The sequence below is a fragment of the Eulemur rufifrons genome, chromosome 30 (genome assembly GCF_041146395.1).
Source record: "Eulemur rufifrons isolate Redbay chromosome 30, OSU_ERuf_1, whole genome shotgun sequence".
Classification (NCBI taxonomy): Eukaryota; Metazoa; Chordata; class Mammalia; order Primates; family Lemuridae; genus Eulemur; species Eulemur rufifrons.
In genome coordinates this window covers 101867786-102117960 of record NC_091012.1, presented here as the reverse complement: position 1 = coordinate 102117960, position 250175 = coordinate 101867786, and the positions used below count along the sequence as shown (strand labels likewise).

General features: G+C 48.6%; 13 protein-coding genes and 3 non-coding genes across 33 annotated transcripts; 9 read left to right on the top strand and 7 right to left on the bottom strand.

Moving 5' to 3' along the window:
• Positions 1-10248: 10248 nt before the first annotated feature.
• On the top strand, positions 10249-21112 carry TFE3 (transcription factor binding to IGHM enhancer 3). Of its 2 annotated transcripts, none has more exons than XM_069463156.1 (10): positions 10249-10599; positions 12840-12953; positions 14049-14287; positions 14942-15187; positions 15270-15374; positions 16797-16914; positions 17418-17474; positions 17633-17708; positions 18659-18806; positions 19254-21112. In XM_069463156.1, the coding sequence occupies exons 3-10, from the start codon at positions 14069-14071 to the stop codon at positions 19695-19697; spliced, it is 1413 nt and encodes a 470-aa protein (XP_069319257.1). In that variant the 5' UTR covers positions 10249-10599; positions 12840-12953; positions 14049-14068; the 3' UTR covers positions 19698-21112. The 2 variants fall into 2 exon arrangements, with proteins under 2 accessions (XP_069319257.1, XP_069319256.1); XM_069463155.1 differs by having other exon boundaries at positions 13984-14287.
• Positions 21113-23145: 2033 nt separating this feature from the next.
• Positions 23146-23252, top strand: LOC138379251 (U6 spliceosomal RNA). The gene has a single exon (XR_011232033.1). It is a non-coding gene; the product is annotated as a U6 spliceosomal RNA (small nuclear RNA).
• Positions 23253-40548: 17296 nt separating this feature from the next.
• On the top strand, positions 40549-64160 carry GRIPAP1 (GRIP1 associated protein 1). The gene is made up of 26 exons (XM_069462964.1): positions 40549-40625; positions 42665-42731; positions 42869-42930; positions 43932-43958; positions 44804-44911; positions 47663-47813; positions 49028-49212; positions 49408-49455; positions 50123-50154; positions 50245-50292; positions 50426-50525; positions 51929-52006; positions 52204-52296; positions 53788-53922; positions 56460-56555; positions 56811-57023; positions 57160-57273; positions 58101-58178; positions 58287-58382; positions 58482-58538; positions 58662-58761; positions 60353-60483; positions 61457-61579; positions 61698-61791; positions 62596-62750; positions 63603-64160. Exons 1-26 carry the CDS (start codon positions 40584-40586, stop codon positions 63693-63695), a joined length of 2526 nt encoding a protein of 841 aa, XP_069319065.1. The 5' UTR covers positions 40549-40583; the 3' UTR covers positions 63696-64160.
• Positions 64161-66169: 2009 nt separating this feature from the next.
• Positions 66170-74123, top strand: KCND1 (potassium voltage-gated channel subfamily D member 1). Its single transcript, XM_069462965.1, has 6 exons — positions 66170-68855; positions 70593-70755; positions 70859-70942; positions 71029-71127; positions 71399-71649; positions 72692-74123. Exons 1-6 carry the CDS (start codon positions 67735-67737, stop codon positions 72915-72917), a joined length of 1944 nt encoding a protein of 647 aa, XP_069319066.1. The 5' UTR covers positions 66170-67734; the 3' UTR covers positions 72918-74123.
• A 2547-nt stretch (positions 74124-76670) lies between these two features.
• Positions 76671-108723, top strand: OTUD5 (OTU deubiquitinase 5). 4 transcript variants are annotated; one of them, XM_069463095.1, is made up of 10 exons: positions 76671-77990; positions 88417-88510; positions 95808-95906; positions 97043-97107; positions 97194-97350; positions 97449-97597; positions 104926-105129; positions 106936-107137; positions 107233-107346; positions 107622-108723. In XM_069463095.1, exons 1-10 carry the CDS (start codon positions 77397-77399, stop codon positions 107741-107743), a joined length of 1800 nt encoding a protein of 599 aa, XP_069319196.1. In that variant the 5' UTR covers positions 76671-77396; the 3' UTR covers positions 107744-108723. The 4 variants fall into 4 exon arrangements, with proteins under 4 accessions (XP_069319196.1, XP_069319194.1, XP_069319198.1 ...); XM_069463093.1 differs by having other exon boundaries at positions 107619-108723; XM_069463097.1 differs by lacking the exon at positions 95808-95906.
• LOC138379269 (U6 spliceosomal RNA) lies at positions 99992-100097 on the bottom strand. The gene has a single exon (XR_011232048.1). It is a non-coding gene; the product is annotated as a U6 spliceosomal RNA (small nuclear RNA).
• Positions 103431-103542, bottom strand: LOC138379283 (U6 spliceosomal RNA). Its single transcript, XR_011232060.1, has one exon. It is a non-coding gene; the product is annotated as a U6 spliceosomal RNA (small nuclear RNA).
• A 3059-nt stretch (positions 108724-111782) lies between the features above and the next one.
• PIM2 (Pim-2 proto-oncogene, serine/threonine kinase) lies at positions 111783-116601 on the top strand. The gene is made up of 6 exons (XM_069463223.1): positions 111783-112032; positions 112159-112268; positions 113013-113063; positions 114433-114805; positions 115236-115412; positions 115512-116601. The coding sequence occupies exons 1-6, from the start codon at positions 111972-111974 to the stop codon at positions 115673-115675; spliced, it is 936 nt and encodes a 311-aa protein (XP_069319324.1). The 5' UTR covers positions 111783-111971; the 3' UTR covers positions 115676-116601.
• Positions 116602-117666: 1065 nt separating this feature from the next.
• On the top strand, positions 117667-125760 carry SLC35A2 (solute carrier family 35 member A2). 6 transcript variants are annotated; one of them, XM_069462905.1, is made up of 5 exons: positions 117794-117997; positions 119625-119807; positions 122383-122534; positions 124049-124201; positions 125478-125760. In XM_069462905.1, exons 1-5 carry the CDS (start codon positions 117907-117909, stop codon positions 125604-125606), a joined length of 708 nt encoding a protein of 235 aa, XP_069319006.1. In that variant the 5' UTR covers positions 117794-117906; the 3' UTR covers positions 125607-125760. The 6 variants fall into 6 exon arrangements, with proteins under 6 accessions (XP_069319007.1, XP_069319006.1, XP_069319004.1 ...); XM_069462903.1 differs by having other exon boundaries at positions 117799-117997; positions 123459-124201; XM_069462901.1 differs by lacking the exon at positions 125478-125760 and adding an exon at positions 119292-119387 and having other exon boundaries at positions 117799-117997; positions 123459-124292.
• A 35-nt stretch (positions 125761-125795) lies between these two features.
• Positions 125796-129929, bottom strand: PQBP1 (polyglutamine binding protein 1). 5 transcript variants are annotated; one of them, XM_069462895.1, is made up of 7 exons: positions 129562-129929; positions 129341-129425; positions 127623-127734; positions 127281-127393; positions 126807-127091; positions 126522-126585; positions 125796-126010 (listed from the first exon to the last, which is right to left on the bottom strand). In XM_069462895.1, the coding sequence occupies exons 2-7, from the start codon at positions 129405-129407 to the stop codon at positions 125854-125856; spliced, it is 798 nt and encodes a 265-aa protein (XP_069318996.1). In that variant the 5' UTR covers positions 129408-129425; positions 129562-129929; the 3' UTR covers positions 125796-125853. The 5 variants fall into 5 exon arrangements, with proteins under 5 accessions (XP_069318996.1, XP_069318997.1, XP_069319000.1 ...); XM_069462896.1 differs by having other exon boundaries at positions 129794-129929; XM_069462899.1 differs by having other exon boundaries at positions 126807-126882; positions 127372-127393; positions 129341-129929.
• A 172-nt stretch (positions 129930-130101) lies between these two features.
• Positions 130102-133859, top strand: TIMM17B (translocase of inner mitochondrial membrane 17B). The gene is made up of 6 exons (XM_069463429.1): positions 130102-130151; positions 131036-131135; positions 132163-132226; positions 133064-133192; positions 133280-133390; positions 133482-133859. The coding sequence occupies exons 1-6, from the start codon at positions 130126-130128 to the stop codon at positions 133568-133570; spliced, it is 519 nt and encodes a 172-aa protein (XP_069319530.1). The 5' UTR covers positions 130102-130125; the 3' UTR covers positions 133571-133859.
• A 16493-nt stretch (positions 133860-150352) lies between these two features.
• PCSK1N (proprotein convertase subtilisin/kexin type 1 inhibitor) lies at positions 150353-154519 on the top strand. Its single transcript, XM_069463958.1, has 3 exons — positions 150353-150544; positions 153265-153737; positions 154170-154519. The coding sequence occupies exons 1-3, from the start codon at positions 150431-150433 to the stop codon at positions 154363-154365; spliced, it is 783 nt and encodes a 260-aa protein (XP_069320059.1). The 5' UTR covers positions 150353-150430; the 3' UTR covers positions 154366-154519.
• Positions 154520-155828: 1309 nt separating this feature from the next.
• Positions 155829-156521, bottom strand: ERAS (ES cell expressed Ras). Its single transcript, XM_069464285.1, has one exon. It carries the CDS (start codon positions 156519-156521, stop codon positions 155829-155831), a length of 693 nt encoding a protein of 230 aa, XP_069320386.1.
• A 3520-nt stretch (positions 156522-160041) lies between these two features.
• HDAC6 (histone deacetylase 6) lies at positions 160042-181598 on the bottom strand. 5 transcript variants are annotated; one of them, XM_069463013.1, is made up of 29 exons: positions 181508-181598; positions 180334-180471; positions 180120-180248; positions 179898-179986; positions 177873-177957; positions 177724-177764; positions 176925-177021; positions 176682-176779; positions 175622-175726; positions 175435-175503; positions 167977-168103; positions 167805-167870; positions 167651-167710; positions 167484-167573; positions 167016-167122; positions 166858-166925; positions 166463-166631; positions 166243-166371; positions 165913-166081; positions 165507-165640; positions 164873-164941; positions 164565-164757; positions 163537-163686; positions 162069-162243; positions 161334-161968; positions 161132-161251; positions 160854-161000; positions 160630-160758; positions 160042-160388 (listed from the first exon to the last, which is right to left on the bottom strand). In XM_069463013.1, the coding sequence occupies exons 2-29, from the start codon at positions 180439-180441 to the stop codon at positions 160320-160322; spliced, it is 3627 nt and encodes a 1208-aa protein (XP_069319114.1). In that variant the 5' UTR covers positions 180442-180471; positions 181508-181598; the 3' UTR covers positions 160042-160319. The 5 variants fall into 5 exon arrangements, with proteins under 5 accessions (XP_069319114.1, XP_069319118.1, XP_069319116.1 ...); XM_069463017.1 differs by lacking the exon at positions 181508-181598 and adding an exon at positions 181158-181178; XM_069463015.1 differs by lacking the exon at positions 181508-181598 and adding an exon at positions 180969-181064.
• Positions 181599-188467: 6869 nt separating this feature from the next.
• GATA1 (GATA binding protein 1) lies at positions 188468-195991 on the bottom strand. Its single transcript, XM_069464040.1, has 6 exons — positions 195936-195991; positions 191791-192029; positions 190895-191272; positions 190648-190793; positions 189595-189720; positions 188468-188986 (listed from the first exon to the last, which is right to left on the bottom strand). Exons 2-6 carry the CDS (start codon positions 192008-192010, stop codon positions 188615-188617), a joined length of 1242 nt encoding a protein of 413 aa, XP_069320141.1. The 5' UTR covers positions 192011-192029; positions 195936-195991; the 3' UTR covers positions 188468-188614.
• Positions 195992-205229: 9238 nt separating this feature from the next.
• GLOD5 (glyoxalase domain containing 5) lies at positions 205230-214370 on the bottom strand. The gene is made up of 4 exons (XM_069463624.1): positions 214264-214370; positions 210454-210591; positions 206846-207001; positions 205230-205768 (listed from the first exon to the last, which is right to left on the bottom strand). Exons 1-4 carry the CDS (start codon positions 214324-214326, stop codon positions 205643-205645), a joined length of 483 nt encoding a protein of 160 aa, XP_069319725.1. The 5' UTR covers positions 214327-214370; the 3' UTR covers positions 205230-205642.
• Positions 214371-250175: the final 35805 nt, after the last annotated feature.

The following is a 250175-nucleotide window of genomic DNA, read 5'->3' as shown; positions in this document are numbered from 1 at the left end:
TTGACAAATTTGAAACAGAGCTATTTTCCCTCAGATAACTTGTCTGAACTCTCACTATCCAAAATCAGAAACTAAATGTATTCAGATGCATTTTTGAAACAGAGCTGGTATCCCTCAGCCTCCAAACCCTACTTGTTATCCAGACATGGGACCCTCCCTACTTCTCAAACATGACATATTTGAAACAGAACTGTTTTCCCTAGTTATCCGACCTCTTCTCTACTCAAAATAAAAATGCAGGAACCAAATACGTTCAGATAAATTGTCTGAACTCTCGCTATCCAAATGCAGGAACTGAATGGATTTAGATAAATTTTTGAGATAGAACAGGTATCACAGCCGGGCACGGTGGCTCATGCCTGTAATCCTAGCACTCTGGGAGGCCGAGGTGGCGGATCGTTTGAGCTCAGGAGTTCGAGACCAGCCTGAGCAAGAGCGAGACCCCACCTCTACTAAAAATAGAAAGAAATTATATGGACAGCTAAAAATATATATAGAAAAAATTAGCCGGGCATGGTAGCGCATGCCTGTAGTCCCAGCTACTCGGGAGGCTGAGACAGGAGGATCGCTTGAGCTCAGGAGTTTGAGGTTGCTGTGAGCTAGGCTGACGCCACGGCACTCACTCTAGCCTGGGCAACAGAGTGAGACTCTGTCTCAAAAAAAAAAAAAAAAAGAACAGGTATCACTCACTCTTGAGCTTTCCTTATTCACCAGGCAAAATGCAGAAACCAAGTATATTTACACAACAGAGTACTCTCACTATCCCAACTCTTGCCCCTGGAGTTCAGGAAAGTTAATGGATTTAGATATGCTTTTGAGTTAGAGTCATTGTTCCTCATTATCTGAACTTTCCCTACTTGTTAAGTAAGATGAGAAAACAAACTATTTTCAAATAACTTGGTATGTTTCACTCTCTAAACTTCCAGAATTCTCCCTCTCAGAACTCAGGTACCAAATAGATTGAGACAGTGAGGAATGCTTGTGTTGTTATTAATAAGTTTGGATAAATGCTTGGGATAAATAAGATGGGTCTGGTATCTGGTTATTCAAACTCACTATGCTCTATGAGAAATGCAGGAACAAAACATAATTAAATAACACATTACCCTCTCACTATCCAAAGTCTCCCCATCCATCCTCAGAATCAATGAGATTCAGACAAGGGAACCCTGCATTATTGTTGTTTTTATTGCCATTATTACTAGATGAGCCTGATTCTAACATCCAGTGACCACCTGCCCCCTGCCCCAGACCAGTCCCCAGAGGTGGGGTGGATTTAGTGACAGAATTTTTATTGCTTACTTTGGAAAGAAAGGGGGATAAAACCCTGCCCTCATCCCTCCTCTATGAAGTCCTGAAGCCTCTGGCCTAGCATGGACTTTCATTCAGGCCAGGAAAGAAGGGATCATGGGCAGGCGCAGTGGCTCACGCCTGCAATCCTAGCACTCTGGGAGGCCGAGGCAGGAGGATTGCTTGAGGTCAGGAATTGGAGACCAGCCTGAGCGAGAGCAAGACCCCGTTTGTACTAAAAATAGAAAAATTAGCCGGGCATGATGGCATGCACCTGTAGTCTCAGCTACTCAGGAGGCTGAGGCAGGAGGATCACTTCAGCCCAGGAGTTTGAGGTTGCAGTGAGCTACAATGACGCCACTGCACTCAACCAGGGACAACAGAGGGAGTGAGACTCTGTCTAAGAAAAAAAAAAAAGAAGAAGAAGGGATCATACACCCAGGATCAAGACCAGGAGATGGGGTTAACATGACCTAGAAGATTCATACATATGCCTGGGTCCCCAATCCCTTCATAGCAAGGTTGGAAACATGACCCAGACCTCCCAGACTCCCAGAAAGTCACTGAATAATTTAGGTTATTCTTTCACACTTGGGGAGGGCAGGGGCATAGGAACAGTTCCATGCTCTCCTGGGGCAAGAAGAGAAATGCAAGCTCTATGTGAGATCATTAGGGTGGGGGTGGGGGAAATCACATACAAAAACCCCATCAGCCACACAGGGCATGCAAGGCTGCTTGCTCTTGCTAAGAGAACCATATGGGATGTATTTCAGGGGCCCTCAGAACAGCAGAACCTTCAAGTTCAGGGGCAGGGTATAATGGGACCCCTGTCCTGGGCTCAGAAAGGATGGGAAGTGGGTGTTAGGAAGGAGGAAGATCTGAACACAGTGGAGGGGCATGGAAAGGGGTAGAACAGGGACCTGGGGTTGGGAAAGGAAGAAGTGACAGGACAGGAAGGCGTGTAGGGAACAAGACAGAACCAGAGTCATTGTAGGATGGAGGTCAAGAGGCAGAACAGGGAATGAGCCAGGACACTGGCCAGGAGATGGGATGAAATGAGGTTCAGGACAGCGGTCAGAGAAAAAGTACAAGAAAGAAACAAAACAGAAGGGCAGAGGTCAGGGTCAATATAGGACTGTAGCCAGGAGACATGACGGGGGCAGGCCAAACCAGTGGTCAAGGGAGGGGATAGGGAAAAGGACAGGTTCAAGATGGAGGTCAGGAACAGGAAAAGACCAGGACAGAATGAGGATGGTGACGGGGCAAGAGGGAAAATCAGGATGGGGTTGGGGGCAGGGACAGGGCAAGAGATAGGAGAGGATGTTTAAAGGTGGTGAGCCAGGATGGAGATCAGGAGTCAGGAGAGGGACTAGAGGATAGACAGTACAGGGTGGGGAGAAAGTACAGAAGTCAGAGGTCAGGAATCAGGACAGAACTGGATCACACTGGGGTAGGGGGACAGGACATGACTGCAAGAGATTCAGAGATTAGACAGGAATTTAAGGAACAGACAGGTAAGGTGCCAGGACAGAAACTGGGGTCTATGTTGGGCATTAGGACAGGGCAAGATGCTTCAGAGATAGGACAGGGTCAGGTCAGGATCTGGGGTCAGGCCAAGGATCCTGAGGACAGAACTGGATGGGGGTTTGGGGTCAGGACTGGGTTTAGGGGGACAAAACAGGGGTTAAGGATCACACCAGGCCAGAATATGATTAGGTCAGGGGTCAGACCGAAAGTCCTGAGGCCAAGGCTGGCAGGAGTTCGAGGTTTAAAAAAGATGTAGTCAGGTCAGGCAGGGGTCAGGGATTAGGCCACCGGGTCAGAGATCGTGGGTGCGCGCGCAGGTACGGCTTCCTTGACGTTTCCCGGCCCTCACCCCGCCCTGTCCCCTCCCTTCCTCCCCAGACGGGGGTTGTTACTCACCGACGGGCTGGTGTCTCGCCACACCACGGCGTAGGCGGGGTCGGCGTAGACCTGCAGAGGTAGTGGGCGCGCCCCTCCCTCGCTGCGCCCTGCTCGTCCCCGGGCGGGCGCCTACTCCCCTTCCGCGCCCTGCCCGTGGGCCGCGTTTGGCTGTGCGACCGTTAGCTGTGGGGGCCAGACGGGGGGCACGGGGAGGGTGGGAGAGGAACGCAGGTTGCGCTGCGGGCGGTGGACCTCCGCCTCTCACCTTTAACTGGTGTCCCCCTGCTCCCGGTGGCACTGTCACCTCCGCGGCTGAGCCGAGCCTGAGGAGGGTGGGGGGACTGGGGGGCGGGGCGCGAGACCACAGCAGCGGCGGAGGCGAAGTGCGCAGGCGCCAGTTTGGGTCTTCGATTTTCCTGCCCTGGGAGCGCCAGGAGCGAACTAGCTGGGAGCGCGTGCGCACACGCTTTCTTGAGGGCGGTGGAGCCCTGCTCCGCCGAGGCCACGCCCCCTCAGTGAACAGATTGGTGCCCCTCACCCCAAATCACCCTCTACGGACTCCCAGGCAGTACCCCTAACTGCTCTCTGTACACCTTCACCACACCTCTGGATTCCCCCAAGTAGCCTCTGTGTTATCCCTCAAATGCACCCCAAACCACCCTCCATCATCCCTGAAAGTATATCCCCAAATGACTGTCCATTGCTCCCAAGCAGCACCTCCAAGCCACCTTCCATGGACACCCAAGCTACACCAATAAACCACTATTGACCTCCAAGCTGTGCTCACATCACACTATATTGACCCCAAGCTATACCCCTAAATTACCCTCCGTGGGCATCAAAATTGCACCCAAAAAGATTATCCATAGACCCCTCCCAATGCACCCCAAACCACTCTCCATCAGATCCCCAAATCACTCTGCATTTACCTCTGAATTTTAACTTCCAAACCACCTTCCATCATCCCCCAAATTGTAACCCCCAACTACTGTCTGTTGGGCCAGTCGTAGTGACTCACGCTTGTAATCCTAGCACTCTGGAAGGCCAGGGCAGGAGGATCGCTTGAGCCCAGGAATTTGAGGTTGCAATGAGGTATGATGACGCCACTGCACTCAACCAGGGACAACAGAGCGAGACTCTGTCTCAAAACAACAACAAAAAAAAAACAAGACACAACTATTGTCTGTTGATCCCAAGCAGTACCTCCAATCCACCCTCCATGGACACCCAAGCTCTGTACCAATAAACTACCTTCCATTACCCCCAAGTTGTTCCCCCAAACCATCTGCAATTAGCCTGAAACCATTAACCTCCATACAGCACTTCCAAATCACCCTCTATCTACCTCCATTATTCACCCCAAACACCCTCCATTAACCCCAAACCACTCTCCATGTACCCTTTAGACCACACTCTATTGATCCCAAAATGGCTCTCCAAGAGCCCCCAACACCACCCTAAACATTTCCAACTATCCTCAATCTGGGCCTCAACTGTACCTCAAATAAATTCCAATGGTCACCCTCTACCTCCAAACCATGTTCCATGGACCCCTCCCACCAAACCACCTTCCACTGACCTCCCCTCCTGTCCCCACAAAACTACCTTCCAACAGCACCTATCACTATCCCATATATCCCAACTATGCTTTCTGTGATCTCCCAACTGCACTTCAAACCACCTTCCAAGACCCTCTATACCTCCAAACTACACTCCACTGACCCAAACTGCACTCCAAACCACTCTCCAACAGTCCTCAACTGTACTTCCAAATAACTACCAACCATCTTGCTATAGTTACCCAATCAAGCCCCCAGATCATACTCCAGTGGCCCAAAATGTGTCCTCCAAACTCTCCATTGACTCTTACCTGCACCCAAATCATAATTCAGTGACCCAAACTACAAAGCACTCTCCAATGACCGTTTCTTAAAACAATTGAGATATAATTTATGTACCATAAAAGTCACCCATATTTAAGTGTGCAATTCAACAATTGCACACTCAAATAAATTTACCAAAATGTGCAACAATCACCATAACCCAGTTTTAGAGCATTTTCATCACCCCAATAAGATCACTCATGCATGAATACAGTACATCCCCATTCTCATTCCCAGCCCTAGGCAACCATTAATCTACTTTCTGTCTCTATAGATTTGCCTTTCCTGAACACTTCACATAAATGCAGCATGTGGATTTTTTGTGTCTGGCTTCTTTCACTTAGCATGTTTGTGAGGTTCATCCCTGCTGTAGCATGTAGCAGTAGTTTGTTTCATTTACTGCTGAATAGTAGTCTAGCCAATGATCTTTATTTATTTACCTATTTTTTGAGACAGAGTCTCGCTCTGTTGCCTGGGCTAGAGTGCCATAGCATCAGCCTAGCTCACAGCAACCTCAAACTCCTGGGCTCAAGCAATCCTCCTGTCCCAGCCTCCAGAGTAGCTGGGACTACAGGCACTCACTCGCCACCATGCTCGAATAATTTTTTGTTTCTATTTTTAGTTGCCCATCTAATTTTTTCTATTTTTAGTAGAGATGGGGTCTCACTATTGCTCAGGCTGCTCTCAAACTCCTGCGGTCAAGCGATCCTCCTGCCTCAGCCTCCCAGAGTGCTAGGACTACAGGTGTGAGCCACCGCACCTGGCCTAGCCAATGATCTTTAACTGTTCCCCAAATTGCTCACTAATAGCTCCCCAACTACAACTCACAACACCCCTATGACATCCGGACTTCAAAACAGGCCCCCAAACTGCACCGCAGACCATACCCACCAGCCCTCTACTGTACCCCCAAACCACTCTATTAATCCTCAAACAGCATCACTAAACTACCCTCCTAGATCCTCACCTTCACCCTCAAATCACCTTCCAACAGCCCCCATTACACCCTCAAACTGCCCTTTATTGATTCCCAAGAATATCCACAAAGTGCCCTTTCAATGAATCCCAACCCTAACCCCAACTACTCTCCAACAATTGTAAACCTCACCCCTAAAATTCCCCTTCCAACAGCCCTCAAGCCTGCCTCTAAATACCCACTATCTTCCCTTGGTCCCACAACTGCAGCCCCAACTATAACCCAAAAGTACTCTTCAAATGACCACCCAGCCCAACCTTGTCTTGTCTTGTCTTTTCTTTTCTTTTTTTCTTTTCTTTTCTTTCTTTCTTTCTTTTTTTTTTTTTTTTTTTTGAGACAGAGTCTCACTCTGTTGCCCGGGCTAGAGTGCCATGGCATCAGCCTAGCTCACAGCAACCTCAAACTCCTGGGCTCAAGCAATCCTCCTGCCTCAGCCTCCCAAGTAGCTGGGACTACAGGCATGCACCACCATGCCTGGCTAAGTTTTCCTATATATATTTTTAGTTGTCCAGCTAATTTCTTTCTATTTTTAGTAGAGACAGGGTCTCGCTCTTGCTCAGGCTGGTCTTAAACTCCTGAGCTCAAACAATCCTCCCGTCTCGGCCTCCCAGAGTGCTAGGATTACAGGTGTGAGCCACTGCGCACGACCTCTTGTCTTAAATTATGTGCAACTACACCCACAAAACATCTTCCAATTTTTTCCAACCATACCATACAAACCACCCTCCAAGAACTCCCAACTATATCCTAAAATGTCCTCTAATAGCTCCCAATGCTACTTGTAAACATCTCCCATTTATCTTCCCACAGTCTTCCAACTACACTTACCAACCCTACCTCAATATTCCCTTTCGTGGCTCCAATTGCACCCAAATGCTTTCCAATGGACACTAATTATACCCACAAACTGTCCTCAGTAGCCCTCAAGCATACCCCTAAATCCCTCCAGTGACTCCCAACTCTACCCCAAACCATCTGTATTAGTGTTCTGTGGTTGCTGCAACTAATTATCACAAACTTGGTAGCTTAAAACAACATAAATTTATTCTTTTACAGTTCTGGGGCCCAGAAGTCCAAAATCAAGGTGTAGGCAGAGCCATACTCCCTCTGGAGGCTCTAGGGGACAATCTGTTGTCTCTTCCACCTTCTGGTGGCTGCTAGCATTCCTTGGCTTGTGACCACATCACTACAATCTCTGCCTCTGTTGTCTCATTGCCTCCTCCTTTTCTGTCAGTCAAATCTGCTTCTGCCTACCTCGTATAAGAACATTTATGATTACAATTAGGGTCTACCTAGATAATCCAGAATAATCTCCCCAGCTCAAAATCCTTAACTTAATCACATCTGCAAAGTCCTTTTATTTTGCCACATAAAGTAACATTCAAAGATTCTAGGGATTATTAGGACATGAATATCTTTTGGGGGGAGTGTTATTATTCAGCCTACCACACCATCTTATGAGTGTTAACAGCTCTGCTCCCTAAACTACCTTACAGAATACCCAACTCTGTCCCTAAACACTCACTATCTTCTGATAGTCCCTCCAACTACACCCCAAATCATCTTCCAACCTCCCCACTTTATTCCCAGTGCACCCCCATCTGCACTCTTAAACTGTCCTCTCAAAGCCCCATTCCTCCTGAAGGCCATCACGTGATCCTTCCATTGCATGTAAACTGTCCTGTTATAGACCCCAAACTCACCCCAAGCCACCCTCAGTCACCACTCATATCTACCCTTAAACACCACCAACTTCACCATCCAACTGCCTTCCCTCCTCCCTCTACATGTTCCCTTCACCCCATCCCACAGTTGCCTCACAACGAAACTCCAGCTACATCAGAGGAGGAAGAGTATTAAGCACAAAAGATTAAGAGAGAACAACCAAAAAAGATAGGGGGGTGGGCATATTGTGCAAGGTATGTGATGGGAAAGCACTTGTCATGGAGACATTTGAAATGTGTGTATGAAGCTGGTGTTTGTAGGATTGGGATATGGGACAGGATACTTAATCTGGATCTAATGCTGTAAATATTTGCTCCCAGTCTGTTGCAAGTCTTTCAGCTTTGTTTGTAGCATTTCTCATCAAGCTGTATGTGGGTTTATATTTTGATGTGGAATGAGAGACCTATGGAGAGACTGTGGAGCACAGTGATGAAGAGTGCCTGGGTTCAAATCCCAAGTTTTATGAGCTGGTGTGACCTAGGGCAAGTGACATAACTTTGCCGTACCTTGGTTTCCTGATATAGATTGGAATAATAAATAGAACCCTCCTCAGAGGTCTGTTGTGAGGAATAAAATGAATTAAATCAGATGAAGTGTCAAGAATGACCAATAAATGTTGGTTATTTTGACTTTTCTTTATAACTCCTGCTTTTTGTATCTTGCTGCTTCTTTTCTGCCTAAAGCCTTAAACATATTCTCCAAAAATTTTTTTTCTAATATTTTATAGTTATATAGTTTTGCTTTTCATATTTAGGTCTTTAACCAATCTAGGATTAATTTCTATGAATTGTGTAAATTAAGAATCTAATCCCTTCCCCCAAAAGATAGTCATTTCTCCCCGAATCATTTTAGCGAATAGTCCATCTCTCTCTCAGTGATTTGAATATTTTTATCATTTACTAATTCCCATAAATACCTGGGTCAACTTTGGGATTCTGTTTCTGTACCATTGATCTAGTTTTCTATTCCTACTCCCACACCACAACGTTTTAATTACTAGAGCTTTGTAATATATTTTGAATCTGGTGAGACCATGCCCTCCTCTTTCTTCTTTTGTAAAATTTGCCATTCTTACCTGTTTAAGGCACCATAGGAATTTCACCATCAGGATTACAAGTTCCATTTTGGAATCTTGATTGGTAATGTATTGGTTTTTCTTTTCGAGATTAATTTGATTAATTTGGGGAAGAATTTTCAACTTTATTATGTAGAGGGTCTCCCCTTCTATGAAATGGTTGTGAGTGGGTGTGGATGTGCGTGTTTACCAAACTAACTGACAGACCCAGGAAATAAGGATGCCAATACAGGAAGGTGCAAGGCAAATGGGAGCCTGGTAAAGGTCCTGGAGGTCCAACTTAGGGCAGGGTCTTGGAATATTGGGAAGGAGGAAGCTAACGTTGTGGGTCTGGGTGTTTTGTGAGCTATGTGCACCTGAAGGTGAGGGGAAGACCCTCCCCTGTGTGCAAGCCGGCTTGCATGTAATCTGGCACACAGAAGCGCTCAGTAAATGTTGAATAAGTGAACAAATGAGTGACTCAATTAATTTTTGGAGAGCTTATTGTATGCCAAACAACCTGCTAGCACTTTTCATAAATTATCTCTAATCCTCATAACAGTCCTGCCAGATAGGTATTATGACTCCAATTTGACAGGCCAGGAAAGCTGAGCCTTGGATAGGGGAGGTCCCCTGCCAAATTCAAACCCTGGTCTTATGATTCCAGGAGTCGTCATTCACCAAAGGGACAAGATCTAATTTCCATCCATCCACCCATTCATCCACCTGCCAAGGATTTATTAAGCACCTATTGCATAGCACAACGACATAGTACAACAACCGCTCTAGATGGCATAGAAAAGGCGGAGCACTCCGGAGAAGACCAGCTGGGCGGCTGGACTGCGGATATCAAAAGAGTGGGGTTTCTGGCCCGCACCTCCAGGGAATGTGGCTGCCTCTGCCTCATAGTTATGGCTTCGGCTGAGGGGGCACGGCTAGATCGAGGGTGGAGCGCGGTCTGGGGTGCAGATATTACCAATATTGGCCGAGAGGCGGCGCAGTTCCGCAGCTTAAAGCTTGGACAGGAGACTCTGCGCACCGGCGGGCCACAGGTGCGCAGGCGCAGAGGACCCAAGGAGCAGCTTAATATTATCTTGCGGAGGCATAAATTGAGAGAAGGGGCATGGCTGAGAAAGCGACGCAAACAGGGAGGCGTGATTCAACCAAATTCCCCTCACCTATTTGCTGCCGCCATCGGGGGCGTGGCCTAGGTTCCCCCTTCTCGGAAATGAAGGCGGGCCGAATCTAGTTTTTCCTCTGCATCTGAGGCGTTGCTTAGAGAGAGTGCTCGAATCGCCCCTCAGTGATTGGCTACCTCACTTAGGGGGCATGGCCAGACAAGCCGTCCATCCTGGTGTGGTCACTTCCTGTGGAGTTTCCCCAACCCTGAGAGGAGGGGGATGAGGACGAAGGGGAGGAGGGCGGTAGTCCCGGGTTAGGTTGAGACGGGGGTGTCGGTCCGTTCAGGGCGGGGGATGACTCACGGCCCATCCCATCTCCCCGACGCCGCCCGCCCGCGCAGAACTAGTTCCATGGCTTAGCGGAGGAGGAGGCAGTGGCGACCGGGGGGGGGAGGGGGACTCTTATTTTGTTAGGGGGACCGGGCCGAGGCCCGACCGGCCTGGCAGGGCTCGCCCGGGGCCGGGCGTCATGTCTCATGCGGCCGAGCCAGCTCGGGACGGCGTAGAGGCCAGCGCGGAGGGTCCTCGAGCCGTGTTCGTGTTGTTGGAGGAGCGCAGGCCGGCCGACTCGGCCCAGCTGCTCAGGTGCGGGGCCGCCTGGGGCTTGGAGTGCCAAATGGGGTTCTTGGGGGCCTGGTCTGGGGGCAGTGGGGGCCCCGCACTGGGATTGGAGGCCCTCGGCCTAGGCTTGGAGGATGTCAGGACGCCCGTCTTGGGGGGGGGGCACCAAAGAAATCTGGTAGTGGCCTCCTTTGAGACTTAAAGGAGTCATGGAAGTGCATTAAGGGGGGCCTGGCCAGATTTGGGGGGACTCTTGACTGGGTCTAGAGGGGTCGATTCTGGAGTATCCAGAAATTGGTCTAAGGTAGCTGAACTTGGGGGACTGGGACTCTGATTAAAGGCTGAATTTGGGGTCCTTGAGTCAGGCATGAGGGGAATGAATTTGAGGGGACACTGTCAGGTGAGGCACTGATTTTAAGGGAATCCTAGAATTTTTTTCCCTCAATGTGGGAGAAGGGGTCCCAGGGGCTTGGTGAGTCTTCAGTAGCTGGTTACTGTGTTGGGTGGGGGATAACGTGAATCTGGAGAGATTTGTGGCTATCTCAGATATGCTGCCTGAGACCAGCCTTGTGAGTGTGAGTGAGCAAGAAAAGCAACATCCAGCAAGACTTGACCAAAATAATCCTTTCACCCCTACCCCGCCCTCCTCCCCCCCGCAGCTGGTGCAGATCCTAGGGATAGTGGAAAAGCCCTCTTCCCACACTTCCATGACTTCCATGGGGGCTTGAGCGGGAGACAGCCGGGCAGACAGAGGGAATGGAGATGATGTTACCTCTTAGCTCAGAGAAAGCCTCAGACCTTATTTGGGAACCCAGAGGAGGGTCTTGTTCCTGCTGCCACTTGCCCTAGACGCTCAGCCAGCCTTGCCCACTCCCTACCCACGCACTCTTCTTTTTATCTCGCCCCAGTCTATCTCTCAGCTCCTGGGGGTAATCTTGAATCTGTCCCCAGAGCTGGAACGAGTACAGATTGCACCATCTCTGCCTGGGTGGGTCCTCTCTGGCCTCTTCTCATCCGCACTTCCATGAGCAGGCTTTGGAGCTCTAGGGCTCCCTGCCCACCCCAGCACCCATCTCTTCGGAACTTCTGTGCAATGGGTGTGTGAGCATGGGAGGGGTCTTTGCCTCCTTTCTGCCTGGGATTGTGCTGAGCTCAGCAACTCCCCGAGCTTCCTCTTCCCGACTTCCTGGGTGGTTTTAGGGCCCCATCTGAGTGTGAGGAGAGGAAGGAAGACAGATCCTTGGGGAGGGGAGAGAATTCTTATCAAGTGAAGTCACCCACAATCCCTCAGGATTCTAAATCCCTGACTAAATTCAAGGATGCATATTCATCCACATGTGTGTTTGTCTCCCCTGCACACTGGGGTCCTTGGACCCAGCATGGCGGGCTGAGCAGGAGCCTTTCTGTATATCGATTCACCATCTTCTAATTCCTTTATCACAACCTAGATCATCACAGTAGTGGGCATAGTTGAAAGGGAGGGGTGTACATGGATTGTTATTTTGTGTGCCAATGGGTGTTGGTATTGGAGGTGTGTGTGTGTGTTTTGATCTATCCAAAAAACAGGAGAGAGCTGGGAAGACTCCGGCTAAGAAAAGAATGCTTGTATAAAGCAGATCATCCACCCCAGTTCTCCCTCTTGTAAATCCAGACTATTGGAGCGAGGGGAGCCTTTGATATTTCCATTTTTGTATTTGGGTGTGTGTTGGCATCCCATGAACTCTGGCTGGGGCTGGGAAAAACTCCTGCAAAGTGGTAAATCCTTATGTCATAAACCCCAGTTCTCTTTGTGATGCATTCGGTTTGTGTTACAATGGACTGTTAGGCTGAGGGATGTCCCTACTTGCGCTGTGTGTGTGTGTGTGTGTGTCCACACCTGGGCCCACATTCAGCTGTAAAGAAAACAGCAGGGGGTATGGAGGCTGGGAGAACTCTGAATACAAAGTCAGAATTCCTTCTGTAAAGTCCCTTGTTATTCCTAAATTCTTGTTTTCCTCAAACCTAGGTTGTTGTTACAGTGAGGGGGTTGGGATCCAGGCCCTCTCACGATTCTGACTCTTAAGGTATGGGTAACACAACATTCAACAGTGGGGAAGGGAAAGGATGTGGGAATTTATGGTGATGGTACCCAGCAGGGTGGCCAGATTTGAGAGAGTTTCTCTTCTCTCTCTCTCCTCTCTCATCTCTCTGTCTCAGGGGAGGGCTGGGGAATAAGGTCTCCTTTCAGTCACTGACAACCACCCCTACCTCCCCCCTACCCTCAGCCTGAACTCTTTGCTTCCGGAATCTGGGATTGTTGCTGATATCGAATTAGAAAACGTCCTTGATCCTGACAGCTTCTACGAGCTCAAAAGCCAACCCCTACCCCTACACTCAAGGTATGACTCACCTATCTGACTTCCCTCCCAATTCCTTAGCCCCCCTCTCCCCTCTTGATGGGCAGAGGCCCTCCATACCAGCCCAACCCATTCCCTTACCTGCCTGCATTTTTCCAGATGGTAAAATTGGGGGCCAGAAAGAGTGTGTCACACAGGAAAGCAGGTGGTTAAGCTAGGATTCCAGCATCTCTAACAAGACCTCTCCTGCCTACCCCACCTGCACACCCATTCATACACAAATATTCCAGCCAGCCTGGAACATCTAGAGATAGGGCGTGGCCTGCTTAAACTCATACCCCCAGGTGGGTGGTGAAGCCATCCCCCCAGCCCCTACTCAGCCCCCTCCCACCCTCAGCCCTTGGGGACCCCCTGCTGGTCTCTTTTTTTTTTCCCCCCCAGCTTGGAAGTCTAAATGTGCTGAGTCATCGGCCTGGGCTGTAAGAGAGGGGAGGGGACCTTGAAGAGGGGCAGGAAGAGAGGATTGTGAAATCCCTGAGATTTTCAAGACAGACTAACTCCTGGGACCAGAGGCCCAGGCAGGGGAGAAAGAGGGGCCTGGGGCTGCCCTTATAGCCTGATGTCTACCCCAAGAAGCTCAGAGAGCATCACTAGCTTCAAGTTGGGCTTAGGAGCCCTCTGCGTCCACATTCTACTGCCACAGCTTCAATTCTGCTTCAGCTTGCCTCTAAATAGGATAAACCCTCTCTCGAAAAGCTGAGCAATAGCATTTCTACTTACTGCATGAACAGGCTCAAATCTAGGTGTCACCATAGATCTGAGGGCTAAAATTCCCCCACCAGACTATGACCTCTGAGTGCCGAGACCATGTCTGATTCCAGTGTCTCCTCTAACAGACTGTGAACCCTGTGGGCTGTCACCAGTCCTGGTTCCTGTGTCTCAGCTTCCACACTGTAGCCTCTGAAGGTAGAGAACAGGCCTGGTTCCTGTGTCTACTCCATCACAGTGTGACCCCTTAGGCTCAGGATGAGACGTTTAGCTTACCTGTGGCCCCATATTTCCCATTCCACAGCCTCCCAATATCACTGCAGGCCACACCAACCACCCCAGCTACACTCTCTGCATCGTCTTCTGCAGGGGGCTCCAGGACCCCTGCCATGTCGTCATCTTCTTCATCGAGGGTCTTGCTGCGGCAGCAGCTCATGCGGGCCCAGGCGCAGGAGCAGGAGAGGCGTGAGCGTCGGGAACAGGCTGCAGCGGCTCCCTTCCCCAGTCCTGCACCTGCCTCTCCTGCCATCTCTGTGGTTGGTGTCTCTGCTGGGGGCCACACATTGGGCCGTCCACCTCCTGCTCAGGTGCCCAGGGAGGTGCTAAAGGTAAGATGAGGTCCAGAGGCCTTGGGAGGAAGGGGCTCCTGGTGACTGCAGAATGGTCCTAGGAGCTAGGCCTGGGCTTCCTGGTAGCAAAGTTCTAGGGGCTCTAAGGAATGTCCCTGGTACTGTTTAAATGGTCTGTGCTCGTATCCCAAGTGCATAGGGTTTCTAGGGTATTCTTATGGGGTTGCAAGGGGTTCTTGTGGCCATGAGGATGTCTTGGTGGACCATGGAGGGTCATGAATGCCTCAAATGGGCCCTGGCTTTGTAGGAAGAGCTTTGTGCGTGTGTGTGATAGCACTTCTTTGGCCATTAGGGCATCTGGGGAAGCCACGTATGGTCCCCAGGTCTGTTAAGTGGTGTTAGAGATTGGACAGGGGAGTCTTGGAGACTGTGATGATTTTTCCAGAAACTGTGAGGGATCCCGTCAGCCATGGGTGGATCTTGGGGGCCATGAAGTATTTCTGAGGGAGTTTGGGTCCTAGGGGAGATGCACCAATATCTTTGGGGGGTTTTCAGATTCTACTGGGGGTTCTCCAGTTTGCCTGCCTGAGTCCAGGAACAGATGAGTTAGGAGAGTCAGGCTGGGGCTCAGAGTCACCCCTCCAGCCTTGTTCTACCTTTCTCCTCCCTTTCCTCATCTCTCTTATCCCACAGGTGCAGACTCACCTGGAGAACCCAACGCGCTACCACCTACAGCAGGCGCGCCGGCAGCAGGTGAAACAGTACCTGTCCACCACACTTGGGCCCAAGCTGGCTTCTCAGGCCCTCACCCCACCGCCAGGGCCGGCGAGTGCCCAGCCGCTGCCTGCCCCTGAGGCTGCCCACGCTACCGGCCCCACAGGCAGCGCTCCCAACAGCCCCATGGCACTGCTCACCATCGGGTCCAGTTCAGAGAAGGAGGTAAGAGGCTGCAGCCAGCCCTCACACACTCCCCCCACCCCAAATTCTTCTAACCTTGTACAGGATTTACTTCTTCCCCCAGATTGATGATGTCATTGATGAGATCATCAGCCTGGAGTCCAGTTACAATGATGAGATGCTCAGCTATCTGCCCGGAGGCACTGCAGGGCTGCAGCTCCCCAGCACAGTGAGTCCTTGAGATGGGAGGTTTGTCTGAAAATGAGGGCACCCCTCTCTCATTGAGACCACATCTGTGCTGGCTTGTGTGTATATGGGACCCTTGCTGTGGATTGTGCTGAGATGTAGAGGGAGGCCTGATGGCAAGAATGGGGCATGCCAGTGCCCTTGGGCCTTGCAGACTGCTTGAGAGGTGGGCCTTGTACACCTTGGGAGATAGGGGGTGGGGAGTTCACAGAAATACTAGGGCATACTAAGGTGTTAGGTGCTCAGGCTTTGCTGTAAGAAGTACCAAGAGGTGAGCCTCTCAGCTATTTGAGTGTACCAAGGGATTTGGGTCATTGGGACATACCCAGACCATGTAGCGATTAGAATATACCTAGTCTCTTGGAGTGAACTGTGCCAAGAGGTTGGGTCCTCGTAGACAGCGGATAAAACTTTCTAGAGCAAGGGGGTGTACCATTGTAACATTCTGATTCTCAGACATTCCAAGAGTCTCATAACTTGCTTTGGAACATACATAATGGTTATAGCTTTGCTTTTTTCCAACCTATCAAGAGGATAGAAGCATGTATAAAAATGGTATCAGTTTCTCAGAACTTTTTATCAATTTAGACACAGACAGAGATTGAGACCTTATATTAAATGGATCCAGCAGACTGGAGGGGGTTTCAAGTGATGAAAACTCATCAGGAGGTGAGAGTTTGGTGTACTTCTAGATTAGTGTGCTGCCAGAGAGTGTATCCAGGATATAAAAACTAGGCTGACTTAAAAGCAGTGCTAGTTGACTAGTTGGACAAGAATCTCCTGAGAGGTCAGGATGTGCAGGAACATACTAGAGTCAGGACCTTGGTACATGGTAGCAGGAGACTATGGTATGGAAGGTGGTGTGACTTGATCTTAGCAAAAGACTGAAGATTAGGTTGGAACTCTCCAAAAGGCCAGATTTTGGATGGAATGTTGCCATGACAATTTACCGAAGTCTGAGAAGATTGGGTTGGAGTGTTTCAAGAATGCTGGATTGGAATGTTGTGCTGGGAGGAGCTAACAGACTGGACTGTCGCATCAGAGCCGACAAAGACCTAAGAAGAGTGGTTTTCTGCATTTCTTCTTAGACCCAGCCCTGGGATGTGGGAGAGGGGCTTCAGAGGTCACTGGGGAATATGAGGAGGTGAGGGTGGGAGGTGATAAGCTGGGCAGTCTCCAGTCTCCCAGCAAAGCAGAATGGGTCCAGTTTGCTCTGTCCTCCCTGTTGGGTTGCCATAGGAAATTGCCTTAAAAGAGAATGAAAGGTTCTCGTACTGAGTCAGCCAATCCTTGTGTTAGAGGGCCCTGTCTTTGGGATGTGTGGAGGGTCAGTAGTCTGGTTCTGAGATGGGCTGAGCCTGGGGTCTGTTCCCAATCACTGTTTCTCTGCCCTCCTTGCCCCCAGCTCCCCGTGTCAGGAAATCTGCTTGATGTGTACAGTAGTCAGGGTGTGGCCACACCAGCCATCACCGTCAGCAACTCCTGCCCAGCTGAGCTGCCCAACATCAAACGAGAGATCTCTGGTAAGTGACAGGGTCTTGGCCCCACCCTGTACCCTGGTTGAACCCCATGCCTACCAGGTCTGCAAGTGGGCCTGATACTGGGGGAAAGGGCTCAGACGTACAGAAATGGGGACCATTTGCCCTCTTTTTCCATGTGGCCCATGGTCCTGCTTTCACCCCACTTCCTCTCACTTTCTCATCTTGGATTAAACAACTGGCTTGTCACCATGGCTTCATAAGAAATTGTAAAAGAAAGGCACTTAAAAAAAATCGGCCAGGCAAGGTGGCTCACGCCTGTAGTCCCTGCTACTTGGGAGGCTGTAGCAGGAAGATCGCTTGAGCCCAGGCATTCAAGGCTACAGTGAGCTATGATGATGCCACTGCACTCCAGCCTGGGTGACAGAGACCCTATCTCAAAGAAAAAAAAAGTCACTTCCTCTGCCTACCAAATCCTATCTCAGCGTCTGCACATGTTCCCTTCTTTCCCGCGCCCGGAGGCCCTCACCACCCTCACTCTCTTCCAGAGACGGAGGCAAAGGCCCTTTTGAAGGAACGGCAGAAGAAAGACAATCACAACCTGAGTAAGCCAGACAGTGTGTGCCCTCGCTGCGCAGCCCTGCCTTGCCCTGAGTCCCAGCCCCCTCTGCAGCAGCCTCCCAGCTCCGCTTTCTGTCTCTTCCCTCCTTGGCTGATTGATAACTCTTTTCCACTCTTTCTTTCTCTCCCCCTTCCTCCAAAGTTGAGCGTCGCAGGCGATTCAACATTAATGATAGGATCAAGGAGCTGGGCACTCTCATCCCCAAATCCAGTGACCCGTGAGTCTGGCTGGGAACCTCAAGCCAGTGGGAGGTGGGGCAGGCACCCTGTGCTGCGGTGGGCCCCCCAGGCAGTCTTGCCCAAGCAGTTCTCCTCTGGCTCCTTCTCAGCCTGAGCAGGATTGCACACCCGCACTGTTTCCCCACTGAACATTTTAGGTACATGACATTATGGTCTCTGTGCCCCATCTGGTCCCTGTAGGGTATATACACCGACATTTCTGTTCACTTAGCACGTCCTTTATTTATTCAAGGTTTATTTACTGAGCCTCTGTTTTGTGCCAGGTACCATGCTAGGCACTGAGGATACCAGAGGGAACCAAACAGACAAAGATCCCTGACCACATGGGACTGATGTTTTATTGAGGGCAGACAGACAGTAAAACAAGATAAAATAAGTAAGATCCATGAGATCTGTTATGATGAGTGTTAGGAGAAGAATGAAGAATAAAAGGAAGATGAGAGAATGATGAAGAGGGTTACAGTTTGGGGTATAGAGGGTGGGGACAGGGCAAGCTTCAAGTGGCAAGAATAAAGAGCCTAAGGGGGTGAGGCAGAGAGCCACGTGGGCGCCTGGGGAAAGAGTATTCAAGGCCAAGGGCGCAGCTGGGATCGAGGCCCTGAGATAGGAATGGTTTTCCATGTTCCAGCAACACTGAGAGGCCAGTGTGGCTATAGTAAGATAAATCAGAGGGACATAAGGAAGGAACAGAGAGAGGGGCCATAAGGAATCAGGTGACAGAGGGCTTCCAGGGTTCAGAGTGTGATCAGGCACCATTGGAAGGTTCCAGGTAGGGGTTTTCATCTGAGCACTCCATAGCTTTGATGTACCCCCACCTCAAGCTTTAGACATGTGGGGTGCTCTATCTGCCAGGTGCAGTCCCCCCTTCAGCACCCGAGAAACCCCTTGTGCAGCACTCTCTTCTTTCCTCCCACTTTGGGCCCCACAGGGAGATGCGCTGGAACAAAGGCACCATCCTGAAGGCCTCTGTGGATTATATTCGCAAGTTGCAGAAGGAGCAACAGCGCTCCAAAGACCTGGAGAGCCGGCAGCGATCCCTGGAGCAGGCCAACCGCAGCCTGCAGCTCCGAATTCAGGTCTGGAAGGGGGAGATGGCGGCAGGTAGGGGTGGGAGGCAGAGGAAGAACAGGTGAGGGATTCCCCTCCTGTACTTGGGGGATCCCCAGGCTTCCCAACTCACATGAGGAGGAGGAAGATAAGTAATAATCATAACATTAACAAGAATACTAATAAATATTAGCTAACATATGTCGTATTTATCTTGTGCCATGCAGTGTGACAGGAGCTTTATATCCAATAATTCATTTAATCCCCACAACAAACCTATGAAATAGGGATCATTATTATACCCATTTTACAGATTGGGACTCTGAGGCTCAGAGACTTGCCCCTAAAGTTTCATAACTAGTGAGTGGCAGAGGCTGAATTCCAACCCAGGCAGCCTGTACTTTTAGTATTTATACTCTGCCTCTGAGGGACTCTGAACCCCATCTTATCCTACATCCACCCCTTACTTTTTGCAGGAGCTAGAACTGCAGGCCCAGATCCATGGTCTGCCGGTACCTCCCAGCCCAGGGCTGCTCTCCCTGGCCACGACTTCAGCCTCTGACAGCCTCAAGCCAGAGCAGCTGGACGTTGAGGAGGAGGGCAGGCCGGGCACAGCAACGTTTCATGTAGGGGGGGGACCTGCCCAGAATGCTCCCCATCAGCAGCCCCCAGCGCCACCCTCGGATGCCCTTCTGGACCTGCACTTTCCCAGCGACCACCTGGGGGACCTGGGGGACCCCTTCCACCTGGGGCTGGAGGACATTCTGATGGAGGAGGAGGAAGGGGTGGTGGGAGGACTGTCGGGGGGTGCCCTGTCCCCGCTGCGGGCTGCATCCGACCCCCTCCTCTCTTCAGTATCCCCGGCTGTCTCCAAGGCCAGCAGCCGCCGCAGCAGCTTCAGCATGGAGGAGGAGTCCTGATCAGGCCTCTCCCCTCCCCTGGGGCTTCCCCACCCAGGAAAGGAGGACAAGTCAGGATGAGGCCCTGCCTTTTCCCCCACCCTCCCACGAGACTGCCCTACCCAGGTATTCTGGGGGAAGAGGAGATGTGATCAGGCCCCACCCCTGTAATCAGGCAAGGAGGAGGAGTCAGATGAGGCCCTGCCCCTTCCCCAAAGGAACAGCCCAGTGCAGGTATTTTAGAAGGAGAAGGCTGCAGAAGGTGATGAGATCAGGGCCTGTCCCCTGATGATCACAGCCTCACCCCTTCTCCTGTGGGACCCATCCTTGCCCAGGTGAGGGAAGGAGACTGGATGGGGTCCTGCCCCTGTCCCCTAGGGACTGTTCTAGCCAGGTCTTCTAGGAAAAGGAGGTATCAGGATAATGCTCCATCCCTTCTCTTGGAACCACAAGTCTGGTCCATCCAGGCACAGAAGAGGAATCAAATGATAGGGGTCCTAGCCCTGGGGGTTTAAGCCCTGCCCCTTCGCCATGAGCCCTGCCCTGCCCAGGCTGGGAACAGAAGTGATGATGAGATCTAGCCCCTTCCCCTGGGAACTCAGTCCTGGCCTTCTAGGAATGGAGGAGCCAGGCCCCGCCCCTTCCCTCCAAGGACAGCCCAGCACAGGTATTTCAGGTGTGGAGGAGTCAGGTAGGACCAGGCCGCCCTTCGTGGAGATCACAGCCTTGCCCTTGTCCCTTAGCAACATCCCATCCAAGCATTCCATACTGCAGGGAGGAGTGGTACTTAAGCTCCCCCACCTTAACCTGGGACCAACCTGATCAAACCTTAGGAGGGCTCTGAGACAACCTTGCTCTTGGAGAAGGTGACGACTCTTGAAATCTTACAGACTGACTTTCCAGACCTAGATCCAGAGTGAGAGTTGGGCCCCCACCATTGGGCACAGTCTTGCCTTCTTCTTGAGGGGCAGTTTGGGGAAGTGATGGAGATCAGTGGGGACTGAGTCCAGGTTCCCAGTATTGTTTTTCAACATGTAGAGGAACGAGTTGAAGGAAGGGGCCATTCCTGGGAGTTCCCCAGCCCAGGAAAAAGTGGAAGCCTCCCCCCACCAAGGCAGAGGCTTGGAGGAGGGTTGCAAAAGCATATGGTACCCCCTCGTTTGTTTATCTGGTTTTTTTATTGACCTTCCTACTCAGAAGCTAGGTCACCCCCAACCTCTGGCCCCCTCCCAGCTCTCCATTTGGAGGTATCTCCCCACTTCAGAGTTATCAAGAGACACTCCCTGCCCATTCCCACCCCTTCTACCACCTACACCCAAGGTTGTCAGATTTGGATTGCTGGGGCCCGACCCCAAGTAGGGTGTACTGAGGGGTCTGTAGGTTTGTGATTAAAATAATAAACGCTAGGCGTGTTTGATGCGCTTTTAACTTTGGCAGAGAGTCTCCTGTCCTTGTTTTTAACTGTGCAGTGGACATGGTCCATGTAGGCCAGGAGGGATAAAAGTTGTTGGGAGAAACAGATTTCAGAAGGATGGGTAAAAGAATTTAGGTGGGAAGAGGGGCTGGAAGCAAACAATCTGCAAACAAAAAAATCAGTCTTTTCTATGACCTGCCAGGCACCATCCTAACTGCTACAAGTGTTTCACCTAATTTATTTCTCTAAGGATCGTTAGTCAGAAGCTGCTGCTTATTCCCATGTAGTGTTTGAGGAAACTGAGGAATAGGATCTAAGGAACTGTTCCAAAGACGTACAGCCTGTGAATGGTGAAGTGTGAGATGGTAAAGTCAGGTCCGTGAGGGCTTGGGATTGAAAAATGCTGCTGAGGGTAGAGGGGAAAGAAGACTTTTTTTTGAAAATTCACATTCGAAACTAATAAGGAAGTACATAGGCTATTTCCTGACAGACAACAGAGGTGTTCAAGATGGTGGAAAGGGCAAAGACAAAAACCATAAAGGTAGAGGAACAAGGCAAGTAACTCAATTTTGGAACAGATGTTGAGATTTGGGGAGAATTAAAGTGGGCATAAGTATCTTATTGAAGGCTGAGAAATATTTCTTCCTGGAATTTCTCAACAAGACTCACTTCCAGGACAACAAGCATCAGGCTTGGTCCGTGTGTCTCTCCCACCAGACTGACCCCTGAGGGCTACAACCAGGCTTAGTCACCATGGCTCCCCAGCCAGATTGCAGCCACTACACCTGTCACCTCTTTCTAACCCATCATGCTGGTACCCTTCAGGCCTGGTTGCTGAATCTCTATCACCAGACTGGTGGCTTCCTCATACTGCTATTTTTTTCTCCTCAACTTTGCTATACTCTCTTATTTATTTTATAAACATAACATGTTATGCCCAGAATTTTTTTTTTTGAGACCGAGTCTTGCTCTGTTGCCCAGGCTAGAGTGAGTGCTGTGGCGTCAGCCTAGCTCACAGCAACCTCAAACTCCTGGGCTTAAGCAATCCTTCCGCCTTCAGCCTCCCAAGTAGCTGGGACTATAGGCACATGACACTATAGGCACATGACACGACGCCTGGCTAATTTTTCTATTTTTGATAGAGATGGGGGTCTCGCTCTTGCTCAGGCTGGTCTCAAACTCCTGGCTTCAAGTGATCCTCCTGCCTCGGCCTCCCAGAATGCTAGGATTACAGGCATGAACCACCATGCCCAGCCACAGAATTTTTTTTTTAAGGCTGGTCAAATGAAGCAGTAGGAGTGGAGAAGGAACAAAGGAATCTGTAATTGGTGTTTTTTTTTTTTAAGTTTCTATTCTGAAGTAGATTTACAGAATAGTTGGAAAGCCATTAGAGAGAGCTTCTATACCCATCACCCACCTCCCGTTAATGTTAATATCTTTATAAAACCATGGTACATTTCTCAATGCTAAGAAAATTACATTGGTAGAATACTATTAACTCAACTTTGGACTTTATTTGGATTTCACTGGTTTTTCCGGTAATGTCTTTTCTGTTCTAGGATTCAAATAAGGACACTGTATTAATTATCTATTCCTGTCTAACAAATTACCACAGTCTTAGAGGCTACAAACAAAACATATTCATTATCTGTCAGGTTTTGTGAGTCAGGAGTCCAAGCTGGGCTCAGCTGGTCCCCAACTTCAGTGTCTCATGAGGGCACAACTAAGGAAAGAGTCGGGCAGGATTGAGGATTCCTCTGAACGTGCGACTGGGGAAGGATGTGTTCCGTGTTCCTGTGGTTGTTGGCAGGATTCAGTTCTCTGCAGCCTGTTGAACGGAAGGCCCCAGTTCCTTGGTGGCCGTCAGCCAGAGGTGCCCTCCACCATTGCTGTGTGTCCGTTTCTGAGAGGCAGTTCACAGCATGGTAGTTTGCTTCATCAAAGCCAGCAAGAGAGAGAGTTGGCTAGCAAAATGGAGGTAACGTCTCTTAATCTAATCATAGAAGTGATATCCCCTCAATGTTGAGGCATTCTTCTGGTTAGAATCACATTACTGTGCTCACTTCGGCAGCACATATACTAAAATTGGAAGGATACAGAGAAGATTAGCATGGCCCCTGCGCAAGGATGACACGCAAATTCATGAAGCGTAAAAAAAAAAAAAAAGAAAGAAAAGAAAAGAATCACGTTACTGAAGGGGAGAGGATTATAAAAGGCCATAAATATAGTAGGCAGGGAGTACTGGTGGGAGGGCATCTTAGAAACTACCTAGCACAGAGACCACATTACATTTAGTTGTCGTATCTTCTTGGTCTCTGCTGACAGTTTCTCTCAGTCTCTCCACTAAGAAGGCCTAGAAATTGTGCTATTCCGAAAACAACGAACACATCTAGTATTTCTAAATGCCATTCTTCAATAAAAGTAACCAGGGCTCCTAGGGAAATAGCTGATTTTAAGGCAGGAGCAGAGAAATACAACATGAGCCTGGATCATCCTACAGTGTTAGAAAGTAAGGAAGTAACTGGAAAAAAAATGAGAGCATATCATAAGGCTACAGAAGCCAACCTGAAAGAGCTCCCAATGGCCAAAGCTGGAACAATTTGAACAAAAATGGTAGTATTGAATTATAGTCCAAAAAATAAACATCCATGATTCCATACTTATAAATAAGTGATATGATTGAATAAATAAGTAAATGCTAAGAGCCAGGTGCAGTGGTGCTTACAGCACCAGCTACTTGGGAGGCTGAGGCAGGAGGATTCCTTGAGCCTGGTATTTTGAGGCTGTAGGTAGTGTGCTCTGATCATGCCTGTGAATATCCTCTACACTCCAGCCTGGGCAACATAGCAAGACCCTATCTCAAATAAATACATACATACATACATGCATACATACATACATACTGGAGAAATAATTCCAAATAATAAATACAGAAGAAATGAGGGAAGTAGAAAATTCCCATTCGAATACCACAGTAATAATTATGGCAGGCAAGATCCACTAAATGCTAAAACTAGCGAGCAAAACTTTAAGGTGAAACACAATAGTTGCAGAGCCTTAAAAGTATTACCCCCAAAATATATACTAAATATTGGATTCTCATTTCTCCAAGAGATGGAGCTTAATTCTCTTCCTGCTCTTGAATGTGAGCTGGACTTCGGGATTGCTTCTAATGAAAAGAGTATGGATATGCCTTTGTGGGTCTTAGAGAAGAAAAAAAGAGTCTGGAAAGTGAAAAATAGTAAACTTACAGTGGAAAATCCTGGCAGACACCACCTTAACCAAGAGATAAATGTTAACATCATCAGTAATAAGACATAATGTTATCATACACCCTCTGATATGATGCAAGGAGAATGGCATCTCGCTTTTGTGGTATTCTTTCCCCAAAACCCATAACCTCAGTGCAACCATGAGAAAGTATCAGAGAAACCCAAATTGAGGGACATTCTACAAAATACTTAAACCGGTATTCTTCAAAAGTGCCAAAGTCACAAAAGACAAGGAAGACTGGTATATTTAAGCAAATACAGTCATATTTGTCTCCATCTGTCAATTATGGCTTTTTTATTCTTGCCATGAGACTGAAGCTGGTGGCATTATAGAGACATGTTTATCAAGGTTTCTCAGTGTCTTTTATATCCAGCTGTACTGGATTGTGATCACCTCTGAATGAGGGGAAGCAAGTAGTAAGCCCTATGATTGTTCCTTCTTTCTGCCTGGGTCAGTTTTAGGCTCTCCCTGCAGGAAAGTGCAACCTAGGCAGAGAATAGCAATACAGCTGAGCTGGGGAGGGAGCAGTCAGATTTTGAGGTTAGCTGAGACTTCAGTCTATCAGGCATGGTACTGGAGAGAAAGGAACTTTGTAGAGGTGGAGTTCCAAAAATCACCATAGGCGTTACTTTAGGTCTTTCACTTAGTACAAAATGCAGCTTAGTATTTTGGCCAAACACTAAGCTGTGCAGGTTTAGAGTGAGATGCTGCAAGACCGGGAAGGGAACAGTCCTGGGCGTATGTGAACTGAATGGAGATTCCAGGGGTTGCACAGTTCTACAAGAATTTTGAACAGCCTCAGTGGAGAGTCCTAACCCAATATCCACTGAGAAACAGAGATCCCAGAAAGGCCATTCAGTCCTAAAGTAAGGATTACTGTAGATCCCCCCCAAAATATCCAAAAACATGCCTCAAAAGAATCAAGCTGTATCATGGGATTTATAATCTATGTAGATATAATATACATAACAATAACACAAAGGACAGTATTTGGTAAATGAAAACACTGTTGCAAGGTTTTTCCACCTTACATGAAACGGTGCAAAATTAACTTTAATTTGACTGTGATTATTTTTTTTCTCTCTCTTTTTTTTTTTCTTTTTTCAGTAAGAGGCTTGCTCTGTTGCCCGGGCTAGAGTGCCCTGGCGTCAGCCTAGCTCACAGCAACCTCAAACTCCTGGGCTCAAGCGATTCTCCTGCCTCAGCCTCCTGAGTAGCTGGGACTACAGGCGTGCACCACTACACCTGGCTAATTTTTTTAAATATTCTTAGTTGCCTAGCCAAATTTCTTTATATTTTTTTGGTAGAGATGGGGTCTCACTCTTGCTCAGGCTAGTCTCAAACTCCTGAGGTCAAGCAATCTTCCCACCTTGGCCTCCCAGAGTGCCAGGATTACAGGCGTGAGCCACCACGCACAGCCGACTGTGATTTTTTTTTTTTTTTTTTGAGACAGAGTCTCACTCTGTTCCCCAGGCTAGAGTGAGTGCCGTGGCATCAGCCTAGCTCACAGCAACCTCAAACTCCTGAGCTCAAGCGATCCTCCTGTCTCAGCCTCCCAAGTAGCTGGGACTACAGGCACGCGCCACCATGCCCGGCTAATTTTTTCTATATATATTTTTAGCTGTCCATATAATTTCTTTCTATTTTTAGTAGAGATGGGGTCTCGCTCTTGCTCAGGCTGGCCTCGAACTCCTGAGCTCAAACGATCCACCCACCTCGGCCTCCCCGAGTGCTAGGATTACAGGCGTGAGCCACCGCGCCCGGCCTGACTGTGATTATTAATAGTTAAGGATGCATTTTGTGATCACCAGGGCAACCTCTAAAGAAAATAATGAAAACAGGTACAGCTGAAAAGCCAATAGAAGAATAAAAATTGAATATTAAAATATATTTTCGGCCGGGCGCGGTGGCTCACGCCTGTAATCCTAGCACTCTGGGAGGCCGAGGTGGGCGGATCGTTTGAGCTCAGGAGTTCGTGACCAGCCTGAGCAAGAGCGAGACCCCATCTCTACTAAAAAAAAAAAAATAGAAAGAAATTATATGGACAGCTAAAAATATATATAGAAAAAATTAGCCGGGCATGGTGGTGCATGCCTGTAGTCCCAGCTACTTGGGAGGCTGAGACAGGAGGATCGCTTGAGCTCAGGAGTTTGAGGTTGCTGTGAGCTAGGCTGACGCCACGGCACTCACTCTAGCCTGGGCAACAGAGTGAGACTCTGTCTCAAAAAAAAAAAATAAATAAATAAAAATAAAATATATTTAACTCAAAAGAAGGTGGGAAAGGGGGAACAATCAAAAACCGAAGAAACAAATAGAAAACAAATAACCATGTGACAGAGCTTAATCTGACCATATCAATAATTCCATAAAATGTAAATGGAGTAAAAGATTCAATTAAAAGGCAAGGATTTCAGACTGGAAAATCAAAAAACAAGACCCAACCAGAGCCAGGATTAGGGTGAGGCAAGCTAGGGACTAGCCTTTGGTATAAAATTTAAGGGGGCACCAAAAAATTCAGTAATCAAAGTAAATAATATTTTATTGCAACATTGAAAAAATTAATGCAATGCAATCCATGATGCACAAATATCAGAATTTTACATAAAGACAGGATTATATCCTAAGTTTGCAATATCCCGAGAATTGTGAAAGTGGAGGGGAGGGGCAGGCTTGATGATGTGAAAAAAAATCCCTCACTTGTAATTTCTTCTGATTGCCATTATTCCGTACTGAAGGAAGTTGACAAATTTGTTTCATTGTTTATAGCTGCAGTTTACAGTACTGCAGGGTAAAAGGGAAAGTTTTATTTTATTACAAAGACATGTTTGTGTGAGCTAAAGAAACATTATTAAGAGCACTTAGGTAAGTAATACAAATGTTATTAATATATTTGACTTTTCACAATAAAATTATTTATTTATTTTATACTTTTAGTAGAGACAGGTCTCGCTCTTGCTCAGGCTGGTCTCCAACTCCTGACCTCAAGTGATCCTCCTGCCTCGGCCTCCCAGAGTGCAAGGATTTCAGGCATGAGCCACCACGCCTGTCCAATAAAATTTGATCAAACATTTTATAGAATTTTTTTTTTGATACAGAGTCTCACTTTGTCCCCCTGGGTAGAGTACAGTGGTGTCAGCCTAGCTCACTGCAACCTCAAACTCCTGGGCTCAAGGGATCCTACTGCCTCAGCCTCTCAAGTAGCTGGGACTATGGGTGCGTGCCACAACACCCAGCTAATTTTCTTCTATTTTTAGTAGAGATGGGGATCTCACTCTTGCTCAGACTGGTCTTGAACTCTTGAACTCAAGCAATCCTCCCACCTCAGCCTCCCAGAATTTTAGGATTACCAGCATGAGCCACCTCGCCCGGCCTGAAATTTTTTTTTAAACCAGGAAAATTACCAGGAATGTTTATGCTTTATTCACTTAAAACTATGACAAGTAGTTCACTATTATTAAATTCTTTTATAAAAAAATTATTTTTTGACTGCTTATCTTTCACTAAATTTGTCTGCAAACCTGGCACATAATTTTCTGCTGTTTTATAATTTTTGATTTGGGTAAATTCACACCCAATGGGTGTGGTATGCACTCTCTGGGGATGGGCAGGCTTGTAGCTCTGACTCAGGCAGTTCAAAGGCAATATATGTAACCTCAACGTTTGTACCCCCATAATATTTTGAAATTAAAATAAATAAATAAATAAAAATTTAAAAAATTTATTTTATTTTATTTAGGGATAGGATCTCCCTCTGTTGCCCAGGCTGGAATGCAATGGCATGATCATAGCTCACTGCACCCTCCAACTCCTAGACTCAAGGGATCCTCCCAACTTGGCCTCCCAAAGTGCTGGAATTACAGGTGTGAGCCACTGTGCTGGGCCTGATTTTTAAGTTTTTGATGCAAATTGTTATGCATACCTGCTTTATTGTTTTTCAATTGATATAGCTAATCAGTACCAATACACTTGTTTTATTGTTAAATATCAAAATCTATACAAATCTTCTCTATTCTTCTATTTACTCTAAATATTGTATTAATGAAAAATAAATATATTTTAAATTTATACTAAAAATTTTAGACAAATATGACATCTAAAAAGCCAAGTGGTACAATGTTCAGGAAAAAAAGAAAATATGCACAGAAGTGAATCAAAATTATAGGGCGCAGTTACAATTTTTGCTATAAAAACCTGGTATTCCAGCTACTGAAAATGACTGAGTTTCTAACATTGACATTAGAACAGCATTACCATCAAATTCAGAGTTAACTAAACCATCTTCTTCAAAGTATGCAGGAAAATTCAAGAAAGGGAAATGTTCAAAATTTCAGTTACTAGTAACATTGAGTGTGATCAAGAAATTAAGAAAATGCCATTTGAAATAAATTTTAATAATCTACCTTCTTGACTGACAATTGCTTTTTTTTTTTTTTTTTTTTTTTTTTGAGACAGAGTCTCACTCTGTTGCCCAGGCTAGAGTGAGTGCCATGGCATCAGCCTAGCTCACAGCAACCTCAAACTCCTGAGCTCAAGCGATCCTCCTGTCTCAGCCTCCCGAGTAGCTGGGACTACAGGCATGCACCACCAGGCCCGGCTAATTTTTTTTTTCTATATATATTTTTAGCTGTCCATATAATTTCTTTCTATTTTTAGTAGAGATGGGGTCTCGCTCTTGCTCAGGCTGGTCTCGAACTCCTGAGCTCAAACGATCCGCCCACCTCGGCCTCCCAGAGTGCTAGGATTACAGGCGTGAGCCACCGCACCCGGCCGACAATTGCTTTTTTAATTTTTTTTTTTTTTTTTTGCTTTTTTAAATTTTTATAAATCATGCCTTGAATACAATGACTGCCAATTTTGGACAAAAGAAAAATTGTTTTCAAAGAATACGCATCTGAACATGCACAAGAAGCAGATTTTACAGAACCTATTTCACGTGATGGTCAAGATTTTCAAAAGACTGTTTTTTAAAAAATCAACATTTTTTGGTTAAGTTGATTCATCATGACTGTCTCATTTATTTCAAAGGATCCTTGTCTATTATTTTCCATGTACTTTCTAGCAGTAATACAAAAGAATCAAGTATTTGCAACTTAATTCCATTTTTCACTGTGATGCTTTTCTAAAATGGAAGTGTTCTTTAAAAATATTCAAACTAATAGTTTAATAGACGATGCTTTGTAGAAGGCAATAAAATCAGAGAGACAAAAATGGTGGAGTGTTTCTTCTGAGTGACTTCAGATGTTAAGTTTTTATTTGTTTTGTTTTGTTTTCTTTGTTTGCTTGTTTGTTTTGAGACAGAGTCTCACTCTGTTGCCTGTGCTAGAGCTCCATGGAGTCAGCCTAGCTCACAGCAACCTCAAATCCCTGGGCTCAAACTAATCCTTCTGCCTCAGCCTCCCAAGTAGCTGGGACTACAGGCATGTGCCACCATGCCCAGCTAATTTTTTCTATATATTTTTTAGTTGTCCAGCTAATTTTCTTTCTATTTTTAGTAGAGACGGAGTCTCGCTCTTGCTCACGCTGGTCTCGAACTCCTGAGCTCAAATGATCCACCTGCCTCGGCCTCCCAGAGTGCTAGGATTACAGGCGTGAGCCACTTCACCCAGCCTAGATGTTAAGTTTTGTTCCAAAAGCAATTTACCTCCTAGAGGATCACAAGAAGTTACTGGAAGTCCAAATGTGATAATGGTTCTAAATTTAGTTGAACCTCTAGGTCATTATAATGTCAATATAATCATACAGCTAATCATAAAAATGGATCTGTGTCTTATTTGTCTAATAAAATTTAAAATGAATTTATAGGCCGGGCGTGGTGGCTCACGCCTGTAATCCTAGCACTCTGGGAGGCCGAGGTGGGTGGATCGCTCGAGGTCAGGAGTTCGAGACCAGCCTGAGCAAGAGTGAGACCCCGTCTCTACTAAAAATAGAAAGAAATTATATGGACAACTAAAATATATATATACAAAAAATTAGCCGGGCATGGTGGCGCATGCCTGTAGTCCCAGCTACTCGGGAGGCTGAGGCAGTAGGATCGCTTAAGCCCAGCAGTTTGAGGTTGCTGTGAGCTAGACTGATGCCACGGCACTCACTCTAGCCCGGGCAACAGAGTGAGACTCTGTCTCAAAAAAAATAAATAAATAAAAAAAAATAAAAATAAAATGAATTTATAATGCTACTGAGAAATCATGTGAAACTGAAATATTAATACTATTGAGAGTAAAAGAAGCAAAATATTTTTCTTTAGTTTCTGATTGTACAACAGATGTAACCCATCATGAGGAAATGTGTCAGATTATTAGATATGTTCATATTAGGAGCTGGATGGGGTGGCACATGCCTCTAGTCCCAGCTATTTGGGGGGCTGAGGCAGGAGGATTAGCTTGAGCCCAGGAGTTCAAGGCTGTGGTGAGCTATGATCGAGCCTCTGAATAGCCACTACACTCCAGCCTGGGCTACATAGCGAGATCCTGTCTCCAAAATAATGATAAAATTTAAAATGTTTTAAGACCACATTAGGAATAATGTCAGAACAACAGATGAAAGATTTATTGTTTTTATTGAAACAAAAGAAAAGACTGGGCCCGGGCTCGGTGACTCACGCCTGTGATCCTAGCACTCTGGGAGGCCGAGGTGGGCGGATCGTTTGAGCTCAGGAGTTCGAGACCAGCCTGAGCAAGAGCGAGACCCCGTCTCTACTAAAAATAGAAAGAAATTAGCCAAACAACTAAAATATATAGAAAAAATTAGCCGGGCATGGTGGTGCATGCCTGTAGTCCCAGCTACTCGGGAGGCTGAAGCAGAAGGATCGCTTAAGCCCAGGAGTTTGAACTTGCTGTGAGCTGGGCTGACGTCACAGCACTCTAGCCCAGGCACAGAGTGAGACTCTGTCTCAAAAAAATAAAAAAATAATAAAAAAAAGAAAAGGCTGGGCCGGGCGCGGTGGCTCACGCCTGTAATCCTAGCACTCTGGGAGGCCGAGGTGGGCGGATCGTTTGAGCTCAGGAGTTCGAGACCAGCCTGAGCAAGAGCGAGACCCCATCTCTACTAAAAATAGAAAGAAATTATATGGACAGCTAAAAATATATATAGAAAAAAATTAGCCGGGCATGGTGGTGCATGCCTGTAGTCCCAGCTACTCGGGAGGCTGAGACAGGAGGATTGCTTGAGCCCAGGAGTTTGAGGTTGCTGTGAGCTAGGCTGACGCCACGGCACTCACTCTAGCCTGGGCGACAGAGTGAGACTCTGTCTCAAAAAAAAAAAAAAAAAAAAAAAAACAAAAAAGAAAAGGCTGGATATAGTCTTATTTATGAAATTATTAATACTTTAGAAAAAGATGATATTGACATAAAAATGCTTATGGATGGAGATGGAGCAAATATGGCAGGTATGTACAAGGGTGCACAAATTATTTCCCATAAAAAATATTATGCTAAATTTGTGTCTTGCTCAGCTCATTATCTTAATTTAATATGCAAAAATGCTGGCTCTGTGAATGCACTTATGATAACCTTTTGTAGTACTGTACAAATGACACATATATTTATGAATTCAACAAGCAGATGGGTTTTTTGTTTTTTTGAGATAGGGTCTCATTCTGTTGGCCAGGCTAGAGTGCCCTGGCGTCAGCCTAGCTCACAGCAACCTCAAACTCCTGGGCTCAAGTGATCCTCCTGCCTCAGACTCCTGAGTAGCTGGGACTACAGGTGCACACCACAACGCCCAGCTAATTTTTATATTTTTAATAGAGACATGGTATCACTCTTACTCAGGCTGGTCTTGACCTCCTGAACTCAAGCAATCTTCCTGCCTCAGCCTCCCAGAGTGCTAGGAGTACAGGCACGAGTCACTGCACCCAGTCTATACCATATTTTGTTTATTCATTCATCAATGGACATTAGGGTTGCTTCCACTTCTTGGCAATTGTGAATAATGCTGCAATGAATGGATCTCTTTGAGATCCTCGTTTGGATACTTTTAGATATATAGCCAGTAGTGGGATTGAAAGAAATTTTGGTGAATGTACAACTTTAGCACAAAATATAAATAAACTTCTTGAATTTTAAAATAAACGAAAAAGAACAGTAAAGAAATTGGAAATGTATGAACCTCTGATTAAGAGTATCAATTATTATGGGAAGAGTGCATGTCAAACAGAAACTAAAGAGAATGTAGACACTCTAATTTCACATTTAAAATGGAGACATGAGGCCGGGCGTGGTGGCTCACGCCTGTAATCCTAGCACTCTGGGAGGCCGAGGTGGGTGGATCATTTGAGCTCAGGAGTTCGAGACCAGCCTGAGCAAGAGCAAGACCCCATCTCTACTAAAAATAGAAAGAAATTATATGGACAGCTAAAAGCATATATAGAAAAAATTAGCCGGGCATGGTGGTGCATGCCTGTAGTCCCAGCTACTCGGGAGGCTGAGACAGGAGGATCGCTTGAGCTCAGGAGTTTGAGGTTGCTGTGAGCTAGGCTGACACCACGGCACTCACTCTAGCCTGGGCAACAGAGTGAGACTCTGTCTCAAAAAAAAAATAAATAAATAAAAATAAATAAATAAAATAAAATAAAATAAAATGGAGACATGAAAAATTAACCAAAATGTATCTGAATACATTTTGGATTTTTAACCAGAGAAGAAATACCTTCTACAAATACATCTGGTTTACAAGAGGCAGCCACTAGCCACTGACTTGGCTCTTAAATAGTCTGATGATTAAAATCCTGTAAAAACTTATCTGAAATAGTTTTAAGCAGATGTACTTTTTTTTTTTAGACAGAATCTCACTCTCTTGCCCGGGCTAGAGTGCCGTGGCGTCAGCCTAGCTCACAGAAACCTCAAACTCCTGGGCTCAAGCGATCCTTCTGCCTCAGCCTCCCGAGTAGCTGGGACTACAGGCATGCACTACCATGCCTGGCTAATTTTTTTGTATATATATTTTTAGCTGTCCATATAATTTCTTTCTATTTTTAGTAGAGACGGGGTCTCGCTCTTGCTCAGGCTGGTCTCGAACTCCTGACCTCGAGCGATCCTCCCACCTCAGCCAGCCAGAGTCCTAGGATTATAGGTGTGAGCCACCGAGCCCAGCCTAAGCAGATGTACTTTCAATGATTTATAATATAAATTCAGCATTGTGTTTGGATCATCTTAGACTGATTTATGAATTTTCCTTAGTGAAATCCTTTTTTTAAGAGACAGTGTCTCACTGTGGAGTGCCATGGCCTGATCATAGCTCGCTTCAGCCTCCAATTCCTAGGCTCAAGCAATCCTCCCACCTTAGCCTCCTGAGTAGCTGGGACTACAGGCCTGTACCACCATATCTGGCTAATTTTTTTGTTTTGTTTTTTGTAGAGATGGGGTCTAGCTATCTTGCCCAAGCTGATCTCAAACTTCTGACCTCAAGTGATTCTCCTGCTTCGGCTTCCCAAAGTGCTGGGATTAACAGGTGTGAGCCACCATGCCTGGCTGCTTAGTGAAATCTTACTCAACTTTGGAAGTGGCTCTGATAATGTTTTAACAATACGAGTCACAGTGGTGTCCTGCCAAAGAAGTTCCTGTAAGCTGAAGTTAATTAAAAATTATTTCAGATCATCACTTGGTCAAGAGAAATTGTCAAACATGGCAATTCTCTCAACTGAAAATGAGCTAAGCAAAGAAATACATTTTGAAAGTACAGCTGATGAATTTGCTTCTATTAAAGTAAGGAAAGTAAAATTATAATAAATTCTGGGTTTGCGGTATAAATAAAATATTTAAACTTAAAATAATATGAGTTTTGGCCAGGCATGGTGGCTCACACCAGTAGTCTCAGCTACTGGGGTGGCTGAGGCAGGCGGCTTTAGCCCAGGAATTGGAGGATGCTGTGATCTAGACTGATGCCATGGCACTCTAGCCCGGGCGACAGAATAAAACTCTCTCAAAAATAAATAAATAAATAAAATATGAATCTTAATACACCTACATCACAATTTGTTAATATTTTTTCAATGACTAACGTTCTAAGAAAAAATTAACCATTAAAAATTACATAAAACATGTATATAGGGACACACAGTTTTCCTTCTGTCTCAGGCTCCAATATGGCTTGGCATGGCACTAGACCCAGCTTATATGGTATGTAAAGGAGAAATACATTAAGTATAAAGACACAGTTTGGAAGTTATAGCATAGAAAAATATATACCATTCACACACTAAGCTTAAGAAAGCTGGAATAGCTATATTAATAACAACAAAATAGACTTTTAAGACCCTCTACCAGAGATAGAGGGACATTTCATAATGATAAAAGGGTTAATTTATCAGGAACACAAACATAAATGTGTGAGATACCTAACAACAGCATTTCACAATACATGACACAAAACCCAACAGAAATAGACAAATCCACAATCATGATTGAGATTTTAACATCCTGTGCTCAGTAATTGATAAAACTACCACATTGGGTGAGGCATGGTGGCTCACGCCTTTAATGCTAGCACTTTGGGAGATGGAGACAGGAGGATCTCTTAAGGCCAGGAGTTCGAGACCAGCCTGAACAATATAGCAAGACTGTCTCCACAAAAAAAAAAAATTAAAAATAACCTACCAGATTAACAAAGCAATAAGGAGATTTCCACTTCCAACTAAGAGGGAATAATAGGAATCTAATTTGCCCTCCTGCCTGAAACAAATAAAAATCGAGATAAATAAAAATAATATGAAACAACAAATCTCAAGGTATTGGACATCAGACAAAGAAGGAAAGTGATCTCTGAGAGATGAGAAACAAACAAGATGAGCTTTATGATTGCCCAGCTTACTGCCTGGAGACTGACAGGTCAACTCAGTATGAACCTTGAAAACATGCTAAGTGAAATAAGCCAGACACAGGACAAATATTGTATGATTCCGCTTACATGTGATCTCTAGAATAGGTAAATGCATAGAGACAGAAAGTAGAATAGAGGTTACCAGGGGATGGGGGTGGAGGAGAATGAGGAGTTATTGCTTAATAGGTACAGAGTTTCTGTTTGTGATGATGAAAAAGTTCTGGAAATAGTGGTGATGGTTACACAACATTGTGAATGTACTTAATGCCTCTGAATTATACAGTTACAAAAATGATAAAATGGTACATAAAATGATACATTTTATGTTATGCATATTTTATCACAATTTTTAAAAAGGATAAACGGGAATACTATGAACAACTTCATGCCAATACTTCTGACAACAAATTCCTTGAAAAACACAAAATACCAGTGCCCACTCAGGAAGAAATAGATAACTTTTTTTTTTTTGAAACAGAGTCTCACTCTGTTGCCCAGGCTAGAGTGCCATGGCGTCAGCCTAGCTCACAGCAACCTCAAACTCCTGGGCTCAAGCGATCCTCCTGCCTCAGCCTCCTGAATAGCTGGGACTACAGATGCAAGCCACCATGCCTGGCTAATTTTTTTTTGTTTCCATTTTTAGTTGTCTGGCTATTATTTTTTTTCTATTTTTAGTAGAGACGGGGGTCTCGCTCTTGCTCAGGCTGGTCTTGAACTCCTGACCTCGAGCAATCCTCCCACCTCGGCCTCCCAGAGTGCTAGGATTACAGGTGTGAGCCACTGCACCCGGCCAGATCTTTCTAAAGGGAACAGTCTCAGTCTTTTCTGTACAAAGATATATATATAAAGACATTGTATTACATAACCGGATTATCATTAGCAAAATCAGGAAATTAATAGTGATACAATCCTCTTATCTATTTTACAGACATTATTCAAAGTTTTCGCAGTTGTCCCAGTGATGTCTTTTATAGTAAAATATAAAAAAAATTTTATGGTATAGGATTCTATCCAGGATTATATGTTGTATTTTATTTTACTTTACTATTTTATTTTATTTTATGCAATTTAGGTATGGGGTCTTGCTATGTTGCCCAGGCTGGTGTGCAGTGGCTATTCACAGGCACAACTGATCATAGCACACTACAGTCTCAAACCCCTGACCTCAAGTGATTCTCCTGCCTCAGTCTCCTGAATAGCTGGGACTACAGGTGCATGCCACCACAGCCAGCTAGTTTTTTCAAAATAATTTTGTAGAGACAGGATCTCACTATGTTTTGCAGGCTGGTCTTGCAGGCGGAACTCTTGGCCTCAAGCGATCCTCCTGCCTTGGCCTCCCAAAGTGCTGAGATTACAAGCATGAGTCGACTCATCATGCCTGGCTGTGATTTTCTAATTCTATCATTTCTTCTACATTTATTAGTTGGCATTCCTTTGTAAGGAAGAGTTTTCCCTTCTCCTCTATTTATTTATTTAGGTCACTTTGGACTCATGGATTCTTTTCTTATTCAAATTCATTCAATGGGTGGTAAAACAAGATGTTTCAGGCAAATCTTGTACTTTCCCTGCCCCAGCCCTGGAATCAGCCATTTCTCCAAAGGGCCCTGGTCCTTGTTAGTGGAAAATGCTAAGGAGATAAAAGAAATCAATTAGAGGCAGTTTAACTGACTGGAAAAGAAGAAATAAAGATAACTCTATTTTCATATGATATGATTTCTGTGCCTGGAAAATCCTAGAGACTCTATGATAAAACTGACTCTAACAAAAAAGTATTCAGTAAAGTAGAAGGATACAAAATTAACACAGAGAAATCAATGGCCTTTGTATATACAAACAATAACCAGTTAGAGGACATAATGATAGAGAAAACCTCACTTACAATAGCAACAAAGAAAATAATATACTCAGGAAGGAACCTAAGGAGAAATGTGAACACAGAAAACCCATGTGAAGAAAACTTTAAAGTGCATTTGTCAAACCACATAGATCTTTACAGTATAAAAAAAAATGCATCTTTTTTTTTCTTTTTTTTTTTTTTTGGAGACAGAGTCTCGCTCTGTTGCCTGGGCTGGAGTGCCGTGGCATCAGCCTAGCTCACAGCAACCTCAAACTCCTGGGCTTAAGCGATCCTTCTGCCTCAGCCTCCCGACTAGCTGGGACTACAGGCATGCACCACCATGCCCAGCTAATTTTTTCTATATATATTTTTAGCTGTCCATATAATTTCTTTCTATTTTTAGTAGAGACGGGGTCTTGCTCTTGCTCAGGCTGGTCTCGAACCCCTGAACTCAAATAATCCACCCGCCTCAGCCTCCCAAGTGCTAGGATTACAGGCGTGAGCCACCGCGCCCGGCCAAAAATGCATCTTAATGCAAGCAAAATTTTTTTTTTTTTTTTTGTTGAGACAGAGTCTCACTTTGTTGCCCAGGCTAGAGTGAGTGCTGTGGCGTCAGCTTAGCTCACAGCAACCTCAAACTCCTGGGCTTAAGCGATCCTACTGCCTCAGCCTCCCGAGTAGCTGGGACTACAGGCATGCGCCACTATGCCCGGCTAATTTTTTCTATATAGATTTTTAGGTGTCCATATAATGTCTTTCTATTTTTAGTAGAGACGGGGTCTCGCTCAGGCTGGTCTCGAACTCTTGACCTTGAGCAATCCACCCGCCTCGGCCTCCCAGAGTGCTAGGATTACAGGCGTGAGCCACCGCGCCCGGCCGCAAGCAAAAATTTTTTAAAAAATCAACCAGGAGGTCAGGGGATCCAGTATAGAATGGAGATTGTGACAACATAATCGAACTATATTACAAATGTATAACATAACCTCACTGAAGGAGGTGGAGGAAGATGTGCTGACCTAAGTTACTTTAGAAAATGGTGCTTTGATTGGAAACTCCAAGGCTAAGGACAAAAGGAACCGTACAAAAGCATTTAACTCTGGTAGAGTTGTGGGTGTATGGGTTAACAATTCTGTTCAGTAACAATGTATACTGCTATACATGTATACTGGGATTGAACAATTAAATAACTTGGTGGTGGATCGTGGAAACCAGGTTTTTGACTGTTGCAATGGGAGGTTACAGATAAGCAAGAAGGGAAGGCTAGAATGAAGCATGTAGTACTGGAATATCAGTATGAATTCATGTTTATCTTAAAATACATATAGATGAATAGATAAAGAAATAAGTACATATGTGTGTGTATACATGGGCTAGCATACATACACACATTTCCTAGCTCCTAGGGTCATAAACATGGTCAAAAGATGCCTGACAATGTGGGAGAAAATATTTGCAACATATGTTACAATAAAGTGTTAATATCCCTAATACAAAGAACTCTTGAGCATTGGTGGGGGGGGGGGAAGACCAAAAAACCAAATAGAACGAACAGGCAAAAGATGTGAACAGACAATACACATTTTTAAAAAGGCCAGGTGTGGTGGCTCATGCCTATAATACCAGCACTTGGGATGCCAAGGCAAGAAGATCCTGGAGGCCATGAGTTGGAGACCAGCCTGGGCAACCTAGTGAGATATCTCACCCCCACACCCATCTGTATGAAAAATTAAACAATTCGCTGGGCATGGTGACTTTCACTTGCAATCCCAGCTGCCAGGGAGGCTGAGGTGGGAGGATTGCTTAAGCCCAGGAGTTCTAGCCTGGGCAACAAAGCAAGACCCTGTTTCTAAAAAAAAAAAAGAAAGAAAAAAAAGAAAAGAAAAAGAAAAAAAGTTAACATAGCCTTTATAGTTAAACATATAAGATGTTCAATCTCACTCATAATAAAGAGAAACATAAAGTAAAACTACACTAAGAGAATGGATAAACAAATTGTGGTATATTCACACTATGGAATTTTACTCATCAATAAAAGGGAAAAAATACTAATACACAAAACAACTTGGACGAATCTCAAAAGCATTATGCTGAGTGAAAGAAGCCAGGCACAAAAGAGAACATACTGTCCCATTCCATTTGAATGAAACTCTACAAAAAACAAATATAATCTAGTGTCAGAAATCCAATCAGTGGTTGCCTGGGGTGGGGGTGAGGTTTGTGATGGGACATAAAGGAGCCTTTGGGAGGCAATGGAAATGTTCCATATCTTGTTTGTGGTGGTGGTGGTTACAAGGTTGTGAACATTTGTCAAAACTCACTGAATTGTATCCTGAAAATGGGTGCGTCATACTGAGAGATAGATAATGTTATCTCAATAAAGGTCATTAAATTAGGAAAGAAAAAAAAGATCCCTGGCTGAAAATATTTTCTTACAGCAGGAAAATCATTTACTCCTATCAAAATGAGAAAAAAAAATTAAAACCACACTGAAATACCATCTCTCACTCTCAGATTGGTGAGTGTTATAGTGCATTTAAAACTTATTTGAATGTTTCTGGTGCTTCACCAGCATGGTTTGTTTTTGGGGTTTTTTTTTTTTTTAATATATTTTTTTCTGTGTACTTTCTATGTTTTTGGTTTTTTAATGAAACTTTTTTTGTTTAATTCATTCTTTCCTTTCAGTTTTTGTTGTTGTTATTGTTGTTGTTGTTTGTTGGTTGGTTTGTTTTTTGTTGTTGTTTTTTGAGACAGGGTCTCACTCTGTCGCCCCTGGTAGAGTGCAGTAGTGCGATCAATAGCTCACTGCAACCTCAGAGTCCTGGGCTCAAGCGATCCTCCTGCCTCAGCCTCCCGAGTAGCTGGGACTACAGATAGGCGTCATGCATCACCACGCCCGGCTAATTTTTCTAATTTTTGTAGAGACGGGGGCTGAGCTCAAGCGATCCTCCCGCCCCCGCCTCCCAAAGTGCTAGGGTTACAGGTGAGAGCCACCGCACCCGGCTTCTTTCAGGTATTTTTAATTTATTGGTGGCTAGGTCCTTTACCTAAAGTGATGTACAGCATCACGTTAATAAAATCACTGTCAAATCTTAAAGAAAAGGCGGGGGTGGGGTCGGGCAAGGGCTTCACAAGAGGCGGGATTTCCCTTTGAGGGGCACCCAGAGGAGGGCGGGAACAAGACCCTAGGAAAGCTTCCGCTTTCATTTCTACGGTTATTAAGTCAACGGTTCTCTTTAAAGCAGAACCGCGGAAGAGTGATTTTCTGTCGGCAAACACTTCCTTAGCGACGAGTCCAACCTTGAGACAGGATGCCGTAATGTCGCATCACAATGGGTAGTCTACGAAAGCTCGAAAGCCAATCAGATGACTTAGGTTCTGGTAGAACATTAAATCACAATTCACCTGACGTGTCGGTTTTGTTCTCTTCTCTCTGTCTCCAGAATGCTGAACTTCTGATTTAGGTTCTACCCCTGCCCTTGGTAGCCAGTGGTTTGGTCCGACCTCTATAGTGCCAGAAGGCAGGAGCTGCGTCTGCGCAGGAAGCTGGCGGGGGGTGGGGGGGAGGAACATGGCGCAAGCTCTGTCTGAGGAGGAGTTTCAGCGGATGCAGGTGCCGCTCGCGGTTGGAAAGACCACCAGGCTAGGCGACTGGGGGAGGGATAGAGAGAGGTCGTGCCACCAGCTCTGAGAATGCGTTGGTTGGGGTCCATCCAGAGTCTAAGGGGTTGATCCGGAGAAGGGAAACTGAGGCTCCGAGTGGTGAGAGTATTGGATCCCGAGATACGGTGGGAGCTCAGAAGGTTGGATTCAGTTAGCCTTGTGGGTGGAGGAGAGCGTCCTTGAGTAGGCAGTACTTTACTCAGACCTGGAAGGGACAAGACTTTTGGGCCCGTGCAGGGGACACCATCGGTGGATGATGATAATGTTGGGCTTTGAGAAGGCGAAACCATTTTGCCTGGAGAAGAAGGAAGAGGTGTTGGGCTGTTTGCGTCATGGTGGGGGAGCCCTTGAGAGGGCAATACCATTACCTGTGGGAGGTAGAAAGTTTGTGGGAGATAACACTGTGCCAGGGGATTGAGGAAAGACCCCAGATGTTGTCATTGTTCCTGGCTGGTGGAGATCCCGTGTGAGTGGCGGCAGTACATCCTAAGAGGGGGCAGTACCGTTGGATGATTAAGGATGATTAATTAGGCATGAGGTGAAGAAGGCCCCAAATGGGTAATACCATTAGTCTCTGCTGGGGAGAGGACCACAGGAAGTGAAAGAGTGATACCTTGGACTGCATGGAGGGGCAATCACTGAGCTTTTGGGAGGAACCTTCTGACCACCTGATTCTTTTGGGAGGGGAAACTCTGTGATGGGATGAAAGGCCATAGCATTGTACCACGAGTGGACCCTTGTTGAGACAGTTCCTCACTGGAGGAGACTCTGAGAAGGGGAAACACCGAGTAGGGTCCTATGGGGGGAAGGGAGGAACTCTGAATGAGAACAGGTAATCCTATTTGTCCTTGAATGAGGGAAACCTGGTGTCCCTGTGTGAGGGATACTGAGGATAGAAGGGTGAGCTCATTGGACCACGAATGAGGAAGACCACTATTAATGTCTGCAGGGGATTCTAAGTAAGACTAGTCCAACTGGCCTACCCAAGGTCTTGTAGAAGAGGGACCCTGAAGGGTGGAGGGCCATCCCATTGGATCATAACTGGGTAGATCTTGAAGGGAGTGGGGGGACCCTTGAGTGAGAAAGATTGATCCCACTGTGCCATGAATGAGGGAAAACCATTGGGCTCTGTTGGGGAGGGACTCTAAGGGGGTACAAGGGATATTCCAATTGGATCAGGACTTGGGGAGATAGATCACTGTGTCCTGGGGAGGACAGGGGTAGGAAAGATTCTGTAGTGGACAAGTCCTCTGATCTTGAGCAGACTACTGGGGAGGCTGGTGCCATGGGAGGGAGGGAGGGAAACGTCCTGGTTGGATAAGGGACAGGGGGTAGGTCTGGGAAGAACCAGAGAATGGGCCCTACAGGACCGGCAGGGAGGAGTGTGCTGTTTGTAATAGCCCATATTTCACTTTCCCTTAATTTTTGAAGTGGGCCTGAACATGTTTTGAGAGCACTGGGGGAAGGGGGACCCTGGGAAGCCCCTGACTCAGTGAAAGTCAGGCAGGAGAATACCAGACCTCCTTCCCTTGGGAAAGAGAAGGAAGGCAGGTCTCTGCTCCCTGCCTTCAGAGGCCTCCAGGTCTGGCCAAGAAGATGGGCAACACTCCTGACAGTGTTTAGTGTGTGAAGAGGTCAGCCAAGATGAGGAGTAGGAACTTTATCCTGTGGGCATAGAGAGCCATGCAATGCACATGAACAAGAGCCTGATGAGGGCAGCACTCTGTGATGGCTGAGTGCAGAGTGATGGGTTGGCGGGGGCGGATGGAGGAGTGAGGCTATCTTGGGTTATAAGTGAAGCTGGAGATGGTGGGGTAGGGACTGAGGGCCTGGAGGCTTATTTAGGATGCAGCAGGTACAGGTCTTAAGGAATGGCTAAAGAGGCACATGGAGGGTATGCGGAGCTTAGGGGCTTGGTTCCCTCATGGTGGGGGTAGGGGTAGGTGTGCTTTCCTGACCAAGTCTTTCTCTTCCCTGCTTCCCCTAAAGGCTCAGCTCCTGGAACTCCGGACAAACAATTACCAGCTTTCAGATGAACTACGCAAGAATGGTGTTGGTGAGCCAGGAGGGTCTCATTAGATGGGGGTGGCTTTAGGGGACGGAGGCTAAGGTTTTTCCTCGGAGGCCCCGCAGGAAGACCTTTCAGCTCCTTGCCATGCCTGAAGCTGAGATTCCCTGCTTTCCCCACACCAGAACTCACCAGTCTTCGACAGAAGGTCGCCTACCTGGATAAGGAGTTCAGCAAAGCTCAGAAGGTACCTCCCTCCACCCACCCATCCACCCACCCATGCTTCCCTCTACCAGTCTGACTCATTCATCTATCCAGTGAGCACCCACAGTGAACCAGACCTAATGTGGCAAGCTGTTTTCATGTACTCATTTAAAGAATTCTCATGGAAGTCTCTTTAGTTTGTTAATTTTACCTAATTCTGCTTAATTTATGGATTAATTTTAATTTACTCCTAATTCATTTCTAATTTCTATTACTTACTTGTTCTCATCCACTAACTTTTAATTAAATTGTGAAATCTGTCAGTGAATCTGCCTTGTGCTCCTGCCTCCCATCCCTGCCCTGGTCCAGTTGGCAAAATGAGACCAAACCCACCTCTCAGATCCTCTAAAGATGAGATAGATACAGTATAGCCTATTGTGGCCCCTCAAGACATTCAAGGTCCTCCTTTGTGTTGTTCTTCACCACTCTGTCCCCGTGCATAGCACAATGTTATACATAGTGTGAGCTTGATAAATATTTGTTGGATGAAGGGATACAAAATGTAGCAAATCTGGCAGTCAGGAAGCTAGGCTTCTCTTTGGTAGAGCTCTGATTCCCTAAACCTGGCAATGCCCTTGGCTACCCAGCAGGGGAGCAGCAGTTTCCACACTGCATGGGAGGGATCCACGTAGACATGTTTGGGCAGATGTACCAATGAAGCCATAACTTCTGATCCTGGAGATCCAGCCCATAAAGGGTTAAATACCAAACCTCCCCCTGACCAGCCTCAAGAGCTTAGAAGAAATGATGATTTCTGTGTGCTGCAGGCCCAAGGCAAGATTTATATTCATTTATTCACTCACTCACTCATTCCATCATTACTGTGGGCTCCAAATTGTCAGGCAAGTTCTGGGGTTGAAGACACTCCCATCCTGCAACCCCTATCACCTTTGTCCACCCCTTAACACTTGCCACAATTGTCTTTATCCCCTAGTGAGGGGTTCCATCCCTGTTCACATCAACTCTCTTCCCACCCCCCTTTAGGCACTGAGCAAGAGCAAGAAAGCTCAGGTAAGGGGACCTATGGGGGACCCAAATGTGTCTGGGAGACTGTCTTGGTGGGATATTCATGTATGCTGGGGTCTCCTCGTACTGGTCTGTCTTTCTCTGTGTGTGCCCTTGCGTCTACGACTACCTCGCTGCCATGTGTTTCTGTGTCTGTCCTTGTTTTCCTGTGTTTCTCTCGAACTTGTGCCTCTCTCAGAATGTCTCTTTCCTTCTCTTTCTCTTTGTCCTTCTTTCTGACTCTCTATCCTTTTCTCTGTCTTCCTGTTCCTCTCTCTCTGGCTCTTGTTTCTCTCCCCAATCTTTTCTTTGTCTCTTCCCCACCCTGTTCCTATCTCTGCCAGAATTTCTCTCTTTTCTACTTCCTCTTTCTCTCTCTGACTCCTTGCTTCTCTTTCCCCTATTCCTCTGTCGCCTCCTAAGTATTTCTTTCCTTGACCCCCTCTCTTCTCACTCTGTTCTGTTCTGTCCCTGCCAATTTCCCTCTGTTCCTATCTCTCTGTCTTCCTGACCTTTCTTTTTCTCTCTCCCTTCCAATCCCTCTCTCCTTCCCTATTTTCCCCCTTTCCCCATCTCTCTCTGCCTCCTGTCTCCCATCATTATCTTCCCCTCTCTTTCCCCCCACTCTCTCCCTCCCTGTCTTCCCTTCTCTCTCCCTCCCCATATCTCTCTCTCTCCCCCTCCTGTCTCTCCTTTTATCCCTCCCTGGGTCTGTCTCTCCTGTATCGCTCCATTCTCTCTACCCCATGCCCTCCCCTCATGTCATCTTCTCCCCCTCTGTGTTTTTGTTTGTCCTACCTCCCCATTCTTGCTGCCCTTGTTGGAGTCCTGGCCCATGTCTGCCACTGCAGGAAGTCGAGGTGCTGCTGAGTGAAAATGAGATGCTGCAGGCAAAGCTGCACAGCCAGGAGGAGGACTTCCGTCTGCAGAACAGCACGCTTATGGCTGAGTTCAGCAAGGTGCTGGTGCCTGGGATGGCCGACGGGGAAACGAGGGGTAGGGGCCACCTGGGCTGGAACCTGACAGCAGCAGAGTGTGGTTGGACAAGGTCTGGCCCCGGGGCACTGTCCGTGGTGCTGAAACAGGTCCTGGATTGCTGCCGGGGGGCAGTAATTTGACAGATGGGGCCACTCACTGTGCTGGGATTAGAAGGCTTCAAGCCCTGAGGTCAGCTGGTTCCTGGCCAAGTCACTCCTTTTCTTTGTGCTTCAATTCTCCTGGTATATAATTTGGGGCTGATGCTATGGAGGCCCAAGGTGTTGGGGGTTTTAAGTAAAGTTCTTATGCTTAATATGGGATGGAAAGGTGATCTAGCCCCTTCCTTTTTCTCTTCCTTCCCTTCTTCTGACATGAGCCTGGGGTTCTACTTCTTCCAGATAATTCATCCTTGGTTAGCTAATTGTATCTCCTTACTGATTTTAGTATCCTGGCTGTATCTAAATCTACTGGGAGTTGGAGACATTGTCTTTTGTTTCCTTATCTATCTTCTGTAGCCACAGTTAATAATTTGCTAAGTTCTGACTTGCTGTTGGGTCTGTGAAAGAAAAAAAATTTTAAAAACTCGTGATTTTCTAAGTTTTTAGTTTAAGAAAGAAAGTCCCATGGCAGCAAATATGGTATTTCTAAGGCTTCACCTGCGAATATAGTGCATAAGACCTTAAAAAACAAAACAAAACAAAAAACAACCTTTAATCAGGTATAATACCAGGAGAGGCAGTTTAGCAAGTAGTGGTTATGAGCAGGGACTCTGGAGCCAGAAAACCTAGATTAAAATATTGGCTTTGCCTTTTACTAACTGTAACCTTGAGCAAGTCATTTAGCCTGCCTGGTTCTTGGTTCCCAAACGTTTAAAATGGAAATAATAATAATAACAGTACCTGCCTCACAGGACTTCTATGAGGATTAAATGAGTAAATGTGTGTAAGTCACTCAGAACAGAGCCTTGCACATGGTATCAGCTACGGACGTGTCAGCTGCTAATATTATCCTTTTATTAATTCATTTTCTCTCTAAAATATTTCTTGACTTTTTAAAAGTTTTATATTCATCCTGTGACCCTGCCCTGCTTCAGGCTCTTACCACCTGCTCTGCTTCCACACTTCCTCCCTGGTCTTTTTGCTTCTGGTTTCTTCTACCAGTCCATTCCACAGAGGCTGTTCTGACCTGCAGGTCTCACCATGTCTGTCCTTTAAAATACATTCTGTTCTCTCCCCTCAACCCCTGCTCAGAGCCCCCAGTGCTCACATAACCGCTGGCCTCACTGCCTCACCCCTCACTGCCTCCTGCCTCCAACCTCCATGGGATCATGGTTCCTGCAGAGGCAGGGGCAGACATTCTTCCATAAATCCAGCTCGTGTTTCCCTGCACCTGCCCGGAGGCAGATGTTGAGACCTCCTTCATAGCCCCCTCCCCCGCCCCCCTCCTGGGAACCAGAAGTGCTCACAGAGACACCTGGGTTCCAAGCCTGCCTCTACCCCTTATTTGCTGAGACATTTCAGCTCAGTTGCTCCTTTAACAAATACTTTTTGAGCACACACCATGTGCTCTGTGTTCTGGAAATGCAGCTGTGTGCAGGACAGAATGTTTCCACTCAGGTAGCTTACATTCTAGGGGTGGGATGGGGCGAAAGATGATAACATGTTGAACAAATCACGTTATGTACTGATAGCTGATGTTTATACGGTGCTTACTGTGTGTCAGGTCCTGCTTGAAGTGCTCCACATTTTATACACATTTAATTCTTGCAACAAGTGAATGAGATACTATTAGTATCCCTATGTAACAGATGAGGATACATAATATCCCCATGTAATAGGGAGGTTAAGTCATTTGTACCAGGGTCACATGGCCAGTAGATAGCAGGGTAGAAATTCACATCCAAGCAGTCTGGTTTTAGAATCTGTGCTTGTGACCCTATGTTACAGAAGTGCTAGGTAAGAAAGAAAGGCACAGAGTACTGTGATAGTGCTGGACCTTCTGTGTTGAGGGATACTACTTTAAAGGTGGCACAGAGCCGAGCACTGAAGGATACAAAGAGGCCAGTCCTGTGGAGAACTGGATGAAGGGAATAGTGTTCTGCATAGAAAATATCACAGGCAATAAAATAAAAATTCTCTGTGGGCCTCGGTATTCTCATTTGACAGTAATGACAAGAGATTTTCTTGGGACTTCTATGAGAACCGTGCTTTAGCTAGGAGTTGAACAGGGGCTGGCTAGGTATTATTTGTACCGTACACTGCTCTAAGGCCAGGGGCTGGCAACATGGGAGCTGTCGGCAGTGCTGGCCCTGGAAATACCCTGAAAGCTGTCTATGGTGCCTAGGCTGAGAGGGCACTATCCCTGGGCCTAGGATCCAGGACATAGCCCCCCCTACAGAAGAGGAGTGGCAGTGAGGCTGTCTGTGGTACTGACAACTTCCAGAGGAGCCAGAGGTCTTGGATTGCATCCGTGAGGGTGGGAGTGGGCAAGGGGAAAATCATTCTTGGTATCCTCATCTTTTGACTCTGCCACTTAACAGATGTGTGAATTTGAATTTGTTTAACATCTCCGTGCCTCAGTGTCCTTTTCTGTAAAGTGTGAGAGCACCTACATTAAAGGGCCGTTATGGGAATTAAATGAATTGCAAAGTACACGGCCAAGTGCTATGTGTGTTTCAACGAATCTTGTTCTGATTCTCTGCTTCTCTGCCCCCTCTCTCTTTCCCTGCTCAGCTCTGCAGCCAGATGGAACAGCTGGAGCGAGAGAACCAGCAATTGAAGGAGGGGACTACTGGAGCAGGGGTTGCCCAAGCCGGGCCTCTCGTGGATGGGGAGCTTCTGAGACTACAGGCGGAAAACACAGCCTTGCAGAAGAATGTGGCAGGTGCATGGAGGCCCTCCTGGGGCTATGGGGACCTCAGGGCTCAAGTAGGACAAGGAAGGCTTTCATCCTCTAAGGGGAAGGGGAAAGGCTTCAGAATGAGGCTTGGCCCTGTCACAAACCAATGTGTGCCTTTGGCCAAGCCATTTCACCTCTCTCAGCCCAAGCTTCATCATCTACACAATGCATGTAGTGATGTCTGTCACCCAGAAGATTGTAGTAAAGATAAGAGGTAGTATCACTCTGAGTTTAGCTCAGTGCCTGGTACCTAGCAAATGTTACAGATTAGCAGCTTGAACATCAAAAAGGCGCTATTTGCTAAGTGGAGAAAGTGAATGAAAGAGCGTTGGGTAGCTTCTGAGCCCAGATTGTAAGTGGGGTCTGGGATGAAAGCTGAAAGAAAGCTCAGCGTGGCCGGGCGTGGTGGCTCACGCCTGTAATCCTAGCACTCTGGGAGGCCGAGGCGGGTGGATCGCTCGAGGTCAGGAGTTCGAGACCAGCCTGAGCAAGAGCGAGACCCCGTCTCTACTAAAAATAGAAAGAAATTATATGGACAACTAAAATATATATATACAAAAAATTAGCCGGGCATGGTGGCGCATGCCTGTAGTCCCAGCTACTCGGGAGGCTGAGGCAGTAGGATCGCTTAAGCCCAGGAGTTTGAGGTTGCTGTGAGCTAGACTGACGCCACGGCACTCACTCTAGCCCGGGCAACAAAGTGAGACTCTGTCTCAAAAAAAAAAAAAAAAAAAAAAAAAAAAGAAAGCTCAGCGAAGTGTGGGAGGGTGTGGTGTGTGGACCTTTGGGGAGCAGCTGGGACTAGTGTAGCAGGTGCCGGTATTTCAATCAGGAGGGAGACTTGGTAGGATATGGGTGGGAATTAGGAAGTTCTAGGAGGGATTCAGCTGTAAGTAGAAGGTGGACCATGGTGGGCATGGCCTTGGAGGGCAGTGGGTGGGACTTGGAGGGTTGAGAATGGGGCTTGGGAAACCAACGTGGGCTAATTTTATGGTAGACAGGATCTAAGTAGTTGGTGGGGCTTAAAAGATTTATGAGAGGTGTGAATGGGCAGGACCTTCATCTTATAGGCATGTGGTCATTTGGAGCAGGGTCTGTGCCACCTGAGGGGTTGAAGGCCAGTTCTGCCTTTATTCAAGACATGGCAAGGGACTTCAGAGACCACCTCATCCGTCACAAATCTCTGTTCTACCCATCAGCCCTGCAGGAGCGCTATGGGAAGGAGGCTGGAAAGTACTCAGCTGTTACTGAAGGCCAAGGGGACCCCCCAGGGGGGCCAGCCCCCACTGTCCCGACCCCCATGCCATTGGCAGAGGTGGAGCTGAAATGGGAAATGGAGAAAGAGGAAAAGAAATTGCTCTGGGAGCAGCTGCAAGGCTTGGAGGTGAATCTGGGTCTGATGGGGCTGGGATGCCGGGAGGCGGGTAGTTGCTTCAGCTCTGCCTGTGGGCCCATGGAGATGTCTGTGACATCACCATTTCATGGGCTGATACGGTGAGGGAAGCAGGAGGACAGGGGAAGGCAGAGGCCTTCCTCCATCCCTGCTGACAGCAACCCCATCCCTCATCCTTCCCTGCAGAGCTCAAAGCAGGCAGAAACGTCCAGGCTGCAGGAGGAACTTGCTAAGGTGGGGCTTCCCTGAGCTTTGTCCCACTCCACTCCCCACCTTCCAGGCTTTCCTTGACAGGGCAGAAGGGTCACTGTACCCCCCTCAAAGCCTCAGTTTCATCACCTGTGAAAGGGAGAGACTCATACTTATGTCTCAGAGTTGCTTTCAATAGGGAATGGGCTAATGTGGTCCCACTTTATCTTGTGTATGGAAGGCGCCATCCCGTCTACCACCTCCTTGCTCTGCCTATTCATTCATTCATTCACCCAAGCATTTATAGACCCCTGGCTCTTATCTTAAGACCTGGAGAACGAGTCGTGAGGCAGTTAGTCATGATCCAGTTTCCAGGCCTCCCGGCCTAGCCATTCTATGACACAGCCATTGGCCACTATTTTGGGGGCATAAGTGCTGGGCTTTGGAGCCTGAGGGATCTGGGTAGAGATAATATGGTTGCTGCTGACCAGCTGGACAACCAAATAACTTAACCCTTCTGAAACTCAGTTTCCCCATTTGTAAAACTGGTACTACTCACTTCTCAGGGCTGTTTTGAGGATTCCCATGAGATGGCATAAGTAAATCCTGGCTTCCAGAAATGACTTAGTAAGAAGTGACTATAAATATTATTTTTGTCTTTATTAGTATCATTCTCATTGTTATCACTTGTTTGCACCCTTTCCACACCCAGCTCTCTGAGAAACTGAAAAAGAAACAAGAAAGGTAAATTTCTTTTTTTCCAGGGGTTTTGGGGGACTAGGAGGGAGTTGACTTGTGAAACTGACCCATCTACATCTGTCTTTCTGTGCCCAGTTTTTGCCGTCTGCAGACAGAAAAGGAGACGCTATTTAATGACAGCAGGTAACTGCTGGGGTTGGGGCCATTGGTGGACAACGGGGACAGGGCCCAGCAGAATTAACTGAAGACCACAGGAGTAGAGCCGAAGACTGGCCCTTAAGCCATGCTCAGTGTGCCCACTCCCCATTGCCCCCAGGAACAAGATTGAGGAGTTACAACAGCGGAAGGAAGCTGATCTCAAAGCCCAGTTGGCTCGAACTCAGAAGCTGCAGCAGGAACTTGAGGCTGCCAATCAGGTGAGGAGGGTTGGGTCCTGAGATCCCTGGGGTAGGGACCCCGGCTGGGAGTCTGGGGAGGTCTGAGGTCCATGGAGGCTGGTTGGGGAGTCTGAGATTTCCTGTGTTGGAAATACAGTGACTGGACGGGTCCTAGGCCCCCGAGGAGCTAGGAACTTGGGAGCTAGAGAGCCTTGAGAACCCTAGGAGTTGGGATAAGAGTCTGCATGAACTGAGAATCTCAGAGGGCTAAGGACTTAGAGGGTATGTGCCACAAGTTTGAATGAATCCGAAACTCCTGGGGGTTGGAGACTGGAGTCTGGATGAATTGTGGTGAGTCTGAACTCCCTGTAGCCTGGGTGACTTTGAGACCTTTAGGGGCTGGGATGTCAGTAAATTAGAGACTCCCAGAGGCTCAGGACATGGGGGCTGGGTAGACATAAGACTTTCAAGGTGAGACAGTTGGGGCTGGAGGCTGTGTACATTTGAGACCCTCGGGGTCTAGGGGCTGGTTTGGGCCTGAGACAGCTAGGAAGCAGGATCACATGGGCTGGGTCATCCTGAGACCCCTGGAGGCTGTGAAAAGACCCCCTCAGGCTGATCTGTCTGAGACCTTCAGGGGCTGGAGCAAAAGTCTAGGGGAGTCTGAGGCTCCTGAGAGGGTTGGGGGCTGGATGACTTTAAAGCCTCTGGGTTTTCCCTAGGAAAGGGTGAGTCTGAGGTCTCTTAGAATGGAGGATATGGTGGCTTGTGGGTCTAAGACCTCTAGAAGCTGGGAACATGAGCGCTGGGACAGGAGTCTGGGTAAAGCTGAGACCCCAGGAGCTGGTGATTGGCTGGGTCTGAAGATCCTCAGAGACTGGGAAGCAGAGTGACAGATGAGGGGGGATCACCCTGAGACTTCACCAGGGGCTGGAAACTAGAAGGTTGTATGAGTTTGAGAACTCTAGGGTCTGAGAATATGAGTTTGGGTGGATCTGAGACTTTTGGGAGATAGGAGCATGGGGGTTGAGTGCATTTGAAACCCTGGTGGTGGTGTGTCAGGAGTCTGGGTGAAGCCATAGTCCCTGGGTGCTGATTGCATCTGAGAGTCCTGGGGCTCCCGAGATGGAATCTGGGTGACTGAGTATGAGACCTCTTATGGATGGGGGCTGAGTGAGTTTGAACCCTTCAGGAGCTAGGACCAGGAGGCTAGGTATGTCTAAGATGCTTGGAGGCTAAGATAGAGGGATTGAGTGTGTCAGAGGCCCCTGGTGGTAGTGACCTCTGGGTGAACCTGGGATCTCTAATGGCTGGGTAGTCCGAGATCCACTGGTGCCAGCGACGTGCTGTTGGGTGGTCAAAGAGGGAGTGTTTATGGTCATATGCACTCCAGGGGAGGCTGAGGTTTGTAACGGGCTGCCCTGGCCTCCTGGTCCTCACAGAGCTTGGCAGAGCTGAGAGATCAGCGGCAGGGAGAGCGCCTGGAGCATGCGGCAGCTTTGCGGGCCCTGCAAGATCAGGTAAGCTGCGCTGGGTGGGCTCAGGGAGCTGGGGTTCAGGGTGGGGCAGCCTAAGTGGGTACTATACAGGCAGGCAAGGCCCCAGGGGCCCTGCTTCCCCCAGTCCTCTGTGTGTGTGTCTTCTTTCTTTCTTGGCTGTGGGTAGGTCCTGTCCCCCTGTTCTGAACCCACTCTTACCTGTTGTGGGGTGGGGCCAGGTGTCTATCCAGAGTGCAGATGCGCAGGAACAAGTGGAAGGGCTTTTGGCTGAGAACAATGCCTTGAGGACTAGCCTGGCTGCCCTGGAGCAGGTACAGGACCCCTGGGGGCACTGATGGTCCTTCCCCAGTTCTCCCATCTCCCTCTGCTTCTGGTCCATGTCAGAGCAGGGTGGCCTAGACCCTATGTTGTTCTCCTGCCTCTGTTTGTGTTGCTCCTTTCTGTTGGCTTCCAGCCCTCATCTCTCTGGCCATCCATCCCTGCTTCTCTTGCATTCTAGTTTCTCTTCAGTAAAGTGCATGAAGTATACTAATCTTATGTGTATGTACAGTGAATCCTCTCTCTCCTTGTCTCTCTCTCTCTCCATATAGCCATCACCCAGATCAAGATATAGAGCAATTTTTTTTTTTTTTTTTGAGACAGAGCCTCACTCTCTTGCCTGGGCTAGAGTGGTGTGGCGTAAGCCTAGCTCACAGCAACCTCGAACTCCTGGGCTCAAGCGATCCTCCTGCCTCAGTCTCCCGAGTAGCTGGGACTACAGGCATGTGCCACCATGCCCGGCTGATTTTTTCTACTTTTAGTTGTTTGGCTAATTTCTTTCTATTTTTAGTAGAGATGGGGTCTCGCTCTTGCTCAGGCTGGTCTCGAACTCCTGAGCTCAAGCAATCCTCCCTCCTCGGCCTCCCAGAGTGCTAGGATTACAGGCATGAGCCACCGTGCCTGGCTGGAGCATTTTTTTTTTTTTGAGACAATCACGCTCTGTTGCTCAGGCTAGGGTGCTGTGGCATCAGCCTAGCTCACAGCAACCTCAAACTCCTGGGCTCCAGTGATCTTCCTGCCTCAGTCTCCGAAGTAGCTGGGACTATAGGCACACACCTCCATGCCCAACTAATCTTTTCTATTTTTAGTAGAGATGGAGTCTCGCTCTTGCTCAGGCTGGTCTGAAATTCCTAACCTCAAGCAACCCTCCCACCTCTGCCTCCCAGAGTGCTAGGATTACAGGTGTGAGCCACCGTGCCTGGCCTAGAGCTTTTTTTTTTTTTCTTTTTGAGACAGGGTCTCACTCTATCGTCTGGGCTAGAGTGCAGTGGCATCATCATAGCTCACTGCAACCTCAGACTCCTGGGTTCAATTCTCCTGCCTCAGCCTCCTGAGCAACACACTATCATGCCCGGCTAATAAGATATAGAGCATTTTTATATCCCGCAAGGTCTCCTTTACCCTTTTCCATGCAGTACTCCCCCAGAAGTAACTATAATGTTATTCTGATCTCTAGCAACGTAGATTTATTTTGCTTGTTAACTTCATATAAATGGAATTGGACACTCTTTAGTCTATAGCTTCTTTCTGACAGCATTATATCTGTGAGGTTTTCTCATATGTAGCATGGATCTGTCTTTTTATCACTGGGTGGTATTCCATTGTATGAATATGTCACTGATTTTCTGTTTGAAATGTTTTTTTTTCTTCCTGGCTCTCTTCCCACCTCTCTCCCTGTCTCCCTGGAACTGGGAGGCCCACACCCTGTGCCTGACCCCTGGGGCCTCTTTCACTCCACTTCCCATCACCACTACTTTCTCCAGATCCAAACAGCAAAGACCCAAGAACTGAATATGCTCCGGGAACAGACCACTGGGCTGACAGCTGAGCTGCAGCAGCGGCAGGCTGAGTACGAGGACCTCATGGGACAGAAAGATGACCTCAACTCCCAGCTCCAGGTGATACTTCTGTCTTCTCCTAGTTCCCTAGTCCTGACGCAGTGGAGTCCCCGGTAATGTGCAGTGGGAAGGCTGGAGTCAGGAGGACCTGGGTTCCACTCTGGTCCCCTAACTTATTAGCACCTATGTGTCCTGGGACAAGTCATTTCACTTCTTTGAGACTGAGCCCCTTCAGTTAGTTAGGATATCCATTTTGATTCCATAATAGAAACCAGAATAATAATGGACTAAATAGGATAGAGGTTTAGCTCTCTCTCACATAAAAGTCCAGGTAAGTTGTTCAGAGGGATGACGGCTTTCCAATCACTAATGACCCAGGTTATTTCTCCATTGCTGTTCTGCCACCTTTAACCCAAGACTTCTACCTCAGCATCTTGCTCAAGCTCCCCTACCATCATGTTTGCATTCTATCTAGGGGGAAGGAGGAAAGGGAGCAGGAAATAGCATGCCCCTTTCCTTTAAGAGCATAACCTAAATTACTCACAGAAATTAATCACATGACCACACCTAACTGTGAGGGAGGAGGGGAAACATCTGCTAGACAACCATGTGCCCAACTACAAATTTGATTGCTGGGGAAGTAGGGGAGAATGAATACTGGGGAGCAACTGGCAGTCTCTGCCATATTTACCATCCAGAAATTGAGATCATAACATCCACTTGACCAGGAGGAAGGGAGATGGTCTACAGATGGTCCTGGGTGACTGGGCCCTACTGGGGGCTGTTTATCAAATTCAGGCTGGTTGCAGTGGCTCACGCCTATAATCCCAGCACTTTGGGAAGCCAAGGTGGGAAGATCGCTTGAAGCCAGGAGTTTGAGACCAGCGCAAGCAAGAGCAAGACCCCATCCCTACAAAAAATGGAAAAAATAGCCAGCTGCCTTGACAACTCAAGTTAGATAGTTTTTAAAAATATCAGTTATTGGCCGGGCGCGGTGGCTCACGCCTGTAATCCTAGCACTCTGGGAGGCCGAGGTGGGCAGATCGTTTGAGCTCAGGAGTTCGAGACCAGCCTGAGCAAGAGCGAGACCCCATCTCTACTAAAAATAGAAAGAAATTATATGGACAGCTAAAAATATATATAGAAAAAATTAGCCGGGCATAGTGGTGCATGCCTGTAGTCCCAGCTACTCGGGAGGCTGAGGCAGGAGGATCGCTTGAGCCCAGGAGTTTGAGGTTGCTGTGAGCTAGGTTGACACCACGGCACTCACTCTAGCCCGGGCAACAGAGTGAGACTCTGTCTCAAAAAAAAAAAAAAAAAAAAAATCAGTTATTTTTGCATCTATACATTCTCTTTCTGTTTAGAATTGCCCTATATAGGGCCTTTATTTCAAATAACTTGCTGCTGTAAGCTCATGTCAATGTCATTTCCCAAACCTGTCAGGAGTGATAGAAGGTGACACTGAGGCCCCTGGCTCTCCTAGTCTCCAGGCTGAAGAGCTTGGCTATAACCATCTGTGTATCTACACCCTCCTAGGTCAAGTGGGTTAACAAATATATATCATAAATGACATGGTTTCTATTAAAAGAGAGATACTAATTTATTTTTAATGATTTCCTCATTAAAGTCAAGGCTCACACACATACACAATACTACAAGTTTGGTAATGCGGAAAAGTTTAGAGATCCCTAATTTAATGCTAACAAACCTTGCAGTGCATAGTACATTACGGGTCCTACTCAGAGAGTTTACTAGATTAAATAGTGCTCCTCCAAAATTTATGACCACCTAGGACCTCAGAATGTGACCTTATTTGGAAATCGGGTCTTCACAGATGTAATCAGTTAAAATGAGGTCATATTGGAGTAGGGTGGGCCTGGTCCAATGACTAGCATTCTTGTAAGAAAAGAAACACAGAGACAGTGACACACAAAGGGAAGATAGCCATGTGACAATGAAGGCAGGGACCAGAGTGATGTGTCTGCAAGCCAAAGAATGCCAAGGATTGTCAGCTGGAAGAGGCAAGGAAGGATCGTTTCCCAGAGCCTTCAGGGGGAGCATGGCCCTGCGGACACCTGCACTGTGGCTTCCACAACTATGAGAATACATTTCTGTTGTTTAATGCTACCAGGTTTGTGGTCATTTGTTACAACAGCCACAGGAAACTAATACAAATAGTATATAGGAATATTTATGTCAACTAATAAAGTCAGTTGAATGTCCACCTTAGTCAAATACAAATGTTTCATGCTACAAACCTCAAATAGCCAAACCTTCAGTATAAATGGTAGAAATTCAGTGGTGTAAGCCTCTATCTATGTTAAATGTACAAAAGGCAGAAGAATAGTATCTTCAGACATAGAAATAAAACAAAACCATAAAAAAGATAAAAAAGGAAAAGAAAAATTATTAGCTGGGCATGGTGGCCTGTGCTTGTAGTCCCAGCTACTTGAGAGGCTGAGGCAGGAGGATCGCTTGAGCCCAGGAGTTTGAGGTTGCAGTGAGCTATGATGACGCCACTGCACTCTAGCCCAGGTGACAGAGCGAGACCCTGTCTCAAAAAAAAAAAAAATTCATCCCCTTCCTTCCTGCATTAGGAGTCATTACGGGCCAATAGTCGGCTGCTGGACCAACTTCAAGAAATAGGGCAGGAGAAAGAGCAATTGACCCAGGAACTACAGGAGGCTCGGAAGGTAAGGCAACATAGGGGTGGGGGGTGGGGGGGGGTCAGGATTGACTCAGTCCATGGGGGTGGGGGAAGACAATATGGCCCAATACATGGGGACAGGAGGGGAAGGAAAGTGACCAGTTCTATGAGGATAAGCGAGTGACTTAGCCAGTTTGGTGGGGATGGGGGGTGTTGGCTAGTTCCTTGGGCATGGGGAGAGGGTCATGGGCCTATTTTGGTGTTGGGGGAGGAGATTGACTGCCACCCTCCTGGCCCCCAGAGTGCTGAGAAGCGGAAGGCCATGCTAGATGAGCTAGCGATGCAGACAATGCAGGAGAAGTCCCAGCACAAGGAAGAGCTGGGAGCTGTCCGACTCCGACATGAGAAGGAGGTACTGGGAGTGCGTGCCCGCTACGAGCGTGAGCTCCGAGAGCTGCACGAAAACAAGAAGCAGCAGGAGGACGAGCTCCGTGGGCAGATCCGGGAGGAGAAGGTGAGTGGGTGGATGAGAATGCCCTTCCTCCTCTATAACCTGGGCACCATGGCATTGCTGATGGGCCACTGGGTGGCGTGTGTGAGATGCCCACTCCTCTGCCTGCCTGGCCTGTTGACAGTCTGCCCTCTTCCAGGCCCGAACACGGGAGCTGGAGACTATCCAGCAGACAGTGCAAGAACTTCAAGCTCAAGTGCACTCCATGGATGGAGCTAAGGGCTGGTTTGAACGGCGCTTGAAGGAAGCTGAGGTGAGTTGGTGGTGCCTGGTGAGGTACAGAGGTTGGTTGGGGCCCCCATACCAAACCAGGGGAGCAGGAGTGGTCAGGCCCTGGAACTTTCTGAGATGTTCTGGACTCGAGGCTATCTTCACAGTCCCCCTAGCTCAACAGCAGCCCTCTGGAGTAGATCTGAGGACAGCCAACGGATAGGGTAGACTGTTAGGGGTTCCAGGTTGCCCTACCTTTGTGAAAATTTGAATAGGTATCTCTTCCTCCTGAAACTGTACTTCTTTCAGGAAATTATTGTAATGTACTGATGTTGTTTGAACAAGAACCTTCATTGCCATTATCTGGAAGACTCATGACAGACAATATATGAGAGGCAGTACCACGTAGCAGTGAAGAACACAGACTAGAACCGGTTTTTTGCCTGGGTTTGAGTCCTAGCTGGGCCACTTCCTAGCTGTGTGACCTTAGGCAAGTTACCTGACTTCTCTGTGGCCCATTTTCATCATTGATAGAAAGGGGATGACAATAATGCCTATAGCCTAGGTATTATGGGGGAAGTATAGAGAATGAGTTAATATATGTAAGACCGTTAGAACATTCCTGGCATGAAGTAAGTGCTGTGTTATGTTTTGTTAAATAAAAGAAAATGTAAATGCAAATCTAGGTCAACCATGCGAATGGTGCAGCCCTAGATATGACACTTCTGCATACTGCCTAAGGGCACGTGGAGTTCCCTGCAGGAGGGCCATTCCTACCTGCCCGCAGGCCCCTGCTGCAGTCCCTCACACCCCTAACTGGGCATGATGTCTTCTGGGTGGCTGTGGCAAGACCTGGGACTTGTCTTGTAGGAATCCCTGCAGCAGCAGCAGCAGGAACAAGAGGAAGCCCTCAAGCAGTGCCGAGAGCAGCATGCCGCCGAGCTGAAGGTGCCCCTCGCATGATGGTGTTCCTCTCTCCTGCCAGTGACAGGCCCTCGTGGGAGGACAGAGGCTTCCCACCCCAAGCTGGGGCCTGAGCTGCTCTTTGCTTTGCAGGGCAAGGACGAGGAGCTACAGGGTGTGCGGGATCAGCTCCAGCAGGCCCAGGAGGAGCTAGACTGCCACTTGAAGACCATCAGCGTCCTGAAGCAGGTCAGCAGTCCCTTCACGGCCCCAGACACACCCCTGGGCCTCAGCGTGCGGCAGGGAGCAGGAGGCAGCACCCACCAGCCATGCTTTCTCTCCCTGCAGGAGGTGAAGGACACAGTGGATGGGCAGCGGATCCTGGAGAAGAAGGGCAGTTCTGCGGTAAGTGAGGGTGCCCGAGAATGGCCCTCCTCTGGCCTGTGGCCTCCCACCCACCCATGGGCCCACTAGGCCCCTGCCCTCATTCCTCCTGCCCCCCACCCCCGCCGTGCCCCCCCCCCGCAGCTCAAGGACCTCAAGCGGCAGCTGCACCTGGAACGGAAACGCGCAGACAAGCTTCAGGAGCGGCTGCAGGACATCCTTACCAACAGCAAGAGCCGCTCAGGTGAGGGACCAGGACAGGCCGGGGAGGCTGCAGCCGGGTGAGGCAGGGCCTGGAACTACAGGCCACAGGGCCTTCCTGCACCTCCCTCACCTTCCTGCACATGTTCAGTCTGTCTTTTACCTTTTCTCTGTTGCTCCTCCGGTTCTTTGTCTGCATTACCTGTTTCTTCTATCTCTGTCTCCCTTTTGCTGTGTCTGCTGGCCGTTTCTGTCTCCCTCTGCCTCTGTCTCATTTTGTCTTCTTTCCTCTGTATTTGCCTTTATCTCCCGGCTTTCTTTCTCTGGTTCGCTTCTCCCTCCCCTTTCCTTCTCTCTGCCCCTTGATATCTCTTTCTACCTCTCTTTTTTCTCTCTCTCCGTCTTCTATGTCTCTGTCTATCTCCCCACTGTATGTACTATATACACGCTCCCACGCCTCACTGGTGTTTCTAAATCCATTGTATCCATTCTCTCATTCTAGAAATCTCCATGCTCAAGCCCAGGGTCTCTGATATGAAACCCCCTGTGTCCCTGCCCTCCAGGGGCTCCTCGTTGAGCTACGGAGACAGACTTACACACAGGCAGTAACACTGTGGTGTTTTCACTATACAGCGAAGCCAACCCATGTTATTTCTGCCACTTAAGGGAGAAGACACACACACACACACACAAAACTTGAGTTGCTTCAGCCTTTTTTTAGCCAGGGATGGCCTATAAATACATTTAAATAAATAAGATGCAGTGATGGCTGTGGTGTACCTCTTAGATCACACACTCAGAGAAAACTTGCTCCTTGGTCCCCCCACTCAAGGTGCCCATGGAACCCCACTCTCCCGCCACACCCTTGCTGGAGATCCCTTAGGGTGCATTGTCAGCCCCCTCCCTGACACCCAGAAGCAGCCGCAAGAGCAGCAGCACAAGCTCAGTGCCTGTGTTTTAAGTGACATGGCAAAACAGATGGATCTCTCACCAAATCAGTTTCTCTCCGAGGCACTCAGTCTCCTGCAATAACCTCTCTTTATAAAGGAGGAGTTGTGCTTCTGTTTTGTCACAGATTACTATAAGAATCTCGGGCCAGATAGAATTGTATACCATCCTTTCATCTTGTCCCTTAGATTAAACTGAGATGTAATTTAGGTGTATGGTTACCAGAGTCTGCATCCATCTTTTTTCTGTCTGTCTCTGCTGTGATTTTTGTCCTTCTCCAGAGTCTCTGTTCATCTCTGTCATCTGCTCTGGCTTTCTGTCCCTCTGGGATTTTCTCTCTGCACATGGGTGTGCCCCTATGCGCTCTCCAGCTGTCTGTCTTCCTTTTTTCAAACCCTGAGTCTCAGTGTCTTTGCCACTTGAGGCCCATGTGTACCCACATCACCATCTTTCTCCCAGCCTCTTCCATTCTGTCTCTCTTTTGTTGTGTGTGTTTGTCCAGAGAGGCAGGTCCTTTTTCTATTTCTGTCTCTCCCTGCCCTGCTGTCTGCTTCTGCCTTTCCCCATGCCCGGGTATCTCTGCTTCTTTCCATCTCTGTCAAATCTATTTCTGCTGCTTCCTGCTGGTCGCTGCCCTGGGACCCGGGGGGATTGGTGCTCAGGTTTCTCTTCCTTCCACTACCCAGGTCTTGAGGAACTGGTTCTCTCAGAGATGAACTCACCAAGCCGGACCCAGACAGGGGACAGCAGTAGCATCTCCTCCTTCAGCTACCGGGAGATCTTACGGGAGAAGGAGAGTTCAGCTGTTCCAGCCAGGGTGAGGGGCAAGGAAGAGCTGCCGCCCCAGCTTCTTGCACCCACAATCTGGGACCCCCCTTTTTCCCTCACCTGTAGCTATCTCCTACTCTGAGCCCAGCACGCACATTTTCTTGTCAACTTCTCCCCAAGCCCACCACCTTGGATCCAGATTGCCACATGGGGGACAAGCCAGTCATTTGAAAATAATGTTTTCTTACTGTCCCATAAATAGTATGTATGCATTGTAGAAAATTTTTTAAAAAACACAAATGAGCAACAATTTTATATTTAAATATCAAAAAAGATCACATTTTCACCATCCAGAGATCACCTTTATAAATTCTTAGTTCATACCCTTCCAGATCTCTCTCTCTTTTTTAAACCTAAATGAGATTATGAGTAACCTGTTTTTGTTCAGCTGATCTCTCTACCTTCCCAATTTGGTAAATTTTCATGTCATCTGACACTTTGACCTTAATCAGATTTCTCTAGGTGGCCCCAAAATGTCCTTTTTTTGCTGGTTTTATGAAAACCAGCATTCAGTTTCAGGGCACATGTTGCACCTGCTTGTTTTATGTCCCTTAAGTCTCATTAATCTAGTGTGGTCCCTTTTTTCCTGACACTACCATGTCGAAGAGACCAGCCCAGCTGACCCGCTGGAAGTATCCCACCTTTTGGGTTTTTCTGTCGACTTCCTAGCTGTATCATTTAGCTTGTTCCTCTTTATCCTAGTTTTCCTGTCAGCTGTGAGTTAGATCTCATTTGCTATAGGATCTCCCTTCATCCTCACCAAAAGGCTCTGATGTGGTTCCTCTACCCCGCTTTAGGCAAAGGAAATACAGAGACTCTGAGGGTGTCAAGGCGGGCCCCCAGCCACAGAGCCCACACTCTCCCACCCACCTCCCACCCAGTGTTGCCCCTCAGCTGCTGACTCCTGTCTCGGGGGTCGTCGCTGAGCCTGGCATTGGCCTCTCTCCTCCTCTTCCCTGCAGTCCTTGTCCAGCAGCCCTCAGGCCCAGGCCCCTCGGCCAGCAGAGCTGTCAGATGAGGAAGTGGCCGAGCTTTTTCAGCGGCTGGCGGAGACACAGCAGGAGAAATGGATGCTGGAGGAGAAGGTGCTGTCTGGCTGCTCATCCCCACCTGAAGTACCCTTGGGGAGTGCGGTCTGACTGGGCCCCTTGTGCGGGAACATGTGCAGTTGAGGGGTTTGAGGTGGGCTGGGCCATCTTACAGGTGAAGCACCTGGAGGTGAGCAGCGCCTCCATGGCAGAGGACCTCTGCCGGAAGAGTGCCATCATTGAGACCTACGTCATGGACAGCCGGATCGGTCAGTGCCCCCTCCCCGGCCCCCCAGCCCTGGTCTAGCCTTTACCCGGCCCTCCCTCTCCATTGTTCTGTGCTGCGGCATCTGTCCTTCTCTCCTCTCCGAACTCAGCGAAGCTACTAACAAGACTGCAACCCACGGAGGGGAGAGCAGGGAAACTGTCCCTTTATCACACCTCCTCCCTCTTCTCTGTCTCTGTCGTCTCTGCACTCTGCGTTCTCTAGTGTGTCTGTCCTTCTCTTCTTCTTTTCTTCTCCTTGTGTCTCATCTTCCTCTCTTCATTTTCTTCTCTCTTCTCCCTGTTTCTCTTTTATCACCCCCTCCTTCATCTTGTCTTGCTGCCTGTATTGTTCTGTCTCTGTAAATTTGCATTCTCTGTATCTGTGTCCCTTTTTGGGTCCGTATCTCCTCCTCTCCCGTTCGTCTCCCTCCTTCTCTTTCCTCTCCCCTCCCTGTCTTTATTTCTTTTGCTCTTTTCTTTCAAACCTTCTCATTTGCTTCCCAATTTTTCCTTATTAATCAGAATAATACCAGCCGACATGCCCCAAGGGTTTCTTATGTGCTCTGTGCTTTACATGCCGTCACGTGCATTTTTCCAGTTCCATGAGTTATCATCCTCATTTCTCAGGGTTGCAGAGCTAGGAAGTGACAGAGCTAGGCTTCATGTGTCAAAACCTCTGCCCCCTACATACCATGGCTTCTCCCCCTCCCTCCTCTCCCACTCTGTTTCCCTCTTTTCTCCTCTGGCTCTGCCTGGCTCTCCTCTGGCTCTGCCGAGGGGGTGGTTCTCAGCCTGGGCCCTTGCAGATGTGTCTGTGGCAGCAGGCCACACAGATCGCAGCGGGCTGGGCAGCGTCCTGAGAGACCTAGTGAAGCCAGGCGACGAGAACCTCCGGGAGATGAACAAGAAGCTGCAGAACATGCTGGAGGAGCAGCTCACTAAGAACATGCACTTGCACAAGGCGAGTGTACCTGCCAGCCTACCCATCTGTCTGTCCATCCAGCCACCTGCCCACCTGGCCACACACCATCCCCGACCACCCCTTCATGCGCTCATCTTCCACCCTCCAGTCAGTTTAGTCCTTCCAGCAACTCACTCACCCATTCATATACACATTCACCCAACCATTTGCCTGTCTGTCCATCTACCTACCCTATTATTTACCCATCTCAGCACCTACTGCATGTCCTGCCACCCATTTCCTGCCATGCCACTCTCTTATCTACTCATCGGTTCCCCCTTGTCTTACTTTTCACCCACCCACCCTGTGTCCTGCCTGCCTGCATGTTGTCCTCCATCCGTTCTCTGTTCTTTTTTTCAATTATTTTTTCCCGTTTTTTTCCCATCCATCCTCTGGACAATTCACTTGGCCACCTATTTGCCTACCATGGATCCCCCACATGTCCATCCACATGTCCATTTGCCCAACCTGCCACCCAAATAGTTTCTCCATCTCTGGGAGAGTCAGAAAGGAGTCATACCCAGCTCCTTCCTTTGAGAAACTATCTCGCATTTAGTAGAAGAGAAGGTGGCGAGGGTGGCGGTTGTACCCTCCAGCAGCACCATGTCATAGGTAACCTCCTCCCATATCTATAGCACCAGAGGCTCCCTACCCATCCTTGCAACTTTTCCGGGTCCAGCTCACTGCTGGGGTCTCTGTGAGCTTCTCTAAGTATCTTCCTGTCCCAGCCCAGGCACAGCTGGGTGTTGATTAATGAATGGGCTGAGAAGGAAATCACAGATGATACCCCAACTTTGGTGAGGGAGTGGCCTGCCCCCTTCTCTGGCCCCTGATGGCTCATTTGTTTCTTAGGACATGGAAGTTCTGTCCCAGGAAATTGTGCGGCTCAGCAAGGAGTGCGTGGGGTCTCCTGACCCAGACCTAGAGCCAGGAGAAACCAGCTAAAGACCTGCAGACTTCACCCACTCCCTCCCCTTCCCACCCCCCAGGACGCCATTCCCTTGAGCTGTGGTGGGGAAGTGGAGGCCAGAGCCAACATCGGATAGGTTGGGAGACTGGACATTAAAAGGGCTGGATGCCTGATGGCTGGTGTTTATGATCCCTTCTTAGGGCAGAGGCCCCGAGGGAGTGGGGATCCTGAGGGAAGGGGTGGGAACGTCTCTTTCATCTTGGCCCTGGTTCCCAAGGGCTTCTGCCTTCATCTCTGCATGAGCTCTCCCTCCTAGAGACCAACTGTTTTTTTATTTTATCTTATTTTTTAATTTATGTCTGGAGCCTGGCTACTCTGCATTTGGGATTGGGGATGTTGGGTGGGGGCGCAGTCCATGTTCAGCGTTCTAGCAACGTGTATGTGTGTGTGTGTAAAGGCTGTGCAGCCAAAATACCATCTGGCCAGACGGGCCCACCCACTGACTGTCTGGTCTTGTTCTTTTCAACCAGGAGGGATGTGCTGGGGCGGGGTGGGGGTGGCACAGGTCATGTCACTGTAATGGGAAGGGAGATCTTTGGCTGTAACTTTACTCTCATCCCCCCATCCTCACCCAGCTGATCTCCATTTACTGCTGAGCAACCCTTCAAACTGAGTGGAGCAGAAATATCTGCAGATATGTATGTGGATAGATGTGTATGGGGTTGTGGGTATAGATGAGTGGACAGATGGAGGATGGATAAGTGATTGGATGGACTGATGGATGAATAAGTGGAAGGTTCCATGGATCAATGATGCATAAGTTGGTAAATGGATGGATGGATGGATAGGTGATTGGATGAATAAATGGGTAGATGGATCAGTAGGTGGGTAGAGGGTGGATAGGTGGTATCAATGGACAGATGGATAGATAGGTACATGGACAAATGGATGAGTGGATGAATTAGGTAGATAGGTGGATTGATGGATTTATGGACAGGTTGGGAATAAATGGACTGATGGATAGGGGAATGTTTGTATGGATGAGTTAATGAATGGGAAAAGTGAAGTGAGTGAATAAATGATCAGTGGAGCTATGGATGGGTGGACAGATGGGTGGAGAATGGATAAGTATGTATAGATTTGTGAATGGTTAGGTGGATAGGGTGAACTTACCAATGGATGAGTAAGTGGGTGAGTGGATTAATGACTAAATGAACAGATGGGTGGGTGGAGGGATAGGCAGAGTAATTGATTGGCTGGGTAGAGGAATGGAGAGGTGGACAAATCAGGAGTATTATAAGTGGGCAAATGGAAGATTACATGGGTGAGTAAATGGAAAGGCTAGAGTCGGCCCAGCATTACTTCTCCCACATCATCACACACCTTTAAGATTCAGAATCCTCTGTGTGTGCTGTGCCCTGTGCCATCGCCTTTCACATTATTTAATGCTCCAAATGACACTGTCAAGTTGGGATAACTCGCTCCATCTGACAACTGAGGAAACAATGCCAGTCACTTGCTCAAGGACACAGCAATGGTGGAGCACACCTGTAGTCCCAGCTACTCTGAAAGCTGAGGTATGAGGATCACTTGAGCCTAGGAGTTCAAGGCTGTAGTGTGCCATGATTGTGCCTGTGAATAGCCACTGCACTCCAGCCTGGGCAACACAGCCAGACCCTGTCTCTTAAAAAAAAAAAAAAAAAAAGACACAGCAAGTCAGTGGCAAAGCTGGGATTTGAACTCACTCATAACTTGCCAGAGGCACTCTGTGCTCAGTGCTCTTGCTGCCCAGGAGCAGAGCCCTCTAGGGGAGAAGGTATGATTTGAGGCCACTGAATATGCATAGATGAGGGAGACTGTCCCCTCAGAGTGGGGCCTGCCTGGAAGAGAACTTATAAGGGGGTGGGACCTGGACTGTCCCCCTCTGCACTCACCAACCCCTCATTTCACATCCCAAAACAAGAAGATGTATGCTCTGGTCCCACAGCAGAAGTCTTGGTTAGAGCTGGGGCTCTAACCCAGGCTGTGCTCCCCCACCCAGGGGCAGCTTTGGAGACCTGGCCACCCAGAGAAACACTCCCCACCAGTTACCCCCCACCCCTGCTTCTCCTGCCTTTCCACAGTCAGGGGGGCAGGGAGGGGACAGCGCTGCATCATTCTCCGTGGCACTCCACTCTGGGGCCATTAACAGACGCCTCCCCATCGATCGGATCTGCTAAGTGCTGCTGATTCAGGCGGGTGGGGGTGGGGGCCTCTGGGGGCAGAGGGGGTAGGAGCAGGGCAGGAAGAGGGGGGAGTCCAGGAAGGAGGTGGGGAGAATTGGCAAAGTTCCCTGCCACCCCCATTTTCCAGATGACGCGACTGAGGCCCAACCAGCTTTGTAGGAGGCGGAGTCTCCCCAGGGTCCCTCTCAGGCTGTCCTAGGGGAGGGGGCTCAGGGAGCCACGAGGCCCCTCCCTGCCTCTCTCTCCATCTCCCGGCAAGCTCGGAGGGGCGGGGAGAGAGAGCCAGAGGAGGAGGAGAACTCAGGCAGCTCTGCAGAGGGGGCCAGGAGCTCCGGTGTTTGGTACCCCCAGCCCCACCGCTGTTGCTGCTGCTGCAGCGGGGACACAGGTGAGGACAGCCCTATGGGGAGGGGGAGGGGGCCACCAACAGCACTGTCCTTGTCCTTCCCTGGTCCAGCCCCCATGCCCTAGCCCATCCTGGGATAGTCCCCAGGGGTCCCACTGGACCTTGCCCTTCCAGAGCCTCCTTCCAGGGACCCAGCCCCCTCCCCCTGCCCATGCTGCCTCCTCTCCAAGCCTGGCTGTGGCCGCTTCTCCTCTTCCTCCTCCTCCTGCTGCCGCTGCTGCCACTGCCGCTGCCCAGCACACACCGCCAGCCCCTCGGGGTGTGGTTTCCCCAGACCTGCCCCCAACAGTGGGACCCAGCCTTCTCCCGGCCTCCCTGCCAGCCTCCTGCAAAGCTCAGCAGCCCCCCTCCCTGGAGACACACCCAACTCTCTTTCAACACCCCACCCCCCTCTCCAGCCCATTTGGGGGGAACCCCCTTCCTCTTAGTCTTTTCAGGTCCCCTGAGTGCTCTGGGGCTGTGCCCAATTTCATTCCAATTGAGTCCCAGCCCCTAAGGCCCCTTTTTCATCTCTGCAGAACTCCTGAGGGTGTGGACCAGGTTTCTTAGCCCCTCTAGATACCCTCCTTCCCTGGATAACTCTCAGCCTCTTAAAAAATAACCCAGCCCCACATGTACCCCTCTAGATTCCCCACTCCCCTCCCCAGCCCCACCAGGAGGCCCCTCCTCTCCTTCCTTCCCCAGAACTCCTGTAGAGTGTAGACAACCCCCCCCCAGGCTATTCTTGGCAGCTCTAGGCACTCCCCAGACACCTTTCAGCCTCTTTACAACCTCCTGGTTCTACAGCCACCCCTCGAGATGCACCAGCCCCTTTTCCAGATCCATGAGGGACCTCCAACCCCTATATCTTTCCCCCCGAAGTCTTGAGGGTGTGGACAACCCTCCTCACCTGTCTCGGCCCCTCTAGACTACCCCCCTTCCAGACACTGTCAGCCTCTTTCAAGCACCTCTTGTCCCATTTCTACCCCTGTGGATGCCCCAATCTCCAACTCTCCAACCCTGCTAAGGGGTTCCAGGCCCTTCTTCCCTCCCTGGGACTAGACACCATGGACAACTCCCCACGGGTTTCTTGGCCCCTCTAGACACCCCCAGGCATCTCTCAGGCACATGTTCACTCCTCTACAATCATCTCAGTCTCTCTAAACGTTCCCTCATATCTTTCTTGGCCTTTCTGGACCCCCCTTTTCTGCTTCTCTCCATGTCCCCTCACCCCTTCTCAGCCCCTCTTGCCCAGGCCCCTCCTAGACCCTGTAAATGCCTCCCAAGCCCCTGCCCCTCTCTCTAGTTCCTCCTCCTGGTTCCTCTTGGCCTCTCTAGACACCCCCAGTTTCCTTGTCCGGGTGGCCCAGGGCCTCTCCAAGCCCCCACCATCCTGGAGACAGCCACATTCTCCTAAACGCCACACCCCCCCCCCAAGTCTCCGTGGGCCTGGGGAGCGGCAGGATGGCGGCAGGCGTGGCCACGTGGCTGCCTTTCGCGCGGGCGGCGGCGGTGGGCTGGCTGCCCCTGGCCCAGCAGCCCCTGCCCCCTGCGCCGGGGGTGAAGGCGTCTCGCGGGGATGAGGTTCTGGTGGTGAACGTGAGCGGACGGCGCTTTGAGACCTGGAAGAACACACTGGACCGCTACCCAGACACCCTGCTGGGCAGCTCGGAGAAGGAGTTCTTCTACGACGCCGACTCGGGCGAGTACTTTTTTGACCGCGACCCGGACATGTTTCGGCACGTGCTGAACTTCTACCGCACAGGCCGGCTGCACTGCCCGCGGCAGGAGTGCATCCAGGCCTTCGACGAGGAGCTGGCCTTCTATGGCCTGGTCCCGGAGCTCGTCGGCGACTGCTGCCTTGAAGAGTACCGGGACCGCAAGAAGGAAAACGCCGAGCGCCTGGCGGAGGACGAGGAGGCCGAGCAGGCCGGGGACGGCCCAGCCCTGCCAGCGGGCAGCTCCCTGCGCCAGCGGCTCTGGCGGGCCTTCGAGAATCCGCACACAAGCACTGCGGCCCTCGTTTTCTACTACGTAACCGGCTTTTTCATCGCCGTGTCGGTTGTCGCCAACGTGGTGGAGACCATCCCATGCCGCGGCTCGGCACGCCGGCCCCCAAGGGAACAGCCCTGTGGCGAACGCTTCCCAATGGCCTTTTTCTGCATGGACACGGCCTGTGTGCTCATATTCACAGGTGAATACCTCCTGCGGCTCTTTGCCGCCCCCAGCCGTTGCCGCTTCCTGCGGAGTGTCATGAGCCTCATCGACGTGGTGGCCATCCTGCCCTACTACATTGGGCTTTTCGTGCCCAAGAACGAGGATGTCTCAGGCGCCTTTGTCACCCTGCGTGTGTTCCGGGTGTTCCGCATCTTCAAGTTCTCCAGACACTCACAAGGCTTGAGGATTCTGGGCTACACACTCAAGAGCTGTGCCTCTGAGCTGGGCTTTCTCCTGTTTTCCCTCACCATGGCCATCATCATCTTCGCCACTGTCATGTTCTATGCAGAGAAGGGCACAAACAAGACCAACTTTACCAGCATCCCTGCAGCCTTCTGGTATACCATTGTCACCATGACCACACTTGGGTGAGTGCAGACCCTGTGTTGGGGGCTGCCTGATCAATTGATTACACTCACCCTTTCCCTGAAATTAGGAAGGTTAGATGAATGATCTTTCGTTTTGTGCTTCAGTTTGCTCATCTGTAAAAATTGAGGGAGTTGGACTTAATCTTCAAATCCCTCCTAGCTCTGATAGTGCCTTGATTTTCTAGGTCAGGAGACTTGGGTTCAAGGATCATCTTAAGCTGCTTTCTTTCTGTTGATGTTGTTTTCTCGGGACCTCAGTTTCTCCCTCTGTAAAATGGGAAATGATGATCCCTTCATCATTTAGAGACAATTCAATGACATCACAGTTGTAAAAGTTCTCTGAATGTTTCTGGTGCAGAATATAGGCACTGACTTTCTATCACCCCGTTTTCCATTTTGAAGACACACGTCTCCCAATGTTCTAGAATTGTCTGTTGTGTGGGGCACTACCTGTGTGGCTTTGTGATTCCTCACTATTTCCCAGAACAAGATATTTTCATCATTATGTTTTTACTTCTAATCCCTGAGAGTAAATAGAGTTGGGCTAAAAGTATCAACTTGTGACATCCCCAAAGATATTGTCTAGGGCAGATTCTGTGGTCCTTGTCTAAGTTTCCATCACCTGGATTAGGTATACAGTTGGTGTTCAGTATCTGATGAGTGAATGACTGATGAATTGGGCTTGCTCAGTACCTTAATAAAGGTACAAAAAATTGACTTGGGGTTTCTAAGGAGTAGAAATTATTTCTGGTTGGAGGCTCAGGATCAGACCGACAAATAAATATCAAGTCCTGACAATGGGCTGGAACTGAGTATTTTGATGCTTTTTACTCTATTCGGTCCTCACAACAACCCTGTGAGGGTGGATGGCTGCCCATGTCTCATAGTCGAGGACATGGTCTGAGATGACACATCACAGAGCCAGAAATGGCCAAGTCGGAGAGACTTTTGAGCAGAGTCCTGAATGCTTAAAATGAGTCAAAATACAGAAATAAGCAAGAGCCATCCTAGGGCACAGCCTGAGCAAAGGCCTAGAGGTTGAAAACTGCAGAGGCTGCATTTCTGTGGAGGAGTTCTGATTGGTACTGTGGTTAGAACAAAAGTGTGCAGTGTGATCTTGGGCAAGTCAGTTACAGAACCTCGCTGAGCTTCGGTTCCCCCCTCTGTGAAACAAGCTAGTAAGGCTGGCTCTGCTCCATCTCTATGGGAGGGCGGCGGCATGGAGAGAGGCCGGGGGGGTTCAAGGCTCCCCCCTATTTTGTTATAAGAAGACAGTTTTCAAGGCTTCCTCTCGGGGAATGAGAAAGGGTCCTACCTAAAGAAGGTAAGACAAAGACAGGCAAAACCAACTGAACACTCCTCCTAGGACTCGAAGCCCCTCACTGGCCTGTGGCAGTAGGACTCTCCCAGCAGGAGGCTGTGTTTACTGCCTGTGATTTCCTCATTCTCCCCTCTGCTTGGTATTAATAGATTTCCAGCTGACTCAGAAGCCCAGTACACAGCTCGGATAGGGGCAGCAGATGGTAGGGGCTGAGGGCCAGGCCTGTTTCTCATCTGACCCAAACTGGTGGCCAGAGAGGTCATTCCCCACATTTTGCAGACCAAGAAACTGAGGTTCAGAGAGTCACAGTGCGTGGCCAGGGTTGCAGAGCAAGTCGGGGTTAGATGGGATGGAGAGGGGGACTGAGAGGTGGGTGGGCACTTTTCCTGACCTGGGCCTACCTCCCCCTGCTCCAGCTACGGAGACATGGTGCCCAGCACCATTGCTGGCAAGATTTTTGGGTCCATCTGCTCACTCAGTGGCGTCTTGGTCATTGCCCTGCCTGTGCCAGTCATTGTGTCCAACTTTAGCCGCATCTACCACCAGAACCAGCGGGCTGACAAGCGCCGAGCACAGCAGGTAACTGCACCTTCCATCTGAGCACCTCCTATTCCCCACACTCCAAGCCAGTCTACTTTTGGGCTTTACCCACCTGACCCATTATCTCCTCCTCTCTCTGTAGAAGGTGCGCTTGGCAAGGATTCGGTTGGCAAAGAGTGGTACCACCAATGCCTTCCTGCAGTACAAGCAGAATGGGGGCCTTGAGGTGGGTAGGGCCCAGATTGGGGTTGGGGGTGAGTGGTGACAGGGGAGGAGGGTACTGCCCTTATCTCTCTGCTCTGTCCACTGCAGGACAGTGGCAGTGGAGAGGAACAGGCGCTGTGTGTCAGGAACCGTTCTGCTTTCGAGCACCAACATCACCACTTGCTGCATTGTCTGGAGAAGACGACGGTGAGGCCTGATGAGAGGTGGCATGTCAGAATGGAGGGGGTTTCTCTGCTGCCAAGCCAGCTCCCTCCCTCGGATGGGAGGCTCATCACTAAGTGTGGAAATCACACAGAGCTTCCTGGAAGAGGCTACAACAGAGCTGAGCCTTGAAGGATGGGCAAGGGGAGGGGAGAGGGAGCAACTTCCAGAAAGGAGGGGACAGCCAGAGCAAAGGCCTAAGGGTGGGATCAGTGCCCATGTGTGACTTGTGACCCTGCCTCCTTTCTGCCCACAGTGCCATGAGTTCACAGATGAGCTAACCTTCAGTGAAGCCTTGGGAGCTGTCTCGCTAGGAGGCCGCACCAGCCGCAGCACCTCCGTGTCCTCCCAGCCAGTGGGGCCCAGCAGCCTGCTATCTTCTTGCTGCCCTCGCAGAGCCAAGCGCCGTGCCATCCGCCTTGCCAACTCCACCGCCTCAGTCAGCCGTGGCAGCATGCAGGAGCTGGACACACTAGCAGGGCTGCGGAGGAGCCCTGCCCCTCAGAGGTAAGCACCCCGCCCACCTGCTGGCCACATCTGGGGAAGCTCAGCGCTTAGACAAGTGGGTCTGAGATTTCAAGATTTTAGGCCTAGCAAGTCAAGCTCAAGCCCAAATGCCTCGATGCTGACAGCTTGGGCTTATCTTGTCTGGAACTCCTCATTTTTCATTCATTCTTTCACCAAGTATTTATTTATTGAGCACCTGCTGTATGGCCGGCACACTTTTAGGCACTTTGGAGGTAGCAGTGAATAGAACAGAGAGAAATCCAGTGGGATAAAACAGTTAATAAACAAATGCACAGATTATGTAGTGTGTCAAACAGTTGTGAGCGCCAAGGAGAAAAATAAATCAGGGAGCATACAGCAGGAGGTGATGCAGTTTCAATAGTGTGGTCAGGGAAGGCTTTACTGAGGTGACAATTAAGCCAAGACCTGAAGGAGGTGAAGGAGTAGGCCAGGCAGATAACTAGAGGAAAAATGTTCTAGGCAGAAAGAACAGCCTGTGCAAAGGCCTTGGGGCAGATGTGGGTGTGCGCATTGGAGCCGCAGCAAGTGAGCTACTGTGCGTGGGTGGAATGAGCCAGGGGGGAGCCACAGGAAGTAAAGGCTGAAAGAAATGAGGACCTGACGATCCGAGCGTGTAGATCCTACTGTAGACTCTTATAAGGACTTCGGCATTGTTAGGAGTAACCATGCGAGATAACATTTGTGTATGTGCTCATTATGTTCCAGGAACTGCTCTGAGCACTGTGTATCATTTATTATCTCATTGAATCTCCACAATAACCCCATGAGGTTGAAATAGTGTTATTTCTATGCTACAGATGAGAGAAAAGAGGTTTAGAGTGGTTAAAGTGAGACTAGGATTTGAACCCAGGACTGTCTGACTCCAGAGCCCTCACTCTCTACTGCCATAATTGAGGATATAGGCAAAGCACTTAGCATAGTACCAGGGACCCAGTAGGCACTCAATAAATTCCATGATTGCTGTGGAAAGTATTAAGATGACTTTTTAAGAGCCTTCCATCTTCCCCACCCTTGTGCACAGCCGCTCAAGCCTCAATGCCAAGCCCCATGACAGCCTTGACCTGAACTGCGACAGCCGGGACTTCGTGGCTGCCATTATCAGTATCCCGACCCCTCCTGCCAACACGCCAGATGAGAGCCAACCTTCCTCCCCTGGTGGCGGCGGCAGGGCCAGCAGCACCCTCAGGAACTCCAGCCTGGGTACCCCCTGCCTCCTTCCTGAGACTGTCAAGATCTCTTCGCTGTGAGGGGCGGGCCGCCCTATTCAGAGGGCCCTCTTCATTTTTGGGGACTCCTTTCCAAAGCCATATTTTGGGGAGGCAGAGAGGGGCAGGCCTGGGGATCCCTTCTGCCCCCTACCGAGAACTATGCAATGGAGTTTCATGGAATGGCCTACATGGTGGGGAAGTAGCCAGGGAATGGGAAACTTCCCCCCACCCCAGACAGTTCTCCTGGTGGGAGCTGAAGCACTAGGCTTCCACAGGCCCCTGGCCTCCTTGCCCCAACACATTGGGTGGGACTGGCCCCGCTCCCCGAGCTGGCCTCCTGCATGCTCCTCCCCTGGGGCCTGAGAGATAGGTAAAGTGCCTACCTGACATCTGAGCTCTGGCCTGAGAAGGAGAGTTGAGACTTCCTCTTCTCTCTGGCTGGGCTGTGGAGGGAGGTTTGGAGGTTCAGCAAAGAGAACTCTCACCTCTGATCTGTTCTCTAGGAGAGGTCCCTGCCCTCTGCCTGGCCCAACAATTCCCAGATTCTGAAGCTTGGAATGCAACCACAGGCTTCATGGGCTGTGCCGCAACAGTGGCCTGCCACCCCCAGGCCCTGGCTAAAGGGTCAGGCTGCCTCTCCCAACACACACAGATAGCACAAACTCCACCACACCCTTCCCTGGCTGCTGGAAATGGGGCCCCGCAAGCCTGTTCTCCGCTGGGCCCCCAGCAAACTCTAGCAATAGCAGCTGCTGCCGTGACATTATGCAAAGCCTCTGACCAGTCTGCTGCAGCATTTATATCTGCCCTAATCAGAGGGGCCACCTCTAACTACTTCTCCTTCTCTCTTCTCTGGTTTGCTTCCTTCCTGGGTTGGGCTGGAGTCTGGACTGGCTGAGATAAGAACCTGGTAGCCAGCAAGAGCTGGGCTGTGTTTGGAGATCATGGGCTGATTCCGTGTTCTTGGGAAGGAGTCCAGAAGTGTCAGGGGCTGAGGCCTGGATTGTTCCTGAACTCTTGGAGTTGTAGCAGACAGGAGGAACTTCTTGATCTCCTTCTCCTCCCCCACAACTCCTTTTCACATATTCCTCTCTCTTCTTCCTCTTGGGTCACCTTCCAGAACTCTGCTCTCAGGCTGAAATCTGCATCATCTCAGGTTCCCTGTCCCCAGCACTGTCCCCATGGAGCTGGTGACTGACAAAGATGTAGTTTCCGTCAGTCAATAAAACCTGAGAGGAGAGATGAGACTGAACACCTCCTGGGTCTGTGGGTTTGGGGGCTGGGTTGGGCTGGGGTGGTGGTGGTGAAATCACGCTGATTTCAATTCCTTTCAACTAGGTGAAGGGCTGGTGTGGGTAAAGGTATGGGAGGTGGATGGCTGGTGATGTATTCTGGAAGATGGGAATCTAGGAGAAATGAAAGAGGGTGGCTTGAGTCAAATCTACAGCGAGTGAGGCAGATTAGGGGTTCCTGAGACATTCCCCTTGGACATCATCTACTCCAGCCTCCTGATTCACAGATAGGGAAACCAAGACCCAGAGCAGCATGTAGTTTAGAGGAGACTTAAACCCAGGCTTGCTGACAGCAAACAACTTTGAATTTAACCATAATAAAAGCATCTCTCAGTTTGGTCAATTCCCGTTCCTTGTGGACATCCCCTACATTCTCTCTTCTGGGCTACTGGCAACACTAGGCTAGTGTGTAGCTGTAGAGCATCGAGAAGACAGACCTTGGATTCAGATCAACCTGGATTCTTTGGATGAGAGAATCACTTACCTTCTCTTGCCTCAGGTTGCTAGTCTGTGAAATAGAGATAACAATTCATTTAGTCACCAAATATTATTAATAACTGCCCATCATGTGCCAGCCCTGAGGATGTATAGAGTTGAGCATGGAAGGCAGACAATTAAGTAATTACGACATAGTGTGGTAGAACTATTATGGATTATAAAAGCATGTAAAAGGCAGGAGAACCTAACCTGGCCAAGACACAAGGAATGAGTTGGAGTTAGCCAGGCAAAAGATGAAAGGATGCAAATGTTCTAGGCAGAGCACAGTGTCCTGGAGGTTAGAGGGCGAGCTCAGGGCCTTTGGGGAACTGAAAGTAGTTCAGTCCAGCTAGGGAGGAGAGTGTGAGGCTGTGAGGAGAGGAAGGATGGAGAGGTAGGCCAGATCACAGAAGGCCCTGGAAGATATGACAAGGATTTTGGCCTTCATCCTAAGGACACCGGAGACCTCTAAAGGCTTATAAACAGGAAAGTCATGATGAGGTTCAGAAGAATCATTCTGGCTGTGGAGTGTGTATTATAGAGAAACAGTCCTGGAAGGAGGAAGAACACTGAGGAGGCTTTTGTGGTAGTCCAGTTGGTAGATAGCTGATGGCGGCTTGGACCAGAGTAGTGGCAGTAGAATTGGAGCGTTAAGAGATTTGGGAGGTAGAATTGACAGGACTTGGGATTGACAGGCATGTGGGTGTTGAGGAAGAGGGAGCAGTCAAGGTTGACTCAGCTTTCTGGCTTGGGCAATGGCTGGAGGTGCTAGTCACTGTCCAAGGGAACATTGAAGCTGTTAGTGCCCAGTGCCAGGTACATAGTAAGTACTTGATGAAGGTCAGCCACAATTATTATGAGTTTAGTTTTAGATGTGTAGTGCTGGACAAAAATATCCATTAGAGAGTGAGATATATGGGTTTGGAATGAGACAATCATGAGGTTATTCAATGTGATAATGTGCATAGGCATTTGTCACAGAGCCCTGAACACAACAGGCCCAGTAAATGTGAGTCCCCTCCTCCCATTAAGTCTCATGAGCAGAAAACACCACTAGAGTCTATATATTACTCACACCTTTCAGGCAAGGGTCAGCATCTGAAGGGAGGTGAGATGGTACTCAGAAAAACATTGCGATGGTCTCCCAACCTGTTGTATGGCTTGGCTCCTAAGACTGGCAGCAAGCACTCACCTCTCACAACACCTTCTTGGTTCATGAGAGCATCTGAACCCCAGAATTATTCCCTGAGGTAGTCTGGGCAGGCACTATCGTTCCCATTTTACACATGGGTAATCTCAGAAGAGATAATGACTTGCTCAAGGTCATACAGTTTGTGATGGTCCATTTGTACCTGGAACTGAGGTCCTCCTGACTCCAAACACTGGGATCCTTCCATTGCACCACCATGCAGGCTAATTTATTGAGCCCTTACTATGTGCTGGGCACACCACCATGCGCTTTACAAGCATTAATCTCTGATTCTCAAATTGGAATTATCATTGCCATTTAACAGAGAAGGAGAAACTGAGGATGGGGTAGGTGTTAAATGACTTGCCAAAGATCACTCAGGAAGGGAAGAGCTACGATTAATTTATAGCTCTCCAGCCACTCAATAGCCAGGATTTTACCAACCCCATTGCGACATGCTGGCTGGTGACGGAGCCTGTTCATAAACATTCGCTGGACCCAAACAAACTCAGTTTTAGGAAAAGGCAGTGCCGCGCCTGCGCACTAGCCACAGGAGCGGGGAGGTCAACGCGAGGGCGAGAGTGCGGCGGTGCCAGAGAAGGCGTGTCTGTTTTCCAAACACCCACTGTCTCCACGCTGTGTGTCTGCCCCAGGGTTGGTCTGTCTGATGTGAGTGACAGAGTATTTCAGCCAATCACCACAGAACGTCACCCTGTTGCCAGGGTGAAGCGGTGCCCGCCTCTGCCGGAAGGGGATTTGCAGGTGGGTGGGACCGGAACTGACGTTATAGGGGAACGCTATGCTCTGGGAGTGTTGATATTTTCCAGGCAGTACGGCTGACTGCGTTCAAGCTGGAAGCTTGGAGGGAAGCGTTTTTACTGTCGACCGCAGGGCAGACAACGCTGTCCTTTCACAGTACCCACGCCTGCGAGTCAGCGCCTGGGGAGAAAAGCAAAGAGCAGGCCGAGGCCGGAGAGAAGAAAGGCTGGGAACTAGGGTGCCGACTTTGACTGAAATCTGAGACGGAGGGCACGGGAGGGCGAGCACTCGCCTCTGATTGGTCCGTGGGCGTCGTTGAGGACCCACGCAGCTGCTTCGATTGGTTGGTGACCGCAATTGTTGTGGTGGCGGCGGCGGCGATCTTGCCCACGTACTTCCGAGCGAGAGGCCGGGCTGTGCCCTGGCGCGCCTGCGCAGAGCCCCGGGGCCCCACCCGGTAGTTCAAGAACCTGTGAGGGGGCGGGGCGGAGAGGTGCTTGTTTTGGTTCTGTTTCCTTTGAAGCAGAAGGCCGGAACCAGCGTAGCAATAAACTTGCTGGACTTGGAGAGAAGGCTACGACAAACTCGCCGCGGTGCCTAAGTTTTGGACTTGACATCCGGGTTCTCCTCCCGGCGTGACTAGCGCGCCACCGCCGACAGTTATCGAACCGGTGCCTCGATCTCTTTATCCGGGTCTAGGCGTTCCCGTCGTGCTTCGCGCACTACACTTGCCCCCTCATCCGGGTTCTCTCCCGGCGTGCTCCGCGCCGGGTTTGCTGGGGGGCACTCAGCGGTACCGCCATGACTATTCTCCCCAAAAAGAAGCCGCCGCCTCCCGACACCGACCCCGCCAACGAGCCGCCGCCGCCTGGGCCACTGCCCCCGGCGCCGCGCCGCGGCGGGGGTGTGGGCGTGGGCGGCGGTGGCACGGGCGTGGGCGGTGGCGACCGTGACCGTGACTCGGGCGTTGTGGGGGCCCGTCCCCGGGCTTCGCCACCGCCCCAGGGCCCGCTACCGGGACCGCCGGGCGCTCTCCACCGCTGGGCATTGACTGTGCCTCCTGGCGCAGTGGCGGGCCCCCGGCCACAACAGGCCTCTCCTCCTCCTTGTGGGGGCCCTGGCGGTCCCGGCGGTGGTCCCGGCGACGCGCTAGGTGCAGCAGCGGCGGGCGTGGGTGCGGCAGGTGTGGTGGTGGGCGTGGGCGGCGCCGTGGGCGTGGGTGGCTGCTGTTCCGGGCCGGGGCACAGCAAGCGGCGGCGTCAAGCTACCGGGGTTGGCGCTGTTGGTGGGGGCAGTCCCGAGCGCGAGGAGGTTGGCGCGGGCTACAACAGCGAGGACGAATATGAAGCGGCTGCAGCACGCATCGAGGCCATGGACCCTGCCACTGTCGAGCAGGTAAGAGTTGTGGACAGCTGTGACAAATGGGACTCCCCAGACTGAGAAGGGACCCAAGGAAGGCTGGTTGAGATCGCCCTAAGGGACCTAGGCCTTCTCATGGGGCCTGATACTTCTCTGGTTGGTAGAGGCATAAACATTCTCTTGCCTGCTCTCCAAAGACTTAGGGTTAGAGGCCCTAGATAAGGTGACAAACTTAAAGATGGGGTCTGAGGCCTCTTTTGAGACCTATGGTCTTTATTTCAAGCTCTGGGATCTCATGTAGGATCAATAGGTGACAATTCCCCAAGAGACACATACAGGATTGAGCCCTCCTGAGAGGGTGTCTCAGTTCTCTCCAAGAGATTTAGGTCTGTGTTCAGTGGCTTAAGAGCTCTTTTTCTCTGGGGTAGGGGTCAGATTCCCCTCCAGGAAACTCAAGTAAGGGGGAGGGGACCTCAGAGATGAGGTCTGAGCATCAACAAGGAACCTAAGCCATTTCAAGAGTCTGAGACATTCTGCATATAGGACAGCACCCACCCCCTTCGCAGGGTAACTTAACACTGCACAGGATCACTCCACAGTGAGGCCTGAGACCTCAAGGGTCCTAAGCCTGCGTTTAGGGGCCTGAGACTTCCTCTTCTAGAACCAAGGGGGACACACAGAACACACACCCTTTAGAGGGAGGGATCTTCAGAGCTTTTCTCAAAGGATGTAAAATTTCTTTCAGGGAGATAAGATTTCCTCCCCACTGGGGACAAGGGTCAAAACCAACACCCAGGGACCAGAGACTCTACTTGGGTACATGAGACTCATTCCCTTTCTGAGTGACAAGGGTCTACATTTCCCATCAGTGGCCTGAGAACTGTCTCGTTGGAGCAAGAGTCTGAACTTCTCTTCAGGATCGTAAGCTTTTTCTGAAGGATGGGCCCTCAGTCCCTCACCTCCCCCAAAGACCTGAGCCTTTCTGTGAGAAAATGAGACTCACAGCTACTGGTGCTTGAGATCCTCCTGCTTATGGACTGCGATTTTTAGAGCCTGGGTCTGAGGCCTCTTCAGGGGCCTGCTATCCCCCTGCAGAGGTCCCAGGCGAGGTGAGGTCTTTAGGAGACCTTTTTCCTCAGGGACTGGTGTCTGAGTGTTCTTGGGGGTCTGAGAACCCCACCCCCTCAAGGATATGCAACCTTTCTGAAATACTGCTGTGTCGTTAGGGACATAACATCCTGTCTTTCCCTCTATAACAGGGGTGTGAGAGCCTCCCCCACCCCCAAGGGCCTGAGTTTCTTATCAGGGGCATATGACCCCTGCCTTGGGAACACAAGAGCCTGAGACCATTTCTCAAGGGACATGGGATCCCAGAGATGATGTCTGAGGCCTCCCTACGGATCTAAGCCTAACTTCAAGGACCTGAGACCCACTTTGCCAAGAACACTTGAGTTTTTCCCAGGGACAGGAGACTCATATATACACCAGTGACTGTCTCCAGAGATAAGGCCTGAGCTTCCTCCTCAAGGAACTTGAAGCACTTCTCAGGAACAGGACTTCCCCCACCAGAACTGAGCCCTGGGTCCCTTCCGTTGGGACATGGATATGAGTCCCTGAGGAGCAGGATCCTGAGTCTCCCCGCAATGTTGTTTTGTTTTTTGTTTTTTTTTTTTTTGAGACAGAGTCTCGCTCTGTTGCCCGGGCTAGAGTGCCGTGGCGTCAGCCTAGCTCACAGCAGCCTCAAACTCCTGGGCTCAAGCGATCCTTCTGCCTCAGCCTCCTGAGTAGCTGGGACTACAGGCAGGCGCCACCATGCCCAGCTAATTTTTTCTATATATTTTTAGTTGTCCAGCTAATTTCTTTCTATTTTTAGTAGAGATGGGGTCTTGCTTTTGCTCAGGCTAGTCTCAAACTCCTGAGCTCAAATGATCCGCCCCCCCCCCCCCCCCCCCCGGCCTCCCAGAGTGCTAGGATTACAGGCGTGAGCCACTGCGCCTGGCCCCCCCAATGGTTTGAACTTTACCTGAGGTGTGTGAGGGTCTGGTCCCCACTTGAGGACCTGACACCTAAATCTTCTTTTTTTTTTTTTTTTTTTTTTTTGAGACAGAGTCTCGCTCTGTTGCCCGGGCTAGAGTGAGTGCCGTGGCGTCAGTCTAGCTCACAGCAACCTCAAACTCCTGGGCTTAAGCGATCCTCCTGCCTCAGCCTCCCGAGTAGCTGGGACTACAGGCATGCGCCACCATGCCCGGCTAATTTTTTGTATATATATATTTTAGTTGTCCATATAATTTCTTTCTATATTTAGTAGAGACGGGGTCTCGCTCTTGCTCAGGCTGGTCTCGAACTCCTGACCTCGAGCGATCCACCCGCCTCGGCCTCCCAGAGAGCTAGGATTACAGGCGTGAGCCACCGCGCCCGGCCCTGACACCTAAATCTTCCTGAGGGTACTGACACCTCACCTCAGACAATATACATGTACCCCAGTCTTAGGGGCCTTTTAGGGACTTAAGATTTCCTGCCTGGGGAGCTTGGGAGGGGACTTGGACCTCAGACTTCCACGAACCTTGGGGCCTGTGAGTAGGATAGGATTCTGAAGAAGAGTCTGGGCCTCAAGGACCTTAGCTTCCCCTCTGGGACAAGAGTTCCTGTGCCTTAGGGACTGGGGCCTGGACTCTCTCTTGGGCATGAGGCTCTTCTCCCACCATACCAGGCAATCCTTTGGAATCAGGGAGAGGAACATCCTCAGTGTGGCCAGAGCCTCCACCATTGGACAGAGGGACCTGGGTGCTCTTCAGGATTATAAGAACTCCTTATCTTGAGCCCCCCCCATGGCCTGGGCCAAGAAGGTCCTCCTACTTTCTGTGAGATGGTTGTCACGTCCTGGGGATATGGAGTCCAGCACCTCCGTTCTGGAAGTATGTTATGCTATGCTTGCTTCCCACCTGCAGGGCCAGGGAAACATTTTAAGTTCCGAACTGCTTTTGACAAGCTTATTTCTTCCCAGAGACAGAGAAGGGGTTTGGAACATCCCCAGTTTGGGGGAATTCTCCTCCACATCCCCCTTCCCCTTGGCTTAGGTAAATCTTTCTGTACTTCACGGGGGCCAGGGCCTTGTCTTGAGCCTCTTGTTCTAGGTCCCTTCCCACCCATTATTACTTCTGGCAGGATAAATCATCTGGACTCACAGGGTCAGGCCAAGAGTTGTTTCTTCTCTCCGTGGTTGAGGTAAAGCCTCTTTCCTCCACCACAGAAATAGAGAGCTATATATCCCTGATCCCAGGGATAGAAAGGAAGAAGGTCCTGTGCTGCCATATACTCAAAAAAAACACCCCCTTTCAGCCCCTCCCTTATACTTGTCCCCATCGGAATGTGGAAGTAAAGCTATGTAGGCTCGTGAAACCTGCCCTTCCCAATGACAGAGGAGAGGCTTTCGGTCCTCCCACTTCTTGGGACAAAGGGAGGAAGAAGACACTCCTTTTCGCTTGTCCTTACCTGGTCCAACTTGGGACCTTTTTCAGATGAGAAGAGGGGAAATTCTCCTGCCATCCCGGTCTTGGTTCTAAACTGTCACTGGGGGTGTTTGTAGTCTGGAGGCCAGTTGGATCCCTGAGGAAGAGGGGAATTGTTGAGAGGAAGTCTGGATGGTAAATCTGATCTGAGTTCTGACTACTTGTGCTTCCTGTTTGTCCCAATTCTCTGAATGTACCCTTCCTACCTTTAGGAGTCTTTTTGGCACTCTAGGGTCCAGGTGCTGGGAAGGTGGTGATGTCAGGAGTTTCCTTTTCCAGCTGTGGCTGCCTTGCTGAGAGTCTACCATAAGAAAACATTGGCTTGTAAGCATCCTGAGCTTGGGGACCCCCAGAGGTTTTTGGTTGGTTGGTTGGTTGGTTTTTCTTTTTTTGAGAGAGTCTTGCTATATTGCTCTGTCTAGAGTGCAGTGGCGTCATGATGGCTCACTGCAACCTCAAACTCCTGGGCTCGGTTCATCCTCCTGCCTCAGCCTCCCAAGTAGCTGGGACTACAGGCATGTGTCACCACACTTGGCTAAGTTTTCTATTTTTAGTAGAGATGGGGTCTCAGCTCTTGCTCAGGCTGGTCTCAGACTCCTGGCCTCAAGCGATCCTCCCACCTCAGCCTCCCAGAGTGCTAGGATTACAGTCATGTGCCACCACACCTGGCCCCCCCACAGAGCTCTTCGAGAAGGGGCTGTGCATGCTGAGGTGGTGGAGGTGCTGGGTATGGTACCGTAGTTGGTGCCTGGGTTCTAACTCTGGGTCTGCCAGGGTTTTGGATGAACCAGAATATATTCTGCTGGTGCTCTCTGGGCCTCAGTTTCCTCACTGGTCAGGAAAGGTGCTGGTGAGGTGTCATTTAGCCTTGGGATTTTAGGTAACTCAGTCCAAAGCCCTCTGGACCTGGAGGTGACAGAGAATGGTGGTATCTTTCGAGAAGGAACTGGGTTCCTCCCCTCTCTTCCCTTGCCCTCTGTCCGCTCCCAGCCATCCAAGCTCAGTGGGCAGGACAAGTGGCCTGTTTGCTGTGAGGCACAGGGTTGATGGACAGCAGTTTTTTTGGCCAGATGTGATGTGGTGAACAAGCTTGGTGGGACTTCTTGTCAGGGGGCCTGTCGGATAGTGTGGAGAGGTCGAGTTGTGTGTGGGAAGAGTTTGGGATTTGGAGCTGGGCGGACTTGAGTTCAAACTCCCTGTCTCCTGCTTGGCTGCTTTATGGCTTTAGGCAAACTACTTCCCCCTTCAGCTGCCTTTTTTGCAAAAGTCTGTCCATGCCCAGGGTTATTGAGTGTGTGAATATCCCATCTTGTCCACCTTGGACCTTGGCTAGTTCTTCCTCTTGATCAGGATGGGCAGTTTGTCCCAGGATCACCTTGGTTCTTCCCAGAAGCGTTTGTCCACCCCCAGTAATCCATCTTTGGTAGCAAAGACCCATCATTTGGCATCTAGGAACCTGCCAATTCCTTGAGCTCTTACCTCAGCTGGAATTGGGTAGCTAACTGGTGAGGAAGCAGGAAGAGGTCTCTGCCTGGGCAACAGGGATTTGAGTCCTGTCTGTTTCTGCACTAAGCTTTTGTGTGGTCTTCGGGCAGTTTCCTTTTCTGGGTCTTAGTTTCTCCATCCATGAAATGGGTAGTGGTGAGGGAGGGAGGTTGGACTTACTGCTCTGGAGCAAGTTGTAATCGCTTCTTTAATTCCCTGCTCCCCACTCACTTCACCCTTCATGAAAATTTTAAGTGAGACCCCTTGGCTTTTGGGGAAGTGTTACCTTTTGGGGAATGCATTAGGATATTTCAAGCAGTGTTCAGCTTCCTTCTCCCTGGCTGGTGCTATATGCCTTTGGGTGCTTTTTTTTTTTAACAGCTTTATTGAGATGTAATTTATTTACTGTACAATTCAGCGATTTAAAGTGTACAATTCAGTGGGTTTTAGTATATTCACAGAATTATGCATCCATCACTACAGTTAATTTTAGACCATTTTCATCACCTTAAAAAGAAACCTTACACCCCTTAGCTGTAATCCTCCAACCCCCCTCATCCCTTTCCAGCCCCTGGCAACCACTAATCTACTTTCTGCCTTGATTGATTTGTCTATTCTGGACGTTTCATATAAATGGAATCATAAAATATGCAGTTATTTGTGACTTGGCTTCTTTCATTAAGCATAATGTGTTCAAGGCTCATCCATGTTGTAGTATGTATCAGTACTTCATTCCTTTCTATTGCGGAATAATAGGTTCTTGGGAGTTTTTAAATCCTCCCCTCAGTGATCCAGCATTAGATTGAGGCCTTACTCTTCTGCCCTGGAGGGCTTGTGTTGGTCCTTAGACGGTAGTGTGTCTTTCTGTGTTTCTTACTGTGCTTTGCCCATGGAGCCAGGCCAGTGTTAACTGAGTGTTTTGGGGGACGGGGTGGTCTTGGCACCAAGGTTGCTGTGACAGAGCTGTGAAGCTCAGAATACTAAACACCTCTTGGCCATGGGCTCTGGGAAGACATCTGTCCATGAACTGCCATTGCTACTGCCATCTTCTCCTGCCCCATCCCTCCCTTAGCGGCAGCTCATTCATCCATAGTGTTAGCAGCTTCCTAGGCTAGGAGAGGGGATTCCAGGCTCCTGCTGCCTTAATTCTAACCCTCTCCCTGGGAGGATGTAAGGAAGTTAGATCCTGCCGAATGGGAGCCATGCCATGTTGTCTCACAGCCATGAGGCCCTAGAGCTCAGACACCAAGGAATGCTACCAAGGGGGTTGTATTAGTCTCCTGTGGCCACTGTGACTAATTACCACAGACTGGGTGGTTTAAAACAACAGAAGTTTATGCTCTCACAGTTCTGGAGGCCAGAAATCCAAAATCAATTCATTGGGCCAAAATCAAGGTGTCGGCAGGGCCACACTCCCTCCAACGGCTCTAGAGAGGAATTCAAACCTCTCTATTAGTAACTTCTGGTAGCTGCTGGCATTCCTTGGTTTGTGGCTGCATCATTCCAGTCTCTGCCTCCATCTTCACATTGCCTTCTCCTCTGCATGTGTGGTTTTCTTCTGCCTATCAAATCAAGTCTCTGTCTTATAAGGACACTCATGTTTGCATTTAGGTCCTACCTGCTACTCAAAGATAATCTCCCCATCTCCAGATCCTTAACTTAATCATATCTGCAAATGCCCTTTTTCATTATAAGGTAACATTTACAGTTCCAGGGATTAGGACCTGATATCTTTGGGTGGCCATTATTCAGCCTACTGCAGAGGTATTCTTGTTTCCCTTCCAGGGAGGGGAAGGGAACTCCTTAAGTGGCCTCTTACTGGGCAAAGTCTTGTAATATTTGAGTCTGCCCAGTATCCCTATTATTGGGAGGCTTGGTATCCTCATTTCACAGATTGAAAAACTGTCTCAGAGCAGTTCATCACGTGGCTAATTGGTGGAGCTGGATTGGAACCTAAGTCAGTTGGGTTCCATAGCCTGCTTCTACCACTTGAGCCTTTAGAACAGCAGGTTGTAGAGTCTTGCCTCAGCTCCTGGGATACTCTGGTGTCAGAGAGCTTTGCCCAGTCCTTTTGTGGAATCTCAAAGATGTGGAGGGATTTTCCCACAGGCTATGCAAGGTTCAGTGCCTGAACTTGACCTCTTCATGCCAGGGCATTGATGTAACATAAACTTATCTAGGGCTGAGCTATCCCTCACCCCCCACTCTCACCAGCCTGTTCTAAACAATGTTTTCTCCCCAAGAGGAGAGAGAAGGGCCAGAGCCCAAGCTCTTCAGGCTGATGGTATCAGAGCCATTGGGTAGCTAGAGGTCTGGCCTCTTGATCCAGACCTAGAAGTCAATCTGGCTGTCCCAGTACCCAAACCCTGCTGTCTACTCAGGCCTCCTTTCTTAGGGACGAACCAAAATTTTCCCAGGATAGGCTGCCAGGTATAGCTCCATGCTGTGGCACATGGGGTCTCCCATGTTGCTTCTACAGTAGGCCTTGTTGGTACCCAAACCCCAGCTCTTTTCTGCCTTCATAAAATGAGGATAATGCTGCTTGCTACCTGGACTGTGGTAAGTACAATTAAATGAGGTCACCCATTACACGTGGTACCTGGCATGGGGCAGGTATTCAGCTAATATGAGTTCATCTTTCTTCCTGGCTCTTCCCTGCTTGCCTGCCTAGTCCTACCCAGGACTTCAGCTCTGCTGAACTCATTGCTGGGCTCCAGGCATCCCTGGTTCTTTGTGGCAGAAGTGACTTCATTTCTTATCCAATTAAACAAGCATTTTGGAGGTCTTGGTGATCTAATCCTTTGCTCAGATGGCCCCTCCTCTCAGGTGCTAGCCTTAATGGCTGGGTCAGGTCCCTTCCTCTTTTCACAATACCACAAGTTCATCTCTTTCACAGCCCTGCTCACACTGTGTGGTTGTTGCCTATTTCCCTCCCCTTCCCTTAGCAGTTTGTGAGCCTATCAAGGGTAGAGACCAAGTATGATTCATTTCTCTGTCCTTATTGCCTAGCCCAGGATCTGACTCAATAGCTGCCTGGTAAATCTTTGTTGGGTGAATAAGTAAGAGCCCCTCTCCTCCTCTTTGATCTCCCTTTCTCAAACTCTGTTTCTCCCCTCCATACCTGGGGGCAGGAGGTTGTTGTGTTCCCTTCTTTTTTTTTTTTTTTTGAGACAGAGTCTCACTCTGTTGCCCAGGCTAGAGTGAGTGCCGTGGCGTCAGCCTAGCTCACAGCAACCTCAAACTCCTGAGCTCAAGCGATCCTCCTGCCTCAGCCTCCCGAGTAGCTGGGACTACAGGCATGCGCCACCATGCCCGGCTAATTTTTTCTATATATATTTTTAGCTGTCCATATAATTTCTTTCTATTTTTAGTAGAGGTGGGGTCTCGCTCTTGCTCAGGCTGGTCTCGAACTCCTGAGCTCAAACGATCTGCCCACCTCGGCCTCCCAGAGTGCTAGGATTACAGGCGTGAGCCACCGCGCCCGGCCGTGTTCCCTTCTTTTTAAAGAATTTTTCCTTCTGTCAGGCCTGGGGCTATAGTTATGGTTGGCACCTTCCCTGATGGAGATCCCTGACTGGGACAGGCTTCATGATTTTGGGAGATGACTGACCCTGTGGGGCAGGGATGGACTTGAGGGTAACTGGCTGGAATGTGCTGGTCCACAGCCTCCGAGGCAGGAGGAGCACCTGGACTGTTGGAATGTTGTACCCAAACAGGAGTCTTTGTGCTTGCTGCCCATGGAAGCCCATTAAGGCCTCCCAGGTGCCTTTGTCGTCTCTGGAAATCCAGCCACATCTTCCTGGGGTATGGGCCCTGATGGTGGAGCTGACCAGGTATTCCCTTGTCACCATCCCCTGTACATCCCCTCATGTCCAGCTACTCACCTAGGACTTTCTGAGGGCTTCTCAGTTGTACGTCATCTCTCTGCTGATCTCTCCCCTTCCGTGATTGGTGACTACCTCATCAGTATATGGGTACGTTATTTACAAAGCCTCTTCAGATCCTGAAGCTCCTCTGAGCCTCTTGACAGCTCTGTCAAGTAGGTCACACATCCCCCATTTGATAGCAAACTGAGGCTTGGCATAATCAGGCAGCAAGCAAGTGATGGAGCTGGGATTGGAACCCAGAGCTCTCAGCCTCCAAACCTTGTGCTTACTATTTTGCCAGAGATTCTTCTCCCCCGGTTTTCCTGGGGGATGAGTTCCACCCCTTGCCTGATTTGGGGGGAAATTGCCTTGCAGAGAGGTGGGCCCCTATGTCTGTCACCATTAGCCTGGATCCCACAAGTCCTTGGGCAGAATGGTGTCTCCAAAGAGCAGACTTGGGAGCCTGTAGTTTCAGCCCTGTTGCTGGGTCAGGCTGGCTGCGTTTGGTGGCCAGCAGAGGGCGTGAGGGACTCAGGAAAGGTCTGCTGCTCCTGGTTGATTTTGTTTTGAAATAGAAATTACGTTTTAAGTGGTTACACGGTCGTTTTCTTTAAATTCTGAAATTATGCATTTGTACAGATTCACTTAACCTGAACTTTTGAGGACAGATATGCTTTGGAATTCAGAAAAATTTCAGAATTTAGAAAAGCCACCTGGTGTGTATACTTTGTATTATGTAACACCTCCAGAACGGTCTGAGGCAGCACTTCATGATCAAACACCTGAATGCTTTCTGCGTCGAAATATTTGAATATTCACCCCCAAGTGGGATACTAGATTCTAGTCAGTTCCAGTAAGGATGCCAAATGAGTTAGATAAAGACTTTCGATTTTCAAAGCTTTTTGGGTTTTGGAATTTGGAATAATGAATTGTATACCTTTATAAAGAAGGAAAATTAAATAAAATCACCTGTAACAACACCATTTAGGTATAATATTTTATTGTCTAGCCTTCCCAATTTTGTGTATGTATGTGTTTGTGTACATACATATGTATGTGTAAACATTTATGTGTGTGTATATATATATGTTAAATGTATTCAGTCACAAATGAGATCACAGTTCACACACTTTTTGCCTTATGCAATATATCTTGGAATCCCCTAGCTGTTTGTAGGGTTGAGGATCTAGGCTCTTGCCAGTTACTCCCTCTTCAACATCTCCCCCACGTGAAACTCCTTGAAGTAGAGCTAGGTTCTTCACCCAGGCACTAACTGGGTCTGGGCCTCTGGCTGCCTGGGGCAATGTGGCTGCCTAGGCTAGGCCCTGCAAGGTTAGCAGGGGTCAGAAAGCAGATAGGGCCTCTGTTCTCAGGGTACCTGGGACCCCTTTGGAAGAAAGTGTATGTTCACCCAGTGACTGATTTCCTTAAAAGAAAAGGTCTCCTGCTCCCCATGCATGGAGTGGTCAAGCAGGGCTGAGAACTTTACCTTGCCCAGTGTCCTCTCTGCCAGTTATCTGGGCCTCTTGGGAGCTCGAGGGCAGGGCCCTGGGGAGGGGGTACAGGCCTTCCCTGTTGCTGACCCCCACCTCTTCCCTCCAGCAGGAGCACTGGTTTGAAAAGGCCCTACGAGACAAGAAGGGCTTCATCATCAAGCAGATGAAGGAGGACGGCGCCTGTCTTTTCCGGGCTGTAGGTGAGTCTCTGCCTCAGCCCTCAAGGGCCTAGGGCTGCCCCTGAGCTGTGTCCCAGTTATCAGGAGTAGCCCCTGACACAGGGTTGAGGCAGAGTTAGCTATCTTTTAGGGACTCCAGGCCCTAGCTTCAAGTTAGTATCTGGCCTGTAGCTTTGGGTCATGAGACAGCATAGTGGTACGAGAATAATAATAACAGCAATACTAGTGATAAATAGAATAACATCTTCTGAGGACAGATTGCTCTGTCAGGCACTATGGGAAACCCCTTTAATTCTCCCTCAAGCTAGGTGAGTGTAGGGACTATTGTTGGTTCTGTTTGTCTGATGAAAAAAGTGGCTCAGAGATGGGGGGGGGGGGAGGCGACTTGCCCAGCGTCAAACAGATGGAGCGAGGATTCAGCGTCTGAGTTAGATTAGTCTGAGGCCCATGCTCTTAACCATAGCACACTGCTGTCACCCTGGGATATAGGTTTGCTGTCACCCTAGGTTTTCACCCAGACCCTATCTCTGGTGTGTGTTGAGTCTCTATCCCTCAATCTGTGTGTGTGGGAGGGGTATCAAACTAGACCTTTAAAAGTTTCTTCTATTATGGAATTTTTTTTTATTTTTTATTTATTTATTTATTTTTTTTTTTGAGACAGAGTCTCGCTTTGTTGCCCTGGCTAGAGTGAGTGCCGTGGCGTCAGCCTAGCTCACAGTAACCTCAAACTCCTGGGCTTAAACGATCCTACTGCCTCAGCCTCCCGAGTAGCTGGGACTACAGGCATGTGCCACCATGTCCGGCTAATTTTTTATATATATATATATATAATATATATATTTTAGTTGGCCAGATAATTTCTTTCTATTTTTAGTAGAGACGGGGTCTCGCTCTTGCTCAGGCTGGTCTCGAACTCCTGAGCTCAAACAATCCACCCGCCTCGGCTTCCCAGAGTGCCAGGATTACAGGCGTGAGCCACCGCGCCCGGCCCCTATTTTTTATTTTATTTTATATATATATATATATATATTTTTTTTTTTTTTTGAGACAGAGTCTCACTCTGTTGCCCAGGCTAGAGTGCCGTGGCGTCAGCCTCGCTCACAGCAACCTCAAACTCCTGGGCTCAGGCAATCCTCCTGCCTCAGCCTCCTGAGTAGCTGGGACTACAGGCATGCGCCACCATGCCCGGCTCATTTTTTATATATATATTTTTCGTTGTCCATATATTTTTTCTATTTTTAGTAGAGACGGGATCTCGCTCTTGCTCAGGCTGGTCTCGAACTCCTGACCTCGAGCGATCCTCCCGCCTCGGCCTCCCAGAGTGCTAGGATTACAGGTGTGAGCCACCGCGCCCGGCCTATTATGGAATTTTTTTTAACTTACACAAAAGTAGAGAGAATAATGAACCTTCATGTACCTATCATCCAGCTTCAAACTAATCATCAACACATGGCCAGCCTTATTTCATCACTACCCTGCCCACTCTTTCTCACTCCCCTGAAACAAGAGTACTTTTAAAGCAAAACCCTGACATTGGATCATTTCATTCGTAAATATTTCTGTATGCTTCTCTGATAAATACAGACTTTCTCTTTTTTAACATAATCAAAATGCCATTATTGCACCTAACAAAATTAATAATTCCTTAGTACCATCTGTTATCCAGTCTGAGCTAGATCTTTGAGGCCCTTCTAGCTTTGAATCTGTGACCTAACAAATAGTCGTGAGGGCGTGCTAGGGTGAAGGGGAAGCTGGAAGTGTGACCTGATCCTCCCTTTGGAGCTCTGATCTCTACCAAGAAAAAGCACCCTGTCACAGGAGCTTTGACCTGGGAGTCAGATGACCCATCTTCTAGTTCTGGCCATGACTCATAACTGCTGTGTGACCCTCGGCCTTCATTTTCCCATCCATGAAATGGTGTTGATTCTCAAGTGCTCCTTGAGTTCCTTCTAGGTCTACTGTTCTCTCAGTCTGTGGATGTCTAGTGGTGGGCTGGACTGGTTCAGGCTCCACTCCTGGCTGTGCACTGATTCTTGGTGTGACCTTGTACAAGCAGCTCTTCTTTCCTGAGCCTGTTCTTCACCTGTAAAATGGGGCTAAACAACCCCAGTGCCATAACGACTTAATGGGGTTACTTTGGTAATTCCCTTTGTGTCTGACACATAGACCGTCATGGAACAGTGACGTTGGTAAAGCCGGGATGCTGACCTCCGTCACAAGTGTTTGTTGAAAGGGTGAAAGAAAGGTTGGGTGAGTTGTCGCCTCTCCATTCTACCAAGTGGAAGAGGTTAGAAGAGGTTCAGGCATTGTGCTCTGTTGGGCTGGGAAAAATCTCACCCCTCCTACTCCTCTGGCTAATGTTCTTGTTCTCCTGGGATGTTTCCTAGGACAAGAGCTGGGTTTAGGGGCATCTTGAATAGAAGGGAGGCACAGAAAGAATAGATGGGGGCCTATTAGGTCCTAGGCCCTATGTCGAGACCTCAGGCTGGATGTGGGGTAAGCAGGGCTGCTGGTGGAGTTAGGGTCAGAAAATGTAACTGGGTGGCTGGTCTTGGGTAGTCATTGAAGTAGACCTTGGGGCTAGGGAGGACACCTGGCTTGTGCAGCAACCTGTATGAAGAGCACTATTTGTGTATGTGTGTTTCTATCTAGCTGTTATCCCCAAACGCCTCCTGACCCTTCCCCCAACTAGGGCCTTCCAGTAAGGGGCCTGAGCTTACAGGAAGAGCTGACCACGGCAGGTTGAAGGCCTTTCCTTATCTGTGTTATGGCTACACATTTCCCCTGACTAGGCTGCCCTCGGCTTTTCTGTGTAAAACCTCAGAAGTCCTGTGGCCTCTCCCTAGAAGTACATGGCCCCTGGTCTCTAGGCTTCATCTGAAGGTTTCCTTGGTGCAGAGTGCACAATACGTGTATCTAGGAAGGGGACTTTGTCCCCAGGCTTTCTGCCCTTTCCGTTTCCAGCCTAGCCTGGACAGGGACAGATGGCAGTCGCCTTAGGCTCTAATGCAAAGTCCTGCAGGCTGTGACTTCCTGCCATGCATTGAATCGTGGAAGGAGCACGTAACTGAGAGTTGGAGTTGGGGAGGGTTGCAAACATAGAGGGCACTTTGTCATTTTCTTGTGTGGTAAGCATTTAGCTGGGTGCTTCGCTCACCTGCAATATTTGGATCATTATCCCATGAGGCAAGTGAGAAGATTGAGGCTTAAAAAAAAAGGAATGACATGCCCAGGGTCGTTAGTGGCAGAGCTGGCATGGGAACCCAGACATGTCCAAAGGATACATTCATTCTGTGATCTAGGAGCCTTATAGCTTCTTAGCTTGGTTGTCAACTGGCTGGGTGACCTCAGTTGTGTTCCTTGATCTCTCTGGGCATTACCTCCTCCAACTAGGAGCACATGGCCATCTATTGTTGGGAGTCCTGAATCAGGTGGCTTTCTGACCTCTGTTTTGCCTCTGGGGTCTGGGTGTCCCTTGTGTGAAGCAGTATCCATTGTTTGCGCTCGTTTCTATCCCACCACCTCCTATTGGGGATTCATGAGCATCTGTGAAAGCTTGGGTGGAGTGGAAATGGAGCCTGAGTTTCTAAAGGTATCCTGCGGCCCACCCTACCCCTGCTATGCTCAGATAATCTCCTCCTGGAAACATGACTCTGCATCTCTCCCTCTTTCCCTCCTTACATATGGGTTTGACTCAGCAGAAACCTCTGACCCTGACCATGGCCCTGGTGCTAGCCTCTGTGGGCAAAGTGGAGGCCACATGGTTGTGTCTGCATGGGCCATGGGGAGCGGCTGGGCCTGTGCGTGTTATGGCAGTGAGGCCCAGAAACATTAGCCAAGCCCATTCTTCTGGTCTTTTTGGTTTCGAACATGGACCATCAGCACTGGAAGTGATGGATCTTAGATAATTCGGACTATTTTATAAATGGGGAAACTGAGGTCTCAAGAGAAAGCCAGGACCCTGCCCTATTTAGGTCACAGAGCCAGTGTTAGAACATCGATGTTTGAGGTTGAACCAGGCCACAGGAGGAGAAGATTCCCATGGGCCATTTCCTATACACCAGCTTCCTTAGGCTTCTCTTTGCCCTGCATCCTTTAGTTTTCTCATCCTTGCAGTGGGAATCCTTGAGAAACCAAGGAGGCCAAGTTCTCCTGTCTCCCCCACTAAGTGTGTGCCAATTAGGGTAGTTGGGACCACGGGCCAGCTCATACCACAGCTGCTTGACAGGCAGGTGAGACCTTTTTCCTGGCTCATCTCCTGAGGAGATGAGCCCTCAGTTGGGCCAGGGTTCCCACTGAACCAGGAGGACAGTAGGGAGCAGACCAGGTCCCTGTCTCTCCCTGCTGCTTTGTGTACACACATGTGTATGGTTTGTTTTTAGGTTGCCTGCAAAAACCAAGCTTCCTTTTCTATCCTTAGTGGAACTTGCTGTGACTCTTCTAGCAGGCAGGAAGGCAGGCAGCAACCTGGGGAGCAGGCAGTTCTCAGGGGGCCTCTAAAGCAAATGGTAGGACCTTGTACTTAAACCCCTATAGAAAGATAATCCAGGCTCTCCTGTCTTGCTTCTCCACATAACTCTGGATACATACTGGTTACATTTTAGGGAACCTGAGTAGGAAGGATTTCCCCCAGGCTACAGGGGAGAGAGGTTAAGGCAAGTCTGTTATAGCTATTAGTTATCCCCCCACCTACCCTTGCAAAGGCTAGGAAGGAGGTGAGGGAGTTCCTGAGTTTATATAGCCTCATATCTTGTCCAGCCTTCATTCTTTCCTGGTTGGTGGCAAGGGCATCTACTCATTGAATGTGATAGTTCTCTGTTGTGGGGATTGTTGTGTGGGCATTTGTACTCAGGGAACATCTTTGGCAGGCGCTGTTGGCTGTATATGCGTACACATGACACTTGTATAGTGGTTTCTCTGTGTGCTCAGAGAAAGGAGAGAAGTGGGATGTGTGGGGAGGGTAAGGTTCATGTTGACCTTTATGGCCCTAGGGAGAGATTTAGCCCCTGATATCTATAATCTCTGCCCATTCTCATGCCTTTCCTGAGTTCCAGCGGATATTTGTGTGTGCTGGTGGGGAAACTGAGGCAGACAGGGTTAGGCCTGGCCCCAGGGAGTAAGGTGACTAAGGTGATAGCTGGATTGGGGTGGAGGTGGTAATATCACCTGGATCCAGCAGTTACCCATTAAGAGCCTCGCCTTTACCCCCCTAAATGTGTGATCTTGGGTCAACTGTGCTTCATTTCTATATCTCAGTATCCCTCCTGGGTAAAGTTAGGAGTGTTTCGGTGAGGACTGAATGAGTTGGAGTGTGAAAAGGCTCTGTTGGAACCACTTGTAGTATAGTACTGAGGGTTTCTGAGCCCTGTTGGGGATGAGGACAGAGGTGGGGTCGTAGGGGACCCCCTTCCAGCTGGACTCTGGAGGGGAGAACAGGTGCAGATTACCCACAAGTGCAGCGTCAGCAAGAGGAGGAGTTTCAGTTTCTATCAAAACAAGTTTCTGAATTCCCCTACCTCTGCAGGTCCATTGGGTCCCTCTTCCTCCCACCTCAGGCCCCTCCACAGGGAGTCCAGCCTGGCCCCAGCACCATGTGCCAACCTTCTGGGAGGAGGAGGGCTTTCTGGAGGAAAGAGGTGGGGCTAGGAAAGTCAGAAAAACTAAACCTTGTTGTGTACTTACTATGTTCTTAGCTCTGTGCTAGATGCTTTTCCTGCCTTATGTCATTGAAGAAATCCTAATCTCCCTTGGGAGGAGGTACTGTTGCTGTTTTTCTTGGTTCAGAGATGCACATTTTCTTCCACATTAATGGTTCCTTAATTAGGGTACATCTTATTAGTGTGGTGAGGTTCTCCCCAAAAAGCTGTAATTAATTATATGTTATACCATATCGCCTATCAGTGGCATCATAGAAGACGTGATATTTTACATTTTACAGGTAAGTGGAGAAGTGTCATAACTTGCCCATATTTCAAGACCGCGTTTTGTGAAGCCTATATTAATGTGATACTAATGTTGTTGCAAAAGTTTTGCACTAAGTTCACAGAAGGTAGGCTTCTGGACCTTTGGATTCAGTAGAGAGCCAGTCCTACTTGCAAGAGGAGGGACAGCCTAGGCTCTGCATTTGGGGCTTTCCTCTGGCTGAGGAAGTACAACAGAAATGAGGAAGGGCTTAATAAGCAGTCCCAGAAACATTCTGGCTGACCTGTGGGTAGCGGGCAATGTGAAGGAGTCATTGTGCTCGTGACAAATGGGGCTGCTGTTTCTTTACCACCTCTGCCTCAGGTGCTTAAATCTGTAGTCTTGACAACACCCTTTGCGAGGAAGAAGAGTTACTGTCCCCACTTTATGGATGAAGACATCTCATCTCAGCCCAGAGAGGTTAAAGGCCTCTTCCAGCGTCACACAGCTAGGAGGCAGCAGAGCCTTTCTGCCAGACAAAGGAGTCACTGTCAGGGAAGTGGGACCCTCCCGGGGTTCTCCCCTAGCTCCGATTCCTGTCTCAGAGTCTCCCCTCTTTTCCCCATTTTTCTGCATCTGACGTCTAGCTCTCACTGATAGAACTCCCAGGCCTAGAAATGACAGTTGACCCTTTCATAGGAGATAGGTTTTCTCCAGCACCTCAGCCTATCTCCCTGAACCTGGCAGGCCGACCCCGATTTAACCCCTTCACTCCCATTTCAGTTCCTGTTTACTACAGCTGCCGACAGCACTGCCTCCCAGCGCCCCAAGCTCAGCCTACAGAAATAGCTCCTGAAGCAGCTCAACTGTGCAGGCTCTGTGGTCCTGGCTTCTAAGAAAGGCAGCAGCAGGGGGCCCCCGAGCCTGTGTGCAGAACATGTGACTTGCTGGAAGTGCCGCGGGAGGGGGGGTAGGGGGGCAGGGGGGGGCAGGGGAGATTGTGGCCACAGAACCCACATCCTTGTTTACATCGGTGAAGGGGCTACCCCTTCCCGCCTTCACATCCCCCACACCCCCTCACCCTTCAGGTCTCTTTGCCTCCAAGAGGACTTGAGACAGACATGGGCCCCATTTTCTATCTCAGAGCAGCCTTTCTTTCCTTATCTTACAAAACCCTCCAGGGAGGGAAGGGGAAGGCAGTGAAGGCGTTCTTCTGACAGTCCTTCAGAGAGGTAGACTGATGGTCATGGAAGAACTCTGGAGTGTTCCCTGTGTGATCTGATTCTACCCCAGTTCCCCAGGGAGATCCCATCAGAGCAGTGGTCCTCCGGGGAAACAAAGGGAAATTCCCTCTTCAGTGTTTCAACCAGTGGAAATTAGACTTGCCTAATCTTCAAGCCCATTTCAATTTTCACAGAGAGAAGAGCTCCCTGGCTCTCCCAGCCTATCCATCTGCTCAGCAAACTTTTCCTGATTTCCTTTACTGTATCGGGCCCTGACCTGGGGGTGGACTTAGGTATGAACTGCCCTCTGCCTTCAGTGGGAGCCCAGTGTGATCGGGCAGAAGTCTGAGCATACCTTTGAGAAATCTGATGAGAGAGGTCCCCTGGAGGGGGAGGAGCTGTGTTAAAGAACAAGCTGGTGTTTGAGAAGTAGGCAGCTGAAGTGGATAGGAAGAGCATCCTGAAAAGAAGGGACGGCATGTGTGAAGATCCTGAAGCGAAGCAGAGGGAACCTGCTTCCTTCTCGCCTTAGTTTGACCAAACCCCACGACGCCTGGACCATTTGGGCCGCAGGCTGCCTTCCTGAGTTAAACTGAAGTTACTTGCATGTATGTCTTATCTCTCTTAGTAGACTGTGTGCTCCTCAGAAGCAGCGGCAGGATCTTACTCACCTTGGTCACCTTCACGGTACCCCACATTCAGGTCTCACTGTGAAGAAGGGGACTCTGATTTACTGAGTGACTACTCTGTCCCAAGCCCAGTGGTAGTCAGTTCATACCCATTATGTCATTTAATCCCCACAAAAGACCTGCCAGGTTGTTATCCACCTTGGTCTCATTCTACCGTTGAGGCATATGAGGCTCAGAACACTCGGGTCACTTGCCTCTGGTTGCTTAGCTCACTAGTATCTGGCAGATTGGACTTAGAGTTCCCCCCTTTTTTTCTTTTCCTTCTTTTTTTAACCCACAAAGGCCATGATGACTCCTGGGAATCAGGAAAACTGTATTCCACAGTTGACGCTGTCATAGACCTTTGGCAAGCCACAAACTCTCCCTGTGCCTCAGTTTCCTCATGTGGAAAGTGAGGGGGGTAGTGTGGAATTGATGATACTCAAGGCCCCTTATGGGACTTAGAATGTTGTTGATTTGTCTGAGTGGCCAGGCATGCCCTAGACAAAGTCATCTGCCCAAGAGGCCTGTGGTTGTGTTCCTCTTACCTGTACTCTCTTATTCTTTAAGTCTGTCCCTGTCTGCCTCTTTTCCCATGACCCCATTCCAGCCTATAAGGGCAAGAATTCTCCAGGCCTTAGGATAGGAAAGGGCATTTCCTTGGTCCCCTTGCCCCTTCTCCCCCAAGGATTTTCTGGGACTCAAGTTGGTTTTCTGATGGCAGCTCTGACCCCAGCCTCTCCTTTCTTCTGTCTCCACAGCTGATCAGGTATATGGAGACCAGGACATGCATGAGGTTGTGCGAAAGCACTGCATGGACTATCTGGTAAGACCTTGGGAAAGCCTTGGGGCAGGGGCAGGGTGGGAGGTCTCCTCTCCCCACAGACCTTAACCTACCAATCTATTCTGCAGATGAAGAATGCTGACTACTTCTCCAACTATGTCACAGAGGACTTCACCACCTACATTAACAGGAAGCGGAAAAACAACTGCCATGGCAACCACATTGAGATGCAGGCCATGGCAGAGATGTACAACCGTCCCGTGGAGGTGTACCAATACAGCACAGGTACTTCTGCAGTGGGTAGATGAGGGACTGATGGTGCCTCATCTGAGCCTGCCCTTCCTGGCCTACTGTGGATGCTCCCTCCTTCTCTTTCTCTGCAGAGCCCATCAACACATTCCATGGGATACATCAAAACGAGGACGAACCTATCCGTGTCAGCTACCATCGGAATATCCACTATAATTCAGTGGTGAATCCTAACAAGGCCACCATTGGTGTGGGGCTGGGCCTGCCATCATTCAAACCAGGGGTGAGTGGGTCCCTGTGCCCAGGATGGCTGCTGGATATAGGGATCAGAAACCTCTGCTGGAGTCTCTGCCCTACAAGGGCAAGAACTCTCCAGACCTTAGGATAGGAAAGAGCATTTCTGCCCCTAACCCACAAAAATGTCCTGTCTCCTCCCTGGGTTTCCCCTGAGGTCTCACTTCTATAAAATTAATGAGTTACCTGGGTTGATCTCTCAGGGCTCATTCTATGGTCTCAGCTTGCCTGTCTATGAGCCAGCTCACCCATCTTTTGTGCCTTTTGAGGGCTGGCATTTTAGGCCATGGAAGTCCTGTTTGGGAACAGTGAGCCAGGGCTTGGTCTGGGTGTCTTGCCATGGATCTTTCTCCCAGACCCATAGCAGTTACAGACAGCTGTGGTCATAGAGACCTGGGGTGCAGGCCTGGCCCCACCACTTACCTGCTGTGGGACCTAGTGTAGATTGTATAAGTACTCTGGGCTGAAAGCTTGGCTGATATAGAAAGCACCTCCCACTGTGCTTAGAGCCTAGTAGGTGTTTAGAAGGAGGCAGCACATTTTCCCAGCACACACTGGTAGATTTTCATTCTTTCTCTCTCATAAATAGTCATCTGCTGGGGATTTTTGTATTGTTTTGTTTTGGGGTTTTTTGTGGGGTTTTTTGTTTGTCTGTCTTTCTTTCTTTCTTTCTTTCTTTTTTTTTTTTTTTTTTTGAGACAGAGTCTCGCTCTTTTGCTCAGGCTGGAGTACAGTGGTACAATTATAGTTCACTGCAGCCTCAGAACTCCTGAGCTTCAAGCAATCCTCTAGCCTCAGCCTCCCGAGTAGCTGGGACTACAAGAACACACTACTATGCCTGGCTAATTTTTACAATTTTTTGTAGAGGTGGGGGTCTGGGTATGTTGCCCAGGCTGCTCTGGAACTCCTGGGCTCAAGTGATCCTCCCACCTCGGCTTCCCAGAGTGCTGGGATTACAGGTGTGAGCCACTGTGTCTGGCCCTGCTGGGGATTTTGATGTCTTCTATTCAGGTTTCACTTCCTACAAACAGAACGCGCTCCTGCTTCATTTTAAGAAACACATACTCTAACACCAACACACCCTCCACCATAGGGTTTTTTGTTTTGTTTTTAAAAACTTTTAATTTTAGAACAGCTTTAGATTTACAGAATCATTGCAAAGATATTACAGAGTTCCCATATACCCCACTATGATTAATGTGTTAGCATAGTACGTTTGTCATAATTAATGAACCAATATTGATATATTATTAACTAATGATAGTACTTTAGGTAATCTCAGTTTTCCCTAATGACTTTTATCTGTTCCACAGTCCCATCTAAGAAACCATATTATGTTTACTTGTTGTGTGCCTTAGTCTCTTCTTGACTGTGACAATTTATCAGAATTTCCTTGTTTTTGATCTGTTTACCAAATCTAGTTTTGCCTTTTCTAGAATGTCATATAATTTGAATCATACAGGATGTAGCTTTTTTAGACATTTTTTTTTTACTTAATACTATGCATTTAAGATTCATCCAGGACGTCCTGGTTTGATTACTCATTTTCTTTTTCTTTCTTAAAAAGTTTGAATGTTTTAGTTTTTTTTAAATGAATAGACTTAATTGTTTAGAGCAGTTTTACATTTATAGAATAATTGAAGAGAAAGTACAGAATTCCCATATGCCCTCCGCCCCTGAGCCCCTGCACACAGTTTCGCTATTAACATCTCAGATAACTGTGGCACGTTCGTTGCAATGTGTGAACCAATATTGATACGTTATTATTAACTGAAGGTCCTGTGCCTCCTTAGGCTCCCTTGTCTGTGAAAGTTTCTTAGAGTTACCTTGTTTTTATGACCTTGACAGTTTTAAGGAGTACTGATCAAGTCTGTTGTAGAAAACTTCTCTTTTGGAATTTGATGTTTTTCTCATGATTAGGCTTGGGTTGTAGATTTTAGGGAGGAAGATCACAGAGGTAAAGTGCCATTCTCATTACATCAAATAAAAGGTATATACTATGAATGTGATGTACTGATAAGGAAAACCCCCATCTATTACTTCGGGGATCAGCCACCTGAGACCCCCACCCCCCACGGAAGACCTGCATCAGCATAATACTGACCTGTTACCTGGCACATCAGCATAATACTAACCTGTTACCTGGCGCATCAACTAACCTATTACCTGGTTCATCAGCATAACACTAAACCTATTACCTGGCGCATCAGCATAACACTAAACCTATTACCTGGCGCATCAACACAACGGAAGAGAGACTACAGAATTCCCCTATGCCCTCCCTCCACCCCTGCACACACTTTCGCTATTAACATCTCAGATAACTGTGGCACATTTGTTGCAATGTGTGAACCAATATTGATACATTATTGCTATTACTATTTTAAATATGGAATGCTTCACGAATTTGTGTGTCATCTTTGGGCAAGGGCCATGCTAATCTTCTCTGTATTGTTCCAATCTTAGTATATGTACTGCTGAAGCGATACATTATTATTAACTGAAGGCCCTGTGCCTCCTTAGGCTTCCTTGTCTGTGACAGTTTCTCAGAGTTGCCTTGTTTTTATGACCTTGACAGTTTTAAGGAGTACTGATCAAGGCTGTTGTAGAAAGCTTCTCTTTTGGAATTTGATGTTTTTCTCATGATTAGGCTTGGGTTGTAGATTTTAGGGAGGAAGATCACAGAGGTAAAGTGCCATTCTCATTACATCAAATCAAAGGTATATATACTATGAATGTGATTTATGACTGTTGATGTTGTCCTTGATCACCTGGCAGAAGTAGTGTTTGTCAGGTTTCTCTACTGTAAATTTACTCTTTCCCGCCTTTTTTTTTTTTTTTTTTAGACAAGGTCTTGCTCTGTTGCCCCAGCTAGAGTGCAGTGGTATCATTGTAGCTCACTGCAACCTCAAACTCCTGGGCTCCAGTGATCCTCCTGCCTCAACCTCCTGAGTAGCTGGGACTACAGGCACGCTACCACGCCGGGCTGATTTTGTGGAGACTACATCTCACTCTTGCTCAGGCTGGTCTTGAACTCCTGGCCTCAAGTGATCCTCCTCACCTCAGCCTTCCAAAGTGCTAGGATTTACAGGCATGAGCCACTGTGCCCAGCCTCTTTCCCATATTGTACTATTTGGAAGGAAGTTACTATGCACAGCCCATACCTAAGAAATGAGGGTTATGCTTCATCTCTTTGAGGGCAGAATATCTGTGTAAATTATTTAGAATTCTTCTACAAGGGAGATGTTTCTTTTCCTCCATTATTCATTTAATGATTTATTTATATCAGTATGGACTTACAGGTATTCATATTTTGGGCTATAATCCATAATCTAATACTACTTTTATTTCTCAGATTGTTCCATCTTCTTTTTTTTTTTTGGAGACAGAGTTTCACTATTTTATCTAGGCTGGAATGCAGTAGTGTGATGTTAGCTCACTGCAGCCTTGAATTCCTGGGCTCAAGCAATCCTCCTGCCTCAGCCTTCTGAGTAGTGGGCTTGAGCCATTGCGCCTGGCTGTTCCATCTTTTTCTGAAGCATTTCCTTATTCTCTGGTGCTATCAGGTGTTCCGGGTTCATCTTGTATATTTCCTATCCCTATGCTAGAATCAACTATTTCTCCAAAGGGCCTTGAAACCTTTTATTAGAGAATGTTGTTGAAAACCAAGGTCTAGATGCTGAGTATGCTCTTTGCTACCAGGTTGTCCTTGCTTCTAGGCTCTCTCAGCTGACAGAGCAAGGAGATATTTGTGTGTATACTGGCCTGTGTGTGTACACATACCTGTAAATATTTCTATGTGTAACTACGTGTATCTATATTAAACTAAACGTGAGTTCTTAATGATGTCTCCAACTCAAATCCATTACCACATGCATCATTCTAGCCTTCTCCCCTTGTTGATGTGTAAATTCCCACTCCAGCAGTAGAAAACTGGCTGCCATCATCCACTGTCTGCTTAACTGCTGGCTTCCATATATATGCATTTAGCAGTATCAGACTTGTTCACCCTTACACCCCTGGGAAACTTTATCAGGTAGAGTACAATGCTATGTGCAGTTCTGTTTGCCTTTAGTGTTAAAGACTCCATTCATTTTGAAAGTGACTTAGGTCACCAACTCCCCCTGACACCCTTCAGTGAGAGTGTTTCATACATTTGTAATACATTTAGATTCTCTTGTCATATTCTGCATTCCATCCTGGGATCCCTGACTTCCTAATTGATCTTTTTTAAAAATTAGCATGCATTTAGGTGTTCACTCTTTGTGTTGTACCTTCTATGGGTTTTGACGAGTATATAATGTCATGTATCCACCATTACAGGATCATTCAGAATAGTTTCATTACCCTTAAAATTCTCTGTGCTCCACGTGTTTTCCCCTCCCTTCCTCCCTTCCTCCCCTCCTCCCCTCCTCCCCTCCTCCCCTCCTCCTCTCCTCCTCTCCTCCTCTCCTCCTCTCCTCCAACTACTGATCTGCCTATTGTCTCTGTGGTTGTGCCTTTTTCAGAATGTCGTATAATTGAAATTATACAGTATGTAGCCTTTTCAGACTGGTTCTTTCAGTTAGCAGTATGCAGTAAGGTTTTTCCGTGTTTTTTTTAATGACTTATTAGCTCATTTCTTTTTTATCACTTAATATTCCATTTATGGAGGTACCACAGTTTATTTAATCATTCACCTATTGAAAGACAGTTTTGGTTGCTTCTACTTTTCGATGATTATGAATAAAGCTTCTGTAAACTTCTGCATGCAGGTTTTTGTGTGGACATAAGCTTTTGGATCAGTTGTGTAAATATCTAGGAATGAGATTGCTTGATTGTGTTGTAAGACTATGTTTTGATTTGTGAGAAACTGCCAAATTGTCTTCCAAAGTGGCTATAATACTATTTTGCATTCCCATCATAATGAATGAAGGCCCCTGTTGCTCAGCATTATTACCAGCAGTTGATCTTGTCAGCATGTTGGATTTTAGCCATTCTGTTAGGTGTAGTGGTATCTCATTATCTGAATTTGCAATTGCCTAATATCCAGTGTTGTTGAGCATCTTTTCATATGCTTATTTGCCATCTGTATATCTTCGGTGAATTGTGTGAGTGACTTCCTGGCAAACAGTTCTTAAAATCCTTAGAAACTCCAAAGTGATGTCTTTTTGTATGCTAACGAGTTGACTGATAGCTGGCTGCCTCTAGGTAGCTTAAGGATGGGGGCTGGTCACCAGAAAGACCAAGGCATGATTAGAGGTTTGGTACTTTTAGCCCATCCCCCTACCCCTGGGGAAGGGAGAGGGCTGAAGATTAAGTTGGTCACCCACAGTTTAAGCAGTCATGCATATTGGGAGCTTCTGGAGGTGCCTGGAGGCTGGCACTCCAGGGAGGGCAGGGAAGCTCTGCGCCCCTTCCCCCATGCCTCACCCTGTGGGTTTCTTCATTTGTTTCCTTTGTATTACCCTTTGTAATAAACCAGCAAATTTGTTTCCCTGAGTTCTGTGAGCCACTCTAGCAAATTAATCGAACCCAAAGAGAGGGTCATGGGAACCCCAACTTATAGCCAGTTGATTAGATGTTCTGGAGGCACAGACTTGCGACTGGTTTCTGAAGGGAGGGGAGTCTTGTGGGACTGAACCCTCAACCTGTGGGATCTGCAGCTATCTCCAGGTAGATAGCATCAAAATTGAATTGGATTGGAGGACCCCCCACACAATTAGTCACAGAAGTCTTCTGTGTTGGTTTTTGTTGAATGAAAGAATAGAAAAAAACACTTGTGTGTTTTTTCCACTGCCAGAGTATGTTTAGATTTTTTGCCTGTTTTTATTTTTTTTTTCAATTATTTAATTTTCTTTTTTTTTCATTTTTTTCATCCTTACGCAGAGGCCATGCTAATTAATCTTCTCTGTATCGTTCCAATTTTAGTATATGTGCTGCTGAAGCGAGCACTTGCCTGTTTTTAATTAGCTTGTTATTAACAAAAGTTTACAGCCTTTTTTAAACTCTGTCAACGGGAAAAAAAAAAGCCAACCTCTGTAAAATAATTTTAAAGAGATTTATTTTGAGCCAAATTTGAGGATTATGACCCGGAGCCATGCCCAAGAGGCCTTGGGCAAGTGGACTCGCTGTGGCTGGGTTACAGTTTGGTTTTATAGATTTCAGGGAGACAGGGCTTACAGGTAAAGTCATAAATCAATACGTGGAACTCATACATTGGTTTGGCCCGAAAAGGTGGGCCATCTCGAAGCGGGGGTGGGGGACTTGCAGGTTATAGGTGGGTTTAAAGATTTTTTGGCTTGTAATTGGTTAAAGACATGAAGCTTTGTCTAAAGACTTGGAATGTTTTAACATAGTTGCTGTTTATCAGAGATAGGCCACCCGGACGTAGATTTGTTATGTAAATTGAGGGCCTGTAGGTTTCTCTTGTATACCTTTAGGCTTGTTAATGGGTTACAAAGGATGTCCCCAAGAAGGGAGAGGGGCATGTTGAGGCATGTCTGACCTCCCTCCTCCTGGCAGGTAATTTAGTTTTAGGATATTCCTTTGGCCACGAGGGGGTCCATTCAATCAGCTGGTGGGGGGGGTGAGCCTTAAAATTTTATTTTAGTTAACAATTCTTATCCACAGTGAAAAATTACATCTTACATCATTACTTAGCACACATGGACTTATGTGTAGTATGTATACGTGCATTAAAATGTTAAAGTTTCACAAAACAATGTTTACACTTATTCTCTGGGATATATTCTGATATTTTCTGTGATTTTCTTTTTTAAAGGCTGTTGTATTTCACAGCTTGACAAACAGAACACTCATACAGTGTCCTACAACTCATAGCACCCCACACCATGCTGGTACGGCCCCCTCACCCTCTCACACATCCACACGGCTTCCTCCAGCCCCTTAGATGCTTGAGTACTCCCTCTACCCCATGCACACACTGCTAGCTTTGTCCCATCTTGGCATATGTAAGGAAAGCCTCATCAGTATTGTGAAACTGAGTCATCGCTGGATGGAGCTTTTTAAAATTAAGGTATAGGCTGGAGGACACCTGGCTACCCCAGACTTAGTGCCTCAGTTGAGATGTCTTGAGGTTAGAGTCAGGTCTTCTGAGCATAGGAGTTTGGAATGACAAGTCTTACAACCCAAGCCTGCTTTCCCTCAGTACCTGATAAAGAGGTAGTCTGCTGAGGGGTTCTTTGTGAGAGTACCTAACTTCTTACTTCCTTTTTTTCTGAGGCCTGTGGGCCTGCCTGCCTGCCTGAGCCCGTTCTGACTCTTGGCCAGGTTCAGACTGTCATTGCACATCCCTGTTCCTCTCCCTCCTCGCAGTTTGCAGAGCAATCCCTGATGAAGAATGCCATAAAAACATCAGAGGAGTCATGGATTGAACAGCAGATGCTGGAAGACAAGAAACGGGCTACAGACTGGGAGGCCACGAACGAGGCCATTGAGGAGCAGGTGGCTCGGGAATCCTACCTGCAGTGGCTGCGGGATCAGGAGAAACAGGCCCGCCAGGTTCGCGGCCCCAGCCAGGTGGGTCATGGGCTCTGTTACTGGCCTGGCCAAGAACTCTCATTACCACTCATAATTTGCCCCCAAATGAGCAGGAAAAAATTAAGCCGTTTTGACATCTGGGAGGGAAGGAAACCTCCAGCCCCATCTATAACTTATCTTGGCCTTAGTTTTGGGATTGTGCCTTGGAACTTTCCATATGTGTGCAGAACAAGCACTTAAGGAATAAGAGAGGGTAGTCACTGCTGCTGGTGATAATGAGGGAGCAATGAATAGTTTCAGAGAGACAAGCTTTTGTTGAATGCCCTTGTTTGCCAGGCCCTGTGCTCAGGATGTAAAATCAGATCCACCCTCTCTGCCCTCAGTGATCCCATCTGTTGAAGGAGACAGATTCATCGATGGGGCCCTTGACCCTGGCTGGGAGACCAGTGGAGGTGGGGCCTCTGGTCAGTCTTCATAGAGGAAGGTTGAATTGTTAGAGCCAGAAGGAGGCAGGGCAGACAGGCATCTGAAGAATCACAAGGAGTTTGGAGTGATCGCAGATGTTGGCAAGAGCTGAATAATTTGTTCGACAAATACTAAATATTTACTGCAGGGCTGTGCCAGGCACTGTTCTCAGTGTACATAGGTGAACCCAGCAGACCAAGATCCTTATCCTTGTAATGCTCACATTTTCGCAGAGTGAAACAAAAAAAAAACAATAAACATAATAAATTAGTCGAGAGGTGCTATGGTTGAAAAATGTAGAGCCAGAGAAAGGGGGCTGAGTAGGGCTGAGTGGGGATGGGAGTTCACAGTATTTTTTTTTTTTTTTTTGAGACAGAGTCTCACTTTGTTGCCCAGGCTAGAGTGCCATGGCGTCAGCCTAGCTCACAGCAACCTCAAACTCCTGGGCTCAAGCAACCCTCCTGCCTCAGCCTCCCGAGTAGCTGGGACTACAGGCATGCGCCACCATGCCCAGCTAATTTTTTCTATATATATTTTTAGTTGTCCATATAGTTTCTTTCTATTTTTAGTAGAGACGGGGTCTTGCTCTTGGGCAGGCTGGTCTTGAACTCCTGAGCTCAAACGATCCGCCCATCTCGGCCTCCCAGAGTGTTAGGATTACAGGCGTGAGCCACCGTGCCCAGCCTCACAGTATTAAATAGTGTGGTCAGGGTAGACCTCAGCAGGAGAGGTTTGAGCAAAAGCTTATAGAAGGTGAGAGAATTAGCTGAGCACATATGCAGGGGAAGGCAGAGGACCAGCACACCTGGTGTGATTCAGGCACAGCTCGGAGGAAGGCCAGTGTGGCTGGACAGAGTGTTGTAGTAGGTGAAGTCAGAGAGGTGGTGGGGCCAGATTGGGTAGGGGCTTGTGAGCTGTGGTGAGGCAGAAGCCATGGGAGGGTTGTGAACAGAAGCAGCATGGGATCTGACTTAGGATTCAGCAGGATCCCCTTGATTGCTGAGTATAGAACGGAGTCTGGGGAGTAAGGGAGGAAGCAGGGGACTAGCAAGGGGAGGCTACTGCAGAAGTCCAGGTGACTGGTGACAGTGCTGGCTGGCAGTGGCCGTAGTGAGAAGCATTTGGATTTGGGATCTATGTTAAAAGTAGAGCAGCATTTTCTGTCAGATTGGTGGTAGGGATGATACAGGGGGTTAAGGAGCTTCACCTCTGTCCTGGGAGGAGCTCTATGGTACCCTGTGTGAGTGGGAATGATGATGGCCTATGTAGAAGCTGTATCATAGCCAGGGTCCCAGCAAGGGAGCCAGCACTCAGGAGTGAGGCACAGGAGGGTTGCAGCTGGTGGTGTAGTCCTTACCACTTTTTTCTTCCCCATTGCAGCCCCGGAAAGCCAGTGCTACATGCAGTTCAGCCACAGCAGCAGCCTCCAGCGGCCTGGAAGAGTGGACCAGCCGGTCCCCGAGGCAGCGGAGTTCAGCGTCTTCACCTGAGCACCCTGAGCTGCATGCTGAGCTGGGCATCAAGCCCCCTTCCCCAGGCACTGTCTTAGCTCTTGCCAAACCTCCTTCACCCTGTGCACCAGGTCAGTGACTTGCTCACAGGGAATGTGCTGGGGTTAGGAGGTATTGCCTGGGTCCTGGGCCCTATGTCCTACCTCTGACTATCCTTCTGCCCCAGGTACAAGCAGTCAGTTCTCAGCAGGGGCTGACCGGGCTACTTCCCCCCTGGTGTCCCTCTACCCTGCTCTGGAGTGCCGGGCCCTCATTCAGCAGATGTCCCCCTCTGCCTTTGGTAAGCTTCCCCTGTCTGGGGGACAGGGGCCAGCTGGGGGTTGGGGAGGGACTGGAAGAAGCAGCAAGTCCTGAGAGGGTTTCTATAGCCTCTAGTTAAGAAGAGAAGTGCTGGAGGGGATTTTTCAGGCCCAAGAGATTTGCCCCAGAAGGGGCCTATCTAAGTGGGGTTTCACAGCCCTAAGGGGCCTTCCCCTTAGAGAAAAGAGCAAAGGGGGAGGAGAAAGAAGGCTGACAGTGTTCCATCATCCTTTTCCTTTTCCTTTTGCCCAGCAGGTCTGAATGACTGGGATGACGACGAGATCCTAGCATCGGTGCTGGCAGTGTCCCAACAGGAATACCTAGACAGTATGAAGAAAAACAAAGTGCACAGAGACCCACCCCCAGACAAGAGTTGATGGAGACCCAGAGACTGGACACCGTCTCTCAACCCCCACCACTCCTGCCCTCCGGTGCCACCCCACCGTCTTTGGCTTTCTTCCCTCTTGCCTTCTCCCCATCTTCCCGTTCTCCCCTCTTTTCTCTCCTCTCCATTTCCCTCTGGCTGGCCCACCCCTGCACTCCCTCTCATCGCTGCTGCCACCACTACCACCTGTCTCTCCGTCAGCTGACGTGCCCTGTTGCCCCCCCAACCCCGCACAGCACCATCCCTGCATTCCACAGGGGACTCGGGCAAGAGTGCCGAAGGTAGGCAAGAGGCACACAGAGACAAACCAACTGGCAGCAGCCAGGCAGCCCCAGAGGAGAGAGACATTCAGACAGAGGAAAGTCTCCCTGTCCCCCATTCTTTCCAAGATCAGAAAAACTTGTCACCCCCTCCACAATGATGCCAGGGAGGTGGGAGGAAGAAGTGGAATATTTCCCTTCCCAGTACCCCAAGAATGTCTGAGCCTTCAATGTTGAATTTTTTCTTTATTAAACTGTACTTTTATCTTATAAAATCAACCAATCAAAAATGATACAGACGACAGCATTGGCTCTGTGAAGGCGGCATCTCTCTGGTTTGGGGGCAGGCAGGCCATGGAGCACAGAGGGGTGCAAAGATGTGGGTTGCTGTCTTCTGGCCTCTAGCTCCATGGAGGTGGGCAGAAGGCCTAGGATGTGAGCTGGGGCAGGGGGTGAGGGTGGCAGGTGTCAGACTGGCTTTGGACAATGAGACCCTGACCTTGCTGCATTCCTTTTGCTTCCACCACCACCGCTAGTCTCTTTGCAATCTTGGGGTGGGGAGCATCTTTGGGATCATGGCCACCACCCAGGATTTGAGTGTAGGGAGTGGGAGCAGCCTCGGCAGATGGGGCACCCATGCCCTGCAGGTGTTGACAAGATCCGCCATCTGTAATGTCCTTGGCACAATAAAACCAAATGTCAGTTTCCCTGAGCGGCTCTGTTCTGTGTGGGGCAGTGGGCGGGTGGGCCTCTGGACAGAGGAGGCAGTGGCACAGGTCTTTGGCTTGACTTCTGAGGTCCGAATGCTCTCCAGTAGGGTCTGTCTGGCGCCTTGGAGTTCATATTTAATCAACCCACTGCTTATTAAACCTTATGGACCTATCACCGCCAGAAAAGCTCGATCTTTGCCTGCTGCCCCTGCCTACCATATTTCCTAAGGGTGTGATGGGAGCAGGGAGAACTATGAGCTTGAGGGCAGAGGCTGAACTTCTGCCTGAATCCCAGTTTCTCTGCCTGCCTTCCTCACCATTAATGCTTGCTCTTTCCTTGTGATCTGACAAGGAAAGGCTTTGGAAAAGCACAATTGGTGCTTCGTAGCAGCATGAATTTAGTAGAAGTGACCAAAGGGGCCTCTCCCACTGGGTTTTAAAAAGTGAGGAATGGCTAAATCCTTTTGTTCATGTCCCCCAGTCCTCTGACACCTCTGTCCCTCTCCTGCCAAGGCAGAGAAGGCTGGCTGGCCCCCAGGTTTTCTCAAGCATCTTTTTCACTGTGCTTCCATGACAGGGTCCCTGTGGAAGGATGTGTGTCTGCTTCTGCAGATGAGGGTGTGGCTGGCTGAGTGGCTGTCTGCAGGGTGTCTCTGGAATCTAATGGTCAAGCATATGTATGTTGGAGAGTTTGGTTTCAAACCTTCCTTGGCATTTTCTAACCGTGTGGCCTTGGTCAAATCATAGCCTTTCTGAGTTTCGAGTATCCCATCTGTACAAGAGCAGTGGTTAATGTCTACTACTTCATGCTCTGTCTGGTTGTGAGCATTGAGAGAATGTGTATGGTCAACATGATATACTGCTGGGCACAGTGTTGTAGAAGTTTCTGTACCATTTGGCCCCTGCCTATCTCTTCTTGCCATTCTGATTTCCTTGGCCTCTGCCTGTGCAACTTGCCCTTCCCTTGTCCTGAGCCACCAACCTTTGTCTTTCAAGACAGGTAGAGGGTCACCTTCTGAGAAGTCCATTCATGTTCTCACTTCTATCTACAAATATCCCTAATAACTGTACTATAAATAAACCTCCTGGGCAGGGGCTTTGATGCCTGACTTACTTGTATATCGCTAATATTTGCATCCCTACCAAGGGCTGGCAGGGTTATAGTAGACCCCTGATAATGTTGGATGAATAAGGGAGAGACATGTATGTACTTGCTTTTTGTGTGACTGGTGAATTCTAGTATTCATGTGCATCTCAGTGTCTCCAGTCGTGTGTGTGTGTATGTGTGATGAAGGCTTGTTTCCAGGTGTGTCAGATGGTGACTGAGTGTGGGACTCTATCTCTTGACAGTTTGTGTCTGTATCCTAGACGCGTGCATGTCTGCGTGGGTCTGTCTGTGACAGTGCATCTGTGGTTTCTGTCTGATGGGGTGGAGGTCCGTTTGTATTTCTGTGACAGATTCTGGGTGGCTATTTCTGGACAGTTTGTTTCATTGATAAGGCTGCATGTCTGGTGGTATATGTGTGCCTGTGACCAGGTCTCTCCATGTCTATTTTTGTGGCACTGCCTATCTGTGTGGCTCTATCACATTAGTACATGTCTGCCTTTGAGCAGTGCATGTGTGTCTCTGGAGCATCTGTGTATCTCCCTGTGACAGACTCTGCGTCTCATTTCTGGGACAGTACAAGTCTTTCTGTGACAGTACATGTCTGATGGTGCCAGTGTGTTTGTGACAAGTTCTGTCAGTGTGTCTGACAGGACGTTTCTGTGGTCACATGGCAGTGTAGGTCTCTGAGTCTCTGGAGTGCCTGTCTTTCTGTATTGGGTATCTCTTGGTGTCAGTTCTAGGACATAATTATTTTTCTGACAGTGTGCCTGCCTGAACAGTGTATGTCAGTCTCTGTGTGACAGTGCATGTCTGCATGCATATCTAGGACAAGTTTCTATGAATGTGTCTGACAGAATGTGTGCGTATCTCTCATGACGTTTTTGTGTGTCTTTGCAGTGTATTTCTGTCTTTCTGGGGTGTAGGTTATTTTTCGTAAGTTTGTGTCTGAGGGTGTTTTCGTACTTCTAGCAGCATCTACCATGTCTCAGTCCCTGTCTCTCTCCCCCAGGAGTGCAGCCCCATGCCACCCTGGCTTTCTGCCCACCCCACCCCCTGCTGTTGTAGATTCTAGACCCGCTGACTGGGTCCAAGGCTAAGTCTAGCTAGTTCTTTCTGGGTTAAGGGCTCCAAAAAAACACCGCAGGCAGCCTCCTCCAGGCTTGCCTCTGCCTGGCGCATCCTCCCCCACCCCTGCCCTGGCGTCTTCCCCCATCCCCGCCCCCATCCTGGCGTCCTCCCCCACCCCACCCCCATCCTGGCGTCCTCCCCCACCCCGCCCCCATCCTGGCGTCTTCCCCCACCCTCGCCCTGGCCATGGTTGGGGGGGGTTACCCCTCCCTGGCTACTGGACAGATTCTTCTAGGGCCCTGGCTTCAGTTTCAGAATGAAGGCCGCCAGGAGCCTGGAGGACTCCGGTGAAGGGTGAGAAACACCCTTAGAGACAGGGGTCCTGGATAGCCACAGGCTCGAATTCTTAGAAGCTGGGCCTGGCGCTATCTCTACGCTAATCTCGCAACGGCGGCAAACCAACTTCCTAGGAAAGGAGGCTGCGCAGTTAATTTTTAAGTGTATATATATACATATATACATACACATACATACATACACACACACACACACACACACACACCACTACCACCACCACCAACAACAACCACCACCCAGCGCAACAACCAAAACAAACGCGGTTGCTGCAGAGGGATTCCCAGAAAAGGTTTCCTCTTCATGTGTGCCCCACCTCGCGCCCCCTCATTTGCATGCAGGCCCCGCCTCCTCGGAAGAACCAGGCGTGTATTTGCATAAGGGAGCACTTGAAACGTTGAGGGTGGTATGCAAATAAGGGCTGGCTCCGATTGGCTGGGGTACAGCAGGTGCCGCGTCCGGATTGATCAAAGTCAGGTGGGCGGGGCTGTCGCCCAGGGTGACTCTCCCGGGAGGCGCGTGCCCCGGCTCAGTAGCGTTGGGCTGGCGCGCGCGGTGAATCTTAAGGCTGCGCTGTCTGCGGGCGCTTCTGGGCCACCAGTTTCCCTGCCTTCCACCCTGGCGCCCCCCAGTCCTGGCTCCCCGGCCGCGCTGCCCCGGGCGTCCACGCCCTGCGGGCTCAGCGGATTCAGCGGACTCAATCTGCGCAGCGCCTCCTCCATGTTGACCAAGCCTCTGCAGGGGCCTTCGGCGCCCCCCGTGACCCCCACGTCGCCGCCAGGTGAGCACAGCCTCCCCTACTGCGGCCAGGCGGGGTGGGCTGGAAGGTGGGTGGCGGCGCGGGGGAGGGAGTCGCGGCCGGGCTCAGCACGCCGCCACCCTGACTTCCTCGCCTCCGCCTGCGTAGGAGGCAAGGATCGGGAAGCGTTCGAGGCCGAGTACCGACTCGGCCCCCTCCTGGGCAAGGGGGGCTTTGGCACCGTCTTCGCGGGACACCGCGTCACAGACCGACTCCAGGTATCCACCACAAGGGTCTTGGGAGGGTCACGTGTGTGTGGCGGGGGTCCTGGGATGCCGTTTGGCCGGGGAGTGAGCCTGCAACGTGTGCAGTAGGGTCATAAGGACCAGGATCCGGGTTGCTAGGGGTGTGTGTGTGTGTGTTTGTATGCGTGAGCGTGTGTGTGGCGGTCCAGGTGGGTATGTGGCGGGGGGGGGGGGGGGTAGGGACTTTCATGGCAGGAATTCTGGAGGTTCAGGGAGTTAAACTGGGAAGTGGGAGTCATGAGGACTTTAGACCCCGGGATCCAGAGGATGTGTGTGTGTGTGTGTTTGTGTCCGTGTATGTGAAGGTGGGGACCTAGATCTGGGATTTGGGGGATTTGGGGAGGTAGATGTCCAGTTTGATGTCGTGAGGACCAGAATCCTGGTATAGAGTTGCAGTGTCCTGGAGCTAAATAGGAAGATTGAGGGCTTGAGATGCCAGGAAATACAGAACTCTGGACTTGGGGTGAGGGGTCCTGATGGCCTGAGAAGGGAGAGCCCAACAAGGGAAAGGATGGTAGGAGAGGTGAACTTGGTTCTGGGGACTTGGAGGGCGGGGGAGAAGCTTTGGCTCATTATGGGTTGTAGGGTGGCGTGGTTGGGGACCAGAAAGACTAGAGTGCTGGCTGATGGAGGGACACTAGAGGTGGGCAGAAGGTCTAAACTGGGAGGAGTCTGGGGGTCACCTGCTGGCCCCCTTACCCCGGCCCTATTCTCTAGGTGGCCATCAAAGTGATTCCCCGGAGCCGTGTGCTGGGCTGGTCCACCTTGGTGAGTATCTTTGCAGTCCTTCCTGGCCTATCTCCTCCATCGTTGACGAATTCACCCCCTTGCTTTTCCAGTGGATGTATGACTCCCTGGGCCCTGTAACAGTGAGAACACTCCTACCGGCCCATGTTTATTCCCTTGGAGAGACATACAATTCTGATTCACCTCAGTTCCCCCTAGAGCCCTTGGTTCTCTCCTTTCTCATTCTCCTTCCAAACACTGCTTTGGGGACTGCCCGCAGGGCATGCTGGTGGGGAAAGAGGGGCAGAGGTCACTGGTTGCCATGGTGATGGTGGCTGCTTCTCTCCTGCAGTTAGAGCGCTAACGGACATCAGGGCGGGTCTGGGCAAGTTGTAGGGTTGTGAGCGCCCCCTGGCGGGCCATTGGAAAACTGCGCCTGCGCAGGCCGTGGGACCCAGAGGGAGAGGGCGCGCCTGCGCAGTATCGGAGTTTTTACTTCGTGAGAAAACCGGTCTGCGGCTGTGCAAGTCAGCGGCCTGACCGGGAGAGGGCCCCACCTCAGGCAGTAAGACTGCTTCTGGCCGTCAGTGTGTCTGCGCGGGGCTTCGAGAGTCGGGAGAGGGGCTTTTGTGGCCAGTAACATTTATGCCTTTTACCGAGCGGTTCTAGGTGCTACGTGACAGTGACAAAATATTACATGATAACACTTACTGAGTTCATGCTTTGTGCCAGGACCTTTGCAATTAATCACTCTCAGCTATTTAACAAGTGTATATTGAGCACCTACTATATGCCAGGCACAATTATAGGCACTTGGCAGAATATTACACCATATTTATTCAGAACTCATTTTGTGCTCAGTCTTTTTCTACTAATTGCTTTCATCTATTTAACAAATATTTATTAAGCCCTACCGTGTTACCAGGCACTGTTCTAGTGCTTCAGATATGTCAGTGAACAAAACAAACTATTAAACAACAATAGTGTTTATTGGGTGCTAACTCCTTGTCAGATCCTATGCTATATAGAGTGCCTTCATCTGTTTAACAAACATTGAGCACCTACTGTGTGTAAGATACCATTCTAATCTCTCAAAATGTCAGTGAACACAACAGAAAAAATGTTACAGAATAGTGCTACTTGTGCCAAAGGTCTTTTGTTAAGAACCACTTTGATTTATTCAAATATTTACTGATCCCCTACTACCTGCCAGATGTGGATGTGTGTAGGCTCTTTTCTCAATTGACCCTCTCAATGACTGTTTGAGTCCTTAAGACAAACTGAGGCGCAGGAAGGGAAATACACAGGCGTCCAAGGGGCTATGACTTGAGCTTAGGTGAGAAGTCAGCCTCAGCCACTGGGCTGACGTTTGCCTTCTCTTTTCTTTACCTGCTTCTCACCCGACCTCCAGTCAGACTCAGTGAGTTGCCCACTTGAAGTGGCACTGCTGTGGAAGGTGGGTGCAGGCGGTGGGCACCCTGGCATCATCCGCCTCCTCGACTGGTTTGAGACACAAGAAGGCTTCATGCTGGTCCTTGAGCGGCCTTTGCCGGCACAGGATCTGTTTGACTACATCACAGAGAAAGGCCCGCTGGGTGAAGTCCGAAGCCGCTGCTTCTTTGGCCAGGTAGTAGCAGCTGTCCAACACTGCCATGCCCGTGGAGTTGTCCATCGCGACATCAAGGATGAGAACATCCTGATAGACCTCCGCCGGGACTGTGTCAAACTCCTTGATTTTGGTTCAGGTGCCCTGCTTCATGATGAACCTTATACTGACTTTGATGGTAAGGTTTCCCTAAATCTCATTGGGGGGATTTTTTTACCTTTTGACTTCCAGTGGAGGGTGTCTGTACTGATATCTAATACTGGGGATTCTTGGCCTTGCCCTTGGTTAAAGTCCATCTTCTGACAGTGCCCTAACCTTGTTTGAGGCCCTTATTTTTGTGAGGGGATCCTGTTACTATCCTGAGCCACCTTTTTCTGGTAAAGGAATCCTAACTGTTGCTTTTAAGTGGTTTTATTCTGCTGTGGGGACTCTGCTGTTATTATAGCTGCTCTTTTTTCTGGTGATGGGCCCCTGCTGTTTTATTTTAAAAGCTACTATTCTGTGAGGGTACCCTGCTCTTATAGTGAGTGCTCTTAATTATAGTGAGGGGACCATACTTCCTGGGAAGCGTGGGGTGGGAGTGGTCTAATAGAGTGGCTTGTGTGCAGGGACAAGGGTGTACAGCCCTCCAGAGTGGATCTCTCGACACCAGTACCACGCGGTCCCAGCTACTGTCTGGTCACTGGGTATCCTCCTCTATGACATGGTGTGTGGGGACATTCCCTTCGAGAGAGACCAGGAGATTCTGGATGCTGAGCTTCAGTTCCCTGCCCATGTTTCCCCAGGTGAGGCCCTACTTGACCCCGGCCCAGAAGATTTCATACCTCCCAGGTACTGGTACCCCTTACTGACTGCTAATCTTCCCTGTGCTTCTTGACCCACAGACTGCTGTGCCCTAATCCGCCGGTGCCTGGCCCCCAAACCCTCTTCCAGGCCCTCACTGGAGGAGATCCTGCTGGACCCCTGGATGCAAACACCAGCTGAGGAGGCACCCCTCAATCCCCCCGAAGGAGGCCCCACCCCTTTGGCCTGGTCCTTGCTGCCCTAGGCCTGGTCAAGAGCCCACTGGTCAGAATAGCCGTCCCATGGCCACGCTGCAGGGATAGATGGACACTCATTAACCTGGTTTTACAGGTCATTAAAAATCCAGTATTACTAAGGTCAGGGATTGGGGATCAGGGGTTAGAAGACAGCGTAAGCCAAGTCTGCCCAGTCCCCATCCCAATTCTGTGAAGGAGCCTTCCTCCAGAACCGATGGTCCCTTATTCTGGAGGGGGGACTTCTTGCTTCTCATTTTGCTAAGGATGTTTATTTGGATCAAGTTAGTTCCATTCTAAGCCCGGGGACTCTTATTCTGATTACTTATCACCCCTTCACTGGCACCTCCTACCTACTACCACCACACAAACTTAGTTCACACGCTCTTATTTGGGCAAGGGTGCTTTCCTTCTAATACCCCAGTAGTTTTTATTTTAGGAAAGGGACCGTTTCCCCTAGCCTAGGGTCCCATATTGGGTTAAGCTGCTTGCCTACCTCAGCCCAGGATTGCTTATTCTGGGGGAGGTAATGCCCTATTGTTAATCCCAGGGTTCTTTTTGGTGAGGGGATCCTACTTTGTTATCCCAAGTGCTCTTATTCTGGTGAGAAGAACCTTCCTTGATTTGGGAAGAAATGGGAGATGGATACCACCTGACACCACCAGAGACTAGGATGGGATGGATGGTATTTGGGGGGGATGGGCTAGGGGAAATAAGTTTTGCTGTTTGTTCTCCTGGGTCCCCCTCCCTAACTTTTTTGCAGATTCTTGCTGCCTCCTCCTGAGCCAGTATTGTCCAGTTGCTAAAATGTAAATACTTAACACATTAGGAGGAGGGGAGCTCCAAGTGTGCCCTCTTCTCCCCTCTCCCTCTGCCTGGATTATTTAAAAAGCCATGTGTGGAAACCCACTATTTAATAAAAGTAATAGAATCACAAGCGACTGGCCATTTGTGAATGTAAGGTATTTGTGGAGCATATACCAGATGCTGACCCAAGAAGGAAATGGATTATACCTTTCTGTTGTCCTTGGGAAGCTTCAGTCTTATGTTGCCATCCTAAAGAACTCATGGGTTCATTGAAGCTGGACCACAAAGGAAAACTGTTGATTTTCCCCCCAGCTCTTATGTAGCACACAGTACATGCAGAAGGGCTCTGTTGGAGATATTGTAGACATTGAAGATGTTTGGGGCACATCTTCAATCAAATATTTGCTAGTTCAGAGGCAGGAAAAACTACCTTCTCCCCAGTTCCAGGGGAGGGAAGAAATCCCTTTCCTGTTGGAGAAGAAAAGCCCTTTCAGAGCACTGCTGAGGGTGGGGCAGTCGCTGAGGGCTGTCTGGAATCTTCTAGCTCTTTTCTGATAATGTTCATGGTAGTCACCTTTTTTGCCCTCTCCCTTTGTCTTCCCCTTACTCATCCCTCATCTCTCCAACTCTTGACTGCCTTGCTCTATTCTGTCTTGGTTTCACTTGTCCTGGTCTCAGTTGTCCCCTATCTTGCCCTGTTTTCAAATGCTAACTGTACCTCTCACCTGCCTACTTTCCGTTTCTTTTCCACTCAATGGTGACTCACTTGTCATCCCTTCCCTCGGCCTTAACTCTCCTTTGCCTTTTCACCTGCTCATCCTCACCTGCGTCTGCTTTTATCTGCTAGCTTACTTGCGTGACCCTCGCGTCCACCTGCTGCTTCACCCAGTACTTCCTCACCTGCCCCGCCCTCTCGGGGGTCTCGTCCCGCACGAGATGCCCATAGGCTCTCCAGGGGGTGGGGCCTCGTTGGGAGAGGGGAAAGGAACTTTAGTCCAACCAGGAAAAGCCTAGGAGTTTCTGATGCGGAAAAGGAGTTGCCATCTGAAGAAGGTGCCAATAAAGAGCCGAGATAGAAAAGGACTAGCTGAACCCATGAGGTCAGGAGACAGGATGGGCGGGTGATAGGGAAAGCGGGATCAATGAGGCGGATGAACGGCAAAACGAGGGCGGGTCTAATAACAGGAACGGACCAATGAGGCTCTGTAAAGACGGCGGGAGGCTGACCCGGCCGTGTCTCCTGTTTCCCGGTCCAACGGAATTTGGGAATCCCGAGGCCACTGTTTTAGATTGAGCTTTTAGCAGCGAACAAGGAAAGCCAGCACCCTGGCCAGCCCGGTTCACAGCCCACCCCTACTCGGAGGCCCGGAAGCGGAAGTGACGGACACGGAAGTTGCCTGCTGTTGCCGAGGGGACGGGCCGGGCAGATGCCAACATGGCAGCGGTTGGGGCTGGCGGTTCCACTGCGGCGCCCGGGCCGGGGGCGGTCTCCGCGGGGGTGTTGGAGCCTGGCACCACAAGCGCGGGTGAGACAGTCTGTGGCCGGCGGCAGGACGGAGGTCGGGGTCGGTGGGGGTCGGGGACATTCCTCACTGAAGTGAGAGGAAGGAAGCATCCCGTGTGGACCGATCTCTGTGTCGTGTGTGGGGTGTGTGTGTGTGTGTGTGTGTGTGTGTGTAGGAGGGGGAAGGGAGGACGGAACGAACCATTCTGAGTGTGTTGGGGGTGGGAAAGAGACCATTCTAAGGGTGATTGGGGGGTCCTTCCGCATATGGAAGGTAGAGACCATTGTCAGTGTGGAGGGTATTTCCTTTAGGGGAGGCTAAGATCACCGAGACCGTTCTGAGATTGTGGGGTCCTTCCTTAAGGAAGGGAGAGACCATTCTGACGGTGTGGGAGTTCTTCCTTATAGAAGGGAGAGACTATTCTGAGGGTAATGGTTCCTTCTTTATAAAGGGAGGGGAGCTATTGTGAATGAGTTAGGGTGGGGTGGGTCCTTCCTTATGACTAGAGAGGGTCCATTTTGAGGATGAGGGTGTCCTTCATTATATGGAGACTGGACCGTTCTGGAGGGTCCCTTCCTAATGGAGGTAGAGTTCATTGTATGTTGGGGTGGGAGGGCCAGTCCTTACATGATGGAGAAAGAACATCTTGAGGGTGCCAGGTCCTTCCTTATAGCAGAGAGAGTTCACTGTAAGTATGAGTAGAACAAAAAATAATGCCTTAGCTGGGGAGGGGGCTGTGCGGTGGTGGGAGGACAGACCATGTGGAATATAGGGAAATATTTCCTTTTATGGTTGAGGGATGTAGACCATTCTCGTTAGGGTAATCATTCATTATATGAGGTTCAATCCCTGGGAAAATGGGGAAATCATTTCTTATATTTGTTAGACCATTCTGGGTCAAGAGGAATCACTTGTCACAGGAGGGAGGAGTTGAGAGACCATTCTGAATGTGGGAAGGGGCATTCCATATGGGATGTAGACCATTCTGAGTGTGAGAGAATGGAATCACTTCTTGGATGGGAGAAAGACCATTCCTTAGGGGATGGACATACCTTATACAATGGTCTCATTCCCTGTATTGGTGTATTAGTCTTTACATGGGACAGTCCCTCGTTAAATAGGAGCATCATTTCATATAAATCCTCAGTTTGTTCATCCATAAAATGGGAATCTTCATAGTTCTTTTGGAGATCAGAGCGATATGAGTCTATTGAAGTAATCCATATAAATCCCTTAGCCCAACGATGTGATAGGCACACAAAATAAGCACTCAGTAAATGTTGAAAATGTAGTTGTGGTATTCTGCCTGGGGAAGAGTTGCTTCTCACTCAGGGGAGGGAGAGAGAGGCAGCCCAGGCCCATGTCCAGGGCCTGCCCCAGCCATTTCCTGATACCTCAGCAAGAATTCCAGGTATGGGATGGACAGGGTGGGGCCCACTTCTCCCTTTCTGGCTCTTCCTGCTTGTGGCTGAGCCAGTGGAAGCAAGTAGGGGTCAGACCCTCAGTGGGTCAGGGCGGGCAGGCAAAGGGAAGAAGTGGCAGTGGCTAGGATAATCCTGGTTGAGAAAGGAGATTGGGTGGGTGGTGGTGTGGCTGTACCCCAGCAGCCTCTGACCTCATTCCCCCTTGCCCTTTCGGTTCTCTCCAGCTCACCGGCGCCTCAAGTACATATCCCTAGCCGTGCTGGTAGTCCAGAATGCCTCCCTCATCCTCAGCATCCGCTACGCCCGTACCCTGCCTGGGGACCGCTTCTTTGCCACCACCGCTGTGGTCATGGCCGAAGTGCTTAAAGGGCTCACCTGCCTGCTGCTGCTCTTTGCACAGAAGAGAGGTACAAGCCAGGGAGGGGGCTATGCTTGGGTTGGTGGGTGACACTCCGTGTGTGTGTGTGTGTGTGTGTGTGTGTCCACATGGAGGGTCTGCTGCTGGGGGAGCATCTCTCTCTGTGACCCTGCCTGGGAAGTACGTAAGTGCAGCTGACCTTGTTCCTCCAGGTAGAAGTAACTGCATCTACACTTTTATAGCCCTAACACTCTGGGAGCTGTCTGTGCCTATTATGTAGTATGGGACACTCATGTAGTGATTTATTTATTTATGCTTAACTTTTTATTATGGAGAATTCCAAACATATACAAAAATAGGAAAGAATAATAAAATAGTAAAATATCCATGTAACCATCCCCCAGAGTTAGCAATTATCAATTCATGGCCACTCTGCCATTAAATAGTATCAATGATTGATTATTCACTCACTGCTAAACTTTATATGTATCTACAGACCTACCCCCTTAGTATTTTAAAGTAAATCTCACATGAAGTAATCACTATTTTGACTTAAATCCCCCCCTTATTATCCTTTTTGTTTGTTTGAGATGGGATCTCACTCTTTTGCCCCAGCTAGAATGCAGTGGCATCATCATAGCTCACCACAACCTCACACTCCTGGGCTCAGGCAATCCTCCTGCCTAAGCCTCCCAAGTAGCTGGGACTACAGGCACGTGCCACCATGCCTGGCTAATTTTTCTATTAGACACAGGGTCTTGCTCCCACCCAGGCTGGTCTCAAACTCCTGACCTCAAGGGATCTCCCGCCTCAGCCTCTCAAAGTGCTAGGCTTATAGGCAGGAGCCACCGCACCGGGCCCCCCCTTATTAACTTGAATAAATGTCTTGGTACATATTTTTGAAAAAAAAAATAAGTATAATACCTAAGAATCATACATCAAAAATAATAATTCAAAAAATTAATAAATATCCAGTCAACGTTCAAATTTATAATGATTTCTTAAATGTCATAAGAGTTTTTTAAAATGTGTTTGTATAGGGTCAGTGTTTTGTAATTGGTTGATATTTCCTAAATCTGTTCATCTCTAGGTTCCCCTCCAACTTTTTATTCTCTTTGCAATTAATTTGTCGAAGCAGGTCATTTGTCTTGTAGACTTTAGGTAGTCTGGATTTTGCTGACTGCCTCCCTGTGGTATCATTTAACATTCTTCTGTCCTATACATTTCCTGTAAATTGGGAGTTGGGTTTATCTGTTAATTTAAACATCTCCCAGAAGGCCTTCTACTTGAAATGTTGTGCAGTTGTTTTTCTGTAAAGGTCTTGCATATGTAATGGATACAGATGAATTTTGCACCTCTGCCCTAGATGTTTGCATTGAAGAAAACATTGTTACCCACTTGTTAATGCCAGGGCCCCTGGGAGGCAGCAGTTTAGGCCACAGCTTTCTTCTTGATGGACTCTGTAAACACTGTAGGAGTGAACACTGTGCCTCAGGCCCTGGGCTGTGGAGGTGGTTGTGTTAATAGTGCAGATATTCATCTTGTCCTCACAGGGCTGTTGTTTGAGATGGGAATACTAGCTCCAGACTTAATCACAGGCCTTCATCTCTTAGCCATGATTTCAAACCCCTCTCCCCCATTTTTCCCCCTGAATTAGTTTGGTGGTAAAACCTGGCCTGACCTGATGTGGGGCTCTTTGTATATTTGTGTTATGTTTCTCGTTTGGTGTGAATATTCACACAATTCACTGCGGAAATAGGAATGGTGCCTGGTTATGGTGTGGCAGCTCCTTCTTTGTTATAAAATCTGTGGTATGTATACCAGGTTACCTTTCTGACTCCTGGAAAATTAGAGGTTAGAGAGCAGTAATGACTCCTGGGATTAGTGCCACAAAGGGCAAGGACAGGGTTTGTGAATGAGCATCAGCAGGAGTTCCTGGGATAACCTCATGCAGTGGTTGTGGAGGTTTTCCTTGAGGAGCGACACTCAGCTAAGACTTAAAAGATGAACTGCAAGAAAGTGGGGTGAGCTTTGCAAAGGCCTTGTCACATAGGAAATCATTCTTATTTATTCATTAGAGCGGGTTCCATCCAGACTTCTGCTTAATGGGCAAGCCTGAATTCATCCATGTGGCAGGGCTAGGGCAGGTGAGGGGGAGATGGCTCCTGCCCTCAGGCGCATTCCAGGTCAGTAAAAAGCTAGGATAAGTCCAAAAGTCTAGTCTCAACTTCCCCTCTGTGTGGGGAACACTCTTCCACCACTATTCCTAGGGCTTCTACTTCATAAGCTCCTGGTAATGATGATGATTTCATCGTGCATACTTGTATTGAGTGCTTTGAGTGGGGCTCTGTGCCAGGGAGTGGGCTCTAAGATGAATGAAATGTAGTCTGTGACTAGCAGACACAGTATTAGGGATGATTCTTTTGCAGCCATTAAACTGAGTATCAGAAAGGCCTACTGGAGACATGGTTGTACTCTAGGGAAAACTGAGAGCACAGACTTCATTCCAGCGTGCAGGGAGTTAAGAGTAGTGGGAGGCACAGAAGCCAGGCCTGGTCCCAGCCTTCAGGGGATCCCCATATCTGGCAGTCAGTGCCACAAAAGGCTCTCCTTCTACCACCTAGGTAATGTGAAGCACCTGGTTCTCTTCCTCCATGAGGCTGTCCTGGTACAGTACGTGGACACGCTCAAGCTCGCAGTGCCCTCTCTCATCTATACCTTGCAGAATAACCTCCAGTATGTTGCCATCTCCAACCTGCCAGCTGCCACTTTCCAGGTGAGCCCCAAAGCCCAGCATGGCCCCAGAGGAACTGGCTGGGTTGTGGGATAGAGTGAGTATGGGGGCGAGGGTGGGCTGTGTCACCTTTGGAATGTCCTTGGAACTCCCTCAACCTGTAGTTTCCTCATCTATGATAATTGGGGATGGAAAAAGTAATACCTACTCACTGGGATGCTAGGATGATTAAAAGAACAATACCTGTGAAGAGCCCTTGGTTGGTGATAGATAAGCTTTAGGCTTATTTAGGCTATTCACTGGCAGCCCTGTGAAATAAAGAGCCTGGCTTCTGAGGCCAGGCTGCCTAGGTTCAAATCTCAGCTCTGCCACTTTCCAGCTGTGTGATTTTGGGCAAGTCACCTAACCTCTCTGTGCCTTAGTTTTCTCATTTTTAAGTTGGAGATTAAAATGGTGCCCACTTCATATGTTGTAGTGAGGATTAAACAAGCTAATTCATGTAAAGTGCCTAGACCCACACCGGCACATAGCAAACACTGTGTATTTGTTGACTTTATTGTTGTAGTTGTTGATTCATTTCTATCAAGGCTTCCCTTATCACAAAGATTACCTACTTCCAGGCATTTTACATACATCAGCCATACTCAGCCATACTTTATAGATGATGATGCCAAGGCTCAGACAGGGCAAGTGCTTTGTCCCTGGTCACACAGTCAGGAAATGGGATTGGGATACGGACTTCCTGGCACAGCCATCTTTCTGTGTACTTTCTGGGAGGGACCTCAGAGCTCTTTAGGTGCAGCTCAGCCAGTGGCCAGTGTGGCTGGCTACTTTTGCTGTTTTTATTATCCTCCATCCCACTCTGTCCTTCTTTTGTGCCTGGGGGCCCACAGTGGGTGCTTCCCCCCATGTGTACCTGTTGGGGGTCGAGGTCAGCCCTCAGTGCCTTCCACATGCCACTCACAGGTGACGTACCAGCTGAAGATCCTGACCACGGCACTGTTCTCCGTGCTCATGCTGAACCGCAGCCTTTCCCGGCTGCAGTGGGCCTCCTTGCTGCTCCTCTTCACTGGTGTCGCCATTGTCCAGGCACAGCAAGCCGGTGGGGGAGGCCCACGGCTACTGGATCAGAACCCTGGGGTGGGCCTAGCAGCTGTCGTGGCCTCCTGTCTCTCCTCGGGCTTCGCAGGTGTCTACTTTGAGAAGATCCTCAAAGGCAGTTCAGGCTCCGTGTGGCTGCGCAACCTGCAGCTGGGCCTCTTCGGCACAGCACTGGGCCTGGTGGGGCTCTGGTGGGCTGAGGGCACCGCTGTGGCCCACCGTGGCTTCTTTTTTGGGTACACGCCTGCCGTCTGGGGCGTGGTGCTCAACCAGGCCTTTGGTGGCCTATTAGTGGCTGTTGTTGTCAAGTATGCCGACAACATCCTCAAGGGCTTTGCCACCTCCCTGTCCATTGTGCTGTCCACTGTTGCCTCCGTTCGCCTCTTTGGCTTCCACGTGGACCCATTATTTGCCCTTGGCGCTGGGCTCGTCATTGGTGCCGTCTACCTCTACAGCCTTCCCCGAGGTGCAGCCAAAGCCATAGCTTCCGCTTCTGCCTCCGTCTCCACCTCTGGGCCCTGCATTCACCAGCAGCCTCCAGGGCAGCCACCACCACCGCAGCTGTCTTCCCACCGTGGGGACCTCATCACGGAGCCCTTTCTGCCAAAGTCAGTGCTGGTGAAGTGAGGGAGGGCTGGCAGTGGTGGGGGGACAGGGAGGGGGACTGGGTGGAGGGTATTGGGCATCTGCAGGACCCAAGTCACCACTGAGGCCTGGCTCCTCTGAGCTTGGAAGACGGTCTTTTCTCCCAGGTCATGGAGACTTTTGGAGGGGGATATGGGACTAGGGCTGGATGTCATACAAACCCTTCCTGGTAGGCTGACGCCCCCTCCCCTGGAGGGGTTTTTAGAGCTGCCTCCTCTGCCTCAGCCTAACCTCTTTGGGGATAGGGTTTGGGGATATTGTCATTCAAGGCCTTTTTTGTCTGTCCCCCTGCTGGAGGTGTCCTGTCTCTCAGTGCCTGGGAGAGTCCCTCCCAGCAATCCCTCCACCTTTGTAAGGAAAGACTGGACAGAAATCCTGCAGCTCTTGAGTAATATGAATGCCCACCTTTGGGGTTATTTCCCCATAGTTTGAGGCCTTCTCTTCTCCCTCACCACCGCATTGGATCATGTTAGCAGTTCAGTCTGTTGTGTGGCCTTGAGGCAGCTTCCCTGACACCAAGACCCTTAGAGACCCTTGAAGACTGGCCTCTTTCAAGTGCTCAGGGAGAGAGAAAGGGGTGAGAGCTGGCTGTCTGGGGGAGAGTGCCATAGGGGCCGTTTATTTTCTAGTGGTTTTGGGATTTGGGGTATAATCAGATCATTAATGATCCAGGGTGTGGTGGGAAAACAAGGAGGGAAAATCCTTGAAATGGCCGAGTCTCATTGAATTTAAGACACTGTCCGTTGCCGGATGCAGGGTTATTTTCTGGGATGTCCAGAGAGGAAAACTAAAGCTGCCAATCACATTCTTGATACCCTATTGGCTGTATGAGGCACCCTTATTTCGTGGGGGGGAGGTATATTAGACTTGAAGTGTGGAACCCACCCCTGCACTCCCCAAAGCTTATTAACCCCTTAACTATATCCCAGGGTGGGGGGGTGTGTGTGCATGGGAGATGCCTGGGCTGTCTTTGCTATATGTAAATAGGGCCATTGGATCTTTATTTTTGATTAATTTGTTCTGATTTTTTGGTTTGTTTTCTAAGGAACTGTAATGAACAAATGTCAGGATTCCCGATGCCAAATAAAGATGTTGTATTTATTTAGTCCATGTGTAGCTTTCTGACCAGGGGACCCGCGGATACTAACCCAAGGACTACCAGCCCCACTACTGCCACCCTCACTTGCTCAGGAAACACCCCAGCGTTCTGTTTTTCTTTCCTCTTCATTCCCACCACAGGTTGCTCACCAAAGTGAAGGGTTCGTAGCTGCTGGGATTGAAGACGTTGCCTTGGCCTCGCTCTCCCTTCTTGCCCTGGCTCAGCTGGGATCAAACACTCTGATCAGTATTAGGGGTAGGGTGAGGTAGACACCAAAATCCCTGTCCCCATCATCCCCACCCCACACAGGGCTGACATAACTAAACTCTCTCTAGTAACGACCCACCTCAGCCCTCAGCCCCTGCCACCCCCACACTATTTCTTAGGTGAGTTTTTGCAAATAAAATGTGTTTTGCATCATGCTGGCTTGGGAAACCTTGAAAAGTGCTCAGGCCTCATTGACGTAATCACAGAAGCATTTTATTGAAAACCCTAGGCCTGAGGGAGGGCAAAGATTCAGTCTTGCTGCTTGGTTCGGGAGGCCTCAGCGTTGGCCCGGAGCACAGCCCCTGGCGATGGGTAGGGACGCTGCTGGAAGAGGGGCCCAGCTGCTGTTGTGTCAGCACCAGTCTTGGCCTCGTTCCGCTTGGGGAGTCCTGTCGACCACGTGCCCCTGCAGGTGACAGAGTGTCAGGGGGAGGGAATGGGGGACGTGGTTGGTGGCCACCACCCGCCAGGCCTGACTGAGGAATGGGGGAAGGAGACAGGAGGAGAGGCATGGTGTTCGCCTGTGCAGTGAGGAACACAAGGAAAAAGAAGAGCTCTTGGCCAGGCATGGTGGCTCACGCCTATAATCTTAGCACTCTGGGAGGCTGAGGCGGGAGGATCGCTCGAGGTCAGGAGTTTGAGACCAGCCTGAGCAAGAGCGAGACCCCCGTCTCTACTAAAAATAGAAAGAAATTATCTGGCCAACTAAAAATATGTATAGAAAAAATCAGCCGGGCATGGTGGCACATGCCTGTAGTCCTAGCTACTCGGGAGGCTGAGGCAGGATCGCTTAAGCCCAGGAGTTTGAGGTTGCTGTGAGCTAAGCTGATGCCATGGCACTCTAGCCCAGGCAACAGAGTGAGACTTTGTCTCAAAAAAAAAAAAAAAAAAAAAAGAGCTCTTGGGCTGTGGCTTACCGGGGTGCATCCGAGTATGAGCTGGGGTCCATTGGGTCTAACTCTTCATCCTTTCGGCTTGCCACTGTGGAAACAAGTGGCAAGGTGAAGTCTTCAGTCAAGGCACGAGGAGCCCCTGATCACTGACCCAATGCCCCAGGAAGAAATGGAGCCTGTGGCTGCCTTGCACCATAGCACCCCTCTCCCGGCCCACAGCCAGGCACCTGCCTGAGGGAGGGCTTCCTTACATTGTGGGTGCCCTGGCACCTCGCTTGCCTCACTCGAGCTCCAGCCTGCTCTGCTTACCCTTCTTGGTCTTCGGGTAGGGAGCCAGCTCTTCCCGGCGATGGTGGCGCCGTTCTTTGCCCTCTTCCCGGTCTGCCTTGTCATATCCGCGGTCCCGATCCCTTTCCCTGTCCCGCTCTCTCTCTCTGTCCACCTTGTCATAGCCACGCTCTCGATCTCTGTCAGACTTGTCGTGGCCCCGGTCTGACTTGTCGTGGCCACGGTCTGGCTTCTCATGGCCCCTGTCAGACTTGTCATGGCCCCGGTCTGACTTGTCATGGCTGCGGTCCGACTTGTCCTCAGCATCTGGGGATATGAGTCTTGAAATGATCTTCTCCTCCCACCCCAGGACCCAGCAGCCTCTGCCTTCAACAACCTCCCCTGCCTGGGGCTTAGCCTGCCTGGCCTCACCTACCCCTCCCTGATCCACTATATTTGGCCCCTCTCTGAGAACTGCTAGAATCACTCAAGGCACCCTTGGATCTGCCAACTCACCTGCATTACTGCTTCTGAGCTTCTTGGCAGATTTGGTAACGACGAAATTGGGGTCATGTGGAGAGAGCCAGGACACGAGGTCTGTGTCCACATTCCAGTAGTAAGGGAGCCCGCTGTAGGGCAGTGGGAAGGAAGGAGTGTCAGCACAAATATCCTCTTTGTATGCTCAACTCTTGTCTCCCCAGTCTCTGCCTATACCTGCTCCATGTCAGGTCTCCACAGGGAGGATCCCCAGATCTTGTCCCCTGTGTCCCCCATATAGCCCATGGCCAGGGTCAACACAGGAAGGGCAAAGTCAGAAGTCAGCTGCTCCTACTCCCCTGCCTAGGTACCCGGGCTCACCAGGAAGGGTCGAACACCTTGTACCAGCTCGGTGGCAGGCCCTCCAACCGGGTGGCCTCATAGTCCACAGGATCATCATCGTAGTCCTCAGCAATGATCTCTTCCTCCGGTTCTGGCAGAACAAGGCCAGGGGGAGAAGGAGGGTAACAGTTAAGGACCAGGAGAGTTATCCTACAGGGCCTGGACAGACATGCACACTCATATTCACACAAACCACATGTGGAAGACAAGTGTGCATGTGCATATGCACACCAGGAAACATATGAAGTATCTCTCACATTCCAAATCCAACTATATCTGTATTAGGGGATTTACAAAAGAATTTACCTAAATGTGTTGTTTCTGGGTTCAGATGATGAGTTATACTGTTATCCAGACCTGTCTGGTTTCAGAGTTGATAGGGATTCATCAAAAATTTTATCCATATCTATTCAGTTCCTGAGTTCAGATTGTATATGACACTGCATTATCCATATCTATTTAGATAAAATGAATTTGAACAGCAAAGGGTTTATCTGAAAATATGTCCAATCTATTCTGCTTCCACATTTGGTGATTACAGGGTTTCTGAGTCCTGTATATTGAGTAGCAAGAGTTTGGATGGCAAGGGATTTATCCAAACATTGCTCTGAATCCATTCAGTTCCTGAGGCCTGACACATAGTAAGCCTACAACAGATGTCAGTCACTATCAGTGGAATAAAAGAGGTGTAGACATCAGCTCAGTGTCTGGCCCTCAGTAGGCCGACAGCAGATATCAGCTGTGGGTATAATTAAGGCAATGCATATGCCAGCAACAGTATAGTGCCTGTCACACAGTAGGCATCAAATAAATGGCAGCTATAATCATCAGTATTATTATTTTTTTTTTTTTTTGAGACAGAGTCTCTCTCTGTTGTCCAGGCTAGAGTGCCGTGGAGTCAGCCTAAGCTCACAGCAACCTCAAACTCCTGGGTTCAAGCAATCCTACTGCCTCAGCCTCCCGAGTAGCTGGGACTACAGGCAGGCGCCACCATGCCTGGCTAATTTTTTCTATATATTTTTAGTTGTCCAGCTAATTTCTTTCTATTTTTTTAGTAGAGACGGGGGTCTTGCTCTTGCTCAGGCTGGTCTCAAACTCCTGACCTCAAATGATCCGCCCACCTCGGCCTCCCAGAGTGCTAGGATTACAGGCGTGAGCCACCGCGCCCGGCTGATCCTATCATTTTATATTGTTAACCATAATGTGTATGGCAGGCACTTAGTAAGCCCAAAATACATGTCAGCTATTGATATGGAAAACGATAAGGTATATGTTACCACTATAATGCCTGTCGCCACAGTATCTATTATACTGATAATATGTATTTCAAAATGGCAACATCCTGCCTGTACTTAGCACATAGGAAACTGCAGTAGATGTCAGCTATCCTTCCTATTAGATGCTATGTAATCACCCCCATGGAATGAACCTGGCATACAGTAGGCCCAAAATAGGCATCAGCTGTCAATATTGTTAAGGATGAACTACCTATCCCCTCATCCCCCTGTGCCCCTTACACAGTGCTTGGCACACTGTAGGGATGGATGTCAGGAGTCCATATTGTTAACAATGAAATGTCCACCACCCGACTGCTTGGTGCACAGTAGGCCCATGCTAGGTATCAAGCATCAGTATCAAGCACAAAGTGCCTGTCAAGCCTGGCACATGGTAGGGCCATCTGCTCTTAGCTGTCTCACCAGGCTCTAGATGTTTGAGGATGCCTCTTTTGGCCAAGCGGGTCTGCAGTGCAACGGGCAGCGGCATAGTTGGTAGCAGACAGACCTAGGGATTGACAGACAGACGGAATGAAAACCAGCTCAGATGAGGATCCTGTAACCCAGCGCCTTCTCCCAGCAAGTACTCATCTGACCCCACCTATCCAACTGCACCAGTAGCTGGGCGGATGGAACATACGCACTAAAAGATGGAAAACATAGGTGGCAATATCATCAAAACTCACCAACCGCCTCTGGAGACCTGGTGCACCAGGACTCAGTTCCTCACCCAGGCCCAGGCTCCGCCCATTGCCGACGGGGCCAAACGCGGCTCCCCCGCGCCCTAGAAATGGGCTCACCCAGTGTCCTCCAAAGACTACCAACAGGGAGGAACCAAAGCGCTGGGATGGGGGAGTGGAGCCCACCCAGCATTACCAATCAGTCGTGGAGGTAATGGAAGGCTGTCAGACTGGCCGCCACTCTCTTATCGCCGCTAAGGTCGCCAGAACCACACGATTTCTTTTCTCAAAGCACAGAATGAGGTCCTCTCTCCTCGAGCCTAGAAGTAACAGGGCGACACTCAGGCTGCAGTGATCACGTGATGCAAGCCTGGGTGGCCAATGAGAGTGCGTCTTTGGCCGGACGGTAACGAAGCTACCCAATCATTGTCCTGGAATTGGTGGAAAGCTCGAACGCCTGTGTGCGCTTACACGGGGGGCGTGGCCTGGCTGACGTTGGGCCTGACTGCGCGGGCAGACGCCGGCGCCATGGAGGAGTACGCTCGGGAGCCTTGGTACGGCTATGGGCACAGACCTCGGGACTGTTTGGCTGCGGCGCCAAAGCCAGCCGGTGGGAGGCGGGCGGGGAGGCACCTGCCACACAGTGCCACGTCTTAGACTCGGGGGACTCTTAGAAACTTATTTCCTTCCGCTCCCCCCACTTGGTTCCTCCCACTCGGGCTCCGTTAAGAGGGGCCAAAACTGTTTGCCTAGAGAAGGTGTGGTACAGGACGAACCCCGCCACATTTCCCCTGACTTTCTATCTCCTAGTCCCTCCTTGTTAACGAAGAGAAACGCTGGTCGAATCCATTCCGGCCAGGGGGTGGTGTGGCGTTGAACGGAAATCCCCAGGCTTACCACGCGTGGTTTTTCCCATGTCGCTTTTGTTGGTGGGGGCGGGGCGCGGATAAACCGTTTGAGGGCAAGGAGGGGGTGGTGGGTCCTCCCCACGATCTGCTCTTGGTTTTTCCCAGTTGCGCCAGATCTAAAATGGGGAAAGGGCCGGGACTTGGTTGGACTTGACCCTTGGAGAAGGGGTCCAACCCCGTCCTGCTTTAATAACAGTACTGGCCAGTTAACACTTCTGTAGTGCTTATAGAAACGTGTCAGTTCTTTGCTTGTATATTCATTTCATCTTTGATAGTAGTAAAGCAGGTGGCTGATTCCTTGGTTGGCTGTGAAGGGGAGGGGGTGGACAAGGGCAAATTTTTCCCCCCTTTGCACCATTTCTCATTTTAATGAGGGGGAAAAAAGAGACTGGACTAGGTCGCTGTTATCTGAAGTGTTTCTTCCCACGCATGAACTTGCCATCCGGGTGACTTAGTTTCTCCCATTTGGAAAGAGTCCATGTGAGGTGAGGGGGCTCACATTAACCCCATCCTTCCCTTCCTGCTTGCAGCCCATGGCGAATTGTGGATGATTGTGGTGGAGCCTTCACTATGGGTGTCATTGGTGGCGGAGTCTTCCAGGCCATCAAGGGCTTCCGCAATGCCCCAGTTGTGAGTCCTGCTTTCCTCCGGGTGGTACGGGGGTCAGCTGTCTTGCCCACATGGGATACTGCTCTGCAAACTGCTTGGAGCTGGCAGTCACATGCACTTATTCATTCTGGTGCTTGCCCACCTACTATGTGCCAGGCCTGGCTCCTGCATCTGGGGTTTGGGGGAAATTGCAAACATGGCCTCTGTTTCCCACCCCCCTACACACACACCCAACTGGGGTTTCTCTGTGGAAATGCTGTGCTGTCAAAACAGTCATCACCAAATCTTAAATATGTGTGCAAAGTCAGACAGATTTTATCTAGAGGCAGATTCTAGCTCAGAAACATAGATAGAGGGAAGTTACAGGAGTTTAAGTGGCAGAGGGAGGACAGCCTTAAAGTTTGAGAAAATCCTTTTAATTTAACATAACCAACTCTGTCTCTTTCTCTGACCACCCCTCCTCCCCAGAAGATCCCATCAAATGTCATGGCTTTAAATGCCATCCATGTGCCAAGGTCTCTGCAATTTACATATGTATCCCTGTCTCTTCCCTTGACTCCTGGAACTCTTCTTTCCTAGATCTTTGCCCAAGTTTCTCATTTTCAAGGTTTTAGCACAAATGCCCCCTCCTCCAAGAGGCCTTTCCTGACTCCTCAGCCACAATCATATCTCTTCATCCTATCTTCTCTAGAGTGCATATTGCTGTCTGAAACTATCTTGTTTATCTTACCCTTGCTCATGATCTGTCTCTCCCACTATAAGTGAGCTCTGAGAGGGCAAGGACCAGATCTACCTTGTCCACTGCTGTATCCCTGCATAAAGCATGGTGCCTGGCATATAGTAAGTGCTCATTAATCATTGAATGAATGAATGAATTAGAACTTCTCAACCCAGCTCTGAAAATACCCATGTTGGGGTGCTCTCCAGACCTCTAGTTCTTGGCTGCTTCTCCACATCTATACCATGATACCCCTAACAGATCTCCCATCTCCTTCCTTCTCTAAAAAGCTGGAAACCCTTCCTTGACTCCCTTCCTTACTTTTCCCAGGGAATTCGGCACCGGCTGAGAGGTAGTGTCAATGCTGTGAGGATCCGAGCCCCCCAGATTGGAGGTGAGAGAAGCTTGGGGAGATATAGGAGATGTGATGGCAAAGTTGGGGGTGGTTGATCCTTTGGTTCTAGACTGCAAGTTGGGCATCCAGATTCTAGCCCCAAATCTGCCTGGGACTTCCCAGGGGGGGTGACATTTTCCAACAATTTAATATGGAAGGGTAAGAATGTAGATTCTCCAGTTTAGATCCAGGTCCTGGCTCTTCCCTGCTTGGTAACCTTGGGCTAGTGGCTTAATCTCTCTGAACCTCATCTGTAACTCTGTAACCTGGCGGTAATGATAACAGTAACCACCTCATCAGTAATTTTGTAGTTTATGTAACTTACGTATTACTAAGTACTGGTTGCTATGCTAAACACTTTAATACTGTAACTCATTTAAAATTGCAGAAGTCAAATAACATACAGTACCTCGAACAGGTCCTGGCACACAGTAAGCCCTCAGTAAACATTTTAACTATCATTAACTGGCTTTCCTAAACCTGTTTCCTTCTCCCTGAAACCAAGATCAGAATTCCAACTCTATGTGGTGATTTATGAAGATCAAAGTTGCTCTGTTAAAAGCCATATAAAGATAAAATCTGCTTGTAAACACTTGTCAACTCTCTATGAAGGTAAAGGGAATGTCGTTGTTGATTCTAGTCTGCTTGAAGCAGGAGCTACCACAGGATGGGGACGGACAGGGAATATTCCCTGGGAGTTTGCTGTCCTGCTGTTGTATCTGGGTTTTTCTTCCCTGTTCTTGGCCAGAGCATTCAAGCCTTGGAAGCCCCTAGACCCTGAGATGTGGATTTTTAGGATTTCCCAGGAACACTAATTGGGCCTTGGTCTCCCTACAGGGAGTTTTGCAGTGTGGGGGGGGCTGTTCTCGACCATCGACTGTGGCCTGGTGCGGCTGCGGGGCAAGGAGGATCCCTGGAACTCCATCACCAGTGGAGCATTGACCGGGGCTGTGCTGGCTGCCCGCAGTGAGTGACCCCTGCCCTTGTCCCCAACCCCTTCCACCCTGTTCTGCCTGCCCTCACCTCTGTCTCTCTGCCCCTTCACTCCTCCAGGTGGCCCATTGGCCATGATGGGCTCAGCGATGATGGGGGGCATCTTGTTGGCCCTCATCGAAGGTGTTGGCATCCTCCTCACTCGCTACACAGCCCAGCAGTTCCGAAATGGTAAGTACCTGGTGGGCGATGGTCAGGGACAGGTGGGAAGTGCTCTGCCTAGCCTCCTCCGCCCATCCTCACCTGATTCTCCCTTCTCCAGCACCCCCGTTCCTGGAGGATCCCAGCCAGCTAACCCCTAAGGAGGGTAGCCCAGCCTCAGGCTATCCCAGCTATCAGCAATACCACTGAAGAAGCCACCGCCTGCCACCGCCACCATGGGAGCTGCTCCTCACTTCCCTCCCCACTGATCTACCTCGAAGGGAGGGCTGGCTCCCAGTTAGCCCTGGGACCCTCCAGAGAGGGCTTCTACTGTGCTCCCTTGTCCCAGGGTGGGGGTGGGGCACCCCAGCTGCCCTGACAGATGGGTCCCCTTTTTCCTCTCTCAGGGCACCCCAGCCCCACACTTACATGTAACAAGCTCTCACCCCAGCTCCTTTGTGTGGCACCCTGATGAGTATTTAAAGCCAGTTTTGAAATGTCTGTGTATGGACTCCTTGAGCTGCCCATGGGGACTCCTCTTCAGGATAAGGGACAGAACCCTCTGCAGGGACTCGAAAGCCCTAGGACTTGGAGTCTCACAGCAAGTGGGCTTTAGTAACTATCTGTGGAATGAATGAGCAGGAAGGGAGAATGAATGAATATATGAATAAGGGTATGTGGGGCCAAGTGATGCATCATAAGCAGACAGAGGAACAGACTTGGGAAAGAAGTGAGTGAACACCCGATTGCTGGGGTGGGGGTGGTCCTGCATGTTGCACCCCTGACCTTCATACATGCACACCAATACCCTGACCCCTCCTCCACAAGCCCCCATCGCCAAGGCTGGGAAATCTGACCTCACAAGGAGCCCTTTCTTTCTGGATACTTGTTAGTGCATTTGTGAAGATTATCCCCCAACATGTGGCCTCACTATGGACCTGGGATGGAAGATAGGGGTCAGGGAGACCCAGGGTCCCCAAAGAAGGTGCCCTGTGTCAGTCTCCCCTTCTGTCACAGAGACACCTTTCTGCTCTCGTATGTTCAGTGTCGTCAGATTTTTTTAAGGACAGCCACAAAATAACCAGAAGTGAGTTTTCATTTTAGGGTAGGGGAGTTACAGGATTTTTCTGGATGGAAATCAGCTCCAAATGCTGTCACTTCTGTGCAGACCTCTACATGCGTGGGGCAAACATTGTCTCCCCTGAGGTGCAAATGCCACAGGGAGACACAAAAGCTATCTGAAGAGTCAATGGTTTCCTCTGCAAATTGGTCCAGTGGCAAATGGCCTCATGGGAGACATAAAAGTTGTCCCTTTCACACAAGCCATTGCAAACAGGTGGAAATGCCTACCCATTCTCCTGTATAAAACTGGTCCATGGGGATACAAAGGCTGAGTCCCTGGGCCTCTCAAGGCCTGGGGATCCTCAGAGTGATGACAACTGCAACACCTCCTGCTTGAGCCACTCAGTACCAGGCATTGCGAGGCCACTTGACCAAGGGCCTGGGGAGAGCAGAGCAGAGGCAAGGCCGGGGCCTGGAACCTTGCCTCCACGGGCACTCCAGCAGCAGCACCAGGCACGCCTCTGGGGCCGGGGCTCCAGTCAGACCCACGTAATCTCAGGTCCAATGCCCCCTTTGGTCCCGCCCCTTCTGGGTCCTTCAGCTGCTCCTGCCCCTCCAGGGCCTCATCCCCCCTGTATCTCCAGGTCTCGCCAGGCTGCTATCAAGCGCCTGCGACTAATTCCTCCAGACTTTTCCCTTCCGGGAGTCCGCAGACCCCGCCCCCTAAGGCCCGCCCTAGGCTGCTGCAGGCCCCGCCGCCTCCGTACGGCGACTCGGGCTTATAGGAGGTGCAGTCTCCACGGTCTCTTCCTGGTCCCCTCCAAATGGGCTCCGCCCCTACAGGCCCCTTACTGCGGACAGGTTCCCGGCCCTTAGCAGCCTCTACCTGTTCCCATATTCAGGCCCCGCTCCCAGGTCCAGCCAAACACCTGGGCGCTCCACCCACTTGTCGCACCCCTGGGATCACATTCACATTCCCAGGTGCAGAGGGCGGCCAGACCTACGGGGCCTTGGATCGGTTCTGGGCGCCCTCCACCCAGGTGTCTGGACTGCTCTGGCTCCTCTGTGCGCTGGCTGGGGCGGGGCGGGGCGGGGCTCGGGGTGGGATGCTTCTTTTCCCAGAAGAAGAGAATGCGGCTTGCACTCTCTGTTGTTTCGACGGGGAGGGACTACAGGGACCAAAGGAAGGTGGGAGATGGAGAGAGAAAGAGAGTGAGAGAAACGACGATGATGAGACGAACAAGGAGAGAGGGACGAAGAGACATGCACATAGGGAGATAGATGGAGAGGTAGAGAGAGAGAGATGGAGGCAGAGAGAGGCAAGAGATAAATGAAAGGAAACAGAGACAAGGAGAAAGGGCAGAGACAGTAAGAGAAATACACGAACCCGTATGAGGGTCAGAAATGCAGGTAGGGAGAGGGAAGGTATTGGGCATCAGAGCAGGCAAACGTGGGAGAAAACTCGAGGAGAGGGTAGAGGAGCTGGGTTCAGGGGCTAGACCCACAGGGAGCTGTCAGGCCCCGGTCCGCCCACCCTCTGCCTGCGAGGCCACAGGGAGGCATACAGCTGCCTGGTCTGCCCCCTCTTTCTCTCTCCAGCTCTGATTTAATCCCATCTACTTCTAGCAAGAATTTCCCTCAGGTTCTTCCTCCTGTCCTCTTCCTACTTCCTCCCTGCCTTAGCCCCATCTTTGCCTCTGTCTTGATCTGTCTCTCAGCCCTCCTCCCCCATTTTTCTGCTTTGGTCTCCCTGACTGGTGGCTCTCACACTGTGACCCTCGAGGACCCTGGGTTTGCCACCCACTTCTCTGCATGGGGAGAAAGTATTTGGTGGGGGAGCGGGGTTAAGGAGGTGGACAGAATCAGGGAAGAGCAAGGGGGTCCAGCCCCAACAATGGGGTGGGGCCACCTTGCCCACTTCCTCAGGAAGAGACCCTGAGAGGCCAGAGAGAGAGAGAGAGAGAGAGAGAATGGGAAGGATAGGGAGAAAGACGCAGATGGCAAGAGAAAGAGAAGGAGGAGTTTACAGCGAGACCAAAGGAGAGACAGATAGAAAGATATCAAGAAAGAGACAAAACAGAACAGCAAGTGAAAAAAACAGGAAAAAGAGAAACAGAGAATTAAAGTGAGGAGATAGAAACAGATTGAGAGAGACAGAGACAGCAGGGCAAAAACAATAGGGACAGAGACAGTCAGATGAGACAGAGAAGGTAAGAAAGAAGGGAGAGAGTCACAGCAGAGAGAGAGAGAATTTGGCACACACCTTACCTTGAGTCTGGGGGTTGCTGATCTGAGAGTTCATGTTTCCTCTGTTCTCTTAGTGGCACTTGGAGAACAGCAGACATGCAGCGCAGCTCTGACCCCTCCACACACACCCTCCTGCCACCTGGGGACAGACCTTTAGAGATCAGTGCTTTGATCTTGACAACTGGGAACCATCTCAACAGGCTCAGTTAGAGCCAACCAACTGGGCTGACAATGGGGACCATCTCTGGGAAATCTGCAGTGTCATCAAATTACCTGCATGTTGAAGAAGAGGAATGTGCCAAGGATCACCTCTGAGGTGAAAGACTGACCCTCTTTCCTGTCCTCATTTACACTCGAGGAAACTAAAGCACAAAGAAGTTAAGCAACTTGCCCATGGCTATCCTGCCTGAAAGTGGCAAGGCTGGGAGTTAAATCTGTATTTATAGTGCTTGAAGTTTCAGAGATGTCATTTACAATGTCATTTCCAGGACAACATATTCACAATCATAATTATAGGTGTCATTTGAAAGTTTTAACAGGCCTTAACAACAATTTCTTTTTTTTTGAAACAGAGTCTCACTTTGTTTCCCAGGCTAGAGTGAGTGCCGTGGCGTCAGCTTAGCTCACAGCAACCTCAGACTCCTCGGCTTAAGCGATCCTCCTGTCTCAGCCTCCCGAGTAGCTGGGACTATAGGCATGCGCCACTATGCCTGGCTAATTTTTCTATATATATTTTTAGTTGTCCGTATAATTTCTTACTATTTTTAGTAGAGACGGGGTCTCGCTCTTGCTCAGGCTGGTCTTGAACTCCTGACCTTGAGCGATCCACCCGCCTCGGCCTCCCAGAGTGCTAGGATTACAGGCGTGAGCCACCTCGCCCGGCAACAACAATTTCTAAACCTCCTTTGTTAAAGTAATATTTTCAAGGACAGACTTATCTCTTTTTTTTTTTTTGCTTTTGTTATTATTTTTAGTTGACAGATAATTGTACATATTTATGGGTTACAGTGTGATATTTTGATAAGTGTATACAATATGTAATAATCAAGTCAAGGTAATGAGCATATCTGTCACCTCAAACATTTATCATTTCTTTGTGTTGAGAACATTCAAAATTCACTCTTCTAGCTATTTGAGAATATACAATAAATTGTTCTTTTTTTTTTTTTTTTTTTTTGGAGACAGAGTCTTACTCTGTTGCCCGGGCTAGAGTGCTGTAGCATCAGCCTAGCTCACAGCAACCTCAAACTCCTGGGCTCAAGCGATCCTCCTGCCTCAGCCTCCCGAGTAGCTGGGACTTCAGGCATGTGCCACCATGCCCGGCTAATTTTTTCTGTATATTTTTAGTTGTCCAGCTAATTTCTTTCTGTTTTTAGTAGAGACAGGGTCTCGATCTTGCTCAGGCTGGTCTTGAACTCCTGACCTGGAGCAATCCTCCCACCTTGGCCTCCCAGAGTGCTAGAATTACAGGCGTGAGCCACTGCACCCGGCCCATAAATTGTTCTTAATTATGGCCACACCATACTACCATAGAACACCAAAACTTATTCCTCCCATCTAGCTTGCAGAATCGAATCTCTCCCTCCCTAGGCAAAGGAATCTTAGATTCCTTTAGTTAATTATAAAGACAATCATTATTAAGGCTAGCCTCTGAAATTTTATTAGGTGAACATTAGACAGAAAAAATAATTAGACCTATGGAGCTAAAATTTTATTGCAAAATACAAAAGATAGGACTAAAGAGGATTTTTAAAATTAAATTTCAGTGAAATAATGAGCATATTGTGTTTTCCTTCTACAAAATGAAATAATTCCTTTAGGATCTGCCCCCACCTAACCCCATTTACTTAGTAATTTCAGTTCACACAGGCTGTCTGCACATCCCTCGTTTCCCCAGGCTGGAGTGTAACTTCTGTGTTTAGGCTATGAGGAAAATGGGCTGTCCTTGGAGGTCATTTGTTCACACAGGCATCTTCTGAGGTGTGCGAGGTTCTGTGTGGTCCTCAGGTGCTGACCGATGTATTATGCTCCTGCTTTATCCCTCAAAGCAACTGTAAAGAACCTCCAGGCCTAACTCCCAGTCTCTTGGTTAAACCTGTATTCCCAGCCAGGCACGGGGGCTCACGCCTGTAATCCTAGCTCTCTGGGAGGCCGAGGCGGGATGATCACTCGAGGGCAGGAGTTCGAGACCAGCCTGAGCAAGAGCGAGACCCCTGTCTCTACCAAAAAATAGAAAGAAATTATCTGGACAACTAAAAATATATAGAAAAAATTAGCTGGGCATGGTGGCGCATGCCTGTAGTCCCAGCTACTTGGGAGGCTGAGGCAGGAGGATCACATGAGCCCAGGAGTTTGAGGTTGCTGTGAGCTAGGCTGACACCATGGCACTCTAGCCCAGGCAAGAGAGTGAGACTCTGTCTCAAAAAAAAAAAAAAAAAAAAAAATTCTGTATTCTCTGGAGCCATAGGAAATGCTTGCTTGCTCTCCCCAGCCACAATAGGAGCTTGATGGTTTTGTTATGCCCATCTGCCTAGACCAACATGCAGATATGTCTCCTCACACACAGACAGTCAGGGCTTGTGGTGGCTCCGGCCTGTAATCCCAGCGCTTTGGGAGACTGAGGCAGGAGGATCACTTGAGGCCATCCCATTCATTTAAAATTTCCATTTAAATTTCTACTCTTATCTGTAGCTGATCTGGGCACAACAGTTTTGGCACCCATCAAGTGGAAAGTTTGCTCAACTTCAGTTTTTTAGTCAGAATTGTGTAAGCTGAACCAGTTGAGATATCTATATTGTTGGCTATTTTTTCTGCTGTTAATCATTAGTCCTCTTCAATCAGGGCACAAACAAGATTAATTTTTTCCTCGAAAATCGATGTGGATGGCCTGCCGTTGTGGGATTCATCTTTGACATCATCATGTCACTTTTTAAAACAAGGTATTCATTTGTAAACTGCTGATTTCGTTGGGGCATTGTCAACTCAAGGTAGACTAAAGACTTAAACATAAGACCTGAAACTGGCTGGACATCATGGTTCACGCCTGTAATCCTGCACTTTTGGAGGCCGAGGTGGGAGGATTGCTTGAGGTCAGGAGTTTGAGACCAGCCTGAGCAGGAGCGAGACCCTGTCTCTAAAAAAATAGAAAGAAATAGCCAGATGTGGTGGCGCACACCTGCAGTTCCACCTACTCAGGAAGCTGAAGCAGGAGGATCGCTTGAGCCCAGGAGTTTGAGGTTGCAGTAAGCTATGATCATGCCACTGCACTTTAGCCTGGACAAACAGAGTGAGAGCCTGTCAAAAAAAAAAAAAAAAAAAAAGACCTGAAACTATAAAACCACTAGGAAAAAACAGGGAAAATAGTTCGGGACATTGGTCTAGGCAGAGATTTTATGGCTAAGGCCTCAAAAGCACAGACAACTAAAACACAAATATACAAATGTAACTATGTTAAACTAAAAGGCTTCTGCACAACAAAGGAAATAATCAACAGAATAAAGAGACAACCTATTGAATGGGAGAATATATTTTCAAACTATTCATCTGACAAGGTACTAATATGCAGAACATACAAGAAACTCAACAATAAAAAAAAAAAACCCAAATAATCCAATTAAAAAGTGGGCAAAAGACATGAATAGACAATTCTCAAAAGAAGGCATACAAATGACCAACATATGAAAAAATGCTCAACAGCACTAATCATCAGGCAAATGCAAAGCAAAACCACTGTGAGATACCATCTTACCCCAGTTAGGGTGGCTATTACTAAGAAGACAAAAAATAACAGATACTGGCTAGGATGTGGAGAAAAGGGAACTTTTACACACACTATTGGTGGGAATGTAAACTAGTACAGACACTGTGGAAAACAGTATCAAGATTTCTCAAAAAACTAAAAATAGAACTACTGTACAATCCAGCAATCCCACTGCTGGATATCTCTCCAAAGGAAAAGAAATCAGTATTTCAAAGGGATACCTGCACTTTTGTATTTATTGTGGTACTATTCACAGTAGCAAAGATATAGAATCAACCTAAATGTCTATCGATGGACGAATGGATAAATGTGTATATATACACGATGGCCATACTATTAATATTTGGCCACAAAAAAGAATTAAATGTGTCATTTGTAGCAATGTGGATGGAACTAGAGGTCATAATGTTAAGTGAAATAAGCCGGGCACAGAAAGACAAATACTGCTTGTTTTCACTTATATGTGGGAACTAAATTAATTGATCCTGGCTGGCTCACCTATTATATAAAGATTAAAAAAAATAAAATATTGAAAAAAAAAAGAATAGAATGATACCAGAGGCTGGGAGGGATGTGAGGGTGGGAGGGGGAAATGGAGAGAGGTTGGTGAATGGGTACAAACTTATAGTTAGATAGAAGAATAAGCTCTAATGTTTGATAACAGATTAGGGTGGCTATAGTTAGCAACAATATATTGTATATTTCAAAGTAGCTGGATGAGAGGACTTGAAATCTTACCAGTACATAAGAATGATAAAGACTCAAGGTGATAGATATGCCAAATACTCTGAGTTAATCATTAAACATTCTGTGTATATAAGAAATACTCATATGTGCTCCATAAATATGTAAAATATCTTTCAATAAAAGAAAAAAAACATTCGGGGGAAAAAAGGGTAGATCACATAGTAAGGGTTCATACCACACACGCGTGTGCGCATGTGCACACACACACACACACACACACAAAACAACCTAAAAAAGCCCACAAAGGGATACAAGGGAACTTTTGGAGGTGATGGAGATTTATTACCTTGATTGTTGCGATAGTATCATGATGATATGCATATGTCAAACTCACAAATTGTATCCATTAGACATGTGCAGTTTTTAGTGTACATCAGTTATACCGCAAGAAAGCTGTGTTAAGAAGAGACGTTTATTTATTTATTTGAGATGGGGTCTTGCTATGTCACCCAGGCTGGAGTGGAGTGGTTCTTCACAAGTGTGACCATAGTGCACTGCTGCATCAAAATCCTGGGGTCAACTGCTCCTCCTGCCTCAGCCTCCCAAGTAGCTGGAACTACAGATGCCCACCACTGTGCCCCTGTGCCTGACAAGACATTTTTAAAACTCACAGAAGAACCGAGATCTAACTATCAATAAAGGTTATCTTAAAAACTTAAAAAATTAAAAGACTCTAGAGAGCGTACATCAACCAAATGCAACACAGGCAATTACCAGAAACAAACTCATGATTAGTCCTTATAATAGACCCTGAAGACAAGGTTCTAGATGACCAAACCCAAGCAATGGAAACATGTCCCAAAGCCCAGGTGGTCTCTTGTAGACAACCAGATAGCTTTTTCTTTTAACCTCAACTGAAACTGTTCTACTTGACCTGTAGTATTTATGTAAGCGCAGCAAGAAGTAGAAGTGTTTGCGAAAGCATAAACTCCCCCTTGGCAAGCCAAAGGAAATCAAGGATTATTCATTTGTCCATGACAAGTCTAGCTAATGAATTTAAATTAAGAAAAGAAATTTTTTTTTTTTTGAGACAGAGTCTCACTCTGTTGCCCAGGCTAGAGGCCATGGCATCTGCCTCGCTCACAGCAACCTCAAACTCCTGGGCTCAAGCAATCCTTCTGCCTCAGCCTCCCGAGTAGCTGGGACTACAGGCAGGCGCCACCATGCCCGGCTAATTTTTCTATATATTTTTAGTTGTCCAGCTAATTTCTTTCTATATTTTTTTAGTAGAGACTGGGTCTCGCTCTTGCTTAGGCTGGTCTCGAACTTCTGACCTTAAATGATCCGCCTGCCTCGGCCTCCCAGAGTGCTAGGATTACAGGAGTGAGCCACTGTGCCCAGCCTGAATTTAAATTTAAACCAATTTATTGGGCTTCTAGAGCAGAAGTTGTGTCATTTGTGATATCTGCTAAGGTCAGAGACAAGTTTGGACCACCTTTTCCACCACTGTGGGAATTACAGCTCACAAGAAGAAAGTCAGCTGTCCCTACTGAGAGTTCTTCCGAGTAGCACATGCTTGCCTCGTTTTTGGAGTTTTCTGGATATCCTCAGGGAAACATGGCCCACAGGAGGGTGGTAATTTTAAATATAGGAATGTCTCCAACCATTACCCTGAATACACAGGCAAAGTCAGTGTGCAGCAGGCAGATGTAAACCCAATATCTACATAAATAGCAATATGCATCCTAGTGGGGCACACATTGTATTAGGAGTAGATGTATCATTTATTATAGCAGGACAAAGCTAATTTGTATCCCTCACGGAAGGCCGATGTCTTGAGTGGAGTTAAACAATAGCAGAAAAACGGGCTGGACAGTTTCTGAAGAAAACAAGCCGCCCCCAGGTTTGTTCCCATCCAGGAGAGGCTGGGTCATGCTCTTAGGATTATGCCCTCAGCAGATGCATTTTGTGAGGTCAACATCCAACATTTACAAGATCAAGGTTTGAGATTAGCTTTGTGAGGGACTTGTAAGCAACAGAAGGGACCTATAGAAAGAAAGCTGTCTTCCGTGGTATTTAAAAGAATGGCTATTAAATTGTTGTCAGTTTCAGAGGGAGGTATGCCTTGGGGGAGGGTGTGCTAGATCAGCAATTGAATTGAGAGCAGTAGCCTTGATCTGAGAAAACAAACAAGAGAGTTTCGGTTTTTTTCTTAAGTGAGAGAGGAAAACCGTAAAAGGTCAGAAGTAACAGAGTGAAAATAAGGGAGATTGCACTGAGAGACAGTTTAGTCAGTTACTATAATACAAAGTGTCAGGGTATAATGATAGTCAAAATTAACAGTGGAATGAAAAACTGGGTGCTGAAGAATCAAAAAATTATTGTTGTCTTATCATCTGAGGCAGAAGCTGTCCACCTCTGCGCTCATCAGCTTCTAGAGAGTTCCTAAGAATCCTGAGTTTGAAGCCTAGTCCATTGCGGCTCAAGGGCAGTTCTCCCTTTGATCATGCAGGGTGTATTTAGGTGGGCATTTTGGAAATGCAGCTTGAAACCTGTTAGGGAGACTTCAGGAGGCATCATATGAGTCTCCAGTAGTATTAAGTCCCATTGGCCTGTAATAGGGTAGAATCTAGGATTCAAAGGGAAATTCTAAAACCCGTGGGGTGGTCTTTTTTGGCTCAGAAGTAACTAACTAGAGGAGGTCCCCAAAAGGGTTAGATCTTGTTGTGGTCAAGGCTAATGGTAATACGTTAGTCTCTGGAAATCTGAGGGTTTCTCAGCAATGCATTGATTTTACTTTTAAAATTTCATTAGGAAGATTATGGATGATAATGGCTGTAGATTTTCTGAGTAAAAGTTGAAACTTTACAGAGTGCTTTTTTCCCCCAGGTGATTACCAATTATTTTATTTTATTTTATTTTTATTTTTTTTTATTTTTTTTTTTTCTGAGACAGAGTCTTGCTCTGTTGCCGGGGCTAGAGTGAGTGCCATGGCGTCAGCCTAGCTCACAGCAACCTCAAACTCCTGGGCTCAAGCAATCCTTCTGCCTCAGCCTCCCGAGTAGCTGGGACTACAGGCATGCGCCACCATGCCCGGCTCATTTTTTCTATATATATTTTTAGTTGTCCATATAATTTCTTTCTATTTTTAGTAGAGACGGGGTCTCGCTCTTGCTCAGGCTAGTCTCGAACTCCTGACTTCCAGCGATCCACCCGCCTCGGCCTCCCAGAGTGCTAGGATTACAGGCGTGAGCCACCACGCCCGGCCCCAATTATTTTATTTTTAAAAAATTTACTTTATTGTGGTAGAACACTTAACATGAGATCTACCCTCTTAACAAAATTTTAAGTGTACAATACAGTATTGTTGACTCGGGGTAAAATGTTGTACAGCAGATCTCTAAAATTTACTCATCTTGCTTGAGTAAACTTTATGCCAGTTAATTAGTAACTCCCCATTTCCCGCTCCATCCCCCCCAGCCCTGGCAACCACCATTCTACTTTCAGTCTCTGTGAATTTGAAGTTGGATCATATAGCATTTATCTTCTTATGACTTGTTTATTTCACTTAGCATAATGTCCTCAAGGTTCATCTTTGTTTTAACTGGGGTCAGAATGTCCTTCCTTTTTAAGGCTGAATAATACTCCCTCGTATGTATATATCACATGGTGCTTATCTACTCAACATCAATGGGTTGCTTCCACCTTTTGGCCATTTTGAATAATGCTGCTGTGAATATGAGTGTGCAGAAATCTCTTTGAGTTCCTACTCCCAATTCTTTTGGGTGTGTACCCAGATGTGAAATTGCTGGATCATATTACTTTTTGGTTGGTGGTTGCTGAAGGTTGGGGTGGCTGTGACAATTTTTTTTTTTTTTTTTTTTTGAGACAGAGTCTCACTCTCTTGCCTGGGCTAGAGTGCCATGGCGTCAGCCTAGGTCACAGCAACCTCAAACTCCTGAGCTCAGACGATCCAACTGCCTCAGCCTCCCAAGTAGCTGGGACTACTGGCATGCACCACCATGCCTGGCTAATTTTTCTGTATATATTTTTAGCTGTCCATATAATTTCTTTCTATTTTTTTTTAGTAAAGACGGGGTCTCGCTCTTGCTCAGACTGGTCTCAAACTCCCGAGCTCAAACAATCCTCCAGCCTCGGCCTCCCAGAGTGCTAGGATTACAGGCGTGAGCCACCACGCCCGGCCCAGTATTGCCATCTTGATAAGCTATTATAACTTTTTAATAAACAACCAAAACTCATATCCATTTTTGTGTATACATATTTTTATTCATCTGTAATTATTTTTACCTAGGATAATCCACCATTAATATAAATTATTATTTTAAACCAAAGTAAAAAATCTTTATTTTCTCCAGGCACAAGGGAAAGCTAAAGAACAGGAAGGCAAGAATTGTTTAGCTTTTTTTTTTTTTTTTTTTTACTTCACAAGCACTCATTTTGTACCATTTTAACAATTTTAAATGACAAAAGTCAACATATACATCATCCAAATGCATCTGTATATTTTGTTAATTTACAACCATTCTGAGAAATAAGGATAAATTAACATTATGTTTAGTGGCTGGTGTTTTGTATTTGTTTCTTAGAAATTTTCTAGCATGCAAGGATTATTTCTGAATCACTTATCTAAGGTCTTGGGTTAGTTAAGGATCTGGATCTGGAAATTACAATTTTAACTAACATATTAAATCTTTGTGATTTGTAGCAATTGAAGAATTTTATAATATTAAATTCTCTCTTTTCCTTTTTTAGAGACAGAGTTTAGCTCTGTCGCCCAGGCTGGAGTACAGTGATGTCATCATAGCTCACTGTAGCTTCAAACTCCTGGGTCTGCCTCAGCCTCCCAAGTAGCTGGGACTACAGGTGCACACCACTACCCCTAGCTAACTTCTTCATTTTCTGTAGACATGAGGTCTTGCTATGTTGTCCAGGCTGCTCTCGAATTCCTGGCCTCAAGCAATCCTCCCATGTTAGCCTCCCATAGTGTTGGAATTACAGGTGTGAGCTACCGTGCCTCACAAAATTATCCCTGTTAAAGTCTTGTAATGTTCTCTCTGAAAGGAGAGGGGAAAAATTTTTTTTTTTTTTTGAGACAGAGTCTCACTCTGTTGCCCAGGCTAGAGTGAGTGCCGTGGCATCAGCCTAGCTCACAGCAACCTCAAACTCCTGAGCTCAAGCGATCCTCCTGTCTCAGCCTCCCGAGTAGCTGGGACTACAGGCATGCACCACCATGCCCGGCTAATTTTTTCTATATATATTTTTAGCTGTCCATATAATTTCTTTCTATTTTTAGTAGAGATGGGGTCTCGCTCTTGCTCAGGCTGGTCTCGAACTCCTGAGCTCAAACGATCCGCCCACCTCAGCCTCCCAGAGTGCTAGGATTACAGGCGTGAGCCACCGCGCCCGGCCGAAAAATTTTGATTGTAGGAAAACCCATTTGACATAAACATGCACAAAGGAGAGTTATTACAGCTGGTTTAAATGATAATTCAAGCACTTGAAAATATTATGAATGCATACAATTGAAAAGTCAGCACTTCTTAATCCCCAAACACAGAAATGATGAAGAGTGTATCTCCTGTGTTAAACAAAATGATTTCTCTCTTTCCGATCAATAATACAAAAAATCTCTTCGTGTGGATTTCTTCCCACTTTGTTCTAAAGGCACCTCTCAAATGGACAATCATGTTCATGTCAAAAGTTTCCCCAAATGGTTACTTCAATTCCAAAATTTCCCAGGTGAAATTGTATCAGAGAGATAAACATAGGCGTTGATATTATAGTGACAAAACATCAAGGAAGGACTTGGCACGGTGGCTCACGCCTGTAATCCTAGCACTCTGGGAGGCCAAGGCAGGTGGATCATTTTAGCTCAGGAGTTCGAGACCAGCCTGAACAAGAGCGAGACCCCATCTCTACTAAAAATAGAAAGAAATTATATGGACAGCTAAAACTATATATAGAAAAATTAGCCGGGCATGGTGGTGCATGCCTGTAGTCTCAGCTACTCGGGAGGCTGAGGCAGGAAGATTGCTCGAGCCCAGGAGTTTGAGGTTGCTGTGAGCTAGGCTGATTCCAGGGCACTCACTCTAGCCTGGGCAACAGAGTGAGACTCTGTCTTAAAACAAACAAACAAACAAACAAACACACACACACAAGAAGGAAGCAGGTGCTGGCTTGGAGGAGGCACAGTTTTTGACTGAGAAGATCCCATGCGAATTGCAAGGTTCTCTAAAGGGGTGCTTGTGTAATTTCGTGTCTCCATATTTTGGCCAAAGGCCAATTATCACTGGTCATGGGCCAGGAAAACAAACAAACAAACAAAAAAAAAAACACCCTCCTGATTCCGGGAAGATGAAACTTACAAAAAGCAATTCTCAGGGACACAAAGACTGAGGAAGAAGTCCACATAGGTTTTCTCAAGGCTGTGTTTGTCCAGAGGCCTCTGGTCCAAAGAAACCTCAACTCAGCCCCTATAGTGAGCTCGAGAATGCACTTATCAGGCCTATGCTCGTCCTCTTCCTGTAGACATTCCCTGTTGTTGAAAACGAACACTTGACCGTACAACTAACTGTAGCGCTCATACTCTACAAGCAAGAGAGACCATGGAAGCAGGGGCTACAGTAGAAGGCTAGAAAACAATTTTGCCAGGTAACAATACAAATATGATCAGATAACCAAAGTCCTTGGAATCTTTATTCCCAGGAAAACAAACAAAACTAAATAGATCCCAACTCAAGGGTTTCATCAAAATGGCTATGTTCAATTGAATGTCAACTTCCTCCCAGGCATGGGCAGGGAAGTGACTGGGTTGGCTGAAGACACTAGGGGTTTCAGGTATGTGCACTGTTATGGAGTTGAAGATCAATAGACCATGGTAGTGACAGCTTCAGCTGAATATCACTGAAACCTCCATTTGTGTTAATACCTGTCAGAGACCATCAGAAACAAGCTTGTAGTCAAATCGCATTGGGTTTATTCACTCGCTGCAATGAGGGACACTACACACCATGGTTCCCCATGGAGTATCTGAGAAAGGGGTATTAGAAATAAGTTATTATTGGACTTGGCCTTATGTTAAGTGGCTTTGTCTTCCACTTATTTTGTTAAATTTATTTATAAGTGTTTCATTCTTTTTGACACTATTATGATTGGAATTGTTTTCTTACTTTCATTTTGGATTATTCCTTGCTAGTGTATAGAAATATACTTGAGTATTGTATATTGATCTTGCATCCTGAAACCTTGCTGGTCTCATTTATTAGCTGTAATGGTTTTGTTGTGGATTCCTTAAGATTATTCATGTATAAGATCATGCCATCTGAAAATACAGTTTTAATTCTTCCTTTCCAATATGGATGTCTTTTTTTTTCATGCCTAATTACCCTGCTAGAAGCTTCAGTACAATGTTGAATGGAAGTGGTGGGAGGGGACATCCTTGTCTTGCTCTTGATCCTTGGGAGGAAAGCTTTCAGTTTGTCACCATTAAGTATGATGGTAGCTGTGGATTTTTCTAGATGTCTTTTATCAGATGTCTCTTTCTGTACCTGGTTGTGGGTTTTTTTTTTTTTTCCTTTTTTTTTTTTTTTTTTTCTCGACAGAGTCTTACTCTGTTGCCCGGGCTAGAGTGCTGTGGCATCAGCCTAGGTCCAGCAACCTCAGACTCCTGGGCTCAAGCGATCCTGCCTCAGCCTCCCGAGTAGCTGGGACTACAGGCATGAGCCACCATGCCCAGCTAATTTTTTTTATGTATATATTTTTAGTTGTCCAGCTAATTTCTATTTTTTTTTTTTTAGTAGAGACGGGGTCTCGATCTTGCTCCGGCTGGTCTCAAACTCCTGAGCTCAAACGATCCACCCGCCTCGGCCTCCCAGACTGCTAGGATTACAGGCGTGAGCCACCGCACCTGGCCCTGGTTTGTTAATATGTCCATTCATGGTAAAAAACAAAACAAAACAAAAAAAAAAAACCCACAACCAACCAACACATGAAGGGCTGTTGAATTTTGTCAAATGCTTTTTCTGCATCTATTGAGATGATCATGTGGTTCTTGTCTTTTATTCTACTGATAAGGTCTCTTACATTAATTGATTTCAGATGGCAAAGAAATCAAACACTCTGTTCCCATAAAGCTTACCTTGTAGTTGGGGAGACAGTATATAAAACAATAGAGAGATAACATGATGAAGGGGAGTGATAGGTGCTACACTGAAAAATAAACAGACTGCAGAGAGGGAGGACTTTAGGTAGAGAGTGACAAACCATTAGTTATCTCCCCACCCAGAAACAACCAATGTTAACATTTCCTTCCTAACATTCCCCCCCGCCCCGCCCCCTGCCATGGACACACATATATTTTATCAAAATCTTGTTTCCTTTGATATATCATTTTAAGTGGCTTGAAATCCTTTCTGGAACAACATATGGATAATATTTATGTATGTATCTATGTATATGTGTATGTATGTATCTATCTATGTATCTATCTATGGAAAAACAAGTAGATACAGTAAAATAAAGACAGAGACAGGAGGGGGTTTGGAAAGATGAAGGGAGAGAGAGTCAGAGACAAGGAGAGACAGATGGGGAGAGGAAGACAGAGAGAGCTGTGGGCCCATAGGACAAAAAGAAAAACACAGCCATGGAGAGATGAAGGGACAGGCAAAGAGAGGAGGAGGGGATGGAAAGGAGCATTTATTGAGGTCCCACTGAATATTATTCTTAATAAACCTTCAACACCACTCTCAGTGGGTAGTTACTAGTGACCCCTCTGTATGTAGGTGAGGGACTGAGCCTTAGAATGGTGAACTGAGCTGTCCGTGGTCATATCACTTGGATCGAACCCATCTCCCAAGTAAAGGGCTTGGCCCACAGCAAGGAATTCATAACTGTTTATCCAATGAACAAAGTAAAGTCCATCTCCTCCCCAAGGAGGGAGAGGTGGGGACCGGACCCCCATTCCACTCCGCTGAGTCAATTTTCCCTGCCTGTCTGCTGATGGAAGAGCAAAGTCTGTTGCCCCAGCAACTGCCCTCCGACTGCCATAGCAACCGCCAGTGCAGGCTTCTGCTCTCCACCTTGTCCCTTGGGCATCTCCATGGCGACGGGCTGGATGCAGGAGCTGCCAGAGCCCCAAGGCTGTGCCTGCGTAGTGTGACAGGAGGGGGTGGGCAGGAGGGGGCCCGGTTCCCGGGCATGCGCAGCCGCAGAGCGCTGCAGCCTTGCCAGCTCGCCCCGGCGCTGCGCACTTGACTGCCAGTCCGCCCGTCCGGAGCCCGGCTCGTTGGGGCAGCATGGCGGGGTCGCCGCTGCTCCGCGGGCCGCGGGCCGGGGGTGTCGGCCTTTTGGTGCTGCTGCTGTTGAGCCTCCTTCGGCCGCCCCACACACTCTGCGCGCGGCCGGGAAAGGTGCGATCCCTGCCCGGCACAGGGTGGGGGTGGGGATGGGATGCTGAGGGCGAGGGTTGGTGCCGCGCTGCCTCATGCTAGCTGGAGCCAGCTCCGGGGACTGGCAGAAAGATTGGCAGGGGTGGCCTGGGCTCTGGCCGCCGATCCGCGCCCGGGCAGTGCCAGCGCACCTGAGACTGGGCCCGGTCTTTGCGTGTGCGGGTGGCATTGTCCCGGGCTCAGTCGGTAGCCGCGCCCTGCCCACCCCTCCGTACCCTGGGCCTGACTCGGCCTCGCCCCGCCCTGTGGCGCTGTCCATGGCACTAGGGCGCATAAGGAAGGATGTGCGCGCATCGGTATGCGTGCGTGTGATGGGATGACAGCGGTATTGGGCTGTCGTGTCCTTGTAAGTGCGTGTCCTTAGGTTTGACCGCTTCCAGGCGTCCTACAAAGGTGCCGTTGTGTGTCCAGGTGTGTGCTGTGTGTGATACTGGAGATACTGGAGGTGCTTCTGTGTGCGACTTGTTTGTGTGCTCGATTGTTTTCTCACTGACATCGTGTGTACTTGTGAATCCTCAAGTGTGATGGCGTGGCCTATGGGCGTGTTTTTCTGTGTGTCTGTGTGTTTTTCTGTGTCTGTGTGTTTTTGTTTGGGAAGGAATGCTCTTTGCATCTCCGTGTGCACATGCCTTGTTGGTTCTGTTGAACTGAGTGCTGGGATTTTGTGTGTGTTCATAAGGTTGTTTCTCTGTGTTTCTTTGTGGAGCTTTGTCATCGTGGGGGAGAGGAGCCATGATGTCTCCTGCTGCATTGTGTCTTTAAGGGTGGTGTGTGTCCTTGCACCTGGGTGGCTTGGTGAGTGTAACTGCATGAGCAGCTGTGGATGTGAATGGGTACAGTTCCTTGCATGTGGTTGTGGCAGTGTTGGGTTGCATATGTGACATCTCAAGACCTGTCAGTCTGAGTGAGTAGTGTGTGAGGCTGTGATTGCTGGTGAGAGTTTGATTCCTCAGGGGCTGAGGGGTGGTGGGTGCCAAGCAAGGGCACTTGGAGCAGCATCCTCCTCTAGCTCTTCAAGGCTGTCTGCATCAAGGATGGGGGATTTAAAAATTGTTAAATAGTTTATATGTATATAACAGTGTATTTAGCACATATGTACAACGTAAAGAATAATGATAAAATAACCCCCTGTGTCTGTACCACTCAGTTTAAGCAATAGAGCATGACCAATAGTTAGGAGCCCCTCGTGTGCTCCTCCCCACACAGCCCCCTCCCCCAATCATCATTATACTCTCCTTTCTATTCATTGATCCCTCACTTTGTTTGTAGCTTATCACATATGTGTATATCTCGAAACAATCTATTGTTTAGTTTTTCCGGCTTTTGAACATCATAGAAATGGAATCATACTGGGTGACTGGCTCCTCTAGTCACTAGGGGTCACCAGGAAGTCCTGGGGTGTCTGGTAGTTTCAGGCAGTCTGCAGTGGAATTCTGGAACTTGCTCTTTTTTTTTTTTCCCAGCTCTGCTTTGGTCAGGAGATTCATCCCTATTGAAATGTGTGGCTCTGGTTCATTTATATTGCTGCCTAATATTATATCCTATGAGTAGATTATGGCTTATATATGCATTCTCAAATTGCCAGTGGACATTGGGTTGTTTCTAGGCTTTTCTTTCTCCCTCCACTTTTATGTGATTATGAACAGTGCTGATGTAATCTTTCCTGAAATCGTTCCAGTAGTGTATGTGCAAAAGCTACTCTGGGGTGTAACATTCCAGGAGTGGTTAATAGGATGTGTGCATCTTTTTAGACATTGTCAAACTGTTCTTCAAAATTATTTTGAAACTGCTCTTCAAAATTATTTTGGTTTAGCTCCCACCAGCAAAGTAGGAGAGTTTCCATTTTTCTACATTCATGTCAGCACTTGATATTATCAGAGTTTTTGATTTGGGGCAATATTTTGGATGTATTATGCATGGTATCTCACTGACATTTTAATTTGCTTTTCCCTGATTACTAATGAGGTTGACTATTTTTCATGTTTAATAACCATTTTTGTGAAATATGTGATCGTGTATTTTGTCCATTTCTGTATTAGTTTGTTTTTCTCTTATTGCATTTTAGGAATTCTTTGTATAGTCTGTATACTAATCTTTTATTAACTATTTGTGTTGCAGGCATCTTTTATTTTAAACATATTTCTGTACGTCCTGTATGTTTCTTTTTCATGTCTTCATGGCCATTTTTATAGTTTTTTGTTCCTTGCTCATACTTTTGGTACCCTCATTTATTTCCTTAAACTTATGGAAATTGTTTCAAAACTGCATGAACTGAAAATTTGTCATTGGGTAATTTTATTCTACACATAAACTTTCGCACATACCAAATGATATATGAACAGGTTATTCACATAGCTTCCTGTTGTCCACAATATTAATATAGAAAAATCTATAGCTGTCATATCTGCCATCATCGTTCCTATAAAGAAACTTGGTCTCCAGCGGCCCCGGGGGAAAGTTCTGGGAATCACTAAGGCATCACTGGGGGTGGGGTGGTGGTGTCTAGGGGTCTTTGGTGGTTGTTACGTGTGTCTGGAGATATGTGGGGGGTTTCCCAGTGGCCTTAGGGGTGTCTGGGTATATTTGGGGGGCTATGGTGCCTTTGGTGGCATGCTGGTTGCGGGGGTCCCAGGCCTGATGGACGCTGACGACTTCTTTTCTCCCACCTCATCTTCCTGCAGGAGCCCCGCGGCCTGAGCGCTGCGTCGCCATCCATGGCTGAGGCAGCCGCTCCCCACCGCTTCCGGCGGGCAGTGCCCCGAGGAGAGGCGGTGGGTGCGGTGCAGGAGCTGGCGCGGGCGCTGGCGCACCTGCTGGAAGCTGAGCGGCAGGAGCGGGCGCGGGCAGAGGCGCAGGAGGCTGAGGATCAGCAGGCGCGCGTCCTGGCGCAGCTGCTGCGCGTCTGGGGCGCTCCCCGCGCCTCGGACCCGGCTCTGGGCCTGGATGACGACCCCGATGCGCCTGCCGCGCAGCTCGCCCGCGCCCTGCTCCGCGCCCGCCTTGACCCTGCCGCCCTCGCGGCCCAGCTCGCTCCCGCGCCCGCCCCTGCCTCTGCGCTCCGACCCCGGCCCCCAATCTACGACGATGGCCCCACGGGCCCGGATGCGGAGGACGCCGGCGACGAGACGCCTGACGTGGACCCGGAGCTGCTGAGGTGCCCGGCAGGGTGGGGGGAGGACGAGGATGAAGGCCTGGGGGACCTGCTTCACAGGTGGAGGGGCGAACACCTGAGTCCTGGGGAGAGGCAGGGGTTCTGGGACCCTAGAAGGGAATGAGATCCTGGATCCTGGGGTGGGGGCCAAAGATGCCTGGCTGGGGGCACAGTGGGGGACATAGACTCCTGGTCCTGGGGAGAGGAGCCGATGCCGTTTCTGAGGGTAGAGGGAGGTGGGTAAGTCATAGATTCTGGGATGTGAGGCAGGGAAATCTGTCTCTTGAAAGCAGTGGCTTGGGGACAGTTGGATGGGGAGGGAGCTGGAGACTCCGGGTCCTCGGGCTGTATGGAGCTGTGTGGTCGGGTCGCCAGGTCCTGGGGTGGGCAGTGATACGCGGACACATCTTCACTGCGTTCTGCTCCGCCCTGCAGGTACTTGCTGGGGCGGATCCTCGCAGGAAGCGCGGATCCCGAGGCTGTGGCCGCCCCGCGCCGTCTCCGCCGCGCAGCCAACCAGGAACTGGACCCTGAGGTGCCCCCTGAGGGGGTGCTGGGGGCGCTGCTGCGCGTGAAACGCCTGGAGACCCCCGCGCCGCAGGCACCCGCGCGTCGCCTCCTGCCTCCCTGAGCGCCTCCCGGATTCTACGCGCCCCGAGACCCCACCACCCGGACTGCTCCCCGCCAGCACGTCCAGAGCAGCTTACTCTGGTGGCCAGCCTGTGGCTACCCTCTGACCCCAAGGTCCCCACCCCCTAGCCCCACAATAAACACGATCTGAAGCAGCTCTGTGCTTGTCTGTGTGAGTGGCAGTTTCTAGGGAGTGGTGGACTGGGAGGTGGTCGCCTTTAGAGTAGGGCAGAGGGGCCCTTTCCCTGGGTCCTGCACTTTTGAGATACCCCCTGCTCAGTCCTATGCCTCTCCTTGTGGGTGGGGGAGGGGAGGCATCCACATGGACAATGGCAGTGTCCACCAGATCCTGTGTCCCCCTTCTATGCCTCACTTGGGTATGGGGAGTCCAGGAGGCTTTGAGGACACTTTCAGGGCCTGCGCTGGCATCTTCCCGGCTCCATCCTCCTGAGGGCCAAGGGTGGGTCTGGGGGTGGCTGTAAGGCATTTGAGTAGAGCCCCCGGGGTGCCAATTGGGCGTCCACAGGCAGGCAGGAGCACCGCCTGATGCGGGGAGGCTGGGGAGAGAAAGGGAGGGGGTTGCAGGCTGGGGGTCAGCCCTCCTGACACAGGCACATTCTGGCAGGGAACTCTGAGGAGTCTGAGAAACTAGAGCCTGGACGTCCAGGCTGTTAAGAAAATGCAGCACATATACTAAAATTGGAATAATACAGAGAAGAAAAAACAAAAGAAACAAAGAAAAAAATGTATTTGTCAAGGTAGGGTAGGAGAAGACGCATTTTGTTTACATTTGTTAGCTTGGTTTGTAATGTTTAAATATTTAGTTATACAGTATAGAGGCCTGTCGGTACTCTTGCCCAGGCCCTAAAGATATTGGGAGTTTCTGTGGTGGCAGCTGGTTTGTGGCCACGGCTTTTGCACTGGCTATTCCCTCTGTCCCTGGATATCTGCAAGTTTTTGCCCAAATGTTACCTGACTCATTAAGGCTTTCCCTGACCTCCCTGTTACTCTATTCCTTCACCTGCCTTTAATACATAGCCTGATGTTTTATCTGCAAGGGCAGGGGTTTTTAAGTGTCTTGTTTGCCTCCACATCCCTGTACCCAAAGCAGGGCCTGGCACACAGTAGGCTCCCCCCCCCCCAATTTCTTCAATGAAAGAATTCTCATAATTCAAGTAGCATTCTACCCAGTCTCACTCCCACCCACATAACACCACTTGGCATGGAGGCAGCTTTGAAACTCAAGAACACGTTTAATTTTGCACAAAACCTCTCAACTTGACGTGACATAAACATTAGACACCCTAAATTAACAAAAAGCCCCTCACCAAGTGAAAATGAAAGCGGTGTCCATCCATCTCCAGTTCAGACAGTATCCCATGCAGCTAGTTGCTTCAGGGGTCTCATGTCACGAGAATGATCACCCTGACCTGGGGGAGGGTCCGCTTTTCTTGACCAAGACTTTCAGGACACAGAGCAGCCACAGCGGCAGGTGGTCTTGTGGTGCTTCCCCCCTGACCGTGACCGTGATGCCTTCTTTGCCAAGGCTTCCTGGACCATCTGGATCTCATGGAGGAGCAGGGTAAAGGCCTCCTCCACACCTTGCCGGGTCTTGGCTGAGGTCTCCACGAAGGGTGTTCCCCAGCTCTTGGCAAGGGCTATAGCAGCGGCACGACCATCTCCGCCATCGGTCACCAGATCACACTTGTTTCCCACAAGGACGAGAGGCTGGTTGGGGTGAGGGCCCCAGGCGTCACGAATCTGCTGCAGCTGGGCCAGTGAGGAGGGGTCATCAAGAGCGAAGACACCCAGCACACCATCACCAGCAGCCAGGCACTGGTCACGCAGGGACTTATGAATGGCCTGCCCTGCGGTGTCCAGCACATTCAGAATGCAGCCCCCGTGATCCGGGTCCAGCTCTTTCCAGTAGGAATCCTGGAGGGTGGGGTCATGGTCTTCCACGAAGCACTGGTGGTTCAGCTGGATGGTCAGAGCGCTCTTGCCCACGCCACTTGCACCCACCACCACCACCTTGTACTCGGGCAGCTTCTTGCCACCATCCCTGGAGCGTGCACGCCGTCGGTCTTCCAGGGAGGTAGGCTTCCATGTGCCCAGGCCCAGGTTGATGGTGCCAGATCTTGTAGTAGGCAGCTCCATGTCCTCAGCACGCAGCTCAGGGGAGAGATGTGGACAGCAAGCCCTGCACGTGGGGAAGAGCAGCAAGACAAAGGGTTGTGGAAGACCATATGGGGGTAAGGAGACAGCAGGGTGTCCTTGGATCAACATTTATTGAGTGCCTATTGTGTGCTGATCACCTTCTAATATGCATGAAATATACATAATTTATGTAGTTTTCTCACTTCCTCCCCACCCTTCCTCCTCTCTCACTCTCCCCACCCCCCTCTTCTACCTACCACTTAAACTGTAGGATTTTCCAAACTGTTTTGAGATGTAATTTACATCCCATAAAGTTTAGTCCGTTAAAACGTACAACTCAATGAATTTAAGTGTATTTACAGAGTTGTGCAACCATCACCATAATCAAATTTTAGAACGTTTTCCTCACCCCAGAAGAGAATCTCCATTAGCAGTCTCTCCCCATAGTGGAGGGTGGGATTTTGCCTGTTTTGATCACCATTGAACCCCAGCCCAGCCCAGCACCTGTGAGACAGAATGTGCTCAAAACATTCCCAGCCCCTGGGCGTTTATGCTCTAAAAGCGGGTTTATGCTCTAAAAGGGGGAAACAGAGCATACAGTCAACCAAATAAATATATAAATCATGCAGTGTGCTGGCCATTATCATTAGAATTTAGTCTTTATTAGTTACTCAACACGTATTTATTGAGAGCCTGCTGTGTGGCAAGGACATAGAGGTGGACAAGAAATAGACAACGAAGCCTGGCCCCCATGAACGTTATATTCTAGTCGGGGCGACAGACACCAAACAAGATAAATAAGTAAAATATATTTTAGGAGTAGGTGGTAAGCTTGCAGAAGGTGCTCGGTTAATGTTAAGGTTTTTAATTATCATTTAATCCTCATTCACACATTCAACAACTTCCCGCGTGCTGGACATTGTGGTATGGCAGTTAACAAAACAGACTCACACCGCTGCGCTTGTGAGGATTAGATCCTGGCAGTGTGAAGGAGACAATAACAAGATAAGGAACGAGGAAGTTGCAAGTTAGAAGAGGATGGGCACACACCAGGTGCTCAATTAGTGCTAGCTATTAGTAGCACATCCTCATTAACTTGTTGAATGCACCTCCAGCTCCTTGGGCTCAGGAAATGCACCACAATAGCCACCTGTGCTTAGTTACCAAAACACCCCCGCTGGGGACCACAGGCAGATTGGGCCAGATGGTGGGCTCCACAGGTGGTGGTGGGGGGGCAAGGTCTCAGGTGGGGATCCAGCTGCGGGGTCCCCAACCCCAAGGGATCGCTGAAAATGGTCACTGGGAATGCTGCCCAGAAAGAGGGGGGCAAGGATAAGACGTATGCAGAGGATAGAGTTTTGGGTTTGGGGATAGAGTCCCTAAACTCTATCTGTTTGGGGACAGAAAGAGGGAGAAGACCTAGCTGATTTTGGTATATTCTGAGGGAGGACGAGCCCGGCCATCTTTAGGGATTGAGAGGCAGAGAAGGGGTCACGGACGACTCCTGAGTTTGTGGCCCGCGCGGCTGGAAAGCTGGGGTTCCATCGGGCGGGGTAGGGGACCCGTGAGGAGGGCTGTGAGGATGAGGAGGAAGGCAGGCCCGACCCCGGTGGTCGCCTGCGGGCCCACCCTCACCCCGTCCGCCTGCCACCCACCCCGGGGCGGCCGAGGTCTCGTCACGATGCTTGCTTTACCCGCGCGCAGTAGCGAGGCTCGGAGAAGTGAGGTGACCGGGACTGGCCCGAGGTCACACAGCCCGCGAGAGACGCCACAGAACGGGAGCCCAGCCCTGTGCTCTCTAGTAAGGCAGGGTCACTTGTGGTGGCGGGCGCTTCAGGGCCGGGGCCCGGCTATCGGGGCAGCCTGGGCTCCCCAGCCAGGTCGCGCTCTCCCTGACGAAGCCAGGTGAGGGGTAACGCTTGAGGTGGCTAGGGGACCCCTGAACCGTGACTGAACTTTGGGCTTAGTATTAGGAGTGTGGCCCAGTTGCCCTTTCTCAACACATCCCGAGTCTGGGTGAGGCGGCCCCGCTTCCCGCCCGGCTCGGACACCCTCACAAAGCCAGGCGCTGAGGGGCTGCGCTCCCAGGAGGAGGGGAGGCGCTGGAGAAGGGTCCCCTCACACCCTCACACCCTCACGGCCGGCGCGGGACGATCCCGGGGCCTGGGCGGCCCGCTCACCTGTGTCCTGGGAGAGGCGGGTGCGCTGGGATGCGGCCGGCAGCTCACACAGGACTGACTGGGGGCGAAGTGGCTCCCCAGACCCCCGGTGGCGACTGGGGCACGGGCAGTGGGCATGCGCAGCGCCCTCCCCGCCGCTCGGCCGCACCCCCCACCGCGGGCCGCGCCCCTGCCCCAAGCGCTGGGTCACGCCCTGGACCCTGCTAGCTGCTTGCCCCTCGCCCACAGGCACGTGCGCGCCCCGCGGCCAGACCTCCTGTGTGCTGGGCCCCGTGGCGCCTCTCCCTGGCCTGGCACCTGTTTGGGATGGGATTTCCTGTTTGTGCGTGTGTGTCCGTGTGTAGGGGGTGTGTGTCAGATTTTGCCCTGGATGGCCAGACTTTTGGGAACCATTCTGTGGGGAATCTCTTTTAGGCCATGGAGCCTGTGCCTCAACCCGGCTTTGGATCGTGCCTGTTCTTGGAGGGAAAGAGTTGTCAGGGCTGAAGGAACCTACCTGATCTGAGGTGGTTTGTCAAGCTAAAAATTTCCCAAACTCCCTTGCAGCTTTGGCAGTCAGGCACAGCTCTGAACAGTGAGGTGTAATCAGGGGCTCTTGGGTGGGGTATCCAGGGGGCTCTTAAAAGGGTTTGGCTGACACTCTCTTGCTCTTCCCTATTCCACTTCTTCTTGAGTGGGGCTCAGGTGGTCAATGTGGCACCATAAAGCGGCCATTAAGAAAAGGCCCAGAAACCTTGGCCTGGAAACCTTAGCCCGGATGAGAATTGCTTTGGCAGCTCAAGGGAGTCAGGGCCGAGGATAATTGTCCTCCAACTTCCCACCTCTGGTCAATAGCAGCTACCCATTACCCCAAGAAGGTACCTATGACCACCACATCCAAGGAAAACCTGGACTTCCCACCCTGTCCCCAATCAGGCCAATGAGACAGTTGGGGAAACTGAGGCCTGGTGAGGCTACTTCCTGCTAGTTTTTCTGTCTTCTCAGCCTAGGGTGTGGCTGGGACTGGCCGTGAGGCCCCTATTTCTAAGACAATTACTCATTTCCTCAAGGATTCTACTGTTTTATTGCCAGTGGAACCAGTCAAGCTGCCTGCTCTATTTTCAGTTAGCTTTTGGGGCAATGGATGGGCAGGGGGGTAACCTGATGAAGACCCACTCCCGTATTCCTTCGTTACTGATTGGCCTGGCTGGCCAGGGATGTGGGGTTCTCCATCTACTCAAAGTTAAAAGACTTCAGGTTTTGTAACAGGTCATCCTTTATTACATATGCAACCCTGCCATACCTGCCTGTTGACCCCCCTCCCTCCAATGTTACCCTCATGATATCATCCCCGTCTTGGGGCCACTGAGCTGCGCCCCTTTCCTTCTGGGGAGGAGTAGTGGTGTCCCTCGAGCAGGCAGTGGGCAGGGACAGATCTACAGCTGATCATCCAAGTGATCATTGTAGTCTTCTTACAAGTATTTACACTTAAATAAGCACTCTTGGGAGTTGCAAAGGATATTCAGGATGGAATGGAGTGGGAGGCTACCCCTCATCCAAGGGACAGGTTGGAATGAACTATGGCTGGTCTATTTTGGGCCTCAGGAGGTGAAGAAGAGGGAGCGCGGTGGTCTGGGGTTTAGTGTGGGTGGGGCATGTCCTCCCCAAACTTGTTCTGGTGGGCGATGTTCTTCACATCTAGGAGAGCCTGAGGAGGAGGGAAGAACAGGGTAGGTGAGAGAGAGTGAGGACCCCTTGACCTCGGACAGAAGGCTGCCCCCACTCTACGCCCCAACCACTCTGGCTCCTGGACTAGCCCACAGCCCCTGCCCCATACAAAATAACACGAGGCAGCCATACAGAGGGGTCTGCGTTCTCCCCTTATCCCATCAAAGAAGGGGCATGTAGGGGTGAGTGTGCACATGTTAAAGGATCTGCCCAGGGCCCACCTGGTGGTGGACATAGGCCTGACAATGATAACACCAGGCAGACAGGTCAACGTAGCTGAGAACCAGTGGGTGTCCAGAGTCTCTGTGGTGTTGAAGCATATGGCCATTGATGTAACGACCGCAGTAGACCTGAGGTTGGGGTGTAAGTGTCAGGTGGGGGTCAGCACCCACCTGTAGTCTGCTCGAGGGCCAACCTCACCCCATCCCCTTTCTCTGCTCCATACCTGATAGCAACACAGACAGACCCAGTTCTCCTGGAGTGATCCACAGTCCCCACAAGGTTGAGTCACATCCAGGCCTGCTGCAGGTATGGGGCATACTGCCACCAAATGGGGACACCAGGGCAGTGGTGTCACTGCATAAAACATGGCCTGCGGTGGGTGAAACTAAGTAAGCTGGGGACATCATCTCCCCATTCCATATTCCTACATCACACGCTCCTAATGGAGACACAAATGGGCAAGAGAAGGAAGCCATAGTCCCAGCCTCTCCTTGAGCTCACCTGATCAGTGCCAGTAAGGTCCCCAGATCTCTGCATCAGAATCAAATCATCCATGTCCTGACCTCCAGCTGCCTCTCCGAGTAGGCTCTCCTCTTCTGGGGTCTGAGAGTCTGGGTCTTCCTGGATACAAGGAGCACAAGATGTATCAGAAAGGCCCGATTTGGGCCCCTTCTTCCCCCTTCCTGGGTGTGGTGGGCCTTACCTGAGATTTCTTGCCCAGTTCCAAGGTCCTGAGACTCCCAATCAGCTTACTGGGGGATATCTGGGGTGTGGCTCCCTGCACAGGTATGGTTGGGGGGTTCTGGTTGTCTCTGCATGAGGCTAGAGGAGTTTGGATCAGTTGGGCACCCCCCATAGCCTCCCCTGAGGTGGTCTGGTCCAGGGTGGCTCCCTCCATGGCTGCCTCTGAGGTGGTCTGGTCTAGCGAAGCTCCTCCTACAGCCTCCTCTGAGGTAGCCTGGTCCAGCGTGGCTCCCCCAACAGCCTTCTCTGAGGTGGTCTGGCCCAGGGTGGCTCCTCCCACAGTCTCCTCCGAGGTGGTCTGGTCCAGAGTGGCTCCCCCCACAGCCTGCTCTGCGGTGGTCTGGCCCAGCACAGCTCTCCCCTTGGCTGCCTCCGAGGACCGGTCCTGAGTGAGCGCCACCACAGCTATCTCTGACTTAGTCTGGCCTGGGGTGGACTCTTCCGCAGATAATGCTGAGGTGGCTGTCCCCGTGCCTGCTTCCAGAACTTTCTCTTCCGGTGTGGTCATCCCCTCAGCTGGCCCAGGATTGGCTGGTTTGGGTGCCTTCTTGGTGACTGACTTAGAACTGGAGGGTGCCTCCTTGTCTTCTACCTCTGGAACCATGGAGGGAGATCCTTGAGTGTGGGTGCTATCCCCTTTCCTGCCTCCTTCCCTGAGTCCCCCAACTGCCTCTAATTCCCCACATCCACTCACTCGTGACCCGCAAGCTGCGCCAGTATCTGCGATGGACTTGGATGGTCTCAGTGATTGAGGCCAGGGCCCCGGATAGTGGGGGCCGTGGCAGGGCCAGCAGGGGTAGTGGATCTCCAAGGAGGGAGCGGGTGCAGGCAGCCATGGACTCGGAGATGGATGTCAGGTTATAGCCACCCTTTGTTAAGGAAAAGGGGAGGGAAAGGGGTGGTGGGGGTTCATCAGGGAATTTGGAGGGCAAGATGTCCTGCCTCCCCAATTCCCCCCACCCCCAGCCCTGCAAGTCTGGAGTGGTGGGAAGTACTGGGAACACATGAGTAGAAACACCTGTCAGATGGGCAGCACCTGTTTTGTGAGGTGGTTGTCGTGGGGAGGTAGATTGTGATGTAAAGTGCAAGATAACAATGCTGATATAGCATTAGTAACAGCTTACATTTATTAGGTGTTTGCTGTGTCCCAGACCCTATTTTAAGTACTTCATGCATACTAATGCGCTTAAGCCTCACAACCACAGGTGCTCAATCTGTACAGGCACTCGCCTTTGTGCCATACAGAAATCCATCTTCACGCTGTCGAGCAACCTCTGGCCTCACACCATACAGTAACCACTGACCTGACCTGCACAAGATGTCTACCGTGAACCCATACAAAAGCCCCTGCCCTGACCCGGTACAGGAACAGCTGGTCTTTCTCTCTACCCAGACTGCTGTCCTGACCTCTTCCACACTCCGTAGGAACCCCAGTCTTTTTCCAAATAAAGAAACCAAGGCTCAGAGTGGTTAGATGACTTGTTTAAGGTCACAACAGCTGAAGAGGCAGCACTGGGGGTTTGAACCTGGGCTATCTGAGAGGGCTAAATTAATGTCTGAACAATGTGTAACAGTAACAAGACTCAGCATTTACACAGGACTTACCATATGTCAGGTACTCCTCCATGGTTAGCCAGCCCCATCTTACAGATAAGGAAACTGAGGCACAGGGGGCAGGGTACTGAGTCATTTACAAAAGGTCCAGTGAATTTACTTTGTCTCTGGAACTTGTTAGAGGCAGTTCAGGTAGCAGTAGAAAGCACAGACCCTGGAGCCAGGCTGCAGGGGTTCAAGCCCTGGCTCTGCCATTAGTAAATGAGTGACCAGGCTAGTCACTACACTGCTCTGGGCTTCAGTTTCCCTAATCTTAAGAGAGGAAAATGATGAGGTGAGCAGACCCTGCTTGGAAGGCTGCTTTGCCAAGAGAATGAATTAATAATACATATAAAGTGCTGAGAAGAGTGCCTTGCACACAGTGAGCCCTTGATTAAAGCTGTTAATTATTATTAAAGCTGGTATTATTATTATTATTAATGCCTAGTATGTGCCAACAATCCAGGTGGAGACACTCAAAGGAAATTTTGGGAAACTGCCCTGAGTGATGCAACCAACTTTTCCAAACTACCCTCCCATCATGGGAAGAGGGACTGAGAGAAAGTTACCTCTAGGATAAGGATAACGCGGCCATTGGCAAGGCCCATCAGCAGGTGGGTGAGGTGGGCATAACCCTCAGGTGACACCTGGTAGCCCCCCAGGGGGTCGCCCCGTGCCGCGTCAAAGCCAGCAGAGACCAGCACCAGTTCTGGGTTAAACTGAGGCAGGGAGAGAAGAGATGCAAAGGCATGAGGGTAGGGGCTATGGTGGGCAGGAAGTGGTAGAGACCCAGGGACATGGAGATGCAGGTCAGAGAGACAGAGATGCAAGACCAGAGACCTGAACATAATGAGGGGAAGATGGGGAAACACAAGAAACAGAGACATGGGCACACAAAACAGACTTACAGACTTGGAGACACTAGAAATGGACAGACAGAGACATGAAACAGTTATGAGACGTGAGACATGGAGACCCAAATGTCAAGAGATAGTGACGTGAGAAACGGAGGGACAGAGATATGTTCTCAAACACACGCACCCCAGAGTCAATTGTGGGACACACACACAAGACACAGGGTTTCATATATACGGTGCCAAAGAGAGGCACATGCACATTTCCATAACAGAAGATGATAACGCAATTGCCACACACACAGAGAAGATGGTCACATATAGCCACACACATCCCCACACAATCACATTCCCATATAAACCAGGATTACACATCTACACTAGTCATGCATACCTACATACACGCACACACAGTTTCTCAGAGGGGACAATGATCCACAGTCACCATGCACAGTCACAATCATACACATGCCATCACCACACAGTCACAGTGGACACATGCACATTGTTGCACCCACAGGAGATAGTCACTTGCATACACAGTTGCATGTACACAGAAGGCTGTCCTGGCCACCCATGCACAGTCAGACAAATATGCAAGGCCATCACAGTCAACCCTCTGCCCTGACAGCCATCACTACAGCCACCCACAGCCTGTCTCATATGATCAGTCACTTAGCAGTCAGATGCACACAGGGTTGAGGAGGCAGGCATAGGAATATCACATTCATCCTGAGCCATACCTCGTAGGCAATGGGAAGCACCAGACGATGCCAGGCAGCCAGGTAGTCAGCGTCACCCATGTGGGGCCCATTCCAGGCCACGTTGACAGTGAAGCCTGTGCCTAAGGCCCGTCCTATTTTGCTGCTGGCACCCTCATCCCCCATGGGGAAGAAGGTGCCATGATCATAGCGGTGCAGGGACACGTATAGCACACTGCCAGAGATGGGGTGGGAAGGAGGCCATGGCTGGTTAGGGGCCCCCAGCACCCCTAAGTCATGGCTCACCCACCTCCCTAACCACACCCTTGCCCCCAGCCCCAGCCCCTCACCTGGGGTCATCCTCAAACATGTGCTGAGTTCCATTACCATGATGGACATCCCAATCCACAATCAGGATCCTGGGGAGGGGACAGTTCTTCGGTAACCCAGGATCCTTGCCCCCTGAGAGAAGGCTGGGGCTAGACCCCTGGGGTCTGCAGGGGCACCTATTGCTGGGTGGCAAGACTCTGGGTCTCTTGGGAAAGCATTGGGTATCAGGCTTCTGGGTCCTATCAGTTAAGGATAAAGCCTGATCCTGAGTCCTGAGGGCCTGAGCACTCCTGCTTAAGTGCTCCAGAGCAAGTGCTGAGTGGCCAATGCTGGGGGTTGGATCCTGAGTCTTTTGGAATAAGCACTGGGGACTGGACCTGGGCTCTGTCAGAGGCCGGAAATGCTGGAGGGGGACCCTGGATCCTGTTTTATAAGTGCCTGGGTGCCACAACCTGGGGGTCCTATCTGGGTAAGCACTGAGAGGCTCCATCCATGGTACTTTTCTGGGTAAGTGCTGGGTGACTGGACCCTTGCTCATTTCTGGGGAAAGTCCTGGGGGCTGTACCACGGGGACTGCTGAGTAAGCACTGGGCTTGGGGGGTTGTCCAGGTTCCCACAAGGATCAGAATTTGGGGGTCCCCAGGGAGCCCTTACCGCAGGGCACGCCCACTGATGGCCTGGGCATGGCGAGCAGCCACAGCCACAGAGTTGAAAAAGCAGAAACCACAGGCTGCGTCCTGCTCAGCGTGGTGTCCTGGGGGGCGCACCACAGCAATACCGTTCAAAACCTGGGGAGGAGTGGAAAGTGAAGATCGGACTGCCTGCCCTCTGCCAGTGCTGGCCCTCCTTTCTTCTCTTCTCTCTCTCCTGTCCCCTCTGCTACTACCCCAGCTGCTAGCGCCCCCTGCCTCTCCCCGGGAGCAGGGACCCCTCCCCATACCCCCTTTCCTCAGGCTCTCTCCGGCACTCTCAGAGCCTCCATGAGCAGGAGGTGGCCCTTTCTTCCCATTCACCCAGGACCTCCTCTCCCCAGGCCCACACCCCACCCCAGAGGACATACCTCTCCTGAGAGCACAGCCTCCACCAGGCAGCAGGCGGCACCGGCAGCCAGCCTCGCACAGGTAAAGGTGCTGGGGCAGATGTAGATAGAGTCGTAGTTGGAGCTCTCACGGTGCAGCTCCCGGGATTTCATCTTCTCCGTGGCCCGGAGACGATCCATGTACTCAGCACTGAAGGCACAAAGAGGGCACCCAGCCAAGTGAGGAGGCCTGGCCCCACCTCTTTTTGGCAGTAGCTCTCCCTCCTTGGTGGGGAACCCAGGCTCCAGCCCATGAGACCCCATTCACAGCCCTGGGAGCCCACCCACCGTAGGCATAGGGGGGGGTGTGACCTGTGGCAGGTGAGCAGCTCAGCATTGGTGGCAGGCCGCATGGGCAGGACGAGGCAGCGGCTGATAAGGCCCAGCTCCTCCAGGCGGCACATGATACGCGAGATGCGCTGGGGCATCTCGGGGTGGTGGCTAGCAGTAGGGGCAAACCAGAGGAAGGGGCTTAGTGCCTGTGGAGGGGGGGACCCCCCACACCCACTTATCCAGCCCTCTGGCTGCTTACTTGTCCCATAAGTTGCAGTGACTCATCATGAGTTTGTTATAGACCAGCCCTGTGCGGGCATGCAGCACTGGCCACGTCAAGATTGGGAGCACAGGGGGCTCCCAAGTTCCCTCCACCTCGTTCTCCTCCATGTCGTCCTCTTCTACGTTGTCCTCCTCAATGGGCTCAGCTACAACGGGAAGTCATATTCACCCTACTCTCTCTATCTGCATCCCCATAATACTCTGGAACTCAGGTGACCCAAACACAAAAAGGGGTGGGAGGCCTGGAACCCGGGCCCAGGGAGAGAGAGAGAGCCTGACCCTCCCGTACCAAGGTGGCCCAGGAAAGTCAGCGGGGTCTGGAAGACAGTCTCTTCCCATGGCTCATTCCATGTCCAGCCCCCCATTTCCTACCTGGTCTCACAAGGACCTCCCAGAAGGGCTCTAGGGCTTCCAGAGCGCAGGAGAGGGAAGCCTGGGCACTGGGGGGGCAGGGCAGGGGAAAGAGTGATGAAATGGCCCCTGGGTGGGCCGTGACGCTCCTGCTGTTCCCCTCCTCCAGCTGGGCTCACCTTGGGCAGGGGGCACCAGGGGAATCCAGCATGGGGCAAGGGTCTCCCAGGAGGGTGTGGAGCGAGGCACTGACACCCTCAGCCAGTGAGCGGAGGTTGTAGCCACCCTGGGGGAAGGAGTTGTGATAGGGGTCAGGAAAGGAACAGATGTTACCAGGGAAGAAGAATAAGGATCACAATCATGACAATGATAATAAAATAATACTAGGGTTCATGCTACATGTCAAGCAACAAGGAACTGAGAGGGTGATCTCATTTAATTCATTGGACAATAATATGAGGTGATTACCATTATGATTATGCCCGTTTTACAGAAGGAAAGCAGAGGCACAAAGAAGTGAAGTGACTAATGCAAAGTTGTCCAGCTAGTAAGTGAAATGCTGGGCCAGGAACTCCTGTTGGACTTGAAAGCTCTGTTCTTAAGCCCTCCAGGACCCACAGGCTGAGAGACCAAGGTGAGTCACTCACCTCCAGGGACAGGATCAGCTTGCCTCCTGCCAGACCCATGAGCAGGTGGGTTAGCTGGGCAAACCCTGCTGGAGTGGCAGCCATCTCACCCTGGGGGGACATGCAGGGTCAGCCTGGCTCTGTGCAGCCCCTTCTGCCCACCTGCCATCCCGGGGAGCCTGCCTTACCTTGGGGTCCCCTTGGAGGGCATCAAATCCAGCAGCTACCAGGACCAACTGAGGCTGGAACTGAGGGGGAAATGGACTATATGAGGCTACCTGCCATCATGGCCCATCCCTCAATGGCACCCCTCCCCCCAATACACCCCAGACCCCCCAGGACCTCAAGGGTGACTGGCAGCAGGATGTGCAGGAAAGCGGCAATGTAGTCAGCATCCCGCATCCCCACCTGCAGACACAGAGGCATGATGGAGGACATTCAGCTGCCTGTCCCGAGCTGATGGGAGGGCAGGCCTGGGCCTCACTTTGGGGGCAGAGGGTGGGCAGACACTGACCTGGTTCCAAGGTACATTGATGGTGTATCCTTGGCCTTCGCCAAAACCTGTGGTGGACCAGTTAGAGGCCTTAAGGTGGGGCCAGAACCTGCCCTGCTCATAGCGATGGATGGAGAAATAGAGGACACTGGGGACAGAGAAAAAAAAAAGGTCAGGGAGTTGGAGAAGAGAGGCAATACCCCCAGACACCCCCAATACATAGCTGCTAGTTTACTCAACTGCTTGTTTCCCTGGATTTAACCACTCATTCATTAATTTCCCCATTAATCCTTTTTTCTTTTTTGAGACAGAGTCTCGCTCTGTCACCCGGGCTGGATTGAGTGTAGTGGCATCATCATAGCTCACTGCAACCTCAAACTCCTGGGCTGAAGTGATCCTCCTGCCTTAGCCTCTCAAGTATCTAGAGGCTACAGGTATGTGCCACCATGCCCGGCTCAGTTTTGTATTTTTTGTAGAGACGGGGTCTCGCTATATTGCTCAGGCTGGTCTCGAACTGCTGACCTCAAGTGATCCTCCCACCTTGGCCTCCCAGACTGGGAGGATTATAGGTGTGAGCCACTGTGCCCGGCCATATCCATTCTTCTATTAATTTACCCTTCTATTCAGTCACCAATTTATTCATCTTCCCATTCATTAATTCTTCCATTTATTTATCTATTACCTCACTCACTCATTCATTTGGTTTCCCACCGGAACCCCTCCCTCAGCAAACATCACTGCCCCCTTGGTGCCCACTCAATTCTAGGCTCAGCTCTTGGATCTGTCCCAGCCCTGGGGGCTCCTGACCCTGTGGAGGACTGTAGATCACGTCTGACCACCACCTGCCCCTGTGACCAAGGCAATAGCAGGACAAAGCCTGTGACATTGCAGGCCCACATGAGGTATGGGGCTCTTAGCTGGGGGGAGCCTAAGGCTGCAAAGAGCCTCAAGTCAGGCTGGGGAGCTTAGTGATTTCCCTGAAGGCGGTGGGGAGACCCAGGGTCTGGGGTGAGATTTCTTCTGTGTGTGGAGGTGGAGTGGGTGCTGGCTGGGGCTGCCATAAAGCCAGTGAGGGGGCAGTTTCTTCTTCCCAGTGCCTTGCAGGCCACCTCTACTACTTCTTCTATTTTATAGCTGAGAGAGGGAGCGCTCAGGGGGTGAGAGGGACCGACATGCAAAACAAGATACTGAAAGGACATAATGTGCATGTTCTGACAGAAAGCCTAGCAGGGGGTTGTGGGAAGGCTTAATTCTGATGGGTGGGGGGAAGAAAAATGAGTAACCTATCATCCATCAGTCCATCTGTCTACCTGTCCATCCATCCATCTATCTGTTCACCTATCCTTCGCCTTCTTCTGGAAAGGATCTAAACCAGCTTTTTTCTTTTTTAGGAAAATGCAAGAAATAGTGGAAAGCAATGAACCTAGACAAACTTTAAGGGTCACATTTTAATAAATGTTTATAATGTAGTCGTGAAATTTAATGCAATTGATATAAAAGGATTCTTAAAATTGAGGAAAAATATGTTGGACTATTTTTTTTTTTTTTTTGAGACAAAGTCTCGCTCTGTTGCCCGGGGCTAGAGTGCTGTGGCATCAGCTTATCTCACAGCAATCTCAAACTCCTGGGCTTAAGCAATTCTTCTGCCTTAGCCTCCCTGGTAGCTGGGACTACAGGTATGCGCCACCATGCCCGGCTAATTTTTTTTATAGATTTTTAGTTGTCCAGATAATTTCTTTCTATTTTTAGTAGAGACGGGGGGGGGGGGTCTCACTCTTGCTCAGGCTGGTCTCGAACTCCTGACCTGGAACGATCCTCCCGCCTCGGCCTCCCAGAGTGCTAGGATTATAGGCGTGAGCCACCACGCCTGGCCAGAAAAATATGTTAGAATTGGGGAATGAAACATGTGAAAGTTCTGGTCTTGAGTAAGTGGGGGATGGTTATATTATTTTTTATACTGATAGACAAATATTGGTTTTAAAACATTAGAGGAAGAGTAGAACATAACAATTATCCTTAGGGGAAGAAAGGAATAATTAAAACATTTGAAGAAAGCCAACTCTACAAGTGAACCACCAGAGTTAACCAGAAGAACTAGCACCCAAGGAAACTAAGTTTATAAAGCAAACTGAAGGAGATTTTTTTTTTAAAAGTTTTGACCACCTTTGAGTGAAATGGTAGATTGATAGCACAGGTTTACCTCCTTGCTCTTTTACCACCCCAGTCAAAAGCCAATAAAGGAATTTCAAACAAGTATCAACCCAGAAAGAGAATAGGAGAAAAGGATGTCAGACAACAAGAGATGTCAATGAATTTCTGGAAGTAGACTTTGAGGCTCCAGGGGCCCCTGTCCCGTGCTGAGCAGGAGGAGGGGGCACCCAAGAACACCTGAGGTTTTTCTTCCAGAGAAATCAAGCACAGATCCAGGTCAGTGCACACCAAATCCATTCTTTTTTTTTTTTTTTTGAGACAGTCTCACTCTGTTGCCCGGGCTAGAGTGCTGTGGCATCAGCATCGCTCACAGCAACCTCAAACTCCTGGGCTCAAGGGATCCTTCTGCCACAGCCTCCAGAGTAGCTGGGACTACAGGCATGTGCCACCATGCCCGGCTAATTTTTTCTATATATTTTTAGCTGTCCATATAATTTCTTTCTATTTTTAGTAGAGACGAGGTCTCGCTCTTGCTCAGGCTGGTCTCAAACTCCTGACCTCGAGCGATCCTCCTGTCTTGGCCTCCCAGAGTGCTAGGATTACAGGCGTGAGCCACTGCCCTGCCCTCAAATCCATTTTGAAGAGCCAATTCACTGATTGACCAATTCACCAAACTTACTTGCTGCTTTTAATTACTTAGTTTTAGTTCACTTGTTTTTCTTGTCTTTATAACAGCATTTTAAGGAGTGTCCAATTTGTCTCCCTGCTGCTGGCGTTAAGAGACTGAGAAATGGGGAGCTGGGAGATCCAGGGGCATGGATAGATTTATTTTTCATTTATACATTCTTATTCACAAGGAAGGTTGTTTGAATACATTTACAATTCTTCATATCCATGTACGTAGTCAATAGTGTATCCACAGAAGAACACACAGTTGTAACATTTATTAAAACAATTAATGATATTAATGATTTTTATTAATTTTCTCAGGTATGATACTGAAATAATTCTTTTTTTTTAAAGAGACAGACACCATATTACTCTGATTGGTAATGCTTTTTGAAAACGTGTCCTTATATTTACAGATGCATTCTGGAATATTTACGGAAGAAATTATATGATATCTAGGATTAACTTCAACATGAAACAGGTGGAGGGCAGTGGGTGAAGGTATAGATGAAACAAGAATTGATTTATATTGAAGCATTCAATTCCAAAATTCTGAAATGAACAAAATAAAGATCAGAGGCCAGGTGCAGTGGCTCACGCCTGTAATTCTAACACTTCAGGAGGTTGAGGCCAGGAGTTTGAGACCAGCCCAAGCAACATATTGAGACCCTGTCTTTATGAAAGATAGAAAAATTAGGTAGGCATGGTGGCGTGTGACTGTAGTCCCAGCTACTCAGGAGGCTGAGGCAGGAGGATTGCTTTAGCCTAGGCATTTGAGGTTTCAGTGAGCTATGATGACCCCACTGTACTCTACCCCAGGCAATAAAGTGAGACTCTGTCTCAAAACCGCCCCCCACCCACAAAACCAACCAACCAACCAACCAACCAACAAACAAAAAACAGAAGAGGAAACTATAAGGACAAAAACAGAAAAATTAATGAAGTATAAAAAAACCCACAATAAAACAGTAGAGATGACCAAAAAAGCCCAAAGCTAGATTGGAAAAGATAAGTTAAACAGACACATCTTTGGCAAGGCTGAGGGAAAAGAGAGGTCACCCCAAAGAAGAGGCCCCCTTTTTCTGGCATTTGGCAGGATCCCATCTAATAATGCCCAGGTCTTTGCCCACACTCTCTAAAGTTTAGACCTGTCAGGGGACATTCCCTGTCCCCATTCTGGGGAAATGCCTTTCAGGAAAACAGACCAATACACACCACAGCAGAGTAGTCCCATGACAGCCTCCTACAACAGTCCTTCATTCTTGGGTATAAATAGCCAAATAAGGATTGCTAGACTTTTGAGGAAAACCACCAGCATGAAAGAGAAGGACCAAGATAAAACAATTCAACCAGCCTCAGAATAAAGAGACAGAATTCAGAGAAGAGAAGAAACTTAAAGCACTTCTAATTAGTACTAGATAAAAACAAGATCAGGAATGACAGGGCATAGAAAGAGAGGAAGAAAGTGCTTTTAGAGATTAAAAGAATGTTTGAATACGTAATTCAACAGAAAGGCTTAAAGATAAAGTTGAAGAAACCTCCCAGGACACAGAGCAAAAGAAAAACACAAGATTAAAAGTAGGAGACACAGAAGATCAACCCAGGAGGTCTAACATCTAACTAAGAGGAGTCCTAGAAAGAGAGAGAACAGAGAAAACAAAGGAGAAGAAATTTTCAAAGATTCAGTAGAAGGAAACTTCCAAGGATTTAAGAAAGGCATGAGTTTTCAGATGCAAAATATCTACCCACTGTGAAGTAGAATGAGGGAGTTGGGGTGAAAGTTTAAGACCAGGGATAAAGAAAAGAACCTAAACCCTTGCAGAGAGAAAAACAGATTACTCAGAAAGGAATGAAAAGCAACTGGAATGCTGGAAACAATAAGGCAACGTCTAGAGAATGACCAAACTAGATTGGATAAGGGGCCATAGGAGCTCAGGATCTGTAGAGGAAAAGTGGATTCTCTGCAGTCAGTTAGATAGAAGGCTGGATAAAACAACAACTACAGGTGAGCATCCTTTTTTTTTTTTTTTTCTTTTTTTAAAATTTTATTCTAGACCCGAGTAAGGAGCCTGGAGAAACTGGCTTCTCCTGGATCGGGATCCCAGTCCCACGGTCTCAGGTGAGCATCCTTAATCTGAAAATCCAAAATCCCAAATGCTCTAAAATCTGAAACTTTTTGAGTGCTGACATGACGCTCAAAGGAAATGCTCACTGGAGCACTTTAGATTTTGGATTGGGGATGCTCAACTGGTAAGTATAATGCAAATATTCTCAAATCAGAAAAAATCCAAAATCGGAAACACTTCTGGTCCCAGGCATTTCAGATAAAGGATACTCAACTTGTACTTAACAATGTCCCCTAATGGCAAGGACTTGCTCAAACTCTTTCTGCAGGAAAGTGAAACTGGTACCCTCCTGGAGGGAAGTCTCGAAGTATATACCAGACTTTAAAGTACACTGACCCTGTGATCCAGCACTCCACTGTTAGAAGTTCATTGTACAGGTATACTCAGAGAAGTGCAAAATTAGATATTTACAAGACTATTCACAGCAGAATTGCCTGTAATAGCAAAAACTGGGAAACATCTTGAATGTCCCAGGGTTAAGCAACCAGAGGTACAGTCATACAATGGAATACTACAAAGAATGAGATGCTTTTAGAGGCACTAACATGGACAGGTGTCCACAATATGCTGTTTTTTTTTTTTTTGAGACAGAGTCTCACTCTGTTGCCCGGGCTAGAGTGAGTGCCGTGGCGTCAGTCTAGCTCACAGCAACCTCAAACTCCTGGGCTTAAGCGATCCTACTGCCTCAGCCTCCCAAGTAGCTGGGACTACAGGCATGCGCCACCATGCCCGGCTAATTTTTTCTATATATATATTTTAGTTTTCCATATAATTTCTTTCTATTTTTAGTAGAGACACGGTCTCACTCTTGCTCAGGCTGGTCTTGAACTCCTGACCTCGAGCGATCCACCCGCCTCGGCCTCCCAGAGTGCTAGGATTACAGGCGTGAGCCACCGCACAATATGCTGTTAAATGAAAAAATCAAGTTGCCGAAGAACATGTGGAGGATTATTGCATTAGGCAATGTGTTGTTAATAATGACAGTAATGAATATTCATACATCTATAGAAAGAATCTGTACGAATATAACCTAAATTCTCAGCAGGTAGTTTTGAGGTGATGGGAATTATAGGAGAACTCACTGCATTATTTAATTTTTTAAAACGAGGCCGGGCGCGGTGGCTCACGCCTGTAATCCTAGCACTCTGGGAGGCCGAGGTGGGCGGATCGTTTGAGCTCAGGAGTTCGAGACCAGCCTGAGCAAGAGCGAGACCCCATCTCTACTAAAAATAGAAAGAAATTATATGGACATCTAAAAATATAGAAAAAAAAAAAATTAGCCGGGCATGGTGGCGCATGCCTGTAGTCCCAGCTACTCGGGAGGCTGAGACAGGAGGATCGCTTGAGCTCAGGAGTTTGAGGTTGCTGTGAGCTAGGCTGACGCCACGGCACTCACTCTAGCCTGGGCAACAGAGTGAGACTCTGTCTCAAAAAAAAAAAAAATAAATAAAAAATAAAACAAATACTGGGCTGGGCACGGTGGCTCACACCTGTAATCCTAGCACTCTGGGAGGCCGAGGCGGGTGGATCATTTGAGATCAGGAGTTCACCCTGAGCAAGCCTGAGCAAGAGCGAGATCCCGTCTCTACTAAAAAAATGGAAAGAAATTATATGGACAACTAAAAATATATATAGAAAAATTAGCCGGGGTCGGGCACGGTGGCTCACGCCTGTAATCCTAGCACTCTGGGAGGCCGAGGCGGGTGGATCGCTCGAGGTCAGGAGTTCGAGACCAGCCTGAGCAAGAGCGAGACCCCGTCTCTACTAAAAAATAGAAATTATATGGACAACTAAAAATCTATATAGAAAAAATTAGCCGGGCATAGTGGCGCATGCCTGTAGTCCCAGCTACTCGGGAGGCTGAGGCAGGAGGATTGCTTAAGCCGAGGAGTCTGAGGTTGCTGTGAGCTAAGCTGACGCCACGGCACTCACTCTAGCCTGGGCAACAAAGTGAGACTCTGTCTCAGAAAAAAAAAAAAAAAGAAAAATTAGCCGGGCATAGAGGCGCATGCCTGTGGTCCCAGCTACTTGGGAGGCTGAGGCAGGAGGATCGCTTGAGCCCAGGAGTTTGAGGTTGCTGTGAGCAAGGCTGATGCCACGGCACTCTAGCCTGGGCCACAGAGTGAGACTCTGTCTCAAAAAAAAAAAAAAAAAATGAAACAAACACTTTGCAGAATTGCCATAATCAGAGAAAAAATAAAGTAGTAATTTGAGGTTCACTCCGATTCAAGGGTAAATTGGTGAACAAAATCTTCAAGTATTTGTGGGTCAAATCCCATCTCTCCTAATTCTTCTCTGTGTGACCTCTTAACCTGTAAGCCTCCGTTCCCCCATCTGTAAAATGGGGAACCCAACAGTCCCTGCCTCAGGATGAAATTAGGAGGCAGCAGACACATAGAGCAGCACAGATCCTCCTTTCAGGGCAGGCCCAGTGAATATGAACACTTCTCCTCCCTCCTGACCCTTCTGGGTGGGCCTGTAAGGATGGGAGGTGGCCGGCAGTGTAGCACCTAGAGTGGGACTTGGGGCATACCTGGGGTCCTGGTTGAAGGTGAACTGTGTTCCCTGACCATGATGTACATCCCAATCCACGATAAGAATCCTGTGAGTGGGAGAGAAAGGAGACTCTGTGAGGGAATCAAGGTGAATCTGGGAGAAGAACCCAGACTAGGAAACCCCACCCTATGCCACCCCTATCACATGTGTCCTCTGCTGCTGACCTCTCGATGCCATGCTTCTTTTGAGCATAGCGGGCAGCCACAGCCACATGGTTGAACATGCAATACCCATCCATAAGACTGTGCTGGGCGTGGTGTCCAGGAGGCCTAGGAAAAACAAGAAAGGCTACAGATTAGGGGGGGTCCTCCTCTGCAGAGACGGACTCTCCCCTGCTCCCTAATCCTGGGCCGCCAACTCCTCTAATGCTGATGCTTGTAAATATGCCAGGAACTGAGTAACTGGAGCCCTCAAATCCCCACCCCCCGCCCCCCATCTACTGCTCTCTCTCCAAAGGAGATTTGAAAATATTCATTAAAATTGTCAATGCATACATTCTCATACCCAGGCATTCTGCTACGGGGACTTAGCCCATGACCTATATAACAAAAAGGGTGAAATAACATGTTTATAAATGTATACCATATTTGCTGTGGCATTGTTTTTGAAACAGTAAATGATTGGGAAGAACCAAAATGTCCATTGGTAGGGGACTGGTTAACTTAAAGTGCATTTACACAATGGCATTCTACCAGAGTCTAAGCTACATGCTGTTAGAGAAAGCCTTCCAAGATATGCAAGTAAAAATGCATGGTATGGAAGGGAGTGTGTCAAGTGTCATCACGTGTAGTTGAAAAGATGGGAGGGGGAGAAAAGACTACATCTTCTGCATTTCATCAATTCTAGGATGCCAGTGATGATAAAATGGACCATGATTTTACATGTCGACATCAAAGCAGAAAATGCTGCCAATGAAATTCTGTGACACCACTGTTTATAAGATGCATCTGGATTTCAAGATGTACACCTGAGAATCAATGAAATATGGTATTTATTACTTGAATAAGACTATTTGTGGGAGACACACAAGTCACTGGTTCCAATGACTACCTCCCAGGAGAGGGAGGTGTCTGGGCAACAAGGATGCGAAAGAGACTTTATTGTATTCCCTTTTGTACCCTGTGACTCTTGAACCACATGGATATATTACCCATACCAATACATTTTACATTCAAGAGAAAGACTTTTAAAAAATGTATAAAGTTAAATGCCAGAGGGCTCTACCTGACGATGGCCATGCCATTCCGGATCTCAGCCCCCAGGACCGCATCCACTAGCCTGAGGACAGAGCCCGAGGCCAGGCAGGCACAGGTGTATGAGTTCTGGAGACACAGGGAAAAGCCAGAGAGGGAGTGAGGGAGAGAGCAGCTCTATCCACTCAGCTGCTTCCCTCAGGATGGGGTGGGCACGGGCACGGGGGATGCCAGGATTGCTGCCATTCCCTGCCCCCACAGTTCTCATCCATACCGGATGCAGATAAACTGAGTCATAGGTGTCTGCTAGCGTGCGGAGTTCTCCCTCATTCATGTACTGGGTTGTCTCCATCAGATCAATGTATTCTAGGCTAGACACAGAGAAGGATGAGATTCAGGGCCCTGTCCCCACCCCAGCTGAGCCGTCCACACACCAGACCCCTGGTCAAATCAGGCCTTTCCAACTGTCAACCTGGGGGACCAGCTGGGATATAGGACACATTCTGTTTCTTCCCTAGCCTGCCTCAGTTCCAGTAATATCCTTTGCTCCCTAGCTCTAGCCATACCAAATCCTACTTCCAGGCCTTTGGCCAGACTGTTCCAGCTATCTGTTCCTCCCTTCCCTCAGCCCCTGTCTTCATCTGGCATATTCTTTTTCTCCTCTTAAAGCTCAGGCCAGATAACCCCACCCCTGCCAAGCTACCTTTCCTTGAGCCACACCACACCAGGCCTTTTCCTCTGGGTACCTATAGACCCCTGGGGGGACCCCTGATCACTCTGTCCACATAGTCACCATCTGTTCACACGACCAGATTGTAATAAATATGATAGCTCATCATGGGTGGATGATATGTCAGGTTCCATGCTAAGCCACCTGACACATGGAACCCTCTTGAGGAACTTATGTTTACTAGCCCCCATGTTACAGGCAATGACACAAGATTCAGAGAGGCTCGGCAACTTGCCCAAGGCCGGCCACAGAGTCCATGACATTCCTTCCCAAAGCATTCAGCCTTGCCCCAAATGGTCCAGGGCAGCCTCCTCCCCATCCCTACAAGGCTCCCAACCTTCACCTGTGAACCAACATCAGTTCTTCCTTTTCAGCGAACCGAGCCTGAGGAGACATGAGGAATAAAGGGCTAAGGCATGGGCTAAGGCACGGGCTGTGCCCAGGTCCTGCCAGCTCCCTGCCCTCCACCTAGAGTGTCATCTGGGGACTCACCTGAAAGGACACGCAGCGATCTAAGAGGCCTTCCTGGACCAGCTGCTCCTTGATGGCATGGAGCCGCTCAGGGCCTTCAGGGAAGCTGGGGAGAGGGAGATGCAGCTAGGGTGGGACTTGGGGTATACCTGGTCACACATTTGTATGGGGACACTGGGGAGTACCACATCCATTCTCACCATGTCTCTCTATCCATCTTTCCACAGCTGCTCACCCTAAAACTGTGCCACCAGCCCTGTCTCCTGTCAACTCCAGAGTCTGCCTCTCTCCTCGCCACTGCCACTGCTACGACCATAACCTCCTGCCTGGGCTGCCATTTCATCTCCTCCCATGCCTCCCTGCTTCCATCCTCGCTCCACCAACAGCTGTTCCACACACAACAGCCAGACACTGGTTATAACCCTAATCAGATCATGCCCCTCTGAGGCTCCCAACCCATTCTGAGTAAAAGCCAAAGTCTTTCCTATGCCCAGAAGGCCCTAAACAACCTGTGCCCCATCACCGCTTTCACCCCATCGCCTACCACTCTCCCCCTCCCTTGCTTTGCTTCACCTGCTCTGGTTTCCTCCCTGGTCCTCAACTGAACCTAGTACTCTGCAGCCAGCCCCAGGGACTTTAGGTGGCCTCCTTGTTTAGAACACTCTTCTCTCAGATGTCTCCATGACATTCTCCCTCACCTTGTCAGATCCCTGCTCAAATGTCAGTGAGGCCTGCCCTGACCATCCTATTTAAAATTGAAGAGTCCCCTCCACTGCACTTTCTACTCCTATCCTCCCCCTTTAGTGCCTCTCCATAGTGCTGTTCTCCTTGTCGCACTGTATCATTTGCTTGTTTGTTTGTTTACTGTTTGTCTTCCACCTTCCCCCTAAGGCAAGGGTTTTTGTTTGTTTTGTTTATTGCTGTATCCCTAGCTCCTCAATAGATGGGAAATTAGTATTCCGTAAATGAAGTCTTTTGCCACTGTGAATTAGTCTTAGGTTGAGATAGGAGACATAGATACTAAACTGATAAACACATAAGTATAATAATTAACAAACAATGTCATGGGCTAGGAGAATATCTGAGATGAGGCGTGGGGGTAGGGTAGCAGCCAGGCAAAGAAAATTTCATCGAGATGTGAGAGTTAGCTTGGAGAGGAGAAGGTAGTAGGAAATTTCTGGAAAAGGGATCATCTAGGGTAAAGACCCGAGGTTACAGCATGCCTGGCATGTTGGAAGGACAGCAAGGGGACCGGTGTGGGTGAAGAGAATGATGGGGAAGATTAGCTGATGAGGTCACAAAGGCAATGTGGAGCCAAATCACGTGGAACCTTTGAGGCAGAATGAATTTGGACTTTACCTTGAGGGCAACAATCTGTCCCTGAAGTACTTTAAGAAACAGAACATCATCTCCTACATACTTTTTTAGGCTGCTTTGTGCATAACAGATAATAGGGGTGAGGCTCGAAGCAGGGGACTAGTGAGGAGGCCTCTGCAAGTCTAGGTGAGTAATGATGGTGGTGGCAGTGGAGGTGGTGAGAGGTCAGATACTGAATACATTTCAAATGTAGAGCCAAAAGAATTTCCTGAGTCTTTTGAAAACCAGAGCGAATGGGAGGTGTAATCTTTCTGTTTCAGCACAAATGTCCCTTCCTCAAAGAAGGCTTCTGGGAACCCTGGATGCTAGTCCAGGTTCCTCTATTAAACACTCTTGAATCCCCTGGTCTTATGTCTGTCTTCATTAAACACCTCATACTGCTGTTGGCTGCTTAATGATCTGCCTTCCTACTCACCAATCAGCTCCCTGAGAAGGGACCCTGTCTGGCTTGATCAGCACATTTGTGTCACCAACTCCTGGCACATAGTAGGCACTCAATATAAATGTTTGTTGGCTAAATGAGAAGAACCCTTTCAAGCTGAGCTCCACCTCCCTAAATCATCTGCCTCCAGTCTCCAGGCTGGTGTAAGAAAGGATTTGTTCTTGCTAATGAGCTCTAAGTGTGTGTATTTGCGTGGTTTGGGGACAGCCTGGAGGACCTGGCCTCACCTGTCATCCCAGAGGCAGTGGAATTCATTTAGTTGCTCATCCAACACCAAGCCAGTGCCAGACAGTGGCTCGGCCTCAAGGTTCAGATCCTGCAGGGGAAAAAAGTGAGACACAGATCCATTTAGGGCCTGAGTCATAGGGAACATCTTATACTGTTCAGGGTGGGGAACCTAAAGGTTCTGATTGTCACAGTAGGCTAAATCACAGCCAGGCCCCTCTCACCATCCCTTGCAGCCCCACGATTAGGTCTTCTTCGGTCCCTTGGCAGAGCTTCTTCATTTTGCCTTTCTTCTTTACCTCTGCTAGATTGGGGCTGGAGCGGGGTACAGCACCCTTTTTAATGCTTCGCTTCTGCCAATCAGAGAGAAGGGTCAGAGTCCAGGGCATGGCAGGCTTGCTTCCCCCCCCCCCCATCAGGGCAGGTCTAAGGCCTCACCGAGGTGACAATGGAAGAGGTGACACTGGAATGGTGAGGGGGCGATTGGGGGTTGTGCCTACTCCTTCGATGCCTGTTTGTGGTGGAATCCTGGCCGGTGGAGGTCATGGTTAGGGAGACTTCGCCCCTGCCGGAGATCTGAGGGAGTGGAGGTGGCTGTGAAGGGACTGGTGTGCCCTGAGGATCCCACATTCCTGCCCCTTTCTATGCCCCGCCCCCTATACTAGATTCCATCCCATTGCCCACAGCCGCGTTCTAAACTTCTCCTCTCTCAAGGCCATCTCCCTCCACTCAGGTGTCCATTCCACCTGGTTGCGCCCGGCCCACCCCTTTTACAAATTCCCCTTCCCCTGTCTTACCCTTTTCACTGAGCAATGAGCCCCCAAGCTCATTCAGTCCGTTTTAGGGCCTGCCCTTTTCAGCCCATCACCGCCCCTCCCACTCTACCAAGCCCCGTTCCCAGACCCTTTCATTCCTCTAAACCTCGCTCAGATCCCATCCCCTCGCAAACTTGCCCTTTCCGGCCTATCTCCCGGGATAATCACCTACCCTTTCCCTCCGCCAGACCCAGCCCTGGCCTCGACTCCACCCGTAACGTTCACTTAACTCCACCCCTTATCGGGCCGGACCGGTACCTTTCACTTCACCAGATCCCGCCCCTCACGGGACTGCCCCTTTCCCTCCACCAGACGCCATCCACCGCCCAGACTCGACCCTTCACGTTTCACCGAGGCCCTGCAGCCAGTCCCGAACCACCTTCCGCCAGCCTCCGCCCCCTGCCCGCCTCTGCCGTCGACGTGGCCAATCCTTTCAGATCCACTCACAGAACGCAGCCCTTTTCTCAAACCCCGCTTCAGGCTCGCGCCGCCAAATTCCAGGCGACCAGTGGGGCCACGGGTGCCCAAGCCTCTCTTTTCCATTGGTACGGGTCTCTCTACTGCCCGCCCAGATCCCGCCTACAGTGGGGATTATGTCGCAGGGCCACACCTCTCGCGAGCTCTCGGGCCGCAGAACGGCGCGTACGGGCGTCATGCCCGCTGCACTGCGCCTGCGTGAAGGGCACGCGAGCCGGCCGTTTGAAACTGAGCTCCGGCTCAAGCGCTCCCCTCCCCCAGCTACCGCCGCTGTCGTCCTGGCTACCATAGTCGCGGTCCCTCAGTCTCTGTCCAGTCACCTTAGGAGCCCTCCGGACCCACGCCAACCGTGCTGTGCGGTGTCTCGAGAGCAAGCAAGGAAGCGAGGGAGTTAGGAAGGGGCGTCTTCTCTCCCCGCGGCTTCCCGCGCGGCGCGCCACGATGACGTAGCAAGGGCGGGCTAGTGGCTGGGCCCAGAGCGAGGTTGACACTGGACGATGGCTGGTGGCGGCCAAAATGGGAGTGGTGATGATGCTAAATGTTGTGAGGATTTTCTGAGTTAATATTCACTACGGTGGTACACGGGAAGCACTCATCGAATGTTAGCTATTAATATTCTGCGACGAAAGTGGGTGGAGGGGTGGACGGAGTCTTGGAGACAAGTAATGGTAATGATAGGAAGGATTATGTGACAGGCATTGTTGGAAGCCACAATTCTATGCGGTAGTTCCCATTATTAAGGCTGCTTTGCAGATAAGGAAACTGAGGTTACAGGACTTAGGCATGTGACGTTGGGCAAGTTACTGAACAGCTCTGTGCTCAGTTTCCTCATCTGGAAAATTGTGATAATAATATGCTCAGAGCCAGAGTGGACTGGGGAGGGGAGTTTCTCATAGGCGGCAGCTCTCGCTATCTGACCCCTCCACCAAGTAACCTCTGCTCCCAAGCTGTAATAGAAAGTGCATGTGTGCCTGGGGGTAGGGGGACCTGTCCCTGTGCCCCACCCCCTGCAACTCCCACCCCGTGTCTAAATGTCTAAATATCAGCCCCACAAGAGGCCGGTTTGTCCTCCTAATCTCCCTTTCTCATTCTCCACCATTTCCTACCGGGCTGTAGGCTGGGGCCGGAGAGATAAGCAGTCTGGGAGGATAAGCAGTCTGGCAGCATCGCTGACTAACAAACAGATTGACAGCCCCACCACCCAGTAGCCGTGCCTTCTGATCGTGAAGATGCCAGTTCCTGCCTCCTCTTTCCTTCTACTCTTCCTACCTGAACATACCTTTTGTCTCAGCGCAAGAAGGTAACAGACCCAAACCTTTAAACCTTTACACACACCAAAGAAAACACATACGATGATACACACTGAAGAACATTCCAGGGTTGTGATGCCTGCAAAGTAATGGAGTAGGGAGTCTTATAAAAGGTCAAGGCCCGGCCGGGCACGGTGGCTCAAGCCTGTAATCCTAGCACTCTGGGAGGCCGAGGCGGGAGGATCGCTCAAGGTCAGGAGTTCGAGACTACCCTGAGCAAGAGCGAGACCCCGTCTCTACTACAAATAGAAAGAAATGATCTGGACAGCTAAAAATATATATAGAAAAAAATTAGCCGGGCATGGTTGCTCATGCCTGTAGTCCCAGCTACTCAGGAAGCTGAGGCAGAAGGATTGCTTGAACCCAGGAGTTTGAGGTTGCTGTGAGCTAGCCTGACGCCACAGCACTCTAGCCCAGGCAAGAGAGGGAGACTCTGTCTCAAAAAAAAAAAAAAAAAAAAAAAAAAAAAAAGATCAAGGCCCGTTTTTCTGTATAGTCAGAAGAGAGGTTCCTGTAGAGCAGGGGTCAGCAAACTTTATAAAGGGACAGATAGTAAATATTTTAGGCTTTGCAGGCCACATATGGTCTCTGTGACATATTCTTTTTCTTTCTTTTTTTAAACAACCCTTTAAAAATGTAAAAATGGCTCACAGTTCTGTCTTGGGCCTGAAGGCCATAGTTTGCCAATCCCTGCTGTACAGTGTCAATCTTTGGTTTCCTTTATCTGGCTGGGATTCTTTTACAGGATGAGGGCAAGAGTTCTGTTTTTCCTGAGGAGAGGTATTCCCTTTGTGTGAGGTATGAGGACAGGGATTCATGGACAGGGTCAGGTCACTTCTGGTATTCCTCTAGTGGGCCAAGCAGATGTTCCTGGACAGAATGAATTCAGGGATTCCTATAGTTTCCACACTGTTCATTTACTGAATCAAGCAGGAGTTTCTATTACAAGAGAAGATAGTAGTTTCTAGAGAGTTCCAGATTATGGGTTCCTATACAAGCTTAGGATGGGGCTTCTTAGACTCCATTATGACAGATTCCTACAAAGAGATCAGGTTGTCCAGTGCTGGATCAGCACAGGTGTTTCTGTATAGGTTTGGAGCTTATGTTCATATAGATAGTAAGATCAGGTGTTCATGCCCAGATTCAGGTCAAGAGATTATTATTAATTAGGCTAAATTATGCTAGCTGCTGTAACAAACTCAGAATCTCAAGGGCTTAACAAATAAATATTTATTTCTTGCTCATACAAAATTCAATCTGAATATTTACTACTGGTCATCCGTGGACCCAGGTAACTTCCATTTTGTGACTCTGCCCTCTTCTAGGTCCTTGGAATTGTCACTCTTCAGTTGGTAGGTGGGGAAAGAAAGAGAATGGAGAATTTCATGAGAGGTTTTAGTGGGCCAGGCCTGGAAGTGGTGTACGTCACTTCTGCCCACACTCTATTGGTCAAAACTCTGCCACATGTCCATATCTAACTACAAGGGAGGTTGGAAAAGATAGAGTGAACTCAGGAAGCAAGGGAACACGTTTCAGTGAGCCTATAGCACTGTCTGGTACAGGATTCAGTAGACTCCACAGAGCTACGCTGTCCAATATTGTAGCCACTGGCCACATGTGGCTACTATCTTTGAAATGTGGCTAGTCCAACTTGAGATGTACTATAAATATAAAATACACACCAGATCTCAAAAACTTAGTATAAAAAGTTTAAAATATCTCAGTAATTCTTATATTAGTTATATGTTGTAATGTTAATATTTGGATGTATTAGGTAAAGTAAAATATATGTATTTTTTGAGACAGAGTCTTACTCCGTTGCCCTGAGTAGAGTGCCGTGGCATCAGTCTAGCTCACAGCAACATCAAACTCCTGGGCTTAAGCAATCCTCCTGTCTCAGCCTCCCCAGCAGCTGGGACTACAGGTACACATCACTATGCCTGGCTAATTTTCATATTTTTAGTAGAGACGGGGTCTTGGTCTTGCTCTGGCTGGTCTCTCAAACTCCTGAGCTCAAACAGTCCTCCCACCTCGGCCTCCCAGAGTGCTAGGATTACAGGCATGAGCCAGCATGCCCAGCTGGTAAAGTATATCAATATGTATTAAAATTAATTTCATCAGTTTCTTTTTCTCTTTTTAACGTGACTACATAAACATGTAAAATTATACATGTGACTCATTATATTTCCATTGGGCAGCACTGCTATAGAAAATTTTCTTTAAAGCATTGTGACGGGTTCTTTCACTGTGTAGGGGTAGGGATTTCTCTATAGGGTCAAGTTAGTGTTTTCTGTCTGCAGTCAGGAGAATGATTCTATTACCTGGTAAAGCAGGTTTGTAGGAAAATATAAGGGTTGGAGACATTGTAAAGTTAGAGGGAAAGGTCTGAAGGCATTTTTTTCCTGTCCAGATTAAGGTTAGGTGTTCCTTTCGAGGCCAGGAGAGTGGTTTCTGTAGGCAGTCAGGCCAGAGGATCACAACATGCTCAGGCCAGGCACTTCTGTATAGGATCAGAGCTAGATTCCTGGAGACAGATCAGGTGATCCAGTTGGGGCTTAGGCCAGGGGTCCTTGTACACGTTGCAGACACGTGTTCATGGTAATTCAAATTATGGGTTGGTTAACAAGTTCAGAACAGAGGTTCCTCTATGGTGTAAGTGTTTTTATAATGGTTCATTCCTTGGATCTCCCTAAAGAGGCAAATAAGAGGTTCCTGTGTAAGGGCAGGATTTTCTGTACCAGCTCAGGACACAGGTTCCTGCTGGAAGTCACAAAGGGTAGTCCTGTGCAGGGTAAGGACAAAGATCCTGTGCAGAGTTAGGATATAGTTCTTTCAGAGATTCAGGTTAGTGTTTTTTTCTGTTGGGTTAGGACAATGGTTCCTATACAGGGTAAGGGTAGGTCTTCCGGGACAAAGCCAGGCAAAGGCTGTTAAAGAGGATCACTTCAGGCTTCCTGTTCAGAGTCAGAAGAGTATTTCCAGAGGATAAGGTTAGGAGTTCCTGTAAAGGATTAGATCAGCGATTCCTGTGAGTGAATAAAGTAAAAGAATTCTCTTGAGTTTCAGGAAAAAGGTTTTCTGGTATAGTTGTAGGGTCAAGCTTCCTATAGAGGGTCAGGGCAGTGGAACTAGTGCAGGGTGAGGACAGGGAGCCTTGTACAGCATCAGCAAATGGCACCTATACAGTAGAGTTGGGTCCTATACCAGGTGAGTCCACGGGGGCCTGTAGAAGATGAGGTCAGTGTTTAAAGTAGATGGTCAGGACAGGCATCCCTGCCACCAGGTCAGGGAAAGGTTTTCTATACAAGTTCAAGAATGAGGTTCATGTTAAGAGTTAGATCATGGGTTCCTGTGGACTCTACAGGGTAGGGTGTGAGATCAGCGATTATTGTACAGGGCTATATCAGAGGTCATTGTCAACAATGAAGGCGAGGCCTTCTATATGCAGTCAGGGTTCCTGAAGAGGTTGAGGATGGATTTCTGTAGAGGGAGAGAGTTGGGTCCGTGGTTCACAATTTGGTTTATCATGAGTAAGGTGTTTCTAAAATGCTCCCTGGAGGACAGGGCTGCAGCACAGTGTGAGGAATTCTTGTCTGAGGTCAAGGCAGGATTCCCACGGGGAGATTGGTATTTGTGCAGAGGGCCAGGACAGGCATTCCTGTCAGGTGCTACAGGGGCTTTCTTACGGTGTGAGCTCAGAGATTCCTAAGTGGGGTAAGATAGAGGTTCCTGTGCCAGGGGAGTACAGGGGTGCTTCCTATTCAAGGTGAGGGCTGGAGTTCCTGTCCAGGATCAGGATGAGTTTCCTGTGGATAATTAGGTAAAGGGTTCCCTTAGAGTTCCAGAGTGAGCCTCCTGAACCAGGCTAGGGCAGCTGTTCTCATAGGGGATGAGACTTTGGGCTCCTGAACAAGGTAGGGCCAGGCACATGTCCAGTACAGGTTCTGAAGGACAGGGGCTCCTGTAGGATGTGAGGGCTGGGCTTCTGTGGGGCGCCTGGCAGGTGGCTTTCATAGGGTCAAGGCTGTTCTGAACAATCCCTGCAACGAGTGTAGACTACTGTGATCCTGAAATGGGCCACTCAGTGGCGAGGTGACTAGCTGCTGGAGAGTTGTTCTGTGGAGTACAGCTGTTTACCCATGGTATGTTCAGGATCTATGGGCCCCTGCAATCCCCATCTCTGGGGCTCTAGGGAAGAAGCCATAAGAGAAGCAGCTCCGTTAAGTGTGAGCAACACTCATTTGCTGCAGGCTTGGGTCACCCCATCTAAAATCCACTCCTTAAACTCAGTGTGATCAGGGCAAGTTCCTCATCAATGCTGAGCCTCACTTTTTCATTAGTAAAATGAGTGTAAGTATACTTTCCTCAATATTTTTTTTCAGGTGTTAGTGAACTAAAGCCACTGGACCCACCCAGCCCATCACCCCACTGTTGCTGCGGGGAGCAGCTGGGCAGTACAGAGGCTGAGCACACACTCTGTACTTCGGGGGCCAGGCACGGCCCCTTGCCACCAGCTGTGTGGCCTCCAGAGAGCCACTTACCCGGTCTGCCTTAGGATGTTATCTGAACTCAGAGTATACTCGTATGTAAGTGTTTGTTAAATTGATGAACAGATTCAGCTTTGGGGAGGAGAGCATCTCACCCAGGAGGGAGTTGGCACTATGGAGCTGCCCACCTTGTGGGGTCTAAATGTCACCTCCAGAGACTATTTTGTGTTCTTAATCTGCTCTCATTCTACTATTTTCCATAGGGCTGCAGGCCAAGCTGGCCTGAGAGAGATAAGAGATGACAGGACGACCCATGGACAACCCCACGCCCTAGAGCTGGCCTGTGACCTTGCCAGCTACCCTTCCAGCCCCACCCTTCCTCTTTCCTGAACGTGTCTTTTGTCCCTTGGAAGAGGGTCCCTAACTTACACCATCTGAAACTCTGCATGTGAGACCTCCACAAACAAATGTACACAGAGCTGTTCACATTGTCAGCCACTGAGAGATGTGACCTAGCAGATGCCACGTGATATGCATACACATGCACAGAGACTTGCAGGGAAATATTACCATTACCAGACCCACAAAGACATTGGGACACACACACTGTCACAGTCACACTGTTGTTGTTGTTGTGGGTTTTGTTTTTTTTTTGTGTGACAGAATCTCACTCTCTTGCCTGGGCTAGAGTGCCGTGGCATCAGCCTAGCTCACAGCAACCTCAAACTCCTGGGCTCAAGTGATCCTCCTGCCTCAGCCTCCCGAGTAGCTGGGACTACAGGCATGCACCACCTTGCCCGGCTAATTTTTATATATATATATATATATATATATATATATATTTGGTTGTCCAGATAATTTCTTTCTATTTTTTTTTTTTTTTTTAGTACAGACAGGGTCTCGCTCTTGATCAGGCTGGTCTCGAACTCCTGAACTCAAGCAATCCACCCACCTTGGCCTCCCAGAGTGCTAGAATTACAGGCATGAGCCACCGCACCCGGCCCACACAGTCACACTGTTAACGCCTCCACACACCATCATACACAGTTCTTGTTCAACATTTCAAAAATATTTATTGGTCAGATCCTGTGCCTAGTGTATATTGCTGTTACACTGTCTCAAAGATCCCCAGAGTTGTGCCCAGTTGCACAACCACAACCCCACATGCTTCCCTGTCACCTGCTCTGACACATGTACTTCTAGGGTTCTCATACTTCCACCCAGCATCACCCCACAGTCAGCAGGCCTCATGCTGTCTCTTCCCATGACATACAGAACCACCCAGATGCTGTCACAAGAAATTTCGATATACTGTTGCAATTGCACATCATAACTCTCAATCATGAAGTATCGTTCATGCCACCTCACCAGCCTCTCATGATCATACATTGCAGCCATACTCTGTCATCAAAGAACCACAGATACTGCTACACCCCACCAAACTCTGCCATTTAGTCAATCACACACAGACTCACACCTTCACTTTCAGGGCTTTGGTGGTTTTATTTTACAAAAGCTTTGAAGGTCCAGACCAGGGGGTGTCTGGGGCCCAATGGATTGGGTTGTCCAGACTGCTGGCTACAAGAAGAGGGGGACACTACCCCTGCCCTTGAGGCTGTACTCTGTGCCCTCATGAGCTGAGTGGAGCCACCACAGTGGTGCTGGTGGTGGGAGGCACAGAGCCTGTGGGGAAGGAGCCTGTGGGTGAGCCCAGCAGGGGTCCAGGGAAAGGCATGAGGTGGCTGACAGGCCCTGACAGCACCACGGGGCCCAGGCCTTGGTAGAGATGGGCAGTACCTGGGGGGCCCAGTGTCAAGCCTGAGGCCACCTCCCCACAATTCCCACTACTGCTGCCCCCTGCCACTACCATGAAGCCACTAGCTGGTCCTTCAGCTGCTCCTGTACCTCCCAGACTTGACCCCCGTTTCTTTTTTCCTTTTCCAGATGCTTTGCGGTTTCGAGTCTGAATACCATCCTTCCGCATGGTCAGTGGTCGGTTCACCTGCCAAAAGGGAGGCCATGGGTGTTTCCCAATTGCAGACCTTGACCTCCCTGTGTCTCGACCAGGGACACCCTTTCCACCCCACTTCTTTAAGGACACGGAATTGGTTCGAGGACTATAGCAGTATGCCACGGTGCGGCATAAATGTTGTCCTAAGGAACCCTGAGGCTGTGAGGCCCTGAGCTTGGGAAAGCCTCCAAGGCTGATGGGAGCTGCCCAAGGTCTAGGTCAGGGGAATGGGAGTTAGCTGGTGACTGGAGGTGGGGAGGAGGGGAGGAGGAAGAAGATAGTGGACGGAGGAGGGAGAAGGGAGCAGGGGGAGGGATAAGAGGAGGGAGTGGAAGGGAAAAAGGAGGAGGGGAGGGGAATGTGAAAGGAATGGAGAAGGGAAGACTGAGGAGAATAACAGGAGAAGAGAGAAAGTAGAGGAGGGAAGAGGAAGAAGGGGAGACAAAGAGGCAGGAAGGAAGAGAGGGAAGGGGGAGGAAGGAGGAAGAGAAGGAAGGGAAAAGGGGATAAGCTCAGGGTGGAACAGGAACAGAGCAAGGAGGGGGCACAGTACGAGGACAGAGAAAGCAGAGGGGTGGCTCTGAGAGGCAGGGCGTCACCTGGTGTAGCTTGTAGTAGAGGCCGCAGGCATTGCACACAGGGTCGCCACTGGCATTTCTCCGCCACAGTGTCGTGGTGGTTGTCTGGCAGTTGGTGCACTGAGTACCTGCCCGTTTGCTGACAATCTGTGGGGTGAGAGGATGTGAGATTAGTGCCCTGAGGGGTGGAAGTGGGGATTAGGGGCTCACAGGACCTGCCAGGAGGACCCTAGAGGTGAGGTTCAGGTTGAAGTTAGGGGTTTCTATACAGGGCTAGGACAGGAGCACTTACGTGGTGATGTTAGGGATAGTTTTTTGTTTGATTGTCCTTTTTTTTTTCCCTTGAGAGACGAGAGGTCTTTCTCTGTCACCCAGGCTGGAGTGCATTAGTGCAGAGGTGTGATCATAACTCACTGCAACCTCAAACTCCTGGGCTCAAGTGATTCTCCCCACCCCCCCAGCCTTGTGAGTGGCTCATACTACAGACATGAGCTACCCCATCCATGATAGGGTTTTTGTTTTGTATTCTACAGGGGACTACAACAGTGGTTCTCAACTTTGGCCAGATATCAGAATCATTGGCAGTGTGGCAGTCCGATTAAGTCAGCACATCTGGGGGAAGGGACCCAGGATGATTCCAATGTGAAACCAAGGATGAAACACTGCTGTGTAGGGTGAGGACAAAGGTTGGTATGGTTTGAGGACAAGGGTTCCTGTTTGAAGCCTATAAAGGTAGGTTGAGGATAGGAGGTCCTGTACAGAGCTGGGTCCCTATATAGGACAGGGGCAAAAGTTCCTATATGGGGAAAGGGTGGGAGTTCCTGTACAGTGTCAGCAGGGGTTCCTATGCAGGGTGAGGGTGGGGATGTCTATACAGGATGAGAAGAATTTCCCGTATTGGATGAAGGCAAGGGTTTCCATACAGTGTGAGGACAGGGGCTCCTATACAGGGAGGCAGGCAGTAGTTTCCTGTAAGTATGAGGACAAGGGTTCTATGTGATGTGAGGATAGGCATTCCTGTACAGGGTAAGAACAGTAGTTCCTGGATAAGGTGAGGGAGGCCCGTGGTCTTACCAGGCGCTTCTTGGGCCGGATGAGGGGCCTGTTCTGCCCATTCATCTTGTGGTAGAGGCCGCAGGCATTGCACAGGTAGTGGCCTGTCCTGTCCCTCCGCCACAGTGGAGTGGCTGTTGCTCCACAGTTCACACACTCCCTGGCCTCTGGTAGGGTGAACAGAGGGGAAGAGGGGGCCAAGCTAAGCTCACCTTTTTCTTGGGTTGTGCCCAACCTCAACCTCCCTGTCCCTTTTTGAAACTCTCACCACAGGGGGGCAGGGGCAGGGTTCCACGAAGCTTGGGAGAGGAATAGGCTGCTGAATTGAGAGGGCTCCCAGTGGAAGAAAAGAAGGTACTGGAAAAGTCAGGGCCCCCATAAGCACCGCTGGGGACGGGGAGTGATGGAGGCAGTGCAGGCCCCAGGGTCAAGAGGTCTGGACTCAGCCGCTCTGTCTTCAAGGTCTCCAGGAAGCTGGTGCTGCCTTTCCCATCCAGATCTTCCGGGGCCTGGGGAGGGGAGTCCTCGCGGGTGGGGCACACAGTTGAGGTAGGGTAGAGCCCTGTCTTGCCGTAGGCCCAGCCAGCATATGGTGAGCCCCCTGGGATCCCCTCCATACAGTTGAGCAATGGGTACACCTGAAAGACTGTTAGGGGGTAGGTAGGGGAAGGAAGGAGGAAAGAAGAGAGATCAGCCTAGGGTCATCCTGTTTTCAGGCTGCAGTGGTGCCCAATGGCCCCAACATGATGGCCAAGTTTCCAACTTTTCCATAGGTTATCATGACAGCTGCTGCCCACTGGGTGACTCCTGGATCCTGAGCCCCACTGGTCACTATGGCATCTGCAATAACCTCCAACCTTTTCTAAGTGGGCTTTGAGGATGACTGTTGGGATTTGGAGCCCTACAGATCACTAGGGCAACTAGGGCAACTGCCACATACTTCCAATGTTGCTTCTCAATATGGCTACTCAAATATGGCAGGTTGAGGAGCATTGGAATTCCCAGGTCTGCACTTAACTCGGGAAAGTGGTCAGCACATCCATATGAAAAGCTTCTGGCCATTTCCAAGAGGACCGCCTAGTGGGATTCTGACCTACCTAGGGATCTCCACGGCAACCCCAACAGCATCCAGCCAGTGCCAAGACAGCCACCCAGTGGAGTTACCTGGGGAGTGTCTGTAGGTCTCAGCGTCCCTGTAGTAGGCCAGTGCAGCAGCTGTAGCAGTGGCTGTGCTCGGAGCGGTGGAAGAGGCTGCTGCATCCAAGCCCTCTGACCCAGAGGGGAAGAAGACCCCTGACTCTGGTGTCGAGGACACCAGGGCAGGATCCACAAACTGGGGCAGGGGCTCTGAGGTCCCCAGGGCCCCCAGGCCAGGGAACTCCATGGGGCCTCTGGGGTTTAGCCTGTGAGGACAGGAGGGGTCCTCAGCCACAGAGGCCCTCCTCCCCCCATCTCTTTCCACCTGCCCCTCTTCCTTCCTTCCCTCCTCTCCCCCTGCATCCCTCCAGTCTCCAGATTCCTCCTTCCCACCTCCCTATCCCTCCTCCTCACCTTCTTACCTCCTGCTCTTCCTCCCTCTCCCTTCCCTTTCCTGCATCTCCTCCTTGTCTTCCGCTCCATTCTCTCACTTCCCATCCTCCCATCCTTTGATGTCTTCCCCATTCTCCTCCTCTTGTCCAGGCTGTCTTTCCTCCCCTTCCTCTCCTCCCTCTTCATCTACTCTCTACTGCTCCCCTCTCTTCTTCCTCCTCTTCCCCTTCTCCTCCTCCCATCTCTTCTGTTCACTCCTTCTCTCACTCAACTCTTTCTCCACCTCCTCGTCCCCCTCTTCCTTCTCTTTCCACTCCCACCTCATTCTCCTCTCCCTCCTCCTTTTCTCCTCCTCCCCCTTTTCCCCTCTTCTCTGTTCCCCCTTCTCTCCCTCCTCTTCATCTTCCTTCTCCCCTTGCTCTTTCATCCACCTTATCTCCGTCTTCCCCTTTCTGCGTCTACTCCTGCACTCCTCTTTCCTCCTCATTCTCTCCTCCCCTCGTGCCCCTTCCCTTCTCTTTCTTCTCCTCCTCTCCTTTTTCTTTGTTGTCCTCCTATCCCTCCTCCTCCTCCAACCTTCTCCTGTCCGTCTTCTGCAGCCCCTCCTGTGCCTCCACCCTTTCTGCTCATCCCTTTCTCCCTTCCCTTGTGTCCTTCTCCCCCGCTTCCCCTTCCTCTCCTTATTCTCTCCCTGCCCCCATCCTCCCTCCTCCCTCCTAGAGGAGTCTAGGTGGGAGCAGGATGGGATGAAGAACCAGAGTCCCTTGAACCCCTTGATCCCTTCCACCAGGACCTTGGGGTTCACCCTCCTGTGTTCCCCAACTTCATCCCTATCGGTTGCATCTTGCCCTCTGACTTTCTCAGAAACCCCATGGTTTCCGGCTTGACTCCCTCCTCCCCCACCTCCGTTAGGTCTGCAGGCAGAGGGCCCCCTCAGTTCCTCCCTGCTCCATGGGGGGGGTCACTGCCCCTTACTGCTTATCTCTACCATCCCCGCCCAACTTTTGAAATCACCCCAAGGCCACTGGCTTCCTCTGAGGAGGGTGACAGGTGGGAGGTGTTCCCTCTACCCATACCCTCTGCCCTGGGGAGGCCTGCCATAGTTCTGCTTTCAGGCCCCTTCAATTCCACCCATTCCCAGGCCTCAGTTTCCCCATCTGCTATATTGGAGATGGTGATAGGGGCTGAGCTAAGAGCTATGAGATGGCCCTTTGCTTCTGTCTTGCCTTGCGTGTGTCTCTGTCTCTCTACCACTCTGTCTCCCCGGGTCTCTTTTCCCCTGACTCTATATCTCTCCCCTATCTTTCTGTGCGTCTTTGATATGTCTTGCCCTCTCTGTGCTTTTGTGGATGTCTCATGTTTTTCCCCTCTTCTTCTGTCTTTTCATCTTTATTTCTCTGTCTTTTTATCTCTGCTTTGCTCTCTCTTAGCTCTCTCTGTATCTTTCTGTTACTCTTGCTTTCCCAGTGGAGACTCATGTCTCTCTGAACATCTTTGCATCTCTCCAACTCTCTTTCTGCTTGTTTGTCTCTTCCCTCCGTTCCCCTCTCTTCAGGCCCATCTGACCTTATTTCCATGCCCCTCATACTAGTCCCACGTCCTGACCATACTCCACTGCACACAGCCCAGGACAAGGAGTTGGCAGCCCTGCCCCAGCCCTGACTGCCCAGCATCCCTGTCTGGAGGTTGCAGTGATGGAGACAGAGTAGAAGGCCACCTTCAAACTGCCCCACACCCCTGCCTACATGATCCATTGTGTAGACAGGCTGAGGGGTGGGCCCAGGCTCGGGGTCCTGCTTGGGGAGAGGCGGGCGCATGTGCGCACCACCAATACCTCCTCAGCCCCAGGTTCCTGCTGTCTCTGCTTGGACAGAATACAGAATGTCTTGCTTGCCCATCATGGCTTCCATCTCATCCTCTACCTCTTTCTTTTCTGTCTCTAATTCTTTGTTAGTCTCTGTCTCTCCACATGTTTATCTGTGGGTCTCTCTCCCCCTGAACCCCATGCGCCATTTCTGTCTTACTCTCCTTTTCTGCTCCCGGGCCTTCCTCTTGCTCTCCCTCTCCCACTCTTTCTGCCTCTTATGCCTTCTTTTGAGTCTCTGTTTCTCTCTCTTCATGTCTCGTTTGTCTCTTGCTCTTTTTCTCCGTCTCTTTTTCTCCCCAACTCTGTTTGTCCCTCCCTTCTCTGTCTCACTGTATGTCTCTTGCTCTCTTTCGATCACCAGGATCCCCTCCTCCTCACCTTAACCCCCATAATCTCCCTCCAGCCCCACTGCCCTCCACCCCTGCACCTCACACCTTGACGGATCCAGGGCTGCCCACCCCTCCCGTGGCAGAGGCCCACCCCCCCTCCCCCAGTTATCACTCTCCGGACAGAGATAAAGTTTATCTCGAGGCTGGGGGATATGAAAGCTCCTTATCAGCTGCCCCACAAGAGTAAGTGCTGCCCCAACGGCAGTGGCAGGCAGCAGGCCGGCACCCTCCACTCTCCCTCGGCCCCAGCCCCTCACCCCAGGTAACATCCCTATCCCAACCCTCAAGGGAGGGTCTCATGGGGCTATCTAGGGTACAGATATGGGGCTTGGGGACATAGAGGTAGAGTTTGAGGGTCAGTTATGGGGTTGAGGAGTCAGAGGTTTGGGGTGTAGCCGTGGAGTTTGGGGGAAGCAGATACGGGGTTTGAGAAGCAGAGACAAGCTTGGAAGTTCAGAGGCACATACTGGGCTTAGGAGTAGGTTGGGAAAACAGAGACGAGGTTGGGCAATCAGAAGTGAAGTTTTAGAGTCGGAGATCAAGTTGAGAAGTTAGAGATGTAGTTTGGGAGCCAGAGATGGATTCTGAGGGTCACAGAAAAGTCTGGGGAATCGAAGGGTTTTGCTGGAGCAGACATGGAGTTTAGGAGTCAAAGATCAGTTTGGGTGGGCAGAAACGTGGCTGAGGATTAGAGATGGGTTGCAGGAGCATAGGATGAGTTTGTGGAGCCAAGATAGAATTACAGTAGAGAAAGGTTTGGGGCCAGAGGGATTTGGGGAGACAGAGACATGTTTTGGGGGGATAGGGTTTAGGGAAGGCAGACATGAGGGTTCACACTGCAGAACAGATTTTGGGGAGTAGACTTGGTATTTGGAGTGACAAAGACATTTTGGTGAGCAAGCAGAGGGTTGGGAGAGAGAAATGGTTTTGGGAGATCAGAGGGAAGTCACAGGGAACAAATACGGGGTTTGAGAGGCACGGATGGGGGTAACAGGATGGAGGTAGGGTTTGGTGTCAGAGACAGGTTTGGAGGGTCAGAGAGGGTTTGGGACAGAGACAAGAGTGTTGTAGAGCAGATAAGGGGTTTGGGAGCACAAATAGCCTTAGGGAGCAAAAGTGAGATTTGGGGGAGAATTAGGAAGACAGACAAGTTTGGGTGAATAGAAATCAGATTTGGGGAAAAGAAGGGATTTGGGGAGATGAAGGCATGTTTTGGGGGCAGAGTTAGTGTTTGGGGGAGACAGACCTGGGGGCTATGGGGAACGAAGTTAAGGGATCAGGAGACAGATATCTTGGAAGGAGTGCAGAGAGAGGTGGGTTCGGGTGGTAGATTTGGGGTGGAGGTGGGGGTTGAAAAGGCAGAGGTGAGTCTGAGGAGCTGTGAAGGGGTTTAGGGGTGGCCGACACTTTGGGGACCAGCAGTAGGTTGGAGAGCCTGGAGCAGCCTGGGAGAGTAGCTATGAGGTAGGGGCAACAGGCTCAAGGTTCGCCTTACTGGGGGCTCTTTGGGGGCTGAGACTAACCTGGGCTGGTTGGTGTGGAAGGTTCAGCCGCCTTGGGGATGTGGTGAGCTCAGTGTGATCCCAGGGGGTGTCCTGGCTGGCCTTGGCCTTTGAGGCTCTCTTCCTCCCTCCCTCACTCCCTCCCCTCTCCCTCCACCCTCCTCCCCAGGGAGTGGCTGGTGCCCTGGTGGGTGGGGCAGTCCAGGGGATGGGGTGGGCCCCTGTTCATGGGGCACCTCTTGGGCACTGGGAGCCCTCCTCCTCCCCACCTGCCCACCCCATGGATTCTTGGACCCCGCTCGACTTGGGCTCCTGTGGACTTCAGCGTCCAGCCAAGCGAAATGGGCTGAAACCAAGATAAATGAAAATAGCAGATATGGTTTCATCACTCCACTGGGCTTTTCATTGAGTGAAGCCCCTACTGTGTGCTGGGCCAGGTGTGGACTGGGCCCTTATGTAGTGAGTTGTCCTGGGTGCAGGGAGAGGAGGGATGTGGCTGTACCCATTTTTCAGGTGAGAAGAATGATGAGGCTCAGAGAGGTTTGGTGGGATCTGAACCAGAGCCTGTGGGGTACCTTGACACTCCAAGCCCAGCCTGGGGGCCAGGCCAGTACTGGCGGGAGGCAGGGGCACACTTACTCAGCATCCCACTGGGGCTTACGCCAGCTCCGGCCTGCCCTGGGGCAGCAGATAAGTCTTATCAGATGGAGGCGACTGTGGCTGTTGGCGCTGCTGCTGTAACAGGCTGTCTTAGGCTAGGGGTGGGGGGCAGGGGGTGGGGGTGCACCCAGGGACAGTGGCCTCAACTTCTTGCCCGCCATGCTGCCTTGGAGGCGGGAATCTGAGATGGGACCTTGGATTGGTTCCTTTGTGGGTCTTCGAGAAGTGGGAAGGGCAGGGAAGGGAAGGGAGAGAGGGAGAAAGGGGGAGAGACAGAAAGGCAGAGACAGAAACAGAGACAGAAAGATAGGCAGAGAGAGGTGGAAATAGGGAGACACAGAGTGACAGAGGTAAACAGAGAAAGCAGCAGAGAGGCGGAAGGAGGCAGAGAGAGGGCGAGACACCCAGAGAAAGCCAGCGACTGTAAAAGACAGTTACGCAGAGAGAGGCAAAGAGAGAACGAGAGACATAGAGATGGACAGAATGTTACAGATAAAAACTGAAAGGGACAGAGCCAAGGACACAGGTGGAGAAACTGAGAAGCGAGACAAAGATGATGCTGTAGAGAGGGAGCAGAGACAGAGTCTCAGAGGAAGTCCCTGAGACCCCAGGTGGCAGACTGGGGTAAGCCCTGGGCAGGTGGTGCTGGGGTGTGTGGGACAGGGGCGTGTGGATTGATATAGCCTGTAGCTTTACCCTCAGACCACTGAGAGGGACCCCCAGGGGTCGCTGGGCCTCTGCACCCCAGTCCCCACACTCCTGAACTCCCCCCACCCCCGAACATTAACGACAACAACCGCAGTGTCTCACACTGACATAGACCTGTGCCTGGCCTGTTCTGAATACTTTTTCTGCATGAAAGCATCTGACACACACAGTAGGGGTCCAACTTGGGTCCCCACAGGGCAGAGAATAAGACTCCCCAGTCGTGATGGCCCCGGAACACCATGGGACAGGGAGCTTTCCTGACTGCCCATTCCACAGATGGGGAGACTGAGACATACAGGGGGCAGAGGGCAAGGATAGAGCCCTGGTCAGTGGGGTCTGCTCACCCACGGGCCCACCCCAGAGGGAGTTTACCATTCTTACCTCTCTGAGCCTCGGTGTCCTCATATGCAAAATGGGAGGTTTGGGGAGGAAAGAGAGCAAGCCCACGACTTTCCATTTATTGAGTGCCTGTTGTGTGCCACACCCGTGCTGAGCCCTCAACAGTGAGAACAACTGCACAGACACCTCTGACTTAAGTGGCAGTAGTTTCAGGACATGGACCTTGGAGCCAGCCCACCCTCGTTCACAGACTGCCCTAACCACCAGCCAGTCAGGTTGGGGGATGTTGAGTGAGTTACTCTCCTCTCTGGACCTCAGCTCCTGATCTGTAAAAATGGGGTAATAATAGTAAGTACTCCTTAGGGTGACTGGGGACACTAAAGAGTTTTAACCCATGTTAAGTGCTTTTTAACTCACTTGAATATGAAATCTCAACAAATATTAAGTATTCTTATTTATTTATTGAGTACCTACTGTATACAAGGGATAGTACTCAGCCCTTTCTAGCTAACCCTACTACTACTTCTATTGCTAATGCTAATGATATGCTGATGCCAAGACTAATACCAATATTAATTCTAATATTGATAGTAGCACTAATACTAATTTATTGTATTTCTTTAAATTTATGATAAACACATACTAATGGTACATATTTATGGGGTACAACATGATATTTTGTTATATGTATACATTGTGTAATGATCAAGTCAGGGTAATTAGCATATCCATCACCTTAAACATTTACCATTTCTCTGTGAGAACATCCAAAACCCTATCTTCTAGCTATTTTGAAACACACAGTACATTTTTGTTAACTCTAGTCATCCCACTATGCAAGAGAACACCAGAACTTATTCCTCCTATCTAGCTTTAGCTTTGTACCCATTGACCAGCCTCTCCCCATGCTCCTCATTCTCTGGTGACCACTCTTCCAGTCTCTACTTCCATGAGAACATACTTATTTGAATAGTAATAGTAATACTAATCTAATGCTGATGCTAATTGTAATCTAACACTAACACTATTACTATGACTAATACTAATTCTAAAACTATTCATTCTAACAACTACAATAAAGATAATATTAATAACACTAATACTAATTCTTTTTTTTTTTTTTTGAGACAGAGTCTCACTCTGTTGCCCAGGCTAGAGTGCCATGGCGTCAGCCTAGCTCACAGCAACCTCAAACTCCTGGGCTCAAGCGATCCTACTGCCTCAGCCTCCGGAGTAGCCGGGACTACAGACATGCCTGGCTAATTTTTTCTATATGTATTTTTGGTTGTCCAGATAATTTCTTTCTATTTTTAGTAGAGATGGGGTCTCGCTCTTGCTCAGGCTGGTCTCGAACTCCTGAGCTCAAACAATCCACCCGCCTCAGCCTCCCAGAGTGCTAGGATTACAGGCGTGAGCCACTGCGCCCGACCTACTAATTCTGATACTAATACTTTTACTAGCATTAATATACTAACAATAACAACAGCAGCAGCATTATTTGTCAAATGACCCCAGGGGCTGTGCTAAGTGCTCTCCATGCATCATTTTATCCTGTTCTCACGAGGTCCTTGTGGCGTACGTGTGTATAATCACCCCCATCTTCCATATTGGGAGTAGGTGCAGAGAAATGAAGATGTTCGTCCAAGGCCCCGGGTTCTTGACTCAACTCTGACACTGATTTGCTACGTGATTCCTGGGCAAGCCACCCTCTGAGCCTCAGTTTCTTCACCCTAAAATGGGTATAATCATAGACCCCTCCCCACATCAAAATGTAACCACTCAGCACGTGGCCTGCCTGGCACACCATAAATGGCATGCTCTGCAATTGGTAACTCTCGTCATTGTTATTATTAGAAACAGCAGTTGCAATGTTGGGGTTGAGGTAGGGAAGGGCAGGCTGGAGGCATATCTAAGACAAGGGTTTGGCTGCTGGACTCATACCTCATTTCTTCGTTCCTGAGGGGACAAAGGGCTCAGGAAGGGAAGTCAAGGGTGGGGAGTGGGGTGCCTCAGAGCCCTGCCTCCACCAAGAGCTAGAAACCCTGAGGCTCTGAGGCCAGGCCTCACCCCATTCCCTCCCCCATCCCTGTGGAGGGGACACAGACCCAGAAGTTTGCGGTGACAGTTCAGTGAGCAGGGAGGCAGCTGGGAGTGGGCAGATAAGGGAATCACCGGGGGCCAGGCCAGGCTTTGGGGGAGACAAAGCTGGGGGTGGAGATGGGGGTGGGGTGTCCGGGCTGGCATGTCCTCTCTATCAGGCCTCTATTTGAGACTCAGCTTCAATGTCCTCTCTTCCTGGAAGCCTTCCCTGACTGGCTTCCTGCCTCCTGGCATCTCCAGGGTTCTAGCGTCCCTGCTTGGTCCAACCCCATGACATTTGGATTGTTTGTGCCTCTTTTGGACTGTGGAGTCCACCAGGGTGCGGATGGAGCCTGACTCACCTCAGTGTCGATAGCACCAAAACATCAACCAAAGCCTGGCTAGGGAGTCAAATGTTTGCCCTCAGAACCAAACTGTTGGTTGTTTTTTGTTTGTTTGTTTGTCTGTTTTGTTTTGTTTAGAGACAAGGTCTCTGCTGCCCAGCCTAGGGTGCAGTGGTGTCATCATAGCTCACTGTAGCTTCAAACTCCTGGCTCAAGTAATCTTCTTGCCTCAGCCTCCTGAGGAATAGCTAGAACTACAGGCACATGCCACTATGCCCAGCTAATTTTTTAAAAAAAGTTTTTGTAGAGACAGGGCCTCACTTTGTTGCCCAGGCTGGGATCAGGCGATCCTTCCGCCTCTGAGACTGTGCTCAGCTGTTTTTTTTTTTTTTTTTTTTTTATCAGAAAGTATAAAGGATGCTATAACAAGCACCTGCTTTTGTCAAACATTAATATTTTGTCTTATTTACTTTAGATCGTTTTTTAAAAGAAATATGATATTGCAGATGCAGCTGAAGTCTTGTGCTGATTCCATTTCCCTTCCCTCATCTACTGCCTTGAGCTTGGTGTTTATCTTCCTCATGAGTAATTTCACTCCATCACTCCATATGTAGGTACCCATAAACACCATATGTTACTGGGGATTTTTGGCCTGTTTTTGCACTTCTTGTAAGTGGTATCACAGTATGTGCTGCTTTTGCTCAGCATAATGTCTGTAACATTCTTCCAGGTTGTTCTGTGTATCAATTGTTCATTCTTTTTTTTTTTCTTTTTATTGAGATGTGATTCACATACCATAAAAATTACTCTTTTAAAATGTACAATTCACTGGTTGCTATATTAACAAGGTTGTGCAACTATCCACTATCTACTTCCAGAATATTTTCATCACCCCACCCAGAAGAAAGCCTAAACCCATTAACATTCACTCCCCATTCCATATCCTCCTCCCCCCAGGCTCTGGCAACCACTAATCTACTCTTTTTTCTATGGATTTGCCTGTTCTGAGCATTTCCTATAAACGCAGTGATACAATATGTGGTCTTTTGTAACTGCCTTCTTTCACTTCACAAAAAGGTTTTAAGGTTCATTCATGCTGTAGCATGTATCAGTACTTTATTCATTTTCACGGCTGAATAATATTCTGCTGTATGAAAATACCATATTATACTATGAATTCATCCATTGATGGACATTTTTAGCTATTATGAATAATGCTGCTATGAGTATTCATGTAAAAGTTTTTATGTGAACATATGTTTTCAGTTCTCTTGGATATATAACTAGGAAGGGAATTGGGAGGTCATATGGTAATTCCAAGTTTAACTTTTTGAGGACTGAAAAAGTGTTCTCCACAGTAGCTATATGAGGGGTCCAATTTAGCCACATTCTCTCCAACACTTGTTACTGTCCCTCTTTTTAATTATAGCCATCCTAATGGGTATGAAGTGGTATCTTATTGTGGTTTTGATTTGCATTTCCCTATGACTAACACTGATGTTGGGCATCTTTTCATATGCTTTTTGGCCATTTATCTTCTTTGGAGAAATGTCTATTCAAATCCTTTGCCTATTTTGAATTGGGTTATTTGTCTTGTTGAGTAGTAAGAGTTCTTCATATATTCTAGATACTAGACTTTTTATAGATATGTGATTTTAAATATTTTATTCTATTCTGTAGGTTGTCTTTTCAGTTTCTTAAGGGTGTCCTTTGAAGCACAAAAGCTCTTAGTTTTGATGAAGTCCAAATTATCTATTTTTTCCTTAGCTGCTTATGCTTTAGATGTCATTTATCTAAGAAATTGTTGCCTAATCCAAGGTCATGAAGACTTATGCCTGTGTTTTCTTCTAAAAGTTTTAACGTTTTAGCTCTTACATTTAGATCTTTGATTCATTTTGAGTTAATTCTTGTATATAGTGTGAGGTAGGGGTCTGACTTCATTCTTTTGCATGTGGATATCCAGCTGTCCCAGCACTACTTGTTGAAAAGTCTATTCTTTCCCTATTGAATGGTCTTGGCACACTTGTCAAAAATCAATTGTTTATAATGTATGAGTATTTCTGGACTCTCAATTCTATTTCATTGATCCATATATCTATTTTTATGCCAGTACCACACAGTCTTGATTACTGTAGCTATGTAGTAAGTTTTTAAATTGTGAGGTGTGAGTCCTCCAACTCTGTTTTTCTTTTTTAAGATTTTTGTAGCTGTTTTGGGTCCCTAGCACTTCCATGTGAATTTTAGGATCAGCTTGTTAATTTCTTTAAAGAGGCAAGCTGGGATACTGATAGGGATTGCATTAAATCTGTAGATCAATTTGGGGAATATTGTCATCTTAACACTACAATGTTAGATCCAGGCGCAGTGGCTCACCTGTAATCCTAGCACCCTGGAAAGCCAAGGTGGGAGGATCGCTTGAGCCCAGGAGTTTGAGGTTACAGTGAGCTATGATGATACCGCTGCACTCTAGCCGGGGTGACAGAGTGAGAATCTGTCTCAAAACAAAAACAAAAACAAAAAACCATTATAAAGTCTTCCAATCTATGAACATAATATGTATTTACATTTATTAAGGTCCTCTTTAAATTCTTTCAGTGACATTTTATAATTTTCAGTGTATAATTCTTATCCTTCTTTTGTTCATTTTATGGCTATGTATTTTATTCATTTTGATGCTGTAGTAAATGGAATAGTTTTCTTTTTTTTTTTTTTTTGCCAGACCCTGGAATAGTTTTCTTAATTTCATTTTTGGATTGTTAATTGCTAGTGTATATGATGAAGTTTTGTATGATCTTGTATCATACAAAATCTTGTATCCTGCAACCTTGTCGAGATTAAATATAGGAGTGTATATATTATGGTGCTTTAATAGTTTTTCTATGGATTCCTTAAGATTTTCTATGTGTAAGATCATGTCATCTGTAAACAGAGATAGTTTTACTTCTTCCTTTCCAATATGGATACCTTTTATTTCTTTTTCTTGCCTAATTGTCCTGGCTGGAACCTCTAGTACAATGTTGAACAGAATTGGAGAGAGGGGACATCTTTGTGTTGTTCCTTTCAGACTTTCACCATTAAGTATGATGTTAGCTGTGGGTTTTTCATAGATGCCCTTTATCAGGCTGAGGAAGTTCTCTTCTATTCCTAGTTTCTTGAGTGTTTTTATCATGAAGGAGTGTTGAATTTTGTCAAATGCTTTTTCTGCATCTACTGAGAAGATTATGCAGTGTTTGTCCTTTATTCTACTAATATGATACATCATATCATTTGATTTCTGTGTGTTGAACAAACCTTACATTTCTAGGATAAATCCCATTTGGTCATGGTGTGTAATCCTTTTCATATTTTGCTGGATTGTATTTACTTGTATTTTGCTGAGGATTTTTGCAACTATATTTATAAGAGATGTTGGTCTATAGTCTTCTTTTCTTGTGATGTCTTTGTCTAGTTTTGTTATCAGAATAATGATAGCTTCATAAGTTCATTCCCTTTTATTGCTGAGTAATATTCCATGGAATGGATATACCACATTGAGTTAACCATTCATCTGGTGATGGACATTTTGGTTGTTTCTTGTTTTTTTTTCCCCCCATTACAGCAAATCTGCAATTTACAAACTCATATTTCTCTCTCTGTGCACACACATGTGAAGGAATTTCTTCAGAGGGCAGGAGATATTAGTCCATCTACCCATTCATCCATTCATCCACCTATCTCTCTATCCATCTTCCCCTCCACCCACCCATTCATTCATTCACCTGCTATTCCTCCCTCCCTCCCTCTGGCCTTCCCTCCCATCCTTCCTCCCTCCCTGCTTCCCTTCCTTCCATCCATAAATCATCTATCTCTATGCATATAATATCTAGAGTTATGTCTAGGGTCCATGGCAAGCTGTCTTTTAAAATTAGGCAAAAAAAACCTGCTACAGCTTTTGGCAAAGCCTTTTATGTGCTGAAACTTGCATCCTCACACTTCCTCTCTTCCCAGCATTTTTTGGGGATTTGCTCACAGGGTCTGACTGACTCTTTAGAGACCAGACTCCACAGGAGTAGGGGCTCCTTTACTTCAAGAGACTCTCATACATGCTCTTTCGTCCATCATTCATTCACTCAGAAATTCGTTCACTTCTCTTTCTTTCTTGCCTGACTCATTTGCTTGTGCCTCGTCTTGTTTCAAAACTCTAAATGTCCTCAGGCCTTTTCTCTAGCTGACATTTTCTCTCTTAGTGAACTCATCCAGGCTTTATCTTCAAAACATCTCCAGAATCTAACCACTTTTTAAAATCACCTCCCCTGCCCCCACAGCCATGGTGCCTGGACCACTGACTGCAGTGGCCTCCTCCTCAAAGGTCACCTGCTTCTGCCAAAGGGAGCCTATTAAATCCTGAGTCAGATCACGTCCCTATGCTCACACCCTTCTATGGCTCCCCCTCACTCAGAATAAAAGCCAAAGCCCTCAGCCTGGCCCACGAGGCCCCACCCAATCTGCACCCTTCACTTCCTCACTGGCCTCCTCGCTGTTCCTCACACACAACAGGCACATTTACGCCTCAGGGCCTTTGTACCTACTCATCTCTGCCTGATTGCTCTTCCCCTAGCTAGCTCTGTGGCTCACTCCCTCACCTCTTCAGGTCTGGGCGCTTTCTCGGACCATCTCATCAGACATCAGAAACTGCCCCAGCAATTTTTATCTGCATTCCCTCTTTTCCATGCTTTCTTTTTCTCCAAAGCACTTCTCAGCGTCTAACATAGTTAATATTTTACTTACTTAATTTTATTGATTTTCTGTTTTCCACTAGAATGGTGGCTCCACAAATAGAGATGTGCTTATCTCTTTTGTTCAATGCTGTCTCTCCAGTGCCAGGAACAGGGACCTAGCTCATAGTAGGTGCTCAACATACATTTTTTAGCTGATTGAATGAGTGAATGGTGCGGTGGTGGTGGAAGGGGACAGAAACAGAGGAAACTTGACCTTGTTCTACCTGCTCTTTCAGGAGCTGAGCCTCACTTGGGATGAGTCTGGACCTACCAGATCCAAAGGGAAAAAGTGCTAAATACCCTGGAAGTGAGACCAGAGAAGGCTCTCCAGGAGGAGGTAGTATCATCTGGGGCTGGTCCTGGAAGGTACGATGGGAGTCATAGAGATGCTGGGGTTCTATGAGGCCCATGGATGGAGGAAACAGCAGGTAGAAGCTGGAGGAGTGAGGCAGGTTAGAAAAGGATGAAGAAGGATTGAGTTCACTGACAAGGAGAACCTTGAATCCCAAGGGGACGGCACTGGATTTGGTCCTCACAGATGTCATACCCTGGCCATGGACCTCCAAGCAGCTCAGAGAACTCATACCCATACATAACACCAAGACAATAATAATGAAGCACTCACATTCATTGAGGGGCTATTCATTTTTCGGGGCAGCTGGGATAGAGGGCATGCAGACATATAGCTGTGGTCTCAAACCTGTCTTCGGTCCCCCCAGTAGGATGTGTGAAGTTCCTAAATCCTTAGTGTTCAGAGGTCTCTGGGCATGGGCAAGGGTTTGCAGGAAGGAAGGGAGAGTGCAACATCTTGGGGAACAGAACGGAGGAGAGCCAGCCTCGATCATGATGATATGTAGTTGGATACCTCAATCAGATTTCTGTCAGGGTCCCGGAAGTAGATGGACATAATAGGCCCTTTTGCCCCCGTTCTGGGGACTGGACCCTCCTCAATGGGGACATCACAAGCCTGAAGTGGGAGGAAAAGACAAAAGTCATTTGTCATAGTTCATGTGTGACACCGAAATTTAATTCCTCATAGTGGCCTAGAAGACCCTAGAGCACCCCTGTATCTTTCTGACCTCATCTCCTACCATCCTCCCCTTTCACTCTCTTTCAGCCACTTATCACCTGTGTGGCCTTGGATAGAGTACCTAACTGCCTCATACCACAGTTTCCTCATCTGTAAAATGGGGAGGATAATAATACCTAGTATTATTTATTAAATAGTAAGTGGCAGAGCCAGAATTCAAACCCAGGCAGTCTGGGCCAAAGTCCATACTCTTAACCCCTATACTTTACCCATTTTTTTGTCCAAACTAGTCTTTTTCACTGTCATTTCCTAAAGAAGGAGACCGGGTTATTTGCATAAAATATATTTAAGACCTCGATCTGTGTTCTACAAAAGGGGAATCAATGCTCCCTTTAAGTGAGATCATTTTAAGTGATAAGAGCAAATCAGAAATTATTCCCTCTTCAATCCTTTTTTAATCCTTCTGATCAGACCAAGAAGAAAGTCTATGGTGGAGGCCAAAACAAGTCTTTTTTTTTTTTTTTTTTTTTTTTTGAGACATTGTCTCACTCTGTCACCCTGGCAAAAATGCAGTGGCATCATCATAGCTCACTGCAACCTCAAACTCCTGGGCTCAAGTGATCCTCCTCCCTCAGCCTCCCGAGTAGCTGGGACTACAGGCATGCGCCACCATGCCCGGCTAATTTTTCTATTTTTGGTAGAGATGGGGTCTCTCTCTTGCTCAGGCTGGTCTCGAACTCCTGACCTCAAGTGATCTTCCCACCTCGGCCTCCCAGAGTGCTAGGATTACAGGTGTAAGCCACCATGCCCGGCCGGTTTTTATAGTTTAAACACATTTGTTTACATGAAAAAATGATACCAATCAAAATAATGAGTAAATAATTGTGTATAGGCATTATCTGGATGTGATGAAACCTGTGATGTCTGAAGTTTGAGGAAGACTTCCCTGGATAGTGCTTCTGCTTTCGCTGCATCTGCAGCAGCTTTCACCAAAAGAACAGAAGTCCCACTTACCTTGAGGTGCTGGATCATTTGCTCCAAAGGCACCTCTGTGATCAGACATATATCCAGGGAGCCAGGAACTGCATGAGCGGCTTTGGGTTCAAATTCCTTTCCCACCTCATGGAGGTTAAATTTCTGGTCTCCAAAACACAGTGCTTTTCGGTCTTCCTAGAAATAAACCTCCAAATGAGTGTGAGCTAAAGTCTCCTACCTACCACAACAAGGTTTTTAAAAAAGTAGAACAGGGCCACTAAACAACGGCCCTTTACCCCACCTAAGTCTCATTCAGTAGAGGCAACCACTTGTAACATATGTATGTATCTTTCTCCTCAAAATTATTTTCATATCTCCAAATAGTATGTTTATACCACCCCTGGCAGAGGAAGCAATTTACCCACCAAATACACATTTCTCCCTTTTTTCTTATAAACACAACCCAAATTTCAGTGGGGTCAACTATGTGCCCAGCTTTAAAAACCTACATTTCCCAGCATCCCTTGTTGGGTGGCCATGTAAGGGAGGCTGCGTTAGCTGGACTGGACAATGAGATGCAGGCTGAGGTGTGGGTGGGGCTTTGGGGACTCTCCCTGCCCCCTGAGTGGGCACTTTTTGCCCATTCACTTCCTCCTTCTTCCCAGCCATGCCCATACCCTGACTGCCTACCTCTGGACTGGGTGTTCAGTGAAAGAGAAAGCACACTCTGTCTTATTTAACCCATTGTACGTTAAGTTTTCTCCTATATGCCTCCAAACATGACCCCTAACTAATGCACCACTATTTCTTGATTTAACAACTTTAGATATTTTCAATCATCTCCCTGTTATGATAAGTGAGAATTTAGCTCATCTGTATTACTACCTCTTCCAATAGAATTCTATCATCATTTTTAGTTCTTCTTTTGCCTCCTGTACAATTTTTTTTTTTGAGACAGAGTATCTCTCTGTCACCCTGGGTAGAGTGCAGTGGCATCATCATAGCTTACAGCATCTCAAATTTCTGGGCTCAAGTGATCCTCCTGCCTCAGCCTCCCAAGTAACTGTGACTACAGGCACTCGCCACCACACCCAGTTAATTTTTCTATTTTTGGTTGAGACAGGATCTTGCTATTGCTCAGGCTGGTCTTAAACTCCTGACCTCAGGCAATCGTCCCGCCTCGGCCTCACAGAGTGTTAGGATTACAGGCGTGAGCCACTGTGCCCAGCCCTTGTGCAATTTTTAAGTAACCCATTTGCCTGTTTGTTTTTTGATAGATCAACCACAAATTGTCTCTCACGGCCCTGCCATCCTCTTCATGGAGCCTCCCTCTCCTGGACCTGTCGATGTTCGCCATTTCTTTTATACTTGTTCTATCTCTTTCTTTCATATTGCCATGGTTGATACCGCATTCATTCAATCAGAAAAATGACTTTATTTCACTTTTACTCTTGAATGATAGTATGGCTTAGTATACTATTCTAGGTTGCTGGTTATCTTCTCATAGCTTCATTGTCTTCCCTGAATCTGATGTTGCTGTTAAAAGGCTGATGTTAATCTGCTCTTCATTCTTTTGTCAGTGATGCAGCCACCTTCCACTCCTGCAGCTTTAAGGATTTTTCTTTTTTTTTTTTTTTTGAGACAGAGTCTCACTCTGTTGCCCAGGCTAGAGTGAGTGCCGTGGCGTCTCATAGTATTCCATGTTAGTTTTAGAATTTTTACACTGTTTGCCATTCCACAGGCCCTTTCTCCCATCCAAGTACTAACCAGGCCCCACCCTGCTTAGCTTCCAAGATCAGATGAGATCGTGCATGTTCAGGGTGGTATGACTATAGACTATAGGCCCTTTCTATTTAAGTTATGTGTGTTTGTGTGTGTGTGTGTGTGTGTGTGTGTGTACACTTAATTTTTAAAGAGCAGTTTTAGGTTCACAACAAAATTAGCAAAAGGTACAGAGATTTCCCATATACCTCCTGTCCCCACACATGTACAACCTCCTCCACTATCAACATCCCTCACTAGAGTGTACACTTATTACAATTGATGAGCCTACATTGACACATCATTATCACCCAAAGTCCATAGTTTACCTTAGGATTCACTCTTGGTGTTGTACATTCTATGGGATTTAGACAAATCCTGTATGTATGATGACATATCCCCACCATTATAGTATCACATAGAGTAGTTTCGCTGCCTTGAAACTTCTGTGCTCTACCTATTGATCCCTTCCTCCCCTAAACCCCTGGAAAACACTGATCTTTTTACTGCCTCCATAGTTTTGCCTTTTCCAGAATGTCACATAGTTGGAAGCCTTTTCAGATTGGCTTCTTTCACTTAGTACTATGCATTTATGTTTCCTCCATGTCTTTTCATAGCTTGATAGCTCATTTGTTTTTATCACCAAATAATATTCCATTGTATGGTTGTCCTACAGCTTATCTGTTCCCCTACTGAAGGATATCTTGGCAAGACACATATTTTTTGTTTTCTCTTTAGTTAACACTTTTGAAGTTGTACCAGATTCTCAAGGATAGTATTCATTCTCTGGAAACCTCCTTTTTTCCTTGGATCTGTCTTTCCTGGGACCTTTCTTTCTCCTGTTCCAAACTGGACTGATTATCCTCTAGGTACCTTTCTGGGGTCTTCCTCTTGGGATCCACTTCATCCTGACTTCCATGTCTTCCTTATTCCCTGATTAATCACTCATTTTGATGTAGAATACCCTCAAGTAATTTTTGAAGCAAGTGGGCAAATTTTCTGAGACTTTTTGTGTCTGAGAATGCTTTATTCTACACTTACCTTTGATGAATAGTTTGGTTAGACATAGAATTCTATATTGAAAAATTTCCCCTCAGAATTTTGGAGGTTTTCTTCTATTGTCTTTTGGTCTCTGGTGTGACTCTTGGGAAATCTGATATTTGCGTGTTTTTTTTTTCCTTTGTAGATGAACTACTTTTTAATCTCTATGAAAGCTCTTAGGATCTACTTTTTCAGTTTGACATTCTATAATTTCATAAGGATATATCTAAGTATCAATGTGCTGGATACTCAGTTAACCCTTTCCATATAAAGACTGCAAAGTTCTCTTGCATTATTTGTTTTTTTTTTTTTTTCACTTTTTGAGACAGAGTCTCACTCTGTTGCCCGGGCTAGAGTGAGTGCCGTGGCGTCAGCCTAGCTCACAGCAACCTCAAACTCCTGGGCTCAAGCGATCCTCCTGTCTCAGCCTCCCGAGTAGCTGGGACTACAGGCATGCGCCACCATGCCTGGCTAATTTTTTCTATATATATTTTTAGCTGTCCCTATAATTTCTTTCTATTTTTAGTAGAGATGGGGTCTCGCTCTTGCTCAGGCTGGTCTCGAACTCCTGAGCTCAAACGATCCGCCCACCTCGGCCTCCCAGAGAGCTAGGATTACAGGCGTGAGCCACCACGCCCGGCCCTCTTGCATTATTTCTATGGTAATTTTCTCCCTTCCTTTTTCTCCATTCTCTCTCTGAATAAGAGTTTGGAATATCCTTCATTGATCCTTTCATCTTTTCTTTCAGATTTCCTGTGTTTTTGTTTTTGGAGTTAAATTATATTTTAAGGTGTTATGTTCAAGTTTTAGGCCACCTGCAGTCTGGCATTTGGGGAAGTGGTTACCTTGAAAGTTGTGACCTCCATGCCCAGGATCTTGGAATAAAACATGGTGGTGTCTTTAATGCTCTTTACTGTCATCACGATGTGGTCAAGTCTATGGATGAGACAGCGGGGAGGTGTCTGACTGCTGTACCTCCATGACTTAAAAAAAAAAAAAAAGGTTAGAACAGACCATATTGCCACTGGTCACTCATGTGTTTCCTTCTCCTCCCCCATCCCGCCCTCCCCAATTACTATACTTCCTCCTCACCCCCATTTCAAGGGCAGATCCTGAGAGAAACTTTGGTAGAGCTTTATTGCCTATGTGTGGATTCACAAGAGTCCACGTGTCTGCCATGACCACTCTCCACTGTTCTCTTGTTCTCTTTCTCCTTCCAGAAGGATGGGGTGAAGATTAGGGGAATGGAGACCAAGACCAAACCCTCCCTTGTTTTCCCCAGACTGGAATTCATCTCTTTTCCAAGAAATGACAAGATTCAGAGGAGGCCCAACCCTGTGAGTACAAGCCCTGCAGCTTTAGACACAGAGGACAGGACAAGAAGGGAGCATCTCAGATGAAATAAATGTTTCTGGGCCTGTGTGTTTACAGATCCACCTTGACACTCAGTGGGAGGATGCAATTCCCTGGCTCTTCCACCCTCCCCGCCCAAAAGCACACTTCCCACCAGATCTTTGACTTGCATTCTTTAGTAATTTGTACGTTAAATTACACCTGCTATGGGATTATAAGGTGCTGTGGTCTGGCACTATAGGTAATAGAGTATAGTGGTTAAAAGAATAGATTCTAGAGCCAGATTGACATTTAATTAATATCTCTGTGCCTTGGTTTCCCCTTCTGTAAAATGGGCATGATTTTATACATATCTTATAGGATTGTTGTGAAGATTTAAAAACACAGTTGTATTTTGTGTCTTAGAACATATCGAGTGCTATAAAAGGGATGATGCCACTGCTGATGCTGTAGTCATCCTGTCAAAATTCACACTGCTTATCATGACCCCCAATCTCTACAGCCTCATCCATTTGCTCTTGAACTCCAAGACACACTGTCCTTTTGCCTGTTCTTCATAGGGCCATCCCTGTACCTTTAGTGTCAGGGCCTTTGCAGATGCTAATACCTGTCTCCCTGACTAGAATGTAAGATTCATAAGAGTAGGGACTTCTCTCTGTTTTGTTCCCCACTGTTTCCCAGACAACTAGTTCAATAATATCTGTTCAATAAATGAATATCTACTACAACAATTAGGTACAGCACTTGGCACAAAGTCTGACTGATGTTCTGTTTGATTTGATTCGCTTCAATTCGATTGGATTCCATTCCATTCTATTCTACCTTATGCTATTTTATTCTTTTCTATTCCACCACATTCAATTCCATTCAAACTAATACATGTTGAACAATTGATTCCACTGAGCCCCAGCTAAAAAATACTGTGCAGTTCTATTTTCATGGGTGGAGGAGGCATTAGCAAAGTTGCTGACTTCTGCTGTTCTTATGGATACACAGGATCCACATGGACACAGAAGCAGTAGAATGAGAAAATGGCTGACATTTGGGCTCCATTAAAAATAAAGTTGTATGTTAAAAAAATCTTATTAGCTTTCTAATGTCTGTAGAATCTGTAATAGCATTCTTGGTATCGATAAACTATTTTTTCTCTTAATTTCTTGAGAGAAAACAGACATTGCTAATGTTTTATGGATCTGTTCAAAGAACTAGCTTTTGACATTGTTGACTTTCTCTAGAGTATGTTTGCTTTCTAGTTCACTGGTTTCTGCTCTTATAATTTCCTTCCTTCTATTTACTTAGGGTTCAATTTGCTGTTCTTTTTCCAGCTTCCTGATAGGGAAGCTTAGGTCATTGATTTTCAGCTTTTCTGATGTATGCATTTAGAGCTATAGATTTCCTCTAAGCACTGCTTTGGCCACATCCCCCCAATTTTTATAGTCTATTGGAAATAAATTCAACCTATTGCTCCTATTATCCAATGCCCTTCCAGCTCAGATTCATTTCCTAGATCTTGCTTTGCCAGCTCTGAGCTCCATCCTTGCAAATTCAAGGATGAGCAGGGGCCGGGCACGGTGGCTCACGCCTGTAATCCTAGCACTCTGGGAGGCCGAGGTGGGCGGATCGTTTGAGCTCAGGAGTTCAAGACCAGCCTGAGCAAGAGCGAGACCCTATCTCTACTAAAAATAGAAAGAAATTATAGGGACAGCTAAAAATATATATAGAAAAAATTAGCCGGGCATGGTGGTGCATGCCTGTAGTCCCAACTACTCGGGAGGCTGAGACAGGAGGATCCCTTGAGCTCAGGAGTTTGAGGTTACTGTGAGCTAGGCTGACGCCACGGCACTCACTCTAGCCTGGGCAACAGAGTGAGACTCTGTCTCAAAAAAAAAAAAAAAAAAAAAAGGATGAGCAGGGATGGGTCTCTTAAGGAACAGGAAGAAGACCAGTCCAAGATTGAGTGAGGGAAGAGAGGGAGGGGAAGGCAGGGGCCAGATCCTGCAGGGCCTTGGAGGTGAGGTTAAGGAGACTGCTTTATAAAACGATGATCAAGACACAGTAATTGGCCAGGCGCGATGGCTCACGCCTGTAGTCTTAGCACTCTGGGAGGCTGAGGCGAGAGGATCGCTTGAGGTCAGGAGTTCGAGACCAGCCTGAGCAAGAGTGAGACACCCCCCCCCCCGGTCTGTACTAAAAATGGAAAGAAATTAGCCAGACAACTAAAAATATATATAGAAAAAATTAGCCGGGCATGGTGGCACATGCTTGTAGTCCCAGCTACTTGGGGGGCTGAGGCAGTAGGATCGCTTGAGCCCAGGAGTTTGCAGTTGCTGTGAGCTAGGCTGATGCCACGGCACTCTAGCCCAGGGCAACAGAGCGAGACTCTGTCTCAAAAAAAAGAAAAAAAAAAGACACAGTAATCATGTAAGGTTTACTGTGCGTCAAGCCCTGTTTTAAGTACTATACAAAATATAATCCATTTTGGCCAAGCGTGATGGCTCACACCTCTAATTCCAGTATTTTGGGAGGCTGAAGTGAGGGGGTATCACTTGAGGCCAGGAGTTCAAGACCAGCCTGGGCAACATAGCCAGAACCTGTGTCTACAAAAAAAATAAAAAATTAGCTCGTGGCACGCACCTGTAGCCCCAGCTACTTGGGAGGCTGAGGTGGGAGCATCACTTGAGCCTAGTAGTTCAAGGTTGCAGTGAGCTATGATCACACCACTGTACTCCAGCCTGGGCAACAGAGCAAGACCCTATCCATTTTATTTCTCGCAGCAGCCCTATAAAATCAATATATTCAGAGTGCCCAGAACATGATGTCTGTCTCCTTAGGGAAAGATTCTGTCTTCCTACAGAGTCTTCTTTAACGTTCCCTTCAGGCTGCCAGGGGCCCCTGAATTCTGGCAAACCTCAAGGTCAGCACTGTGTTTCCTGGCCCTTCCCCACAAGGCCCTATCATGACAACCTTGGGGACACCCTCTGTGAGCCACTGGTATCTGTCCACCTGTCCCTGGCTGAACTGGCTTCCCCTGAGCCACCCAGAGAGAGTAGCCAACCCTCGGCCCAGGCCCACCCCTACAGACATGTTGGCTAGGCCCTCCGTGGGTTAGAGCAGGTCCTTTCCGTGTGCCTCTGCTGCCCTCTGCTTGTCTTTGAAAGAGGAAGAGAGAGGAAGACAAGGAAATGGAGGTCAGCGCACCAGGGGAGCCCACAGAGAAGGGAAACAGGTTACCAGGCTCTGGTGGGAGGATCCCCAGTCTTGGTGCCAACACCAGTGCTCCAAGCCCCCAGGGGTTACTTCACCTGTTTCTCCGAAGTCCTGCCCCACATCCTGACTAGCAGCCTGGAGGACAGAAGGCACAGCATGGCAGGGAAGGTGTCCTTGTCCTGGGGCCTCCAGACAAGCCTCTGGCTCAGTGCCCAGAGATCAAGGGGCAGGAATGAGAGGGCATGAGCTAAGGATTGTGGGTGATGACAGAGGTAGGTGGTGCAAGTACAAGGACTCTGACATGAAACTCAACGTCTTGAAAGTAAAAGTTTAGAGTGGATGTGTGTAAGGGGGTTACTTCTTCTTCCTCATCTTTTTTTTTTTTTTTTTTTTTTCTGAGACAGAGTCTTGCTCTGTTGCCCTGGCTAGAGTGCAGTGGCATCATCATAGCTCACTGCAACCTCAAACTCCTGGGCTCAACTCCTGCCTCAGCCTTCTGAGTAGCTGGGACTATAGCCATGCACCACCATGCCTGGCTAAGTTTTCTATTAATATTTCTTGTAGAGATGGAGTCTTGCTCTTGTTCAGGCTGGTCTCGAACTCCTGAGCTCAAGCAGTCCTCCCACCCATATGCCAGCTCCAGTCACGAGTCTCTCTTCATGTCTGCCTGGTGTTTGAATCCTCTGGCTTCAGTACCTACTCTAGACTGAATTTTTGGCTTGGTGACCTGGGCACCCTCTTCTCTGGCTTACTGTTTGCCAGTCAGCAGGCAGGTTCCCTGATTTCACCTGTAGCCACAGCTCTGAAGAAGTGAGAGTTTTGTTGCCTGCCCCAGGCCCACAGCTCTTCTATTCCGTCACTAGATTAGATTTGCAGGGGTTTGTAGGGGCAATCAGGAACTGCATTCTAGAGCCAAGTGGCTAGGCCACTTAGGGGCCAGGTTCTTTTGCTTCTTTTTTTTTTTTTTTTTTTTTTTTTTGAGACAGAGTCTCACTCTGTTGCCCAGGCTAGAGTGAGTGCCGTGGCGTCAGCCTAGCTCACAGCAACCTCAAACTCCTGAGCTCAAGCGATCCTCCTGTCTCAGCCTCCCGCGTAGCTGGGACTACAGGCATGCACCGCCATGCCCGGCTAATTTTTTCTATATATATTTTTAGTTGTCCATATAATTTCTTTCTATTTTTAGTAGAGATGGGGTCTCGCTCTTGCTCAGGCTGGTCTTGAACTCCTGAGCTCAAACGATCCGCCCACCTCGGCCTCCCAGAGTGCTAGGATTACAGGCGTGAGCCACCGTGCCCGGCCATCTTTTGCTTCTTAAATTTAGCTGGATTGTGGAAACAAAGTTATCTGGACAATTGTATAATTGTGGCTAGTTTTCAGAATGTAAACATACACATATTTGCTTGAACAATATAAGTATCCTTGGAACTTCAAAGGTATGTGTGCAAATTGATTTATGTGTATGTGCACAATTTTTGATGTTATTATTCTTTAATAAGTAATGATTCCAAAGGATAAACAATTACTTGATGCTCTGGTTGTTGGTGTGGAGCTTGGAAAGGAATAGATTCTATAACTTGTGCTCAAACTGTTGGACTAATATGTCCAGTTAAATCACTGAAATGGGTAGTTGAAGGGTTGCTTGAAGATCAACCCCAGGCCTGCAGTGGTGGAGGTTCTTCATCTTTAAGGGGATGCGGTTCTTTATCTTTAAGCTAAACTTAAACTCTATGACCATGCCTGCTTCCTCAGCCCAGATCTTGCTGTGGATAATCAATAAAAGAAACCATGGCACTCAGGCAGGGTCTTTCTGTGGCAAAATTTCCCAGAATCCCCTGCTTCACTTTTGTCCTGGTCTTTTCCTGCATGTCCCATTTTGGGCTGGCCTGCCTTCTGCCTCTGCCCTTTCCTTGTGCTTTCTGCCCGAGTCTTGCCCATAGACTGGATGATGGCACTCAGGAGCTGATCTCTTGGCATCTGTAACATGACACATCTGAGGAGTGGTAGAGAGCTGGTGAGGGCCCTGAGAACCAGAGGAGAGGGAAGAGCACCGAGGGGGCCGACAGAAAGGGAGTCTGGTACCCTTTGAAGTCATGTTTCATTTTCTTCCCCCTTTTGCCCATGTATAGGTAAAAATCATGCCATGCAGCATAATTCTTTTGTCAGATGGAATCAGGATAAATGGATTTAATTTCTATTTTTGGATGCTGCCCTGCCTTTGTATTCCTTTTGTCTGAACCCCTTGATGATCTCGGATAGTTTGGCAGAGCTGCATTTCAGGGCAAAGTGAGGAACAGATAAATAATTCACAAATAATAGGATTCTAGCCTGAAGGAAACAGGTAGCTGGTTTTCAGCTCTAAGTAGAGAGGAGGGCTGCAGCAAAATATGAACATTTTGTGACCCAAATGGGAGGAGTTGTTTCCATCCCAGGCTTTCTCCTCGAGGCCCTGTCAATAATGGATGAAGGGACCACAGTGCGGACCAGCTTGGGACTGATGAGTCTTTCTTGAGTTGATGCAAAAGCACAAAAATTATGTAAAAAAAATAAAAGGTTTGAACAACACATCAGTACATGGACTACACAGGTCATCCCCTCCCTTACTCCCCCAAAATCACCCCTGGGGTCAGTTTCTGGTGTTTCTTTCCACTTTCTTCTGTGTTTATGTAGAGTGTGTGTATGTGTGCGTGTGCGTGCGCACGTGTGTGTGTACATACGTGCAGTAGGTCACCATAACTGACTCCCACTTATTTTTCCCTGCCTACAGCTGTCCTGCAGAGGGCACCCCCCACCCCCGCAGGTACATGCAAGTCCCACCCATTCTATATCACATCCAGCAGGTGCTCTGAGCTGTAACACAAACCCCCTCATTCATTTCACTCTGCAACAGTCATTGGCTATAAATGGACATTTACAAGATTTTCCCAGTTGTTTGCTCCTGCCAGCCTTGTGCACACAGTTCTGCACACATGTATGAGTGCTGGAGTTAGAAGTGGAATTGCTGGGTGTATTAGTCAGGGTTCTCCAGAGAAATAGAACCAATATATGATTTATTATAAGGAATTGGCTCATGCAATTATGGAGGCTGAGAGTCCCATGATCTGCCATCTACAATCTGGACACCCAGGAGAGCCAGTGGTATAGTTCTGAGAACAAAAGGGCTGATAGTGTAAATCCCAGTTGAGGACAGAGGACTGATATCTCAGCTCAAGCAGTCAGGCAGAGAGCAAATTCCACCTTCCTCCATCTTTTTGTTCTATTCAGACACTCAGTGGATTGGGTGATGTCCACTGACACTGGGGAGAGCAATCTGCCTTACTCAGGCCACCACTGTCAAATGCTACCCTCATCTGGAAACATCCTCACAGATACACCCAGAAATGATCTTCAATCAGGGCAACCTGTGTCCCAGTCAAGTTGACACATAACCATCACAAGTCCACCCCTTATCAAGCTGGCACTCATACACATATCATTAAACCATATTTAATCTCCAAATGAAGACAATAAAAAGGTCATAATTCCACCTAACATGATACAAGTATCCTGCGTACAACTCAGCATCCACTAACCCTTTCCCCAGAAGAGGAGGTAAAGTCCTTGAACAATGTTTGCTTTTCTCCTGATATCCTGTGACTCGAATACTATGATGTAAAATTAACAATACTTACATACTATGATATGAAGTCAATATAGGCTGGGTGCAGTGGCTCATGCCTGTAATCCCAACACTCTGGGAGGCTGAGGCAGGAGGATAGCTTGAGGCCAGGAGTTCGAGACCAGCCTGAGCAACAGTGAGAACCCATCTCTACCAAAAATAGAAAAAATTAGTAGGGCATGGTGGCTGTAGTCCCAGCTACTCAGGAGGCTGAGGCAGGAGGATCGCTTGAGCCCAGGAGTTTGAGGTTGCTGTGAGCTATGACGACGCCACAGCACTCTAGCCCGGGCGACAGAGTGAGACTCTGTCTCAAAAAAAAAAAAAAAAAAAAGTCAACATATCTCATGTTACATGGTAAGAGAGGAAAGGAAACAAAGATATTTGCTACACATAGCACACACAAATAAATGTATTCACAACAAAATAAGGAGGGAATACTCATGATAGTGATGGCTCTTGTTTCTGTAACTGGTCACGTGGTCATAGCTGGAATTTACAACTACCTTCTGTCTCTACCCATTCTGTACTCCCTTTGCCTTCAGCAAGCACCTCAGCTGCTCATGGTTTTTTACCTAGTGGAGTGATCCAAACCTTTATTCCCGAAGGGTCTGGGCCATTCATAGTCCTGTCTGGATTGCATTGCTGTAATTTCCCATTGACCTTAATCACAGGGCATGGCAATACTAAAAGAGACCCCAAGGGATCTCCTGTATTCCAGACGTACTCTTCCTTACCTCTGTCATGGAGTAGCTGTCCAGTTTCCCCTAGGTAGTCAGGACCAATCATCGTAGCCAACATTGTAACTCCCTTCGTGGCCTATTGATTCAGAGGCACGAGCAAACCAAAGCGGCTGGGTGGGAGTCTAAACTTCTAGTTCAGTGGAATCATTGTCGTGGCTCCTGGTGGCAGCACTCCTCCCTCTAGAACTAACCCCTCTAGGCCAGCACAGTATAAAGTAGCAGGAACAGGAAACAAACATTTTGCTAGTGGGTCACTAGGGGTAACGGAGAGAGGTGTCACTCCCATTTCCACCTCAGGAATCCTGGCTACGGGAGAAAGGGCATTATATGTTGGATGCTTGATTCAGAGCATATACGGCCTTCTGGAGAACCTTGCTCCAGTCCTATCACCTAGCTGGCATTTTAATGGGCTTCCAAAATGCCATTCCACCATTCTATCAAGCCAGCTGCTTTGGGATGTTGGGGAACATGGTGAGACCAGGAATTCCATGAGCGTGGGCCCCATTGCTGCAGTTCACTTGCTCTGAATTGAGTTCCTTGACCATAAGCAATGCTGCATGGACTACCATGATGGTGGATAAGGCATTTTGTAAGTCCATGGATGGTAGCTTTGGCAGCAGCTTTGTGTGCAGAGAAGGCAAACCCACATCCAGCGTGTCTATTGCAGTAAGAACAAAACACTGTCCCTTCCATGATGGAAGGGGTCCAATATAATCAACCTGCCATCAGGTAGGTGAACCCCCAGGGAGTGGTGCCATACCGGGGACTCAGTGTTGGTCTCTGCTGCTGGCAGGTTGAGCACTCATTGGTGGCTGTAGCCAGGTCAGCCTTGGTGAGTAGAAGTTCATGTTGCTGAGCCCAGGCATAACCTCCAGCCCTGCCACCAGGGCCACTTCGTTCATGAGCCCATTGGGTCATGACAGGGGTGTCTGGGGAAAGAGGCTGACTGGTCTCCAAGAATAGGCCATCCTACCCACTTGATTATGAAAACCCTCCCCTGCTGAGTTCACCCTTTGGTGAGCATTCACATGGGACACAAATACATTCAAGTTTTTTTGACCATTCAGAAGTCTGTCCATATACCTCTTCCCCATATGTCTTTTCTTTTTTTCTTTTTCTTTTTCTTTTTCTTTTCTTTTCTTTTCTTTTCTTTCTTTCTTTCTTTCTTTTTTTTTTTTTTTGAGACAGAGTCTCACTGTCTTGCCTAGGCTAGAGTGCCATGGCATCAGCCTAGCTCACAGCAACCTCAAACTCCTGGGCTCAAGTGATCCTACTGCCTCAGCCTCCTGACTAGCTGGGACTACAGGCATGTGCCACCATGCCTGGCTAATATTTCTATATATACTTTTAGCTGTCCCTATAATTTCTTTCTATTTTTAGTAGAGACGGGGTCTCACCCTTGCTCAGGCTGGTCTCAAACTCCTGAGCTCAAACAATCCACCTGCCTCGGCTTCCCAGAGTGTTAGGATTACAAGCGTGAGCCACCGCGCCCGGCCCCCATATGTTTTTTCAAAGCATGTTCCTACTCAGTCCCTGACCATCCAATGAAGCCACAGGCTACAGCCTACAAACTGGCATAGAATTGCACATCTGACCATCTCTCCTTCCAAGCAAAATGCACGCACAGCCAGACATACTGCTTGAAGTTCTGCCCACTGGGAAGATTTCCCTTCAACTCTGTCCTTCAGGGATGTCCCAGAAAGGGGCTGTAGTGCTGTAGCTGTCCACTTCCAGGCGCTGCCTGCATATAGTACAGAACCATCTGTAAACCAGGCCCCAGTCTTCTCTTCCTCTGTCAACTGATCATAGCAAACTTCTTACGAGGCTGCAGGTGCAGGCTGGGAGGGAAGAGGCAGTGTAGCAGGAGTGGGCACCATGGGCATTTGGGCCACTTCTTCATGTAACTTGTGTCTTCAGGGCCTTCTCAGGCCTGATCACATACTTACTACTTACTTTTAATGACTGAATGCTGCTGTACATGCCCAACTTTATGGCTTGGTGGGTCAGATGACACCCAGTACATGATGGGCAGCTCAGGTCGCGTGGTAACTTGGTGGCCCGTGGTCAAGCTACTAAGGCCCAGTACAGGCCAGGAGCTGTCTCTCAAAAGGAAAGTAGTTATGTGCAGAGCATGGCAGGGCTTTGCTCCAAAATCCTAAGGGCCTGCTCTGCGATTGACCTATGAGGGCCTGGTAGAGGCTCCAAACAGCAACCCTGTCTGTCACTGACACTTCGCGCACCCTCAGATCTTCTGAATCAGATGGCCCAAGTGGCAGAGCAGCGTGCACAGCAGCCTACACCTGTCACAGAGCCTTCTCCTATTCTGGGCCCCACTCAAAACTAGCAGCTTTTCAGGTAATTCAGTAAATGGGTCAGAGTATGGTATGAAAAGAGCCTTTGGCAGCTAGGCATTCCTCCACCTTCAAGAAATAGAAACCTCTGCTATAACGCTTTCAAGTGAGAGGGGTTGGCTGGGCGCGGTGGCTCACGCCTGTAATCCTGGCACTCTGGGAGGCCGAGGCGGGTGGATTGTTTGAGCTCAGGAGTTCGAGACCAGCCTGAGCAAGAGCGAGACCCCGTCTCTACTAAAAATAGAAAGAAATTATATGGACAACTAAATATATATAGAGAGAAAAAATTAGCCGGGCATGCTGCTGCATGCCTGTAGTCCCAGCTACTCGGGAGGCTGAGGCAGGAGGATTGCTTGAGCCCAGGAGTTTGAGGTTGCTATGAGCTAGGCTCATGCCATGGCACTCTAGCCAGGGTGACAGAGCAGGACTCTGCCTTAAAAAAAAAAAAAAACAAAACAAAACAAATGAGAGGGGTTTATTTCTTCCCATTACCAGAAAATTTGAGGTTGGCAGTCTAAGGCTCAATGATGTTGTAAGCAGGGTCGAAGTTTCCTTCCCTCTTTCATTTCAACCATCTGTAAGCATGCTGACTTTTGTCTTCATGCTTGTTGCCAGATAGCTCCAAGATGGCTGCTGCACTTCCAGACATCACATCTTTATCCAATGCAGGAAGAAGGGATCAGGATGAAGTCTTTCTCCAAATAAGACATTGTCTTTTGTTGGGGGCGGGGAGGGATGGACAGCTCTCCCTATAGATTACCCTTTATATCTCATTGACCAAAAGTGCATCAAATGCTATCCTCTCCTCCAGATCAATCACTGTCCAAAGGAAATGAAATTGCTACAACTGGTTAAGAGCAATCATATTCCATCCCTTGGTCTGGGGGAGGAACTTGTCCTCCATAAGAACAGGGCTCAGGCTGGACGTGGTGGCTCATGCCTGTAATCCTAGCACTCTGGGAGGCTGAGGCAGGAGGATCGCTTGAGGTCAGGAGTTTGAGACCAGCTTGAGCAAGAGCGAGACCCCCTCTCTATTAAAAATAGAAAAAAAAAATAGCTGGATGTGGTGGTGCACACCTGCAGTCCCAGTTACTTGGGAGGCTGAAGCAGAAGGATTGCTTGAGCCCAGGAGTTTGAGGTTGCTGTGAGATATGATGACATCACTGCACTCTATCCAGAGCGAGACTCTGCCTAAAAAAAAAAGGAACAGGGGCTCTCTACCCTGCATCTGAAGAGAGTGGGAATGGGGTAGTGGAAAGGAAGGGAGTAGGGATGAAGGTGTAGGGGAAGCAATGGAAAGTAGCTTTCATAGACCTGCACACTCAGAGGCAAGGTGAGCCGAGTTCTAGCCCTAGTTCTGCACTGAAGATTCTGTGTGTCTTGAGTTCTGTTCCTTGCCCTCTCTGGGCCTTGGTTTCCTCTTCTGTCCTAGGAAGAGTCGAGCTCATTGGTCTCAAAGGACACTCCATGCTTTGGTAGCCCTGTGGCTTTGACTTGGCTCTGGGGGATAGGGCTGTGGAATCTACTACACAGCAGGGAAGGCCCACTGCGTCTTGAATGGGGAAGGTCCAGAGGCTACTTGGCTTGTGTTCCCTACCACCCGGGGGGGGGGGGGGCGGGCGGGGCGGGCAAGGATTTAACCTCCTGGGATCAAGGTCACTTGGTTGTCCTTTAAGAGGTCACTCTGTCTGTGTACGAGGGACACCTGGGGCAGAGCAGGGCCCATTTTGGGGCCTCATCATGAGCGCCGGTTTCCAGCCTCAGCCCTGCTGCTGCTGTCGTGCTGAGTGACCTTGAATAGGCCCCAGGCCCTTTCTGTGTCTCAGTTTCCCCATTTGCTCAGGGGGTTAGACAAGGTGGTCTCTGCTGGACTTTATGGCCCTAAACTGCTGAGGCTGAGTGGCTTCAAGGAGGACAGAAGAGAAAGGTGAAGTCTGATTCCTGGTAACGTGAGAGGCCCTCGGAGTCAGGTGACAGAGTGGAGAGGGGGACGCGGAGTCAGGAGCTGCCAGAGAAAGACACAGCGAGCTCCAAGCCAATCGCAGCCGAGGCCTTGACGCTGCCGCCACTCAGAGCCCCTACCCTTGCCTTGGATTTTCTGGTGGCCTTCCGGGCTCCCTCTGTCCTCTGTCTCAATGCCACCTGCAAGCGCAGCTCAGAGTCAACCGCACTCTTCCAGTCTTGGGGCCACAGGCTTTGTTTCTGCCCCTTCCCTCCAAGAAAAACCAAAACTTTTGTGGATGGCTATCTTCTTGTATCCCTTCCTCCGTCCCTCCCGCCCTCTCTTCCTTCCTTCCCTTTTTAGTATTTACTGAGCACTTACTGTGTGCCCAGCTTGGTGCCGGGTGCTGGGCTGAGGGCGTAACAGGGAACACGGCAGAGCGAGTCTGCAATTAAACAAGCATTAAGCTTCCTCCTCAGGAGTGTCAGCACAGGGGAAGCAGAGGGCCTTGGGGACACAGCTGAGAACCAGCCGACAGAGCCAAATGTGGGTGTGTTAGCTTCCTAGGGCTATTTGAACAAATTACCCCAAACTGGGTGGCTCAAGCATCCGAAGTGCATTCAGTCACAGTTCTGGAGGCCAGAAGTCCAAAATCAAGGTGTCAGCAGGGCCGCACTCCCTCCAGAGGCTCCAGGGGAGAATCCCTTCCTTGCCTCTTCTGGCCACTGGTGGCTGCCAGCTTTCCTTGGCTTGTGGCCACATCACTCCAGCCTCTGCATCCCCGGTCACATCGCCTCCTCCTCTGTGTGTGTGTGTGTTCTCCTCTTCCGTCTATCTCAAATCTCCCCTACCTCCCTCTTATAAGGTCACTGTGATCACAGTTGAGGTCCCTCTGAATGATCTCCCCATCTCCAGATCCTTAACTTAATCCCATCTGCAAAGTCCTTTTATGTCATGTAAGGTCACATCTACAGGTTCCAGGAATTAGGATGGACATGTCTTGGAATGCCTTTATTCAGATTACCACAGTGAGGGGTGCCAGAAAGATGTCCTTGGGGAGGTGACATTCCAGTTAAAACCTGAAAGATAAGGAGTTAGCCAGGGAGAAGAAACAGAGACAGAATGTTCCAGCTGAAGGAACAAATGTGTCAAGTTCTTGGACATGAGGACAAACAAGGGTAGTTTGGGTAAGCTGAGTGGTCCAGGACAGCTGGACCTTAGGGTACTGGGCAGGTGGCTGGGTGCTGTGCCTCCACCTATAGGGTGGGGCCTTCTCCTCCCAGCCCCTCTCAGGACCCCAGGCCTGGTGAGGTTCCAGCTGAAGCCTGCCCACTCCGCCAGCACCACCCTGGTCTCTAGAGGCTGGCTAGCCCAGCCTGGCGGAGTGAAGATTAAAAAAAAGGCATTACACATTGTGTGCCTATATTGAACATCACATGTATCTTATAAATATATGCAGCTATTCTGTGCCCATAATAATTAAAAAATAAAAAAATTTTAGTAAAAGGCAGCCTGACAATGTGTCTGGTGCTTCGCAGGCTATGGGGCTCAAAAGTCGTGCCTAATGGCCAAGCTGACCACTGGCCTGTGCTGGGAGATGCAGCCCTGTACCAGGCCCGGAGACCTCGGCGGCCAGTAACCCCATCCCCCTCCGCACCCCACCTTCCACCCTGAAGGAAAGCAGCCTCTGCCACCCGCTGGCTGTGTGGCCTGGGGCAAGTTGCTCAGCCTCTCTGGAGAGCCGTGTGTCCTCTGCTCAAGGTAGTAGGTGTTTTGCAAATGTTAGTCATTGTGAGCACCCAGAAGTCCCGCCAACCTCAGGATAGAGACAGGACAGAGGCTGGAGGAATCTGGGGCTTCCAGGCCAGTGCAGAGCCAGCCGGAAGCCCACGTCTTCTTTGGAGAGCTCCTCTATTCTCTTGGTCAAGCTGGCTCAAGTTGGTTTGTTACCTGCAGACAAAAACATCTTATCTGATGTTTCTCATAATCTTTTTTTGAAAAATTAAGGTGTTATGAAATATTTGGACGATGTTGTGATGAAAAATTGAGGTGAGGTTCAGCAGTTTCTGACATTTTGCATCTGTGGTAGGTATTAAGAGAACAATGCCCCCACCCCAGAACCTGGGGACACGTTATGTTAGAGGGCACCGGGGAACTAAGACTGCAGATGGAGTTAAGGTTGCTAATCTATTGATTTTAAGATAGTGAGGAGGTGCGGTGGCTCACACCTGTAGTCCCAGCACTTTGGGAGGCTGAGGCAGGAGGATCCCTTGAGCCCAGGAGTTGGAGGCTGCGGGGAGCTATGATAGCACCCCTGCATTCCAGCCTGGGTGGCAGAGCAAGACCCCATCTCTTTAAAAAAGAAAAAAAGACAGAGAGATTATCCTGGATTATCCAGTGGACCCGATGTCAGCACAGGGGTCCTTAAAAGTAGAGGAGGGGAGAGAAGTGATGCCTTTTGAGAAGAACGCAACAGCAGTCGCTGGCTTTGAATATGGAGGAAGAAGGCCACTCGCCAAGGGATGCGGGGCCTCCTGAAGCTGGAAAAGGCAGGAAAACAGATTGTCCCCTGGAGCCTGTGAAAGGCAACACAGCCCTGCAGCCACCTTGATGTTAGCCAGGTGAGACCCATGTCAGACTTCTGACCTCCAGAACTATTAATATACGATAACAAATTTGTACTGTTTTGAGCCACAAAGTCTGTGGTGATTTGTTACATCGTCAGTAGGAAACTAAAACAGCATCTATTTTGCTTCTGTTAATTCAGCTGAGGGAAAACAACACCTTTTACTTTAACATGTCTTAGTATGAGCCCATTTGTAGGGACTTCTTTTGTTTCTTTCGGTTTCCATCCCTCCATCCGGCGGTCTCGCCTTTTACCCGTGTACATGTAGAGCATGGCGATAATGAGGGCTATTTCTTGGTAGTGGGTTTAGAGTTTGGTTTTTTTTTTAGTTTTTGTCTTTGTGCTTTTTTGTGTTTAGGGTTTTTTTTTTAATTTTTTGTAAACAGTAGGCATTACTATTTTTTTTTTTTTACCAAAACAATACACTCATGATTATGTATTTTCATTGCCAAGGCCTGTCCTGATGCCCATGGCCACCATTTCTTGAGCAGCCTGTCCGTCTCTGGTGAGATCTCCCCAGAGCAAACCACCACAGTGCAGCCTACTGCCGTGTCCTCCTCTCCCATCTTAGATGAATAGACAAGGAGATAAAATTCATCTCTGGCTACTAGGGACTGAATTGTGTCCCCTTCCAATTCATGTATTAAAGCCCCCAGTCCCTCAGAATGTGACCATATTTGGACATAGGGCCTTTAAAGAGCAGATTATGTTAAACGAGGCTGGTAGGGTGGGCCCCAATCCAGTCTGTCTGGTGTCCTTATAAGCAGAAGAGATTAGGACACAGACATGCACACACATGGCAGAAAGACCGTGTGAAGACATGGGGAAACGGTGGCCATCTGCAAACCAAGGAGAGAGGTCCCAGGAGAAACTAATGGTCATGGCTTCCAGCCTCCAGAACTGTGAGAAAATAAACTTCTGATGTGTAAGCCACCCAGTCTAGGCTATTCTGTTATCGCAGCCCTAGTGAACTAGTGCACTGGCATTATCACCTACTTTGCTCCAAACAACTTCGTGTGATGATAATTTTAAAATGTGTTATGTTCTGAGAGAGCAGATTTAGTTCCTCAAAGATACTTCATTTTCACTGTCTTGGGAAAACTCCTGACAAACCTATGACCCTGTGACAAGTCGGAATGGTGCTTCTGACTCCCCACAGGACAGAAGGAGCACCGAGGGGGACACATGACTCGGTCAAAGCCACATAGCCAGAATGTGGGTCTTCAGATCCAGCCCTGAGCATGGCGTAGAAACATTGAGATCAGGAAGATGTAGGAAGGGGGCCGGGAATTCCATCTTCCCATCTTAGACATAGTCCATGAAATCACAATCTTCTTCTGGAAGAATCACATTTGTGTTTGGCCCTGATCTGATAATGGCCCCATCCTATCATTCAGAGAGCCTTTTAAAAGTTAATGAAAAGCATCAAAAACATTTGTTTAAAAGTTGCTAATGTTAATTTTGTAGATACAAAACCACACTGAACCCTTCCTGTCTCTCCCCTTTAACTGAAGGTTAATGGATGTTTTATTTAGGACTAACAGCTCCCCTGCGCCGTACTAAGCTGTCCAAAGAGTCAAGGACAACAGATTTCTTCCTCCCAAAGGTGCCCACTCTTCTCCAATTTTCTAACAAAATTCCAGTCGGTTACACAAGACCAGGAAGGCTAGAAAAACACATTTCAAACATCCCCAAAGGGAGCATGAAGTCTGAGAAAGGATGTCACATGGGAACAGCCAACACCCTGAACCAAGGCCTTTCAGTACAATCTCTTACAAAACCAGAGTGAATTGCCCAAGAACGGTCCAAAGGTTTCTGTGAAATTTGCAAAGGATGTTCCCATCCCCCATCCGAGTGGGACCCGGCACATCCCCTGCAACACGGGGGGAGAGCACAAATGCCTTTGGCTCGGCTCACAGCAGCAGGACCATGGGGCCCAGGCCCCAGAGGCCTGTGCACCTACAGTGGAGTGGGTGAGGGAGAGTGGTAGGAGGCAATGTCCAAGAGGGCGAGGGGGACCTGTGGGGCCTGGGAGGCATCTCACGGGGTGTGGTTTTTGCTTTGTGTGTGGGCTTTTGAGCAGAGGAGTAGCCTGGTCTGAGTTATGTCTTGGGCTGCTATGTCGAAGAGATTGCAGGTGGGCAGGGTCAGAAGTGGGGAAACCGGCGAAGACCCCTTTGCGATAATTCAGGCCAAGCTGATGGTGGCTGAAGGGGAGTCTTAAGAAGTGGTTACATTCTGGAAGTGGGAGTTGTGCGAGATGAGAGAAGTCAAGAACGACTCCAAGGGCTGGGGCTGGAACATCTGGATGGATATGATGCCATTCCCCAAGATGGTGAGGACGGGGGGTTTGAACTGAATTCTCTCTGACCCCCAACCCCAAGGCACAAGGTAAACCTGATGCTTCGGCTTCAAGCCTCTCTGTTCCCCTCCTGTGAATCTTATCTAGAAAGATAAGATCTGTCCATCCATCTATCCAATCATTCATTCAATCATTTGTATCATTTAACAAACTGGTATCTACCATGTGGCAAACATGACAGGCATTGTAGACATGAGGATGCATTAGACTCACATCCTGCACTCAAGAAACTCATACTTTGAAAAAAAATAATAAAAAAATAAAAAAAAAAAATAAGACTGGCGCAGTGGCTCATGCCTGTAATCCTAGCACTCTGGGAGGCCGAGGCGGGTGGATTGTTTGAGCTCAGGAGTTCAAGACCAGCCTCAGCAAGAGCGAGACCCCGTCTCTACTAAAAATAGAAAGAAATTATCTGGACAGCTAAAAATATATACAGAAAATATTAGCCGGGCATGGTGGTGCATGCCTGTAGTCCCAGCTACTCGGGAGGCTGAGGCAGAAGGATTGCTTGAGCCCAGGAGTTTGAGGTTGCTGTAAGCTAGGCTGACGCCACGGCACTCTAGCCCGGGCAACAGAGTGAGACTCTGTCTCAAAAAAAAAAAAAAAAAAAAAGAAAGAAAGATAAATAAATAAATAAATAAAAGAAACATACTTTGGTGAGGATTCACAGATCAGCCATCCTCACATATCTATTCAGTCATTTAGTCACTCAACAAACATTCATTAGTACTTAATTTCTGGCAAGCAAGCATCGTGGTAGGAATAGAGGTGGTTGATTTTGCCCTTAAGAAAATCCTTGTCCAATAGGAGAGCCTGTGGTTAGCCATCCTCACTCATTCATTCATTCATTGGTTCACTGAAGAGTCATCAGTATCTAGCCTGTGCCAAGGTCTATGAGAGGACGCCTGTTGGATGACTCAACAGTGGGCTCTGGTGAGCGTCTCCAAGCAACAAGGCCTCCCTCAAGAAGCCTGGCCTCCTCCCCCCACCCCCGGGTTCCATCTACCACTCTCATCATATGAGCAAGTTGCCAAAGTTCATTGCACCACCTCCCCATAGCATGGTGGGAACTAATTCTGGTTTTATCTTCCCTCAGAAAACCATGAGCCCATCTATCCAGGTGGCCACCCTCACAGCCATCTGCCTAGGCCCCGTCTGATCCTTCTTGTCACCTGCAGGTCCCAGACCCCAAGATGCGCCCACTCCGAAGGCTCCTCTTCCTCCTCGGATTGCTGGCCTTTCCCTCAACACTGAACAAGAAGCCACAGCCTGTCCTGGCCAAGGCCCGAAAAGACAACAAACCTATCCTGGCAAAAAGTAAGCTAAGCCCCCAGCCCGGCCTGCTGTCTATAGGGTGGGTGGGAAGGCATCTTCTGGCCCCTTCCCTGCCCTGCTGGGTGACTTCGGGTCTGTCATTTAGCCTCTTTCTTCCTTTTCTTCTTAGACCTTAAGTACAGAAAATTGAGGTTGAGTTGATTATATGCCAATTATATTAGATCATCATTAGATGGACCGTGTTTTGTTCGATTTTATGTTATTTTCCCCCTTTGTCCCTTATCTTCATTCCCACGTCCCTGCTGCCTTGGCAGGCACTGCGGTGTGTTTAATGTTATGTATTTAAATATGCTTATATCCTTGCACATGTGGTGTTTTGATTTACATAATTGTATTGCCATATATATCTCATTCTGTTTTTCACTATTTTCACTCGACACTGTGCTGTTGACATCCACGTTGTTTTAGCCAGTGCAGAGAGGTCCATACATTCACCCATCTCAGTTTATTTGACTGCACCGCTAGGGATAGATACTCAGGTTGTCTTTAAGTCCTCACTATTATAAACTACGCTGAGATGAACATCCTTGTATGTGTCCCTGTCAGAACCCGTGGGAGAATGTCTCTGGGATATACCCAGAAGGAGGATGTAAACTCAGCTAGGGCAGATATAAACTCAATTTTACTAAAACTGCCAGAATCCTCCCTAGAATGGCTGTGCCAGGCTATACTTGCTCCAGTAATGAACGAGTCTCTCCTTGGTTCCCAACGCTGGAAAGTATTCATCTGTATCAGTCTGGTAGGGCTGTCATAACATGATACCACAGATTGGGTGGCTTAAGCAACAGACATTTATTTCTCACAGTTGTGGAGGCTGGAAGTCCAAGATGAAGGTACCAATAGGGTTGGTTTCTGGTGAGGCCTCTCTTGCTGGCTTGTGGATGGCCACCTTCTCAACATATCCTCACATGGACTTTTCTCTGTGCATGCAGAGAAAGAGATCTCTGCCATCTTTTCTTCATATAAGGACATCAGTCCTATCAGTTTAGGGCCCCACCCTTACAACCTCATTCAACCTTCATTACCTCCTAAAGGCCCTATCTCCAAATACAGTCACATTGAGGGAGGGGAGGACACAGCCCCATCTATTAATACAACACCATATTTAAGATTTTTTGCCAGTTTGATGTGTAGTTGAGTGCTATCTAATTGTTTTAGCTTGATTTTATCTGATTAGTGGGAGGGTTGACCATCTCACCATAATTTTGTTAACCATTTTGACTTCTTTGACTTCCCTGGTCTTTTGTCTATTTTTCTATTGGCTTTCCTGTTTTTTTCTTTTTAATCCTCTTTGGTTTGAGGAGCCATTGATTTATTCTTGACATTAGTCCCTTGTCAGATTTAAGCATTGCTAGTCATTGCTAATGTCATCTATTAACTTTGTACATTCTTCATTGAACAGGAATATTTTCAAAGCCATCAATATTTTATCTTATGTTTGTGTTTGGAGAGTCTTAAGACCTCGCCCCTACCCCAAATATATTCTACTTTGTTTTTTCTTTCTAATAGTTTTATCTTTCACATTTGGGATTTTAACCCATCTGGAGGCCATCTTTCTGTATGTCTATGTATGTAATGCAGAGATTCAGCTTCACTTTTCTGCATATAATAAGTCAGTTTTTTCAACCCATCTACTAAATGATCAAATTCCTAAACATGAGAATTCACTTCTAAGCTTTCTGTGCTGTCTCTATATATCTGTTTGTACATCAATAACATGATATTTTAAATGCTACATCTTTGTAGAATGCTCTTTTATCTTATAGACCTTTAATCTTCCAAATGAATTTTAGAGTGGGCTGAGTTCCTTAAAAAAAATTATCGGCCGGGCGCGGTGGCTCACGCCTGTAATCCTAGCACTCTGGGAGGCCGAGGCGGGTGGATCGCTCGAGGTCAGGAGTTCAAGACCAGCCTGAGCAAGAGCGAGACCCCGTCTCTACTACAAATAGAAAGAAATTATCTGGCCAACTAAAAAATATATATAGAAAAAATTAGCCGGGCATGGTGGCGCATCCCTGTAGTCCCAGGTACTCGGGAGGCTGAGGCAGTAGGATCGCTTGAGCCCAGGAGTTTGAGGTTGCTGTGAGCTAGGCTCTTTTTATAAGAGTTTGATAAAACTCTCCAGAAAACTGTCTAGGTCAGAAGCTTTTGGGGAATGAGATCTTCAATCACTGTTTCTATTTAAGAAATTTCTTAGAATTTCTTAATTTCTTTGATTATGGATGTTTTCTATTTTCTCTCATCAAAACTCAGCATTTCATGGTTTGCCATAAATGTATCCATTTTGTTTAGGTTATCAAACATATCAGTGTGTAGTTATGGGCCAAGGTAACCTCGTCTGTACAATGTGTGCAGTTACACTGTTAGTTCATGAAGCTGCTTTTGAGATTTAACTGAAGGAAAGTACGTGCAAAGTGCTTCTTCAAGGATGAATATATTTATTGCTATGACTGGTAGCAGCTGCTCTAGAATAACCCAGAGTTCTCAGCATGGGACCTGATCTCGGGGCAGGTCAAGTCAGTGAAATTGTAGTATCAGTTAGAGTGCTTTAGCTGCAGGTAACAGAAAGCCCAACTCAACCTGACTTACACAATAAAGAAGTTATCATTTCACATAACTGAAAGTCATAGGCAGGACAAACTCCAGGTTTAGGCATTGGAGCTACAGGTTGTCTTGCTCCTTTCTGATAGAGGAAAGAGAAAGAAACCTTCCCCTCGAATACAGAAGATAAGATCTGTTTAGTCTGATAGAACCACATGCCAACTTTGAACCTGAATCAACAGCCTCATCTGGGCCAGGAATTGGAGAGAGTACCTGAATCAAATCAGGGATCAGATGGGAAAGACAGGATGGATGAATGGATGGATGAATGGATGGATGGGTGGGTGGATGGGTGGATGGATAGACAGATGGGAAGGTGAGTAGATGGGTGGATGGATGAATGGGAGGAGGGATGGATGGATAATTTACATTTATTCTCTCCATATTTACCTGCCTATATTTCCCTTCAACCAGCATTTACTGTGACCTACATCCTGTATGTAGCTTTGTGCTCCAGACTCAGAGATACGGTGTTAAGTAGACTTCCAACCAGAATATCCCCCTTTGAGCAGCTATTGCCTGCCAGACCCTCTGCAGGTGTTTTTCTTTATTTCTCACATCAATCTTGCAAAGCACAATTTCCCAGACGAAGAATGTGGATCTCAGCAGGGGAAGCGGTCACATGCACCCATCACTCAGCAAGAAGAGGGTGCATCAGCCTGAAACCCAGGTCTCCTAACTCCAACCCCCAACCTTTTCCCTGACACTGTGCAACGTCACTGATCCTTTACCCATTTCCAGTTATTGTCCAGGGCCTCATAAAGTACAACATAGAAAGTCGAATCCAGAACATCCACCTTTTGGACAGTCTGAATGCCCCAGAGCAGGTGGCCCCGGGGATAATGGACTGGCTAATCGGTGGCAGCAAACTCCCGCAGCAGCAAGATATCAGGTGAGACCCCAAACCTCATCCCTGGCCTTGAGGCTCTTTATAGAGCTCTGGGTCAGAGGGCAGAGCTGGGAGGATAGAGGTGCGAGGCCTGTGAAGTGGGAAGTAAGGAAGATTGAAAGAAGAGAAGGCAGAAGGCCCAATGCAAGGGTGAGTGAGGGCCCAGTTGTACGAATCATAATTGTGTGCAACTGTTAGGGACACTCTGGGATGGCTGACAGCCCAGGGCTCCTGCACCTGGCTCTTGCCCTCAGAGCATCTGAAAAAGAATCTCACTCCATATCCCATTGCCAGGATCTCTTTATAGATGGGCCAGTCTTGTTTCTCAGCATGAGGCCTCACCGCACCCATGTGGGGCCTCTGCTCTTTCCTTGTACAGCATCAACATCACCCACATTCACCTGGACAATGATAGGATCCAGATATTTTTCCATAAGAATCAGTTCTCTGCAAACATCTCACTTGAATTCGACATTGACTTGAGACTGTAAGTTACAGAGACGCAGCATCTGAGAGGTGCTGGTCCTCCTCGCGTGGAACCTGGGAGCTGGGGGGAAGCTTGGCAGCCTGGGAAGCCCCGATCTTTCTGATCCCAATCTGAATTCAAATCCTTGCTTCCCAACTCACTCCCTGCATGACCTGGGGCAAGTCATTTCACCTCTCTGAGCATTGGTTTATTCAGCTGAAACGTGGATGACAATCCCTAGTCAGTGGGAGCAAGCCATTTGCTCGTTTAAACCTATGTGCGTTCACTACATCGGGCTTGATTAAAGAAAGAAAGGGAGAACCACTGCAACCTTCTCATCAGCCTCTGCTCTCCAGCCTCTCATTCAAATTATCTTTTCACATCTACTGTCCCAAAGGAAAGGGAGGCTGCAGCTCAATTGGAAAGTTTTTTTTTTCTGAGACAGAGTCTTGCTCTATCATCCTGGCTAGAGTGCCGTGGCATCATCATAGCTCACTGCAACCTCCAACTCCTGGGCTCAAACCATCCTCCTGCCTCAGCCTCCGGAGTAGCTGGGACTACAGGCATGTGCCACCATGCCCGGCTAATTTTTCTATTTTTAGTAGAGACGAGGTCTCGCTCTTGCTCAGGCTGGTCTTGAACTCCTGAACTGAAGCGATCCTCCCGCCTCGGCCACCCAGAGTGCTAGGATTACAGGCGTCAGCCACTGTGCCCCAGGCAAACCAAGATTTTTGAAATACAGATTGACTCTCAACGTTTGCATTTCCAAAGGCCCCTAATCTGGTCTATTTAAGGGATTTTCAAAAGTCACTCTAACTAATAGCAATTTTCTCCTTAACCACTGACTTGAGGATTTCACTGGGCCTGGTTTGAGGAAAGGACTCCGAGTGCCAGGGGAAGCCCTGACGGTGGGCAGTGCCTGTCTTTGCCCACACGGAGAGCAGCTCCTTGCATTGGCTGCTTCCACCTCCTTCTGCTCTGTCTCCTGCCCCTCCCCCGCCTCCTCTCTCTCATCTGCAGGGCCCTCAGTGACATCATACAGATGCATGTACACATGAACCTCATCGTGGTGTTCTGGCTGGAGGCAGACGAGTTTGGCCGAAGAGATCTGGTGATAGACAAATGCCACACAGAGCCCAGCAGTGTCCTCGTGACCATCCCCCCTGAGTAAGACCTCGGCTGCCCTGTCCCCCCACCCAAGGCTGGGCCCCCTTCCTGACAGGCCCTACCTGCAGCCTCACTTCTCCACCACTTCCTAGATGAGTCCAAAACAGATCTTATCCTTACCCCAGGATCTGCTCCTTCTCCTGTGTCCCCATCCAGAGATGGCCCTGCCACCTTCCCAGAAGCCACACTCTTCCTTCTCCTCACTTCCCACAGCCCATCATCACTGGTTCCCATCAAAGACCTCCTAGTCACCCTTGGTTGCTCCCTTTCTCCCATCCCCATGGCCACTGCTTCAGTTCCTAATCTACTACCTAGACCATTACAGACACCTCCTCCCAGCTTTCCCTGGCTCAGTCCTCACCTCCTGCCCTCCATCCCCCACCCTGCAGCAGGAATAACTTTCTAACACAGAAATCTGGCCATGCCCAAGCCCCTGCTCCAAAGTCTCCAGTGGTTCCCAACACCCTCTGGATGAAGAGCAAACTCTCGAATGTCACCCCAGGCCCTGCTTTCCTCTCTCCCGCCCAGCTCTGTAGCCCTCTGCCCTCTAGCCTCTTGGAAGGACCCACCCCTCCATGGCACGCCATACATTTGCACACCACTGTGCCTTTGCACACGCTGATCCCCTTGCCTGAAGTCCTCCTCCTGCCTTCTCTGAAGTTCCAACTCCTCATCACTCATATATTTCCCAAGAATCGACTGTGTGCCAGGCACCATATCTGCTGCTAGGGATACAGTGGTGAACAAGACAAAAACTTGAGCTTTCATAAGGCGCCATAGACTGGCTAACCAAGTCTGTCAACCTTGACAGTGAGTCCCTCGAGGGCAAGATTTCTGCCTGATTTATCTCTGTAATTCCAGAATGCTCAAAGCAATTAAGACCTCAGTGGATGTCTGCTCATTTATTCATCATATATACCTCTTGCATAGGGCTGGGTGAGGATTCAAAGACTGTGTAAGGTGCACTGAGCACAGGCCCTCTGGCATTAGGAGTGCCCGGATTTATCCGTTTTGTTCTGTACGTCTGCCTAGGGCCATTCCACCAAAGATGAATCACGTGCTCTTCAACCTAAAAGAGGACCTGGGAAAAAATTTCCCACACCTGATAGAAGGTCAGGTAAGTTTGAGAAAAATATTTGCACCTTGGGCATCCTTGAGTCTGAGATTCGAGGCACATATATTGGCAATTTAGCAAACGATTTCAAACCTTGGGCTTTAGAACCTAAAAAAAATCTCAATTAAAAATTTCAGTTTTGCCATCGGTTTTGCCAGTGTATCCTTTGGGCAAGAGACTTAGCCTCTCTGAGCCTCAATGTCAGCATCTGTAGCCTGGGAACCATGACAGTCCCCATCTCACCGCATTGTCACGAGGATTCAGGGAAGTGCTATGCATGGCATTTAGCAGGGAGTTGGTAAACTCAATACAAGGGAGCTCCGGCCATGATTCCTGTGGGAAATCCAGTGGAGTAGAAGCTTCCAGCCACAGGCACTCCAGTTTTCCTTTCCCAGCCCCTGGCCTAACCCTTTTCTCTGTGCTGGTGGCTCAGGTATGTCCTCTGATCTATGAAATCCTCGGGCAGTTGGATGTGAAACTGTTGAAAAGCCTCATGGATGAGTGTCTGGTCCATCCAAGGAGGATGTTCAACACTGTAAACTGGCTAAAAGAGGTACCTCCACCCCTGGAGCCCCCGGGGAGGCCTGCTGGGGGTGTCTGCACGTGCTATAGAGGATGCTTTAGAGATGACCTTATAATGATGACCATTACTGTCCCCCAGGAGACCTGGGACAGCAGAGGGGGCCCCTACCAAGCAGGCTGTGCCTGCCAAGTCACCCAAATCTTCAGGTTACCAGAGATTCTAGCTTTTTCTAAGATCTCCACCAATCTAGTAGGGAGCATGGCCCTACCCCTGACCTGAGACCATCCCCGCTCCAGTAGCAGGTAAAGTGTTACAGTCCCTGCCCTCCTAGAGCTCACAGTCTGGTGAATGGAAGACATCAAGAAGCAAATAATTAAATACAGAGATCTTTCATGTGAAGGCTGCTGGCACTAGCCCTTGGTGGGCATGGATGGATTAGAGTTACCCTTCAGTGTGGACCTGGGGTTGGAAGTGGGGACACATTGGTGACTGATGCTGTCTCTTCTCCTTACAGAATAGGCTGCTGCCCGTGAACTCAGCCAACCACGAATCCAGCCAACCCTTCATTTGCCAGGCTTGAGGGTCCTCTAGCTGCCTACTGTTGATCGAAGGGAGATTCTGTATCTTGGGACCTTGAGCCTCCTTCAGAGCGGGGCTTCTGCTGCCCTGAAAACCTTTCTCCCAGGCCCTGTGGACATGTTGTCCTCACCCACAATAAAGTTTAGCTCCTAAAGGTGTACAAGTGCCCCCTGCCTGGGCCCTGAGTTTTAGGTCCAGAAGTCAGACCCGATGAAGTGTCCGTCCTGAGAACAAATATCGCTAGGTTTGTTCATCAGCCCAGAAATACCAGACAAAACACTCTTGGCCTATGTTTTGCAGGCAAAAGCCCAGCCATGGCTTTGCTCTCAAGGCAGGGAGGGGCCTGTTGAGGAAGCCCCTTCCCTCCACTGTAGGAAGCGAAGGGCACCACCTACAGTTTCTGAGAAACATTTGGAGACAGCAGTGACATCCCCAGTGTGGGAACACAGTCTTCAAATGATAGCGGTGTGTCCTTCCACTTGTTTCCTGATGCCCCGGGCTCCTCCCCTGTCAGGGCACAGATCATTCAGTCCCCGCAGCCTCAAGGAAGGGCATTTGCAGTGGAAGCAGAAAATGGCTTTTGAGTTTCAAAATCTTGAGTTTTTGACAAAACTGTAGTGACGGGGAACAAATGGGTGGTTGCCAGTGGGTGGGGGAGGGTATGACTATAAAGGGGCCTGCATGAGGGTGCTTCGCGGGAGGGTGGGACTGTTCTGTATCCTGATTCTTATGGGGGCTATGAAAAACTGTATGTGTTAAAATTCGTAGAACCAAAAGAAAAAATGAATTTTTTCTGTATTTTTTTTTTAATTTTTTTTTATCATCACAGACCTGTTATTGCTCAATCTCGGGTGGCTGAACGCCACTTGTCCCTCTAAGAAGTGTGTTTTTCTTTTCTGTTTTTAAAGTCGGGATTTTTGAATTTTAAAACTCAGGGCATAGGAAACTTTGAGAATAGCACATATGTAATGAGGCTTCCTGTCCTCAAGGTTAGAAAATTCCCCATGTTGGGTTGGTGGAATGTGAGAGTCCAAGAAAAATTGAAGAGAGCCTAGTTCTGGTGGGTTCTGAGAGTGTCTCAGGCCCTGGCCATCCCCAAGACAAAACTAGGCATGTGAGGGGCAGCAACAGTTGCCCCAAGCAGGTGTGTGGGTTTCAAGAAGAGAAGGCATCTGGCCTGGACGATGGCTCATGCCTGTAATCCTAGCACTCTGGGAGGCTGAGGCGAGGGGATCACTTGAGGTCAGGAGTTCGAGGCCAGCCTGAGCAAGAGCAAGACCCCGTCTCTACTGAAAATAGAAAAATTAGCCAGGCATGGTGGTGCATGCCTGTAGTCCCAGCTACTTGGGGGGCTGAGGCAGGAGGATGGCTTGAGCCCAGGAGTTTGGGGTTGCAGCGAGCTACAATGATGACACTGCACTCTAGCCCGGGCGACATAGTGAGACCCTGTCTCAAAAATAAATAAATTAATAATAATAAATAAATATAAAGAACAGAGGGTGTCTGTGCCCATGTTCTCTCCCAAAGCTGAGATAGATGACAAGACCCCAGGGAGAGAGGGTTAATGGGAGGGTCTAGGTGGGTCCAGGCAGATGGGCCTGGGCAGTCCCCCTGCACAGTCTTTCCTGAGGCCCCAGGAATTCATGAATAGCAGAACAATTCTGTGTATCTAACGAGAGAATTAAAAGTAAATGCTAAATCCAAGTGGCCTTTCAGACAGGAGGGAAGTACAGTGTTTTGACAATCTGGGAGCCAGATGGCATGTGGATGTCTCTGTATTGCCAGTCAAAAACAGGGACAGAAAATTAGCTGTGGGAGGTGGCATGTGCCTGTAGTGCCAGCTACTCGGGAGGCTGAGGCAGGAGGATGACGTGAGCCCAGGAGTTTGAGTCTGCAGTGACCTCTGATTGTGCCACTGCATTCCAGCCTGGGTGACAGAGCAAGACCCTGTCTTAAAACAAACAAACAAAACACAAGCCAGGCATGGTGGCTCACACCTGTAATCCTAGCACTCTGGGAGACCGAGGCAGAAGGATTGCTTGAGGCCAGGAGTTTGAGACCAGCCTGAACAAGAGGAAGACCTTCTCTCTACCAAAAATAGAAAAACTAACAAGGCGTGGTGGCATGCACCTGTAGTCCCAGCTACTTAGGAGATTGAGGCAGGAGGATCACTTGAGCCCAGGAACCTGAGGTTGCACTGAACTATGACAATGCCACTGCACACTAGCCTGGGCGACAAAGCAAGAGTCTGTTTCAAAACAAACAATACAAAACAAACAAGAAAAAACCCCCAAACCCCAAAACAGGGACAGGGCAGCCTCCTTGGCACAAATGAAGCCCCTGGAACAGAAATGAACCCCCAGGGGGCAATGAGGAAGTCCCTGTTACTGAGCAAAATGGCATTAGAAATGGTAATTAAATTATAATAAATCAGAAAGACAGATGTGTGGACACGTGAGTTTATGAACTGAGATTCCCAGACATCATCTCCCCATGGCCCTGTGAGGTAGATATTATCCTCCTCATTTTACAGATGCAGAAACTGAAGTTCAGGGGACATGGGGTGACTTGCCCAGGGCCACAGTATTTGAACCAGGGTGCTCTGAGCCCAAATCCACCTGCTTTCTGCCATAACACAGACACAGCATCCTGGCTTCAAAGCACAGGACGTAAGCTTTGCATTAACTGCCTGCACAAACTTGACTCAATGTCATGCCTTGTCTGCCTCAGTTTCTCCACAAGGATAGTAGCAACCCAACCCAACCCACAAGAGTTATACAAAGATAAAAAATGGGACCGCTTTGGGAATGATTGTTACATACAAGATGTGGGAAGAGTCCAGTGAGTGCCTTGAATGGATAATTGAGTTCAAAGCCACGACCCCAGCCCCCTGGACTCTCATGGGCAGTGGAGTAGGCCCAGGGAAGGTCTGGTGTGAGGGGAGGGCGGCGTGGCTCACTGATTACCAGGGAGTCAGACAGGCACAGGGGCTGGGGGTGAATCGACTCCAACACTCACTCGCTGTGTATTCCTGGGAAGTGGTCACCCTTCCCGAGCCTCAGTCTCGGGATCTGGCATACGAGGGACAACACCACCAACCACTCCTGATGAACATGAAGTTCAAATATGGAGAACATCTGGCATGTGGCAGGTGCTTAATAAAGGTGCATTTCTTCCTCCTCTCTCTACTGTTGCTCATAAGGTACTGGGTTTTGTAGGACAAGAGCTGCTCTTACTGCTCCAAGACCTTGGTCTTTCTGTGCCACAGTTTTTTCACCTGTTCAGTAGACTCCAAAGGCCCAAGTGGTGGGGCCAAATACCTTATTGCTTCATTTGGGGAAGAGGAGAAGGAAGGGTAATGGTGGAGACCAGGATGCCACAGGATTCATCAGACCTGGGAACTTGGAAAGACTTTTCTAGGGTATAAAATTGGGAAGCACAAGAGCCAGAAATTTACAGCTGTGGGAGCGCACAGTGGCCAGCAAGCGTGGTCTGGCGTCGTCATCTCTCTGTGCAGGGACCAAGGGAAAGGACCACTGTGTGGCTGTTTCATCCGAGGTGTAGGTACTAGTTCTGGCTTTGGACAACTTTGCTGGCTGCCAAATAGACCCATGGGAGGATTAGTGGTATCCAGGAGGCATCTGGTTCAAAAAGCAGCCAAACCTCAGGGGTTGCCCCAGAATTTTATCCAGGAAAGCTTGAGGGAGAAGAGAAAGGTGTAGAAAAGACAGAGTGTATATTCATGTGTTGGGTGAAGGGAGGGTTTGGAGACCAGCCTCCAATCACAGATCTGCCATCGATTTGTTGTGTGACCTTGGGAAAGTCACTATCCCTCTCTGGTCCTCTGATTCTCTGTGTGCAATGAGCACTTCGGATGGCCCCAGGATTTCCAAACCAACACAGATCTGCCTGAGGTGGTGGCTGAGGCCTTGAGACCTGATACTGTGTGACTTGCAAGGGCGTCCACAAACCATCATGGCCTGAACCCAGGTCAAAGGACTTAACTGAGGTGGTGGCCTAGAAGTTCAGTTTCTCAGCCACTTGCAGGTGTAGGCCTTTTCATTTGTTTTGTCTGAAGATCCAAGCCATCGGGCACAAGCCCCGCTGGAGAGTAAATCTGATGGTCACTTAATTTAACAGAGGCCTCTGGTTCACACAGCTCTGGCTTCTGATCCTCTCTGCATTGTGCACATATGACCTTGGGGGAAGTTACCTACACTCACTAGCTCTCCGTTTCCCCACTTGCACGGTGCAGGTCATAAGTGGCCACGTCTTAGGGTCCTGGTGAAGATGGAATCAGTTGCCCAGTGTAAAGCAGGGAGCCCGTTGCCTGGTGCAGTTTCATTCCTTAGCAGCATCAGCTGTTACTTGTCACCCCGGTGTTCTGGGGAGCAGATAAACGAGAACCCCATCCCCCGGGGACTCAGGGGAAGGTGATGGATAAATTCTTGTCTGATATCTGTGCCGTCTGTCCACAGATATCAAGAGAGATGTTTTAAACTGGGGGCTTCATTGTCTTCTAATGAGCTGTTGGCCCAGACTATGGCCCAGACTATGTCCCAGCTTGGAGGCCTGCCCTTGCCCCTGAATCAGGCCATGCCCTTGACTGTGACTCTAGTCCTGCCCTTGAGTCCTACAGATCTCGCTGGAAACTGGACAAGTGGTGAGTATGTAATAATCTCGTGTGTGTGTGTGTGTGTGTGTGTGTGTGTCCTGTGTCCAACTGTCCAGTGCGAGGCGCGGCAGGCATGATTGGGGAGAGGGTCTGAGGATCTGGAATTGTCATATCTAACCTGCAGAGACCCTTACACTTATTTCCAGCCCTCAGCAATGGCCTGCTCTTTGCGGGGGGTGAGGGTGGGGGTGGGGTGGGGGGTGGTGTCTGTTCTGCATTCTGGAAAGCTTTCTGAAGCCTTCTGCTCTTGGACATCCTGAAGGCTGGAGGAGGTACTTCCAGTGGCCTGCTTGGAGGTCTACTTCAGTGATCCCTGGCCTGAAAAACATCATTGAGTTACCCTAAAATAGGGCCTTGGTCCCCCCCAGGGAACCCCAGTTGAAGATCTGCCAGCCGGAGGCAGCAGCCCTGAAAGAGGGAGAGGGATGGCCTGAAGGCAGAGTCAGGATTCAGTCCTGAGACACATCTCCAGCCTGGCAGGGGACACCAGCTCTCTCGTACCAGTAACTGCCCCAGTTCTGAGCACGTCCTGGGGCCCCAGCATCATCTGTAATCCTCACCACAGCCCTCTGAGGTCAATTTATTATTTATTTATTTTGAGACAGAGTCTCACTCCTGGGCTAGAGTGCCGTGGCGTCAGCCTAGCTCACAGCAGCCTCAACGTCCTGGGCTCAAGCTATTCTCTTGCCTCAGCCTCCTGAGTAGCTGGGACTACAGGCATGCACCACCATGCCCGGCGAATTTTTCCTATGTATATTTTTAGTTGTCCAGCTAATTTCTTTCTATTTTTTTAGTAGAGACAGGGGTCTCGCTCTTGCTCAGGCTGGTCTTGAACTCCTGAGCTCAAATGATCTGCCCACCTCAGTCTCCCAGAGAGGTCAATTTAATAATCCCCAGTTTACAAACGGGAAAACCAAAGCACGGAGAAGCACCTGTGCTCATATAGCCAGAGTGATGCAGAGTGAGAAATCCAACTTGAACTCACCTAAGTCCAAAGCCAAGGCTTTTCCAACTACACCACTGCCATTTTGTTCTCCCTACCTATGGGATTCCTTAGAACACAGATGGCCTTTGATGTGAGCAAGACAGAATAAGCTGTCTTCCTCAATTATACCATCAATGTCACTAAGAACAATGTGATGTCCACGGGGAGATCTAGCATGGGGTTTCCCATGAGACACCTGAGAACTCTCTAAGCAAGAAGCAATAATGGAAAGCTTGACGCCCATGAGCTGGCAGAGCCTGGGTCCCTGAGAGGGCTGGAGCAAAGCCATTTCCAAGATTCCTCCCCACCCAGGTGCTTGCTCCCTTACTTGGAGACAGACAGACACAATTCCTGAGTTTGGTTTCCAAATGTACCATGCACTTGCTGGATGACCTGGGCCAAGACACTGTCTCTCTGTGATGGTTTTTCCATGTGTAAAATGGAGATTATAGTCCCCACAGAGAAAGAGTATTGGGAGGACTAGAAAAGGTATAAATCCCTTGGCACCGTGGCTGGCTCAGAGAAGATGCTTTCACCCTTTCTGTGTTCTCCCTGACTTCATGCTCCTTCATTCCCATGATAAACATTGGTGATTGACCTGCTGCTGTTAAAGCTCATGGCAGGAAGTGTGATTCCTACCCAAAAATGTTTGTGCAAGACTTTCTCCAGTTGCCTGAACATCATCCATTCATCCGCCCTTTCTTCCATCTAACCACTCACTCTTCCATCCATCCACCCACATATCCATTTACCCGCCTCCCATCAATCCACAAAATCAACCAATATAGAGTAGCCACTTTCTCTGTAAGGCTGCGAGCTGGCATATAGGATGCAAATATAATCCAGACGTGGGCTCTGTCCTGGAATACCTTGCAGAATAGAGATGAGGAAAGGGCCATGTGTGTGTCAGATCTGGTCCAGGGCAGAGGTTGGGAGAGACTGGGGTGTGGCTCAGAACCCATGTGGCTTTGGCTGCAAGACTCCCCTCCTGTCTTTGTCATCTCAGGTGAGGGGCTCTAGCTCTGGGATGGGTAAGGTTGGGTTAAAGATGGTTTCTGGGTTTGGGGCTAGAATAGCTAATGTTTCTCCCTCAGTGTTGCTCCCAGTACAGTATAAAGGTCACTGATCCTCAGCTGCTGGAATGAAGCCTTGTGCAGAGCCCTGAAGGCCATCGTCTCTATGTCACCATCCCTCTTGGCATGAACCTCCATGTGAATACATGAGTGGGTCTCGAGGGGGGATGGGAGGATGGCTCACCAAGGGACACCCTGATGACCATGGCAGCCAAACTGGGAGTGTTGGAGTCTAACAGATATGAGCCTCCAACTTCAGCTCATTTGCTGCCATGCTGAGTGACCTTGGGTCAGTTGGAGAACTCACTTGACCTCTATGAGTTACACAGTGATGCTGGGCCACACTTCATAATCACGTGCTCAGTCACAGGGATTGCTGAAGACTGTCAGTCTCCCCACAGGTATGTGAGCTCCAAGAGGACAAGGATGGTGCCTGGCCTCTCTCCATGGGGTCCCCAAATCCCACAGCACCTGGCACTTAGTGCACAATGATTTCAGTGGCTTTATTTGTTGAATGAATGGCAGAAAAGCCCATCATCTGGGCAGCCATGCACAAGCTCCCTCCTGGACCATTGCACCTCTGCTGCCTTCTCAGCCTCCCTGTTGTAATTCCTGCCTGCTGGAGTTGCCGTTCTCATTTGTGAAAGAGCTCAACAGAGGTGGCTCCTTTATTCATTGTGCACCCCCCATGTCCTAGGCACCATCTCAGGACTCTCGTACTTTGTGTCATTTACTCCCCAGCTTCCCTCGTCTACGATGAGGAAGCCAGGGCTCAGAGAGATGAGGATGAGGATGAGGGCCATGGTATTATAATACTATAGTTTGTGAGCACAGGCTCAAGCTTGGTTCCCTTTAATCCTTACCACGGCTCTGAGATCTGCACTATGCTCCTTTTATGGACCTGGGAACTGAGTCTGCAAGAGGCAGAGCCAAGAGTTGAACCCTGGTCTGTGTGACCCTGAAGTACATGCTCTTTTTTTTTCTTCATTTGCAATCTTTTCCCTTTATTTATTTCCAATGACTTATTGCAAAGGACCTCCAGTATAATGTTGAATAGAAGTGGTGAGAGCAGACATCCTCACTTTGTTCCTGATCTTAAATGGAAAATGTTCACTCTTTCGCCATTATATTAGCTGTAGCTTTTGAAAATTTTTTTTATTTTTTTATTTCAGCATATTACTGGGGTACAAATGTTTAGGTTACGTATATTGCCTTTGCCCCACCCAAATCAGTGTTACAAGCATATCCATCCCCCCGACGGTGCGCACCACACCCATTAGGTATGAAGATACCCATCCCCTCCTCTCCCCTCCCCCCGCCCAACGCCCGATGAATGTCACTTCCATATGTGCACATAAGTGTTGATCAATTAGTACCAATTTGATGGTGAGTACATGTGGTGCTTGTTTTTCCATTCTTGTTTCACTTAGTAGTTCTTAACTACACGTGATTCTGCAGCAAGCTGGCTCCAAATCCAGCAACCACCCCCTGAGCAGGGTGTGTTTTTTTCCTCTAAATCTGTTCCCCCTTGTCATGCATCAAGCTCTGAAACTCTACACCCTCCACCGTCATTTCACTGGACTCTGTGACCTTGAGAACCATAGCCTGCGATGAGGCATTTCCTATTAATAGGAATATAGCTCAATTTTTTAATGAGGCTCTAAGCTGCCAATATTGCTATTAGGACTTTTATTTAAGTTGAGAAAATATTCACCAATCATACCTGGGCTATACAGCTGGGTGAGGTCAGGGGGCAGGCAGGGCCATGGGGCACCAAGAGAGGTACAAGGGGCTGGGGTAGGGGCAGGCCACGTGGAGAAGGGATCCAGGACTTGCCTGAGAGCTATTGCTCCTGTAGGGCATGAAGAATGTGGAAGCTGGTGCCAACCCCCTAGCTGGCATGTGGGAAACACTTGCCCAGATTTCTCCCTGACTTTTCTAGGTTTTCAGAGAGCCCAGTTAGCAGGTAAAGGTGAAGAAAGAGGTAGAGATGGAGTCAGAGGTGGTGGCCCTAGCACGTCTCAAACTCAAATGCCTGGAGGGCCTGGCCTTATGAATGAAACCGACCTGGCAGTGGGCATAGATGGCATTAGGGACCCCGTGACCTACCCAAGAGGGGAGTCATACCCACTCCAGTCTACTGTTGCTGCACAGATGGTCAGATCTACCAATGTCTCAACAAAAGCCAGATACTGCAATTTAGTAGGGAATCTTTTACTTTTTAAAGGTTGGCCACTAATTAAATATTTTTTTAAAAATCTCTTGTTGCCAATAGACAAGTGGGCAAAAGATTTGAACAGTCACACTATAGAAGAGGCTCTCCAAATGTCCAATAAACATGCAAAAGATGTTCAACCTCATTACTCATCAGAGAAAGGAAAAATAAAATCATGAGGGGAACATTGCATCATATCGGACTGGTAAGTTTTTAAAAATGTGATTGTTTATACACCGTTGATGGGAGTGTGAAAGCATGCAACCACTTTGGAAAATCATTTGGAATTATTTAAGGAAGTTTAAAGATATGCATCCCCGGTGACCCAGAAATTCCACTCTGGAGATAAACAAATTGTAGAATATCTACCCAATGGAATACTCCATGGCCATGAGAATGCATAGATCACAGCTACACACAAAAACATAGATGCATCTCACTGAAGTAATGTTGAGTAAAAAGAGCAAGACACAAAAAATACATCACATATGAGTTCACTTATATACTATTGAAAACAGGTAAAACTAAACCCTGTTGTTTAGGTTCACAGATGTAGGTGGCAAAGAAAAAGGAAAACAAGGAAATCATGACCAAGTAAGTCAGGAAGGTGGTTTTCTCTGGGTGCAGAGAGGACGATGCGCTCGAGAAGGGGCCTACTCAGGGTTCTGCTGTCTTGTTGATGCCACTGTCTTTCAGGGACCAGCAAACTACATCCAAGGGGCCAAATCTAGCTTGCTGCCTGTTTCTGTATGGATGTGATACTAAGATTGGTTTTTACTTTTTTTAATGATTAAAAAAGAATAAAAATAGAACATTTGTGACATGTGAAAATGATATGAAATTCAAATTTCAGTGTCCATAAATAAAGTTTTATTGGAACACAGTCACCCTCATTCATTTACCTATTGTCTACGGCTACTTTCTGCACAATGACAGAGTTGACTAGTCGTGATAGAGACAATATGGTGGCTTGCAAAGCATAAAATATTTACTATCTGGCCCTTTGCAGACATCCCCCTGTTCTATTTCTTGACCTGGCAGGCAGTTTTGCTGGTGTTCACTTTATACTGTAGTGCATCAGTTCTATGAGACACACTTTTCTGTGTATGGTGGCTGGGTCCAAGCTAGGATTGCACGTGTCCTGTATTGACTTTGTCAGGATGCCTCCAAAATTATGTGTTTATCTTTTTTCAATAAATCACAAAAATTCGGCAGTTGGAGCTATTTTCCAGCCACAGTAATTGGGTCTTAAATCACTTAAATGGCAACACTACTGAAAATCCTACGTCCCCAAATAAAGATCTGGACAATTCCTTATAGCTTCTCCCACAGATTTGGCTGAGGGAAGACCAAAAGGGGTGACCGAGGAATAAAATTACTTATTTTTCATACTGAAGAAAGGAAAAGACTGTTTGTGGCCCAAGTCCCAATTTGTGAACAAGTAACCACTGTTAATAAGAGATAGCTCTGGGTCCGTGCTCTGAAAATCAGCCAATAAGTGATAGCCAATAAGTGACCACACTTCTGAGAGTTAGCAAATTAATGACAGCTCCAAGCGTCCAAAAGTCAATAGACAAATGGGCAAAAGATTTAAATACGCACATTAGAGAAGAGGATGCCCAAATGTCCAATAAACGTGAAAGATGTTCGACCTCAGTATTCATGGAGTAAAGCGAATTAAAACCACAATAAGGACCATCACAATAATGGTTAATTTTATGTATCAACTTGACTGGGCTAAAGGATACCTAGACAACAGGTAAAGCATTGTTTCTAGGAGGGTCTGTGAGGGGGGTTTCTGGAAGAGATTATTAGCATTTGAATCAGTAGACTGAGTAAGGAAGATCCTCCCTCACCAATGTGGGCAGGTATCATCCTATCTGCTAGGGGCTCCTTCAAATAGAACAAAAAGGCTAAGGAAGGGCAAATTTTTTCCTCTCTTCTGGAGCTGAGACAGCCATATTCTCCTGCTTCTGGTTCTTGGGCCTTGGGACTCAGGGACCTACACCAACCCCCACCCAGTTTTCAGGCCTTTGGCCTCTGAGAGTTACACCATTGGCTTCCCTGGTTCTTAGGACTTCAGACTGGGACTGAATTACACCACCAGCTTTCCTGCCTGCTTCTCCAGCTTGCAGCAGGCAGATCGTGAAACTTTTCATCCTCCACAATCGGATTTTCCCTAATAAATCTCCTTTTACCTATTTAAATCTCTGTCTCTCTATCTTGCTGCTTCTGTTTCTCTGGAGAACCCCGATTAATGCAATCACATAACATCAGATTGGTATTTTTTTTAAAAATGTAATTCTTTATACACTGCTGATGGGAGTGTAAAATGATGCAACCACTTTGGAAAACCATTTGGAATTATTTAGGAAAGTTTAAAGATAGTCATCTTCTGTGACCCAGAAATTCTAGCCCTCCATGCACACTAAGAGAAAGGATAGCAAATCATGGAATATACTCACTTATCACTGGATGTTAAATGCCCAGTCCTGAAACTCAGCCAATCAACAGTGGCCACCCCCTAAAACTCAGCCAATCAGTGATCAAATCTTCCCTCTGAAAAGTAAGCCAGGCCCGCCCATGGCTCATGCCTGTAATCCTAGCACTGTGGGAGGCCGAGGTGGGAGAATCGATTGAGCTCAGGAGTTGCAGACCAGCAGCAGCAAGAGCAAGACCCTGTCTCTACTAAAAATAGAAAAAATTAGCCAGGTGTGGTGGCACATGCCTGTAGTCCCAGCTACTTGGGAGGCTGAGGCAGGAAGATAGCTTGAGCCCAACAGTTTGAGGTTGCTGTGAGCTAGGCTGACACCAGGGCACTCCAACAAAAAAACAAAACAAAACAAAAAACAAAAAACCCACAACAACAACATAGCATGACCCCGGTCTCTAAAAAAAAAAAAAAAAAAAAAAAAAAAAGAATTAGCTGTGAGTGGCGGGCAGTAGTCCCAGCTACTGGGAGGCTGAGGCGGGAGGATCGCTTGAGTCCAGGAGTTTGAGGTTGCTGTGAGCTATGATCGCGCCACTGCACTCTAGACTCGGCAACAGAGAGCCAGAGAGCTGGCAACAGAGCCATACTGTCTCCAAAAACAAACAAACAAACAAAAAAAGTCAGCCAATCAGTGACAGCCCCGCCCTTCCAGAAAGCAGCCAATGAACGAGCACTCCTTCCAGACCCTACCATTTGAGAGTCGCCCAGAGCACTTGAGCACGCTGCAAGTCTCGCCAGCCCTTGCTCCACACTCCCGCTTCTTAACGTCCGCCAATCCCTGAAGGCTAGGCTTTCCAACACCTTATCAAAGCTCTGGCTTTGTTCTGGAAGATCGTGTCTTACAGGTACAGCTCTCTCTCACAGGTAAATGTGAAGTCTGCCTTATTTACATTGGATGTCCAGTTTAATTTATTGTAAGTTCGTGAGCTCTCACTATTTGATTATGCATTCCGACATGAAACAGATGCACTGTGAGATCATAAAATTCAATCTTTTCAAGTCTTGTAGTGGTTGCTAAGTATCTGTTTTTTTATTTGTGTATATTTAGCTTCCCAAATGCTAACACGTAGGTATAAATTTTGTGATAAACTTTCTGAACAGTAGACGTTTATTAAGTGAGGAAAAAGTCCTTCTGAAGCTCTTTGAGCACTATTCAATGGTTCATTCAATATCAAAAATGGTAGAAAGTCAGATATAAACCATGTAGTACATAGCTAAACATAAGAGACATGATTTCCTCAACTTGCACCAAAGAAACTGATAAAATAATAAATTTTTGGCTAAGGTATTCAGATGAAGATGAATTAAACACAGCAAAAGTTGTTATGGCTTTCCACCTGCTAGTATCATTAATCATTGTCTCAAATGACTGTTTGAACTTACTGCTACCACAAGTATTTTCTGATTCCAAAACTGCAAGCTAATTTTCAAGTGCCAGGATGAAATCTACTGCAATAATAAAAAATGTGATAGCTCTTTGTAATATAGATATTATCAAAGATCTAATAAATACCTCACTTTTTTTCTTTTCTTTTTTTTAATTTTTTAATTTTTTTTTGAGACAGAGTCTCACTCTGTTGCCCGGGCTAGAGTGCCGTGGCGTCAGCCTAGCTCACAGCAACCTCAAACTCCTGAGCTCAAGCGATCCTCCTGCCTCAGCCTCCCAAGTAGCTGGGACTACAGGAATGTGCCACCACGCCCGGCTAATTTTTTCTACTTTTAGTTGTTTGGCTCATGGTGGCTAATTTCACAGCAACCTCAAACTCCTGGGCTCAAGCGACCCTCCTGCCTCAGCCTCCCAAGTAGTTGGGACTACAGGCGTGTGCCACCATGCCCAGCTAATTTTTTCTATTTTTAGTTGTTTGGCTCATGGTGGCTAATTTTTTCTATTTTTAGTTGTTTGGCTAATTTCTTTCTATTTTTAGTAGAGGCGGGGTCTTGCTCGTGCTCAGGCTGGTCTGGAACTCCTGGGCTCAAGTGATCCTCCCGCCTTAGCCGCCCAAGTAGCTGGGACTAGGGGCGAGAACCACCAAGCCCAGTGCTCCTGAACTCAAAGAATCCGCCTGCTTCGGCCTCCCAAAGTGCTACGATTACAGGGATGAGCCATGGCGCCGGGCCTAAATGCCTCACTTTTTAAAGATACAACAATAGATGCAAGTAATTGTAATGCAGAGGAAAGATTTCCTTTTGCTTGTGCAATATTTTTCTCATGAAAAGG

Excerpts from the sequence above, each read along its gene's own strand:
- GATA1 (XM_069464040.1), bottom strand. The coding sequence starts at position 192,010 with ATGGAGTTCCCTGGCCTGGGGGCCCTGGGGACCTCAGAGCCCCTGCCC. Across the intron at positions 191,273-191,790 it reads GACCTACAGACACTCCCCAG|TCTTTCAGGTGTACCCATTG; the intron begins GTAACTCCACTG and ends ACCCCCTAACAG. Across the intron at positions 190,794-190,894 it reads CCTGCCCCTGCCCCCCTGTG|AGGCCAGGGAGTGTGTGAAC; the intron begins GTGAGAGTTTCA and ends TCACCCTACCAG.
- GRIPAP1 (XM_069462964.1), top strand. The coding sequence starts at position 40,584 with ATGGCGCAAGCTCTGTCTGAGGAGGAGTTTCAGCGGATGCAG. Across the intron at positions 40,626-42,664 it reads AGGAGTTTCAGCGGATGCAG|GCTCAGCTCCTGGAACTCCG; the intron begins GTGCCGCTCGCG and ends CTTCCCCTAAAG. Across the intron at positions 58,539-58,661 it reads AGAAGAAGGGCAGTTCTGCG|CTCAAGGACCTCAAGCGGCA; the intron begins GTAAGTGAGGGT and ends CCCCCCCCGCAG.
- HDAC6 (XM_069463012.1), bottom strand. The coding sequence starts at position 180,725 with ATGAGCTTGGGGGCTCATTGCTCAGTGAAAAGG. Across the intron at positions 176,780-176,924 it reads ACTCAGTTTATCTGCATCCG|AACTCATACACCTGTGCCTG; the intron begins GTATGGATGAGA and ends CTGTGTCTCCAG. Across the intron at positions 164,942-165,506 it reads ATCAGTGGGCGTGCCCTGCG|GATCCTGATTGTGGATTGGG; the intron begins GTAAGGGCTCCC and ends TCCCCTCCCCAG.
- OTUD5 (XM_069463093.1), top strand. The coding sequence starts at position 77,397 with ATGACTATTCTCCCCAAAAAGAAGCCGCCGCCTCCCGACACCGACCCC. Across the intron at positions 88,511-95,807 it reads CTGTCTTTTCCGGGCTGTAG|AGAGAAGAGCTCCCTGGCTC; the intron begins GTGAGTCTCTGC and ends CAATTTTCACAG. Across the intron at positions 107,138-107,232 it reads TCCTTCACCCTGTGCACCAG|GTACAAGCAGTCAGTTCTCA; the intron begins GTCAGTGACTTG and ends CTTCTGCCCCAG.
- PCSK1N (XM_069463958.1), top strand. The coding sequence starts at position 150,431 with ATGGCGGGGTCGCCGCTGCTCCGCGGGCCGCGGGCCGGGGGTGTCGGC. Across the intron at positions 150,545-153,264 it reads TCTGCGCGCGGCCGGGAAAG|GAGCCCCGCGGCCTGAGCGC; the intron begins GTGCGATCCCTG and ends ATCTTCCTGCAG. Across the intron at positions 153,738-154,169 it reads GTGGACCCGGAGCTGCTGAG|GTACTTGCTGGGGCGGATCC; the intron begins GTGCCCGGCAGG and ends TCCGCCCTGCAG.
- SLC35A2 (XM_069462901.1), top strand. The coding sequence starts at position 117,907 with ATGGCAGCGGTTGGGGCTGGCGGTTCCACTGCGGCGCCCGGGCCGGGG. Across the intron at positions 117,998-119,291 it reads GCCTGGCACCACAAGCGCGG|AGTTGCTTCTCACTCAGGGG; the intron begins GTGAGACAGTCT and ends TGCCTGGGGAAG. Across the intron at positions 119,388-119,624 it reads TACCTCAGCAAGAATTCCAG|CTCACCGGCGCCTCAAGTAC; the intron begins GTATGGGATGGA and ends GGTTCTCTCCAG.
- TFE3 (XM_069463155.1), top strand. The coding sequence starts at position 10,484 with ATGTCTCATGCGGCCGAGCCAGCTCGGGACGGCGTAGAGGCCAGCGCG. Across the intron at positions 16,915-17,417 it reads CATCAAACGAGAGATCTCTG|AGACGGAGGCAAAGGCCCTT; the intron begins GTAAGTGACAGG and ends ACTCTCTTCCAG. Across the intron at positions 18,807-19,253 it reads GCCTGCAGCTCCGAATTCAG|GAGCTAGAACTGCAGGCCCA; the intron begins GTCTGGAAGGGG and ends TACTTTTTGCAG.
- ERAS (XM_069464285.1), bottom strand. The coding sequence starts at position 156,521 with ATGGAGCTGCCTACTACAAGATCTGGCACCATCAACCTGGGCCTGGGC.
- PIM2 (XM_069463223.1), top strand. The coding sequence starts at position 111,972 with ATGTTGACCAAGCCTCTGCAGGGGCCTTCGGCGCCCCCCGTGACCCCC. Across the intron at positions 112,033-112,158 it reads GACCCCCACGTCGCCGCCAG|GAGGCAAGGATCGGGAAGCG; the intron begins GTGAGCACAGCC and ends CCGCCTGCGTAG. Across the intron at positions 113,064-114,432 it reads TGCTGGGCTGGTCCACCTTG|TCAGACTCAGTGAGTTGCCC; the intron begins GTGAGTATCTTT and ends CCCGACCTCCAG.
- PQBP1 (XM_069462895.1), bottom strand. The coding sequence starts at position 129,407 with ATGCCGCTGCCCGTTGCACTGCAGACCCGCTTGGCCAAAAGAGGCATC. Across the intron at positions 127,092-127,280 it reads GCTCAGAAGCAGTAATGCAG|ATGCTGAGGACAAGTCGGAC; the intron begins GTGAGTTGGCAG and ends TCATATCCCCAG. Across the intron at positions 126,011-126,521 it reads TCATACTCGGATGCACCCCG|GGGCACGTGGTCGACAGGAC; the intron begins GTAAGCCACAGC and ends TGTCACCTGCAG.
- TIMM17B (XM_069463429.1), top strand. The coding sequence starts at position 130,126 with ATGGAGGAGTACGCTCGGGAGCCTTG. Across the intron at positions 130,152-131,035 it reads GAGTACGCTCGGGAGCCTTG|CCCATGGCGAATTGTGGATG; the intron begins GTACGGCTATGG and ends TCCTGCTTGCAG. Across the intron at positions 133,193-133,279 it reads GGCTGTGCTGGCTGCCCGCA|GTGGCCCATTGGCCATGATG; the intron begins GTGAGTGACCCC and ends TCACTCCTCCAG.
- KCND1 (XM_069462965.1), top strand. The coding sequence starts at position 67,735 with ATGGCGGCAGGCGTGGCCACGTGGCTGCCTTTCGCGCGGGCGGCGGCG. Across the intron at positions 70,756-70,858 it reads ACAAGCGCCGAGCACAGCAG|AAGGTGCGCTTGGCAAGGAT; the intron begins GTAACTGCACCT and ends CTCTCTCTGTAG. Across the intron at positions 71,128-71,398 it reads ATTGTCTGGAGAAGACGACG|TGCCATGAGTTCACAGATGA; the intron begins GTGAGGCCTGAT and ends TTCTGCCCACAG.
- GLOD5 (XM_069463624.1), bottom strand. The coding sequence starts at position 214,326 with ATGCTGTGCCTTCTGTCCTCCAGGCTGCTAGTCAGGATGTGGGGCAGG. Across the intron at positions 210,592-214,263 it reads GCAGGACTTCGGAGAAACAG|TCATGGAGGTACAGCAGTCA; the intron begins GTGAAGTAACCC and ends TTTTTTTTTAAG. Across the intron at positions 207,002-210,453 it reads TGGAGGTCACAACTTTCAAG|GAAGACCGAAAAGCACTGTG; the intron begins GTAACCACTTCC and ends GTTTATTTCTAG.